We start from the raw sequence: 287,034 nt of genomic DNA on the forward strand, positions 1-287,034 counted from the left end.
AGCACATTTTGGGAGACCCATGTCAGGTGGTGGAATGGGAATGGGTCACAGGGCTGTAGCTAAGACAGAGACCGCTGCTTTGGAGGCTGTGAACTTGGATGAATATTCAACTTCCCTCTCCTCTGCTTCCTCTTCTTTCCTTGTCTGCACAGTGATTGTGAGAAGTAAATGGGACGATAGCTTTAAAAAGTGGTGCATGCGCCGAAGCAGTGATGGGATTGGTACGTAGAGCAAAGAGAGAGAACAGACTTTCTACCCTCCAGAGGGGCGTCTTCGTACGTTTACACATTCTCACACATTAGTCTAGTACACATATGTATGTTACAGTCAGAAAAGGAACTCTCTAAATATAGACAAAGATCTGTACAGGAACAAGGAACGAGAAGCTTGCCATGTTGATCTGTAGGCATTTTTTTTTCTTCCTCCATTCTGCCTCTCCAAATGTATTTTTTTAAGCAGAGAACATATATGGAAGGAAAGATGAATTTCTTTTCTAAGTTTGATCATACAAATATAGAATAGTTGGGTATCTTTAGCTGATTTTATCCAAATGGATCTGTCATTTCATTGGGTGAGCACTCCCTCAGTTTGCTTGCATTTGTATAAATATTGCTCATCTCATCTTCATTGGTTTCATGCTGAGATTCAGACGCTGGGCTCTGGGGGACAGAGGACCCGTTGCCTGGTCCTAGGGTGCTGTCTCTGGAGCCAGACAGACCTGGGGCAGTGTTCCTTCAAGTTGCTCACTGGTGATCAACTTCAGGGAAACAAAACGATGTGTTGATTGACCTGGTAGGCCTGGCCCTTAGTGCATGTTACAGCCAGTGTCAGGCGCCCAGGGGGTCTCGAGCAACAGATATTAATTGCATTGCCCAGCCACATGCTGGGAAATCTCAGGATGTTCCTTCAAAGGAGCGTTTCCCAATTGAGTAATCACTTTTCTCAATGGAGTGTGGTCTTTGAACCACTCGGTAGAAAATGTGAGCGGTTATCTTCAATGGACAGCCTTTGGTGTGCCTTTGGCCACACTGTCTGGCTTATTTTCCCGTTAACGTGTAGTGTGGTTTCCTAGATTCGCTCCTGGAGACCAGAGATGCCAAAGAGATCAAGAAAGAGTGTGAGGAGGAAAGCATACTCTGCCCTTGCAGAGTAGAGGATAGTCTGTCCTCAGGCCAATTAGGGACAAGCCAATACAAGCTGAGGACCTCTGTGTGCCAGCTGCAGTGTGACCCCCAGCAGACAGGTGTCATGTTGGCACACTGGGCAACATGCTGGGGAGAGGTGTGGAGTGAGGGAACGCAAGCCCTGCAGCCAGACTCACCAGGTGGAGCTTGCTGTGATTTGGGTGTGTGTCCCCTCCAAATCTCATGCTAAAATGGAATCCCCACTGTTGGTGGTGGGGCATGGTGGGAGGTGTTTGGATCTTGGGGGTGGATTCCTCATGAGTGGCTGAGCATCTTTCCCTTAGTGATGAGTGAGTTCACGTAAGGTCTGGTTGTTTGGAAGAGCATGGCACCTCCCCCATGCCTTGTTCCCACTCTTGCCCTGTCCGTGTGACACACTTGCTCCTGATTTGCCTTCTGCTATGAGTAAAAGCTCCTTGAGATCTCCCAAGAAGCTGAGTGGATGCCAGCACCATCCTCTCCATAGAGCCTGCAGCACTGTGAGCCGATGAAGCCTGTTTCCTTTGTAAACCACCCGGCCCCAGGTGTTCCTTGATAGCAATGCAAGAACAGCCTGGCACCCAACTCCTCTCTCTTGCTGTTGTGCTGTCTGGCTTTGCCAGGACACCGGGCTTCTCAGAGCCTCCATTCACTCATCAGTCCTCACTGGCACCACCCCAGCATGTGGCAGCCCCGGATTAAAAGGTGGGGCTTCCCGACCTCCTCTTCATGCTTGCATCCCAGCTCCTGGGGAAGCCAGCACAGTCTGTGGTCGTCTCCTTTAGCCCTGTCTGAATGCTGCTACCCTGCTCCCAGAGTCCTCATCAGGGGGTTCCCAGCTTGCCAAGGGAAGCTTCTGCAGGAAGCTTCAGAATCCCTTCCAGAGGGATTACAGGGATCAACCATGGCTCAGCCTTTCTCCGTCCTGCATGCAGGGCCAGTAGCAATGAAATCTAGCACATGCCAGACATGTGCCTGGGCCTCTCCATGCTCCTCTTCCTTGGCCTCCAGGCAGGATGGACTCTCACCCACACCCTGGGAGAGGACAGGGGTCCCAGAGCTCTGCTGCTGTTGCACGTCATTATCATGGCCTCATCCATGGGCAGGTGATAACTGGTGCTCACCTTCTCCTACCGGAGCCTGGCCCTTCACTTTGCACAGGAAACAATCAGATTCAGGAACCCGTGAGGGAGGAAGCCCCAGAAATGCTTGAGCGCTGACTCAGCTCTGGCCGTCGTCTTGCGGCTGTGGTCTCGAGGCTTGGCCACTCTTTGGAATCGCCTCCCTTTTGCCTTCTGGGTGAGCCATCTGCGCAGTGGCATCCTTCACGGGATGTCTGGTCACTGGCTCTGTCCTGCAGAAGCCCTGGCCCAAAGCAAACAAACCAGGGCCATGAAATTTCCCGTGGGTGGAAGTGACCTTTTTCTGAGAACTTATTATGGAAATTAAACTTCCATTTTTATTGGGAACATTAATTGATCCCAAAGGGATTGAGGGCAGTGATTCTCTGAACAGAGTTTCAGATCCTGAGGTCTGAGGCTGTGTGTGCAACCCACGCAGCCCTCCCCTGGCCCTGGTGCCCACCCACCCAGTGCCCAGTTCTTGGGCCTGTAGCCTGTCATTCTCATCCTGCATAGCCACAGGAGGGATAGGCCTCCAGTGTCACAGGACACCAGTGCCACCTGCACCAAGCCCTCTGCCTCTCCTCTCCTCCACTCAGAGGGAAAGAATGGGGTCCAGTGTGGCCGCAGGTCCTGGAGGAGTGACAGGAGCCACTAGGAAAGGCAGGAGCTGTTTCTCTGCTCACCCTGCATGGGCTGCCCTGTGGCCACCACACCCCTCAGTAGGACCTTCTCAGTCCCTTCTGTAATCTTGAAGTCCCAGGGTCCCACATCCAGGGCACAGGCCATCTGTGACCCTCCACTCCAGCGACCCCTCCCAAGTGTTTTCTGTGGAATGAGAGGTGCTTGTGCGCTCTGTGAAGAGGAGGAAGGGCTTCCCTGGTCACATTCACCTCCCTACAGGGGACTCATGTGAGCATGAGTCAGACCCGGGAGTCCTGGATAAAGAAATCCATTAATCCCATTACACCCAGCCAGACCCAGCCTCTTTACAGCATGGAACCCTTTACAAAGGTAAAATTGGCTGGGTGCAGTGGCTCACACCTGTAATCCTAGCACTTTGGGAGGCTGAGGTGGGCAAATTGCCTGAGCTCAGGAGTTTGAGAGCCTGGTCAGTGTGGCAAAACCCCGTCTCTACTAAAAAATACAAAAAATTAGCCAGACGTGGTGGTGCACACCTGTAATCCCAGCTACTTGGGAAGCTGAGGCATGAGAATCACTTGAGCCTAGGAGGTGAAGGTTGCAGTGAGCTGAGATCACACCACTGCACTCCATCCTGGGCGACAGAGTGAGAAATCTGTCTCCAAAAGATAAAGTAAGGCAATAAATATAAATATAAAAAGGTAAAGTCCATCAAATCCCTTAAAACAGGTGTTCTCGCCCTTTGGAAAGTTGCCCAGCTCAGCCATAGGTTTCCTCTACAGCCCGATGAGCTCCGCTGCCTCTCCTGTGGTCCTGGCAGCTCCAAGGTCTTGGTCACGTGGTTACTGACGTTCATGACAGCGGAGTGGTGCTGGATGTCCCTACAGGCCCCAAAGCTCTGCCCAGGAATCATGCTTGGCATTCTCACAGTGACCTGGCAACTTCATCACCTCATCCACTTTGCAGATGAGAAAACAGCTCCTGGGATTACGTGATCTGTAACATGCACTGCTCAGGGCTAGTTCCAAAACCCAGAAAACCTTGTGCCGAAGGACTGATCACTCTCTTTACCAGTCAAATTCTTTGAGCCTGTTTTCTCCCCTGTAAAATGGGGAAGGTGTCAGCTCCCTCCTGTATGTTATGGGTTCTGAGTGAAAATGGGGTGAACTGATAGACTTGAGAGCCCCATGTAAACTGCGGCCCGTTCCTATCATAGAAGGCCTGGGTATTTTTATTCCGATCCTCACAGGCATGTCTGACAAATTCTCAGCAGTCAGTCCAGTGCCTTTCAATTCTCTCTCCAAGAGCTTCTGTACTAAGGGTGGGTGAGAGAGCCAGGAGGGAACAGGTGTCGGCTTGAACACCATCACGTGGCCGCGAGACCCCAGCTGTTCGCGTTTTATTTTCCTGAGGGTGCTCATCAGGCCTCTCTTTGCAGTTGCCTCCTGGCCCCAGGATGTTCAGAGCTCAGCCTCAGCCCCATACCTGGAAAGCCTGGCACCCCTGCTGCAGGGGCTCTCAGGGAACACTGTCTGTCAGCAGGCTTCTGATAGGTCTCTGCTTCCACCTGGGAGACTGCAGTGCATCCCTCTTCCTAGGAGCACAGGCCCAAGTCAGGGATAAACAGGATAAACAAGGCATCTGCAGTTTGGGTGGGTCACTCTGACCCTGCCAGAGTCTCCGACGGTTGCAGGGTTGCAGGGGCCTGCAGGGGAAATCTGAAGTCCTTGGCATGGCGTTTCAGGCTCCTCACCCACCATACCCTGGGCACCTTGATCTCTTCTCTTTCCTGTTCCCATTCTACATTCGGACACCAAGCCTCCACCTGCTTGAGCCCCTTAGCCTGGATGTGAACTCTCAGTCCCCACCTGCTTCCCCACTTAATATGCGCGCTTCCTCCACGTCAGGCCACTGGGCACCTGGTCCACCTCAAGTGTTGCCTTTCTGTGATAACCAAAGCTCCTCCCCCTCATGCCTCCGGGGTGACTGGGCGCTGGGAAGGGTACTGATACAGACTGAATGTGTCCGCCCAAAATGGTATGTGGCAGCCCTAAGCCCCAGCGTGGTCGTATGTGGAATTGAGACCAGTAAGGAAGGAACTAAGCTTAAATGGGGGATGAGGATGAGGCCTTGAGCCAGTCGAATTACTGTCCCTATAGATAGAGCTGCCAGAGAGCTGCACACTCCCGAGGAAGGCCATGCGCGCTCCCAGCAGCAGGTTAGCCAGCTTCCAGCCTGAGAGGGCTGTCACCAGACACCCACCCTCCTGTCCCTTGATCTTGGACTTGCAGCCTCCAGAACTCTGAGAAATCAGTGTCTGTTTTTTAAGCCACAGTCGCGATACATTGCCACAGTCACCCAAGCTGACTGTGGCAGGCAGGAACAAGGCTTTGCTCATCTTTGCACTACTGCCACCCAAACCAGCCATGGCCCTGGTGTCTGAGGACTCCATGTGCCAACGGCAGGTGGCATGTCTGAGGGGGTACATGTACTCAGCAGGCCCCTGGCAGCTGGCGGCCCCTCTGCTGTCCTTCCCGTGGAGGCAAGGCAGACTCCCGCCATCCTACGGCTCTCGGGCCAGACTCCTCTTTTTCAGGGAGGCCGTCTCTAGCACCCACTTGGGGTCTGGCCCCTGGCTTCACTCAAGTGCACAATACGGTATCAGTGCACAGGCCAGGCTGCCAGTGTCGGTACCCTCACCTGAGCTCCTCAGGAGCCTGGGGTGGGGTCTCTGTGCCCTATGTAGCTGGTACCTGGCATTGTTCTCTTGGAGCACACGAGCACCTGGGCAAGGCTTTCATTTTACAAATGGGAGGATGTGTCTTAGAAGGCTGTGGAAATCATCTCTTCATGTGTCACTGACCCCAGTAAACTGGGAGCCACTTCAGGGTGGGTGATGCTGTATTCCAGGCCTGCCTCCTCTGCACCGGTGTTTGGCGTGGAGTAGACACTAATACAGGATCGAGGAAGGGACTGAGGAAATCACCTCTCCTCCCCTACGGCCTGGCCCAGGGCTGCCCCAGCTCAGCACCAGGTGACGGGTTTTTAATTGAGTTGGATGAACTGGTCTCCCCAGAGCCTCAAGGCTCTTTGCAGCACCCCACGGTCCCTAATAAAGCCATCCTGACTTGACAGGGCAGGGGTCAAAGCCATTGTGCTGAGAAAGAATTCTCAAATCTCTCTTCTTTATTGCTCAGCCACTTAGCAAATTCTCAGAGTGAGGAACAATTTAGGCCCAGCCAATAGCCGAGCCTGGCACTGCGATTCATTTTCTCTCCACCGAGCTCCGTGGGGAGAGCTCCAGCTGCTACCTTTTTGCTTCCTATTTACCAGGCTATTACAGCACACAAATCTGTTGATCTCTACTCAGAAGCTTTAACAAGCTCACAGGTCCCATGCGCAATGGTGGCTGGACCGTCATGGAGCCTCACCATGGGTGCTGGTTTGTAGTCAAGAAAGCACTTTAAAAACATTGATTACGTTTTTTAAGTTGTAAGAGTAATCCCCGCTTATTTTAACTAGTGAAATAATGCAAAGTGTATAAAATATGTTCATCTTCTCGGCCATCTCCATTCCCATCCTTTGGAGAAGCAGCCCAGTCTAGACCCTGGCGTATGTCCTTCTCCACATTTCTCCAGGCCCACATCGATGCCTACAGATATATGTGAATAGACAGGAAATGGATTTGTTTTACAGAAGCGGGGGCCTGCTCTTCTTAGATTCCTCTGACACCCGCATGCTGACATCTTGACCTGTGCCCCAGCGTACTCTCTAAGGGCCAGACTGCAGCCTTCGTGTGCCCCCAGCCTGGGCGAGCAACCCCTCGGCCTCGCCCTTCTCAGCACTGTACACATTCAGGGGCTTCCTGTGTGGCTATCGGCTGGGTGAAACACACTGTCACCGCTTTAACTAACCTTGTGCCGGCTGCTCCTGAGGCTGGGCTTTGCTCTTGCGTTTCTTTGATCATGTGCATTTCTCTCCTTAGATGCCCTGTTCACATTCTCTGCCCCTTCTCTAGGATTGTGTGGCTTTTTCTTATCCATTTGTAGGAGATTATGAGACCTGGGGTAGGAACAGACTGCCTTGTGTGCTGCAGATACAGTTCCTGGTCTGTTACATTTCTCTTGACTTTGTTTTCATGGCTTGTGCCACGTACAATTTGTTCATTTTTCTGCAATCCAGTATATCTTCTTAAGAATGTCTCCCCCATTACCAGGTTTTATATGTAGATGTGTATACATATAACATATATCACACACACACTCTCAGTTTGTTATTTTTAAAATTGAAAACATTTGTCTGGAATTCATTTGTGCTTATACAATGAGATGGATCCTTCTTTTGTTCTACTTGACATTTAGGCAGTTATGCCAGGACCAGTTGAGTTTCAAAACCATCCTTCTTTCCTTGAATTAGCATGCTACCTTTGTAGTAGATTTAGCTCTTTTGTAAATGTGGATCTATTTCTTAATTATCTGTTCTGCTGCAAAGATTGCTGTGCTAATGCCATGCCCTTTGTCATAATGGCTTTAAGATATGTTTTAATACATGGTAAAGCAGGTCCTTTCTCACTTTTCATAGTTATTTGTCCATTTGAACTTTAAGAGCATATTATCCAGTTTAAAATGAGCATTGTATTTGGAAATACATAAAAATATGTATATGTGGAATATTTGCTTTTTAGTGAAATTGATTTTTATAAGTTTGGCCAGGTGCAGTGGCTCATGCCTGCAATCACAGCACTCTGGGAGGCCAAGTGGGAAGTGTGGATCACCTGAGGTCAAGAGTAAAAAATAGCCAGGCATGGTGGTCCATGCCTGTAGTTCCAGTTACTCAGGAGGCTGAGGCAGGGGAATTACTTGAACCCAGGAGGCGGAGGCTGCAGTGAGCCAAGATGGCACTGCTGTACTCCATCCTGGATACTCCATCTCACAAAAAATAAAAAATAAGTAAATTAAATACTTTTTTTCTCTTCCCATTTAAAGAGTTTTCTGAAATTAAAAACAAATCGTTGTCTTCTGGCATTTATCAGTGTGATCGTAACTTTCCCTGTTCAATGCTGTAATGATTTTGGATGGTAGATTCTTGATGTGAGCTGTCCTTGGACTAATCATTCTTGCTGGTGGTGGATGATTCTTCCAATGCACTGCTGGCTTTGATTTGCTAATGTTTTATTTAGAATTTTTCCCCCTGTGCTCATCAGTGGAATTTATGTATCGTCGTCTCTGAAATACTACTGTCTTCCATATGCCACCTATGTGCACCAATGAGTTTGTCCCTGTCCCAGGGGCTTCCAAGGCATGATGATAAATGCTAGGGCAGTGGTCCCCAACCTTTTTGGCAGCAGAGACCGGTTTTGTTTCATCACTACGAAGGGCCAGCACCTAGAGATGGGGCAGGCATGCAGGAAGCTATTAGGAATGCTCCTTGGAGTCAGAAAGCCCTGAGGTCAGTCACTAACCAGCCAAGGGTAAATGTCCTGAAGCGTTTGAGCCTCTCCTTTCTCACACACGAAATGAGGACAGTGAGCCCTATACTCATGTGTAAACAGTATACGCCAACTCCTTAGCATACACTGGTACACGCAGTAGCTTAAGAATAAATTGTGGAACTGAAATTGATTGATTCAGCACATTTTTATGATCTTCCTGTTTGTCATTGGGGAATCTCGGTATGGCGTTGTAAGACAGAAGTAAGCAAGTCTCTCTCTGACCCAAGGGTGCGGGTCATGTTGTATGTGGCTCTGACTGTTCCCACAGCCTGGGTATTTCCCGAAACCCTTTTACCTAAGTTGTGTCTGTTCCACCATCCACCCCATAGAGGAGTGAGCAGCTCATGGCTGAGTGTCCCCCAGCAGTGGAGGAAGCGGAAATCGTTAGGACTCTTGCAAAGGAAAAACCTTCTGAAGAGAAGGCTGTGCGTTAAGCAGCAGCCTTGGGCTCGCGCCTCAAGTTGCTCACCAGCCACATGGCACCCGCTGCCAGGACGCATCTACAGGTAAGGGGCTCATGAACAAGAAGCCAGGCCTGTGGAGCAGGAAACCAGGAGGGCACGCCGCAGCCCCTCGATTGAGAGTCATGAGGCCGTTCCATGGGTCTGGCTGCCCGCAGCAGCACTGAAGCGCAGACCAATCCGGCCCCTTTTCCACAAGTTCATCCTCTCAGTAATCTGTCACCTTCTCAGTTTTCAAGGAAAAAGGAGCTCCTGAGATGCAACTGCCATAAGTAGCATTCTAAGATTGTGTCCTCAAAAAGACAGGACTGTCCCCACCACTGCATGGCGTGTGGAACTATCTGAGATTTTCAGCCTGCACCTCCTCTCCTCAGCCCTGTCTACCGAACAGGTGTCTCAGCCTCTAACTTCATTTGAGGTGTCTCAGACTTAACTCAAAATGGGGCATTACGAATCTGCTCCAGAGGCCCCTGAAAGGCACGGGGCTGACTTCAGAGAGCACCAGGCCCAGTCCGCAACACCCTGGGGGTGCTCAGAAAGACAGGGCTGGCGTGGGTGTGCTTATGTTATGTCCCTCCTTACTGAAGATAGGACTTAAAGGGTTCACAAAGATTCATCCACAATGCAAGATAATGTACACTTAAATGTATAGTATCTGGAGCAAGATAAGAATAAGAAAAAGTGCTTATTAAATGGAAACAGAAATAAAGCCGAGGCTGTGCCTGCGTGCACAGTGAGGGCGGGCTGTGAGTTTGGTTTCGAGCAGCTGATGGATGGAGGTGAGAATTCATCATTTCTGGCAGGGGTTGGCGGACCCAGACAGTGTCCTTATCCACGAAGCACAGGAAGGGTCGCATGGCATTTGCAGAGGTCATGACAGATGCTCTTCTATTTTTAAATCTGAATATTACATAAAAATGAAATTACCCTTGGTAGGAGGCTCCGTCTTCCTCTTTGTAGGCAAGTCCCACAACAGCAGTTGGGTCCCAGAGAGTGCTCGGGAGCCGGGGGATGTTTTCTGAGGGGCAGTGGGTGGGAAGGGACTGTCCAGGCTCCACCTCTCCTCTGTCCCTGCTGCGTGGGCCCCTGTGGCCCATCTCCATGCTGAGATGGGGGCAGCCCCCTTGCGTCTCTCCCTGCCCTAAGAGCTAGGGCCTCGAAGCTCTCCCAGTGCTGCAGTGCACCCAGCATTGCTCTACATCTGCACCTGGTGGGCTGGCAGGGGATATTCTGGGGACAGATCGACCAGCCTTTCCTCCTTTCCCTGCAGCTTCAGCTGGCCCAGCTTCTTGCCACTTGAAAGGTGCCCACCAGCCCCTTGCCCTTGCCTTTCCTCTGTTTCTTGCTCCGAAAGTCCAGTTCATCCTGGCCCCGCTTTGTCTGGTCACCCCCTCTCATCTGTAAACCTGGCCTTCTAGGCCTCTGTGTCACCCCTTCCAGAAGCTTCTCAGTCAACAAGGCTGCACCCAAGTCCCCTGCAGTTCTCCCATCCACTCTGTGCTTCCCGACCACAGCATCCACCAAATGCAGCCATTCTTGTCAGTTTCTCCAGTGGGTAAGCCAGTTTTGTCCAGGCTCGGGAATCTGCCTGTCTTGTCCCCAGCCTGGCTCCACCTCTCACTGCCCTGGAATCCGCCTGCCTGGTTCCCTAGCTTGACTCTGTTGCTCACTGCCCGGGAATTCACCTCGCTGGGTCTCAGCTTCTGCATCAGGTCTCAAGGTGGCTGCGAAGAGCCAGTGAGTTCCTAAGAGTCAAGTGATGAGCACGAGACCCAGCCGTATTTGCTCATACAGCTTCCCTGCCATCTGTGTATATGTCTCCCCTGCTGGTGATCCCTGAGCCACAGGCCACCCTGCCTTCCCACTACGAATCCTGAGGTAGCGCAGTCCCTGCTCTCAGGAAATATCTGTGGATTGACTGTTGAATGTTAGTGAGTGCTTGCTGGGTGCTGTGGCTCTCACGCCTGTAACTCAGCACTTTGGGAGGCTGACGTGGGCGGATCATTTGAGGTCACGAGTTTGAGACCAGCCTGGCCAACATGGTGAACCCCCTGTCTCTACCAAAAATACAAAAATTAGCCAGGTGTGGTGGCGAAATTTGTAATCCCAGCTACTGAGGAGGCTGAGGCAGGAGATCTGCTGTAACCTAGGCGGCAGAAGTTGTAGCGAGCCAAGGTCACACCACTGCACTCCAGCCTAAGCAACAGAGCGAGACTATCTCCAAAAACAAAAGTGAGTGTTGAGTAGATGTGGTGATTTAGAAATGGAAGGAATGTGAATTTCAGGTCAGCTGTGTGATCTCAAGCAAATTATTTGCTGCCCCCGCCCCCATTCTCATCTCCCAACAAGAGAGAATGACGGGCACCTTCTGCCAGAGGGAAGATGGACAGGGAGCTGGGAGAGACGGGAGCTTATCTGGATGAAGGCTCTGCTTTGCATTTCTTCTCTTCCTTCCGCAGCCCCTTCCCCTCAATTGAGTGATAAAGATGTTCTGAAGCAGACTGCCCACAGCAGGGCTTTACAGCTGACCCAGGATTGAGGCTGACCCACAACGGGACCTGGGGGAAGCCGCTGAGCGCTGGGCCCCGGTGTCGCCAGCTTTGCCGCAGACATACTGGTGGCAGCAAGGAGCATGCGCGTTTCTTATGACATCAATGGCCCAGCTGGCATCAACTCAGTGCCCAGCCGTGTCTGTCCTCAAGGAGCTAGCAGCATCGTTTTCCAGACCCTGCTCTGCAAGCACATTGGGTGATGTACAGAACTCCTTGGGTGCAGGATTCGGGAACCACACCTTCTGTCTGTCTTTGCACCTTCTGGGAGTTTTTTAGGCTAGCAACCCTGCATGCTCACAGCTACTCTTCTCTTTTTCTTTTTCTGTTCTCTCTCTTTTTTTTTTGAGGCTAACTAGCAGAGTTTAGGAGGGAAAGCTTTGAAAACAGACCTGGATTCAGGTTCGAGCCCTGCTACTTACTGGCTGTACAACCCTGGAAACATTAGTATTTCAAAGCCTTAGCTTCCTGTCTACCTGGAAGAAGAGCTGTGAGATCCAAATTAGTGAAGGAAAGTCGGGCCCAGAGTAGCCTCTGAACTCTGGATTCCCTGTCCTGTCCTTCAGTGTCCTCCTCGGAGGGCCTGGGTCCTTCTCCTGGGCCCAAGGTACTCCTTGGGGCCCCAGGGTCCTTCTGCTGGGCCGGCTCTTGCCTGAGGGTCTTCTCCCCCTCCCTTCTGCTAGACAATCTGCTCCGCCAAGCTGAGCAATTTCTTCCCCTTTTCCTGGCAGCTTGAGGGGTTCTGAGCAGTGATGGTGACTGTTCTTGGCTTCTCGGTGCCCCGTCTCCACTGGGAAGGCCATTGGCATGGAAACAGGCCCGGCTCGAGGCTTCATCTCTGTCCCGCCGCCTCTCCCAGTGAACATAATTCTCCCTGTCTGACATCACAGTCTGCCCCTGGCCGCCCACCGCCTGCCTCGCAGAACACAGGGGTGCTGGGTGGACTGAACAGCTGCGGTGGCTGAGGAGGAACGTGATTCTTCTTCCCGGGCTTCAGCTCAGAGGCGGCAGCTCAGAGGCAGGGAGGGAAGATGGAGGGAGAGAAAAGGGGACTTTTGAGCCAGCTGGCCTGGGCTAGATTCTGGTGTTACCTTTTCCAAGAACTTTCTGGGGTGCCCTCTCCAATCCCTGGGCTCGGCTGGGCAGTTTGTCCTCTGTGCACCACATTCCTGTCTGCAGCCCTCCACCCTGGTGCTGTCACCTCTGCCCCTCACTGTCACCTCTGTCTGGCACTGTTACCTCAGCCCAGCACTGTCACCTGTGCCTGGCACTGTCGCCTCTGCCCTGCTGCCTCTGCCCTGCACCGTCACCACTGCCCCACACTGTCAATTCTGCCCGGCACTGTCACCTTGCCTAGTGCTGTCACCTCCCCCAGTGCTATCACCTCTGCTCTGGTACTGTCACCTCTGCCACACAGTGTCACCTCTGTCCTGCACTGTCACCTTGCCTGGCACTGTCACCTCTGCCCTGTGCTGTCACCTCTGCCTGGCACTGTCACCTCTGCTCCTGCACTGTCACCTTGCCTGGCACTGTCACCTCTGCCCCAGCACTGTTACCTCTGCCCCAGTGCTGTCACCTCTGTCCCTACACTGTCACCTCTACCCTGCACTGTCACCTCTACCCCCGCATTGTCACCTCTGCCCCCACACTGTCACCTCTGCCCCCACACTGTCACCTCTGCCCGTCACTGTCACCTTGCCCAGCACTGTCACCTCTGCCCCACTCTGTCACCTCTACCCTGCTCCGTCACCTCTGCCCAGCACTGTCACCTTGCCTGGTGCTGTCCTCTTTCCCAGAGCTGTCACCTCTGCCCCATGCTGTCACTTCTACCCTGCACCATCACCTCTGCTTGGTGCTGTCACCTCTGCTCGGCACTGTCACCTCTGCCCCAGTGCTGCCATCACCACATGGTTTTTGTTTGCTACCTGCTTGTCTTTCTCACGATTCTGTGGGCTTCCTAGGGGCTGTGATGTCTGGTTCATTCTGTGTCCTCTGGCAGCTCAGCCTGTGGCCTGGCACACATTAGATGCCAGGAATCCTGCCTTGCTGACCTGAGCACCAGGTTTCCAAGGCTCCCCCACCAGTGCTGAGCAGAGCTGGGCCCAGAGGCAGCTCCTCAGGCCTCAGGGTGAGCTGTTTGCCTTTCCCCACCCAGTGCTGCTGCCAAGGTGCTGAGAACAGTGCTCGGGGAGGTCCGGTGGGTTCCCCGCTCTAGACCTGGCCCTTCTCAGCTCATGGACCAATACCAAGTCTCATTCCAGCAACCTCTGCAGTCCTTCCAGAGGACGGTTCCGAAGGTGCCTTATCTCTGGAGCATGATGGGAGAAGAGTTCTGGTCGTGGCTGGGAGGCGCTGTAGTGTATTGCCTGTGGGACTGGAGGGGCCCCGCTGGCGCTCCCCCTCCCTCCTTTTCCTATCCTCACACCAGCCCCACAGCAGGCACCTTTTCATGACATTTAAGAGGACGAAACTGAGGTGCGAGAGGGGACATAGCTTACTCTAGGTCACCCAGATGTAAGACCTCATCAGAGTGGGCTTGGCCTGCCTTGTCTTCATATTCCACCCACCAGGCCACACCATGCTTGTGGGGACCGAGCAGCTGACACCGGTCTCTGCATCCTCAGCCCCCTTCTCTGGTAGAGCTCAGGAGAGCTGAGAAGACTGCCTGAGGGAGGGTGGAGAAGCAGGCGGATCACTCCAGCTCCAGAGGAAGCCGTCAGGGCCAGGCATGAGCTTGCTTCCAGTGCGCCTCGCCCTGCCAGCAGCTGTCTGCAAAGCCCCGTCCAGCCTATCCTCACACTCAGTGTCCTGAAAGCTTTGTAAAGTAGCTTATGTCTTCCCCCATTTCAAGACTGAGAAAACTGAGGTTCACCTTAGCTATATCCTGTGCCCCTGGAAGGCAAAGCCCTTCTAAGGATTCGGATTCTAGGTCCTGATTCCAACACCTTTGCTTTTGGTTTGTGTGTTTTGGGGGTGCAGAAATTACACTGATTTATATAGGATTCTGGTTAAAAATATCTGTTATTTAGCTCATTAACATTGTCCTTTGATGATGAGTTTTCTGTTAAGGTTTTTTATTTTGAAGTGATACATACACATGACTCAAAAACCCAATTCATTCTGCAGGGCACAGAACGAGGACCAACAGTCCTCACTCCTGCCCTCCCCATCCCCAGTACTGGTCCTTAGAGGCGCTTCTGCAAATGCTAAGCTGTTTCCTTAGGTATTTACCTTGAAAATATGACTGAATTAATGCCAAAGAGAGTACACGGGTGTACGTGATCTTTCAGTGTGAGACACCATCGTCTGTGGGCGGCTCACCTCTACCTGCCTACTGCAGCTCTTTCTCAGTTCTTGGGTAAATCACCACATGGCTCTGCTGTTCATTTTTACTGTGACTATGCGATTGTTTTTCACAGCTGAGCCAAGCATGTATTATGATTACACTTCCTTTCCTTAAACAGTTTTTCTGCTTTTTCTAAAATTATAATTGTGTTTTCTTACTGTTTATTTTTCTGCAATGCTAATTTTTCCTGAACTTGCCATCAGAACCACGAAAGTCCCCTTACTATCACCAAACCCGTCAGCCACATCATGTGCGCATGTGTGGTTCCAGGCGCCGTCTCTCCAGCGTTCTCGTGTCCTGCTTCCATGTGGCCTGCTGTCCTCCAGGCCTGCTGCAGGGCTGCAGTCCCAGCACATTCCTCCCACTGTCCCCGGCAAGCCCCCGGCCTCTGCTCCATGCCAGAACCTGCTTCTGCTTTCTCTTTCTCTTTAGAGGCTTACTTCTTCAGTTTGCTGGAGTGCGTCCTTTAGTGCTTTTTTAGTGGTTTTCCAGGAAAGAGTGCGTAGGAAAAAAAATGTTTTTGAAATATTGCATGTCCAAAAAATATATATCTTAATTCTCCCTCAAATTTAATTGATCACTCAGCTGAATTTAGGATTTAGATTCTTTTTCCCTTGGAATTTCAAAGGCATTGCTCTCGTCTCTTAGCTTCCAAAAATACATAGCTTAAAAAATGAGCTCCCTGCCTCCTATTGAGAAGTCCCCTGCCATCCGGATTCTGAACTCCTGATTCTTTGCAGGTGACCTGCTTGCTTCTCTTGGGAAGCCTTTAGCATCTTCAGTCTCCAGTGTTCTGCGATTTCACATAATGCCTCCTGATGTTGTTCTTTGAAATTCATTTGCTCTAGACCCCCAGTGGGCCATTTCAGGGAAAACAAACACGGGCACCAAAACAAGGACTTTTAAAAATGATTTTTGAACTCATTCTGCCTCCCTGTTCCTGGGTTTTGTCTTGCAGAGTGCCTGTTGATTACATCTTGGACCTCCTTGACTAGTCCTTTCATTTTCTTTTCTGTGCTGTTTCCTATCTCTTAGAATTCTTATACTACTTCCTGGAAGATGTCCACAATTTTATGTCCAATCTCTGTATTACTTTCTTTTAATCTAATTTTTAATTTCCAAGAGCTCTTCCTTGTTCTCAGTTCCCGTTTATAGAAACTTGTTCTTTTGTAATGGCTGGACTGTCTTTTCTTACCTCTGTGAGAGTATTTATTTTATTTTCTTTCTTTATTTATTTTTATTACATTTTAGGTTTTGGGGTACATGTGAAGGACATGCAAGATTGTTGCATAGGTACACACATGGCACTGTGATTTGCTGCCTTCCTCCCCATCACCTATATCTGGCATTTCTCCCCATGCTGTCTCTCCCAACCCCCCACCCCCTGCTGTCCCTCTTCTATATCCCCCTGACAGACCCAGTGTGTGATGCTCCCCTCCCTGTGTCCATGTATTCTCATTGTTCAACGTCCACCTATGAGTGAGAACTTTCGGTGTTTGATTTTCTACTCTTGTGTCAGTTTGCTGAGAATGATGGTTTCCAAGTTCATCCATGTCCCTGCAAAGGACACAAGCTCATTGTTTTTGATGGCTGCATAATATTCCATGATGTATATATGCCACATTTTCCCTGTCCAATCTATCATCAGTGGGCATTTGGGTTGGTTCCAGGTCTTTGGTATTATATACAGTGCTGCGATGAACGTTTGTGTGCATGTGTCCTTATAGTAGAATGATTTATAGTCCTTTGGATAAATACCCAGATGAGGCCAAAACACATATGAAAAAATACTCATCATCACTGGTCATTAAAGAAATGCAAATCAAAACTACATTGAGATATCATCTCACGCCAGTTAGAATGGCGATCATTAAAAAATCTGGAGACAACAGATGCTGGAGAGGATGTGGAGAAATAGGAACACTTTTACACTGTTGGTGGGAGTGTAAATTAGTTCAACCATTGTGGAAGACAGTGTGGCGATTCCTCAAGGACCTAGAAATAGCAATTCCATTTGACCTCTGTGAGAGGGTTAATTGCCGCTGTCTTTGTTCCCTGCGTTATTTCTGTCTTCCTCTTTGTCTTCCGCTTTATTTCTCTTTGTCTTTTTCACATTAAAGGTTGTCTTCAAAGGGCTGTGCCCTTTGGCCTTTGTTCCTTTGAGGCCCTAGAGCAGATGGGAAGTGCTGGGTCTGTGCTTGGGCAGGAAGGCTGACTGGTGGGCTTCATGGACAGGAAGTGTGATGGGCCCACCCAGAGTTCATTAGGGATTCCCCCGCTATCCCGAGTCTGTCCTCTGGCCTGGCCAGAGGAGATCCTGGACTATGCCATGGACCTCACTGCCAGCATTCAGGGAGCCACATCCAAGACAGGGGGCTGCCCCATCCATAATTCCTGTCTAGAGTTTGCCTTTTTCCCTCCCTCTTGGAATCTTGAGTCCAGAGGCTTCCTGGCCTGAATTCTGCCAAGAATAAAACTTCTGTACTGTCTGACCAAGGTCCAGTTCATCCCTGGCCATTTGGAGGAAACAGCTTTACGCAGTGGTGTGCTGGTAGAAGTTTAACAACCAGCTCTTAGGGGATGGAGGAGCCCTGGTCTATAGCATTTGCTGGTTTCTGTGATGTAAGCACTCCTGCAGTGGCCAGTTTTAAGCTCCCAACACGATGTCAACTCACTGAAGAAATCCGTGAAATGTCGTCAGCTCTGGCTGGACCCTGGCTCGCAGGATTCGTCCTGGTCATTCAGCTGAGGCTCTACACTCAGTGCTCAACCCTACCCATGCCCTGTGGCCACTCCTTCTTGAACCCCCGCCTCCCCACCTCCCCACCTCTAGCACTCCACCTCTGTGACTCCTTGGTATCGCCTCCTGTGGTTTAGTGTCTGCTACTCTGTTAGGTCACTTAAACCTCACTCATCCTCTTTGCTTCTTTCAAAAATTAGTTGCCATCTAATTTTCTAAGTAGTTGTCGTTGCCTCCTCTTCCTGTCGGCTTCATATCTTATTTATTCTGTCACTCTCTTCATGGCTTTCAGGAGGGAACAGGGTGGATGTGTGTGCTAGGTCTGCCTATCTGAACAGAATCTCCCCCGCCTATATGTTTCCAGTTACCCAGTGATTTAGCGTCAGGCAGATGTGCAAAGATGCCAGATGTGCCTCTAGCAACCTCTGCTCTCAGCACACACAGAAGGCAGGGAAGAGGGTCCAGGGTGGCAGGAAGAAGTGGGTGGGGGTTACTCAGTGTCCTGCCACTCAGGAACGTGCCTCGCCAACCTCAGGGGCTGGTATGCAGGGTGTCTAGTGGCTCAGCGGGGTGGGGGCTGCTGTTTCTGTGACGGGCACAGTCATAGCTACTGGGGTTCAGGTGGGGCTTGGCTATTGTAGCTGGGAGAGAGTACTGCCTGCAGGGCTGTGCTGGCCATCATCTGGGGACTCCATAAGAGAGAATGGGGGCTTCTGCAGGGAGAGCAGGAAGACCAGGGATGTTATGAGGCCAGGCTCTGGAGGACCTCAAATGCCAGTGGGCAAAATTAGACTTGCATCCCAAGGCCACGGAAAGGCACTGCTATGGGACAGAGACTGAAGTTGGCAGCCATTGCCCAGGCCCTCTGCTTCAGTGAGATTTACACCCAGCTGGCACATCTGCACTCAGTGATTTCATAGCCTGCCTCCCACCTGGCACAGGAATTGGCCTTGGTGGCTCTTGGGAAGTTTCCTGCTATTCCTCAACTCCCAATCTCCTCCCTCTGTAGCACTGTCAGCCTCTAGGTGTGCCTAGAAGAGGGCACTTCACTCCTAGTCCCTGTGCCCACTTAGTGTTGCTGACGCACTCCGGGCAAATTGTTGCGTCTGCCTTTGGACAAGACTGTACATGAAGTCAGTTTCAGAATGGCTTCTGTGCAATTGACGTGACTTTTACCCTCTTTTTTGAATGAATGCTAATTGGGACAAGTTAAGTGGATTATCTGAATTTGGCATTTGTTTCCTGGTCCTTAGAAGGGTTATCAAATTGGATGTTTTTGATAATGAAATATTACAGTCAGTAGACTGTGGCATTTATCCATGCTGGAACCTTTGTCAGGTGCCAGTCAGAGATCACAAAGGGGTTTGAAGTTAGGCACAGCCACTCCTGGGCAAAGAGCAATGCCAACATACATCCACACAAAACCTGTGCATGTCTGCTTATGGCAGCATTTGTCATAATAGCAAAACGTGGAAACAGCCAGCTTAAGTGTTTTTGTTTACCTGTCCATCAGCTGATGGATAAAATGTAGCATATCCATATAGTAGAATACTACTCAGCCAGAAAAAGGAGCAAAGTATTAATATATGTGAAAACATAGGTAAATATTTTAAAATATTATGCTAAGAGAAAGAAGCCAGACACAAAAGGCCACATGTTATGCAAATCTGTTTATATGAAACATCCAGAATTGACAGAAAGTAGATTAGTAGCTGTCAAACGGGGTGGGGAGGGTTGGGAATGCCTGCCAATGAGCATGGGGTTGCTTTTTAGGGGGACTTAGGAATGCTTTGCCATTAAATAGTGCTGAGCGGAGATAGAAATATGCTGAAATGTAATAATGCTGATGGTTGTACAACTCTGTGTTATATTTTAAAACCCCTGAATTGTATAGTTTATTTTTTTTTAATGGAGTCTCACTCTGTTGCTCAGGCTTGAGTGCAGTGTGCCATCTCGGCTCATTGCAGCCTCCACCTCCCAGAATCAAGTGATTCTCCTGCCTCAGCTGCATGAGTAGCTGGGATTACAGGTGTGCACCATCATACCTGCCTAATTTTTTTTCTGGTTTTAGTAGAGACAGGGTTTCTCCACGTTGGCCAGGCTGGTCTCAAACTCCTGACCTCAGTAGATCTACCTGCCTCAGCCTCCCAATGTGCTGGGATTACAGATGTGAGCCACTGCGCCCAGCCTGAATTGTATACTTTAAATGGGCAAATTGTATGGTAGGTAAAATATGTCTCAATGAAGATGTTAAAAAAGAATAAGGTCAGGCAGCACCTAATTGCACTCCTCTGTGATCCTCGGGCTCTGTAACTTTAGCGAGGACTTCCCACCTCCTGCCCTCCTCTGTGTCAACAAGATACCCACCTGTAGGGATGTGTGTGCCATGTGTGCCTGCCCCCACATCTGAATGCCCTTCCTGTCTGTGGAGAAATTCTCATCTGATGAGTTCAACCCATCCAAAGCAAAGACAGAGCTCATCCCTGCCTCCAGGACCGCCCATCTGATGCCTGCGCTCTGTTCATCCAACAGAGCTTCATTGTTCATATTTTATTTCTCTTATTTATATTCAGCTCCTCCTGTGTGCTCTACACCACTTTTCCTTTAAGGCTGTTACCGACCTCTCTGCCTACAGTCAAAGAAAGCATTTCTTGAGCATTAAACCGGGAGGAGCTACACAGAAGCCCCACTTGGTGCCGTCGCCCCAGCTCTTGTGGAGCATCACCTGTCTCTGTGCACTTTCATCTGCAGTGCCTCCACCCATGGCTGTGTTTGGGGCAGCTCCTGTCAGCTCCTGTGCTGCTCGCTGTGTTTTCCTTGCATATTTTTGTTCGTGGTTAAGCAAGGGCACATTTATGGTTAAGCAGAGGGCCCAGTATAGGGCCCTCTGTTTTATTACTGGAAGGAAATCAGTAAAGTAAGTTCATGTTCCTCCCTGCTGTTAGTTTTACCAAAACTGCCACCTGTGCTGGTCAGGAGAAGGGCTGCCAGCTGTCCACTTGGCCCCTCAGAGTTTAGAGACTCTTCTGAATACCTGGGTCATGTGGAATGTGATTCTGGGGTTGGGTAACTGGCTGATCCCTGTAACTGGCTGGTGTGACCTGCACTACTGTGGCCTTAGCAGCAATCGTGTCTGTTCAAAGAACTCTTGACCCGCTTGGGACGCTTTCTGATCCCTCCTCACCCCTCAGAGAGCCCCAGCTCTCTATGCTGGAAACCCTTGGCTTCCCAAGTCGTCTGTCCCTTCCCTGGGAAGCCACAGTCCTTCTGAGTGGATGGGGCTGTGCAGGGCATTATTAGGTGGTAGGCTTCCTTCTGCCTCCAAGGGCCCTTGGTCAGCTGAACGTGTCTAGAAGGCATCAGCAAGCTGGTCTCCGGAGGCCGCTCAGTGCCTGGGCCTTCCTGGCCTGCAGCCCACCAAAGCGCTGGTTCTTTTTCAAAGTCAAGCTGAAAGACAACTTTCCTACACACCCCCGCGCCTTCTGCAAGCTTCTTCTCCCCCATGCACGTGCACACCAGAGGATTGAGGGAGCTTCCGTCTCCCCATCACGAGAAGGAGGATCCTAAAGGAAATGGTTCTTCCACTTCTGACCCTGAAGGGCCGTACACTGGGAAAAGGTTCGATTGGGTGGGCTCTGATGGGAAGCGCCTGGTGTGAATCCAGCAGCTGTGGCTTGAGAATCCGGGTTCTCAGCTGCCAGCCACAGAAACGGACTCTGACCAACTGTAGCAGAACAGCAGTGCCCAGGAAGGCTATCGGGGAGTTCGCCAAGCCACCCAGAGTCAGAATGGGGACTCAGGAGGCTTTGCTGCTGCTGGACCTCAGCTAAGGTCACACCCCAACACTGGCTGATTCAGGCACACCCTTGAGGAGCTGCCTCTGGCACCTGAGGCTGCTTCTGCTCCACTCTTGATCCCATCGTTGCTGCCACAAATCGTTTCATGCTGAGCCCCAAGTGGAAACATCCATGTGGCCAAGATCATGTACTACCTTAGCTGCCAAGGACAATGAGAGAGGGGATAGGGAAGCTCTCCCTGCAGTTAGTAAACCAGCCAGGACCCATGTTTCACCATGGCCACACACGGGAGGGAAATCTACCCCTCCCCAAGCCCCACCCATGGGAAGGGGCTGAGACCGTGTGACCACACAAAGAAAATGGCAGAGATCCACCGCTCCCTCTGATCGCAGGTGATCACTGCATCTCTGGGAGCCTTGGCTTCCTTGCTGGGAACAGGAGCGGCAGCTGCCTTGTGGATGATAGTCGGGGTTAAGCCCTCGGAGTTTATGTTTAGTGCCTGGCACGATACTTGGCAGGTAGGAAGCTCTCAATTAACACCCCGTTCTCCTAGAGCTACACTTGGCAGCCCTTGACTGTGAGGCTGAGAGCTTGGGCTTCCTTATCGAGCGTGCTCCGTGCACACCCAGCCTCTGAAGGCATCATTATGTGATTATGTGGATACGTGGTGATTACAGGTTAGCCTTAACCAGGCTTTTATACATTGAGACACTTCCAGGCATGCATTTCAGTCCAGTCTGGAGTGGGCTCTCTGGTGCTTTAAAGTGTACCGTGAGCCCTCCTCCATTCTGTGTAGTTTAGTCTATACTTAATAACTGTTCTCTAAGGCTGCGTTCTCTGGGTCTGTGGTTGATCTTTTTAATACGTGTCAGGAATTACCCGCCTTCCCACTCATGCTGCAGGTTCCTATTATAACTCCTCTTGTGGACTCTGCATTTTGAAAGGTTTTATATGTCAAAATATGTACTACTCAGAAATCATTAATTCATCGCCCCTGCATAGTAGAGGGGCCTGGCCAGCCCTGACCCCTAGATGAAGGTACCACGCACAGTGCCGAACGCACACTGGATGCTCAGTAAATACTTTCTTGGCAAATGAGAGAACAAAGTGCAATGTTTAGTGTCTCACCCCAAGTGCCCAGCTGACGAATGGCAGGGCTGCCAGGTCTGCGGACTCTTCTGCAGAGCATGGGGTTCTCCCACTTCCTAACCTGGCAAGGGCCCTGCACTGGGAGGAGGTTGGATTGGGTGGGCTCTGGATGCCTGTGCATGGCCTGGAGTTTTCAGATTTCCGGGCAGGAGGCATCCCAGGCACACCCCACGCCACGCTAGATTCCACGAAGCCACTGAAACTCCCCAAAGGACACAGGGGGATGCCGACTCTGCATCCAGGGGGGTCTCTGCAGAGTTTGGTGTGGATCCAACAGTGGAAGGAGGCCGGGAGAGAGCTGTAGTCTGACCTGCACCTGCAGCCCCAATGGGGTGCATGATGGGGAGACACCTCCCTCGGGTTCTGTCATGCCCCTGGACCCCAACATGAGAACCCCGCTCCAGGGGAGGAGCTTTAGTGAGTTCATGCATGAAATATGCTGTGAGTGTTGCCACTTGAGGACCTGGCCCTGAACTCCAGCTTGCTGTGCCCAGCCATCGCATCTGGTGGGGCCCTTGGCTTGGTTGAATTTTATACTCCTCCCCATACAGGGGCCCTGATGAGGATTTGGTAACATGTCTGAAGCACTGCATGAGGGAGGCTGCAGGGAGAGAGCTGCCTTGGTTGGTGGTGGTAGGGGGGGTTGGTGGCAGTGGTGGTGGTGCTTGGTGGTGGTGGTGGTGGTGGGTTGTAGTGGTGGTGCTGGTGAGAGCAGTGGTAGTCATGTTGTTTGCACACTTGAGGGACTCACTGGAGAAAGGTGATTGGGGACCATCTTGGCTTCATCTATGGTAAACTCCACCGAAAGTTCAAATGACACATTTGGACATCATTTATTTCTGACTGCTGCCAAAGCAACTGAAATAAAAATCCCAGCCGCAGCCTGGTCTTCCTGGGGAAGTGGTAAAGCGGGGCACAGATTCTGAGAAAAGAAACTAGATAGCATGATGCATCTATCTCGAGAAACAGCCCTGCCTTCCAGAGACTCGGGGGACATCCGCACATCTTCTTTGAGAATAATGGCTTTGGAGTTCTCTGGAAAACACTCTGCCAGTAAACTGGGAAGGAAGTGAACATTTGTTGATGGGCTGATATGTGCAAGTGACAGGTGAAACATGAACAATGGATGGTGTCAGCATCCCGCCATGTTGGGGTCTGTGTGTGCACACCCTCCAACTGTGGGCTTGTGGCCTGTCCACACGGTGAGCGGTGCTGGGCCTGAGGCTTCCCTGCAGTTGCACCGTCTCGAGGGTGGGTTCCTGTGTGACTTGGCTGTGTGCCCTGGCACTGTGTGTGGCACAACAGAGACAGAGATCCCGTCTCCTGGGCAGCGGTAGAGTCAGTTTCTGCGGTAGGGCTGGAGGTCAGGGCAAGCTGTAGGACGCGCCACTCTAGAGTTTCCTCCTGAGGTTCCCTACCTGAGAAGCTGTGTGCCTGATGGGAGCCGGTCACACACACACACACACACACACACACACACACACACACACTCAACAGCACACGGACACATACCTTCACATATATACATTCACATACAGATGCACACACAACACACAACACAGCACGCTCACACTCCACACAAACACACACCTTCACATACACATTCACATATGAATGCACACACACAGCATGCACACAGCACACTCACACTCAACAGCACACAGACACATACCTTCACATACACATAGCTTCACATACAGATGCTCACACAACGTGCACACAGTGCACTCACACTCAACAGCACATAGATGCACACCTTCACATACACATTCACATACGGATGCACACACACACACACTGACATACACAACATACACACAGTACACTCACATTCAACCGCATACACATACCTTCACATGCACATTCACATATGAATGCACACACAACACACACTGACATACACAACACACACAGAGTGCACTCACAGCAGCACACAGACACACACCTCATACACATTCACATACGGATACACACACTACACACTGACACAACATGCACACAGCACACTCACACAACAGCACACAGGCTCACACGGATGCACACAAAACACACTGACACAACACGCACACAGCACACTCACGACAGCACATAGACATACACCTTCACATACATATTCACATATGAATGTGCGCACACAGCACGCTCACACTCAACAGCACACACACACCTTTGCATACACATTCACGTACAGATGCACACACAACACACACTGACACACAACACGCACACACACTCTTCACATTCCACACCCTGCTGATGCCTACACTGCGAAGCTCCAATTCTCACATCAAGGCCTAGAGGCACAGACAGTCATTTTTTCCAAACAGAATGTTCCACGTAGAAAGATTGCCAGCAGCAGCAGCAATGAATACTAGTTGACCTCTGGCCCGTAAAAGAGACCATTGCTCACCTTTCCTCTACTGGCCTAACATAAGCGTCTTACAGGATTTGAAAGCTTGCAGACGCTATGGTAGTTTCTCCTCACAGCCATCCTGTGAACCGTTCAGTAGCAAGCTCATTTCAAAGTTGAAGAAACTGAGTCAGAGGGCCGAGAAACTGAGTTGTCGCTGGGTGGTGGTAGGATCCAGGGTCGGAAGCCCACTCCTCCAACCACACTCCTCTACTGCCCCAGGGACCCCTGCTGTAGCCAGGACCTCAGATCACTGAGGAACCCTTTTCTCCCAAACACAGCCCTTCTCCTTGTCCCTTCTCCACCCCTTGTCAAGAGCCAGTCCCCGTGGGGCCAGCAAAGCAGAGGTGTGAGCAGGAACCTGTGGCCTCATTTTCTCGCTGGTCTCTCTCACCCGGTGATCAGGTGGTCAGTCTTCACTCCAGGTGCATTTGTGTGGGGACAGATTCTCCACCCTGCTTGATCCCCACCTGGCACAGAGGGTGTGCTCAGCTGCCCTGTGCTATCTACTGGGTTGCGTTGAAAGCAGAGAGCGGAGAGGAGGGAAGAGGAGTGGGCTAGAGGAAGGAGCCCAGAGCGAGACAGTCAAGCCCCAGCCAATTCCTGGGGGATGTAGCACCTTGTGTGTACTCTGCTTAGAGCACCTGGGTGGGCAGGATCCTTTGGAACCCCAGGAGAGGTCCAGGAACCATGTCCGCAGGACTCAGGGACTCCCTGGCAATTCTGCAGGCCCAGTCCGGCATTAGGAGTTTACCGAGAGAGGCTGATTGTTAACAGGCAGACCACCAATTCAGTGTTTGCATGCTTGGCAAATCCCATTTAGTAGCTAATTGGCACTTGAGAGGTTTCAGGATAAAGAACAGAGTTGAAGAAAGGAGGTAATACAGGGTAACTGACAGAGGAGTTCATGCAGATTCCTGGTGGGTCCTACCTGTGGCTGCGCAGTTCAAACCCAGAACTCTAAAAATCACAGGGCCTCCTGGCTGGGACAGTAATCCTGCCTGATAACTACCATGCCTCCTACTTTCCCATCCCCCTTTCCCAGCACCCGGTTACAGATGACAGTGCCTGGTGTTTTCACTGCCTCTGCTTCATTCACATGACAAGAGGACACAGCCAGGGAAAGGGGAGTAGGTAAGGAGCCCCAGCCACTCTGCCTCCTTGGGGGCCAGACGCCCCCCACACAGGCATGGGCTGTCCACACCCACTCATCACTCACTTGTAAGCCCTGATGCCTGTGGCTTTGCTTCTGGTGAGCGCTCTGGCTCAGGAGGTGTGTGGTCCAATGTGAGCAGGAGATAAGGACTGTCACCTTCAGGAGGACATGTCTAAGCAGGGAGGCCACCAGCTGAGTCACTCCAGGAAGAGGAAGGCATTGTGTTGTCTGTCCCCACCCTCATTCCCCTGGCACCACGGCACATCACCTCACACTTGTCCCTGTGGAAATACCCATCCCACCAAATGACAGCTACTGGAGGGGTAGGAAGAATGTGATTTCAGAGACAGCACTCCTGGGCTCCAGTCCCTGCCCTGCCATGGACCAGCTCTGGGATCTCCAGCCAGCGACTGAACGTCTTGGAGTTCCGTCTGCCACACAGATGAAAAACCTACCTTCTGGGGCAGCCGTACTGGCCACCTCGGGAACAGCTGTCCACTTCTTCCCAGGATGGGCACCTGCTCTTTCTGGGAGCCGCACATCTAACTGCCCCTCAGCTTTAGAACAGGCGACCCACAAAACAGCTGGTCTTTCCAAATTGCCTTCCCACTTCTGCATGGACCCACCAGAAACCCTGCTCTTGACCCCTTGGTGTGGATGCGCGGGCCCTCTGCCAACAGCTCAGTCTCACTCGGTCTCCAAGGCACATGCTCCCAGGACAACAGCTCTGGTCACCCAGTTCCCTGGCCCTGTTGGCTGAGTTCTCGGGCCTGACTGCTTCTCAGGCCTTGGCCAGCCATGTGCTGCCCTGGCATAGGTGGTTACCACAGGAGTAATCAGCATGGCACAGGCGACAGGTCCCAAAGCACCACATGGTATAGCAGCTGGGGACCTCAGCCAGAGGCACCCCAGGGGCAGGAGCACAGAGGGTGTCCTGTCCAGCGTAACGCCCACTTCATCTTTTGACACCTGGCCAGCTGCTGGCACATGTGGATGTCTTGTGGCATCTGCTTGCTGTGCCTTCCACATGTCTGCAGAATTTGCCTGCCTTTGGAGCTGGTCCTGTCCTCTGTCTGCGTGTCTGTCAAAACTGCTGCCTTCCGGGCCCTGCGTCACTTCCCTCTCTGGAGCATAGTGGTCAGTTTCCTTACCTGCCTTTCCTTGTTGGACTGAGGAACCCTTGGGGACAGCAGTTCTGCTGTGTTTGCCTCAGTGGCCCCATGCTTAGCACAATGTTGGGCTCTGTAAAGGGGTTATGAGCACCAGCCCATGGGGCCACAGGGCCTTTCCCAAGGCTTCCTGGCCTTGCTCCTTCCCCTGCCAGGCTGGCCAGGGCAGGACGTTCTTCCCGCTACTTCTCTGGGAGCTCGTGGGAGCTCTTCCATGCTCCTTGGCCAGGGACTCAGTGTGGACAGTTGGAGACAGGGCACAGAGTTTTCATGGGGTGGGGGGATGACGTGGAATGGGGGATATGGGGTCTGATGGAGCCCCCGAAGCTGGATAGCAAATGCAGTCTGAGAAAACAGACCTGTGTGGGAGCCAGTGGTGGACCGGTGGCTTCAGTTGGTGATTCAGGGAGGGGAAGGGAGGGCCCTCCATGGATGCAGTTGTCGGGGTGCCGTGTGTCCATAGTGTGACCCTCATCTGCACAAGGAGCAGTGTGGTTGGCAGAGACACATCCCTCCAAAAGCATGTCCCCGTCTTGGAACTTGTGAATGTTACCTCATAGTGCCAAAAAGGTGGGGTGGATCTTTGTAGATGTGATTAAGGAATTTGAGATGGGTGGATTGTCCTGGATTATGTGGGTGGGGTATGTATTAGTCCATTCTCGCACTGCTATAAAACAGCAACAACGAAACAAGAAAATCCATCAGGAGAACAGCGCCACAAGGGTCCAGTCACCTCCCACCAGGCCCCACCTCCGGCATTAAGGATTGCAGCCCAACATGAGATTTGAGTGGGGACACAAATCCAAACCATCTAAGGCTCTAAACACCATCACGTGCATTTTTCTGAGAGAGAGACGGGAGATTTTTCCCACAGAAGAGGAGGAGCAGATATTAGAGTGACGTGGTTTCAAACAAAGGACTTCAAGTGGCACCAAAGCTGGGAAAACGGAACAGAATCTCCTCCAGAGAAAGTGCATCCCCACGGACACTTTGCCCAGTGGCACTGATGTCAGACTTCCAGCCTCCAGAACTGTCAGGGAAGACGCTTCTCTAGTTTTAAGCCACCAAGTTTGTGGTAATTTGTTAGAGCAGGAACTGATGCAAGAGTGTCTCTCAGATCTGGTTTTGTGGTTCCCAGATAAACTCAGGGAAGTATTGACCAGGACCCTGAGCTTCAGAAGAGAACCACGGGCATACCAGATCGTGTCTTCCGCGGGGAGCTTATTTACTCGTGCCCTGACAGGGCTGACCTCTTTCAAAGCACAGATCCTGAGAAAGCCACACCCTGGGCCACACCCTCTCCAGACCTCCCCACCACCCCGTCTATGAAAACACCAAATAAGCAAGCAGTCAGGAGCAATCCCAGCCGTTGCTCATGTTCCTGTCTGCTCATCGTGGGTTTACCCATCAACCCCCTTGTGATTTCAGTGTCTCCAGGATCTCCAGCATGCTCTCTTTAGGGTGCTAAAGTAGTATTTCTAAATCACAGCTCTGTTTAAAAGTCTCTATTGCCATGCAAGATTGGTAAACAAAAATCGATTGTGTTTATATACACCAGCAGTGAATAGTCCAAACATGATGTTAAGAAACTTCCATCTACATTAGTAGCAGAAAAGCATAAAATACTTAGGAGTACATTGAACATAAAAAGAGCATAGCATGTACACTGAAAATTACAAAACATTGTTAAAAGAAATTATAAAGACATTTTTTAAAACCTAAATAAACAGACACCCTGTGTTCATGGATTGGAAGACTTAATTTTGTTAAGATGGCAACACTCCTCAAACTGATCTACAGATTCAACACAATCTCTGTCAAAATCCCAGCTGGCTTCTTGGTAGAAAGTGACAAGCTGCTGATCCTAAAATTCATATGGAAATTCAAGGAACTCAGAATAGCAAAAATAATCCCAAAAAAGAGGAATGAAGTTAGACAACTCACACTTCCCAATTTCAAAGGCTACTACAAAGCTTCAGTAGTCAGGACACTGTGGTGCTGGCCTGAGGATGGACGCATGGATCAATAGACTGAAACCGAATGTCCAGAAACCAACCCTCACGTTTACAGCCAAGCAATTTTCAACAAGGCTGTCAAAACAGTTCCATAGCGAAAGAATTGGATTTTCAACAAGTGGCGCTTGAACAACTGGAGATCCTTATGCGAAAGAAGGAAGTTGATCAAATATCTAACTATAACCGCTCAAACTATAAAACTTCGAGGAGAAAATGCAGAGATAATTCTTCCATGGCCTTGGATTTGGCAGTGGTTTCTTAGGTAGGGCACAAGAAGCACAAGCAGAAAAAGAAAAATAAATATGGCCAGATACGGTAGCTCATGGCTGTAATCCCAGCACTTTGGGAGGCTTAGGTAGGCCAATCACCTGAGGTCTGGAGTTTGAGGCCAGCCTGGCCAACATGGCGAAACCCCGTCTCTACTAAAAATACAAAAAATTCGCTGGGCGTGGTGGTGGGCACTGGAATTCCAGCTACTCAGAAGGCTGAGGCAGGAGAATTGCTTGAACCCAGGAGGCAGAGGTTGCAATGAGCCAAGATCACGCCACTGCACTCCAGCCTGGGCAACAGAACAAGACTCTATCTGTCTGTCTATCTATCTGTCTGTCTGTTTGTCTGTCTCTCTATCTGTCTGTCTGTCTGTCTGTCTGTCTGTCTGTCTATCTGTCTATCTATCTAAATAAATAAATAAAGGACTTCATCAAAATTGAAAACGTGTGTTTCTAAGTACACCATCAAGAAAGTGAAAAGACAACACACGGCTGGAAGGAAATATTTGCAAACCATTAAGGGCCTGGTATCCAGAATATATGAAGACCTCTTTCAACTCAACAGTAAAGAAAGACAAATAACCCCATTTAAAAATGAGCATGGACTTGAAGGGATGTTTTTTTCAAAGAGAAATATAAATGGCCAAGCAGCCATGAAAAGATGCCCAACACCCTTCATTAGTCATTTGGGAAATGCAGATCAAAACCACAATGAGATAGGGCTTCTCATCAGCTAGGGTGGCAAGAATCAAAAAGACAGACAGTATTGAGGATGCGGAGAAACTGGAATCCTCCCACTGCTGGTGGGAGTGTCACAGTGCAGCCACTGTGGGAGACGGTCCAGCAGTTCCTCCCAAAGTTAAACATAAAGTTACCTAGGACCCAGCACTTCTACTTCCGGATCTATACCCAGGAGAATATATGGTCACACAAAAACTTCTACACAAACCTTCACAGCACTGTTCATAATATCTGAAAGGTGAAAACCACACAAATGTTCATCAGCTGATGACGGATAAACAAAATATGGCATAGCCATAACGTGGAATATTACTCGGCTCTGAAAAGGAATGAAATGCTGATATGTGCTGTAACATGGATGAACCTTGAAAACATTATGCTAAGTGAAAACAGACGGGCACGGAAGGTCACATGGTATATGATTCTACTTATAGGAAATGTCCAGAAGTGACAAATCCATAGACACATGCATTCAACAAGTGGCTGCTGGCTGAGGGGGATGGGGAGGCATCTGATGCAGCACTAGATCAGGGTCTCTGGACAGGAACCAACTACCTACCAGATGAAGTGAGATCAGCTCCGCCCACTTTGTTGGTGCCAGTGTCACTCAGTGACTGGCCCAGGGCCTCAGATAGGGTGGAGCAGGGCTCTGCTTACATGGACTGAGCTATATGAATATGTTTGTGAACATCACCGGAGGGAAGCCTCTTGAGCAAATCATTATCATAGTCCCCTCCCCCAGCTCCCCCTCCTCCATTTCATGCTCTTACCAAGGGTGTCAGATTCTTGAAGACATCAACTTGAGTTTGGCCACCTTCTCCCATATTGTGTTTGTTGAGTGGTGTTTACTATGGGTTAATGACCCTGTGCCTTCGCGCTGGGATCCATTCCCCTCATGCCATTTTGAGGGTCCATCTCAGGGTAGTAATTGGCTTGTGCACAGCTGGTTGTCAGTTCCAGAGGTCTGGCTCCCACCCCTCATACCCACTGGCCCAGGAGAGCATCACGACATCTCTGTTTCCCAACACATTAATTGTGTACCCTGGGTCTCAGGTTAGTTTGCGGATTCTTTTTCAGATAATTGAAAAGGATGCTTTCACATGCCAAATGCTGACTGTAAGTACTCATCAGTGTCCACTTACTGATGACTTCACTCCTCCCCGCCGCCTCCAGCCCCTCTCTGCCCAGCTTTGATTACAGATCCTATCAGCTGCATTGCCTGGCAATTAAGCCATATGCGGCTCAGGGGAAAAGCTGTGTTTGAATCACACAAACACAGGCTGGTAGCACTGGAAGGGTCCCTGGGGGTCATCTGGTCTGACTCCTCATCTCATAGGCAGTGTTTTGAGATCTCTGTGTCCAGGAGCAATGTGGCATCTTGCCGAAGGACTCACGGGGAATTAATTGCAAACACACAGGATGGCTGTCCTGACTTCTCAGCAGTGCCCTTCCTCCCACGGTTGCTGTTGGATAAATGGGAAGAACAGACTCTGTGCTGGAGCCAGGACACCGGGGCTCCCGGCCCTTCCTCACCAGGCCTGCAGTGAAATCTTTGGTGTTTGCACATGTCTTTGTCTCCCTTCAAGACTCTGATCAGTTATTTTTCCTGGGGAGTTGAGAGGCCTGAGCAGGCTAAGGGATGAGAAATACCTGGCCCATAGTAAGTGCTCAATGAATACTGGCTCTTGTCCTTTCATTCCCTGTGTTCTCCTCACCCCAGGCTTAGGAAAGGAGGTGGCTCTGTCTTGGGCCATAGGCATGATGTCAGGTGACTCAGGATGGCATGGCCTCTGCCATGTGAACAGCCTGAAAAGTCCAGTGACTTCTGGGCCTTGTAGTGCTGCTTGTGCAGAATGGGAGACGACGCCCACAGGGTGGGCCATATGGTAAAGATGGCTGTCTTTACTAAGCGTTTGTCCCCACCAGCCCCTCTGAGGATGGCAGGGACTGGCATAGACTCAGCCACCGAGGACTCCCAGGTAGAAGCTCTGAGTCCCCAGCAGTGATCCTGAAGAAAGAGTGCCAGGAACGGGAGCCTAGGGGACAACCGGGTCTGACCCTGCCCTGGGGAGCACACAGTTGCTGGACAGGATTCACTCCTGGCTTTCCCAAGGTGTGTCCCTGAAGTGGGCCCCTCATCTGTTGTGGAAATGCCAGTGCCTCAGCTCCACTGAGGCTCCCAGGAGCCCCCGCCTCACAAAACCAGCCCCCTTTGGTAAGCGAGAATGCCTTCATCTGGCCTTGGAGTCCCTTTTTTTGGCACACGTGTCTGTGGACAGCAACCTCAGGAAACAGCCTTAGACAGGGCTGATAGTTCAAGATGTCTGCAGGCAAGTCCCCGACGATGTTCAGTTGAAGAGGACAAGTGTGGGTAGCTTCTGGGAGGAGAGGAGGCTCTGTTTGCCCTGGGGGACCACAAGGTCACAGTGCCAGGCAGGATTCCACAGTGAGAGCCAGGCCCCTACTCTCGGGAGCTTCTGGGGCAGGTGGCATGGGGCAGGCATGAGCCACATGGATGGGGTCTGCCCAGCAACACTCAGAGCCATGAAGAATAGCAGAGTAGGGGGCTGGGCGCGGTGGCTCATGCCTATAATCCCAGCACTTTGGGAGGCCGAGGCGGGTGGATCACGAGGTCAAGAGATCGAGACCATCCTGGTCAACAAGGTGAAACCCCATCTCTACTAAAAATACGAAAATTAGCTGGGCATGGTGGTGCGCGCCTGTAGTCCCAGCTACTCAGGAGGCTGAGGCAGGAGAATTGCTTGAACCCAGGAGGCGGAGGTTGCAGTGAGCCGAGATCGTGCCATTGCACTCCAGTCTGGGTAACAACAGTAAAACTCAGTCTCAATCAATCAATCAATCAATCAAAAAAAAAAAAAAAATATATATATATATATATGGCAGAGCAGGGTGGGGGCCAGGAGTAGTGGAGCGGGGAGGGAGTCAGGAGGGGAGGCCTCTCCACAGACCATGCTCTTTGGCCCTGGCTCACACTAATGCCAGGCATATGCACACACGCATGCGGCACACACAGACCATGCTCTTCGACCTCTGCTCATGCTGTTCTCTCTGCCTCCAGGCCTTTCCTGCCTGCTGTCATCTGGATAATTCTTCCCACCCTTCAGTTCCACTCAGGCATGTCCTCCAGAAAGCTCTCCTGAGATGGGAGGTCCCCCTGCTCCCCTGGCCACACCCCATCTCAGGACCTTGAATGAGATTAAACCTGCCATCTGAGTGTCTGTCTCCGCAGCAGACCGGAACAGGGGACTGTGCTGTCCACACTTGAAGCCTCTGTACCAGCACAGGCCTGGAGTCTAGCACAGGGTGAATGTTGACGGGGAAAGAAAAAAAAGGATAGGTGCCAAGCCTCTGCTTTATTTGGGGAAATTAGGGAGGGCTCCCTGTGGGAGGTGACCTGTGTGCTGAAAGCTGGGGTATGGACAAGTAGCTCCTGGGAGCCTGGCCATGCAGTGACAGTGGAATCCTTGTCGAGGGGCTCCTTCCACACCCCTACCTCACCTGCACTGCAGAGGGGTAACAGCAGTGCCGAGTCCTGGGTTGCAGAGCTGCATCCCACGCAGAGTGGCCTGTGCTCTGTCCCTGTCCCTTTGTATTAGGCAACTGTGGTTCTAATGTGCCAGCAACCACCCAGCAGGGTGAGGACAGAGCTGCCCCTGAGCTGGGCTTGTGACCACCTCGCTGCCCTGCCTTGACTCTAGTGCCAATCCATACAACATCTGGGCTGGAAGGGGTGCCAGCGCCTAGACCCTGGCTTTATGGGCAAGCATGTGTGAGTCTTTGCAGAGGAGACAGGCACCTGTGTGAGTGTGTGTGTGAGTCTGTGCAGGGGAGACAGGCACCTGTGTGAGTGTGTGTGTGAGTCTGTGCAGGGGAGACAGGCACCTGTGTGAGTGTGTGTGTGAGTCTGTGCAGGGGAGACAGGCACCTGTGTGAGTGTGTGTGTGAGTCTGTGCAGGGGAGACAGGCACCTGTGTGAGTGTGTGTGTGAGTCTGTGCAGGAGAGACAGGCACCTGTGTGAGTGTGTGTGTGAGTCTGTGCAGGGGAGACAGGCACCTGTGTGAGTGTGTGTGTGAGTCTGTGCAGGGGAGACAGGCACCTGTGTGAGTGTGTGTGTGAGTCTGTGCAGGGGAGACAGGCACCTGTGTGAGTGTGTGTGTGAGTCTGTGCAGGGGAGACAGGCACCTGTGTGAGTGTGTGTGTGAGTCTGTGCAGGGGAGACAGGCACCTGTGTGAGTGTATGTGTGTGAGTCTGTGCAGGGGAGACAGGCACCTGTGTGAGTGTGTGTGTGAGTCTGTGCAGGGGAGACAGGCACCTGTGTGAGTGTATGTGTGTGAGTCTGTGCAGGGGAGACAGGCACCTGTGTGAGTGTGTGAGTCTGTGCAGGGGAGACAGGCACCTGTGTGAGTGTGTGTGTGAGTCTGTGCAGGGGAGACAGGCACCTGTGTGAGTGTGTGTGTGAGTCTGCAGGGGAGACAGGCACCTGTGTGAGTGTGTGTGTGAGTCTGTGCAGGGGAGACAGGCACCTGTGTGAGTGTGTGTGTGAGTCTGTGCAGGGGAGACAGGCACCTGTGTGAGTGTATGTGTGTGAGTCTGTGCAGGGGAGACAGGCACCTGTGTGAGTGTGTGAGTCTGTGCAGGGGAGACAGGCACCTGTGTGAGTGTGTGTGTGAGTCTGTGCAGGGGAGACAGGCACCTGTGTGAGTGTGTGAGTCTGTGCAGGGGAGACAGGCACCTGTGTGAGTGTGTGTGTGTGAGTCTGTGCAGGGGAGACAGGCACCTGTGTGAGTGTGTGTGTGTGAGTCTGTGCAGGGGAGACAGGCACCTGTGTGAGTGTATGTGTGTGAGTCTGTGCAGGGGAGACAGGCACCTGTGTGAGTGTATGTGTGTGAGTCTGTGCAGGGGAGACAGGCACCTGTGTGAGTGTGTGTGTGAGTCTGTGCAGGGGAGACAGGCACCTGTGTGAGTGTGTGTGTGAGTCTGTGCAGGGGAGACAGGCACCTGTGTGAGTGTGTGTGTGAGTCTGTGCAGGGGAGACAGGCACCTGTGTGAGTGTGTGTGTGAGTCTGTGCAGGGGAGACAGGCACCTGTGTGAGTGTGTGTGTGAGTCTGTGCAGGGGAGACAGGCACCTGTGTGAGTGTATGTGTGTGAGTCTGTGCAGGGGAGACAGGCACCTGTGTGAGTGTGTGAGTCTGTGCAGGGGAGACAGGCACCTGTGTGAGTGTGTGTGTGAGTCTGTGCAGGGGAGACAGGCACCTGTGTGAGTGTGTGTGTGAGTCTGTGCAGGGGAGACAGGCACCTGTGTGAGTGTATGTGTGTGAGTCTGTGCAGGGGAGACAGGCACCTGTGTGAGTGTATGTGTGTGAGTCTGTGCAGGGGAGACAGGCACATGTGTGAGTATGTGTGTGAGTCTGTGTATGTGTGAGTGCTTGTGTGTGTGGGCTGCCACCGTTGCCCAAAGCTGGCCAGCTGGCAGCGTGACAGGGACCACTCCTGAGGATCTACGACCCTATTCTCAGCAGGGTGGATTGTGCACTCCTCTGTGAGCTCCATGCCTTCCTTCCATCAAGGGCTCGTGTCAGGCTATTCTTGCATTGCTGTCAAGGAATACCTGAGGCTGGGTGGTTATTATTATTATTATTATTGTTACTTTAAGTTCTGAGATACATGTGCAGAACGTACAGGTTTGTTACATAGGTATACACGTGCCATGGTGGTTCACTGCACCCATCAGCCTGTCATCTACATTAGGTGTTTCTCCTAATGCTATTCCTCCTCTAGCTCCCAACCCCGTGACAGGCCCCAGTGTGTGATGTTTCCCTTCCTGTGTCCATGTGTTCTCGTTGTTCAACTCTTGCCTATGAGTGAGAACATGTGCTGTTTGGTTTTCTGTTCTTGTGTGTGTTTGCTGAGAATGACAGTTTCCAGCTTCATCCATGTCCCTGCAAAGGACATGAACTCATCCTTTTTATGGCTGCATAGCATTCATGGTGTATATGTGCTACATTTTCATTATCCATTCTATCATTGATGGGCATTTGGGTTGGTTCCAAGTCTTTGCTATTGTGAACAGTGCTGCAATAAATATACACGTGCATGTCTTTATAGTAGAATGATTTATAATCCTTTGGGTACATACCCAGTAATGGGATTGCTGGGTCAAATGGAATTTCTGGTTCTACATCCTTGGGGAATCGCCACACTGTCTTCTACAATGGTTGAACTAATTTACACTCCCACCAACTGTGTAAAAGCGTTCCTATTTCTCCACATCCTCTCCAACATCTGTTGTTTCCTTACTTTTTAATGATTGGCATCCTAACTGGCATAACGTGGTAACTCATCGTGGTATGATTTGCATTTCTCTAAGGACCAGTGATGATGAGCTTTTTTTCATGTTTGTTGGCCGCATAAATGTCTTCTTTTGATAAGTTTATAAAGAAAGGAGGTTGAATTGGCTCGTGGTTCTGCAGGCAGTCTAGGAAGCATGGCAGTATCTGCTTGGCTTCTGGGGAGGCCTCAGGGAGATTTTACTCATGGAGGAAGGCAGAAAGGGAGCAGGCATGTCATATGGCAGGAGCAGGAGCAATAGAGAGGGAGGAGGAAGTGCCACACTCTTCTAAAAGATTGGACCTCGTGAGAGATCACTCACTATCTCAAGGACAGCACCAAGGGGCTGGTGCTAACTGTTTATGAGAAATCCACCCCCACATCAATTCCACCAGGCTCCACCTCCAGCACTGGGGATTGGATTTCAACATGAGATTTGGTGGAGACAAACATCCAATCGTATCTCCTCTCCACCTGGACAGATGGACATTTGGGGCACATGGTCCTGTGCTGTGGGGCTGTCCTGTGTGTTGCAGATGTGCTGCCATGCTCTCTATGCACTGGATGCCAGTAGCACCCACTCCCCCACATGTGACAACCAGCAATGTCTCCAGACTTCAAGTGTCCCCTGGGGGCCAGATCAGCCCTGATGAGAACCCCAGCCCTTGGATTGCGGGCAGTGCCTGCAACCTGCCTCTCAGGGCAGAGATGGTGGCCTGCCTTCCCCTGTGAGCACTGGCTCTGGTCTCTGAACCCCTTACCCCACGCTTGTCTGCACCCCTACCGTGGCACCTCTTGCAGAAGAACAAGGCACCCCCCAGTCTCTCTCATCCTCAGCTCGCAGTTTCTGAAACTCTCAGTGGTGGGCTCAGAACTTCTGAATGTGATCAATGGAGCCGAGCTCTGCGTCAGCGGCAGCAGAGCACTTAAGTTCCTGTTCAAACAGGGCTAAACTTATCTTTCAGAAAATAGACGGTTTTGAGGCCTAATCATAGGCATTGACGCCATTAATTAGTAATAAGATTCAGTTTCCCTGTGTCCTTGCCCGTGTGTGTCCTGATGTAGAGATTGTGCCGCGAGCATTTTCCGCAGATGCATCGACAGACACCTGCTGTTCCCGCTCAGCAGCAACGCGGCGTCATGTTCCCCAGCCCGGCCAGGCCCCGAATAACCCCATTACTGAGAAGGATGATCCACACCAAATGTCCTTCCCCTGGGTCGGAAGGGACACGCGCAGGCATGGGAGCCTGAGCAGGCTGCTGGCAGGGCCCACCTTTATCAGAGCTCCACCTTCAAAAGCCCCACTGAGGTCATACCTACAGAAGGGATGTTCTCGGTTTTCCTAACCACCTCCCTCCCACCTGGCCTTCCCCTGGGACCCACACAGGCTTCCGGGGTCACAGGTGTATTTAGCCTTCATCCCAGTGCAGGGCACTTGGGAGCAAATAGCCAGGAGCACGTGGATGGTCAGAAGACGGAAGTCTGGGTGTCCCCCTAGCACTGCCCCTTGCTAGCTGTGTGAGCGTTGTGGCATATTCCCCTGCTACCTTGATGGGGCAGATGCCGACCGCACGGGTGGGCTGCCAGGTTACACGAGCTGATGGCCCAAAAGTGCTGGGCCTCTAGGAAGCCCTCAAAGAGGCACTCAACCCTTCCTATTATGAAGTGTGGTTCGGTGGGGCTGAGATGTAAGCCTGGGAGGTGATGACGCCACGTCTAAACAGCCATAAGATGGGTCAGGCAAGGCTTCTGAGATAACCAAACACAACCATGTACAAGAGGTAGCGTCCCTGTGGCTCCCAGCAAGCCTGGGGAGTGGGCAGAGAAGACTGGGGGGTCCTCGGTTTCCATCTCACAACCCAGCCACGCAGCTCCCCCGAAGGCAGTCCCGGGGACTGGTTCGACCCGGCACCCAAGGCACCTGACTGTGTGCTCCGAGGGAGGCGTGGGTCTCCCGCCTGCCAGGCAGGCTGTGGGCTGCAGCAGATGAGTGTGAGCAAATGCCGAGTGAATGGAGCACTTTCCCACACACGAGCTCCAGGCTGACATTTCTGGTGCATTTTGGATACTGTGTGATGTTTGGATTAACATGCATGCTGATTTTAGCTGCACCGTGTTCTGTGCCTCCCATAATTTGTTTGCATCTTCATGTATAGAACGTTTCTCAGAAAGAATCCAGTGTTTTGTTTCTTGGCTTTTTCAAAACAAAATCCTCTTCATGTGGGCTTTTCTTTGAGACTGTTGGGTCTCAAAGGACATGGCAGCAGGGACCCTGTGTGGCCCCAGGATCTTGTGTTGTTCCTGAAAGGTTCCCCCATGCCTCTGTGAGGGCAGGTGGCCCGGGGTGTTAAGTGTGACTTGTGGATCAGGGGGAGTTGACTTTGTGTCAAGGGAGGGCTGTGGGCATTGTGCTCAGCCTGCGCCCACGAAGGCAGGCGTGATGATAACTTGACTCTGCGTGGCTGTCAGGAGGGAGGGGAGAGAGCAAAGTGTGTGCCCAGGTCCAGTGTCTCACACAGGGGTGGGGGTGAGTTCCATCCTTCACTGGCTGTCGTGGAGTGGCCATGGACCCCATCCAGGGGCTCCTGGCACTGCCCGAGCAGCTGCCATGCCCTAGGACCAAGGCTGGTTTTGGCTGGGGTGGGGTTGGGGAGGTGCCAGCACCAGGAAGGGCCAGGCTGGATCCTCTGTAGCTCCCGCTCTCCCTCCCCAGCAGCCACCATCCTTGCCCCTGCCTGATAGTTAACAGTTTTGACAGGCCAGGCTATTTTTAGAAACCTGTTCCCACTCCTTTTCCCTGTGGGAAAAAGGAAAGCAAGTTAAATTTTAAAATTAATCCACCACCCTGCCCCTCCTCCAACACACACTGACACATGAATTATCTACTCTGGACCTGAAGCTTGGCAGAGCCCGGGGCTGCAGGAGGGGCTGCAGCTCGGGGCTCCGGGAGGGGCACATGAGTCTTGGATCTGGGCAGCAGTCCTGTGGGACTCAGGGTGTTGTGATCATCGTCCCCAGCAGAAACCAGTGCAGAGGAGAAGCAGCTTGCTGGGCTGAAGCCTGCTTGGAATTGGGGATCCTGGTTCTGAGTCCGTGCCCTTTGTAGTACCATGGTTGGTAGTGGTGGAGGATGCCAGAGGGTCAGATGTCTGCGGTGGGGGGCTCCTCATCTCACCTCCCATAACACCGCATCTTGCGAAGCTCTCCCATGCCCCCCCCCCCCACCTATTTGGTCCTGAACTGTCAGTAACCCTAGAAGACAGGGCCAATCAAGATTTCCGCCCCCACGTCCCCAGGACACTCCTGGAAGCCTGGCGATGAAATCAGAATCACTCAAAGCCACACCCCTTGGAGCTGCCTTCCCGTGGGGTCTTGGCACCCAGTGGCCTCTAGACAGAAACATATCCAGGTGCTCACTGGCAGGTGGCACCGATTCAGGACAGGAACATTGAAAAACATTGGTGTTAACTTGAACAATACATTTAAAGTGAAAGTTACATAGTCACCAGTTTTTAATTATTAACCTAATAACAATGTAGAAAGAAGTTCTGTGTATATCAGTGTCCTTAGCTTGGTCCATTTACATGTAAGCTTTTCCATACTGGGCTTTGAAAGCATCTGTAGGGTCAGGGCAGAAGGGAGGACAGAGCCAGGCAGCCTCAGTTTACACATTCCCCTGGCTCTGCCCCTGCCTGGCAGGGAGATTTTAGGGAAGGTGTCACCTCTCTGAACCCCAGGTCCTTATCCTTAAAGGGGGTTGACAGCAACCCCTGCTCCGTAGGCTGCGTTCAGGATGAAAGAGTCCTGCCTGTACAGAAGGTCCAGCCGCATCTGCCTCCTGTCCCTGCTCAGTCTGCACCAGAGGCATAAGACAGCTCAGTTGCCTCTGAACAAGATTTTTCCTCCTCAAATTCAAATCAGGCAGTGACTGGCTGTTCCCCCAGGCTGTGACTGTGCTAGGTGGCCACCCTCACTCATTCCTGTCAGCTCGCTGCCTTTGCACAAGAAAGGCAAGGCCTTATTGGGTCTGGTAGTAATCAAAGTGATTGTTGGTATGCCATGATGGATTCAGTCTCTGAATTTTTTAACAGCTTTTTTTGTGGTCTAATTGACACACAATAAATGCAACATATTTAGCGTGTAGAATTTGATGTGTTCTCACAGCATACACACCCATGAAACCCTCACCACCACCCAGATCAGAGCACGTCCGTCTCTCCCAAGCTTCCTCCTGCTCCTTTCTGCCCGTCCCTGGCGCCTTCCCCTCCAATCACTGACCTGCCTTCTGTCACTGTAGATGAGGTCACACTTTCTAGACTTTCACATAAACGGATTCATACAGGTTTTCTGGCTGGCCCTGTTCATGCAGCATGATTGATCTGTTTTTGCATGTCCTGGTAGTTCTTTTTTTTCTGAGTGGTATTCCACTGTGTGCACATACCATAATAGTTCTGATCTGCTCCCGTGATAGACACGGGCTTGTTTCTAGTTTGCGGCATATCACACACTGAAAGCAGCTAAGGCCATTGTGTAAAAGGCTTTGTGTGTGGGTGTGTGCCTCCATGTATTTGGAGTAACTGCCTAGGAGTAGAATTGCTAGGTCATGTGGTAGTTGTATGGTTTTTTTTTTTTTTTTAAGAAACTTCCAAAGTGTTCTACAAAGTGGTCGTGCCCTTTTACATGCCCACTGGAGTGCACGGGAGTTGCGGTTCCTCTGCCTCCCCACTGCACTTGATGCGGCCGGTTATTTTCACCCTAGGCACTCTCATAGGTTGGAGAATTCGCATCTCGCTGTAGTTTTGGTTTGCATCTCCCTGCTGACTCAGTGTTAACGTGCCTTCTATATTATCTTCCTTAGGAAAGCATCTAGCAAATATTTTGCCTATTATTTTACTGGAGTTCTTTGTTGTTGTTGGTTTTTTTTTTTTTTTTTTTTTGAGATGGAGTCTTGCTCTTGTTGCCCAGGCTGGAGTTCAGTAGCACAATCTTGGCTCACTGCAACCTTTGCCTCCCAGGTTCAAGCAATTCTCCTGCCTCAGACTCCAGAGTAGCTGGGATTGCAGGCACCTGCCACCATGCCCAGCTAATTTTTGTATCTTTAGGAGAGACGGGGTTTCACCATGTTGTCCAGCCTGGTCTCAAACTCCTGACCTCAGGTGATCTGCCAGACTTGGCCTCCCAAAGTGCTGAGATTACAGATGTGAGCCACCGCGCCTGGCCTTGGGTTATTTTCTAATTAGGAACATTTGAGAATGCTCATATATTGTGTATGTAAGCCCTTCATCAAATTGATGATTTGCAAGTACATATTTTCAGTCCGTAACTTGTCTTTTCATTATCTTAATAGTGTCTTTTGAGGGCAAGAATGTTTAAATCTAATTTATCAAGGTTTTCCTTTTTCTTGTTTTAGATGGAGTCTCTCTCTGTTGCCCAGGCTGGAGTGCAGTGGTACAATCTCAGCTCACTGCAACCTCCACCTCCGGGGTTCAAGCAGTTCTTCTGCCTCAGCCTCCCGAGTAGCTGGGACTACAGGCGTGTGCCACCATGACCTACTAATTTTTTGTGTGTATTTTTAGTAGAGACAGAATTTCACTATGTTGGCCAGGCTAGTCTTGAACTCTGGCCTCAAGCCATCCACCCACCTCTGCTTCCCAAAGTGCTGGGATTACAGGTGTGAGCCACCATGCCTGGCCAAGTTTTTCTTTTAAGGCATGTGCTTTGGTGTCGTATCTAAGAAATCTTGGCCTAACTCCAAGTCACAAAGTTTCTCCCACATGTTCTTTCAGGAGTTTGGTAGTGTTAGGTTCTACGTTCGGGCCTCTGATTCATTTTGAGTTAGTTTTTACAAAGAGTACAAAGTGGGAACTGAAGTTCACTTTAGTGAGTGTGTATTCAGTTGTTCCAGCCTCATTTATTGAAAAGATGATCTTATCTTGACTGGATTGCCTTTGCACGTTTGTCAGACGTCATTTGTCCGTGTACGCGTGGATCTACTTCTGGACTCTTTATTCTGTTTTATTGGTCTACTTGCTTGTCTTGAAGCTAATACCACACAGTCTTAATTTTTGCCATCATTATGCAGGAACACCTGAAGTCAGGTAATATTTTGGCCATTCTAGATCTTTTATATTTCCGCATGAATCTTCTCATCAGTTTGCCACTTTCTATTTTTTTAAAAAGCCTGCTGGAATGTTAATTGGAATTATGTTGAATATATAGATCAGTCTGGGGAGAACTGACATCTTCACATTGAGTTTTCCTAACCAGGATCAAAGTATCTCTCTTCCTTTTTTTGAGCTGTCTCTAATTTGGCTAATGTTTTGTGGATTTCCATGTACCAGTCTTGCACATCTTCTGACAGATTCAGCCCTAAGTATTTCATATTCTTTATGCTATTGTAAATAGAATTATTTTTTAAACTTTAGTTTCTAATTGCTTGTTGCTACTATATAGAAATGGAGTTGATTTATATATATGTCAATCTTTTTAATTTTATTTTTTTTTGTGATGGAGTCTCACTCTGTCACCCAGGCTGGAGTGCAGCGTCACGATCTTGGCTTACTGCAACCTCCATCTCCCAGGTTCAGATGATTCTCTGGCCTCATCCTCCCGAGTAGCTGGGATAACAGGTGCCTGCCACCACACCTGGATGATTTTTGTATTTTTAGTAGAGATGGAGTTTCACCATACTGGTCAGGCTGATCTCAAACTCTTGACCTCAGGTGATCCTCCTGCCTCAGCTTCCCAAAGTGCTGGGATTACAGGAGTGAGCCACCGCTCCCAGCCTGTCTGTTGATCTTATAGCCTAACACCTTTCTAAACCTATCTATTAGTTCTAGTAGCTGTTTTTGGAGATTCCACTGGATTTCCTGCAAAGTCAGTCATGTCATCTGAGGATAAAGACAATTTTAATTCTTTTCCAAACTAATTCATGTTATTTTTTCTTTGCCTAGTGCTTTCAGTGCAGTGTTAAATAGAAGTGGTGAGAATAAGACATTTTCTGATCTGAGGGGAAAGCATGGAGCCTTTTAGTCTTAAGCAGGATGTCTGTGGATTTTCAGAAATGGCCTTGATCAAGTTGAGGCACCTCCCTTCTGTCCTGGCTTGCTGAGAGATTTTAAATGTTTAATCAGGAATGAATGTTGTATTGTGTCACACACTTTTTCTGCAACCATCAAGAGGATCATATGGTTTCTCTTTTTTTATTTGTTAGTATGGTGAATTACACTGATTGATTTTCAAATGCTAAACCAACCTTGCATTCGACAACAGATGCTGGAGAGGATGTAGAGAAATAGGAACACTTTTTCACTGCTGGTGGGAGTGTAAATTAGTTCAACCATTGTGGAAGACAGTGTGGCGATTCCTCAAGGACCTAGAAATAGAAATTCCATTTGACCCAGCAATCCCATTACTGGGTATATATCCAAAGGACTATAAATCAGTCTACTATAAGGACACATGCACACGAATGTTCATTGCAGCACTGTTTACAATAGCAAAGACCTGGAACCAACCCAAATGCCCATCGATGATAGACTGGACTGGGAAAATGTGGCACATATACACCATGGAATATTATGCAGCAATCAAAAATGATGAGTTTGTGTCCTTTGTAGGGACATGGATGAATCTGGAGAACATCATTCTCAGCAAACTGACACAAGAACAGAAAATGAAATACCGCATATTCTCACTCATAGGCAGGTGATGAACAATGAGAGCATATGGACACAGGGAGGGGAGTACTACACACTGGGGTGTATTAGGGGGAATAGGGGAGGGACAGCGGGGGCGGGGGAGCTGGGGAGGGATAGCCTGGGAGAAATACCAAATGTGGGTAAAGGGGAGGAAGGCAGCAAAACACACTGCCACGTGTGTACCTGTGCAACTATCTTGCATGTTCTGCACATGTACCCCAAAACCTAAAATGCAATAAAAAAAAAAAACTTTGGTTGGTAATGATGTTACTTTTTCATATATGTTGGATTGAATATCCCAAAAAAACTTTTAAGAATTTTTAGATCTATGTTTATAAGGAATATTTGTAGTTTTCTTGTAACATTTCTGTCTTGGTTTGGCATAAGGATAACCCTGGACTCAGGATGAATTGGAAAATATTCCCTCTGATTTTCTGGAAGAGTTTGTGAAAACATATTACATCTTTCTTCAGTGTTTGCTATAATTTGCTAATAAGATGATCTGGATCTGGAGTTTCTTTGTGGATGTTGATGATGAATTCAGTTTCTTTTATAAGTATATTAAAGCATATTCTGGTTAGCTGTTTCTTCTTCAGCGAACTGTGGTAGTATGTGTCTTTCAATGAAGTTACCCATTTTATCTGTGTTGTCAAATGTAATGGAATAAAGCTTTTCAGAATGTTTCCTTATTTTCTTTTTAATATTTAGAGAACCTACCACGATGTCATCTCTTTTATCCTGATGTTGGTAATTTATGTCTTCCTTCTCCTGATCAGTTTGGCTAAAGATCTATAGATTCTGTTGAGCTTCTCAAAGAACGAGCTTTTGGTTTCATTCATTTTTTTTAAAATAGATTTTCTGTTTGCCATTTCATTGATTTCCACTTTGCTCTTCATTCTTTTCTTTTCTTTCTTTGGATTTAGTTTGTTCTTCAATTCCTTGTTTATAAAGTGGAAGATAAAATCTTAAATTTGAGTGTTTTTTTTTTCTAATAGGTAAGTACTATGAATTTTCTTGTAAGCATTGCTTTAGTGATGGCTCACAGATTTTGACATGTTATACTTTCATTTTTTATTCAGATCAAAATAATTATTAATTTCTCACTTAATTTCTTCTTTGACCTGAGGGTTATTTGGAAGTGTGTTGCTCGGTGTCTAAATGTTTTGAGATTTTCCTGTTACTGATTGCTAATTTTATTTCATTGTTGTCCGGGAACATTGTATGACATGAATCCTTTTAACTTCTAGTCAAGAATATGGCCTACATTGATACATACTCAATGTTCACTTGAAGTAATTTATAGTCTACCATTTTCAAGTAGGATGTTCTGTAAATATTGATTTGAAAAAGTTGTTTGACAGTGTCATTTCAATCTTTGATGCCCTGGCTGATTTTGTTTACTAGTGTCGATCATTGAAAGAGGATATTGAAATGCCCACCTACCGTGGTAGATTTGTCTGTTTCCAATCAGCTGTATTAGATTTTTACTTTACAAATTTTGGAGCTCTGTTATTAGGTACATCATTTAGGATTGTTATGTATTTTTTGAGGAATTGACCCCTTGATACTTATGAAATGGCATTTATAACTTTATAATATCAACTGCAATGATGTTGATATAGCCACTGCAACCTTCTTTACGTTTGTATTGACATGATATGCCATTTTCCACGCTGATTTTGTTTTTGTTTGTTTTTGAGTTGGAGTCTCACTCTGTTGCCCAGGCTAGAGGGCAGTGGCATGATCTCGGCTCACTGCAACTCCCACCTCCTGGGTTCAAGTGATTCTGCTGCCTTAGCCTCCTGAATAGCTGGGACTACAGATGGCATAGCTTTTTAAAATATTTTTAGTAGAAGCATGGTTTCACCATGTTGGCCAGGCTGGTCACAAACTCCTGACCTCAAGTGATCTGCCTGCCTCAGCCTCCCAAAGTGCTGGGATTACAGGCATGAGCCACCACCATCAGCCCCTTTTTCCATACTTTTAATTTTAACCTTAACCTATTAATTTTTTTACATTGAAAGTACATTTTTTGTAACACTTGCTTTTTTATCCTCAAAATCTCTGCCTTTTATTGGGTGCATCTGCATTAGTTCATTTATGTTTAATGTGGTTATTCATATTCTTAGGTTGAAATATATCATCTTCTGTTTTCTGTCTTCCCCAACTGTTCTTTGTTCTATTTTTCTCTTTTCCTGACTTCTTTTGGTTTCACTGAGTACTTTATGATTCCATTATTTTTACATATTTTTAGAGCAGTTTTAGGTTCACAGCAAAATCGAGTAGAAAGTACTGAGTTCCCATATACTCCTCCCTCCCACCACACACACAGACAAACACACAAAGCCTTTCAAACTCTCAACATCCCACACTAGAGTGCTACGTTTGTTATAATCAATGAACCTGCATTAACACATCAATATCAACCAAAGCTCATAGTTTTCATTAGGGCTCACTCTTGATATTGTACATTCTGTGTGTCTGAACAAATGTCTAATGATATGTATCCACTGTTAGAGTATCATACAGAATAGGTTTATTGTCCGAAATAGCCTGTGTTCTCTGCCTATTTATCCTTCTTTGTTCCCACACCCCTATGGTTTTGCCTTTTAGAATGTCATATAGTTGGAATTACACAGTGTGTAGCTTTTTCATGTTGCCTTCATTTACTTAGTAATACACACTTATGTTTCCTTCATATTTTTTCATGGCTTAATAGCTCATTTCTTTTTGGTGCTACTATTTCATTGTCTATATGTACTGCAGTTTATCCATACACCTACTGAAGGGTATCTTGGTTGCTTCCAAGTTTTGGCAATTATGAATAAAACAGGTATAAATATCCACACATAGGTTTTTGTGTGGACATAAATTTTCAACTCATTTGGGTAAATACCAAGGAGTGTGATTGCTAAATTTTACTAGTAAGAGTATTTCCGTTTTGTCATAAGTCAACAAACTCTCTTCCAAAGTGGCTGTACCATTTTGCTTCCCCATCAGCAATTACTGAGTTCCTGCTGCTTCACAGCCTTGCCAGCATTTGGTATTGTCAGTGTTCTAGGTTTTGACCATTCTAATAAGCATGTGTGGTATCTCATCGTTATTTTAATTTGGAATTTCCTAATGACATATGATGGTGAGCATCTTTTTATATGTTTATTTGCCTTTTCTTTCCTCTTTGTTGAGATGTCTGTTCAGCTCTTTGGCCCATTTTTAAATCAGATTGTGTGTTTTCTTGTCACTGGGATTTTGGAGTTCTTTGTATATTTTGGATAACAGTCTTTTGCCAAGTAAATCTTATTTGCTGTGGCTTGTCTTCTCATTCTCTTTGTGGTGTCTTTAACAGAGAAGAAGCTTTAAATTGTAATGAAGTCCAGGTTGCCAGTTATTTCTTTCATGGATTCTACCTTTGGTGTTGTATGCAAAACTGCATTGCCATACCTGAGGTTGTCTGGATTTTCTCCTGTGGTATCTTCTGGGAGCTTTATAGTTTTGCATTTTGTATTTAGGTCTGCAATGCATTTTGAGCCAGTTTTTTGTGAAGGGCATAAAGTCTATGTCTAGATTGATTTCTTTGTATGTGGATGTCCAGTTGTTCCAGCATCATTTGTTTAAAAGGCTATATTTCTCTATTTTAGTGTCTTTGTTCCTTTATCAGAATTTACGACATAGACATGAGTGTATTTCTGAACTCTCTGTTCCTGTGATCTGTTTGTTTCTGTTCTTGTCCATTGATCTATTTGTTTCACCAATACCACATTGTCTTCATTACTGTAGCTTTATAGCAAGTCTTAAAGTAGGGGAGTGTCAATACTCTGACTTTGTTCTTCTCCTTCAATATTGAGTTAGCTATTCTGGGTCTTTCACCTCTCCAAATAAACTTTAGAATCAGTTTGTCAATGTCCACAGTTGGGTTATAGTTGGTATTGCATTGAATCTATAGGCCAACTTAAGAAGAACTGACATCTTCACAATATTGAGTCTTTCTATCCATGAACATGGAATATTTCATTTATTTGTTCTTTGATTTCTTTCATCAGAGTTTTGTAGTTTTCCTCATGTAGATCTTGCACGTGTTTTGTTGGATTTATATCACAGTATTTCATTTTGGGGGATGCTGATGATATTGTTTTTAATTTCAAATTTTACTTGTTCATTGCTGGTATATAGGAAAGTGATTGACTTTGTATATTAACCTTGTGCCCTGCATCCTTCTAATTATTGCTCTTCATTCCAGGAGGTTTTTTTATTTTGTTTTGTTTTTTGGTTGTTTGTTTGGTGTTTTTTTGTCTTGGTCATTTCTTTTAGATTCTCTAATAGACAGCCACGTCGCCGTGAATGAAGGTAGTTGATCTCCTTTGTGGGTTTATTCTCTGAAACTCTTTTATTACTTTAGTGGTTGCATTTGCGGTTTAGAGTATACTTATAGTCTGTATGAAGTGACGTTATTCATCTTCACGTATACTATCAGAACCTTATTATAATAGAGTTGCAGTCCTTCCCTATGGGCTTCAATACTATTGTCATTATAATAAGAGACTTCGATAAGGAGGAAACTTATGTCTTTGTCCATGTGGTTACCATTTCTTGTGTCTTCATTTCCTTTTATTGATCCATGTTTCTATCTGGTGCTATTTTCTTTATGCTTAAAAGCCTTTGTTTCAACATTTCTGCTAATGCAGGTCTACCACTGCTGAATCTGTTCTGCTTTTGTATTTCTGAAAAATTCTTTGTTTCACTTTAGTTTTTGAAAGAGTTGGTTTTTTGCTGCATTCGCAATTCTAGGTTAACGGTTCTCCGCCCTGCCCGCCCCATACTTAAAGATGTTGTCCAGTCAGTTCTCTTACATTGTTTGTGACATGAAATTGGCTGTCATTCCTCTGTATATAACATGTCTTTCTTTTCTGTCTAATCTTAATATTCTTGTCACTGGTTTGAGTAGTATTTGTTAGGTTGGCACAAAAGTAATCACAGTTGTTGTCATTATCTTTAATGTGTACCTTGGTGTAGTTTATGTTTCTTAGGCTTTGGATTTGTGTAGCTTCTTGGATCTTTAAGTTTATAGTTTTTATGAATTTGGGGACAATTTTGGCCATTATTTCTTTATTTTCCCTGTTTCCTTCCAGTCCCTTCTTCAGAGGACTCCAATTACAGCTGTGTTCAGCAACTTGAAATTGTCTCTGAGCTTACGAGTATTTTTTTAATAATTTTTTTTCCTGTGTGTTTCATTTTGGATAGTTTGTATAACCGTGTCTTCAAATTCACTTATGTTTGATTCTACAAGGTCTAATCTGTTATTCCAGCCTTTTTGTTTTTATCTGAGATGTTATATATTTCATTGACATAAGTTCAGTCTGGATCACTTTTGTATCTTCTGTGTCATTAAATATTTGAACAAATAGAATACAGTTATGATAACTGTTTTAATGTCCTCATTGCTAATTCTAACATTCATGTCAGTTCTGGGTCTGTTTTGATTGGTTGTTTTTACTCCTCGTTATGAGTCATATTTTGCTGTTTCTTTGCATGCCTGGTAATCTTTCATTGGGTGCCAGACATTATAAATTTTGTCTTGTTGGGTGCAGGCTATAAATATCTTTGAGATGCTAAGATACAGTTAAACTACTCAGAAACAGTTATATCCTTTCGGGTTTTGCTTGTAAGATTTTTTTAGGCAGGAACAGAGCAGTGTTTAGTCTAGAGCTAATTATTCCCTACTACTAATGCAGGAGCTAAGTGTGCTACCTAATGCCTTGTGAATTCTGATGGTTTTTTTGCGGGGTGGGGAGTTTGGCTGACTGATGGGAACAGGCACTATTCCTCACACCGTGTGAGCATCAGGCACATTTTCTTACAATCTTCTCGTGTGTTTCTTGCCCTTGGCCTCGGGTACTTTCATGTCTTACTGAATCCCCAAGGGAACCCTCCCCAACCGATCGCTACAGTTTCTCTCTCTCCCTTCCTTCCCTTACTCCTTCCCCCTCAATTGCAGCTCTGTTGTCTCCTGTCCTGTAAACTCTAGCTGCGTTCACCTTCCTAGACTCCCAGTTCCAGCTCCTCAACTCCCAGTCTGTAGGGGTGCCCCTGAGGTCCCCACTCCCTGGCTTTCTCAAGGCAGTGAGCTGGGATGATTCCAGGGCTCAGTTCATTTGTGTCTTTTTTCTCTGTGTTCTTTGTTCCATAATGGCCAGTGTCTTGGAAACCATTGTTTCATGCATCTTGTCTGTTTTACTGTTTTCTGTTGTTTGTTCTAGAAGGAGGGTAAATCTATCCTTGTTACTCCATCTTGACTGGAAGCAGAAGCCTCTTTCATTCTGAATATTTTGATAAGATTTTGTTTCACCAACATACACATTATATAAGAAGTCTCATGGCCAGGATGAATAAATGATCTAGAATCCTTTATTGTCGAAGAGAAAATCATTGCTTCATTCATTTGCTTATTCAGGAAATGTTGACCTTGTCTCTACCAGGCCATGGAGATAACACAGAAGAAAACAGACACATTCTCTTCCCTCTGGGGCTTATTTGGAACCAGACCTAAGGACTTTTAACAACTCTAATGGGTAAACATAAGAAAAATGAAGCTATCATTCATTCAGCAAACATTTACTAAGGACCCAGAATCCATCAGACCCTGCTCAACCCTGTCCCTGAGGAGTGTGTGGTCTAACCAAGATAGATGGTGCAGAAATACTTTCTGCTAAATGCTGAAATGAAAATCCATAGAAAAGGGGACTGTGTGGCAGTTGAACTGACTCTTGAAAGATGATCGGAGCAGGAGGCCATGGAAGGTGAAGGACCTTAGTGATGCGTTCAAAAAGCAGAAGGGTCTGGTGTGGCTGGAACCTTAGTGTTGGGGGCCAGTTCGAGAATGACTCTGCAGGGGCCACGGGCAAGCTGGGAACCGGCATGCAGGAGCTGCAGAGATGCAAGGCACAGCCCCCACGTCATCAACTGGTGGTTTAGGTGAAAGCGATCATGTTGTCATTTTACAGTAATTCACAGGGACACTGGGCTTTGGGTTTTATTGCCAGAATCATTTCTGTTTTCCGAGGAACTTTTTATTCCATCATTTCCCAGGTAAGATTTATCATTCCTTTTGTTAGCTGGGGAGCCTGTCCTACACCAAGCTCTTGAAGTTAGCACACATGTGCCTTTCTGTGCATGCATGTACACACACACACACACACACACACACACACACATGTGCAGACAATGGGACCAAAACCCCAGAGGCTGCCAGCCATGTGGCGGAGTCCAGGGTCATAGCACAGCTGCGATGGAGGCTGCTGGGTGGTCAGCTGTGCCTTCCTAATCAGGCGATCGATTTTGTAAGGAAGCTCCCATTTGCTGAATGAGTTGAGATGTATCACCTACGTAAACAAGCAATACTAACCTCCAGGTGACGTGCATTTGTCTTCACCCTGGTGCCACCCTGTCCTTCCCAATTCATTGGGCCCTCTTTGGATCACGGAGGACAGACTGATGAATACTGTGCTGTGACGAATGGGATGACGTCACACAGCAGCTGACGTCCCCTGTTAGGTCCTGTTGGCTTTGCCTCGTGTGGCTGAGTTCATCTGTGAGCTGAGTCATCTGACTGGGAGGCTGCAGCCTGGGGTCTCTGTGCAGGAGGCCTATAGGGTGGAAGAAATCCTGTTGGGGAGCCCAGAGGCTGAGGCTGGGTCCCAAGCCCCCATGACTAGCACATGGTCCTGGGGGAGTCTGCCCAGCCTTGTCCTCTTGTCCTCAGTAAGGAGGTTGGTCAGGGCTGGTGGCTCGTGCTCAAGACCTCTGAAAGTGCCTGCTGAGAGGAGGAAGGCAGCTCAGAGCCAGAAGCAGCAGAAGCCAGGAGCCCAGCCCTGGGGCTGCCTCGCTTGTCAGATGCATGGCCCAGACACGCTGTCCGGAGAGAGCAGTCCTGAGCAGGCCTGCCCTGGGTGTGGCCCGAAGGCAAAGTTGAATCTCATCTGTGGAAATGGACGGGGGCATTTCCAGGCACAGGGCACATTGAGGCCCAGGCACTGGGTAGGAAGGACAGATGGCCATAGAGAGCCAAGCGCTTCATCTTGACCTCTGAAGGCTCCAGAATTTGGGCTTCACCTTGTGGGGCAACAAGGAAAGAGGGAAGTGGCCAGCTAGGGGGAAGCCGAGGTGGCCCCAGCCTGCCAGACTCACAGCCTGGGCTCTGGGCTCACACCTGCTGAGGCCAGGCCATATCTAAAGGGAAACCAGGCTGGCCTCAGATCCCCTCAGGACTCAGCCCTGGGCTGCTGCCATGCCCCAAATCAGCCCACACCTATCCCCTAGCCATGAGGCTTTGGCCCCTCGACTTCCCAGTGCCCCAGAAAAGCGGTCAGTGATTTCTAGCTGAGAACAACATGCTCTGGGCCCAGCCCAGGCCAAAGATCTTTTCTTAAGAGTTTCTGGGAAAAGCAAATTTATCAGCTTGTGAATAGGGGAAATGTTTATAGGAATAGAAGACACAAAGGGAATGGATAATCAGGGCTCAGCTCGGTCTCCCGAGACTAATATTCTAGTCTGGTTTGACTTTATTAGAGAAGAAAGTGGAGCGCTCACCCTGCAACAGTCAGCCCCTCAGAGCCTCGGGACTTGCAGGCGGGAAGGGGCTGAGGTCTTCCTCCCTGGTGCAGACGTGACCCTGTGAGCCCCTGGGTGGGTGTGGGTCTGTGCAGAGGCCCAGGCTTCCCCAGAGTCCCACCCAGGGCAGTGCTGGGTGCCCCACAGCCCCAGACAGCCCCAAAGATGAGTCCTGGGCCCACTTTGGCCCTTAGACATTCTTGGGGACTGGACCGCCTTTGGACCTTTTAGTGACTGCTTGTGCCCCACTATCTGGTTAAGTATCTCATGAGGCAGCATGGTACCATCCAGGTGTTCCCCTCGGGTTCTTGTTCCTGGGACTCGCGACTTAACTGTGGATGCCGTGTGTTCTCTGTTGCCCCTGGAGACGTCCAAAAATGTGTGACATCGACAGGAATTAGGGCTGGGCCAGAAGAACGAGGTCCATCCTTAGCTCTGCCCCTCACCTGTCAACGGGAGAGATTCTCCTCCCTTGCTGAGCCTTCCTGTGCTTATCAGGAAATGACCATTTCAATAGTTAACAATAGTAAGAGATGCTCAGCTCAGCCGTGCCAGGAGCTGCCCTCATTCCTTCGGGAAATGTTACCGAGCACCTGCTTTCAGCCCTGAGCTGCTTCCGGCCCTGGGGAGGCCGAGGACACACTGCGTTGTGCTCAGGCAGGTGAGCCAGGGTGGGAGGACGTGGTGCAGCTGCTGTTGCTGCTGGTCAGCGGGAAGGGGTTCTCTGGGCAGTGGTGCCTGTGAGTGGACAGTGAAGGTCATGGGATGAGGTTGTGTTGGGGGAGGAGAGAAAGCTTCCCCAAGGTGTACACACAGGCACACACACACTCGCACGCACCCGTGCAGACACATGCACACACAGCCCTGTCTGAGGCTGGCCAGCCCACCATGCCCCCAGTGGGGGTGAATGCCCCCAGCGAATCCTCCGGTTTCTCCTGAGCCCGTTCCAGAGCCTTCCACCTGTCCCCACTGGGTGTCAGCACCCACAGTGTCTTCTCACAATGCAGCCCAGGTGGCCTGTGATCCATACATCGGGCTGTGCCCCTCTGCTCAGCCCATGCCGACCTCTGTCTCACTCAGGGCAGGCATGGGAGTGTCTCGTGGTCTCCTGCTTGCCACCTCAGTGGTCTTTGCCCACGTCCACATGGCCTGGGAAGCTTGTCTCCCTCTCACTGCACTCACAGCAGGCTGCAGCTCCAGCCTTCTGCACGCCCCTGGTCTAGCTCAGCACTGTGCCCCTCTCCCCTGCAGCCAGCCTGGCTTTCCTTCATAGGGTCAATTGCTGCCCCACGTGGGAGATGATGTCTGGATGTCTTCTGACTTCTCCACTAACACATGAACTACTTGAAAACAGGCACTTTGTCTTTCTATGTTATTTATTTTTAGACATTTTAATTTTCTTTCTAGAAGGGTGCCTGACACATAGGAATAGCTGAATGGAGAGTCGTTGGATGAATGAATACATGGTTGATTGGTTGGTTTCAGGCAAAGGTTCCGCATGCACAGAGGAGGCTGGTGGCTGGTTTTGCTGCGGGCTGGAGTGAGCAAGTGGTGGGGGGCTTTGAGGTAGTTGGCAGATGCCTGGGAGCCAGGGTGGGGGTGTGGGGAGGCTGCAGGCAGGCATGGAGTGTGGGAGTGATGGTGTGGTGAGCAGGAAACAGCTGTCACCATCCAGCTCAGCCTAGGGACCCAGCTGTCCCAATGACCTCTGAGGTCCATCCACCAGGGAGGACTCGCCCCATCACCTTCTTCATTTCCCTTCGGGGCGGTCGCCTGTTCAGGCCGCTGATTCCCACCAAGTGCCATCTGCTGCACTGCCTGCTCCCAGGGAGGCATTCAGGACAAACTCCAGGAATGTAGCCGAGGCCTCTGGCAGCCACTGGCAACTTTGTCTTCATTTGTGTTCACTTTAGTGATCCCGTTGGTGCTAAATACCCTCTAGCTTTTACTTTGGATTTTCATTGAAACCTGTTAGAGCCATCCCACGAGGAGAGACAGAGGCAGAGACCCGGGTGTGCCAGGCATCGTGCTGGGTAATGATCCCCACATAGCCTTGCCTGCCAGTAGGTGCAGCCCACATGACTGCCGAGGCAGCCAGTGCCCCCTCAGAGACATGTCCTGCCATGGGACCCACAGCTGCCACGAGATGGCCCAGGGCATGAGCTGTGAGCCTCCTAGAGGGGTGCCTCACTAGGGCTTAAGGCTGGAGAGTAACAGAGACCTCAGCCTCCAGCCTCACCTGCCTCATGAAGCTGCTCTGCAGGAATGCGCCTGGGCTCAGCTGTGGCCCTGGGGATTTTATGAGCAGCCAACTCCAGGCAAGGCAGTGTGGGTGGCCATGTGTACCCCAAAGACAGATGCCTGGGGAGCTCACAGGCAGAGTGTGGGACTTCCCAGGATCCCAGTAGTGTGGGCTGGGATGGTGGCTATGGTGATGGCTAGAGTGAAGGGGTTTGGGGACTGTCAGATGAGGTTCCAGCCCCCATCTCCTCATCTGTAAAATGCGATAGTACTCTCCCCTCACTGGGTTCCCATGAGGTGACATGAGATGACCTCTGTGTAGCACCAGGCACTGGTAGGGCCCTTGGTCTGGGTCTCTCCCTCCCTGCCACATGGGCCTGCCAGGCCACAGGCACAGACCTGCATGTCAGTGGGTTCACCTGGAGCACGTTCATGCGTGTAAGCCATTTGGCCTAATGAGCATGATGACCTTCCACATGGATCCCAGGTGATTTCATAGGTAGGCTGTCTCTAGGCCTCAGAGTTTGGTGGGACAGACAGATAGCTATCAGCAACACTGAGGCAGCCAGTGCCCCGCCCAGCCTCCACACCAGGCTGCGGCATAATTAAGTCTCCGGCAAAGGGACTGTGACAGTGAGCCCCTCTGCACCTTGGTTCATCTGTTTTCTCCATCTGGAATCTTCTCTCCCTCCCCTTTCACCCCCACGTGCACCTGCCCACATGTTCCTCCTCAATCACCCAATGCTGGGTGAAACTGTCTCCCTCCTACTCTGTCTGGGAGGGTGCCCTCATGGGTATGGGACACTCTGTGGGACAACCACCCTGTTGATGTCAGAAGAAGTGGACTCTCCTTCTCCGGAGGCAGTTTGCATTTTCTACCTATTGATGAGCTCAGCTCACCTCAGAAAGCACCGGCAGAGTGGGAGAAGCAGGGCTTTGGAGGCGCACAGACTTGGCTTACATCTGTGCTGTACTCTGTCTGGCTGCGTGATATGGGCAAGTCCCCGCGCCTCTGAGGCTGCCTCCTCATTTGTTGTATAAGAAGTAGTCATTCCTGCCTCCCCTGCCTTTTAATCGTCTGGGTCCTCGTCGGTGTCCTTAGCAGGCGTGGCAGGGGGCACAGTCCAGCAACTGCCAGCCAGCCAGGCCCTGTGCCAAGGCTACACTCCAGGGGCTCACAGTCATGCGGTGGGCACAGACGTGCAGGTGAGGACCCAGTAGAGCATATGATAAGTGACGTAGCCACAGGTCTTCGGGATGCACAAGCCAGCAATTCCCTCTGGAGAACAGGATGCTTCCCAGAGGATTCCACATTCCACTGGCTTTGGCCTTAAAGAAGGTGTTCTCAGGAAGAGCCAGGCAGGGGGCTCTGGTGGGCAGAGGGCTGGGCCTGAGACCAGTTCGTTGTCTCCCTCCAGTGAGTAACCTCGGGAGCAGGGACCTTAATGATAGAGACCGTGTTTTGAGCACCTTGCTTGGAAGGGCTGTGAGTTCCCGCATGATGCCGTTAGGCCGTTACCACCAAGGAGGGGCCACTGGGGCCACATGCGCCCTCCCAGGACCTGATTCAAACACAGATCTTAGTCCAGAGCCCTTGCAGAAGTCAGTATATATTTATCAAAGGACTTAGATGGAGCCAGAACTTGCATTTGAAGAATCAGTTGTGATACTTTAGAGGCAACCTAGGAGAGAGGCTTCCAGAGCACAGCCACTGTGTGGACTGGGGGGTGGGAGGATCATGATGGGCACAGGGAGGCTGGGCCCGGCTTGGGCACATTTCTGAAGCACGAGGGGCCACAGCGGTGTGGAGCCAACTGTGAATGACCAGACTCCAGTACGGTGGAGCAGGAGGACTCTCTGGCCTGCCCCCTTCTTCTACAGATGGGCTGAGCCTGAGCAGGTGACAGACACGCCCAAGGACATACATCCTGTCAGGGCTGGCAGAGCTGGTGAGGGAGCCTGGGGCTGTCAGGACTCCTCTCTTTCCATCTCTGCTTCCTGGTATTTGGGGCCAAGGGGATTTGACAGGTTCCCTGAGGCTTTGGAAGAAAAGCAAAACATTTTGCTATTGGATTACTTTGTCCTTTAGCTGTTGTGTCTATGGAAATTACATGGTGTGATGCTGTGCTGGTAGCCCTTTGAGGGATAAAACTTCATGGCTGCACCTGCAGCCTTCAAGGCAGCCCCAGCAGTGGGAGGTCAGATGTGGGAGAAGCCTTCCTACATGTGCTGCCAGCTCCCCGCCCCAACACATACCCCAGCTGGGGATGAACTGTGCCCCGTGCCCAGCTGGGTGATCCAAATTCACTTGTGGGAAAGAGCTCTCTTGGGTTTTACCTCAGAGACAGACTGGCATGGACTTGGCATTTTGAGAGCATGCATCTGTGTGCCCACTCCTCCAGTTCCTGTTTCCATCCCCAGACCCTCACCTCTGTCCCCCACACAGGGTCCTCTTGCAGCCTCCCAGGAATCCCAGCTCCTGTCCTTCAGCAGGGACCTCCAGAACCTGCCACCACTTCACCTCCCCAGCCCCTTGATGGGGTTTCTGAACAGAATGAAGAAAAGCCACCTTTCCTTTCCTTTTTCTAAACTGTTTCTTCCCTTAACTCTAATCCTCTTGCTCTAACCTCTCCTTCTCCCATCTAAGGCCACCGTGTCCTTTAAGGTATTGGCTACTAACCTTTTGGAGCCTCAGAGCGTTTTGATGATTGGATGAAAGCTTGAGACCATTTGTCTAGGACAACGCGAACCCACACATGTCCACACGATGGTGCTGCCCCTCGAGGGCATCCCTGACCCTGCACCTGGGGGAGCTTTAGGAGTCCCGTTTAGTGGGGTCTTCTTAACCTCACCCTGGCTTTTCCTCCCTTCTCCTACCAGAACTTGGGCACTTACCCATGTCCTGTAATGAGGTCCCCCTCTGAGTAGTGGGAGGGAGAACAAATGAACATACTGGAGAGAGTGTGGGGGACCAGGAGGCAGCCCCACCCTTAGGTGCGTCTTGTTTCAGCCAGAGCAGTTGTTCAGTGAACCCTCATGCAGGAACCGAAGCGTTGGCTCGGAGAGAGCGGCAGGAAGGCCATGGTGTGTCTCCTTTAGAATGAATTGTCTTACCTGGCCCGAAGACCTGATATGCACTGGGTGATGGAGACGATCTGGGGAGAAAAGGCGGAGTGTCTAGAAGATCAGTCTTGCAAGGAGACAAGAATGCAGTTCTGGGATGAGAACGAGTACTCACCGCCATGTTTCGGTGTCTTCATTCTGTGCATGGTTCTTCTTTCCCCAGGGTATTTGCAGACTTGATGCACCAGACCATGGGGTATGGGTCTCTGCTCTGGACCTGCTGAAGCTTTCATTCTGTGGTTGAACAGGAGCAATTCTTCCTGAGGACCTTAATTTAGCACTACCCAGGTGCTAGATACAGGAATAGGCATTTTCCAAGCAACTCATTTTTGTCTTCCTACTAACCCTGGAAGCCAGGCTTTATAGAGGAAAAAGAGCAAGACTCTGAGAGGGTAAACCATGTGATTGAAACCACAGAGGGGTGCTGGGGTTAAAACGTGGCTCTGGCTGAATATAAAGCTCATGATCTTTCACTACGACTACAGGAAGGCCTCATCTTCAGAATGAATGAAAAAGACCCATGGATTTATCTGGAAGACTAATTCTTTACTGAGTCATGGGGAACTTTGAAAATCTGACAGGATTTCCTAAAGGACCTGAGGCAATCCAGAAAGGGCAGTGGGCTGCTCAGGGGTAGGGTCACCTCCTCTAGCCAGTTACTGATCCAGATCCAGCTGTTTTCCTGCACATGCCCTAAGTACACCCCAGGACAGGGACACCTCCAGCTTGGGGTCCGTGCTCATTAAGTGTGCAGCCTGGTGGAGCCTGGTGTGTCCTTATGAACACAGACATGCTCTGGAAAGTGAACTGAGGACACAGTGGGACAGACCGCAGTGAGCATAACCACCTCAGCCACATCTGTGTCTCAGTGCTAGGAGAGCCGTTCTGCCAGCACCAGAAAGGAGTGAATTGTGCCTGCATTTTAAGTGTGTCCTGGATGATGGATGTTGGCCTGTCCATGGCTCCAGAGGTGATCCATGTTGTCCCTCTGGGACACAGCTTTGTAGCCCTGTGCTCTGCTCCCTGGTCTTTCTTTCTTGACTGCCTCAGGTCCTTCAGCAAAGATGCTGTGGCATCTCCTATCATAAAATGCCACTACTTCCTGTGACCCATGTCCTCTTCCAGCCGCCCCATTTCCCTGCCCCTGCTACAGCCACCCGGTCACATGGACTCCAAAGTGCTGCCTCTGCCCATTCCTCCTCCTCCTTTACTTCCCAGCTCTCTTGAACACACTTGTACCTTGCTGTGGTTCCCACCACTTCATCCAGACACTGGGTGTGTCACTGTGGCCTCCATGCCAGCATGGTCCCCACACCTGTGCCCTCACTGCCCTTGCCATCACTGATAGCTCCCTCCTCCCAAGGCCCTTCTTCACTTGGCTTCTGGGGGCCCAGTCTCCTTGGGGTCACAGCCTCCCATCAGCAGACCTGCCATATATCTAATGGGCACTTGTACCTTCACAAGGCCAAGATCACATACGCAATACTGCTGAACTCCCGAGTCCTCGTCCTCCTCAGTGTTCTCCAGCTGTCAGCAGGCAGCTCTTCTGGCTGCTCAGGCCCAGCACCTGACCCCTTCCACACCACGCCTGCTCCGTCACTGGCCTGCTGGAACATGGCTTGACCCGACCACTTCTTAGCCTATACAGCTTCCGCCTGGTCTGAGCCAACTCTCATTTCCCCTGAACCACACGGCAGCCTCCAACCCCCTTTATCCTGTCCCCACTTACCAGCACTCGAATGACTGATGTTTGTGTGCACATGTGCACGTGTTCTTGTTTGTTTGCTAGTTTCTTCTACTAGAAAGAAGGGACTGGAATCCGTGGGTGTTTCGTTTCTAGAACCTGGTACAGTACCTGGCATAGTACCTGGCACATGGTGGCTGCTCAGCGAATATTAGCTATGAGTGAAGGAGGGAAGGAGGGAGGAAGGGACCTAACATGTCCCCAGGGGAGAAAGGCTGTAGCTTCTGTCAGATTTTCAAAGTTCCCCATGACTCAGTAAAGAATTAGTCTTCCAGATAAATCCATGGGTGTTTTTCATTCATTCTGAAGGTGAGGCCTTCCTGTAGTCGTAGTGAAAGATCATGAGCTTTATATTCAGCCAGAGCCACGTTTTAACCCCAGCACCCCTCTGTGGTTTCAATCACATGGTTTACCCTCTCAGAGCCTTGCTCTTTTTCCTCTATAAAGCCTGGCTTCCAGGGTTAGTAGGAAGACAAAAATGAGTTGCTTGGAAAATGCCTATTGCTGTATCTAGCACCTGGGTAGTGCTAAATTAAGGTCCTCAGGAAGAATTGCTCCTGTTCAACCACAGAATGAAAGCTTCAGCAGGTCCAGAGCAGAGACCCATACCCCACTTCCAGGAAGTCAAAGTAAGCAGTGGCCCTGCCCCAGCTGTAGCTGCAGCCTCGTGTCCTCTGTGATCTTCACAGCAGGACAAATTGCCTAATGATGCATTTCTCTGCACCCGGTATGGGGTGTGTGCAGAGGCTGCCCTGGACTGTGCTGTTCTACCTCCCATCACCAGCCGGCTGAGACTGGGAACCTGGTCTGGGTGAGCAATGGGCAGCTCGGAAGTGGAATGAGAGGCTGAAGGTCCCGCAGCTGAGACCTGAGACAGCTCCCTGGGGCTCTCCCTTCCCAGGTGCCCTCTGCACCTTGGCCATCTGTTTCCTGAGCACATGCATGCTCTAGGGGAGAAGAGGGCAGTGGAGAGGACTGAATTATAGTCATGTGCCTCATGACATTTCAGTTAGTGTTGGACTGCCTGGGTGACACTGGTCCCTTGAGATGGTAATACCTTATTTTTATCATACCTTTCTGTGTCTTGATGTTTGGGCAATACACAAATACTTACTATTGTGTTCGCATTGCCTGCAGTGCTGAGCACAGTCACACGCTGCAAGGTTTACAGCCTAGGAGCAATAGGCCACGTGTGTAGAGACTTGACCTCTGGATGCCTGTGAGTGTCCTCTGTGATCTTCACAGCAGGACAAATTGCCTAATGATGCATTTCTCAGAACCCATCTCCAGTGTTAAGCCATGTGTGGCTGTATTTAAGAGAACAAATTGTTTTAAAGCACCATGATTTGCATACGGGCTCTTAATATGCTCATTACACACCATTCTTCTGGTTCTCAGAAGCAGTAGTTCCGTACACCTCTGTAGCCGGAGGTGCTGCAGGGATCTTCCTCAGCCCAAATACAGGCTGCTGAAAGCTGGCCTTCTCCTCACTCCTGCAGTGAGCATGCTGCAGGCCCTCACTCAGGTTGCAGGGCTGGGTGGCTCAGAGGGCTGACCTGGGACCCAGGAAGGAGCAGAGCATCCTTGAGCCTGGGAGCTGAGGCAGGGCTGGGTTATAGAAGGACACCTGTGGATCCAAGCATGACTTTGTGCAATTGGGGATGAAGCAATCTGTGTTTCTCTGGGTCGAGAATCTTCCTTTGAACTTAGCACCAGTGCATAAACAAGGGGGAGTCGGGAGACAAGCAGAGGAAGCAGATGCACATGCGCAGGACGCCCAGCATGGCGGGAGGGCTCGAGTTGAGACATACGCAGGGTGTGGCATCAGGCCTGGGGAGTGGCCCTGTCCCATGAAAGGACAGCAAAATGGGGGGGGCCTGGGTTCAGGGCTTGGGCCACTGTCCAGTGGGCCATCCCTGATGGGAGTGACCTAGCACCTAGAGAGCCAGGAAGTGGAGGACAGGGCAAGGTCACCGAGGTTGCTGTGTTGACAGCGAGCCACAAGCATGACACCTGGTGGAGCTGTGCTGAGGGGTTGGGTCCCAGGCCTGTGGTCAGAATGTGGGGTCATAGTATTGTACGGAGCAGGGTGTGGGGTTGGGAGGAGGAGGTTGGCAAGCCAGCACTGGGGCTGGGAGCCAGGCACTGTGCATGCCACATCATCAGTTTCCAGCCCAGAACTCTGAGAGGCCCAGATATTCTACATTTTGACTTAGCCTTCTTGGTCACTGTAAAGTTGCCAGGAGGATTAAACAAGCGTCTGGTTTGTCTGTGAGCCTGACTGGTAACTTCTGAAGATTCAGACATTGACCTAATGTGGCAGGTGGGCCACACCTGTGCTCTTGCCCTGTACCCTATAAAAGGTGTGGCTGGCCCAGTTGGTCTTTCTTCCCCAGCCTTTACCAACAGCTCCCCCAGCACAGGCCCCCCCTCATCCCCTGCCCAGGACACGGTTCAGGGACCTGACATAGTCTTCCTGTTAAGTAAGTAGACAACAGAGAGGCATTTGTTTTCAAGTTGTCTTCAAAAACCACTTTTTCCCCTGGCAGTGGTGCTGTTGGCCCAGAGAGGCCTGTACTGCACCTTGGTAGATTGTAAGAGGCTGAACAACCACGCCAGTGAGTGCAGAGGCTGCAAGTTTCACCAAGGCAGAAACACCCAAGCTACCCACCCCATCTGATATGGTTTGGCTCTGTGTCCCCACCCAAATCTCATCTCGTAGATCCCATAATTCCCATGTGTTGTGGGAGGTGCCTGGTGGGAGATAGTGGAATCACGGAGGCAGGTCTTTTCTGTGCTGTTCTTGTGATAGTAAGTGGGTCTCACAAGATCTGATGGTTTAAAAAAATGGGAGTTTTTCTGCACAAGCCCTCTCTTTCTGCCTGCCGCCATCCACATAACATGTGACTTGCTCCTCCTTGCCTTCCACCATGATTGTGAGGCCTCCCCAGCCGTGTGGAACTGTAAGTCCAATTAAGCCTCTTTTTTTGTAAATTGCCCTGTCTTGGGTATGTCTTTATCAGTAGTGTGAAAATGGACTAATACACCATCTCCCACTCTACTGATTCACAGATTAACAGTATTTCTTCACAAGCATCTGCTGAGCTGGAAATCACCTCCTTTGTGCTTCCCCGACAGAAGTGTCAAGCACCCCCTCTGTCCCTCTCCCTGCCCCCTTCCAGGCTCCACACCTCTGCACATCTCTATCCAATAGCACTTACCACCCTGCCTGTGAGCACTTTGAGAGCCGGGCTGGGGCCAGGCCACCGCTGGGTTCACTTGAAGTTAGAGATGTGGAGCCAGTTTGTGCTGTTTTAAAACGAATCCCTGCTCTGGGTGGGCACCAAGAATGCTGAGCTATTTCTGGCCACCCCAAAAAAAACCTCCCTGTGTTAGAGCGTGTTTTCCTCAGGTGGTCACAGTGATATCTTCCACTGCCCACACCCCTTTGTAGCGTGGACTTGCCACTCCCTGTCAAGAGGTGTGGGATCTGTTCCTCTACCCCCTGAGTCTGGGGAGGACCTGTGACTGCTTTGACAACATGCTGCTGCGGAAGGAATGAAGTGCCAGTTCCAGACACAGCCTTTAGCCGGCCGGTAGCTTTCACTTTCTGCCTCTCAGAATCAGCTGCCATATAAGAAGCGTGACTACCCTGAGGCCACCCTCTGTGAGAGTCCTCAGTCACATGTGGATGGACCCTAAAGAATGAGGCATTCTCCAAGGGAGGGAGGGAGAGAAGGAGAGAGGCACAGAGCATGGAGACACCAGGTGTGGAAAGAAGCCAGTTTTCCAGGGGGTCCTGTGGTTCAGCTGTCCCCAGAGATGGGCTGGAGATGAACTGCCCAGCTGAGCCCTTTCTCAGTACCTGACCTACAAAATCATAAGCAAAACAAAATGTTTTAAGCCACTGTGTTCTGGGGAAGTTTGCTGTGCTGTGTGGGTAACTGGAACACTCCCCACTCTTGCATTTTCCATCGGCCTTCGCCATGGGGAGCTGGGGTTCCTGCCTTGCTGTTACAGGGGACTCTTGTGTTAGCGCCCGAGGCCGCCATAACAAAGTACCACAAATTGAGCAGCTTAAACAATGGAAATTTGTCATCTTACGGTTCTGGAGGCTGGAAGTCCAAGATCAATGTGTCAGCAGTATTGATTGCTTCTGGGGGCTGGCATAGAGAATCTGTTCCAGTCTTCCTGCCTGTTTTCCAGTGGAGAGACAGATAGTACACAGAGACCCAAATGAACACAGAAGAGCATTCATTCACTTAGTGCTGTGTTACAAAGATAAGAAGGAAGACCACGTGACCAGGAAGCCACTGGTACCCAGGGAAGACCTATCTGAGGAGGGACCCTTAGCTAGGAGCTGAATGGTGGGAGGGATCCAGCCAGGTACAGATCTGAGGACAGTGTTGTCAACAGACAGGTAGCCAGGATAGCACATGCAATGGCCCTGAGGTGGGGACAAGCCCTCTGCATATGAGGACAGAAGGATGTCCTTGGGAGGGAGGGGAAAGGAGAGAGAGAACCAGGAGGCCCCTAGGGAGCATAGGTTTTCTTCTAAGTGAGTTGGAGTGCCAGCAGAGCCCTGAGAGTTTGTAAACAGGGAAGTCATGCTATGCGATGCATTGCTCTTTGGAGAACAGCAGCTTGGAGGTGAAGTGCACAGTTCCCAGTTGGGAATGGGGGAGATGACCGGTTCTGGGATGCACTGAGAGAGTGGATGGAGGGATGAGAAAAGGACAGGCAGGGAGGCGGGCCCCTCCAGCTCTTGGGCCAGTTATGAGATGGCAAGGTGGTGTGGGCTTGGGCTCCAGCTAGGGTGGATGTTGGGCTGCCAGGGAAGTGGGTGGCTGGGAAGGAACTTGGTGGTCTAGAGGCTGGAGGCTGAGTTCACAGCCTCATGGAGGCAGCCGCTTTGTCTCATTCAAGGGCTTGGTGAGTCTGGAAAAGTGGACGTGAGGGTACAGCCACAGGAAAGGTCAGATTAAACAGAGAAGGCGGGCCTCTGCCAAGTTTGATGGTAGATGCATGAAGCTGGGCTAGCCAGGCAGAGGCAGAGGTGGTCCAGGCATAAGCGCAGGTGTGGGGCCACCTCCTGGGCCCCTTGGCTTCCCTGAGCCTCAGCTTTCTCATGCATTCCCACTTTCTCTGTGGCATTGTTACGAGGACAAAAAAGGGCAGTTTCTCCCATGGTGCCAGCACCCATGGGACTCGGCAAGAGGGAGTAGCCGCACATGATTCAAAGCAGTGTCAACCTAGGAATGGTCTGGAATGCTCACCAGATTAGCCCCTGGGAAGCTCCAGAATCCCTGGCAGGCTCTTCTGTCAAACCCTGCTGCCAAGTGCCCTCCCCAGATCTATCACTCAGGTCCCTTGGGCTCCCGTTTTTCCCAACAACAAGGTTCAGCCAATTCTCTCATCGCTTCTTCTGTCTCTGGCCATTTAGACACAAGGCAGAATGCATACTGGATTTCCTGGGCTCTGGGCTATGGATCTCTTTGGATCTTACTGGCTGGAGCAACAGGAGTTTGCCTCCAAGCTCTGAATTCTGTGGACTGGGCCTGTGGCCAATGCATTTGCAGTGCTCTCTGGCCCTTGGACTTGGTCATCATGAATCATCTGCAAGAACTGTCTTCCGAGGTAGCCCTGGTCTGCCTCATTCACGTGGGCCTGGCATGTTCTATGTGGCAGTGGGCTAGACTACCTGGGCAAAGTCAGGCTTCACCCACCCCGAGTCAGTCCTTTCTTCCTCAGTCTGTGGGCCTTTCAGTTCCTCCGTGTGCTGCGCTCTGCACCAGGGACAGGCCGTGCCCTGAGAAGCACACAGTAGGTACGGGAGATAGGACCCCCAGATCTTCACCTGGGTCTTCTGGGCCTCGCTAAGGAGCTTGGAGCCCTGATTCCCCAGGAGGACAATCTGAAACAGCTCTGGGTCCTGCAAGCAGAATAGGGAAGGGGGAGTGCCCAGTCTTTCCTGAGCTACGGGAGACGGCAGAAGATGCAGAGAAATGTGCTTAGTGGATATGCTTCTCTGTGGCTGGGAGGCGATTCCTGTGGTGGGAACAGGAGGTGCAGAGGCACAGAGGCTTGGGAAGGCCCCCCAGGGTCTCTGTGTGGAGAGTGTCATTGTCCTGCACCCGGGCACTGAGCAAGGGCTCCTGGGGGTGGGTGTCTTCATGTGCACAGTGGGATGTGTATCATCACAGAATTGGCACCGGCTCCCGGACTGGGAGTGTGGAGGCCTGTGCTCAGGACCACCGGATGGTGTGGGCTGGCTTAGTGCTTGAACCCCCAAAGCCCACTGTCGGAGACTCTGCTCTCCCAGGGAGGTGGTAGACAGGACAGCAAAGGTGGGGTGAGTGACTTAGGCCTTAAACACTGTAGGTCCTGGGGCAGGGACAAGAAGTGGGGAGAAAGTGACCCCAGGTTTCCACTTCGCAGCCTGTGGGGTGCTGCTGCACTCACTGAGCCTGCACACTGGGAGTTTCTCAGGTGTGCACCCAGACCAGATGCACCCAGGACAGCTGGGATCCCATGGCCCTGAGGTGGGGGTGGGGGTGACATGAGCGATGCCCAGCATGCATTGCCGGCTGTCTGTCCCCACCTCTCCTGGAGAGCAGCAGGAGGAAACCAGATCTTTACCCAGGTCTTCCAGGCCTTGCCAAGGATCCTAGAGCCCTGATTCAATGTCCTGGCTGTCAGGTTGGGAACCCTACCCCCGACCCTGAGGAATGGGCTATTCCTGCAAGCCTGCTGCCAGCCTCCAACCCTGATTAGAAGGCTTCAGTGGCCCTGGGCAGAGGGCAGCCCAGGACCCGGCCGAGGCAGGCGGATGTGCACCAGCCACTTGCTGGTTGGAGAAGGGGGCAGCTGCTCAGCAGTGGATCCCTTAGCTCTTGCTGTAGCCAGGCTGTCCCTGGGCCAGAGCAAAGCAGCACAAGCCTGGACCCCAGGGAGCCCCTGCTGGTCGGGTGGGGCGGGCAGGATCGGAATCCAGTGGGGTCCTGCAGACCTGGGGTCCCGCTTCAGCCGGCGCCCAACCTCTCGCCGTCTCTGGGGGCGGTTGTGAGGGTGTGCCTACCGTGTCCCGTGGAGCGATCAGAGCCTGGGCCCCAGAGGAATCCATAGGCATGGAATCCCTGCCCTTACCCCACCCCTCTTGCATCTCCAGGGGTGGTTTTTGTCATCTATTTTTCGTTTTCAGTTAATGAGAAGCCAGTCAGCGAACAGCTGACAAGGTCTGCATCTTTTTTTTCGGAAGGTTCAACCCTGGTTTATCGGGGTGGGGTTGGATTTCATGACTGTGCCAGGCTTTCTCCTGGAATTCTCCAACGTAGAAATAAGAAGTTGGGCTGCCCCTCACCCTGAAACTTAAACGCAGGGCTTGAAGGTAGGGAAAAGGCCTGCTGTGCAGTAGGAACCAACCTACAAAGTCACCACCAGCAGAGAGAAATGCTGTGCCCGGGCAGAGATGCGGGTGTGAGCTCGTTCATCCAGGCATTGGGCACTGGGATGGGCACCTGGAGGACCCAGCAGGGGCTGAGGGTCAGGAGCTGTCCTGCCTTGGTTAGGGGAGCCCAGCATTCATGGCTGCCCTGGCTGGACCCTGAAGGAGTCAGGGAAAACAGCAGTGCATCAGGCTCAGTGCTTCCTGCTCTGGGAGAGACAAGGCCTGCAGCCACTATAAGCAGGCAGACAGGAGCCCCTGGCTCTGCTTGGACAGATCCAGGAGGGCTTCATGGAGGAGGGGGCGAGGACAAGGAAGCCTGAAGGGCCAGGAGGAGACAGGAGCCCTCTTCACAGCCAGGAGCCTCTGTGACATATTAGGAGCTCTTGCTAAAGTTAACATAATTCAATACACTTGTTGAAGAACAGCACGGCAGGCTTTATTCAAGGGAGGCCATCTCATAGGCCCGAGACCAATGCAAAAGGGTCTTGCAATGGGGTCTTGCAGCAGGGAAGAAAGATTGATCTCAACTCCGAATACAACAAGAGAAAGGGAGTGTATAGCCGAGGAGCCACAGAGGGCGTAGCGGGTAGAAAGTGATGAAGAGGCTAGGCTGAGGCTGAGACAGACTGGGGTGATCAGACGTCACCTGCGGGCTGGTGGAAGGTGGGGAACCCCATCAGATACGGAGGCTGATCAGACATGGAGGCTGGATGAACTGACCTCACAGGATTCTCACAAAAAGACAGTGCAGAGTTGAATGAGGAAATGTAAAAGTTGAGGCCTCCTTGAAAAATTGCTCAGGGAGTCTGATAGAGTTTGGTCAAGGGGAGAATCTTTGCTACTTTGCCAAGTTGCTGGATGCCCTTTGTATGTTGTTCTGAGACAGGCCCCCCTGGGAGGGAGGGGCCAAGCGGAGCACGTCTTGGCCCCTCCCACTCACCTCCCACTACCCAGGGTAGGCCTCTCCAAGCTGTCTGTCTGCTGCCCCCATCGCTTTCCTTCCCTGCTCTTTGTTGTCTGAATCTGGTATTCCAAGGATGGAGAGCGAAGGGTCCACATCCACCCTCCTTCTCCCATTCATACAGCCACACAGACCTAGCCTCGCTGCAGCCCCCAAGCCACTTGAAGCAGTCATATGCACTATACCCCACAGCCACACACACACACACACACACACACACACACACACACACACACGTCATGGTTCATGCTGAGATGAGCATGGGGGATCAGACATGACAGGCGTGTGCAGGGCCTGGGCTTGCAGAGGCAGGGCTGAGAGTTGAGTCCATCCAGCTCCATGGGACGGCTCCATGGACAGCTGGGTGGGCACAGGTCTGGGAGTCTGTCTCGGAGACAGTGATGGTGCTGGATGTCAGCAGGCTGCTCTGCCCTGGGCCCTCCCCACATCTGGCCTCCAGGGCCATCTTGCCTCCACACCTGGCAGGACTGATGGGGGAGGGTGGGAGCGGGTACCAGCCCTCCTGGGAGCAATGAGCAGCAGCTAGATCCAGAATCTGTGTCCCCCCAGGGAGTCCAGCCCTGGCGTCTGTAGTTGGTGTTTCCCGGAGGAGGCTGCCTTTCAGAATGCTTCTTGGCTTTGTTCAGAACAACACTCATCTGTCTCAGCCTCGTCTGAAAAATCCCCAGGCTCATTCCTCTGCAGAGGAAACTGCCGTAACCCTAGATCAGGAAGCAGAGTCTGTCCTCTCCCTGCCTTTCTAGGCCTTTGAATTCCCAGCAGTTCTGGCATTTTAGCACTGCCCATGTGGCATGGCCAGAACACCAGCCTCAGCCTTTCAGCCTGGCCAAGGCACCTCCTCCCCTGCTTCTCACCTTCCTTATGGAGAGAGTACTCAGCTCAGAGAACAGAGGCGAGCATTCCAGGGAAGACGGATGTGAAGAGCCCAGTGTGGAGCCAGGAAGATGGTAAATACTCAGTGAGCAGCAGTCACGCCTCCCTGCCCCCTCCAGCTTTGCCTTCTCTTCCCCAGGGAACTGAGTTCAGAAGCCCCCCTGCCCAACCAGATTCAGGCTCCAGCTCTGCCACTCCCTGTGCAGCCTGAGCAAGTTGCTAACTTCTCTGAACCTCGATTTCCTCATCTCTGAAATGGGGACAGCCATAGCTTCTAATTCAGAGGGCTGAGGAGCTGGAGCAGCACCAGGCCCACTCACCAGTTGCCATCAACACCTTTGCCACTGTTCATGCTGAGGTAGACCAGAAAGAGAACAGGCACCTCTCACCCATGTGGCATCTTGGGTTCAATGTCAGGGAGGCCAGGGCTGCCCCTGCCTTTCCACCATCACCATCTGGCTCCATGGATGCTTGGGTAGGGTCCGCTGAGTCAGAAACCCAACTCAGCCTCACCACCTGGGACTTGGAGCGATTTCTTTAACTCACTTGGCTGATCTGTGGCATAACCTGGTTTGACTACCTCTCTGCCACTTCCCCCCACACTGAAGCCAGGAAGGCCTCCCCAGCCTGTCCGGCCACCTTCCCCCTCCAAACAATGCTCTCTTGCCCCTGCCTTCCAGGCACAGGTCCTCCTGCCCTGGCACCACCCTCCTTCAGGGAGCCTGGCAGTGCTTAGTAAACGTTTCTTCAGCCAAACACACAAAGTGCTCCCCTTGCACCCCATTTCCCTCCCTATGTCTGCATCCCCATCCCCGGCCAGACTCCCCACAGCAGGCAGAAGGGTGCGGGGCCTCATTTCTGCATTGGCCTCACCTTCTAGCGGGGGATATTCCTGGTCTGACTATGATGAAGGCTAGACGTTGATGACGTCAGTATGTGAGCTGAGCTCAGCTCTTGTTTCTTTCCTTTATGTACAAGACGGACCGGATGAAACCTCTATCACCAAGTAAGAAATGTAAAGCACATGACGTTGGCACACTCAGTGTGAGTCCCATTCCTCACAGGGTGGTCTCCTCCACATGCACAGCTGTCCCACACCCCACATCAGCCTGACATTCGCTCCAGCCCCAGCCAGCAAGTCCAGCGATGGGCACCTCCAGCCACCCCCGCCCTGAGGGGTGACGCTGGCATCCCAGGCCCGAGCGCTTGGCCTCCTCTCGGTCACGAGATTCCTTTCCAAGTGGAAGAAGGCAGACTAATTTGGTTTTAATTCATCTTCTAATTGCTTTCTTCTCTAAAGAAGGCCTCCACAAGACCCAGGCTCAATTCCTGGGACCATGGTTGTTTAAAATAAAAAATGAGGCTGCTCAGCAGGGCCACATTTTTAATCACTGGAAAAATCCTCCTGGCATCAGGGCATGCAGCCTTCTGGCACGTGGCTCCCTGGCGAAAGCCCAGCAGAAAGCGTCCTTGCTGTGGGTTCAGGGATTCCCCCTTGGATAGGAAGGCGAGCCTGCCAGTCACGCTGACTGCACACCTACTAAGCGTGAGAACTGCAGGCAGTGCAGGGGCTGCAGAAGCGTCCCTGGTCCTCTTTGTGCTCAGCCCCAAGAGACCAGGCCTTAGGAATGAGACACGCCTGGCCAGTGGCATCAGAAGCGGATGATGGCTGGGCTGGGGGACCTCCCACTAGATGGTACTAACAGACACTGCCAGAGCGGCCATGGGGCCCACTGCACACCCCACTTCCAGGGCCCCTGCGACATACTGTCCTTATACCCACATGCCCTGGCTCTGTCTGGGACATGCTGCCTAATACCCAAACCCTGGCTGTCTCCTCCACAGTCTGTCTTGCCTGTTCCTAGGTTCACTGATTCACTCAGCACAAGTTACCCAAGGACCTGGAGGGCACCAGGTGCCACGTCAGCACTGAGCCAGCAGTGGGAGCTGGGGCAGACACAGGCTCAGACCTTATGGCTCCCCCAGTTATAGACACCTCTCAGGTGGATCTCAAGGCTGGCCGAGGGCATCACCCCTGTCCTGTTGGCCCCAGGCAGCCAAGACCAACGGCCATGGCTGGTCCTTTGCAGGACCCCCGGCAGTGCCAGCTCCACGTGCCACACAGCTCCCGGGGTTCCCCTGGTTTCATCATTGAAGCCACGCCCTGTGTTCTTAGTACGTTTTGCCCATTTGACAGATGAGGAAGCAGAAACTCAGAGAGTCAGCAAGTGGTGGGGCCAAGGTTTAAGTCTCCGATGGGAAACCAAATGTGGCTTTGCACCAGCAGGAGGCCTGTCTTCAGCAGGGGAGGAGGGTGTGCTGTTCAGCTTGCGTCATAGGCGGGGGTCTCTGGAAAACAGAGGCTGGCACTTGGCACCCTTGGGTCAGCAAGGTGGGAAGGAGAGGAGGAAGCAGATGGACCGAGAGAGAAGCTGGGCGGGCCCAGTGAGGATTTCAGCTGACCCATGGGATTTGGCATGGCTCCTTGGTGTTACCCCGAGTTCTGGTGAGGTGAGTGCCTGGCCTTGATACCCTGTGTGGATCAGTCACCAGATGTGGGCCACCTCAGGAAGGTGTTGTGACCTCAGTCAAGGCAGCGCTCCCAGATCAAGGCAGTCTTGAAAGGGGCTGTCTGCAGGTAGCACCCAGGGTGTCTGTGGACCGCGGCTCCAGCATTGATTCCTGAGGGGCACCTCCTCAGACCATCTGCACTCCTGGGGGGCAGATGTGGGAGTCCCAGGTAATGCAAACTGACCAGTTCTTAGTGGCATCTGCTGTTAATTGTATAGCTGAGACCAGGCAGTGGAAGGGGAAAGAGCTTTGGGTGGGGTCACTCGTTAGACGGCCTCATTTCCAGGGAAGGAAAGCAGGGTCTAGAGAGGGCCACATTCCTCGGGGGTCAGGAGCAGGCATGGAACAGCAGCAGGCTGGAGCTCCTTGGCTGCTTCAGGCTGAGGGAGGCTGCCATATGGCTCCAGCTTTCCCCGCAGAGCCAGCCTGAGCTAAGAGCACACTGGATGGTCTCTCTTTTTGCACTTCTCAGTTCAAGGTTGAGACATACCGAGATGAAGTCAGTTTGAGTCAGCAAATATTTATGGAATACCTGCTCTGTGCCAAGAAGCAGGGTTGGGATGCACAAACGACCATGCCATCATGGCACTCCAGCCAAGAAGACAGACACGCAGATGCCTCACCGTCCCATGGCTATGATGCAGGTGAGGAGAGGGCCGTGGCATTGCCCAGCAGCGTCATGTGCTGAGGTGGCAGTGCTGCTCACGGAAGTCCTTTCATCCTCGCAGTCATCTTTAGTCCATGCTCCAAATGAGGATTCCGGGACTTGCAAAACGAGTGGCTGGCCAGAGGGCCACAGCTAATAATGGCAGACATAAGGCTTAATGGGACTCATCTGACTCAGACAAACAAGGAGAGATATGATCAAGGACTCAGGGAAGCATAGAGAGATCTAGAAGGAGTGCAGAAGGCTTGCAGCAATGCCTTAGTGCATCCGGGGCTTAAAGGAATAGGTGAGCATTCAGCAGGCACTGGGAGTATTCCCCTGAGGAAAGACCAGAGCAAAGCAGTAAAACGGTAAAATGCATGAAAGGCTATTGGGAAATCTGATGGAAAGTGAATGCAGAGAGGGAGAAAGGAAAGGAGGGTTAGATGGATTGATGAGGGATGGATGGATGAATGGATGGGTGGATGGATGGATGGGTAGATGTTGGATGAATGAGTGGTAGATGGGTGGATATTGGATGGATGGTGGATAGATGGGTAGTGGATGGATGGTATATGGATGGATGAATGGATGGTAGATGAACAGGTGGTGGTAGATGGATGTACGAATGGATGAATGGGGGATAGGTGGGGGACAGATGGATGGATGAATGGTGGATTTTAGATGAATGGATAGATGGATGATTGGATGGATGAATGATAGATGGACACATAGTAGATAAAGTGTGAACAGTGGATGGGTGGATGCTGGATGGATGGTGGATGGTTGGATGGTGGGTAGATGGTGAATAGATGGATGGTAGATGGATGGATAGATGAACAGATAGATGGTAGGTGGATGGATGGATAGTAGATGAATGATAAATGGATGGTGGATGGGAGACCCAGCCAATAAATACAAAGGGACAGCATCCTGAGGGCACCTATTGTCTGCTGGAGGATGGATGGATGGTAGATGGCTGCATGCTAGATGGATGGATGTTGGATGCTGGATGCTGGATGAATAGATACTGGATGCTGGATGCTGGATGGATGGATGTGGATGCTGGATGCTGGATGGATGGATGTGGATGCTGGATGCTGGATGGATGGATGGTGGATGCTGGATGCTGGATGGATGGATGGTGGATGCTGGATGCTGGATGGATGGGTGGTGGATGCTGGATGCTGGATGGATGGATACTGGATGCTGGATGGATGGATGCTGGATGCTGGATGGATGGATGGATGGTGGATGCTGGATGCTGGATGCTGGATGGATAGGCAGATGACATGTAGTTTAGTGTTGATTGAGTATGTGAAGGCAGAAGAGATTGTGTCCAGGTCTTTGTTCTAGGGTTGGGGCATGGGAGTCCAGATTCCTAGGCAGATAGAGCTATATTGGTCACCATAACTGAGAACCTCACAAAGCTGAGGTCAGCCACTTTAGAAGCGAAACAGGGGAGCCCCATCCTGTTGGTAGTGGCCACAAGCTGGTATTGGAAGTGAGTGGGCAGTGGGCAGAATTAGAAATGAGCAAGGCCAGGACTTGGCCCTGAGACCAGCAACAGGGATAAGCAGGGGCGATCTGGTGTCTGGAAGGGCCAGGCTTAGTAACTTGGTACCTACGTACCATGGCTGGGGTGAATCCCAGGCGCTATGGCCCTGACTGCTGGGCGTCCCTGGCCTCTAGACCCCTGCAAAGATGTGTTCTGTTTAGTTCTGGCTGCTGATCATTGCACAGCCGAGAAATCCACTGTGATTTCCAGACTAATACCTGACAGAGTTGGGCCAGAGGTTTCAGACACGTGGCTAGGTGGGCTATGTTGACCTCCCATAACCTTTCTCCCAGGCATGGCTGTGCTCATTTTAAATGGTGTATCGATCAACCGGCCAGCCATTCCCCAAGATGACCCCATAGCCCTGCTGGCTTGTCCTGGAGCAGCCCACGAGGAAGTCTCCTCCCCTTGTGCCTGGCTGTCTGCAGCCCTTGGGGCAGGCCACAGGCTCCATGGCACTGCCTGGCAGAGGTTGGGGACTGTTGGCTCTAGCACTGGAACACATTTGGTTTCCCTGTGTTCAGTGGGGCGAAGACCCACCTGCTGATGTCACCTGCTGCTGCTGCTGCAGAGAACAAATGGACTCCTGGAGACAGAAGCAATTGAGTGTTAGTGAGCTCTGCAGGTCGAATCCCAGCTTAGGCAGGGACCTGGTGGACAGGTGCAGTTTCAATGTCCCACGGGACTCATCCCAGGCAGGACCAAGGCCTTCCTGCACCCTCAGTGCTGGAAGGCTCATTTAGACAAGCTGTGTGGTCTTTGGAGAGAGGCCAGAGGCCTACCCCCAGGAGCAAGGGGCCACAAGCCAGCCTTGGGGCTCCCAGCAAGTCTCTCTCCTCTGGTTCAGGGCTGTCCGGAGAGCCCCTCAGCCTGTGTCCAGCACAGCTCCACAGGCCTTTTCATGCTTGGGTGCAATGTAGGAGTGCTGCCTGGCCCGAATCTCCTCTGCACACTGAGGAGACCCAACAAATAAATACAAAGGGGAGGTAGCCCGAGGGCGCCTCTCTTCTGCTGAAGGTGGCTAGGCTGGAAGAGGTTGAAGGGGCGTGGGGAGGCGTATTTTGCCTCCAGGGTCTGCTAATTCAGCGCTCATTCTCAGGGTGGCTGCCATCAAGAGAGCAGGAATACCATGCATATCTGGCACCCTGGATTCAATGAGTACTTGCAGCTTCTGGGGTGCTCAAGTCCCATTAGAGAAGCCTGGGGAGTGGGGGAGGTTGGGCAACCCCTGGTGGGTGCCTCAGGACTGAGATGAGGTCTGCACCACACTTGAACAGCCAGGACCCCATGGACCCTCCCATGTCCAGCCCCTGCCACTCCCAGCTGGGGTGGAATGGGGTGCGGGACATGCCTCATCCAGTCTTGGAGTGTGCAGACCTCAGTTTCCCCTGCAGGCTGTGAGCTCCTGGTGGTCTCTGTTGCCAGCTGAAGCCTAGGGCAGAGGGAGCGTCTGACCCCATCTCCCTTGTCCGGGTCCTCAGGAACCTCCAGGCTGCCTGTGGCCCTGCTTCTAAAAACCCTTTGCCCAGAGTCTCAGCAGGGAGGTGCTCTCCGCTGGGCAGTCCTGCCCCGTCCAGTGCAGCACAGAGGTAGCCGCTCACTGCCACCCACTTCTCCAGCTCCCAGCTCCGGCAGTTCAAGCAGATGGGCCACTGGAAGGTCCTTTTGCACCTCGTGTGCTTCCTGTTTGCGCTCTAGGACTTTGTAGTTCTATGTGAAGCTTTGGCTGTCACCACATCAAAGTCTGTTTAACCTCAAAAGTGTTGACCCAGCACCAGGCAGGGGTCAGCCCTGGGCTGTGTGAAGACAGTCTCGTGGTGCGGGGTATGAGGGGCTCCTGGCATACTTTGTGGACAAGCATGATACCTTTTCACAGTAGAAGGAAGGTCTGGACATGGCACCCAGGGATGAGAACATGAAATAGTGGGCCTGTTTGAAACCATCCAGCCCATTCCTCTTATGTGGCAATGGGGAAGCGGAGGCCCAGAGAGGTTAAGTGATTTACCTAAGGTCACACAGTAAGTCACTGAAGGGCCAGGGTCCTCTCTCGTCTAGCCATTAGTACAGCAAAGCTCCTCCAGGAGCTCAGGGGAGAGAGCACCTCAGCGGCAGATTCTTGTGTGGGCCATGCAGGCCACAGCAGGGGCTGGGGGCTGGATGTGCCTCAGAAGCCTTCCTGGAGCAGGTGCTGCAGGAGCAGAGCTTTGGAAAGGCCTCCAGGAGTTGGCAGGAGGGAGGAACAGATGGAGCAGGGGAAGTCACAGGGCAGTAGGTGAGAGACCACAGGAAAGGCGATCAGACAGCCTTGAACCTGTCCTTGAATACTTTGGAGGAGCAGTTGAAGTTGCCACTTCTACATCCATGATGACTTTATGTCTTCTCTCTGGAAACTCTTTCTTCCTCCCACTGGCTCCCTGCTGGACACACCAGGACTCCAGAAACCTGGTTTCCAAGCCTGACCCTACTGCCAGAGTTCAAGGTCTAGAAATCCTGGTGAAGGCCTCATACACACAGGCCCTACTGGGCACTAGGGCATGGGGGGAGGAAGTGCCAGCCTGTTAGTAGGGGTGGATCCCTGCCTCCAAGATAAATGCCCTTCTAGGTGGCACACATGGGCACACAGGTGCAGAATGCTGAGGGCAGCAACCGAGGCCCCCGGGAGGGAAGGCTTCCAGGGAGGAGAGGCTGCGCTGGACAGACCAATGGCAGATGCCCAGGCAGAGCCAGCGAGCAGCCAGTGCAAGCCCAGCTCCGAAAACCAGCTGCAGCCCCTCGGTCCTCCTGCATGCCCCCCATGCCAGCTGTGACCCCTGCAAATCTCCACATACCCACTCTGACCCCTTTGCATCCCCGACATCAGGCTCTGATCGCTGCACACCCCCTACACCTGCTCTGACGGCCGCACACCCTCTCTGACCCATGCACACCCTCACACCTGCTCTGATCCTCCCCTGCTCCTTCCTGGCCTCAACTTCCTCCTCGAGGAAAGGGTCTCATGATTCCTCCAAACCCCCTGGGTGCCAACAGTGCCCATGCCTACGATCTGATTGGCAGAGGAGAAGGTCTGAGTCTGGGATGGCATTGTGTGGTGAGGACAAGGGCTCAACACAGAGCCACACAGAGCGGTGGGGGCAGGGGGCCTGCCTAGGTGGCGAGAGTCTTTGCTTTATTTAGACAGGCTTGGGAGAAGATGAAAAATGAGAGATTGAAAACGTAGAGATACTGCTTGGGGACAGAGGAGTCCTTTTAAATTCTCTGGTTCTCAGAACGCTGTCTGCATAATGCTGCCAGCCAGCAGGCATATTTCCCATTTCTTTCCTCCTTTCTTTTTCTTCTGGTTTATCTTCACTTGTCTGAAGTGTGTGTCCAAAAAGAGAAGGTTGAAGGGGAAGGACTTAATATAGTCATTGTCTCCGTGAGCCAAGGGCTCCCGGTCCACAACACAGCCTGCTGCTTTTGGGAGAGAAGGGACCAGAGGCCCAGTGCCTGCCTGCCGTGGTTGCCCAGTGTGGCCATGGTCACAGCAACACATAGGGGCCCTGGTGCTTTCTCCTGAAAGGGAGGGCTTGGTTAAATGAGCTCTGGTGGCCTGTAAATGTCACAGCTAAATGCTGTAACAAACAGCCCCAAACTCCAGGGACCTGATGCACCAACCCCATTAAGTTTATGTCTCATGGTGTTCTTGGTACAGGCAGCTTTCTGGAGCTCACCTGGGGACCCTGGCTCCACGATGCCCTAGCTCTGACCACCTTGCGTCTTCAGCCCCTGTATGTCCCTGCCTACCCTGAGGCTCTGCCAACCTGGGGCCCTACCCCTAGGGGTCCCCTAGCCTGCCTGTCTTCAGCTCCTCCCTCCTCCAGCCCTCAGTTCCTTCAGTTCACCTCTCAGCTTGGAGATGGGGGACTGCGGGACAGATGTGTTTACAGTCCAGGCTTGTCATTTCCCTCTTAAGTCCCCTTAGACTGGACTTGCTCTTGTGTTTCCAACTCACTCCCTGGGGAGAGGGGCTGCAGCCTGTGCCCAGAAGGAAACGTGATGGCTTCCTGAGAGCCTCTGCAGCCAGAACCTTCTCAAGGTCAAGTATTTCATGAGAGATCAGGGAATCCCCTTATGGAGGGGGCGTGTGTGCAGGGCCTTGAGACACAGAGCTGGGGTGCTGCCAGCAGTGATTGCAGGAGCCCAGCACAGAGGACAAGAAGCACAGATGGCAGCAGATGCCACCCTGAGCACACAGCCCTGGGGTGAAGGTGTGCACTGGCCTTGGTGCCAGGGAGACCTGGGTTCAAGTGCTGGCTCTGTCTCTTTAAACCAAAATAGCCTTGTCCACCACGTCCAGCAGGACAGTGCCTCTTGGAACATCGCTGAGAACGTTCAGTGAAACAGTGCCAGTGTGCTTGCCGTGGGCACGTGGAGGCGTGCTGCTGTCCACTGACTCAGTTTGCCCCTGTGCTATAGGTTTGTACATTTGAGCTCAGAGAGATAGTCTTGGCCAGAAGGCACACAGCAGCAAGGCTCCTGGTCCCCCAACTGCCCACTCCGTCTAGGGCCCTGGCTTCTCTTTGCCCCCCTGCCCTCCTCTCTGTTTGTCCCCAAGGGAGGCTCCAGCCAGGGCAGCAAATCCCAGAGCCTCCTGGGCCTGGAGGAGGCTTGTTTTCCTTCAGCAGCCCTAGTATCCTGCCCCTGCTGGGACGCCACGGCCTGCCCCACCTCACCACTGTCCTGCCAATCACTTTGAGCGTGCTGAGGGTGGAGCCGAGCCCCAGCTGCTGCAAGTGCATGGCCTGGATGTACCCCAGCTCCTTCCTCAGCTCTCCTGGGTCTGGGAGCCAGGCACCAGTGATTCACGCTGGTGTGTTTCAGGGAACAGAACTCCCCTCTGTTCACTGGGCATTTCTCTCCGGCCAGGCTCAGAGCTCAGCCCTCTCCTAAGACATCTCCTTCACTCCACACACCACCCTTCCCTTTTTTAGATAAGGAAGCAGAATCTCTGGCTTCCAGACGGGCTCACCCAGGCCCCTGACTCAGCACCTAAGCTCCAACCATCATCTCACATCCAAGCCATAAAGCCTTCAAACCCAAGGATACTGGCCTGGCATCCATGGCGGGTGTGAGCTGGGAGACCCTGGCCTCAGTGTGTTGTGCTGGTGACAGTGTTTCTACCCAACCTCAAGGCAGTCACAGCCACTGTCCCCAGCAGACCCTCACCACACGAGATATAATCAGGAGGCCTGCCTGGAGGGAAGCCCTTCTCCTCTCCGGAGCCCACCTCCTGCAGGTCCCTGGGCCCTCTGCTCCACAGGGGCCCTGGCGCCCCTGGGTGGAGGATGGGTGAGCTGGGAAAGCGGAGAGCCTCCGATGAGAGAATTCCGAGCTGTACAGGTCTCCTCTCAACTTCATTTCGCCCTAATTTTAATTTAATTCCCTTTAATCTTTAATGAAAAGTTGTAAAAGTAAATTATTTACCCAAGAGAACCGAACGGCTCCTCAGGAGCTGTTCTTGACTTGAGGGTAATTACACATGCGGGGCTGGCACCACCGCCCTCCCAGGATGCCCGGGAAGAGGCGTCCTGCTTTATGAACTAATTAGCTCCCTCAGTAACTGTTAAAAATGCATGCCATTTGGTGGATTGAGAGCGAAGCTCCAGCTTCAGAGAGCGCATGCCCTGATAGTTGCCGATGGGGGAAAAGAGCCTGTGTTCCATGCCCATGGGGTCAGCGGCAGTGTGGCCGGCTGGAGCATGCCGAGCTGCGCCTGCCTCGGCTCCTGGGGAAGCAGCGCTCTGGGACAGGGAGATGGAGCAAGCCCTTCTTCCCATCTCTCTCCTGCCTCTGTCTCCCTGTCTGAGCCTGCCCTGGGCTCCAGCACCCCGACAGAAGGCCCCTTCCAAGCAGTTGGGCCCCTTTCAGCAGACAGAAGGCCCCTTCCCAGCAGCTGCGGAGATGGGGAAGGGGTGGTGGGAAAGAGCAGGGGAGGGGTGGGAGCTGTGTGATTTGACACAACCTTCCAGGCTGTGCGCTGCCTCTTAGACCCTCAGTCATAGCACCGTCACCCCCATTTCCTGGCCATTATCCATGCTTCTCACCTCTTTTCCAAACTCTCTATTTCACCACTTTATTGTATATATAGAAAATGTAGAAGGCCTGGACCAAGGGAAACCATATTGGCATAGTTGGTCAAGACTTGGCAGAGCGGTTGTGCAGGAGAGGCTGTGTGTGTGCATTTGGGTGTACCTGTGAATGAATGTGTCTGGTGGTGACTGTGCATTTGTGTGTACCTGTGAGTGAATGTGTGTGGTGGCTGTGTATGTGTGCATTTGTGCGTACCTTTGAATGAGTGTAGTGATGACTGTGTGTGTGTTTGTATGTACCGGTGAGTGAATGTGTGTGGTGGTGGCTGTGTGTGTGTGTGTTTGTGTGTACCTATTAGTATATGTGTGTAGTGGTGACTGTGGGGGGCAGAGATACAGTCACTGAAGGACAACATGGTGCTTTAGGTGGATTCATATTTAGTTCTGAGCTTCCTAATAGCCAAAGTGAAAAGGTCAATTGCTCGGCTCTCATCAATAAGGAGGGAAAATATGCTGGGCTGAGGGGCTTGTGTACCTAGCAACCAGCTACGTTGGCGGTAGAAAAACACCAGCTACGCTGGCGGTAGAGAAAGTTGCTGGTTATGTTAGATAATTGGAAGTTAGAGTGTTTCATATGGGACATGCCTGCCTGCTCCCCACCTCCACAGCACAGCCAGCCCGGGGCTGGTGAAGAGCAGGAAGGCTTGGCTTGCACCCCTCTCTCATCTCAGCTCTTGGCTATTTTATTTCCCCATAGAACTCCTTTTGCTTCATCTGAAGAGTGACGGAACTCCTTGATTAATTCTGAAGCCAGACCTTGTCTGAATCAAATTTGGCTCTAAAATTTAGGACTACCCAAGATTGATGTCCACTAGAAAAATGTGTGTCTCCTGAAATTGAAAAGCTAAGTGTGCTTTAACTGAGGCAGGCTTGATGGAGCCTTCAAACCTTGACTCACCTGACCGTTCCTGGGTCTTCAGCTCACGGATTTCCACTGCATTATTCTTGTATTTACACTTTTTAAATCCAAAATTAGATATTTGCATCTGAAGTCAACTTAGTCCCCTGTTTCCCATGAGCATAAAAGGTTGGAGAGTAGAGTCGCAGTGGGTGGGTGGGGGAGGCCCCCTCGCTGGGAGTTTGAACTCTTGAGGAAAAAATAAACCTTCAGCCAGGCTTAGGGGACGTGCCCTGAAGGACAAGTGAACAGATTCTTAGATGAACCGGTTGGACAAGAAATCCACAGGTCATTCCTCCCACTGAAAAGCAATTTGTCTTGTGGATATTTTCACTGTTTCCTTCAACCACCTGAGAAGCGCACGGTAGCCCCACCCCACCGCCGTCCACACCTTCTCCGCCCCCCCACCCCGCCTCTGGCTCCTCTGGACCCACTCTGAGTGAGACAGACATGGCTTGTGCAGTGGGTCTGCAACCTGGACACATGCATGTCAGAAACTCATGCTCAGCACCACCTTACATAGAGGAAACCTGCCTCTCTGGGGTGTAGTCAGGTAGGTCTCTGGAAAAGCCCACTGTGGTTTGAAAGCTCTGCTGTAGACCAAACCTGAGCCCCTGCCCATAGGTGGGGGCTGTTCTTCTCCCACAGATGCAGCATTTCAGTGAAGGTCTCCTGGGTGCCAGCCCCCCACCCCCACCCCTAACCACCCTGCAGATCAGGCTTGAAAGCGACCAGACATGTTGCTGCACCCATCTGACCTGCTGGTCCTCAGGTCCTCAAGGTCTGGTCTCCATCTGGCCCCGCCTCCTGGCTCCCTAACTCCTGCATCCATCCTGCCTCTGCCAGTGGCCATGCTCTGGGTCCTGACCCTCTCTGGTGGTCCCTGATTTGCCTGTTCCCTTATTGCACACTGTGCTCTGCTTGAGGCAAGAGACTTCCAACTTCAGCCCTGGCCCACTGTCTCTCCCAGGATCCAAGATGTGAGAAACTCCTGAAATACGGAGGTTAAGGGCTTGGAGTTCTAGAGGGTTCTCATGGCTTATGGACATAGCAAGCAAAGAGGACTACACAGGAGGGCCATTTCCAACAGCTGTCCCAGGCTGGCGGGGTGCAGTGGGGCTGTCAGCGCAGGGAGCAGTGAGCGCCGGCAGCACGGCTGGGTGGGTGTGGATCAGGGAAATGCAGGTGAGAACCACGGCCAGATGCCACTTCCCTCCGCAGAATGGGTGGAACCAGAGACAGGAAATCATAGCGCCTAGAATGCGTAGAGCAGTCAGGCCTCTCCTGCGCCACCGCTGGGAATGGTGGTGCGGCCACCTTGGAGGATAGCCTGGTGGCTCCTGAAACAGTTAGACAGAGTTGCCATTTGACCCAGCAAGCCTGCTCTTGGGTGTACACCTGAGAAATGATAACCCGTGTCCATGCAAAATCTTCTCCGTGAATGTTCATAGCAGCACCACTCGTAACAGCCCAAGTGGAAACAGCCCACGTGTCCCATGGTGGGTGCGTGATGAACAGAATGTACCCCATCCAGACATGGAACATTATTCCACCACGAGACAGCACAGCGCTGCGCAGACCCGGGTGGCAACACGGTGAGCCTCAAAGACATCCTGCTCCTTGAGGGAAGCTAGGCACAGGAGCTCACTGCCCCCCGCTTCTATTTACATGCAGGTCAGAGTAGGGAAATATATGGCATGGCACAGGGAAGGAGATTCATGGTTGTCCCAGGCTGGGAGGGGAGAAGGTCTGGGGATCAGGGCAGTGGTGGCTGAAAGGATACAGGGTTTCTTTGAAGGTGATGGAAATGTTTGAAACCTGCCTGTGGTTGCACATACCTGAGTATACTAACAGCCACTGAACTGTACATTTTAATGGGGGAATTGTGTGGCATGTGACTTTTATCTCGATAAAGCTATTGGAAGACAACAGCAACAAAAACAAAACCAGACCAAACCCGGGAATCCCGCGGGGGCTCAGCACCTGCCGCAGCTCACCAGGAACCAGCTCCTGAGCCACGCACTGCCTCAGGGTTTTATCTGTAAAATGGGGCAAGGGTCACACCATCCCAATGGGGCTGCTTCGGGGACTGAATGAGGGGGTACCTACAAAGCCCTGAGACCCAGGCCTGGAAGATAGTGAGTTCTCCAGAAGTCAGGCATTGCTGCTGACAACCGGAGGAGCACCAAGGAGGAGCGTCATGCCCAGGGGGAGTGCCGTGCTGGGGCCAGCTGAAGGTAGGGGAGGCTGTGGGTGCAGGTGGGGCAGGCCCCTTCCCCCAAGTCCTCCACCCTCCTTAGGCTAATTAAGGTCGCATAAACCTCTGGCTGGAGTCCTGAGCTATGGAATGAAATGGGAACTGGGCCTCTGCATCTCTCTGGACTCAGCCCCTCCTGGGGCTGCTCCTGACACAGCAGAGCCCAGGCTGGAAGGCCTCCACCAGCCCCACATCTGCCCTCTGGGAGCCTGAGTCCTGAGTGGGTCACGACAGCCAGAGGTGGAAAGACCAAAGGATGGGTCTGCCCCAGGACGGTCCAGTCGGGGCCCCTGTCCCCAGGGAGTGCCTGAGCTCACCGAATGTCCTGGCCTTATCCTGTTGAACATTCCTGCCGGCACTGCCTCCCCTGCCCACTGTTCTCTAGGACGGGGCTCCCAGGCCTGCCTCCATAGGGCCCACATGGGGCCCAGGCAGTGCCTGTCACCTCTCTACACCTCAGTGGGCTTCTGCAAATGCAGTAAAGCCATACCTGCTCTCTGCCCTTCTAGGAGGATGTGGGGGCCGAGTGAGGCACACCTGACCTCCCGGGAGCCTGGGCCAGCCTGCCTCCCCTGCCCAGGGTGCACGCACTGCCTCGTCTCAGCCCCACAGTGGTCCCACAGCCCGTGTGCAGGCTGGCCAGTGGCTTCATTTCTCTGTGCCCTGCCAAGCCCCTCCCTGGCAGGCACAGCCTTTATTTATAGCCAGTGTTTCTGCCAGAGCCTGGATGTGCTATAGCATGAATGTGGCAGGGACTTCAGGAGGAATTCTGGGCCAGACACAATTACGTCCATGACCCTGGCTGGTATTAAATCTGAAGAAGAAGCGGAGCCAGAGGCAGGACGGGAGAGGGGACTGGTGTGGATGTAATGCCTTGAGGAAGGAGGCGGATTGGCTCCCAGGAGGTTCCTTATGGCAGGAGCTCCTCCTGCAGAAGTCATCTCCAGAAGTGCCCCATCGAGGATGGGTCCAGAGCGGAGTGTGGGAGCTGGTCCTAGAGTCCTCATTTGGGATCTGCTTCTGGGACATAGCCCTGGTACCTCATGTGCCAAATGGTGCTCCAGGGGCTTGCATGGGGCAGGACATAGCCAGTCAGTGGTGGGACTGGCGTTCAAACCTGGGCACCTAACCCCAAAGCCCAGTATTCACTCACTCACTCACTCACTCACTCACTCACTCACTCACTCACTCACTCATCCGTCTATTTGTTCAGCAGATATGAAATGGAACTTGTGTCTGCCATTTGCCCGCCTGTAATGGGTATTGGGAACGCCACGGTGAATAAGACGGCTAAGTGCCCAATGTTCCTGGAGCTTCCTGACAAGGAGGAACATGGGTAGTTAATAATGAAACAAATGGATAAACAAGGTCGCTTCAGATCAGATGCTAGGGCCATGAGAAAAGACAGAATGTGGCTGAGTGGCTGGTGGGAACAGCAGGTCCTTTACTGTGTGGTCCGGGACAGCTTCAGGCAAGGCCAAGACCTGCCCATCAGGATGGAGCTGCTGGGGTGGCGAGGACAGCAGGTGCAGAGGCTCTGGGACAGGAAGGATGTGTTGGAGGTTTGGGACAGCCCAGGAGCAGTGGCGGGGAGGGCACAGCCCTGGGGACAGGCTCTGGGAGGAAACTGGCCACAGCCTGCAGGGCTGAGGAGACCAGGGTTGGGGTGAGAATTTCATCAAGAATTTCTTTTATTCTGAGCATAGACAGAAGCCATGGGCCAGGCAGGGGAGGAGCGTGCAAGTGACAGAACCTACCAGCGTCTCACACCAGTGCTGTGGCCATGCAGAAAGGAGAGGGAGCGGCTAGCCAGGGCAGGGCAGGGGGAGGCCACACAGAGGTCCAATTGCACAGACCACTGGACACGTCCCAGGCTGGGGCAGAGCGTCTGAGGAGAGGACACAGCCTGAGCTGCTGCCGGGGGTGGAGCCACTCCACTCGGGCAGGCGTGGGAAGAGGGGCTGGAGGAGAAAGTGGAGTGTGAGGCCCCATCAGATGCCTGGGCGAGATGTCAAGGTGGCCCAGAGGAGCACGGGCTCAGGGCTTCCTTGTGTCTGTTAAATAAGTGAATGATGTGATCTTGGCCTGGGGTGCACTGGGTTTCAGAAGCTGGGGGTGGGCAGAAGCTGGCATTCCTGGAGCACCTCGCTCTGTCTGGCACTTCTCATAGAGCATCTGACACTCGCTCCACAGCCCTCAGAGGGAGGTGCGACCATTCCAAATGAGGAAACTGAGGCTCGAAGAGCTGCACACCCTGCCCAGCGCCACCTGCCACAGTCCCAGCTCTGCATTCAGGCTGGGTCTCCCCAGCGGCCTGGGAAGTGGTGACCTGAGGCTGCCTGGGCCCCTTGGAGGCTCTGTGCATGTCCTCAGACCCCCACTGTGTTGGGCTTGCCACTGCTCCCACAAGTCACCACCACAGGGTTAGTGACTTAAACAGCACACGTCCCTACCATGCGGTTCTGGAGGCTGGAGTCTGATCGGTGTTACACTTCCTTCCTCCCAGAGGCTCCAGGGAGAAGCCCTGGGCTGGCATTCTCCAGCTCCTGGGGTGCCTGCACTCCTTGCGCCTTCCCCCATCTTCACCGCCAGCAGTGAAGCGTCCCCCTCCCCCGCCTTTTTTCTTGTCTTGTAAGGACTCTTGTGATGCCAGTGGGCCCATGCTGATGACCCAGGGCACTCTCCCCAGCTCCAGGACCTTCAGTTCATCATATCTGCTTTGGCCATGGGAGGGGACATAGTCACAGGCTCTCGGGGTTGGGACATGGGCAAGTGGAGGGCGCATTACTTTGTCAACCACATCACCCTCTTTGTTGGGAAGGAAGACCTGGAGATTCAGGAAGTTTTGCGGGGTAAGTTTCGACCTTTAGTCATTCTGTCTCTCAGCTATGACCGCCCCCACTTCCTCTAGCTGCTATGGGCTCGGGCACTCCTTCCCCTCCCTAGGCCACTGGTTCCCCTGCCAGGACATTCCAGGTCCAGGCAAAAAGGCCTACAGGGACCCAACGTCCTCAAAGGCCACAGGTCTGCCTCTCTCATGGTCTGAGTGGGCTGAAACTGCCTGCCTGGTGCCTGGCCTGGGAGAGGCTGGACGGACCTGCCCCTGCTGTGTCCATCCTGTCAGTTGCAGCCTGCATGGAGCTTCATCAGTGTTCACAGCTAGCCTGGGGGTGAGGAAGGGCCTGGAGAAGCTATCGAATTGCAAATCTTCCCCATTCGAGTTCTCCGATAGCTCCCAAAGACTCTCCCCACCTCAGAGAAGGTTGGGAGCCATGGATGTTAGGATCAAGCTGCCCCTAAGCAAACTCCACTTGACATAATCTCCTTCTACTTGACCTAAAAGGGAAGAGACTGAGGCTCAGAGAGGTGGAGATACAGAGAGAAGTCACTCAAACCTCCTCTTGGCAGGCCCGGCCAAGAGGAGGCTGGTTTGGTGGTACAGGAAATGGAGGGTGGCAGAGAGCCTGACAGGGGCCAGCCCTGGAGACCAGCGTGAGAAAACTGGATCCCACACACCCAGAAGCCAGACTCAGGGCTTCCGGGGGGAGGGCAGATGACCCCCACCTGAAGGTTGTGGGAAGGCACTCTGGGGGGGTGGTGACGAGTGCTGGAGGGAGGGGACACGTGCACTGGCATCCCTGCTCACCTCCTGGGGGCTAGCCAGTCAGGCTGCTGTGTTCACAGAGCTGGCCATTTCCTCACAAGGGTCCCAGGTCTAGGGCTCACTTTGTTGTGATGGAGCAATGGGCCGCACAGGAGGCACCCACTCTTCCCAGCTGAAGCTGGCAGGCTGCGTGGCCCTTGGACTGCCCGATCTGTCCCCCAGGGCCTACCTGGGGAGCATGGATGGAAGCCGGGTGCAGGGGAAGCCAGGAGTAGAGCCAGCCGCTGTGCAGGCCACGGGCTGGGCTGAGCTCCCAGCAGCACCCACACTTTCACATGTGGTTCCTTCTCATCCCTCAATGGCAGTTTAGAAACTGCTGCAAAACAGCTTGTCTTTGAGAAATTGTTCCCATTATTTATCGCAGCTCCTTCCTGGTTGGAGTTGGGGAAGCCATTTTGTGATGGACAGAAGCCCCAGCTTTTCTTGTCTGGTCTTAGCTGTTCTGTGCAGCCCTGCTCAGCAGGGTGTCTGTGGAGAGCGGGGCCCTGCAGAAATGTGCCCACTTCCTCTGATTCCCCAGGACGGGACACAACTCATTCGTGCTTGGAGTCAGAGAAGTGAATTGACAGCAATGGATGAGGTAGCGCGTTGCCGCTGGCACAGTCGCGAATCCTGCCTGGGCACAGCCCTGCCGTGTGGTCGAACCTTCTGAATGCAGGGCAGCTGCGAGCATAGCCACCGCCATCATCACAGTCATTAGATCATTTCCCCCGCATTTCCACAGCTGCACCCTGGGGTCCCAGGAGAGACCAGGGGATCCTGTTGAATTCAGGAATCTTAATGCTCTCGGACAAAAACAGACCCCTGCTCTGCCTCGTCATGGGAAGGTTTGCCTTTCCTCTGTGTCATGGGAAGGAGCCCATGTCAGGGGATTTGGTGCCGTGTGATTGGATCTGAGATGCTGGAGCTGTAGGGACTGCCCAGGCTATGGAGCAAGGAAGGAAATGGCTGCTTGTTGAGCACAGAAATGCATTAATTTGGTAGGCAGTCACTGTGGGTGCCAGGCATTGGGGTAGCATGACCCACCATCCCAGTTTACCTGGCACTGAGGATTTCCTGCAGTGCAGGCTAAAGCCGGGCTGGCCCTGGCCAAACTGGGATAGTTTGTCACACTAGGAGTGGCGACAGAGCAGCAAGCAGGACAGGTGCTGCCTGCCATTCCAGAGCAGGGCCCTTCTTCTGCGGCAGTGGCCACACAGGAGAGCCTGTGGCGGGAGTGCCCTCTCTGGCTGGGTCGTCTCTGTTCTTCACCCCTGCCCTCCGCCCGGGAGGTGAAGATCATTATCCCAGTTTTGCAGAAGCGATGGAGAGGGCACCTGTTGGCAAAGGGCCTTTTTCAGGGTGAAGGGCAGTCAGAGGCAAAGCTGGGGCTGGAGCTCTGGCCACAACCCCTGCTAACCCCTACTGCCCTGGCATCACACCTAAGTGCCACACGGTCTTTCTTCTCTTCCTGGAGAGAAAGTAGCAAAGAAATATTCCACCAGCAACATTCACAGGGAAAGCCGGCTCCAAGCCTTCATCAGCTTTCTCTTGCCCAGGGGTTGTACAGAGCCAGGGCTAGGAAGGGTTAACAGGCGGGCTAGGGTGGCTCTGCCCTGGAGCCCACAGATGAGTCCTCTTCTGTCCCAGCAGCCCACACAGTTCTCTGCAAAAGAAAATAAAAAGAGTAGGGTGGTAATGAGCCAGGCACCCTTCACTGATTTGCTAATAATCGTATCTTTCCCTTAATGGAACCAGCAAGGAGGCCACACTGACATCTGCTCTTTCCTTTTCCCCCCATTTTATTCAAGAGGCTCAGACCATGACTGGTTCAGTTCATTGTTCAAGAAACATTTACTAAGGCCTGGCCTGGGTGGCCCAGAGGTAGAGGAGGAAGAAGGGCTGGGATTGACGGGAGCCTCCCTGTGCTGGGCTATGTGGCACAGACAGATAACCAAGGCTCCAGACGAAAGCCACTGCCCCAGTGGCACTGGGCCTCAAGACAGAGTCCCTCAAATGCTCACGTGTATGTGCTGTGACTGAGCCCCTCCCAGCAGGGACATGAGCTCATCAGAACTGCTGATGCATTAGCATCAGCTCCATGTTACAGAAGAGGAAACAGACCTCAGGAGGTGTAGACATGTCCCGGGCCCCATAGATAGAACTGCTCAAGCTCAGGTCCCTCTGGTCTTATCTTCTGGGCGCAGCAGAACAGACCAGCTGGGAGAACAAAGAGCCTGTCTTCATGCTGTCTGCTGCATGTCAGGCACTGTTGGAAGTACTCAAGGACACTGCACATAGCCCAGTGGGCAGGGCCTCAGGAACCCCAGGCTTATCCCAGTCTAGTCAGACTCAGTGCAGGTGACCCTCCTGCACATCCAAAAGCATAGGATGCAGCAAAAGTCGGGATTTGAGGGTAATTCATAGCCTTGAAAAGCATCAAAATAGAGAAAGGTATCCTTTCCTCCAGGAAGCCTTCCCTGATGCCATCTCCACAGTTGCAGAGTGAAAGGCCACTTCCCTGGGCCCTCTGGTGGGCACCTGTTGAGTGGTCTATCACACAGTGTTGGCATAACCCAGCTCTTGGCTGAGTGTCCCTTCTCCCACTGGATCGTGAGCTTGCTCAACACCAGGACGTGCTCATCACACCGGGTGCAAGAACCAGCAGCGGGCTAGTAAACCTCAGAATGAATGAATGGGACTGAGTGGTTTCTGTAGCCCCTTACAGCTCCAGCCCTGAGGATGGGAAATGGACAGAAGTTCCCGGAGGTCAGTCTGACCTCTCAGCCTCTCTTAGAAATGTTTGTTTCCCTTGCTCTGATCATTTCACCTACCTCGCTGTTCCAGGAACATAAACTCAGAGTTCAGACAGAGCTCAATAGAAAAAGGTGTGCTTCAGTCACTTACACTGGAAAACAGTGGGCACGAGCCACACGCTGGTGGCCGACATTGCAGTGTAATGGAATCCTCTGCAGCCTTTGAAAAGGTGCTCACAAAAGTGGAAAATGGGTTTCCACTCTCATGGTTTCAGAGAGCAGGGTGAAGGGTTGTATGTCAGCTACAGCCACCACATTCGCAGCCAAGACAGGAGGTGACAGGAGGGGACCCATGCTACACTCTGAAAGTGGCTGTCAAAGAAGGGGCTGAAATTATGTGGGATTTTTAGAGTTATTTGTACTTCTAGGACCTTTCCAAGGTTTTAATAACATTTTGTAAAACCTTATGACTTCAAAGAAACAAAACACCAGGGGAGGCGTGATGAGGGAGAGCCTGGGTGGAGAAGCTGTCTTGTCGCATGGGACCAAGAGATACAGATGTGCCCCAGCTCCTGCGAGTGACCCAGCCCGAAATCCCACATGCCACCGCTGGCCTGATGGTCTCTGCATCTCTGTGTGTGTGTCTCTCCTTCTGTGTCCCTCCCTTCTGGGGACACCCTCTACAACCCTGGCTGTGCCTCCAGGAAGTCGGCAGAGGAGACGCTCTGAGGGGAGGGCACCGCCCACTGGTCCTCCACCGGCCCCTGAGACTGGCTCTTCTGTTTCCTCCTAAGCTGTGCCTTCCAGGCCACACATGAGGAGGAGGGGGCCTCCTCTGTGCCCCTTTACACCCCTGGAAGCCTCTCCCCACAAGCCACCCATCACCTGCCCCCTGCTCTGCCCTTGCTCTGCCATTCTCTTTGGTGGCCAGAAGGGTGACTTGGGGTCTTAGAAGGTACTTTCCTCCTCACCTATGTGTGGGGCCAGTGGAACCCAGGCAGGACAGCAGGAGGCCTGACCATGCCTGAAGTCACCTGCTCTGACCTGACCATTCCAGTTAGGCAGCCAATCTTCAGAGGACCTTCCTCTTGGGGCTGCAGGGAGGACACCCAACAAGGCCCCCTTTGCAGCCACGGAACAGAGGTCCAGGGCAGAGTGTTGTGGACCAGGGCATTTCCAGTATCTTCCACTGCAGGGTGCTGGCAGCAGGCCTCGCCCAGGACGCCCATGACTATGTGAAGGGGCAGAAGGGGTGGGAGTGCTCTTTCGGCCCACATGCTTTCCCTGTGCATGTCACCGTCGCATCACCCTTACTCCACGGCTCCCACAGAGGAGCATCAGCTATGGCAGACCACAGGGCTCAGGCTGGCTCCCGGAGCCACACAGTTTGTACCCAGATGACATGAAGTCAATTACAGACTGCAGGACCCCCACTTCTGTGACCTCCACAACTGGGTCACAACAGGTAACCTTCCCCCAGCAGGAAGGGCCCTCCCCGTCTTAGCCTGCTAGGGCTGCCACAGTGAATGACCACAGACTGGGTGCTTGAACAACAGATGTGTGTTCTCAGTTCCGGAGGCAGGAAGGCTGAGGCCAGTGCACAGCAGGACCATGGGAGGTTGTGGGGGCTTCTTCCTCCCTCCTCCAGCTCCTGGGGGCTCTAGGGGCTCCTTTGCTCCCAGCTGTATCCTCCGGTCTCAGCCTCTGTGTCTGTGCATTCTCCTCTTCTGTCCTGTATGAGGACATTTGTCACTCACTGCAGGGCTCACTCGAATCCGGAATCAGCTATCAGGATCTTTTGCTTGATTACATCTTCAAAGACCCCCACTTCCCAAATATGGCCGCATGCTCATGTCTTTTGGGGGTCACCATCAAACATGCCACCCTGACCACTGGCTCGCTCCCCTGAGAGGGGCCACACCCTCCCCATCCCCACCCCACCCCAGCCTTGGGCTCCTTCCCTGCTGCTGCCCAGTTAGGAGGCTGCCTCCTTGTCTGCAAGCTCTTGGGGTCTGTGAGCAAGCAAGGGGAGAGGGATTGGCTCCGTGCTCTTCCGCCCAAGCCCACCTCCCTACGCCTGGAGGGTCCACAGGTCCCAGGCCTGTACAGCTCCCTGAGCACCTGTTCTTTGCTGGGCTGTGTGCCAGGCACGCTGGACAGGCTGACAGGATGAGGAAACCATGGTACAGCCACTTCACGGGGAGTGCCAGAGCCCATGTGCGTTCCTCCTGGGGAATGAGATCAAGACACCCCTCTGGGAGTGTGTGGTCTTGCATACCCCCGAGGAGAGGGGCCCAGGGCCTGCCTGTGCTCCAGAGCTCACCTGACCTGGGCACTTGTCTCCACAGTGTCAGACTCTCACCTGGATGTGAGCCCCTGACTCACTAGAGAGGTCCTCCCCTTCCAGGTGGGCTGTGGCAGGAGCCTCTGGCAGGCCCTCCCAACTGCCTCTCCAGCGGGGCACAGACCCCACTGAATTACAGCTCTAGCCACCACACCTGCCTTCACAAGGTTCCTTTTCTGGAGACCAGGAACTGTTCACTCATCTGTGTCTCCAGTGCCCAGCCTGGCAGGGAGTGGGTGGCCACCTTGAAGGGGGAAGGACAGAAGAAATGAATGAATCAGTGAGTAGGTAGGGGAGGCTAGCTGGGCCATGCAGGCCAGCCCAGCCCCTGACAGTCTCGTTTCCCTTGCAGATGTGCTGGTAGATGGACAGCCGTGTGACCGTGAGGTCGCAGCGGCCTGCCAGGTGGGCAACCCCGTGCGCCTGGAGGTGCGGCTGACCAACCGGAGCCCACGCAGCGTTGGGCCCTTCGCCCTCACCGTGGTCCCCTTCCAGGACCACCAGAATGGCGTGCACAACTACGACCTGCATGACACCGTCTCCTTCGTAGGCTCCAGCACCTTCTACCTCGACGCTGTGCGTGGTGGTGTGCAGGGCGGGCTGGGAGCCTCCGACCATGCGCCCAGGCCCTCGTGGTCATTGTTCCGCTTCCCTGGGTGTGGGGGCTTTGGGGTCAGCATACGTCCAGCCCACGACAGCAGCAGTGGTTCTGTGGTCACGTGTGTGACCACACTGGGGCTGCCCCATTCACTGCCGGAACTTACATGAGCTCACCTCTGTCTCTGAGTCCTGGACGGTGAGGCCCTGAGGGTTGGTGAAGCAGGAAAATGCTCTGGGAATGGGAGCTGGGCCCAAGACAGGGCGCCGCTCGTGATTTGACCCTCTGTGGTATCACTGTGGTGTTACCATCACCATCACCGTCCAGGGCCTGCTGCTTCTCCCATGAAGAGGCTGCAGCCCACGCCCTCAGCCCCCACCTCCCAAGCCGCCTCTCAGCACCTCCTCACTGTCAGGCTCCAGTGCAGGCTGACATTCCATTCTCCCTCACCCAACCTCTCCCTCCCTCCCACACTCCTGACCCCGTGAACTCCTAAACAGTTCAAGGATGGGAATGTTGGTGACTCCTTTCAAAGACAAAAATGGGCTTGGAGAGGCATGGCGACCTGCTCGAGGGCCTGCTGGAACAGGCCTGGGGGGCCCTCACTTCCCCCATAGCACTGATGTCCAGGCAGGTTCCCGGAGCTCCAGGTGGCTTGGGTGGCTCATGCTGCTGACCAGACTGATGCATGTTTCTCCTCCCCCTCAGGTGCAGCCGTCCAGCCAGTCGGCCTGCCTCGGGGCCCTCCTGTTCCTCTACACGGGTGACTTCTTCCTCCACATCCGGTTCCACGAAGACAGCACCAGCAAGGAGCTGCCGCCCTCGTGGTTCTGCCTGCCCAGCGTGCACGTGCGCGCCGTGGAGGTGCAGGCCTGAGCTGCCCATGACCGTCCCTCTTTCTGCAGGCCCAGAGGTGACCCTGCCTGGCCTCCCACACCCCCTGCGATGAGCAAGGCCTTGGCTGCAGCCCCATCTCCTCCTCACACCCCCACTCAGCCCCCTGCTCACATTCCTCCTGTAGCGTCTTTGCTGGGCCACGCAGAAGCCCCTGGACAGCACCCGGTGGCAGCCCCGCCCCATGCCACACCCCTTCCCACACTGTTCCCTGGACCATGCCCAGGCTGGTGTGGAGTAAACCCCAGAGCAGGGGCCCATCCAGCCAAGGTCCCAGGATCCCTGCATTCGTTCCTGTGACCTGGAGCCCCAGCCACGCTGTGCTGCTCTCACCCCAGCAGAGGGACGTCCCTCATCCAGCCACCTCCCTTTGGCCATAGAAAGAAATGGTGAGCATGAGGCTGGGCATGGCCTGAGGGTGTGGGCAGCTTCTCTCCCTCCCTGGGCCTTGGAATCCCCCAAGGCTGGTTCTCTTCCTGGAGACCCCCATGGCAGCTTGGCAGGAGAGATGGTGCTGTAGGTGGTCATGGATGGCTGACACCAAGAGGGGCCCTCCACCATGGCAGGCAAATGTCCAGGCCTGGGCTGGCTGCTCCGAAGCCCAGGGCTGTTTCTGGGTGCCCCCTGGCCCCAGGGTGGTCTCTGGGTACAGTGGCTATCTGTGTCCATGTCTGTGAGCAGTTCTTCAATAAATGGCCTGCCTCCTCCTCCCTGCCTTCCTGCATCTGCTGGCCCAGTGTGGTTCAGGGCCCCCACTGAGCCTGTCAGCCCCCAACTCAGGTGGCTGGCTTCCCAGCAAAGGCTGGACCCAGGAAGGGACAGGGTCTGAGTTAGAGTTCCCGCATAAGCAAACCCTGAGACAGGAATCTAGGCACCAGCAGCTTGTGTGGGAGGTGGAGGGAGCCCCACAGGGGAGGGGGATCACTAGTGGCAGAGTGTGACTGAGCCCAAGCCACCGACAACAGTGGGCACCTGGCCCTGTGTTCCTCAGCGAGAAGGGGAGAGGGAAAGCACATGGCTCACATCTCCCTCGAGGGTCAGAGCTGGGGTGTGTCTACACCACCCCCAAGAGTCCTGGCCTGGGGGCAGGCTCCTGGCTGTGTTCACCCTTGGCTCCTCTGTTTCCAGGGAGGATAAACAGTCCTTGGTCCCCAGCAGATACCAGGCTTGTCAGGCACTCCTGGGGCACTGAAAGCCTCAGGGAGTATTGGGGGACAAAGAACAGGGCTGGGGCTTCCCCAAGGCCACTCTGCCAAACAGGCAGAGCCAGGAAGGCGCTGCTCTGACCTCCCATGGGGAAGAGTCATGTTGGCATCAGGAGGCCTGTGGGGCTGAGGGAGCTTCCTGAGGACCTGAAACCCCAGGCCTAAACCTCCCTTGCTGCAAGCAAGGTCACCCTTTGGCCTCTGGCCTGAGGAACAGGTTTTTTGCTCCATCCGTGACCTCCTGTTGTCACTCAGTGAAGGATGGGAGCATGCTGTGATGTGACATAGGCTGGGGGCATGTGGGGGCAGGTGCCCAGTGGCCCTTGGCCCCTGGAGCTCATTCAGCATCTTCTCAAAGCTCCAGGGAAGGCAGCCCGGAAGGTCTGGCTGCAGTAGTGGGTGGGGACCCCGGGGCGGTCTCTCCAGCCCTTCCCTTCAGGACGCAGCAGTGCACCAGGCGCCTGGCTACTTGGGCTGTTTCTGAATGGAACAAACAATGTCCATGTGTGTCAGCCTCAACAGAGCCCAGAAATATGTCACCGAATGAAACACGTTCCAGGATGATGGATGCAGCCCAACCACACTTGTGTAGACAGTGTCCCCCCTAATCATACATTGTCTATGCCTCAGAACGGATCTGTAACATGTTTAAAAGACAGAAAGGATACACCTCCCCTGTAGAATAGTGACCTCATCTCGGGATCTCAGAATGGGGGTGGTGGTTACAGGGACTTTAGGAACATGCATTCTTTTGAAAAGCACAATAGATGCAAGATACAGGTACACACAGAGCTATAGGTACACACAGAGCTACAGGTACACACAGAGCTACAGGTACACACAGAGCTACAAGTACAGATGTAACCGTAGATCCAGATTCAATATAGACGCTCCTGCGTAGAAGCCTAGAAAAGCCAATATGGAAACTCTGGCAGTATTTGATTCTGAGTGCCAGGCATATTGGTAACTGTAATTCTTTTTGGCAGTTTTCTATATTTTTTAATTTCCCAAAATACAAAAAATACCCACAACAGTTACCAGAGAAAATGTGGATGCCACCAGAAGGAAGACTCTCAAGGGGCAGGAGGCAAAGTTATCTTCTTGGAGGAGGGGGTGTTAGAAATAACCCAGGCTTCTTGGAAAATGACCCGAATACAGCCTGGCGCTGCCAGCCTCAGCCCGTTCCCCACCCCAGGACACCCTTTCTGTCCTAGTGGAGAAGGTGACCTGGAGTCAGGCCCTGCGTGTGCTCCAAGCATTTGGAACTTCACTGTGGGACGTGGGCAGCCAGGGGTGTTGTTTGCTGGCATTTCTGTGGCTGGGTCATTCTGGCCATGGAGCTGTGTTCGTGGACAGTGGCTAAGATGGAGGACCTGGGGCAGGTGTCTCAGGGGCAGTGCAGAATCCTCCAGGCTCTTCCAGGGCCCCGTGCTGCTGGCTACCTGGCAATACAGTCTAGCAGTTGCTGCTTTTCTAAGCCCCTGGTGCATTCAGAAACCTCCTGAAGGCCAGCGGAGGGTAAGCCAGGAATAGACCATGTCCACTTCACTTCACTAGCTGAGCGTGTTGGTTTTGCCCTTCTGATCCTTGGTCCCTCAGGGCAGGACAGGCCTCCAGTGACCCCATAATCATGCAGCCATCATGCTCTGTCATCTGAAATTCACGAGGAAGGCAAGCATTCAGAGGAAGATGTCTGAGAAGCTGAATTTCAGCTCAGCCGCTTGTCAACTCCTTGACCTTGGACGAGTTACTTAAATTAAGCCTTTTTTAAAAAATCTGAGTAAATAGACATAAAAGATACTTATTTCATGGGCACTTTCATACTAGTTTGTTTTATTTAATCTCCTAGATTTTTTAGCACATGATAGCAAGTGCTCAATAAATACTGGGTCCCTTCTCCTAGCCCTCCATTAATTCCATCCACATGGCCTATGCCTGAAATATCCTGTGCCATGTGCCTGAAATTCCATTCTTCTCCTGGGACCCTTAGGAGGACACATGCTATTCTCCATTAGTCCCCTACATGGCTTAATGTATTAGGTAACATGAGGCATATAAGGCAGAACTTCCTAACACAAGTGCTCAAATGGGACAGGGAGTGCCAGCAGAGTGAGCACTTTGTCAACAGAAGTATTCAAGCAAAGTCTGGACCTGCAGATGTTTTTTAAAAAATGTGAGCATCATTTGGGGCCTCTGAGCCTGCCAGCCAAGAAACTGTCCATGATGACTTGGTAAGAGGTATTTCTGATCCAAGTAAGCAGGAAAGAGAGAGTGAGAGGTATGTGACCACATGGCTCTTGGGTCCTCAAGTAGTGTCTTAAGACACAATAAATATTGATCAAAGAAGGATTTCCACATGAGGGACTAGAGACCTAGACTGGGGGTCTAGGCTAAGCCTCTTACTGAAAACAACTAAAAACATATTTGTAAGTATATCCATGAGCTGGCAGGAGAGTCAGAAATACAGTACCTGTGTGTAGGCAAAGTCCTGAGATGTGAGCTGTGCACTGATGCCAGCTTCCACTTTGAGGGCTTTTGCCAAAACAGGAGTATCAGTTTCTTCAGCCTTCTAAAACTGAAGGGAAGATGACAAATCCCAGGCCCGCTGGCTGGGGAATCTAGCAGGTGAGAGCCCAAAGATTACACCTTGAGTAAAGGATGAACTAAAAGCAATCCTCTTCCCACCCTGCTAGGGGAGTAGACATAACGCTTTCCCTGTCTTGACCCTTTGATTCCAAATTGACCCTCCCATGAATTCACAGTCCCAAATTACACTCCCTAAATGCCTCTTCCAAACCTTAAGTTTTAATTAATTTCAAAGTGGGCCTAGATAACACCCCATTATACACACAGGTACCAGACATAGACGTAAACACATCCTTTCTGGAGGAATTCACTTTTATCCAAAAACCTGAAAGGAGTTCTACAAGGAAAATGATTAATTCAGAGTTTAAAAACAAAGAAAGTCATGGAATACACAAGGAAGCAATGCATCATGAGTGAGAGCTAGGAGAGACAAAATCAGCAAAGGCAGGCTTGAAAAAGAATCAGATACTGGACTTATCAGACGTAGACTATAAAATGACTATGCTTAACATGTTATAAGAAATGAATGAAAAAGGAGATTAAAATGGATAAAGAGCCAGAATATCATAAAAAATCAAGCAGAACTTCTGCAACTGAAAATGTAATTGAAGTGAAATATTTAATGAATGACTTGAAGAGCAGATTAAACTCAGTTTAAGAGAGAACTAGTGAATGAAAGATAGGATTGACGATGTTATTAAAAGTAGAGACCAGAAAGACCAGAAAATAGGAAAGAAACTTACGGAAACGTGGAGGACAAAGTGAGAAACTCAAATATGTCTAATTGGAGTTCCTGGAGGAAAAGAAAAGGAAAATGGAGAAAATGCAGTATTGAAGAAATAAAGACTGAGAATGCCTCAAAACTCAAGGATAAAAATCCACAGATTCAAGAAGCCCGAGAAATTCCAAGTCACATGACATTTAAAATACACAGTTGACACATCATAATACCATTTCAGGAGACCAGATGCAAGGGTATGATTTTTCAAAGAGAAAGGCAAGACAAATTACTTTCCAAAAAGTGGCAACTGATTGACAGCTGACTTCTCACCGCCAGCAATGGAGTCCAGGAGTTAGTGAAATAATATCAAGAATGTGCTGAGCAACAAAAATACTTTTCAATAAATAAAGTAATGACATTTTATTATAAACAAAAGCAGGGTTTTCCACCACCAAAACCTCATTAAAGGGAATTTGAAAAAATGAACCACAAATAGAAGGAAATTGATACCAGATGGTGTGTCAGAGATGCAAGAAGGAAGGAAGAACAATTCAGTGATCATATGTGGGTAAACCCAAATAAACATTTACAGTCCACATGGTCATAATTGTGAATTATTGAGTACAGCATAATAGAATTGACATACATAGCAAAATGGCACATAAATGGTGGTGAGGAGATGATTGGAATTAAAGTGTGATAAGGTCCTTTAATTTCAATTCCCAAGGTTTAGGAGAAGGGTAAAGATATTGACTGACTTAGACATGGGCTTTGTGCTTTATTTATGAAAGTTTTAGCCAGGCATGATGCTTCGTGCCTGCAATTCCAGCACTTTGGAAGGCTGAGGTGGGAAGATAGTTTGAGCCCAGGAGTTCAAGACCAGCCTGGGCAACATAGCAAGGCCCCATCTCTACAAAGAAGTTAAAAATTAGGAGTGGTAGCTCATGCCTGTAGTCCCAGTTACTCAGAGGGCTAAGATGGGAGGGTCACTTGAAGCTGGAAGGATGAGGCTGCAGTGAGCCATAATTGTACCAATGAACTCCAGCCTAGGGGACAGAATGAGAACCTGTCTCATAAAAAAGGTTTTCCAGTTTCCATTTCTGGGGTAACTCTCAAGAAGATGAAAAATAGCATGAACAAATTCTAAATTTGTGAACCCCAAAACAGGAATAAGGAAAATGAATCAGTCTGAAAGAAGTCAAGAAAGGTTAGAAGAAAAACTATAGAAAGAAATAGAAATGGTAGAACAAATAAAACCATAACTCTAATGGCATTAGTAATGCTAATAATGATGCCCACCCTTAATATGGCCATGTGTGTTAGGCATTCTTCTAAAATTGTATATATGTAATCTTCATATGTGTGCTATCAAATACAGGTATGCTTATAAGGCAGTCTCCATTCCTTCCTTAGGAGATATATAGATTTAGATAAGCTTACTTACAGTCTTTTTCTTTCTTTTTTTATTTTTGAGATGGAGTCTTCTTATTCTGTTGCCCAGGCTGGAGTTCAATGGCATGATCTCGGCTCACTGCAGTCTCTGCTTTCTGGGTCCAAGAGATTTTCCTGCCTTATCCTTCCAAATAGCTGGGATTACAGGTACCAGACATAGACATAAAGTGGGATACCCACCCAGTTTATGGGTGCCCACCACCATACCCAGCTAATATTTTTGTATTTATTTTATTTTTTTGGTAGAGATGGGGTTCCACCATGTTGTCCAAACTGGTCTTGAACTCTGACCTCAGGTGATCCATCTGCCTTGGCCTCCCAAAGTCTTGAGATTATAGGTGTGAGCCACTGCTCCCAGCCAAGAGTCTTTAAAGTAGGTATCATTATTATCCCTGTATTACAGTGTAGAAAAATGAGGCACAGAGAAGTTGCCTAACAGCTAAAAGGTGATTATAAGTTGTGGAAATAAATTAACTACCTATAATAAATGAAAGTAGACTAAATCTGTTAGATGAAAGATGATAAAACCCACAAAGTCAGGTTTATGATGTTTACAGTATACATTAAAATATAATTATACAGAAACTTAAATGAAATGGCAAGAAAATATGTACCAGGAAAGTCCTAATGAAAAGAAATTGTAAGGCACAACACCCAAATTACTTCTAGAAACGAAGGCAATAACATCATGATGATAAGAGTAGTAACTCACCAGGAGGCTATAATAACTCCAAATTTGTATGCTATTAATAATACAGTGTCAAATACATAAAGCAAAACCTGACAGAACTATAAGGAGAAATAGACAAACCAACAATTATAGTAGAATATTTTAACACAGTTCTCTCAGAAAATGAAAGAGCAAGAAGATAAAAATTATTAAGAGTATAGAAGATTTGAAAAGTCTAATAAGTAAATTTGGCTTAGTAGACAGAGAGTATTTCACTCAACAGCTGTACAGAGACATTTTTATCAAGCACATATTATTTTATGGTCCAATATGTAGTGGAAAGACTGTTTTATAGATCACATTATCTGAACCCAATAGGATTCTGTTAGGAATTGATCACTTTTTTGTTAATTATCTTAATTTTTGTAATTATAAAAGTCTCATTTATTTGGAAATTAGGTAACACAGGTAACTCAGTTGAAATAAGAAAGCACCACAGAAAGTAGGAAGTAGGAAGTATTGAAAATGGACAATGATAAAAGTAATGTCAAAACCTGTGTGATTCCGGTAAGTCAGTGTTTAGAGGCAGAATTTATAAACTCAAATGCTTGTAATTAAAAGAGGAAAGAGTGAAAGTTAATGAGCTAAGCACTATCCCCAGGACCTGAAAATGATGGCAGTAGAGATCAAAGAAAAGGAGGTATAAAAAGATTAGATCATAAATTAATAAAATAGAAAAGAAACACACAATAGCAAAAAGCCAAAGGTTATTTACTGAAAAAGCTGATAAAATAGAGAAACCTCTGACTAGATTAATAAGGTAAAAAGAAAAGACACAACAATCACATTACAAGTAAAGGGGACATCAGATAATGCAGACAATGATACACGGATATTATAAATGTAAGAGGAAATTATGAAGAGCTTTATGTCAATAAACTCAAAAACTTAAATATAAATTTTCTAGAATAATAAAATTTATGATAATAGACTGCATAATCCTAAAGTCAGTAAAGAAATCAAATCAAGGTAAAAATCTTCCCAAGAAGAAAACTGTAGGCCCACATAGTTTTTAGTCTAATAAACATTTAAGGGACAAGAAAATTGTAATGATACACAAAATATTTCTAAACATAGAAAAAGAGTAAACATTCAAATATTTGTATGAGGTTAGCATAATCTTAATACCTAAATCTGAGGAAGTAACATGAGAAAAGAAATTTCAGGCTAAATCAGCACCATTTAAATGCAAAACATCTAAATGTTAACAGATTAAATGATGTGTGAAAAAAGTATCATGATCAAGATGCCTTCATTCAGAGAATGCAAGGTTGGTTACACATTTAAACAGCTATTAATGAGCTCACTCCACTAACAAATTAGAAAAATCGTATGATGATCATATCAAAAGCTTTTCACAAAAATCAACATTCTTTCATGATTAAAAACTACCCAAAACCAAAAAGAACTCTAAGCAAGCTAGGTCTAGAAGATAATTTCCTTAACCTGATAAAAGACCGTCTATAGAAACTATATACAGCAAGCCTTATTCTCATTGTTGAGGCAGGAATAAGACAAGGATGCTCATTATCTTCACTTTAGTCAACATTGTATGAGGGGTCCATGCTAGTACAGAAGGGCAAAGAAAATCTAGAAACCAAGAAACAAAACTCAAGTATACATTATATCAATAACAAACTAAAGAATCGTTAGATTTATTAGAATTTTAAAGTATTCAGCAAAGTTCTTATATACAAAATCAGTGTACAAAAATCTACAACACTACTGCACCATAGCAACAAACATCTAGAAAATAAAATTATAAAAGTTATTATTCTTAGAACTACAAAAATATAAAGAACCTGTGGTAGGAAGAATAACAGCATCTGAAAAATGTCTACATCCAATTCCCAGAACCTATGAATATATCGAGTTACATGGCAAAGAGGAATAATGAATGCAGATAAAATTAAGGTTGCCAATCATCTGGTCTTAAGATAGGCAGATTATCAAGGTAGACGTAATGTAATCATGAGAATTCTTGGAAAGAGGGAGGCAATGGAGAGTCAGAGAGATGGCAGCAAGAGAACTTAGCTCAGTGTTGTCAGTTCTGAAGATCGAGTAAGGGGTCAAGAGGTAAGGAATGCCTCAAACTTCAGAAGCTGGAATAAAAGAAAGGTGTTCTCCTCTAGAAACTCCGTAGGGAATGCAGCCCTGCTTTCCCACCCTTATTTCTGCCCAGTGAGACTCATTTCAGACTTCATCCTTCCAGTACTGTAAGATAATGAATTTGTGTTGTTTTACACCACTAAGTTTGTGGCAATTTGTTACAACCTCAATAGGAAACTAATACAGAAACCAAGAATAAATCTTTCCTTTAATATCCAAGACCTTTATGGAGAAAGTTATAAAAATTTATTGCAGGACATTAAAGAAGATCTAAATAAATGGGTTGGAAGACTCCTTCTCATAAAGATGTAAATTCTTGCTAAATTGATCTACAGATTCAATGCAACACCAATAAAAATTTTGACTTTTTTTTGGTGGAACTTGGCAAGCTGATTCTAAAATTTATATAGAAATGCAAAGGTCCAACAATAGCCAACATACTCTTGAAGAATAAATCAAACTGTATTGTTATGCTAAAGCAATTAGACAGTGCGGAATAGTCAAGTGGACTAATGTGGAGCCCAGAAATGGACCATGCATGTATGAAGACTCAATGCATAACCTATCGCTATCACATGCCCATGGAGAAAAGATGCACAATTCCTTAAATAGTGCTGGGAAAATAGTAACCATAGGGAAAAAGGGATGTTGGCCCCTACTGCACACCATATGAAAAAATGTATGTATTCTAGGTAAATATGTAAACATAAAAGCCAAAATTTAAAGCATCCAGAAGACAATATAGATATCTTTATTATCTTGGCATAGGGAATATGCTAAAGAAGACAGAAAAAGCACTAGCCATAGAAAATGATAAATACAACTGTATGAAAGTTAAGAAGGTTTGTTCATCAAAATTTACCATAAAGAGAATGGAGCGACAAGTCACAAATGGAGGAACATAAGGAGGGTCCAACACCGAGAATATTCAACCTGGCAAGGATATGCCACTTATCTTCAGAATCCCTGGGGCGGAGCGAGTTACATGACTCCAGCCAGCTGCAAATGGGTCATATCTCCCATAGGAGGAGGAGAGAATGTGATACAGTGAACACCGTAAGTCTCTACCACTTCTAGTAAAGTTGAACTAGTCATAGGCTATGACCCAACAATTCCACTACTACGTACGTACCTTAATGAAATCCAAAGTCTTGTGCAACATATGTTCCAGAATGTTTACAGCATAATTACTAATAATAGAAAAAAATGACAAAGTCCGTATGTCATATTAAGACTGGAATAGATACACTATGGCATATTCTATAGAATAATACGAAACAATGGTGAATATGCAGCAACATGAATGCATCTCAAACACATAATGTCGAAGGAACAAAGCAGGGCATAGAAGAATATATGCAGTATGACTCAAACACAGTTCTAAAAGCAAGTCAATGTATTTTTTAAGAATATATACACAAGTGGAAACACACAGGCAAATAATAAAGACCAAAAGTAAGTAAGTAACACAAAAGTTAACATACTGATTCCCTCTGGGGGAAAGAACAAAGGGATTTGTGAGGAGCAAAGAAAGGGCTTTAGAAATTAGGAAACACTCCATTTCTTTCACTTCTCCATTGAGTGGAAAATTAATGCTAGGTCTCTGTCCAAAGAATGAGATACTCAGTTCAGGTGATGAGAATTGTCAAAGACATGGCTTTTGGTTAAGAAAAAAGAAAAAAAATTTTTAAGATCCTTTGGCACTGACCCAGCAAACCAATAAAGAATTCTTCTTTCCTTCCACCTTTAGAATATAGTTTGCCATTTCAAACCTGCTGATAATCGCAGTGTGCTCCTGGCAGCTGCCCAAGCCGGCTCCTCTGTAAGAGAGTGAAGCTGGAGCCCTCAGGCAGGAGCGCCATTAGCACCACGGACAGCGACCTGCTAGCGCTAGGGAGACAAGCCTTATAAGGAACTCAGAGAGTTGCAGAAGAGCAGCAGTCTTAAAAGTCTTGGCCCAGTCCCCCAGCAAGCTGGTGGCAGAGCATGAAACAGAATCAAGGTCTCCTGATACCTAATTCAGTGCTTGTTGTGTTCCACCTGGCTTTGAATAAATGGACTGGAACTCTTCCATAACCAGAAAGTCACCAGAGGACATGGGAGGCTTCCCTGTCTGCCATTGAAAGCTTGGGCTTCGCCTCCAGTCTCATTTGGGTTTAGATCTGGACTATGCTCTTTAGTTCTGGACTCTGCCATTGCCATTTGAATGTCCTGGGAAGTCACTGCACCTCTCCAAGCCTCAGTGTTGATACCATCACCTCCCTACAGAGAATTCTGTGATATATCTGTGATATATTTATATATGTATCCTCATGCTCAGGATAAGGACTTGTGCACTACTGCTCACTTCAAAAACAGGAAAATTCCCTTAGCCTTTCCCACAGTGTATTTCAAATCAGAAGGGGAAGGAATTGGCTTTATGGGATACATAAAAGATGCTGAAACAGTATTATTGTTTAGAGCCTGCTTTGGAAATAAACCCAGTAAAATTTCCATATACAGTCTTGGCAATTCCTAAAAGGCTCCATTGGATGTCTTAGATCTCTCCAGTCTTGTTAATTTGAGCTCATCAATGCACTAGTGACCATTGGCTAATATCTACTTACTTCTGTCATGGCAAAAGATGCCGGGAGAAGAGGGGTGGCAATATCCTACAAAGTGTCCCCAGGGACAAGGGTCCTCAACCACACAGTGCATTCCCAGAATAAACCTAATAGGGTAATGTATTATGTTTTTGAGATGTTACTGGATTCTACTAATGTTTGATAGCATTTTATTTAGAAACTTTTAAGGTATAGTCACAAGTGCCATTCATGTGTGGTTTCTACTAACTCGTATTACCTGTACTAAAGTTATTCAAGACGCATGGACTGAATACGGGAGTCTCTCTTCTATCTTTTTCTATGGCTCAAAATAGCTTAAACAGCATTGAAATGATTAGTTCTTTAGAAGTTAAGTAAATCTCAGCCGTAAGCCTGTCTGATTCTGCTGCCTTTCACTGATAGCTCTCCAGTCACCTTCTCCAAATGGTAATTGGTCTGTTAGAATTTTCTTTTTTTTTTTTTTCTTGAATTGATTTTGGTAATTTACTTTTACTAGAAAATCATCCATTTCCTTGAGGTTTCAATTTGATATCGCAGAGTTGCATATATTCTCTCATAATTATTTTTTATCTCCCTGTATCTGGAGTTCTACTGGTTATGTCTGCCTTCTCATTCCTAATCTTGTCTAATTTCAGTCTCTCTCTTTCTTCATTCTCCATAATTGGACTCACGAGAGTTTTTCTATTTTATCAGCCATTTCAAAGAACCAGGTTTTGCATTTGCTTATTCTTTACACTATTTTTAAATTTTCTATTTAATCGATTTCAGTTCTCTGTGAATTCCTGCTTTCTTGTTTCTTTTCCTTTTTTGAGATAAGTAGTAAAATCATGCTATGTTTAGTCTTTTTTCCTCTTCTAATAAAGGTATTTAAGACTGGATGTTTCTAAACAGTCTTAACTTCACTCCCTATCTTTTAATAGGAAACATTCTCTTTTGCTTTGTTTTCAAAATAGGATTTATTTGCTTTTCTCTCCCATCCAAGGATTATGAGGGATATTTAAAATTCTTAAGTAAAGCATTTTTTTTGTTTTGTTCCCTTTTCATTATTTAATTCTACTCCTATGGGATATGGCCAGAGCATGTGGCCTGTGCAAAACTTTGTTCCTGTGTCCTTGAATTTGGTAAAATGTTCTTTAGCTTCTATTATATACTGATTTTTAGCCAGGTGTAGTGTGGCATGCACCTGTAGTCCCAACTATGCAGGAGGCTGAGGCAGGAGAATGGCTTGAGTGGTTTGGAGGAGTTTGAGACCAGCCTAAGCACCGTAGTGAGACACCATCTCTAAACAGACAAACAAAAGCATTCTCTCTATTGTATATCATGTGGATATTCACATCTATTTGTTGCATTTTTCAATTCTGATGCCATTCTTTGAAGCTGGTTGATTTGCAAAATTTTAAATGTGCAGAAAAGCAGAGAAGCAAGTATAGTGAACACCATATACATTGCCAAGATCCAATAACTGTGCATATGTTGCTGTATTGTTTTTCACTGAGGTATTAAAAGTAAATGATAGACTTCATGGACCTTCACTCCTAGATGCCTAAGTATCCGTCTTTAATGACAAAGGGCACTTCCCCATGTAACCATATTATTGTTGCAGATGAGAAAAGAACAATAATGTCCTCTGGCCTTCTCAAACTCTACTCATGTTCGAATTTCCCTAATTGTTCCTAAAATGGCCTTTTAAATCTGATTTGTTCAAACTAGGATTCGATCAACAGGCATGTGATACAGCACACCGCTGCTTCCCTGTCTAGTATTTTTTGTTCGTTTCTGATAGCAGTGTGCAGTTATCGGTATATATTGCTTCATTATATTACGCTTTTTTTGTTTTTGAGACACAACCTCACTCTTGCCACCCGGGATGGAGTGCGGTGGTGCAATCTCGGCTCACTGCAACCTCTGTGTTCCAGGTTCAAGTGATTTTCCTTGAACCTCAGCCTTCCAAGTAGCTGGGACTACAGATGCCCACCACCACACCTGGCTGATTTTTGTATTTTTAGTGGAGATGCGGTTTCACCATGTTGGCCAGGCTGGTCTCAAACTCCTGATCTCATGAGTGCTGGTTCCTCCTGGGCCTCCCAAAGTGCTGGGTGCTTCATTATATAGTGTTCTAATTAATCACATTTAAATATTTGTAATGCTTTCTAGCTAATAGTCAGTCTTGCTTTATTTTCAGTTACTTTATTCCTGTAAAAATTTTCTAGCCATTTACTTTAAATATTTAAAAATGATTTTGTTTTCAGTATATTTTGAATTTATGGCTTATTATTATCATTATTTTTTTGGAATATTTTGCTTGTTGAACCCAATATGACAGTGTTTGTCTTATAATGGGAGAATTCACTTCTTTTTCATTTATAGCAATTAATTAATTGATACATGTAATTCCTACAATATTCTCCTGTTGATTTTTGCCATTTTTTGTCCTTTCTCTTTCTCTCGTTTTCTGTGGTTGGATTATGTTGTTCTTCCTTCCATTTCTTCCCTGTGTTAATTTGGAAGTCCCTGCCATATCCTCCCATTGCTCTCAGGGGCACCTCCTTTTCCGGCTTATATAACCAGGCAGATTTCTCTCCTATTAGCTGAAAACGACATGCCACCTCTCTCACACACGAGATGTTGTATTTCTTCCATGATTATTCTTTTTTGGTCTAAAAAGGTGACCCTTCTAGAGTTCTTTTATTTTCTTCCTCTCCTCTCCCCTCAAGGATGAGACTCTGGAAAACGTCTAACTTCCCCTCCCCTCAGCTCCTAGAGGTTGCTGAGCTATAGCTTTTATGAAGAGCCTATCATTAGAATTTTCCCCTTCCAGTCTGGACCTCCTATTTCAGCAGCCCGTACTCAGCACTTCCACCGTGCAGTCCGAGATAGGTGTATCCTCATTCGTTTTGATTTAATTTATTCACACGTCAAGGTCTGCTGCACACCACTGTGTCTCTCCCCTTTCGTCTCTCTTCATTTCGTGGCCTCTCCTGTCTCATTTGTTCTTGGGTTTGAGTCTTCTCCCGAGTCATCTCCTCAGCTGGAAGATGTGGGTGATTCAGGTGGCACACTCTCTCGTTTGCCTTCCCAGGTGAGGGGGAGCTTACTTGGGCACAGGATTCTCAGGTCAAAATCTTTGCTAGGTAGGAAGCCAAACTGCACTCCCTAGGTGTGACCATGTGACATGTTGCAGCCAGGAAACGAGATTGGAAGTGATGTAGGGCATTTCTGGGCAGAAGCTTCCAAAACCATTGCAGCATTTGTCACATTCCCTTTCCCGGGCAGGGATCATGAGGCTGTTATCACGGGAGCCTGGCCTGTCTGGGAGGAACCCCAGGGAACAGAGTCACCTGCAAAGCCACCTGTCGACTCACATGAGCAGGAAATAAGTCTTTGCTGTATTAAGCCATTGATTTTTAATTTTCTGAAATCTTTTGTTACTGCTGCCTAATCTATCTCATCCTGATTGATTGAGAAACCAGTAGGATATGGGTGCCCTTTCTCTAGGTGTAACTGTTTCTCTCCTGTCTGGCTGTCAGCCCCTTAGATGCTATAATTTTTCTTTGTCAGCTCTTGAGTGCTCAGGTCTGATTGCCAAATGCCTCTGGATAAAGATGCTGAGATGCAGTTGAACCCAGCAGAAAGAAATTGATTAGGGAGGAGGCCCGTGAGAGAAAACGAAGAGGGGCTGGGAGAGACTGGAAAACTATTACATCAGGGTGTAGGCCTGGCCCCGCGTGGCGACAGAGGGAAAGACGTAGGAAGCCATGGTCCTGAGCACCTGGCCTTGAACCTTCTTCCTGCATACTTTCCATGATGCCAGAGGAGATGGCAAAGCCATAGCAGAGGTGAGTGCTGGGTTGGCTGTAAGTCAGGACGGCCAAGGACACAAGGGAGTAGGAGAAGAGGATGTGTTTGTAGCTGACCTGGGGGCTTTGTTGCCGATGATGAACCATGAACATGGTGATGCCAACATGAACATATGCTGTCGGCAACATGAGCTCCCAGGGGGCAGGGATTGTGCCCACCTCACCTTTGTACCATCAGTACCTGGACCAGGAATTGGCCAAATAGAAGCTTAACAGATGTTTGTGTCAAAGAATGAAGATGTATATCTCTCTTCTGGTCCTGAGGCTGTTAGGCTCTAAGGTCTAGTCTGGGAGAGGTAGGACTCTGGAGTGGAAGCACCAAGGAGGTGTCCACCTGGACCAGAATCAGAGAACCTTACTCTAGGCGAAGCCTCCCCTTCCATTTCTCCCATCTGTCTGACCACCTGCTCACTTTGCCTTCTACTGGGGGAGTTCCCCTGTTTCTCCCCACTTCCCCTCTTCTTTTCTGATGCCTCGATTCTCCTGATACCACCTCTGCCAGGCTGGGTTTGGAGTTCCCAGGACTGCTAGTATGTGGGAGTCACTGGTACCTCTGCATCAGGAGAAGCAACAGTGGCTTGCTACAGAGCAATGTTCAAGGCTAAGGACAGAGACAAACATGACCAGCTCACATCCAATCAGTGCCTGTGCCAGGCTCTCTGCCAAGACAAAAACATGACCCCATCCCCGCTTCAGGATAGGAAAAGCAACACTCAGGATGGGCGAAGTGACCAGCCTTCAGCCAAACAGCAGGTACACAGTGGAGTCAGGATTCCAACCCAGGACCATCTGACTCAAGGCCCACTCTTGTGCTCTCCTGAGTCAAGCAAGGTCAGAGATAGCGAGTGAAGCATATGGCTCACATTATAGATTTCCATCCACACCTGCCCTGCCCGATTAGCAAGGAGACTTCATTACATCCATTCTGCAAGGGGAAAACCTGAAGCTCTGAGTGTAGGGCCCTCACCCAGGACATCTTGGTACTCGGGCCAAGATCTAAATCAGGTCTGCCCAAGGGCACATCCTGAGTTCTTGACCAATATCACCTCCCTCCTTGCAGAAGGTGTTTTTTTCCAGCCACCTCCTCCCTCAAGCATGGTGGTCCTGAAGTGCTCATGCAACTTTGGCTTAGATGTGGGAATATTCACCAGTGCTGCCTTGGGGCTACCGAGTTGTCCCTACCCGGGAGAGACCAGCCTGATGCTTCCTGACATTCCAGGACATGGCACCTTCTCTGACCTTATGCTCAGGCAGTTCTCCTGGCCCCCTCTAGGTACCTCTGGAGCCATGTCAGAGCCAGTCAGGATCAAATAGAATGTGGCTTGCCCAGGGAGCCTGACATGTTGGGGACAGGTGGAGCCTGGGCTGGCTGTGTGGGCTTCTGCAATCTGACATATCCCAAACCAGCTCTGTGGCCTATGGCAGAGCCCTGTGCTCAATGGAGACAGGAATCTCTGCCTGGTCCCATCCTGGGCTGCACTGTGGGAACATGAGAAGTGTCCAAACACAGGAGGACACCTCGAGATGAGCTTGCTGGGAGGATGATGGTTCAACAGAGTCTCTCAGTTGGGCTGGTGGGAGTACCAGTGCTTCTTGTTCCTCTCAGGGGCCTCCGCGGACCTCTTCCCTGGAACACTCCGTTGCTTCTGCATTGCCATGGCTTCCCTGAAGTCAACTCTTGACTTGGGGGTGTGAAGTCAGTGTTTTCTGGAGCTGGTTCCACCTGCTAAAACGGTGCTGCCAGACTTCCCCAGAGGCAAAATCCTTAGGAACTGGAGTTTTTTTTAAATGAATACTTTATTTATTATTATTTTTTTTATTTTTATTTTTTATTGCATTTTAGGTTTTGGGGTACATGTGCTGAGCATGCAATACAGTTGCATAGGTACACACATGGCAATGTGTTTTGTTTGCTTTCTCCCCTTCACCCACATTTGGCATTTCTCCCCAGGCTATCCCTCCCCATCTCCCCCTCCCACTGGCCCTCCCCTTTTCCCCCCAGTAGACCCCAGTGTTTAGTACTCCCCTCTCTGTGTCCATGTGTTCTCATTTCTCATCACCCGCCTATGAGTGAGAATGTTCTTGTGTCAGTTTGCTGAGAATGATGTTCTCCAGATTCATCCATGTCCCTACAAACGACACGAACTCATCATTTCTGATCGTTGCATAATATTCCATGGTGTATATGTGCCACATTTTCCCAATCCAGTCTATCATCAATGGGCATTTGGGTTGATTCCAGGTCTTTGCTATTGTAAACAGTGCTGCAATGAACATTCATGTGCATGTGTCCTTGACTGATTTATAGTCCTTTGGATATATACCCAGTAATGGGATTGCTGGGTCAAATGGAATTTCTATTTCTAAGGCCTTGAGGAATCGCCACACTGTCTTCCACAATGGTTGTTTTTTTTTTAAAAAAATTTGTTTGCAAAAAATAATTTTGTGATCAAAAATAGAAATGGCAGGGCCAGGTATGGGGGCTCACAGCCTGTAATCTCAGCACTTTGGGATGCCAAGGTGGGTGGATCACTTGAAGTCAGGAGTTTGAGACCAGTCTGGCCAACGTGGTGAAACCCCATCTCTGCTAAAAATACAAAAATTTGCCAGGTGTGGTGGCGGGTGCCTGGAATCCCAGCTACTCAGGAGGCTGAGGCAGGAGAATCACTTGAACCTGGGAGGAGGAGGTTGCAGTGAGCCGAGATCATGCCACTGCACTCCAGCCTGGGCGACAAGAGTGAAACTCCATCTCAAAGAAAAAAAAGGAAGGGTAACATGATTTTTTAAAAAGTGTCCATGACTCAACCTGCCACCCACCATGAAAGAGATTTTCAAGGACTGGAGTGGCGATGGGAGAGATCTGGAGAAATGGGGACACTTCCTGGTGCTAAAAGACCACATTGTGTCTGCCAGGCCTGTCCCAAGGTCCTGGGAGCCAGTTGGTGTCAGAAGAAGCTGTGGGAGCTTCACCAAACTCACCCTAGCAGCCTCTGGTCCCTGACCTGGACACCGTGGAGGTGGGCAGGGTGGCAAGAGAGGCTCAGCTGTGGCCTCTGGGAGATGTGCCCTGAACCATGCGCACCATAACCAGAGTGTGTTTGCAGTCATCAGTGATGGCATTGCGATGGCTTCAGTTGACCACCTGAAGACCTTCATTCTCAGGGGTCTTTTCCCCTCCAGAATCAGAAATACTATCAGAGAGCTCCCTAGGTCCGAGGTCCCTGTGCCCCAGGTGCCAGTAGGGATGTGGATGCTGAGACCCCCACACCCATCCCACGAGGAGTTCCGTGCCTCAGCTCCCTCCTCTGTACAAAGCAGAGTGCGTTTCTGTGAATGCCCAAGGGAAGTCCAGCCTGCCTGTGCCTTCAGGGACCATTGCAGCCTGGCCCTGCCTCCTGTCCTCCTTGGGGCCAAGGAGGACTGACCTCTGATCTTATCTTGTGCCTCTTTGCCTGGATGCCCACACCCTAGCCACATCACCCACCTTGCTCTTCCACGAACTGCCAAGCTCTTCTGCCCTCAGGGTCTTTGCAACCACTGTCCCCTCTGTCTGGATGCCCTGCCTCCGGGTCCACAAATGTCATTCAGGCCTCAGCTCAAATACCGTCTCCTTGGGGACTCTATCCTGACCGATGCATCCCGAAGCACTCCCCCTACACCACACACTGCCTCCTAATCATTGCCTTCTGTTTGATCATCTCCCTGCAATCATCTTCTCAGCTTATCCTGCTGGTTCCCTGGCTCGTTGCCCATCTATGCCATTAGCATATCTGCTCCATGTGAGAAGGGACCTTGCGGTTTCGCTGCCTGGTCCCAGTATCCCTTGTAGATACCAGTGGGAAGAACCAGGTTGCTGAGCTGCATCAGGCTCCCTCGGGAACTCAGGACAGCCTGGGCCTGGGCTCAGGGGACCCAGGAGGTGTGTAGTGTTCCCTTATACAGTGAGCTCCATGACCTTGGGCACATTCCTGGACTTCTCTGTGCCAGAGTCTCCTCATTTGTGAAATGTGGAAGAGGCCTAATTGCCAACCTGCCTCCTTGCCCTATGGGAAGGGACTTAAACTTGGATGAGCACCTGCTGTGAGCCAGACACATCCCAGAGGCATCACTTGCGTTGGCTCAGTGCTCATAGCAATTGCATGAGCCACCTGGGGACCAGTGCCAGACTGAAGTACCCTCTACCCAGAAGCCTGCTGGGACTGCCCCACCCCAGCCTGAGCTGATCGGGGCCCCTGCAGCCCCCACATGATCCAATGGGCCTCCATTTCCCAAACCTGCCATCTCCCATTGACCTCATGTTGCCAGCAAGTGACAGGAGCAGAGAGCAGCGCAGAGGCAGAAAAGCCTCTCTGAAGCCCATGTACTTCCAGAGGCCACCAGAAGGTAATGCAATTTGGTAAATGTTACCCAGCCCCGACTCTGTGCTGTGCACTGTGCTGGATGCTGGGGACACAGATGGATTGGACACAGGCCCTGTCCTTAGGAAGCTCCAGGGGACAGTGACAAGTGCTGAGGGCAGATGCTGTTGCAGTGATGAACTCTCAAGGCCATGGCTCAGAACAGCCTGGAGTCCAGGGAGGCCTCCCAGGCCAGCACCAGTGCCTGGGGCCCCTTTGGAGGCATCTGGAAGCACCCAGTCCTCTCTTCCCTTTCTCTAGGAGTTGACAGCACCCGTGATGATACAAACGGTACACCTGTGCGTCCCCGAAATAGCAGTGGCGTGTGCAGGGACGCCGCGTCATGCTGCGAAGTTGTTGCCACCTCGGCTGCGTTTGCAAAAATACCTTCTGCCACACAAAGGTGAAAATGGCAGAGGCGAGAACCAGGCTTCTGAAAAGGAAAAATATTTAAACACCTTCCACAGGGATCTGTAAACTCTCGGCACAGGCACAACTAATACTCCATGTGACTGGGCTAAAGTTAGCTCCCACAGGGAGGGAGCTGGCTCTGTAGTAGCGTCTCCACCGTCAGCGTGTGGCGGCTGGCACTGCTCCCTGGCTGGCGGGCAGTTAGGTGGAGAGAGGAGGGCAGCATGCCCTCTATACTCGGAGGAGAATCAACATTGGCTGAGCGTACACTGGGGGCCTGGGGCCTCTGTCGGAGCCATGAGGCCTCGTAGCATGACTTCACCCCAGAGGGGACTGGCTCTTTCTCATCAAAAAGGAAAGAGGCACAGAAAGGGCCCGTCACTTGCCCAAGTCACACAGGGCACAAGTGACCACATCAGGTTTGGAACTAGGCCTGACTGGGAAGCCACACTCATCCCACAGCCCGAGGGTGCTTCAGAGATCGTCTGGGGAACCCACAGGATTCCAGTGATGGAGAAGCTGGGGATACTGGGCAGGTACTTCAGGGACAGGCTTGTGCCGTAGAGGGAGAGTCCTCAGACCCAGGGGCCAGGGCCTTGCTTTGCCCCTTGAGCTGTGCTGACACGTTACAGGTGTTCCAGCCCAGTAACCTCAGCCGCCCTGCAGGCGAGTCCCATCTCATCTCCAAGCACAAGACAAGGAGACCTCTCTGGGGGGCTTTCCTGGTCACAGCTAGTGCGTTCTCAACATACTGTGATCTTCGTTTTTAAGAGCACATATCTTACTTTTATCTTTATTTTTAAGAAGACAGAAGAGCTGGGTCCAACAAATGTCCCTTGACTGTGAATGTCCAATTATTCTAAGCACTGAGTAAGGGGAGGTGGCCAATGCCATTTCCTGGCCACCAGTCACTATATTGTCTCCACATCCATTTTATTAATCAGGGCAACAAATGCCCAGAAGCCTCTGCTTTATGCCAAGCCCCAGGGCACCGAGAATTGAGAGCTGGGGACAGAGACATGTTTCCTGCAGCCCGAGAGGGCCAGCTCTTCAGCCCAGCCCTGGATCGCAGTGAGAGGCTGTGGGCAGGGACATACACTGTCCTCCCATGCCCCCCTCCCCACCCTGCTTGCTTTGGAACAGCAAGGTATCCCTGGAGTATCAACCCTGCCTCACCCACCTCAGTTAATGAGACCCTCATGGCAGATGCAGGGTTCACACCCGCCACAGCCCCTCTTGGGATGTATCGGCCAGAGGAGCCTCTGCAGATTGTCTGATTGATCCTGGCAGCCACTTGTGCTCTGTGGGGAATGCAATGCAGCTATTTATGGATCAGTTCTGGAGATGGGCAGTGGTTCAGGCCGCATTAAGGAGCCTGAAATCCACTAATCAGATTTCCTCCAATAAAGCAAGGGCATGTGCATGTGCGCAGCTTGGTGGGGGGAATCCTTGGCTTAAGCAGAGAGGGCCTTGAGGGAGGGGGTTTGGCCTGGCTTTTCCCTTTGCTACATGATCTCAAGTCTAAGAATGACCTGCTCATCATCTATTAAAATGAAATTCCTGCTCTTAAAAGCCCCCTAGTTCTGGAGCCAACTGATTCTGCCTCCCATCCTGTTCCTGCGTAGTGTGGGTATCAGCCATGCTGGCGCCTTTGCCCACGTGGCCACAAGGACACCTCATGACACATAAGAAGTTTCAAGTGGCCGGGCGCAGTGGCTCACGCCTGTAATCCCAGCACTTTGGGAGGCTGAGGTGGGTGGATCACGAGGTCAAGAGATCGAGACCATCCTGGTCAACATAGTGAAACCCCGTCTCTACTAAAAATACAAAAAATTAGCTGGGCATGGTGGCGTGTGCCTGTAATCCCAGCTACTCAGGAGGCCGAGGCAGGAGAATTGACTGAACCCAGGAGGCAGAGGTTGCGGTGAGCCGAGATCGCACCATTGCACTCCAGCCTGGGTAACAAGAGTTTTTTTGACACTCATCTCAAAAAAAAAAAAAAAGTTTCAAGCTTGAAAATCCTCAGGAAGACCACCAGGACTTGGCATCTAAGGGAGAGACCCCCTCCAGTTTGGGCTCATGTCCCCAGGTCACCCACTTGCTTCCTGGGCAGCTGGAGGTCTAACAACTCAAAGGTCACCTGAGCTCAGCCAGGTGTGGCCTCAGTTCCCCTCTTCCATCCCTGGCTGTGCCCCTGGCTCTCAGAAATTCTGAGCCAGGTTCTTGTCTCCCTTCCTCCTGGCGCTCACCTCATCACTAACAGCCCTGGGGACTCCTCTCGGCATCTTTTGGATTTATCAGGGAGCCAATGAAACAACTTCTGAGCGCCTACTCTGTACTCGGGCCTGGGTTGCCCCTCTCGGTTCCATCTCAGTCTTCTGGCTGCTGCACTGGCCAAGCCCTTGTGGCCTGTGGCTGGTGAAGAAGGACACAGCTTTCCCCAACTCCTGGCCCTGCAGAGGCAGTGTCTTTCCAAGGACTCCTCCCACAGCAGCTGTTATAAGCTCAGAGAGCCTTGGCTCTGTCATTGGCCAATGGGAATGATAGTGATAGTCCCACAGAGGTACCCTGAGGACTCAGGCTGTAGCAGGGACACTCCAGCTCAGGCTCCATATCCAGCAGGTGACTGAGATGTGGACACTCACCTGCATCAGCACACAGGGGCCTCCTTCCTCCGTGCCACATATACCATTACTGTGCCACTCTCTCCTAACTCCTCTCTTCTCTCACATTTGGTTTAAAATCTTTTTTGCCTTCTCAGCTGGGGCCTTGAAAGGAAGCAGGTCAGTGCTGAGTCCAGGAATGGCCTTATGTGTACCCCTGTGTTCAAGATTCTCAGGCCATAACAGACCCCAGCCAGACACAGTACTGGGATCGATTAGCAATGTCTGCTCTGGGCAGAGGTGGAGGGAAGGACAGAATCAGTGAGTCCCCCCATGGCTCCACTCCCCCCAGCCTCATTTCCCTCTTTCCACCATTCGAGCCTCTTTTTCTTTGCTTTATTATTTCTCTTCACATCGGTCTTTCTTGTTGCTTTTCCTCCCTCTTTGCTATATTGGACACTCACAGACATTAGAGTCAAGGCCTAAACCTTGGGGGCTCTGTCAGTCATGGCCTGGACCATCTCTGCCATCTGCACAGCCTTGTGTTCCCGGACTCTTCTGCATCTGCTTCTGCGTTCCTGTGAGAGCTCTCACAGGGGGCGGTGACTAGTGATCGAACCCAACTCTTTCATTTTCATCAAACATTCATTGTGTACCTACTGTGTGGCAGGCCCTTTGTGGCCAGGTTGGGTCAGATGTGGCCCCTCCCCTCAAGAAGCTGACAGTCTCTTGGGGGAGAGTGGCAGTCCCCCAGATGAGTCATTGTGATAGAAGTATTCTGGCAGGAATATATGCAGGGACACAGGAGTCTAGTCCAGCCCACAGGGGCAGGGAAACTTCTGGAGGAGACACCGTCAGAGCTGAATCCTAAAAGCTGAGGAGCAGGGACCAGGTGAGAGAGGTCATTGGAGGCCAGCTGTCAGGATGGGAATGCCAGGCTGAGCTTAGCCTTGACCCACAAGATCCTAGACAGTTTTCACCATGGATGTGCAAGAGTCAGCCTGTCAGAAGGTGGCCCTGGTGGCAGGTGGAGAAGGGAAGGAGATGCCTGCTACAGGCAGCAGGGCCAGTGAGGTGGCTGAAGGACGTGAACCAGTGCAGGGCTTGTCTATGCAGAGCCAGAAGCGGAACCAAGACCTCCTGCCTCCCTGTATCCAGGTATCTGGGCTGGGCCAGCAGTTCCCAAAGCATGGTCCCTGGGACCAGGGTGCTGCAGCTGAATGAGTCTGGGAGACACTGCTCACAGTATGCCCATCTAGGGGTCACGATGTCTGTTAGCAGAACAAGGGCTCTGAGAAGTCTTGCATCTGCCTGTTTAACCCAATGTTTCTCAAACTGTGTAACTACAGAACACACTTGTTCACATCCTGAAGAGGAGGCTGGGAAGCCCTGGATGAGCCTGGCTGCCTGTTTTGGGAGTGCTTTTTTCTGGAATCTGACACTGCTGGAGGTCTAAAGTGAAGACGGTAACTGTGCCATCAACTATGCAAATGTCACTGGCCTCGAGAAATCAGCCAGGAGCAGAGTGAGGAACCTCTAGTTCTGGCAGGGAGGCTACTGAGGAAGGGGAGACTTATCACAGCTCCTCTCTGTGATTTGGGGCCACTGGACTCCTTGGTGCCTCACCTTCCTTCAAGGGAAACAGGTCAGTGGAAACAGTCCAAGAATGGCCTTATGTGTATCCCTGTGTTCAAGATTCTCAGACTGTAATAGACCCCAGCCAAAGTCAGTGCTGGGATCGATGAGCAATATCTGCCCGGGGCAGAGGTGGAGGAAAGGGCAAGCTGTATGCAGGGTCAGTGAGCCCACCCATGGCCCCACTCCCCTCTCTAGACTTCCCCATCTGTAAAATGGGTATGATGAGAGTGCACCCCTGCCTCTTTTCAAAGATGTGGGGATTAATGTGACAAAGTGTTGAACAGACCCAAGGAGTCAGGATGTTGTGGAGGAGGAGACGGCCTGCCCTGGCCCAGACACACTGCGGTGATGCAAAAGAAGTACTGGCCTGGGACTAGGGTCTTCCCTTACTAACCGTGGGACCAGGATAAACTGCTGGGCCTCCCTAGGTAAGAACAGGGGCTGCAGGCACACCCACTGTGTGTAAAGCATGAAGCAAACAAGCAGCGGCAAGCAGACCGAGTTATAAAACCATGATGTTCTTTATTAGCTAATAAGATACATCTGTTTTTACAGAAACAGGTCCACGGGAGGCCCAGGGTGGGGCTGCTGGAGGGCGCAAACAGCTGTGAACACAGCACATGGGCACCAGCAGCACCGGGCAGGCTTGGGACCAGCTGACTGTGGCTTAAACCACGAGAGAATGCACTTGCTCACCCTTGCGTGTGTGCCACCTGCCTGCATCCGGGTTCTCAAAGTCAGGAAGAACCCACCTCCCTCCTCAGGTCACCTATCTGCTGACAACCCTACCCAGAGGAGGGCTCTGATTGGTTGAGGTGGACCTTCACTCGTCCAAGTCCAGCCCATGACTGTGGCCCTGGGGAATTCTGGACTCTGGCCACACCTCAGTTCAGAATCCTCCTTAGGTGAGGCTGCAGTTGGGATTCCCAGACCCACAGGGGCTTTGAGGGAGGCAGACCCAGAGGCACTGCCCCCAGCAGACTCTCTGGGCTGCCATGTGGCATATACCATCGGGATGGATGCTGGGGACGCAGGGAAGATGTTTGAGCCTCAGGCTCTGCTCCAAGGAGTTTCCATTCCACCCACAGGTCTGGCACCTTGGAAGGTGGCACATGGGGGGAGTGGACGGGCGGACGAGGAACCCTCCACTTCCACGGCTCAGACACTGCCTGGGCGGGCCTGAGTCCACAGGTCTGTTTCTGAGGGTGGAGGAGAAGAACCAGCACCTGGGGGCTGGTAGGTGGTCAGTCAAGGCATTCTAAGCTTGGGGCCAGAAAGCTGCAGGGGTCCTCGAAGGCTCGAGCGCTAGACAGAAGGGCTGGCTCCACGTCGGAAACACTGTGGGATCCTGGGCACGTGATTCTGTCTTGCTGGAAGTTTTCCCATCTGTAAAACAAGGGGTTTGGAGTAATTCATATCCGAGGTCCTTCCAGTACGCACACAGCGGTTGCGCTTTCCTGAAAGGCTGTATGCAAATGGAGTTCCGTAAACCAAACCGAAGTGGCTCTGAAGAGCGCCGCGTCTGCCGGCGCGCCCCTCCCCCGCCGGCGCTGCCGCGGGGACAGCCTGGACTTCCCCGCAGCGAAGCCGGCTGCGCGGCCGCCCCGTGGGTCGGAGTCCAGTGCCCCCTGGTGGCGCCGAGGCGGGCAGGCGGCTTCCGGACCGCGCGGAGGCCCGACGGCTGTGACTCAGGGGTGGCGCGGCTGCCAGGGCGGCGGGAGGCCTGACTGGGGTTCCGTCGTGGGCTGAGCCACGGCGCAATTAATTACCAGCTGCTGGGAATCCTTGTCGCCCGCTCGCGGTGACTCACCCGGCAGCCAGGCTCACTTGCCTAGCGCGGGGGCCTTGGTTTCCAAAATGAATTCTGGGGAGAGTGCCTGCTAGGGGTGGGGCTCCCCGCTCCTGCGCCCCAGGGCGCCCGCAGACCCAGCGGGGACCTTAGGGCTCAGACGTATCCCACAGCGCGGGCTCCCCTTCCCTGGTGGTCACCCGCGAGCCCTGGAAGTGGGGTGCAGAGCGTCCCAACTCGGGAGCCTCGTTGAAGCACTGGGGTCCCAGACCCTCTGGGCTCGGAGTCCCTGAGGCCTAGGAGGCCGAGCACGGCTCCCAGGGTCGACCCACAGAGGGGATTGGTCTCCTGGAGCCCGCGAGCTGCGCAAGAGTTTGGTCTGATTCCCCAGCCACCCCTTAGCCAGCTGCTATCCCGCTGCCAGGCGACACTTTCCCATCTCCATCTCTTCCTTGGCTGGAGTCAAGAGAGAAAGGGGAGCCCCGGGGTCTCTGAGGCTTGGGTCTGTCGGTTTGGAACTCCACTGCTCCTGGCTGGACTGAGGAAGCTGGTGGTCAAGGGAAAGCCCCTTGAAAGCCTAAAGGGAGAGGGCGGGGAGGGGGAGGAGGCCGAAATGGGAAGGAGATAAAGCCTAGAGAGGCCTCATCTGGAAGCAAGGAATAGGTGCGTCCCGGCCCTAGCCTCGCGTTCTTACCCCCGGTGGTCCCGAGAAGGGCTACCGCGTGGCTCAGGGCTGCATCCGGGGCGCAACTTGTGCCCAGCTGTGGGGAACCAGGGTGTTTTTTCTTTTCTTTTCTTTTTTTTCAGTAAAGCAACAGAGGGTCGGGGGATGGCGATGTGTTTCCCCGCTGTCCTGACTCCAAAAGTGGCAGCCCATGCTATCCTTAGCGCTCTCCAGGGGAAACGACTCAGGTCTGCAGGTGCTGGGCCAAGCGGGCTGTGCCGGTGGGAGGCGAGGGAACAGAGTCAGCATCGGGACCCCACCACTCCACGAGGCCATGTCCCTGGCCAACGACACGCTCCCACCTCGGGTGCCTGGGCGGGGGCGTGGGGAGACCTCGTGCACCGCTGCCGCCGCGCTCCGGTGCGCCATGGCCCCCTCCCTTTCTGCTCCCCACTCTCCACCCGATCTGCCTGAAGCTGCCAGTCTGCCATCTCTGGCTGAATCCCGTTTGTCTCCCCCAACCCTGAGTCCCTCAAACTCTCCACCAGCCAGGGCTGCTTGCGCTCTTGGGGAGCCGGGCTAGAAGCACCCAAGAGGCCGCGTTTATCCTCCCATCCCCCGCCAAAACTGGCCGGCGGCTCCGCCCCCGTCCCCTCCCTTGAGGCTCAGGCCGCCCCTCCCGGGCTCCCTCCGCGTGCGCCCTGCGCCGAGCTCGGTCTGCAGCGGGAGCTGCCACAGCAGCCTCGCCAGCTGGCTGGGGACCAGGCGGGAGGTGGCGCGCCCTGGAGGCTGAGGGAGGGAAAGAGGGAGGGAGGCCCGGCCTCGGCGTAGCCCGGCCCCCGCTCCCCGAGGCCCTCCCGCAGGAGCGGGGCTGCCAAGCGCACACACACACGCACACTCACATACACACTCGCACACACACACTCGGGCTCCCAACGGCGCGCACGCACGTAGCGCCTGGGGCAGACCAGCGCAGCGGCCGCCTCCCGGGACGCTCGGACGCCGGAGGGCCCCGACCCCCGCGCGGCTCATGCGCCCGCGTCCGCTCGGCTGCTCCACCAGGCCCGCGGGACCCCTCCCGCCGCCGCCGCCGCCGCGCCCGCCGCCCCCGGAGGAGCGGGCTGGCCGACCGCCACCGCGCCGTCCCCAGGCCGCCCCCGAAGCCACTCCATCGCGGTCCCTGCCGTCCTGGGGCCGAGCCCGGCTCCCGCGCCTTGGGGGTTGAGCCGAGCAAACTTCGCGCACCGGCCGACGCCCGGCAGGGACCCCGCTGCGCCCCCGCGCGCCCGGGTGGGCGCTGGGCTCTCGGACCTTTGGGGAGCAGGCTGCCCCGCCCGCTGCACCTGCTTGGCCCCCTCCCCGCTTGCAGGGGACTCCAGAGACACCGCCACTTCGCAAACTTTTCCTCCCCACCACCGAGAGGGGGCGAGGAGGGGTAAAAGGGGAAGCAGGTCCCGCTGGGCGCGCGGACCTGCAGGCTTCTTTCTGGGCGCCGCCAACCGCGAGCTGGACCCACAGGGTTGCGGGGCCCCGCGGCCGCCCTCCGGCCGCTTTCTGGCCCCGGTTCCCGTCCCTGCTTTTCCCGTGAGAGCGGGGGGCGGGGTGCGGAGGGCAGCGAGGCCCGCGCGGTACCCAGCGGGGCCGCCCTGCATGGCCCTGCGCAGTGGGGCGGGCTGCTTCGGCCGGGTCTGGCGCAGGGTGTCGGGGTTCCCGGACGCCTGGCCCCGGCGCTCGAGCAGCCTCCTGTGCCTGTCCGCCTTCTCGGCTGAGCCCGGGCCCGCGCCGCCCCTGCCCCGCCAGCCGCCTCGCGGTGGCGGTGGCTGTGGCGGCCCCAGCGGAGGGCCCCCCCCCCAGCCTCCCCGCCCCCCGCCTCCCCGCTGCTGCTGCTGCTGCTGCCGCCGCCGCTTACAACTTGGAGGCGGCGGCGGCGGCGGCGGAGGAGGAGGCGGCGGCGGCCGCCGGGCGCTGCAGTGGGACGCGCGCGGCTGTGAGCCTGCGGGACATGCCCCCCGCGCCGGCTCCTTGCTGGCGGCCATGAAGAGGCAGAACGTGCGGACTCTGTCCCTCATCGTCTGCACCTTCACCTACCTGCTGGTGGGCGCCGCGGTGTTCGACGCCCTGGAGTCGGACCACGAGATGCGCGAGGAGGAGAAACTCAAAGCCGAGGAGATCCGGATCAAGGGGAAGTATAACATCAGCAGCGAGGACTACCGGCAGCTGGAGCTGGTGATCCTGCAGTCCGAGCCGCACCGCGCCGGCGTCCAGTGGAAATTCGCCGGCTCCTTCTACTTTGCCATCACGGTCATCACCACCATAGGTAAGGGCTGGGCGCGCCGCCGGGCTCCCGCGCCCCGGGAGGAGTCCGGGAAGGCGGCAGAGCGCGCGGCGCAGGGCTGGGTACAGGGCGTCGAGGGTTAAACGCAGCCTCCCTCTGGGTCCTTCCCGCAGCGCCCCCTCCTATCTAGGGAGCCCTCACCTCTGCGGTGCGCCTCCGAGCCTCACCCTTCGAGGACCCCACCCGGTGCTCTCCAACGCGCTGGTGTCTGGGCCAGGCGTGTGAGCCCCGAGAGCGAGTGTGCCTGAGCCGGGAGGGCGGAGGCGCCACTTTTGCGAAGAGAGTGGAGCGCTAAGAATAATCCCATAGCAGACACCCACCCACCCACCGCCCCGGCGCGGGCTGGGCTGCGCGGGGCTCTGAGCCTTACACTTACTACCTCTCTGGGAGTTGGAGAGGGCTGGCCTGGTACCCATGGCTCCTAGAGGGACTCAGGTGGCAGGGGAGTGCGCCTGGGGGGTGGGAGTCACTGACCCTCCATACCCCCTAGGCCCCCTCCACACTCCTCTGAGCTCAGATTTCATCTCTCTTCCTCCGGCTCCTTTTTTCCTCCCTGAGTTCCAGTTCTGGAGCTTGGGCTTTCCAGGCCCCTGAGAGGAGAGAGTTTGCTCTCTGGTGCTTGTGGTGGGGGTGGCAGCCCCTCAATTGCTCTCAGTAGAGGTGGAGAGTGGGGGCAGGGCAGAACCTGCCCACTCCCTAGGCTGTGACAGTGGGAAAGGCTGGTCTAGATATTGCCCAGAGAACCAGGGAACTTGAGCCCCAGTCTTGAGAGGGGGTCCTGCTGGTAGACTACAGGGATACCCAAGGGCGCTATTCACAGAGCAGGGTCTCTGGTGAGTCCCAGGGGTAGTGTTCCCTCTAGGGCTGGGGGCAGGGAGGACTCCCAGACTTTGTACTTCGAGACCTGTGGGAGAGGGGGCCGGTCCCTCCATCTGGGTAGAGAGGTGGATAACCTGCGCGTGGCAGCAGGCAGGGTAGTGTCTCTGGTTCACTTGTCCCAGTGAGGCAGGCTGCCTCTCTAGGGCCATCTCCTTAGACCTCTCAAGGCCAGTGTGTTAGCTCAGGGGTGGTCTGTTTCCTGAACCCCTCAGGGCTTGATACCCCTGTGCCCTGGGCAGGGGTCTCCTCCTTTCCCCGACTTCTCCCCAGCTTCTCCTGTCTCGCTTCTCTGGACCTCCTCCTCTAATTTTCCCCTTGATATTTTTCTTTGTCTGCAAATCTCTGCATGCTGAAAAAACAGGATTTCTCAGTGCCATATGCAACAGGAAGTGCCAGCACAGGACGGCCTGTCTTTCCTTCTTGGTTGAAAATACTTTTTAGAGAGTCATCTTGTTTTAAATGTTTAATTCATTGGTGCAGGTTTTTCTGTTTGTGAAGGAAATTGTCCTTCTGTTATCTACATAATCAGCCTGGCTCCTGCTTGCCCCACGCCCTTTGCCCAGCACCCCAAACACAGATGACTCCTTCCCTTCCCACGCTGTTTCCAGCATCTGAGAGGGCCAGTCATTGCCATCATCTCTGGCTTTAAACTGTAGTAGAGGCATGCAGATGCAGGGCAATGATTCTGGAGGACAGGGGCCTGTTTGCTGGAGAGCCGGAGAGTAAGAAATATGCCTCTGAAACTGAACAGCCCTGGGGAGGGGAGAAAGCCCCAAGCCCCTTAAACATGCCTTTAGGGATGAAGTCGGAAGACAGGTGAAATTGGCTAGCATGCTGGCTTCCAGTAGTAAAACAGGCACAGAAAATGCTTGGCTGATCCTGAAAGTTGAGCTTGCAACATCGAGGAGAGGATTGGTGTTCAACGCAAACCCTGAAATGTGCCAGTTTTCCTTAAGACATACATTGTTGAGACTGATGAAGTTCATGCTGAGGTGTGTCTCCATGATTGATTTTGATTGGTAGTTCTGGGTGTATGCCTCTAATGGTTAGAACTCCAAGGAGAAGCTGTCAAGGGAAGTTCAGCCCAATGGAGGGTGTCAGCTTCACCTCAGGGGCTGTGGGACTTGTATGAATAAGAGACGGAGGCCGTCTGAGGGATTCGCTGATTTTCCTCGCTTCCTTCTTTGGGTTTTCCACTGATTTTCTGGAGAGAAAGGTTGGGGGAAAAATGCATGTGTGTGTGTGCCCGTGTGTGAATAAAAGACAGCTCTAATGCTAACACAGCTGTCCGGTTGTGGAAAGACATTCAACTTGGAACCCACAGACCTGGCTCGGAATCTGAATTCTGCCATAGTGTAAGACCATAGGGAGGTCATTTCCCCACTTCTGACCTCAGTTTCCTCCCCTGTAGAAGGGACATCCCACAGTAACCACCTGACAGGCTGACTTTTAGGGTCCAGGAGAGATCCCGCAGGCTGCAGCTGCCAGGCACAGTGTGGCCGACACTTAGTGGGAATGGAATCCACGCTCTTGGACAAAGCCTGATGGAGCCTCCGCTCTCTGCCCTAAGAAACTGTGTAGCAGAAGAGCTCAAATTTACAGGAAACAAAGCACCTTTCCAGTTAATTCTGTTCCCCCCTTTTTAATATAAATGCAAATTGAGGTGCTCCTAGGCCTAGAACAAAACCCAGCCCCAAGCCTTGCCCTCCAAGGAATTGTCTCCTATTGGGCAGTGATATTAATGAGTCAGGTTAATCTTCATGGGTGTTCTGATTTTTAATCTAACCTTGAGCTATTTCTTGAGTGTGCTTCAACTTTTTGTCCAAGTCTCCAAGGCTAGGACGGGAGCCGCTGGTGCTGGGTGGCCACGAATGAAGGCTTCTTCTCAGATGCAGTTATTAGCTTGCTCTGTGAAATGGATTTTTAAAACATATATAATAGCCACTTCGAGTTGGATCTGCAGCTGAACCTTCCTAAAAGGCTTTGGAGGGATATTACCCTGAATCGCTCCAGCTCTCCGGGGATCCCAGGGCACAGTGACCATCGTCATAACCAGGGAAGAGCAGGAGTCCAGCCGGGCCCTGCAAAGGGCAATTTCAGTTACATCATTCATCAAGCTGTTTCCATTCCTCCCCATTGGCTTCCTTTGATGTCTCTGCCACTTGTAGCTATTTCTGCGGAGATTATGTTTAGTTCTAAACTTGTGAAGTGCTACACCTTTGGATGGGAAACCTTTGTATATACCCTGTAAGTATATAACCTTTTGGTTAGGGGTTCAGTCTGAGCTGCCCCTCAACCCCTGCCCCCGACCAGCTGCTGGGGGAAGTGGTGGAAGTCAGAAGCGCTGGGGCCAGGATCTGAACGGGGTGGAGGAGTTTTCTTTGGATTTGGCCTGCTTGGGGTTAAAGCTCAGGTATGTAAGAGACCCCTGGCACACACATGTGACCTTCCTGCAGTAGGCACTTGAGCCTCTCCCCATGATCTCACAGAGCTGGAGTCTCCATGACACTTCTTTTTCCACTCTAACATCTGTGACCCAAGTTGTTATTACCCTCAGGATCATTAAAAAAAGAGAAACCATGCCTAGAAATCAGATCTCATCTGCAGAGTGCAGAGGACAATTGAAAATCGGTTTGCATGGGGAAGGAGGGTAGGAGAGGTAGGTTTTTCCTTTTTCTTTTCCTACAGTTTGCAGGAGGGAGAGCTGTACATTAGGGGCAGTATTTCCCTAGAACCTCGGGCCCATCTGAAGCTAGGAGAGGTTGTTGTGGGAATTGAGGCGGCTGGCTTGGGGCAGGGTGCGTTCTGAGAAAAAGCTTTGGGGTTTCTGGAGGTGCCTGGCTCCCAGGCCTGTATCTGCTGGAAAACAGAGTGCCTTGGGAAATCTTCCTTTTCCCCTTCATCAACAGCACCTTCAACAGACTTTTTGTGAGACAGACAGCATTTTCTATTTTTTTCCTGGTACGGTTTTGGCACATGGCTCACACTCTGAGCAAGCACCTGCCCCCCCGGCCTGTGCTGCTCCTAGGCTCCGAGGCTCTGGGGACCGTCTAGATGACAAGATAAGGCCTGGCCTTGAGATGGGAGAAGGAGGGAGCTGAAAACCCAAGCAACTCGTTGTCATCCAGGGTGCAGTAGGGGCAGCTAAGCCCAGCGCTGCCTGCTGCCTGCTCAGCACACACAGAGGGTGTGCTCCTTGGTTGGCTCCTTGAACCCATCTTGCAGGTGCTTGTCCTCCAAAGTCTTCCCAGCCTTCCCTTGTACTGGCTTCCTCAGTCCCAGCCTCGTTGTTTAATGAATACCGTGCTTTCTGCTCCAGGCCTTAACTGTGTGTGTTTTCCCCACACCTTCAGGGCCAGGACAATGCCTGGCCCACACTGGGCTTCCCGGAAGGAAGGCTGCAGAATACAAGCAGCACCAAGCAGACCCCACGGGCTGGTGCTGGAGGAGCATGGAGCTTCCACAGGCATGCACTCACCTTCCCTACTTTACAGATGAGGAAACTGAGGCAGGTGAGGCCACACACACCAAGGCAGAGGGTCTGGAAGTCCGCGCTGCAGTTGGGATCTCCTTACTGAAGGCTCTGACTGTGGTGTTTCCTGGGGCCAGGGCTGGGCCTGTGGAGTAGTTCGACTTGTGTTTCCTTCTCCTTTTAGCTCTGCCCTTCAGTGAAACTGCTCAGCAGACCCAGAGGAAGGGCCTGCCAGTGTGGCATGGGTGGGCCCAGAGGAGTGGGGCTGCCTCAGAGGAGTGGAGCTGCCTTGGTAATGTCCAGTGGGGTAGCTGGCCATGCCAGGGAGCCAGGAGATGCCTGTGGACAGCTCCTCTTCTCCTGCCCCTTCTCTGACCTGGGCTGGCTTAGCCCCAGGCCCTCTAGGAAACACTGCCTCTTTATAGATGTCATGGATGGGGCAAAGAAATGGGGGCAGATGTGGGGTTTCTTCTGATTTCGGGATACATCAAAGAGACACATAGGTATGCAGAGACACCCAGCATGGTGCTCTGAAGAGGGTATGGGAATCAGGTGAGACCCAGGAGTTGGAGATACCCACTGCCTTCTCCTACTCTTTTCTGGGTCACTTTCATTCGTGGAGTTATGAGGTCAGAGCAATAGGTGAACCAGGCCTCAGTGTACACTTCTTCCTCCATGCAGCGGTTAGCCACACCTCCATCTCTCCATTCCGTATGTACTCACTTGGTCCTCCATGCACCTGATTCTTCACACATCCATCCATCCACCCACCTATCCATCATACATCTGCCACCCATCAATCCACCCATCTACACATCTATCCATCCCCATCCATCCTCCCACTCACTTACCCATATACCCACTTATCCATCTATCCATCCATCCATCCATCTACCCATCTACCATTCATCCACTCGCTATTCATTCATCTACCCATCCATCTGTCCACCATTCACCCATCTACCCACCCACTCACTTACCCATCTATACATGCAACTACCCACCCATCCACCATCCATCTACCCACCCATATACCCATCCATTCATTTTCCACCCATCCACCATTTTTCCATCTACCTACCCACCCATCCATCATCCATCTGTTCACCCACCCATCTACCCATCTATCAATATCTTCATGTACCATGCATCCCTCCACCCATTTATCTATCTGCCATCCATTCATCTACCCATTCTTCTACCTACCCATTCACCCATCCATCCATCCACCCATCCATTCACCCACTCATTCATCCACCCATCCATCCATCTACCATCCATTCATTCACCCACTCCCATTCATCTATTCATCTACCCATTCATCCATCTGTCCATCCACCTACCCACCAACCCACCCACTCATCCATCCATATATTCACCCATCTACCCACCAACTCACTCACTCATTTACATCTATTTGCCCACTCATCCATCCATCCATCCATCTATCCACCTATTCATCTACTCATCCACCCATCACTCACCCATCCTTCCATCCATCCACCCACCCATCCACTCATTCACCCATCACTCATCCATCCATCCATCCATCCATCTACTCATCCACTCATCTACCCATCACTCATCCATCCATCCATGCATCCACCCATCCACTCATCCACCCATCACTCATCCATTCATCCATCTACCCACCCATCCACTCATCCACCCATCACTCATCCATCCATCCATCTACCCATCTACTCATCCACCCATCCATCCATTTGTCCATCCATCCATTTATCTAACCATCCATCCTTCTGTATACTCCCTTCCTTCTTCCCTCTCTCCTTCCCTCCCTCCTCTGTGTACTCAGTGGGTCCTCAACTCACTTGTTTTTTGGATTAATTTCTGCCCCTCTCTTTCCATGTGCTGGGTGGGGCCCCTGTGCTGGTGGGAGGCACACAGTGGTGAGCTGGCACCATACCTCAGCTAGAGCCTCAGTGTTAATGCCTCGATGGCTCCACGAAGGAAGGATCTTCAAGTGTCCCAGCCCCATCTCCTTCCTGCAGATGGTGAGCCAATTCAATCACTTTTGATTTTTAAGCATTTTTATTTAAGTATAATGTTCTTATAGAAAAGTGTACATTTCACAAGTGCATTGCTCAGTGAATTCTCATAAGGAAATCATGTCCATGTAACTAGCACTCTGAACAAGAGATAAAACATTACCAGCACCCCAGAACCCCCCACACTAGTCATTTTCTTCTTGAATGCCTCTAGTGATAAAAAGCTCATTATGTAACACACAGTGAAGTGTGTGGACGTACTGAGATGAATGTTGAGATGATCTCGTGTGGGGCTCTGATCTGGGGAGGAGCAGTGTGTGCACGTGGGTTGGGTGGAACGTTGAGATGATCTCGTGTAGGGCTCTGATCTGGTGAGGAGTGGTGTGTGCATGTGGGTTGGGTGGAATGTTGAGATGATCTCTTGTGGGGCTCTGATCTGGGGAGGAGCAGTGTGTGCATGTGGGTTGGGTGGGGAGAGTCTACTCCTCCAGGACTGCTTGTCTCTATTGCGGTCACCTGAGGAGGAACCAGCAGATGTACATTTAGAAACTGGAACATGGGGGGCTTAGACCTGGAAGATGAGAGGGATTTCAGTACATGGAGGCAGGATCAAGTCTGGAGTGGGGACCGCATGCTATGGTGGCCCAGGGAACTGGACCCAGAGGGTTGGCCCCTCTGACTCAGACTGCAGCAAGCAGCTCTGGGCTGGGTGTACACCAGCCTCCCAGAGGATGAGAAAACGTGGAGAAAGAGATGCAATGCTTGTTCTCAGCAGAGCCCCGGGAACTAAGAGGCAGCTGGCCCAGGAAGGCTGGGCTGATAAAGGAAAGGCAGTGGGCACTCTTGAGAGAGTCCCCCAGGCAGAGGAGTTCTGGGGCCTGAGAATTGCAGGAAGACTCTTCCCACCTCCAGGTGGGACACCCTCCCATGGCCAGCCTGAAGGAGCCGGGAGTCTGGGGTCTCTTTCCTCAAGGGATTTTGTCTTGAGGGTCCCTTGTCTTGTCCACCCCCACCTGGGGACCTCCACCTGTAGAAAACTCTCTCCTTTTAGCTCAGGGTACCCAGTGTGTAGCTTATGATCCTCCAAAGGGAGGGCTGAGTGGATCTTGGACTCCCTCCTGTCTTGTAATGGCCCGTAGGGATTTGGGGATAGCCCTAGACTCTGGAGTTTCTTCCAATAATGCCCTTTGTAGCTGGTTCCTCTCCTCTAAGCCTGTGTGTTCCTCTCCTTTTAGCCTGTGTGTGCTCTCGCAGTCCAACCTGAGCATGCAGGGAGAGCTGATCATCACCTCCCTTTGTCTACACAATATACTTCTGTTAATGTTCTCAGTTGGTACACTAGCTTTTCTGGATAGCCCCTTCCTGCATTAACTTGTTTTGAGAACATGTACTTCCATTTTGTGCTACTAAGCAAAAGAGTCCCTGACCTGCATTGGTATGGACCCGAATACAAACCCTGGCATTGATACCTGAGCACAAAGCAGAATTATGTGCTAGGGACCAAGAACGGAAGGGGTGGTCAATGGAAAAACTCAGCCAGGAAGATGAGAAACTTCAGGTGCATCTGTGAGTGTGTTGGCCTGGCTTGCTGGGACACTGTGGGCAGATGTCAGCTACTGGGCCTGAAAGTCCCTCCAGCTCATGGTTTGCTGGTCTCAGCCCAACCATGCCCCTGCCAGGGGTCTTGGGGTCAATCGGTCCTGAGTGATGGCAGAGCATGGCTGGGGAGCAGCTGCTCCAAGGTGGTGCTAGGTAAGTGGAGTGGACCTGCCTTGAGCCATTCTCATCCTTATCACACCTCGAGCCCTGGGAGGGACCAGCAGGTGGCAGTGGGGTGGAGGGAGGGGCCTGAAGTAGAGGAGGGTGGGCTGGGGCTTGGGGTGGCAGGTGGTGAATGGAATGTTGGTGTGGCAAGAGGAATGGTGGGCTGGGTATCTGGAGAGTGGGGGGCAGGTCCCTACCCTACCCCTGGCCAGCCATCCATTGAATGGGTCATGATGCCACCTGTCTCCTGGGCAGGGTTTCAGGGGCTCCTCTGTGGCGTCTCTTGTGAAGGCACATGATACTGGGAAGTGGGCAGGCCTGGGGTGCCAATGCCCTGCAGGGTGGCTCACATCTGGCTTGAAGCCCATCCTGGAGGCCCAATCCCAGGCACCCAATCCTCCATCCTGGAGGGTCCATCCCTTAAGACTGGACCTCTTCATCGATGAAATGGGGACTTAGAGCTCAGAATTTGTGTCCTTGTAAGAATGGGAGGAAATGCTTGTGAAAGGCTTCCTCCCTCCTCCACCCAGGAGGCAGATGGTGAGTGACACAGTTTTGTTGTGATGGTGGTCGTTTGGGCATGCTCATTAGGGGACAGTCATTCAGGCCTGGTTGTGCTCTGTCTACTCTTGGCAAATTCACTTTCAGCTTGCCCTCGCCACTTCCCCACCATTCCCTTTCTGCTGCTACCCAACCCCCGTATCTCTCTCCCAGCCCTAATCCTAGCAAGGGGCTGCCTGAGGTTCACTCTGACTGAGAGATGCTCCTCAGAGACAGAAAAGCTCCTACCATCCAGTGGAAGGGGGCTGGGATGGCAGGTGTCAGGCCGGGAGCTTTGGGGGCTGCAAGCCACATTCAAGGTGTCTCTGTTGGATGGGTATGGACTGGAGTAGAAGCCCTGGCTCCGTTCAAGGAGTGAGAGTTCCTGACTCAGTTCTGAGCAGAAAGATGTCACCCAAATTGCTCAGTTCTCAGCTGTTCCTGCTCTTGGGGAGCCAGGAGTACTATGGCTTCCTGGGATGCCACCTTATACCCCAACACTGCAGTGACCTTTAAAAGCTCATGCCCCAGACCCTGGTGGGTCCCCATCCCCTGCAGAATCAGACGTGGGTCCTCAGCTCACAGCCCTGTTCCTCCAGCCCTGCCCAGTCCTGTGCCCACACCTTCTGCCTTGAGTCTGGCTCCGCCTTTCTCTTTTCCCAAGTTGTCCTTTATCCTCTAGCGCAAAGGACTTGTTTCTCTGCTCCCCAGCTAACTGTGCCTCAGTCTCCCGAGTAGATATCCAGATTCTCTAGGGGCCTGCTGGTCTCAGGCTCCCCTGCCCCCAGCCAGGCCCACAGCAGGTGCTCAGGCTGGCTGGATGCTGGCATGTACTCCTGGCTCCCCGAGAGCAGGAACAGCTGAGAACTGAGCAATTTGGGTGACATCTTTCTGCTCAGTTGTGCCTCAGGACCACTGGGCAGGTGTGGAATGGGCTGCAGACCTTAGAACTCAAGTTGTTGCTTTTAATGAGAGATGACAGGTTAGGGATCCTTCCTGCTGTGTGGGGAGCTGCTCACTCCTGAGGCATAGATGTGTGATCTTGGTCCCCAAGGCCACCTGCAGGTGCCAGGCCTCTGTGAGTCTGCTGGGCATCTGGCAGGAAGAGATGCCCACTTGTGAAATGGCCTTTGGCTGCCAATGGCCCTGCCAAATATGTGAGGAGCAGCCCACTCATGAAGGTGAGAGACCTTTACCTGCGGCTGACGGGCACATAGCGCACGTGTGGTGTTTGTCAGAGATGGGGAAAGTGGGCACACATCTGGGTTGAGCCTCTCAGGTGGGGCTGGGGTGAACTCAGATGGGGCTGGGAGGGCCCCTCAGGTGGAGCTGGGGTGAGCCTCTTAGGAGGGGCTGGGGTGAGCCGCTCAGGTGAGCTGGGTGAGGCTCAGAGCTGGGGCCTGGGTGAGCCTCTCAGGTGGGCTGGGGTGAACTCAGGAGGGGCTGGGGTGAGCCTCTTGGGTGAGCAGGGTGAGCCTCTCTGGTGGGGCTGGGGTGGTCTGCTCAGGTGAGCAGGGTGAGCTGGGTGGTACTAAGAACTGCGGGGCACACACTTTGTTTCCACATTTGAAGCAGAAGCTGTAGGCAGCATTTTGTGTCAGGGCAGTTGGGGTGCAAGGCCCCGTGTGGTCTGGAAACAGGCAGTGCCAGGCTCCTCGTGGGTGCCAGGGCGTGGGCATTCAGTTGGACGTGGGTAGGAGCTGACTGCTACTGATGCTGGATGGGCCTAGGCTGAGCTTATCTGGGCCACAGGGAAGGGCCCAGCGCAGAGATGCTGTGGGATGTGGGAGAATGTCTCCAGTGAGTCTGGGCATGATGAGAGGCTCTCCCTGTGCCGTTCGTTCCCCGGAGATGACTTCCTTGACAGCACCCAAGGGCTGAGGAGCTCTGGCAGTTGGGGAAATTGGTCCAGTGTCTGTTTGGGACAATGATCAGGCCACAGGTATCCAAACACCAGTGAGGGGGAAGCTGGTGTGTGTTGATTCTCCAAATTGCTCTCATACTCTGGGAAGGGAAAGTTGGCAAGCAACTGCAGAATGTTTCATGAGAGGGAGGAAATTCCCCACAGTTCTTCTGTGACCCCGTGATCACATCCAAGAATGGCTTCAGCATTCGCTGTTCACCTTCTTGTCATTGCCCAAATGTGCTTGCTGTTTTTATCATTTCATCAGAGTGGATGATTTAGGGATGGCGTTCGGGTGCCTGTCGCAGAAAACCCATTTAACAACGACTGGAGCAAACAGCAGTTTTCTGTTTCTTGGTTGCAAAGTGTGGGGCAGGCAGACGGGCTGACAGGTGGCTCCACAATGCCTTGAGAGAACAGGCTCTTTCCAGCTTTCTGCTGTCAGTCATCTTAGCTTGGTTTTTGTCCTCTAGCTGGTGTCTCATGGTTCCATGGTGGCTGTTCTACCTCCAGCATTCTCTCCAGTGTCCCTCCTGGCAGGAAGGAGAGGAAAAACACAAGTCAAAGGTATATGTCAGCTCAGCCTGCTTCTTTCTAAAGAGCTTTCCCTGACAACCCACCCAATAGCTGCTACTTATATCTCGTCAGCCAGGACTATGCCTTATGACCAACTCTAGCTGCAAGGGAACCTGGAAAATGGGGCATGCTGTTTCTCAAAGCGAGCTGGGGTGCAGCTGGTGAGGAGGGGGTGGAGTCAGGTATCTGGAGGTGCCCACAGTGTCTGTGGTGATATGCACAGCATTTCAGAGCCCCTTTTCTCTTTAAGTCTACATCACACATTACCTTGTGTTTTCACAGTCTGGAGGGAAATGGTTTTAATGGCTATATATCCACTGAGTGGACACTCAACTATTGAACTGTACCTCTATTGCTAACGATGTAACATATTTTTTCTTTTTTTTGGGGCTAACTGTAGATGATGCTTTGTTGGACATCTCTTTGGGTGTGGATTCTGTGAGGTCTCCCTTTAAGGGTTTGCTGGCTGTAGTGGGCACAGCGCTCGGTTGTTCCCATCAACAGCTGCACAAGCAGGGCTGGGTCTTCTGGCTTCACTGCAACCTCAGCAGCCCTCAGCAGTGTTGACAGCGCTTCTGATGTTCTTACTATTTCAGAATGTTTTCTTAGTAATCTTCAGGTGGCCTTGGAAAGGCAGTTGGGACTAGCTCACATGAAGTTGGAAAGCTGGTGTCCACAGTGAACTCCTTGCTCACCCCAGATAGAGCCAGTCCAGGGAGATTGCAGTGTACTTGTGGACACATGAAATGAGGGGGGCAGGGGAGGTGAGCCTGTGGACTCAGGTGAGAATTTGCCTTGATAGTCTGGCCCAGCAGAGTGGCTCTGTTCACTATAACTCTGTAGCAAGAAGCAGCCTCTGACTCCTTGTAAATATGCAGTGGGGCAGGGTGCCATGTGTAACTGATTACTTGTGTCCGACATGGGTATGGGTCAGGCAGTGGTAGCATGCTTGCTACATATGCCCACCCTGGGCTGGTGGAAGAGAGAATTTTGGAGGTGGATGCCTTTCCATCAGTGTGCTAGGAGTACTGTCATTATGGATAATTGCTTGGCCTGGGTGTGATCTAGTTTACAAGACAGGTTTCCATCTACAACCGTCTTTCATCCATCAACAAGACCATAGAATAGGGTCCCTGGTTAGCTGGTTATGCTGACTAGTCTCTGAGAGATCTGGTGACTTACCCGAGGTCATGATGTGGAGCTTAGGACTTGAGCCCAAATCTCTCTTCAAGCTTGATGTGGTCTCCATTACACCCACAGCCTGTCTGGGGTACAGTCCCAGACACTGTTGCTCTTCCTGGAATTAAGAACTTGGATATAGGAAGGATCAGTCTCAAGGATGATTACCTGGCAGTCAAGAGAACTCAGAATTCATCTGGTCCCGCCCTCTCAGGATGGCAGCAGCACTGAACCCTCCAGGGACAGGGAGTTCATGGCCTCACACATAGAGAAAGGCAGATGTGGCATCAGTTTTAAAATAAAAGGACAAATGACAAAACGACTCTTGTTGGTTTGTCTTAGTTCTGACCAGAGCTCCCCAGGATAAGTGTGACTTCATATTCTCTTACCAAAGAGCTATTGTTTATGGCATGGCCATGGGATTCTGGTTTTTTTTCTTTCCCAGCCACTCTCTCAATTAATTCCATCCTCTCAACCCTGAGATAGATATTTTCATGTATCCCCATTGTACAGATGAGGATGTAGAAGATCAGAGAGACTAAGCAACTTGTCCAGGGTCATGTAGCTAATAGGTGGCAGAAAGGAGTTATGCCCAGAAGTCTGACTTCAGAGTCTGTGTTGTGTTGCTCCATACAGTGTATCAGTTAGCTAGTGATGTGTAACAAATCATCCACAAACCCAGAGGCTGAAAATGACCACCATCTATTATTGTTCACAGTCTGAGGCTCAGCTGGGCACCTTTTTCTCACTGCTGGTCTGCAGGCTGATGGGGGAAGCTCTGCTTCAAGTCATTGCATGTTTTTTGCTTGATGATGGCAAAGGCACAGGAGATACCTCTTATGGTGGTAGCAAAAGTCAGTGATACCTCTTATGCCAAGATGCTGCCGTGAAGCTGTCACTTCTTCCACATACCATTGGCCAAAGCAAGTCATGTAACTGAGGCCAAAGTCAAAAGGTGGGAAATGCATCCTGTCCACAATGAGCCCAAAGCAATGGTATAGCGTCTCAGCCTGCCATCTGACCATGCTTCTTGCCAAGTCCCTCCTGCCACCCCCTCCTTGCTGTGATTTGCTGCCTGGTGCAGTGGAGAGCATAGCTTTGGTTTCCAGCTGGGTTCAAATCCTGCCCATTGCATAGCTCTCAGATGATGTGCTGTTTTCTCATCTGTAAAACAGACAGTCCACAATCTACCTTTGGATTACTTATAGTCTGCTGGGCTGCCATTACAAAGTAAGACAGGGTGTTTAAGCAGCAGAAAATACTTTTTTTCTCACAGTTCTTGAGGCCCGAAGTCCAAGATCAAGGTATCGGCAAGGTTGATTTCTTCTGAATCGTTTCTTTTTGGCTTGTGGTTGATCATCTCCCTGTGTCTTCACATGGCTGTCCCTCTGTACATGTCTGTGGTCCTAATCTGCTCTCTTTAAAAGGACACCAGTTAGTTTGGATTAGGGCTCACACAAAGGGCCTCATTTTACCTAAATTTTATACCTAAAACAGTTACATTCAGAGATCCTCGGGGCTAGGATTTCAACATATAAACTTGGGGTGAGGGGACGTTTTTCAGCACACAGTAACTTCCTAGGACTGCTGTAAGGATTACGCGAGATCAGGAAGATGAAAGCACCTAGTTCAGGGCCTGTCCCATAGAAGTCATTCAATGCATGTTGCTTCTCTGCCGTATCCCATGTATGAATCTGAGTTTATCTTACTATAGTCAAGAAGACTTTGTTGTCCAAATATGTTATTTAATCGATTGTTACTTATCAAAATATGACCATTTGCTAGGCTGAAAGCCTACCTTGGTGGAGTGGACCCAACCCAGGATTGGTCATTGATATAGTTTGGCTCTGCGTCCCCACCCAAATCTCCTCTCAAATTGTAATCCCCATATTCTCATCAAGAGAGAGAAGTGGTCAGATTGTGTGGGCTGTCCCATGCCGATGATGAATGAGTTCTCACTAGAGCTGATGGTTTTAAAGTGTGGCACTTCCTCGTTCTTGCACTTACTCTTTTCTGCTGCCTTGTGAAGAAGGTGACTGCTTTCCTTTCCACCACAACTGTAATTTAACTGAGACCTCTCCAGCAATGTGTAACTGTCAGTCAATTAAATCTCTTTCCTTTAAATTACCCAGTCTCAAGTGTTTCTTTATAGTAGTGTGAGAATGGACTAATACAGTCATGGAGGGACCTGGGCTCAAATCCCTCCTCCACCTTTTACTAGCTGAGAGATGGCAGGTCCACCACCTTCTTGCTCTCGTCCTCAGCATCCTTATTTGTAGGGTACGGTGATCCTATCTCCTTTAGCATGTTTCGAGGTATATGAAGTCTACTGTGCTTTTAAACCTTTTCTTAATTGGATTTAAAAACGGATAACATGTAATACCTCTGTAATTTAAACATACACACATCAATGCTAGGTTTTTGGTGTGATTATTATTATGACTATATATAAGAAGCGAGTACTTATCTTTAGGAGATAATGATGCACATATAAGTGAAATGTCTGAGATTTTGCTTTAACATAAACTGAATCACACAGGGAAGTGGATAGGGGTTTAGACAAAACAGGATTGGCCTTGAGTTGCTCATTGCTGAAACTTGAGTATTCCTATCTGGGGATTAATTACATTTTTCTCTACCTTGGTGTATATGTATGTGTGTATATATACATACACACACACACACGTAGATATACATGTATATATGTTATATATGCTATATATGAAAATCTACATAGTGATAACTTAAGAAAAACCAAAACAAACAAAACATATCACAGAAGTAGAAGCCTCCTGTAACGGTCCAGCCCCTTAGCCCCATGTCTAAGAGGTGACAGCTAGCAGCAGGTTGCTGCATAGAAGAGGATGAAATACTTGGCTCTGTTGTGCACATGTGTTTTCTTTGGCTCTTACATTCTTTGAAAATATTTGGAATTAGTTGCCAACATTTATTAATCTTTTAAAAGAACCCACTCTTGGTTTTATTAAATCTACTTTATTGATTTTTTTGCTTCTATTATTTATTTTATATTTATTTATTTACTTATTTATTTATTTTGAGATGGAGTCTTGCTCTGTTGCTCAGGCTAGAGTGCAGTGGCATGATCTCAGCTTACTGCAACCTCCGCCTCCTGGGTTTAAGCAATTCTCCTGCATCAGCCTCCTGAGTAGCTGGGATTACAGGTGCCCACTACTGCACCCTGCCAATTTTTATATTTTTAGTAGAGGCGGGGTTTCACCATGGGCCAGGCTGGTCTCAAACTCCCGACTTTGTGATCTACCTGCCTCAGCCTCCCAAAGTGCTGGGATCACAGGCATGAGCCACTGTGCCCAGCCACTTTTATTTTTATTAAACACTTAATTTATATTCTTTAGGTTTGTTTATTTTTTCCTCCCTTCATGCACTGACAGTTACTAGGTTTTCTCTTTTTATAAACAAATTCAGTAAAGGCTATACATTGTCCTCTGTATACCCCTTTGGCTGCATCCCATAGGTTTCTCATTATCGTTTGTTTGCAAGTAATTTGCAAATAAGTTTATTTTTTTCTTTAATCCAAGGGCTATTTGAAGTGTTCGTGTTTTAAAGTTATACACAAAACACACATTCATACACATGCACTTTTGTTAGCATAATGATAGGTACGAGAATGCATTTTGGAGCCAGACTGCTGTGTATTATTCTGTCTTGGTCATTCACTAATTGTAATGTAATTATATGGACATGTATTTCAGCCTCTCTGTGCCTTGGCTTTTGCCATCTATGAAATGAGGATGATAACAACAACAATAGACCTCAAGGTTGTTGAGAAGATTAAGTTTTTTATTGAATTTTGTACATTTAAAATAGCTGATATGTTTTGAGTGTTTACTATCTGTAAGTCAGATTTATAATGCATAGTTTCTGTATTTTAAAATTTACAGGACATTTTCTTTGTAGTTCAATTATTGATTTTTGTAGAGTTCCATGAATATTTGAAAAGACCATGTATTTCTTTGTTGTGTATAAACTTATACACAAATCTATTAAATCAAACTTAGTTATTATGTTACTCAAATCCTTTTCAAAGTCTGAAAACTAGTGATTCGTGGCTCAATCAGCTTGCACACATGTTGGGTTTAGCACATATAGTGTTTAAATTATCATTATTTTATAAACATTTATGCCTTAAATGGAGCATGTGCTTTTTCCAGTTCACCATAGTCCCTAACATCATCATATCAAGTCATCTTACTCATTGGCTTCAGCTGCCTCTCTTTATGGGCATTTTGACATGTGTCTTTTGCTTAAAATCTGCCTATAATTATGAGTAGGTTTACTTAATTTCTGAGGTAGATACCTTAGTGTCTCTACCAATGCTTGGTCACTGTAGCTTGTCAGTTTCTCCTTGTGTTTCTGACAATATTAGTTTTATGTTTTTTGAAGCTATGTGGTTAGATGCATAAAGGTTTGTTGTCATTTCTTCTTGGTAGAGATAAGCTTGCCTATGTAAAACAAGCTTTTTTATTATAGTTGATGCTTGTGCCTTCTTTTTCCCCTGATATTATTTCTGTGCCTGCTTTTTAAAAATTAGCATTTATTATATATTTTCCTTTTTCTTCTAGGAAAGTTTTGATGCTTATAACCAAAGATATAAAAATAAGGTATAAAGTTAGTCCCATAATATGGGATGTTTGATTTGTGTATACTAACTCTCCTATTGGCTGTGATACAAGTTCAAATTTACTTGTGGCTTCCAAAAAGAAAAGACTGAAAGAAAACACGTCAAATGTTATAACTGCTGTCATTAGAAATGTGTGGTGCTAAATGCACAAAAGAATGTGTTCTTGGCTGGGCGTGGTGGCTCATGCCTGTAATCCCAGCACTTTGGGAGGCTGAAGTGGGCAGATCACAAAGTTGGGTGTTCGAGACCAGCCTGGCCAACATGATGAAACCTCATCTCTACTAAAGATGCAAAAAATTAGCTGGGCATGGTGGCACACCATGTAATCCCAACTACTCTGGAGGCTGTGGCAGGGGAATTGCTTGAACCCAGAAGGTGGAGGTTGCAGTGAGCTAAGATGGTATTCCAGTCTGGGTAACAGAGCGAGACTCAATCTCAAAAAAAAAAAAAAAAAAACCAACTATGCTTTCATACCTTCATTGAGGGTTCACCGAGTAATGTTGTATTAGTGTGAGGAAAATCAAAGAGGACTATGAAATGTGGCTGACTTGGAAATAACCAGGGCCATGGAGTTCTCAGGGCATGTCTGGGTGGGATGTTGCTGGTCTCTGGGATACACTCTCCAGGACCACCTGGGGCCTGGGATTCTATAATTTTTTGGCTTTGTCTTCCTTAGTGTGTTGGCGTTTGTACTTGGGTTATCATGTCTCCATTCCAGGCAGGAAAAAGGAGGAGGCAAAGGTCAGAAGGGTTATGACAGTGGGGATTGTCCTTTTAACAAACTTTCCTGGAAGCCCCTCTCAGCATTTTCTGCCTCTGCCCCATTGGCCAAGGGTGGGCCACATGGCCACACTTAGAACCATCATTGGAAAGTGACTGGGAGGAGGAGGTGTGGCTGCATTTCCTATCTCATGTCTGCCTTGATATTTAAGGGACATCCAGTCTGGACTCCTGGAGAGAAAGGGACCTTCTGGTGGCCTGATCAGTCACCCCTCACACTCTGCTCACACACCTCCTGTTACAGGGACAGGCTTCTGAGCGCTCAGCCATGGTCAGCTACCACATGTCCTGGATGTGACCTGGTAACACATGGTCAACTCCAACCCCTCCTGCAGACCTGGCTTCCCTGTCTGGGCTTTAGTCTCCCCATGCGTGAGTGAGCCCATGGACAAGGTTGGCTTTGAAGTCTAGTGGCTGGTGATGGAAACCCTCAGACCTGCCACTGAAGACAGAGGCCACCAGCTGCTTCATTTGGCATCTGGGGATGTCCCAAGAGTCCCCTATAAAAGAATCAGAAGCAGAGTTGGAGCTTAAATGGGGAATGCTTTTGGCAGGAGAGCACCTCAGAGTGAGAACAGCAGAGGGGAGGAGGGAGGGAGCAGGAGGAAGCTGCCGGCAGGTGCTTTTCTCTCTGGCTGCTTTCTTCTCCGCCTGGCTCCCAGGCACCTGCTCTTCACCCTGTCTGGCAGGGGAGAAATCTGGAGCTGGTGGGTCATTGCTCTTATCTCCTTGAGCCTTTTGTCCTGGGACCAGAATCTCCCCACACAGGCAAGGTGTCAGTGCTGTGACCCTTTTCCTTCTTCCTATCAGGTAGACATTTGCTGTAAGCTGGGATCTTGCTTTTCAAGTTTAGAGGGGAACTGCAGATGTCCCCTTCCCTGGCCCCTGCTGCCTCTGGTTGCAGTCCCTCCCCATCCCAGTCCCAGGAGGCCTGGCCATTGGAGATGCTCTGGTTTTTTCCTTTGGGTTTTGTTTTCCAGCTCAGCCTAGATCCATTCTGGGCACACAGAGGAGCCCTCTCTAATTTTTGGCTTCCTCTGGGGATGACCTAAGCATTTGTTTTTAAAGGGCGGGTATGGGGGGGGTCACCAGGCATTATGCAACACTGCACTATGGCAACGTCACCCACTCGGCCTTCTCCAAGCTGCTTGCATTTCTGAGATGGCCCAGGACCTGTGCTGATGTGCATCAAGCTAGCCCCAGGAGATCGAGTCACTGCCCTGCTCACAAGCCATCCATGGCTCCCAGTGGCCCACAGCCTACAATGCATTGCTTACCTTGGCCCTTGAAGTCTAAGCTCTTGCTTGTCTCTCAGGCCTGTCCCTCTCTCCACCCCTGTCCCATGCAGACCAAGTCCCAGGCTGGAGTGGGACATCCTAGCCACTGAAGATGCCTCCTCTCTGCAGCCTTCCTAGGCGGGTGAGAGGTCTCTCCTCTGGGTCCCTGCAGCTCCAGGACTGCTGCTGGCTCAGCACCTGCCACCCTGTGTTGTGTTCAGCTCTTTCCAAGCCAGTCTTCATTCTCTGTTCCCAGCACCCCTCAGCAGGGACCCTCTCCTTTATCTCCCAGGGACTGAGGCCCCTACCCGCCTGTGACTGGCACTAAGCAGGCCCTCCGAGTATATTTGTTGAATGAACATAGGCATGGAAATGGGACAGCTTTCATGAGAGCTATATTTAACTGCTCTAGAATATTCTCTAGGTCTTTCAGAAAAGCAAATCCTTGAAAAACAGCAGCCCACGAATCCGAATGGCAGGTGTTTGTGAGAAGAGGTGGGTGGTCCCATTGGGAGGGCTTCCCGTGGAGCCAGGCTTCTCCCTGCACCCCTCATGCTCCCCACTCAGCCCCAGGCACCTGCCAACTTTGCTGTTCTTTCTCCGAATCCCAGGTCATCTGCAGGGACTGGCCTGGTTCCCATGGTGCCACCGGAAGCTCCCATGAGGTGAGCCACAGGAAGGGAGCTTGTCTTGCCCCACCTGGGGTTGGGCCATCATTCCTGGTGTGTTCCTTTCCTGAGCTCCAGGCGTGCTGTGACTGTCCAGGCCACATAAGCTGCCGGGTGGTTAAATATCAGTGTTCGTGCACTGACATTTTCTTTCCAAGCAGGGTGCTAAGGCCAGGGGTCCCCTACAGGTTACCTGGAGCCCCACGATGTGGGATTGGCCACTGCCGGCCTTCCCAGGGAGCTGACCCCAGTGGCCTCGGACACTCTTGTGCCTTATGGCAGAGGGAGCAGCCAGCCTGCTGCCCACTGTGCTGCCTGCATAGCACCGGGTGAGCTCCTAAAGCCAGCCACCCTTGTTCCAGCTCCCAAGTGCTCTGGAGCACCAGGAATTTTGCCAGGTCAAGTTCAAACTAACAAGATGTGCAGACCTTTCCCACGTGACTTCGCCCTGCTCTCCCATCTTCTTGCTCCTTCCCCTGGGGCTCTGGGCACCGGCTGCTTGTGCCTTCGACATGGTCCCTGCCTCCTGTCTCACACCTTGGCCCAGGTTACTCCATCTGGCGGCATCTTTCAGGGCCACCCTGCTATTTCCTCATTTGGTGAACTTTGGTGGTGGTGTGCTAGGGAGAGGAGCAGAGCCCGATGGTTAGCGCCAGCAATGGGCTCAGCCTCCACCGGGCAGGGGTGTCATGGGTGCCCTCCTTGCCTCTTTCTCATTGTGTGACCTTAAATGGTCATAGCTTGGAGTCTAGTGTTTCCATACACAGAATGGGTAGAATGATGACTGGCTTCTGGAGATTTTGTGAGGCTTGAATGAGATCACGTGGGGAAGGCGCTTGGCCACATGGCACAGGATGAATGCACAGAAGACGATATGATTAGTGTTAGCATCTGCCTGTTCTGTGCCATGCTAGATGCTGCTGGCTCCAAGGCAGGCAAAGAGAGCAGGCACGAAAGCCACATGTGTGCTTCGGGAGACAGTTACAAAGCTGGAGCTCTAAGCTGTGGGAGGAGAGGGGCTGAAAGGAAGCTTTCAGGGTGAGGCTGGAGAGAGCCCCAGGCTGCTGGGCAGGACCTTGGAGATTGTGAGGAGGAGTTTGGATTTTGCACCCTAGACCTTGGGGTCAGAGAGAGATGGCTGGCTCTGCAGTTGGGGAATGAGACTGCCTAGGTTCAATCCTAGTGTGGCCTTTAATAGCGGGTGGCTCCAGAGAAGCTAACCACCCTCTCTGGGCCCCAGTTTCCTCTCCTGCCTAGTGGGGATCCTGAGAGTGCCAGCCTCAGGGGGCTGAGCATGGATCAGGGATCAGGAGCACAAGGGGAAGTGCCTGACACACCGTGAGCACTCACTGGACTGTGGGGCTGGAGGCTTTGCCTGGGGCAGGGGCTGATCTGAGACGCTGAAGCCACAGAGGGGTAGGGCAGTCTCCTCCTCTGATCTCCTCCATGAGTAACGATCCATCTTCCTGTCCTTCCTCCAGCCTGGGACTGTCCCTGAGGAGGCCCTCCTGCTGTCCAGGATCACAGACCCTCCGGAGGTGTGCAGGACCCAGCTGGCCCCTAAGCTGTTACTTGCAGGCCTGGGACAATGGCCAGTTTCTGGGGAAGGGGAAGGGGCAGATCCAGGTTGGGAGGTGGAGAGTGAGCCTCTGTAGCCCTGGGGAAGTTTCCTTCCTAAAGCTGGGCCCCGCCTGCCCCCCTCTGCCATCCCCAGAAGACCCAGGCACTGGAACTTGTGGTCCCTGCGCCTGCCACTGCTGGCCAAGGCTGAGCCTGGAGCCTGCACTTGGCTGGCTCTGGGCAAAGGTGTTGCCAGCCGGAAGAGATGTTGCCAGCCCTTGCTGGCCTCAGGCACCACTCCTGATTCCCTGCAGACAAGAGGTGGGAGCAGGTGGTGCAGGGGGATAGACCTGGTGAAAGTGGGAGCCATGGCCCCCAGACCATGCACCCAGGAAAGCCTGTGCCTGGCACACACAGTGCACTCACCTCACCCAGGATGCCCTGTCCCTCCTGAGGGACACAGCTATGACATATGGCAAGATGCATTTGAGAAAGGCACCCAGGCTGAGGAAAGTGTGGGCTTCTGGGCAGAGTGGAGGTGAGGGTTGGGGACACCACAGCCTCAGGTCACAGAAATGGTGGGTGACATACACGCCTGCTTATTGCTGAGTGAATTGGCTTGGACCCCTGCGTTTCCCCAGGTTTACACCTCTAGCTTTTCCTTCCGTGAAGACGGACCCCGGGCTTCTTTGAAAAGACTTGGGTTTGAATCCTGACCTTCTCACATAGGCTGTGTGATCTGGGGAGAGCTCTGCAGCCTCTCTGTGTAGTCTTCCCATGCGTCTAGCAGACAATCTGAGGAGACACTGGCACGTGCTAAGCTCTCAGTGACTTCGGCAGGTTCCTGCTAAGCTCCCCTCAGCTTTATCCAAGGACGCGCACACCCAGAGGCCCTGGGCTGCATGATCGCTAGACTGTGTTGACGTCTTGTAAGAAAAATCTGACCACTCGGGGTTTTCCTTGTAACAAGAAGTGGGTGTCAGCAGGCCAGGCTAGTAGGGCTCCTTGGGGGAGTCATCGTGGACCTGGGCCGGCGCAATTTACACATCCCTGAGCTCAGGGAGTGCCTTTCGCCTGCCATTCCACATCCTGCCTTCTAGGCAAGAGGAGGGGAGAGCAGAGGCAGGTGCCAGCTGGGCCTACACCTGCCCATCAGGGACGCGGGCGTTCTCTGGGAACCCACCTGGCATGATTACTACTGGCTGTCATTGGTTGGACCTGGGTCACATGGCCACTCCTGGTATTTTTAGCTGGGGCCATTGTTGTTTTAAATAAAACTGGGGTTCTCTTAGTAAGAAAGGAGGGAAGGGGCTGAAGGGACAGCCCAGCCTGACTCTGATGCCTACGGTCTTTTAAAAAGCAAAGCAAACTCTAACACCCAAAATCAGACCCACAAATGCATCTTTTCAGCCAATGTTCTTTCATTCAGGGCAGACCTAAGTCTCTGCATAGCTGCCTGGTCTTGCCAGTGTGTAGACATAAAAGCTGGATTTCGCTGTGCCTCATGGATCACGGTTGCATTTTTCTTACCCATATAAAATCTGGGGAGGGCTGAGAATGGTGGCTCACGCCTGTAATCCCAGCACGTTGGGAGGCCGAGGCAGGCAGATCACAATGTCAGGAGATCGAGACCATTCTGGCTAACACAGTGAAACCCCATTTCTACAAAAAAAATTTAGGTGGGCATGGTGGCACATGCCTGTAATCCCAGCTATTAGGGAGGCTAAGGCAGGAGAATCGCTTGAGCTCAGGAGGTGGAGGTTGCAGTGAGCCGAGATCAAGGCACTGCACTCCAGCCTGGGTGACAGATCGAGACTCCATCTCAAAAAAACAAAACAAAACAAACAAAAACCTGGGAGAGAGGCCATTTACTGCTGGGTTATCTGTAGAGCTGAGGCCTTGGTCTGAGCATGGAAGCCCACGTGGCACCAGGGGCCCAGTGATGGACTTCAGCCCTGGCCAGGTGAGGTCTGAGGCCAGCACAGCACACCCAAGTCCACAGGCCTTGACCCCCGAAGAGGAAGGTACTTGTGGACCTTGGAACTGGCCGTGGAGTTTCTATCAGTGCCAGGAAGCAGCATCAGGGACTTTCTCCAGGGACGACCCTGAGACCCTCAGGATTGTTGAGAGAATGTTCAAGCTAGGGAGGACCTGGGTTCCTAAGCCTCATCCTGGAAGAGCAGAAGGGTCCTGTGAAGGACCCGGAGCTCGGAGCATGAGTGGAGAAGGCTCCAGCTGGCTGCCAACCAAGAGCCAGACCCAGCTTGGCCTGAGCAGGAGTGGGGCTTCCTAAGAGCCCAGGGAGGACATGGGGCTGTGGTCCTAGAGAGACAATAACCTCGGGGCTCCCAGCCAGAGTTGGGGGGGGTTCTTGTCTCAGATCTGAGAATGGAGCCACCTGCAAGGCGTGCATATCAGGAAAGACTCTTCCACGACACCTTGGAATCCTTTCACCTCTGAGAGAAGGCGGCCTGCACCTTGGGCAGAATCTTGATTCCAGTGGCTTCCAAGGAGTTCTTGTGACACTGAGAAAGCTGAGGGATTGTGTGGAATGAGTCCAGTCATCTCCAGGTCGAAGCAGGGGTCAGCCTTTGGTGCCAGTGGGTGTAGAAGTCTGTCATCTGCAGTTGAGTGGGCCTGGATGGACTGGATCAGGCTGTGGGGCTGAGCCTATGGGGCTGGAATGCAAGGTATCATCGTGCAGCTGTGGGGACCCGTCAGGCTGGGATGTGAGGTATTACTCTGCAGCCAGGGGGACCCACTGGACTGTGGTGCAGAGTATTACTCCACAGCCGTGAGGACGCGTTGGGCTGGGTTGCACGGTATTACTCTGCAGCTATGGGGATCCATTGGGCTGAGATGTGAGGTATTACTCTGCAATCCTGGAGACCCATTGGGCTGGGACTCGAGGTATTACTCTATAGCTCTGGGGACCCGTTGGGCTAGGATGCAAGGTATTACTCTGCAGCTGCAGGGACTCATTGGGCTGGAATGTGAGGTATTACTCTGTAGTCCTGGGGACTTGCCAGTCTAGGATGCGGGGTCCTGTTGGGCTGGAATGCATGACTACTCTGCAGCTGTAGGGAGTAAGGAAACCTCCTTTATTTTTCTCCCTCCTTGTAAGAGTATCTGATCCACTTTTTCTCCCTCAGTCAAATGCTCGGCATTTAGAGGCTTGTGTTCTCTCTTGGCCCTGAGCTGCTTCTGGGGTTTAAACAAACCAGCAGCCCAGGCAAGCTGGGTGATGAATACTTCTTGGCATTTGGGGTCAGACTAGCCTCTGGGACAAGTGTTACGGAAACAGTCCTAGGCCCTGGGGTTGGATGAGCCCAAACAGAAGGCCAGCACTGTCCATTTCTCCTGGTGTGACTCAGTGCCTCTGCCTCAGTTTCCTCATCTGTGACTCAGGGTTGCACACACCCACAGGTGATAGCAGAAGCATCTAACACCTAGCACAGGCAGAGGTGCAGCTGCTGTACCACCTGCTGTGCCCAGCATCAACCTTTACTTGGTGGCCACAGCGGGGAGGGTCCCCTGCAGCCACCAACTAAAGGAAGGTTTAGAAACACGATGTGGGACTGCCTTTTGGGAAGGTACGTATGTTCTGCAGCCTACTGGCCACCTGGGTTTTCATCCTGTCTTTGCAACCTCCCAGCCATGAGGCTGTGGACAAGTGATTCACCATCTCTCTCTCTTTTTTCTTTTTTTTTTTCAGACAGTCTCACTCTGTCACCCAGGGTGGAGTTCAGTGACACAATCTCGGCCCCCTGCAACCTCCACCTACTGGGTTCAAATGATTGTCGTGACTTAGCCTCTCAAATAGCCGGGATTACAGGCATGCACCACCACACTCAGCTAATTTTTTGTATTTTTAATAGAGATGAGGTTTCTATCAAAAATAGGCCCATGAGGCCCTGCAGAGGCATCAGGGCAGAGCTGGAGGCAGTGCCATGAGGTCCAGAGTTGGAGTCCCGCCTTTAGCTATGTGCCCTTAGCATGAGGGAGCCCCAGGCTCTTGAGTTGTGAAATTGGAAGGCCAGGTCCCTGTGCCTCACAGAGGGCTGGTCTTGAGCTCCTGACCTCCTGTGACCCACCTGCCTTGACCTCCCAAAGTGCTGGGATTACAGGCATGAGCCACTGTGCTCGGCTGTGATTCACTTATTTTGTGTCTCCACGTCATGAAGCTCAAAGTGAGCACAGACTGGGGAAGAGCTTAGGAAGAGCCTGGCGTGTGGCTCACACACAGGGAATGCCTCCTCTCAGAATCAGGGGCAGGCTGGGTCTAGAAGGCCCTTTGAGGACAAACTTCTCATTTTCCAGGTAGCTCTATTCTGAGAAATCCTGGTGTGTTCATCAGGCAACATTGATGAGTGCCTGCACTGTACCAGCCCCAGCTGGGAAACAGAAATGAGTAATCACAGGTTGTGGTTGCATCCTCAAAGAGCCCACAGACCAGAGCAGGAGGTGACATGTACCCAGCTTATGATGGCCGAGAAGGCCAAGACCTAGAAGTGAGTTGGGCGATCTGCCCTGGACACTTTGTTGTTGGGAAGAGAGGGAAGGATGTGTAGATGTGTAGTAGCAGTCAGCACGGGCTGACCACTGCAACAAACTGCTCTCACTTCTCAGTGGCTTTACACAATACAAATTTATTTGGCTTTCACATTAATGTAGGTCAGAGTTGAGGCTCTGCTCCACCTGGTCATTCAGGACCCAAGTCTCCTTCCATCTTGTGGCCCTACCTTCCTTTAGGGCCTTGACATTCTTTCATTCAGCTAGCCAATAGAAAAAGAGAGCCTGTGGGCAGACGTGTGACATTTCTCATGTCTCAGTCCTGGAAAAGGAGTGTGTTATTTCTGCCCACATTCCATTGGTTAGCACTTGGTCACATGATCCTACCTAAGTGCAAAGGTGTCTGGGAAATGTAGTTTAGCTCTGTGCCCCTGAGGAAATTGCACCAGGTTTGTGAGGTTTGTCAGCTTCTGTCACAGGAGGCTTCTAGGAGACCTTAAGGTTGACTTGGGTTGTGAAAAATGAATGGGCAGTGAGGCTAGGGGACACATAAGTGCTCCAGGCAGGGGGTCAGCTTGGGCAAAGCAAGGACTGAGAATGTCTTATTTTGGGCTGCTATAACAAGATGTCACAGTCTGGGGAGCTCAGAAACAACAGCGTTTGATTTCTCATGGTTCTGGAGGCTGGAAATCTGGGATCAGGGCAGCAGCTTAGCTGGGTTCTGGTGAGGGCCTTCTTTTGTTTGCAGACGGCTCACTTCTCCTGTGTCCTCAAGTGGTGGAAAGAAAGTGAGTCAGCTCTCTGGGGCTTGTCCTTATAAGGGCACTAATCCTATTCATGAGGGCTTCACCCTCAGGACCTAATGCCTCCCATAGGCCCTACCTAATGCTGTCACATTGGGATTAAGGTTTCAACATAGGGATTTTGGGGGCCACATTGAGTCTGTTGCAGAGCATGGAGCACATTTTGGGAAGGACAGGATACCCAGGCAGTGGGGTAGGTGGAAGAGTGAGCAAGGAGGTGCTGGGACATCTCCCCTCCTCCCCTCCCATCCTCTTCATGCGGCCTCATGTCCAGAATGTTGCCAGGTCAGGCACTGCCTGGAGTAGGGCCTGCCTCGGACCTGATTACCTCATTTGCTCCTCCCTCCGATCCTTTTGTGGTTGGTGGATAACCGAGGCTCAGAAAGATGAAGTAATTTTCCTGTAGCTTGCTCAGCCAAAAAGTAGACAGCCAGGATGGAATCCATTGTGGCTGACTCTAAGGCCAGTGTTATTTCCCGGTGGGTGACAGCAGACACTCAGAATCGTGTCTCTTGTCAGTGAGGCTAAGAGGAGTAGGGGGAGGGGATCCAGGGTGGGGAAGGCTTCAGGGGGAGGAACAGCCATGTCCCTGGGTACCAGGCAAGGGGGACATGGATCTGAGGTGTGGCTTTCGGGGAAGTACTTGCTGGGCGTGGCCTCGCAGGCTCCACCCGGGGCTGAGTCTCTGTCTTGCTGCTAAACCTTAGGGTCACCAGGGTGCTTGGCTTTAGTGACTGACAGCCTGGGCCCTGTCACAGCACCAGTGGCTCTCACAAACATGTGGGCAGCACGGAATAGGAGAGGGGAGAGGCCATCTGGCCCTGTGAGGCCCTGCAGAGGCATCAGGGCAGAACTGGAGGTGGTGCCATGGGGACCGGGTTTGGAGTCCTGGCTCTTTCCTTTAGCTGTGTGCACTAGGCATGAGGGAGCCCCAGGCTCCTCAGCAGTGGAATTGGAGGGCTGGGTCCCTACCCCTCACAGAGGGCTGCAGGAGACACTGGAGCCCGCCCACCTGGCCTTGACCCCCGTTCTCATCAGCTCACGCTGCCCTCACAAAATACTATAGATGGGGCCGCCTGGACGATAGATGTTGACTTCTCACAGGGTGGAGGCCAGAAGCCTGAAAGCAGGGTGCTGACAGGGTCAGGTCCTGGGAGGCTGCTTCCCGGCTGTTCACAGGGCCCTCCTGCTGTGTCCTTGCATGGCAGACAGTGGAAAGAGGAGAGGCTGTCCCCTTCCTCTTCTAGGCAGGCCCTAAGCCCACCACAGGGCTCCACCCTCATGACCTCATCTAAACCTGATCACCCCCAAAGGCCCGACCTCCAAGTACCATCCTTTTAGGGGTTAGGACTTCAACACATGAACTTTGGGGGGACACAAACCTTCATTCCACAACACACCCCACATGGTTGGCTGTTGGAAACAAGCTTGGGGTTCTGGTCGCCCTGGCACACTGCAGGGGCTTAGAGCCAGAAGGAAGGGAAGGGCTTGGGCAGAAGGGAGCAACACCAGGCCAGGACAGTGGGGCAGGGGTGGGGCTGCCGCCGTCAGCTCTGGCTCCAGGAGGAGGGGCCCCGAAGCTGGCCTTGGAGGTGCCCAGGAGCAAGTAGGCTGCTGGCTCAGCAGGATCATGGGATGAGAACTTTCCTCTCTGCAGGGGTTGGGAGGGGCTGGTATCAAAGAACACTCTGAGAGGCCCCACCCCGTTCCTGGCTGCAGCAGAAGAGGGCCTGTCCTCTCTTTGTTGGCATTTTTGCAAACTGCAAAGAGGTGTAACCCACTGTCCCAAATGTGTAGAGCTGACATTTTGCTCACATTTTATTTCTCTTTCCAGTCTGTTTGCCAGTTTGTGAAGCCCTGGAAAGCCCTTGAAGCTCTCCTAACCCTGCCGTCCCCCTCTGTAAAATGGGCCAGTGGTGTTTCACCACACTGTCAGGGATGCTAAGTGAGATGATGCATGCCAAGGGGATGGGTGGCTGCACGTGTCCCCCCTGCCCACTGGCTCCCATCCGGTGCCGCTAAGCTGCCCCTCACAATGCCTGACATGGGCCTGGCGAGGCTTTTCATTGTTTCATTTTGTAGTAGCTTTATTGAGATTTAGTTCACGTAGCCTACAATCCCCTACTTTAAAGTCTGCTACCCAATGCAACCATCTCCACAGTTGATTTTAGAACCTTTCCTTCACCTGAAAAAGAAACCCTGTAGCCACCCTCCCTACCCCTCCATTACCCGCAGGTCTACACAACCATGCACCTACTTTCTGTCTCTATCACACAAGGTTTTGAGCTCAGTTCTGCTGGGCACTCATTTGTCAACTAAGGGGGGCAATTAGCTCCCCAGATCCAAGGATTGAGGACTTGCTTGCCTCTTGTTCTCCCTGCCTGAATCCCATTCTGCACATGGCAGGTGGGTTGAGCCTATGGTTGTTCATGTATTTGTTCCTCCTGCCTTCTAGTCCTTCCCCACTAGCTACTGCCCACCACGCACCCACCCTCTCCTGCCTGCTTCAGTGCCTCCTGCACTGTGATGCTGGGGAAATCCAGGCAGGGAGGAACTCACACAGGTGCCCCACGGCTTGGGACCTGTTGGAAATAGATGCTTGGTGCGGCAAAGAAAAATTAGCACCAAGAGAAAGGATCTTTCAGCAATGCAATTTTTACTTCCTGGACTGCAGGAAGAGTACTCTCACTAGGCATCTTGCCACAGGAGCACAACAAACAAAGGAAAGCAGATCCCTCATGCATCTGGGGTCGTCCTTACTGCTGTGTCTGATCTCAGTTGGCTGGAGCCACACCTCACCATCTAAACTAAAACCTGATTGGCTAACAACTTAAAACTTTTCTAAACAAGTAAAAGCAACGGAGAACTGAGACATGCCTGTGAGCACGTCCAGCACAGATAGATCTTGGTTAAAATACAAGGACATAGAATGTACTACGTGCCTGTAAACATGGCATGTTTAATAGCTACATAGGATAGGGCTTAACAAAGTTATTAGCAGACTTATTCTTTAACAAGAAAGGAAACTTTAAAAGGAACTTTTCTATTTCCCACAGGATCCCTTCTGCCTGTGGCCCTTCCCAGCCCACACACACTAGGATGTAGGTGACCCCCAAACTCTGCACTCCTCAAGCTCCTTCCCATGCGGCTCCCCTATCTAGAGAAGAAACAGGACACTAGACCCAGCTCTTCACTCCAGGCTTGCTGAAGACAGGGAGACTCCCCCATGGGGGCTGTGTAGGGACAGGCTGGGGTGATGCTGCCCCATATCTACATCCCTCTGCTCCCCACTCTGCTGGGGGCAGCCTCAGATGGGGGCCCATTGCCATGGGAATTGTGTATTAGAGTCTATTCTGAGACCATCTTGTAGGGTGATTTTTAATATGGCCTGGTGTTAGCTGTCAGGTTTTCTACGTTTGCCCCAGTGAATGGATTTTGACTGATTGGAAGGCTTAGGCTGATTTTGTCTTCAGATGTGGCGTTGCCCAGAACGTTGTTGGAGCAATTAATTACAGGTGACAGGGGCCCCAGCATAGCCTCTTAAAGACTGGGCTTAGCCTGCTGCCATGAAGTGTGGAAGGGAGGTGACTAGACACAGTCCCAGGAAGGAATGGTTGTGCCAGCCCCAAGGCCCTCCCCTGGCCCTGCTCCTGCCTCTGTGCAGCTGGGTGAAGTCAGGTGGGTGCTTTGTGTCCTCTCCTACAGAGGAAGAACCTAGAAAGCCACTTCCAAGCTGCAGGGAGTTCAGTAAGGGATTGGGGTGAGGAAGCTAGTCTCGAGCCTTGACGAGCACCTGCCGTGAGTGGCTGCCGGGGTCAGCCCCACCTGCCTGGCCTGAGAAAGGATCTCAGCCTGCCCTTGCTCCCCTAGTCTCAAGCACTGCTTCATCACATTCATCAGAGCAGGAATTGCTAGTGTTAATATTTTAACATCTACCTCCTCACTGCACTGCAGGTCCCATGAGCATGAGTGGGGGCCAGTGGTGCTCCTGCCATGCTCAAGGGAGTCTTGAATAAATACTTTGGAGTAGAAGAATTGTCCAGGCAAGGTGCCTCACGCCTGTAATCCCAGCACTTTGGGAGGCCAAGGCAGGCAGATCACTTGAGGTCAGGAGTTCGAGACCAGCCTGGCCAACATGGTGAAACCTGTTTCTACTGAAAATACAAAAATATTAGCCTGGTGTAGTGACACATGCCTATAATCCCAGCTACTTGAAAGGCTGAGGCAGAATAATAGGATAATCATTTACCACTTGAACCCCGGAAGGCATAGGTTGCATGAGCTGAGATTATGCTACTGCACTCTAGCCTAAGCAACAGAGCAATACCCCATGTAAAAAAAAAATGGGCCAGGTGAGGTGGCTTATGTCGGTAATCCCAGCACTTTGGGAGGCCAAGGTGGGTGGATCCCAAGGTCAGGAGTTTGAGATCAGCCTGACCAACATGGTGAAACCCCATCTGTACTAAAAATACAAAAATTAGCCAGGCGTGGTGGTGAGCACCTGAAGTCCCAGGAACTCAGGAGGCTGAGGCAGGAGAATTGCTCGAACCCAGGAGGTAGAGGTTGCAGTTAGTTGAGATCAGCCACTGCACTGCAGCCTGGGCAACAAGAGCAAAACTCCATCTCAAAAAAAAAAACAAAAAACAAAACCAAACATCAGCAAGTGGTCTTGGGCATGGGCTCAGTGCTCTCCACACAGGGACTAATCCTCCCGCCTCTTGCTGGCGGGGGCTCACGGCTTAGGTGCCTCTCACCTCCTCTGGGCAGGTTTGGGTTCCTTCCACTGTGAGCATAAAGAAGTGAGGATGTTGGCCCAAGGGTTTCAGAAGGGTGTCCTCTAGAAGGGAGCATCAGTGAGTGATGGGGGCTGAGTCAGGCAAGAGAGGCGGGTGTGAAGGGAAGAGAGCCCTGCTGCCGCAGAAGCCCTGCCCTTCAGGTCAGGTAGCCTGGAGCCTGGGCCTCCTCTGCATGTGGGCTTCTAGGAGCAGAAGGGCTGGTGACACTGGACAGTCCTGTGGTTGCTATTGTGGTTCCGCTTCCTTCTGGTTACTGATATTATCAGAATAGAGATGGTTCCAGGAAGGAGCGAGGGAAGGAAGCCCATGGGAGGAGTAGGATGTGGAACAGAGTGGGGCTGTCCGCATGGCTCGGGGTGGCAACGGTGGAGGGGATGCGGCTGCAGGTGCGTGTCCCAGGCCAGCTTGGGGCCCTGTCCCTGCACTGTGATGAGAATGTCTCCAGGTTGGTCATCAAATCCTGGAGCTGCAGAAGATGCTGGTAGGGAGGGAGACCACCCACTTTTGACCTACCACTTTTTTTTTTTTTTTTTTGAGACAGAGTCTTGCATTGTCTCCCAGGCTGGAGTGCAATGGCATGATTTCAGCTCACTGCAACCTCTGCCTCCTGGGTTTGAGAGATTCTCCTGCCTCAGCTTCCCAAGTAGCTGGGATTATAAGCACCCATCACCACGCTGGCAAACTTTTTACATTTTTAGTAGAGAAAGGGTTTCACCCCATTGGCCAGGCTGGTCTCGAACTCCTGACCTCATGATCTGCCCACCTCTGCCTCCCAAAGTGCTGGGATTACAGGTGTGAGCCAGCACGCTTGGCTGACCTGTTTTTTTTAATGTTAAAAAAATTTTTTAAATCACATCAATAATATATAATTATTGTAGGAAATATAAGAAAACACGGATGATTTAAAGAGATCTGATCTCCTGTCCTCTGAAATCAATGGCCCTGAGACTCAGCATGTTATTGGCAAATTCTGCCTATTCAAATATATTTGTCTTTTGGTATCTGGGGGAGAATGGATCTTCTCAGAAACCCAAACTGATGGATGCTCAAGTTCCTGTATACGTTAAATCATCTCCAGATTCCTTCCAATACCTCACACAATGCACAGGCAGGTCTTATTTTATTGCCATTCACTTTATTGTAATTTACAGATATTGCTTTTTTAATCTAATTTAATTTAATTTAATTTTTTAACAAATGGAAGGTTCATGGCACTCTGTGTCATCAAGCCTGTCGGTGTAATTTCTTTCCAAAAGCATGTGCTCATTTTGGGTCTCTGTGTCCCATTTTGCTAATGCTCACAATATTTCAAACTTTTTATGATTATTAAATCTGTTATGCTGGTCAGTGACCTTTGACATTACTATTGTAATTGTTTGGGGGCACCACGAACCACACTTATACAAAAGGGCATGCTTAACCAATAAGTGTGTGTCTTCTGACTGCTCCACCCACTAGCCATTCCCCAATCTCTCTTCCCCTTTTCCTTGGCCCTCCCTATTCCCTGAGAAACAATATTGAAATTAGGCCCATGAGTAACCCTACGATGGCCTCTAAGTGTTCCTGTGAAGGGAGGAGTCCAGCATCTCTCACTTTAAACCCAAAGCTAGAAATGATTGTGCTTAGTGAGGAAGCCAGGTCGAAAACCAAGAGAGGCCAAAAGCTAGGCCTTTTGCACCGAATTGTTAGTTAAGCTGTGAATGCAAAGGAAGAGTCCTTGAAGGATATTGAAAGTGCCACTCCAGTGAATACATGAGAGATAAGGAAGCAAAACAGCTTTATTGTTGATGTGGAGGAAGTTTGAGTGGTCTGGACAGAAGCGACCAGCCACAACATTTCCTTAAGGCAAATCTAAAGTACATCTTCTCTACAATGAGAAGAAACGGTCCCGTTAGAGTCACACGACTGTCATTCCTCCTTCCTAATGAGCACAGACTTTGTCCAGAGGAAAAGGTTGGGGATCTTCGTGCTAAGATAGCATCGCTTATATACCAAAGAAGACATTATTTCCATATGCTCAATACAGCTTGTATTGATATTCCTTCCTGCTGTTACTTACCTTTCCACAATATTCCACTAAGCCAAAGTCTAATCCAGAGAAAGGCCCTAACTCTCCTCAATGGTGTGAAGGCTGAGAGTGGTGTGGAAACTGCAGAAGAAAAGTTTGAAGGAAGCAGAGGTTGGTTCATGAGGTTTAAGGAAAGAAGTTATTTCCATAAATGTGCAAGATGGAGCAGCAAGTGCTGGTGGAGAAGCTGCACCAAGTTATCTAGAAGATCTAGGTAAGATCATTGAGGAAGGTGGCTACACTAAACAACCAATTTTTAAAGTAGGAAAAACAACCTTCTGTTGCAAGACAACGCCTTCTAGGACTTTCACAGCTAGAGTGGTAAACTCAGTGCCTGGCTTCAAAGCTTCATAGGACAGGCTGTCTTGTTACGGGCTAATGTGGCTGGTGACTTTAAGTTGAAGCCAACACTCATTTCCCATTCTGAAAATCCCAGGACCCTTAAGAAGGATGCTAACTCTATTTTGCCTGTGCTCTACAAATGATACAACAAAGCTGGGATGACAGCCTCTCTGTTGAGAGTATGGCTTATGGAATATTTTAAGCCCAACGTTGAGACCTACTGCTTAGAAAAAGATTCCTTTCAAAATATTACTGCTCATTGACAATGCACCTGTCACCAAAGAGCTCTGATGGAAATGTACAAAGAGATTAATGAGTTTTTCACGCCTGCTAACACAGCATCCTTTCTGCAGCCCATGGATCAAGGAGTCATTTAGACTTTCAAGTCTTGTTATTTAAGAAATACATTTTGTAATGCCATAGTTACCACAGATAGATTTCTTTGATAGATCTCGGCAAAGTAAATGAAAAACCATTTAGAAAGAATAAACCATTCTATATGCCATTAAAAACATGTATGATTCATGGGAGGTCAACATATCAACATAGTGATATTGTAAGAAGTTTGTAAGAAGTTGATTCCAGTGCTTTGAGGGGTTCAAGACTTCAGTTGAGGAAGTAACCGCAGATGTGGTGGAAACAGTAAGAGAACTAGAATTAGAAGTGGAGCTCGAAGATGTGACTGAATTGCTGCCATCTCATGATCAAACTAACGGATGAGGAGTTCCTTCTTATGGATGAGTGAAGAAAGTGGTTTCCTGAGATGAAGTCCACTCCTGGTGAAGATGCTCTGCACATTGTTGAAATGGCAACAAAGGACTTGGAATATTCCAGACACCTGGTTGGTAAAGCAGCAGCAGGGTTTGAGAGGATTGACTCTAGTTTTGAAAGTCCTACTCTGTGTAAAATGCTATCAAACAGCATCGCATACTCCAGAGAAACCTTTCGTGAAAGGAATAGTCAATCTGTGCAGCAAACTTCACTATGGTTCCATTTTAAGAAACTGTGACAGCCACCCCAACCTTTAGCAACCACCACCCTGATCAATCAGCAGCCATTCACATGAAGAAGACAAGACTCTCCAACAGCAAAATTATAACTTGCTCAAGGCTCAGATGATCATTAACTTTTTTTTAGCAATCCTTTTTAATTGGGGTATGTATATTGTTTCATTTTAGACACAATGCTATTATACACTCAGTAGACAAGTATAGTATAAACAGAACTTTTATATGCACTGAGAAACCAAAAAATGTGTGTGGCTTGCTTTTTTAGGATTGCTTTGTTGTGGTGTCTGAGACCGAACCTGCATGGTCTCCGAGGTCTGGAGAGCAGTTGTGAGCTAGAAAAGAAATCAGCTGACTGTGACAAGATTGAGCCTCAGATTAAACAGAAATGACACATGCAGGCCTTCCTCAGAGATACTCAGGCTCAGTTCAAGACCACCACGAGAAAGTGAAGGTTGCAATAAAGGGAGTCACACAAATGTGTTGGTTTCCCAGTGTGTATAAGAGTTCCATTTATACTGCCAGGCATGGTGGTGCATGCCTGTAATCCCAGCACTTTGGGAGGCCAAGGTGGGTGGATCACCTGAGGTCGGGAGTTTGAGACCAGCCTGGCCAACATGGTGAAACCCTATCTCTACCAAAAATACAAAAATTAGCAGGGCATGGTGGCACACACCTGTAATTCAGAGGCTGAGGCAGGAGAATTGCTTGAACCTGGGGGGCAGAGGTTGCAGTAAGCTGAGATTGTGTCATTGCACTCCAGCTTGGGTGACAGAGTGAGACTCCATCTCAAAAAAGAAAAATAAAAAATAGTTTCGTTTACACTATACTATAGTCTGTTAAGTGTGCAGCATCATTGTGTCTAAAAATACAGTGTACAACCCTTAATTTAAAAAAATTTTAAGTTCAAGGGTATATTTCCAGGTTCAAGGGTATATTTCCAGGTTTGTTACATAGGTAAACCCATGTCATGGGGGTTTGTTGTACAGATTATTTCATCATCCAGGTATTAAGCCATGAGTTAATTTTTCTGCTCCTCTCCCTCCTCTCACCCTCCACCCTCCAAAACAGTCCTCAGCAAATGCAAAAGCACTGAACTCATAACTAGATACCTTAATTGAAAAATAGTTTATTGCTAAAAATGCTGACACAGAGACACGAAGAATACTCTGCAGAGTACATGATTTTGGAAATATGGTGCCAACAGACTTGCTTGATGCAGGCTTGCCACAAACTTTCAGTTGCAACAGTCTGCCAGGCGCAGTCAAGCATGGAATGGTAAAGGGGGTGTGCCTGTAAACAGAGCCATGTCAGAGCGCAGCACTGTGCATGGCCTGTCTGTGCAATGAATCTCAGTCAGCCACTGTGTATGGCCTGTCTGTGCGATGGAATCTCAGTCAGCCATCTGGAATTGTTCTCCTGTGTTGGAGGTGTAGGTTCTTTCATTTTTTGCCATTATAAGGAATGTCGTGAGGACCTGAGACAGAGTCTCGCTCTGTCACCCAGGCTGGAGTGCTGTGGTACGTTCTTGGCTCACTGCAACCTCTGCTTCCTGGGTTCAAGTGATTCTCTTGCCTCAGCCTCCCAAGTAGCTGGGATTACAGGCACGTGTCACCATGCCCAGCTAATTTTTGTATTTTTAGTAGAGATGAGGTTTCACTATGTTGGCCAGGCTGGTCTCGAACTCCTGACCTTGTGATCCACCCACCTCAGTCTTATAAAGTGCCGGGATGGCAGGCATGCGCTGCTGTACCCAGCCATGAGGACCATTTTTATTTACATTTCTTTGCACACTTGTCCAATTTTCTCCTGAGGATGAATTCCTAGAAGTGCAAGGTCAGGGTCACAGGCATCTTCTACAAGCCCTCTTCAGTTCCATCTTGATGGAACTGAAGAGGGCTTTAGGGACTGAGTTGCCTGGGTGGCCAGGGTGGAAGCAAGGCCAGCAGGCATCCTGCAGTGCATCTCCTGTGGGAACAGAGTCCCAGCCCACTCAGGCACTTCTGACGTGGTCTGCCTCGGGCCACTTTGCGTCCTGGGCATGCCGGTGTGCATCCTATCCATGTTCCCCTTGAACCATCTGGTCTGCTGCACCAAGCCCTGTGGGAGCCCAGGGAGAGCCAGGCAGGGTAGATGGGCGGACCTCACCTGGGCAAGGCCTCAGATGCAGCTGTGGCAATGCTGCCATAGGGGAAACAGGCATTGGAGGAGGGATGGCACCTTTGCTGAAGGGTGAAAGTCAGCCCTCTGGGCCAGAGCAAGGCCAAGGGCATCAGTACCCAGGTTGGTTCTTATCTTGAAGGGGGCAGGTGCCTTAAGGTTGAAAAATGGATGAGGACAATGTTAAGCAGAAAGCAATGAAAAAAATCAGGTCAGATGTTGGTGAAGAGCTAGTGACGTGCCAGCTAGTGGATACAGCTGGACATGGATCTAGAGCTTTCCATGCAGCTGAGCACCTTCAGTCAGCAGGGATTTCAGCACCTGCTGTATGCACAGTGCTGGGCTCTGCAGCCTGGCCTCAGCAATGGTGGAGTGGCTGCGAGTGCAGATGTGGGCCTGGGTTCAAGTCCTGACCACGCTGCTCAGTGGCCTGTGAGCGTTTGGTGACTGATGGACCCTCTTTGCCTCAGTTTCCTCATCTGTAAAAATGGGGATGGTCACTGTGTCCTGAGCACTTACAGAGAGTGCCATCAGATGGCTGGCTCATTTAAACCCCAAGGGGTTGCTGCTAGGTATTTATATTAATTTAGCACTTAATAGACAGAAAACGCCTCACATAGCATTGCCCTAGCAACGTGCTTGGTACCTGCTAACCCGATTGCATGTTGTGTTAACCTCCCTACACAACAGGCATGACTTCCATTTTACAGGTGGGGAAACTAAGGCTCAGGAGGTAGGAACTTGCCTCTTGTCATCTGGCCAGTGCACTGGAAAGCCAGGCTTTGCAGCTGTCTCCGTAGTAGGTATTACTGTGACTCCCCTCTCAGTTCCCTCCTGCTTAGAACAGGGACCTAACTGGCACAGGGCCCATGGCTGGTGACCAGGTAGCTGGAATCAAATCCCAGATGGGGCCCAAATATTCGCCTCCCAAGACACAGCTCTGGGGGTGCTTGGCTTGCATTAGGAGCACTCACGGCTCCCCAGGTGCTGTGTGACAGAGTTGTGCTGTGTCGTGGGTGTTGACACATTCAGCTTCCTCGAGGTGGGTCAGGCTCGGCCACCCTGATGCCATTTGTGGGCCAGGAGTGCCAGCTTCACCTGGCAGCAGGGTAGACAGTGGAGGCTCAGCCCTGCCAGACCTGCCATGTCGGGAGCTGCATTCTGACAAGACCCCAGGGCCTGTGTCCACTGTGTGCACATTCAAGTTTGAGAAGGGCTGGTCTAGAAGCAGGCTGTGGGGTGATCTGATGCCAGCCCTCCATGCACGGTCACCTCATTTTATAGAGGAGTTGGCTGTCAGGAGCAGGGTGGGTGGCGAAGGAGCTAAGGTCCACAGAACACCTGTGAAGCTCCTCAGGCAGGTGGGCACAGAGCCAGGGCAGGGCAGGTACCTCACAGTTGGTGGAATAATGTCTTCTCCTTCGCCCCCAAAGATGTCTGCAAATCTGTACTACATTGCCTTCCACGGCAAGGGAGAATGAAGGTTGCAGATGGACTTCAGGCTGCTGATCACCTGAGCTTAAGAACGGGCGAGGCGCCTGCCTCATCCAGGTGGGCCCAATGTGATATCAGGGTCTTTATAAGAGGCAGGCAGGAGGGTGGAGTCCCGAGAGCCCTGACGACTGCAGTGGAGGTGGGGGCGGGTGTGGTGTGAGAAGGACTCCAGCCTTGCCGCCGGCTTTGAAGACAGAGGAAGAGGCTAACCATGAGCCATGCAGTGCAGAAGCGTCTAGAACCTGGAAAAAGCAGGGAGTGGCCTTTCCTGGACGGCCCCCAGAAGGTATGCAGCCCTGTGACACCTTGATTTTAGCTTAGTGAGGCCCATTTCAACTTCTAACCTCTTGAACTGTAAGAGAAAATGTGTCATGTTAAGCCACCGAGTTCGTGGCAATTTGTGACGGCGGCCTCAGAAAGGTAAAATGTGCGGTGGCCGTGGCTGTGTGGCTGCCTGGGCCTGGTTACCGCGTGAGAATTATGCCGGTGCTGGGGCCTGCCGCGCTTGTAAGAAGGAGACATCCTCCCCGCATCCCTCAGCTTCCATTTCTTTTTATTGCTGGGAGAGGGTCATCTTTCCCTCTGTCAGCAACAGCCACACTGTGGCCCCACCCAGCCCGTGCTCTCGGAAAGAAGCCAGAGGGAGCCTCTGCAATGGCTGGAGGAGCTGGCTCCCGGGAACCAGAAGTTCCCAGTGACTGGGGACTCCGGCCAAGGAGAACTGGACAAGGCCCTGGAGGGCCATGACAGCTGGCTGGGATGTGGTCACATGCCCTCCGGCTCCCAGCCTGACCAGGCTGCACTTGCTGGCCATCAGGAAGTGCCTGTGGAGCGGAGGCCGAGGTTGTGCCTGTGTGAGGTTGGTTGTCAGACCTGACGAATCAAGGGTGATTGCAGTTCCTGGCTGCCAGTGCCCACTAGTTAAGCTTCTTCTAGACTCTCAATTTGGTGAAACTAGTTTTTCTGGGGGGCTTGAATTTGGGGGAACATATTAACTCCAAGGAGAATTTAGGTAATAAAGGAAGCTGGACATAGCTTGAAACACAGGCACCTTGCAGGGATGTGTTAAGGTCTGAAGGCTGTGGGGAGGAGCAGGGGAGGCAGCTCTGGAGGCTCTGCCCGGCTGGGAAGGCTGGGTGGGCTAGGGCGGGAGACAGCAGCTACCTGGACCAGCAGGTTTCCTGCCGAAGAGCGGAACCAGCAGCGTTTGCGCTCAAGGAGACTCAGGGAAGGGGAAAGATTCACGAGAAGTCTTTGAACACAACGTACCCATCTTGCAGGTGAGGAGACGAAGGCCCTGAAAGAGGGCAAAATCGACCAAAGTCATACAAGAGCCCCGGTTCCTGCCCCTCCTGCTCAGTCTGTCCCATCTGGGTTCAAATCTTACCTGTGGCTCCAGCTGGCTGTGTGGCCTTGGGCAGGTGGCTTGATCTGTCCTGGCTTCCATTTCCTCCTTGCAGCGTCCTCCAGAGCGTTAAGGGATTTGGCACAGGGTGTCAGGCCTGGAAGTGTTATTTCTCAGTTTCTTCTCGTTTCCTTGACTGACTGCACGCTTCCTCTGTAAGAGCTTGTTCCACTATCTGTGGCTGCATAACAAACATCTCCACCTCAGTGGTGCAGAGCGATAGCCATTGTTTGCTAATGTTCTCTTTCATTTCTGGGGGCTGGCTGGGCTCAGGATAGCAGTGCTTCCTCGAGGTCTCTCAGGCGGTTGCAGTGACACTGAGTTACGGCTGGAATTGGCATGAAAGCTCCCTCATACTCTCGAGCTCCCCCCCAACCCCCAGTTTCTCAGGCTCACTCTCTTTCTCTCTCTCTCTCTCTCTCTCTCTCACACACACACACACACACACACACACACGTCTATTCCTGGAAACATGAACTCCTGGGGCTCCCTCTGGTCTCTGCACAGTAGCTTCAGAGTAGCTGGACTCCTGCACAGGTGTGTCCTCAGGGCAAACCAGCAGGTGAGAAGCACTGCTGTCATCATCAAGCGTCCTCTCACCTCATTGTCTGTTGGAAGTGTCACATTAGAGCCATCCTCTAGGGGAGGGAATTAGATGCTATCTCTGGCGGGAGGGCAGTCAAATAATCGGCAGGGCTGTTTTAATACCACTGCTGGTGCTCAGGACAGCAGCTTAATGTCTGAGACTCAGTATCCTCACAGGTGACTCCAGCTCAACCTTCCAGAATGGTTTGTTCATTGATTTATTCACCTGTTCATTCATGACTTAATTCCTCCCCAAAGACATGTGTTGAGTGCCTATGGGGTGCTGGTTACCGGGATCTAGTTGCCAGCAAAGTAGCTCCTTGACCTGAAAATAGCAGTCTGTCTTTCCCACCGCCACCACCTGGAACGGTTCATGGCGGCAGGGCTGAGGCTAAGGTGGTGGGGTGTGAGGGTCCAGAGGGGGCCCAGAGCACGTGCTCTGTGTTGGGTGGGGGGTGGGACCCCAAGAGCATGTGACCACCTCTAGTCTTCCCAGAGCTGAGGGGAGGAACACGTTTGCTGTGTTGGCCTTGTGCTGACCTGTCTTCCCCTTGTCTCTTGATCCCGGCCCCTCCCAGGCTGTGATGCTGGGTGGCCGGGGATGATTCACCGGGACACTGTGTGCATGGGTGTGTGTACATATGCATGTGCGTGTGTGTGAGGCGTGTGTACATGTGTGCATGAGGAAACTTGGTCATGCCCATTTCAGCAGAGGCTCTGGGTAGGTCTCTTCCTCTTCAGACCTACCCATTCCCTCCGTTCCTCCCAGGGAGCATGTTGTGTCTGGGGGACGCCATGGACTACTGAAGGCCTGAGGCACCTTGTAGGGCTGGAGGGGCACTGCCCTGATATGAGAAGCTGGGGGTGAAGGCAGGGGTGCTCCCTTTTACTAAGTCTTTGAACGCTAAGGGTGCCCACCGACTGCAGGGTCAGGAAGCTCCTAACCTGAGATCTGTCCTCAAGCTCCTCTCCCCTCCCCTCCCCTCCCCTTCTCCTCCCTTCTTTCTCTCCTCTCCCCCTCGCCTTCCCCGCCTTCCCCGCCTTCCCCGCCTTCCCCGCCTTCCCCGCCTTCCCCGCCCTCCCCGCCCTCCCCGCCTCCCTCGCCTCCCCGCCTCCCCCGCCTCCCTCGCCTCCCCTCTCCGACCCGCAGCGTCCCCCCTCCCACTCCCCTCTCCCTTCCCACTCCCCTCTCCCCTCCCACTCCCCTCTCACTTCCCTCTCCTCCCCCAACCCCTCTCCCCATCGCCCCGCCTCGCCTCTCCCCCATCCCTCCTCACCCTGCCTCACAGCTCCACTCTCACCCTCCCTCACAGCTCCACTCTCACCCTCCCCTCTCCCTCTCCCCTCGCCTCCCCCCTTGCCCCGCCTCCCCTTCCCCTCTCCCCCCGCCCTCTTCCCTCTCCCCCCTCCCCCCTCCCCCCTCCCCCCTCTTCTCCCACTCCTCGCCTCTCCGCCTTGCCCCGCCTCACCTCTCCCCCTCCCCCGCGCCCCGCCTCACCTCTCCCCCCTCCCCCCTCGCCCCGCCTCACCTCTCCCCCCTCCCGCCTCGCCTCTCCCCCTCACCCCGCCTCGCCTCACCCCCCTTGCCCCACCCCTCTTCTCCCCATCGCCCCTCTTCTCCCCATCACCCCGCCTCTCCTCCTCCCATCCCTCTCTTCCCCCCTCCCTTTTTTCCTCCCCTCCCTTTCTTCTTTCCTCCCCTCCCTCCCCTCTCTGCCTCCCCTCCCCCCTCGCCTCTCCTTCTCCCTCACCCCCGCCTCTCCTTCTCCCTCCCCCCCTCGCCTCTCCCTCTCCCTCCCCCCTCGCCTCTCCCTCCCCCCTCGCCTCTCCCTCTCCCTCCCCCCCTCGCCTCTCCCTCTCCCTCCCCCCCTCGCCTCTCCCTCTCCCTCCCCCCCTCGCCTCTCCCTCTCCCTCCCCCCCTCGCCTCTCCCTCTCCCTCCCCCCCTCGCCTCTCCCTCTCCCTCCCCCCTCGCCTCTCCCTCTCCCTCCCCCCTCGCCTCTCCCTCTCCCTCCCCCCCTCGCCTCCCCCCCTCGCCTCTCCCTCTCCCTCCCCCCCTCGCCTCTCCCTCTCCCTCCCCCCCTCGCCTCTCCCTCTCCCTCCCCCCCTCGCCTCTCCCTCTCCCTCCCCCCCTCGCCTCTCCCTCTCCCTCCCCCCCGCCTCTCCCTCTCCCTCCCCCCCGCCTCTCCCTCTCCCTCCCCCCCGCCTCTCCCTCACCCTCCCCCCCGCCTCTCCCTCACCCTCCCCCCCCCGCCTCTCCCTCTCCCTCCCCCCCGCCTCTCCCTCCGCCTCTCCCTCTCCCTCCCCCCCGCCTCTCCCTCTCCCTCCCCCCGCCTCTCCCTCTCCCTCCCCCGCGCCTCTCCCTCTCCCTCCCCCGCGCCTCTCCCTCTCCCTCCCCCGCGCCTCTCCCTCTCCCTCCCCCGCGCCTCTCCCTCTCCCTCCCCCGCGCCTCTCCCTCTCCCTCCCCCGCGCCTCTCCCTCTCCCTCCCCCCCGCCTCTCCCTCTCCCTCCCCCCCGCCTCTCCCTCTCCCTCGCGCCCCCCGCCCCCTCCCCCCCTCGCGCCCCTCGCCCTCTCCCTCCCCTCGCCTCTCCCCCCTCCCCTTTCGGCCTCGCCCCTCTCCCCCCTCCCCTTTCGGCCTCGCCCCTCTCCCCCCCTCCCCTTTCGGCCTCGCCCCTCTCCCCCCCTCCCCTTTCGGCCTCGCCCCCCTCCCCCCCTCCCCCCCTCCCCTTGCCTCGCCTCGCCTCTCCCCTCGCCTCTCCCCCTCCCCCGCCTCGCCTCTCCCCCTCCCCCGCCTCGCCCCCTCCCCCGCCTCGCCCCCTCCCCCTCCCCCGCCTCGCCCCCTCCCCCTCCCCCTCCCCCGCCTCGCCCCTCCCCCTCCCCCTCCCCCGCCTCGCCTCTCTTCCTCCCCCGCCTCGCCTCTCTTCCTCCCCACCTCCCCACCTCTCCCCCTCCCCCTGCCTCCTCTCTCCCCCCTCTCCCTGCCTCACCTCCCCCCTTGCCCCTCCCCCCTCTCCCCTCCTCATCTCCCCCCCTCACCTCTCCCCTATCCCCTTGCCTCACCTCTCCCCCCTTCCCTCCCCTCGCCTCACCTCCCTCCCCTAGCCTCACCTCTCCCCCCTCCCCTCCACACCCCACTAGGAGGGCCAGACTATATCCCTTTTATTCCCTACTAAATCCTTTGGGTCAGCACAATGTCTGCTCAAGGTGAGCACTCATGAAATATGGAGTTGGGTGGAAAATGGTTGTGGCTGCCCACCCTGGCTAGACCATCCCTCCAGTCCAGGAGCAGCTGGAAGAGCATGGGGTGGGGGGTGGCTGACTGAGGCCTTAACCCAGCAGCTCAGGGCCAGCAGAAGGGGCCAGGCCTGGCCCTGGTAGGACCCAGTGCATTGGCTCAGGCCAGCGGCTGGTGGTGGCACTAAACGTGAGCCTCCTTTTTTGCATGTCCCTATCTTACAAATACAGCAGCCACTGGGGAGCAGGGTTCATGCCATGCACTGCTCAGCCAAAGTGCTCATCCCAGTCCCCCTTCTCCTCACCACCATGGCCACCCACGTGTCCCCTCTTCCCCCACCCTGGCCACACCCAGCCCTAGCATGCCAGGCCTTCGGTCCATCCGAGGCCCTGCTCTGGTTTCACTTGCAGAGCCCTGGGCAGGGCAGGAAGGACCCCAGCCTCCCAGCTCACCCCACAGCCTGCTCCTGCCATGTCTGCCTGCAGTGGAGTGGGATGTGGGGTCTTGGGAGGAGAGGGAGGCCCAGAGGCCTGCAAGGAGTGGGGTGGCTACGGGATCCTCCCCAAGCAGTGAGGAGAGGTGGGCCCTCCAGCTTTCAGGCCAGGCAGGCGCTGAGGAAGGACAGTGAAGGTCAGCGTGGCTTTGAGGCTGCCTCGGCCCCAGCAGCACCATCCTGACCTGAGCCCCTCTCGCCACACCTTGGTACCCAAGCCATTGCTTGAGGACCCCCTGTGGACTGTGGACCAGCAGCCTCCCTTGCCACAGGAACAGGAGGCCAGCCCTCACAGAGAAAGGGGAGTGAGCCTCTATTCACCCCTGCTGGGGCCAGGCCTCACCACATCGATCCCAGGGAGGTCAAATGATCCCGTTTGCTGCCCAGAAATGGACGTCCTCAGAGGTCCAGGAGCTTGGTCCCAAGGTGACACAGCCTATACTTCCTGTGCGTCTAGGCCCCAAAGCCAGGCCTCTCATGGGAGTTGGCCGTGGAATTGTAGACACCAGTCCCTGTTAGGCTTTCTTGGGACCTCTCTTGAAACTCCAAGTCTCCTGGAGCTGGGCCATCACCCAAGTGGGTGCTGGAGGCTGGATGATGGGGCACTCAGGACACCTCGCCCCAGGTGATTCTTATCATTGGGAAGCTGAGGCCCCAGAGGGGAGGGCATGTCCTTCCTGTGGGCTCTGCCTGCTCCCAGGGCTGTGGCTTAAGGGCCAGCCTGGGAAGGGATACCCATGACCCTACCTTGCATGCTTTGGGCCATTTCTAGACAGCTGGGATGGGAAGAGCCCTAAGCCAGGGCCAGCACTGACCACTCAAAGGTGCTGGGGTCTGAGCCTGCAGCCCCTGCCTTGACTGCCTGGAAAATGGAAATGGCCCAAAGCATGGAGTTGGGGTTGGGGGATCCCCACACTGGGATTTAAGCTCTGTGTGGGTGGAGACTAGGATGTAGGGCATATAGTGTGTCACATAGCAAGAGGTACATGGCCCAACTCAGCACCTTCAGTGTCTAAGACAGGGCCAGAATGGGGTGGAAGCTCTCTCCCTTGTCTGCATGATTGGACCCCACTGCAGCAGCTTGGGCCTGGGAGCGGCTGGAGAGTTGGTGCCCGGATGTCCAGCCACCTGGGTTTGAAGGCTGCCTTTGTCACTTTCTCAAGGGGGCTTCTGGAAAGTTATTTTGAGTTGGGGATTGACATTGCTTTTCTGTCAAAGTTGTACAGAGGTACTGGTGCCTGCCACAAGCTGGGTTGAGGTTGCTTCCCTGGTCAGGGTACAGGGAAATAAGGTCTTTCAAAGTGGAAGGAGCTGGGCTTCTCTGCCAGCTAGCTCTTAGGTCTCCTGACGCAGATGACTTGATCTCTCTGAGCTTTAGTTTTCCCATCTGGAAAATGGGAATAGTTGCAAGACACATGTTCTCAAGACAACCTGTCTGGTGGGGGTGGGGACGCAGTTGTCTCCTGGGCTAAGTCCTTTAATGACAGCCAGTAGGCATTAGTATTAATAAATGCTTGATGACTCAATGAAAAAATACATCTATGTGGTTTTATCTGTATTTTATTATTTATTATTATTTTTTTTGAGACAGGGTCTTGCTCTGTTGCCCAGGTTGGAGTGCAGTGGTGCAATCTCGGCTCACTGCAACCTCTGCCTCCCAGGTTCAAGCGATTCTCCTGCCTCAGCCTCCTGAGTAGCTGGGACTACAGGCATGTGCCATCACTGCCTGGCTAATTTTTTTTTTTTTTTTTTAGTAGAGGCAGGGTTTCACCATATTGGTCAGGCTGGTCTTGAACTCCCAGCCTCAGGTGATCCACCTGCCTTGGCCTCCCAAAGTGCTGGGATTACAGGTGTGAGCCACCACACTCAGCCTATACAGATATTTTTAATGCACTGTGTGGAGGAGCAGGGGGCCCATCACCAGTCTTCATTACGGGCTATTATTACAGGGGGGTTGCTACCTGTGGGGGAGTGCTCTAAGTGCTTTTAAGAGGCTCTTAGATTTAATAATCCAGAGAGGTGGAGGCTCAAAGTGTACTTTCTGAAATGTGTCCAGGTTCATAGAAAAATAAGCAAACAAATACAACAGTTCTGACCAGCTATGTTACTGAACAGGCAACACATTTACATAGTTCTTCTATGAAGATAGGATGCGAAGGTGTTCTTTAAGACTCCCACCCCACTCTGTTCTTTCCATCCCATCTTTATCCCTCTCACTTTTTCCTGTTATCAAAAATAGGGGGTTATTTAAAAAATTCATACATTGTTTCTGGTATACACATAAATATATATGATACTATCCCCCATTTCTTGCACAAAAGGGTCTATGCTTGACAATTGTTCTGTCTCTTGTGTCTTCTCATAAGAATAAATCCCAGAGATCTTTCCGTACCAATACAGGGAGTAGGGTCCAAGCCAGAGAGAGACCAGGGGTCTAACACCTGGCTGCTGGAGGGTAGGGGTAGGGGAGTATTCTCTATTTTTAATCAATGTGTCTGAGGCAAAGGACAAAGAGAAGAGGGAAACTCAGCCTGCACCCTCAAGCCTAGGCATGATCTTTGTTTCAAATATTTGAAGGAGGCTGTTGTAGTGGGTAGGGAAAGCCTTGGGTTAGAACTTCAGCCTGGAGCCACCGCTAGCAAGTGGGGGACCTTTAGCAAGTCCCTGACAGCAGCTGAGAGTCAGGGTTGCAGCCACACAGGTGTTTAGGTCCCAGAGCACTTTCTTGCCTGTGAATTCATTTGATACTCATAAGGCCCCGGAGACTCAGTGGCTTGATACAAGCTGTTTCTTCCCCCTAGAATGCCTTCCTGGCTAACTTGTCTTTCCCCAAAACTTTAATTCATACTCATTTCTAATTGCAGACCCTCTGGGAGCTTTCCCAGGCTGCCCCCTCCACGACTGCCTCAGCAAACCTTAGTCCTCCCTGGGTACCCTGATCCGAAGCAATAGTCAGCACCTCGGACAGCGCCCGAGACAGGTGGACCTTACAGTAGAGGCCAGGTCCAAGGTCAATGGCAGACTCAGGACATGGGCAGGGAATAGTCCAGAAGGAGAGTCATCTCACTTCCTGGACAGTGGCCTTGCAGTTGGGGAAGTGTGACCGTGGGGAAGTCCAGGCTCATCTTCAAAGCTGGGACTCTGGAGTCCCCCAGTTTCACAGAGCTGGTCCCTGAAAACATATCTGGTTTGTGAGAATCTCATCCAGAACCCAGTTCTTGCTTCTTGGCAGACGTGACTGAAACCCAGAAGGCAGGGGCTGGGCTGGGCTCTCCCCTCCCTGATATCTTTTGCACAATGTAGGTAGTGAGGCTTGGATTGAGGGGGAGCTACAGAAAAGGAAAGGGGTACCAGTGGCCAGGGCCTTTCTGGGCAGAAGGGGAGTTGGGTACAGCCTGTGTAGTCTGAGGCACCCATCTGGCTTCCTTGTATTCAGCAACATTGTGGGGCACTCTGGAGGAAAGAGCTGGGGGCTGGCCTCCAGGTGGGTCCAGCCACAGGGCTTTGGGATGGGTGCATCTTCCTTGCTCAGCTTCTCCAGCAGTGCTTATCCCTCCATGACTGCAGCATCCACCAGGTGGTCCCTACCCCCGGCTGCGGTGCTCACTGGGCCAGAGCCACCCCTGACAGCCCCTCGTGTCTCACTGCTCTGCTTGGTGACCTCAACCTCTCCTTGCCTCAGCAAACTCTCTCTTCACTGAATACAAGAGTCTTCACCCTGATTTGATCCATCTGAGTGGACTTCTGTTTTATGCCATGACCCCATGAGAAGTTAAGCACAGAGAGGTTCAGTAACACACTCAAGTGCACACAGCTAGTTAGGGGCACCAGGAGCCACAGGTTCAATTCTGGCTCAAGCTAGCATCTGCCTTCCTACCACTCTCACTTCCCCAACAGAGACAATGGGAGGCTTCCTAAGGGCAGCAAGGTTGGAGTTGAGCCTCCAAGGAAGAGTCTGATTCAGCCGCGTGGACCAGGCAGGAGATAGGGTGGTTCCTGTTGGAGGACATCGCACCTGTAGAGGTGTAGAGGGGCAAGTGGTGGGTTTGAAATGGATACTGAGGACAAGGGGCTGCAGGGGGTGGGGCTGCATTGGGGAGAGTTGAACCCTACAGGGGAGGGGCTCATCTTGGGAGGGTGAGCAGGACCAGGGCAGGATCTGATTTGGAGAAGATGGTTCTGGTTGTGGATGATGTGGCCTGTGGGGCCAAGAGTGGCCCCAGGGAGGCCCCGAGAGTCTGTGGTTTCTGTCCCAGGTGAGAGATCACAGTAGCCTAGGCCAGGCTTCTGTATGGAAACCAGAAGAAACTGCAGGCCTAGGAGATAATCACGATCATTGAGGAAGCATTTGTGGTATAGATACGGTGCTGTGTGGGATTGAGCTCCTCCAAAATTTGGTGTAAAGAAGAAAATCATCGGTCATTTCCTGAGAAGCAGTTAGGGAAGGTTGGGGCAAATGGATGGCTTTCCAGGGCAGGTGTCATCTGACAAGCTTCAGCATTCCCAGCTGCTCACTCATCTGTCTGCCACTGGCCAGTCCTGTCTGCAGATTGTGAGGGAGAGGCGAGCGAGCCCAGGACAGTGGGGAAGGGCACTCCAGGCCCAAAGAGCAGTGTGAGGAAGACCCAGAGGTGGCAAAAGAGCTTGCTGCATCTGGACAGCAGGGGCGGCAGAGGGCACAGGACCTCAGGGGCATGTGGGCTGGAGAGGCCGAAGAGTTGCAGCCCAGGCCCCAGCTGGATGGGCTCTCTGCTCAAGCTGTTCCTGGCTTTTGATATTTTTTCTTCCTGATACTCCTGAGGACCAAGCTGCTTGCAGGGAGGGTCTGAGAGCTGCCACTCAGATCTGGGCACAAGGTGGGGTGTATTTACCTGCACTTGGGGGTATTAACCTGTACCCCAACCTTGCGCATGCGTACCTCCCTTGCTGTGCCCATGAGGAGAGGTGACACACAGGGAATGCCAAATTGTTTGAATGTCCTGGAGCTTTATGGCTGAGTACAGATTATAGGGCTGCCCTGCTTGTCCCTACCCCCTGCCTGACTTGAACTTCACCTGACCACTGCCTCCCCTCAGGGCTCTTATCCCCATTATGCAGAGGATGAAGCTGAGGCTTGGGGGCCTCTGGGACATTCCCAAGACTCCACAGCATTGCTCTGGGTCTCCCTTGCTGTAGGCAGAAATCCTCTCTTGAATCCTGTCTTCTTCCCCAGGGTTTCCTGATAATCTAGGGTACTCACCATGTCTACTTCCTTCCTCCGGCTCTGATTGGCAGAGCCCTGAGTGGGGAAAGTCCAGGAGCTGTGAGAGGAGCCCAGTCTGGAGTTGGCCACGTCTGCTTGGAGTCAGACTGTGTAACCTTATGGGGTTACTGCCCCTCTCTGAACCTCAGTTTACTCAGCTGAGAAATGGACATTTCTCACAGGGTGGCTGTGGGACTCTCCCCTCATCCAGGGCTGGACACCACTCAGCTTCCTGCCTCCCTCCTGGGGTGGCACTGCCCTTGGGGTTCTGTCACCTGGACCTGAAGGGGGTCACAACCTCCTATGCCCCTTCCTCTGCCAGCCCCAGCTCAGCGCTCTGGAAAATCTGCCTAGTCAGGTTTGAATGGGGGAGAGCCAGCCAGCCAGCATGTCTGGGTGGCGAGAAAGGCTATTTTGGGAACAAGCCGGGGAAGGAGTGTTTTGTTTTGTTTGCTCCTCGTGATGACAAGAGGTGGCAGAGTCCTGCTCCTGCTCTTGGGCACCGAGTGAGGTCTGGGTGAGGGCTAGGGAGGGAATGAGGGATGCGCTTCTCTGAGATGGACTGTCAGGCTTCTTGACAACCTGAGGCCATATGGGTCTGCGGCCTGACCCCCTTCCCTTGTCACTGTCAGCTTGGTCCCAAGCAGTATCTGAGGGAGGGGAGTGGGGGCGAGGAGCCTGGAGAAACCAGGGCACTTGCATCTTGACACCAGACTTTTATCTCCAGTTCTGGCGCACGCCGCAGCGCCCTTCCCCCCATTCATCTCTGTCCACTGGAACTGTCTCTTTGGCCGACCACCTATATATTGTGCATTTGTCCATCCATCACTCATCTCTCCATTCACTGCCCCCACCTGCCATCCTCTCACCCATTTATCCACCCACTCTCAAGCCGCCCACCTCTGCGCGCACCCAGCCATCCTCTGCTCCCAGCGGCCCACTGCCACCGACACCACAGGGGCTCCATGCATCTGGAGCTAGGCCCCGGGTAGCATGGGGAACAGGCCACTGATCTGCCTCCTCCACAGAGGCCATGAGTAAGCAGCCAGTGTGGCATGTAATGCATGTCTTTGTTGGACCTTACCCTGTCCTCAGGTGCCTGGAAGGATGAGCACAGGGACGTGCATAGAGGCCCACGTGGAAGAAGGTGACAGTTTACCTGTAGCTTGGGGGCTACCATGGAATCTGCCTGTTCCCTGCCTGAGGGAAAAGCCTGGAAGGGGGCTTTGAGGTGGGAAGGGGTCTGTTGTCTGGTTGGGGGCGATCAGCCAGGAAGCCAGAGGGTCTGGAGCTCAGGAAGCAGGTGGGGATGGGTCAGACAACAACAGAGCCTGAGCGTGCAGGGCGTCTGCTTATTGGCTGTAGTCCTTGGGAAGAAGCCTTGACAGGGTCTGACCATACTCCAGGCCGGTGTCCCGTTCAGCAACTCTGCTCTCTGACCAGGCAGAACCATCCCCAGATGAAGGGGGCTGAAAGCTGCAGGTCACCAGGGCACCCAGTGGTCTGACAGCTTGTGTTTTCCATGTAAATATTAAAAACGCTCCCCGGAGCCGTCACTGGCTACATGGGCAGAACATTCAGACACACCTCAGCTCTTTCTCAGTGACTCTTATTTACAGTTTTCTTTTTTCTTAAATAACAGCCTCATCCTTTTTCTAACCAGAAAGCTTTGTTCCTGAGGCAACTGACTTGGCAAGGTCCTAGGCAGGGGATGGGGTCAGAGTCCAGGCCAAGCACCCACTTGCATGGCCCCTGAGTGGATTTGACCATCCTGGGCCTCTCCTTCCCCTGGGTGGAAGAAAGGAACGTGGGCCTTAGCTCTGGACCCTGCTGCTCTGAGGCTCTGGGGTTTGGAGACTTGGGACTGGAGAGGTCCTTGGCTGCCCGGAGCAAAATTCCTGGGAGGGTGTCACCCGAGCTGAGCTAGCTAGTGGGAGGAGTGAGCTCCGCGTGGGCCTCTGGACAGTGTGGAAGATGGATTTTTCTTGAGCTGATAATGCCGCCTTGTGTTTGTAGAGCGATTCATGGGTTTTGAAAGCACTTTCCCTTGTGTTGCCTGATTTGCATTCGAGTATTTATTAAACAAGTGTCTGCATTTAGCGGGCAGTGGGAGCTGGGTCCACGCCCTTGGGGTGAGTGAGGGGGTGGGGCTGGACCTGCTCGCCTCCAGGGCTCAAATTCCCATGAAGCATCTCAGCCATACCCCAGAGCTGTGGGAGAGAACAAGAGGAAGTTGGGGGGGGTCTCCGCTGGGGGAGTCCTGAGTGGAGACCATTGGAATGATGGATCTGGAAATCAGGCGGAGGCTCACTTGCAGGGGGTTGGGGAGGGGCTCAATCAGGCGGGCACCCCAGGTAGCGGTCCTCAATTTTGCTTAGACTTAAGCAAATATGTCACAAAGAAATTTTAGGTACTGTTTTGATTATGTTATGATAAAGCCAAATGTGTGTAAATATATTCATAACATTTTCTATTTCTGGCCATATATCTGTGGCATCTTATAATAAAATTCATTTAAAAAGAGGGCTCTCGGCCATTTGGAAACTCAGTCTGGAACCAGAGGCTGACAGGGCTGGTGGCATCCGTGATGCTTCTTCCTTCAGCCTCCCAGTAACCTCCTGAGCAGCTGCACTGGGCTGGGCGCTGCACCCCATCAAATCCACAGTCTGGCAGCATTTGAGGAGCTCTGGGGTGCTGGCATGGTACGGAAGGGGGGCCCCTACATGGTGCATGATCGGGGACAGCAGCAAATTGCCAGCACTCCACACAGTGCTTGTGTGTGCAGCTGGCTGTGTCAGGCCCTGCCCTCAAGATGTTGAATTCTGACTTCAGGACAGAAGGTGGGGATGGAACTCTTGTGAGGAAGCTGAGAACATGGTGCTGCCCCTGACTGGCCTCTGCAGCTTCAGGCACTGAGGGGCTCCCCTAATCCAGGCCCTAGGAGCTTCCGGAGCGTGCCACCTGCCAAGGGGCGCTCCCACAGCCAGTAGCTGACAGCATTTGGCTGCCTGGTGCTCTGTGTATTTATGGACCCATAAAATATTAAATAATCATCACACAGCACTTTTTCTCCTGAAAGGCCTTTAAGGTCCATATTTCCCCCATTTGGAAGGCAGAACAAATAACCATTGAATCAACCTTCAGCTCCTAGCTGGAAAATCCTGCCCTTGGTGGAGTGCCAGGGAGGGCAGGCTGCCCTCACCCCCAGGGCATGAGTGGAAGGCCCCTCTGCTTACAGGGAGGGGGTGCAGGTGTGAGGCAGAGAGGGAAGGTCCCCACATGCATGTTCGCAGCCCCCCATATGTACCCCTGGATGCCCAGGTGTTGCTCCTTAGCTACCTTGACAGAGAACAAGGACACAGAATCCCAGAGCCTCCATGTCAGGAGTGAGCACTGGGCTTGGAGTCAGGAGACCTGGGGGAGAATCCGCTTGGAACAGGGCCTTGGGGAAACCAGTTCCTAGTCAGCCATTGTGTGGGATTCTGAGCCGTTGGGGCCACCTGTCTGCTGAGAGGGAGGGCTCACTGTCGTGGAAGCATTGGGGTGGGTGTTTTTCACTGTCCCTGCTCTGCTATCATCTTTATAATCTCTGCAAGCTGGGGATCACGTGCCCCAGCTCTTGGGAGCATTGAAAGGACATTTGAGACTCAGGCTAGTAACACAAGGCATTCACAAGATGGGGAAGTTCAGGAGATCAGATTTCAGGTCCTTATGGCTCCAGGTGCACAAAGAATGTCAGACAGCTAAGGGCAGGAGGTCAGGTGTTTCTGTCTGCAGCTGGGAGGACATGGTGATGGGTGAGTCTCCCCGGGACTCAGACCACAGCATTTGGTACCCACTCCGGATCTGGAGATAATGACTCTGGATCAAAGAGTCCCTTAGAGCAATAGCAGGGAAGGACTTGGGCCAGGGGGCAATACAGCAGTCCTGTATAATGATGTCACCCATATTGGCTTCATTTTAGCAATAGCATGATTCCTCCTATTCTCCAACACATGAGAATTTCAAAAAATACTTATTTAAAACCCCAACCCCAGTACTCTTCCGCTAATTAGTCTTCTGGCAGCAGCTGGGAAATCGGCCCAATTCGGCCTCCATCCTTGACTCCCATCCATCCGCTATGGAAGATCCAACTGCAGTCTCAGCCCTGTTCCATTTGAGCACAATCATTGCTGCAGGGGGTTTTCTTCTCATCTGGTTCCACCATTTACTAGAAAACAACCATCCAAACCGTCACATGGTGTCTAGGAGCGATCACCACTCTATTCTCAGCAGTCTGTGCCTAGGTATGACCAAAGACCTCATCCCCTCCTGTTACTACAGAGTGTGGAGCCACAGGTGGCCTGATGTGGTTGCCATGCCCATCTGTGGTCAGCAGGTGGGACTGTGATCAGCAGCCTCCACCAGGAAGAAGAATGAGAGGATATGTGAGGTGGGGGTCCCACTGGTAGAGGGGCAGTGCTGTGTGGGCTTCACGTTGGTATTTCTGACTGTGCAGGTTGAATGGATCTTCAAAGTGCCTTTGCTCCAGCCCCACCTGGCATATTTGGGGAACTGCTCAAGGGAAGCTCCTAGGCTTGCAGCTAGGAAGAAGCAGAAGGGGATGGAAGGTGCACTCCCTGACCTGCAGCCCAGCCCTCTTCCGCATCCACCTTGATATCCTGGGCTTTCAGAATTCATAGGAGCAATCATTCTCCAGGGGGAAGGGGCTCTGAAGGCCATCCAGGCTCATCCTGAACCATGGCAACATCACTTCCGAGGGTGTTGAGGGGCTGGTGGCCTCTGCTCCAGAATCCCCGAATACGGATGGCTGGGCTCAGCTCCCTGAAGGCCGTGGGGCTGCCTTCCCTGCCAGAGAGAGCACCTGCAGACACATCTTGGGAAGACTTCTCATTTCCCAGGGATGTGTGGTTGTCGAAGTTTACTCTGGTGCAGATGCAAATTTCTGTCTGTCCAAGTCAGTGCCAGCCACTGCCTGCACACGATGCTCAGGCAGGGTCAGATGCTCAGGGACCCTGGAGTGGAGAGGGGATGTGGTCCCTGTGTGCACCCTCCTTCCCCCTCCTTGGGTCTACTTCCTCAGGTAGGGGAGGGGAAGAAGGATGAGGGAGTGTGGAGAGGAGCAGCAGACAGAGGCACCCAGGTGCACACAGGGGACCCACTTCTGCTCAGCTCCTGCCCCTGTCCCAAGTCGGTGCTCACCCTCGGGCTCTTTGGTACTCATCACAGTAGGTGCTTAATAAACCCCTGTGTGTGCTGGGTTGATGCATGTTCAGGGTGAGATGTAATGGAGGCTTGCAGGGTAGCTCCGAGCTGCGCAGTCACATGGATGGGCTAAGGCTCTGCCCGGTTAGCAGGAGGTGCTCCCACCTTGCCCCTATCCCCTGTTCTTCAAACAGCAACCAGCATGATTCCCTGAAAATCCGCCTCAGATGCTCTCCTTTGGATCTTACTCTGGGGGAGATGAGAAACTCCAGAGGAAGTTTGAGTGAAGTTCTTCCCATGGCCATGGCCCCACGTGATCTTAACTTGCCTGGTGTTCCTGGAAGGCTGCTCTTGCCATAGGGCCTTTGCACCTGCCACTTCTTTTCCCCTAGGTAGATGCCTGGCTTGCTCCCCAACCGCCTTCAGGGACACGACACAGAAGAGTCTTCCCTGGGTGACCCTTCCGCACCTACCTGTTTTCTCGGGGTGTACAGAATTCCTGCTCCTCCTTGTCCAGGGAGCCGCTGCTCCAGCATTAATTCCCTTTCAAGTAGTATCACTTTGTTCTTGCCCATATCCCCAGACCTAAGAACATGTTAGGTGCTCAGTAAATATTCTTCAAATGAATGACTGAGGCAGAGAAGTTAAGTGATTTTTTTTTTCCCCACAGGGTTACACAGCTGAGAAGTGGTAGGCTGGGACTGGAAGCCAGGCAGTGCTGTCCTGGAGCCAGACCCTATTGTCTTGCAGACACTGGGGAACCATTGAAGGCTTTTGAGTAGGGGAGTGCATGTCTTGCACAGTGCAGGAAGAAAGAATCAGGTGGGAGTAGCCCGGCAAGGAAAGACGACATCTGGGCATGTGGCTGCCCCAGGTGTGGGTGGTAAGGTCCATGGTAGACAACAGGGACCCTGTGAGGGATGGCATGTGTGCAAGGCACATCTGGGAGTGACTTTAACCCAACCCGAAGACTCTCTGGTTTTGCTAAATCCTCCCTCTTTCTACACTCCCAGTGTCCACTTGCAGCCAGCCCCTAAATCAAAGGGCCCAAGCTCCCCTCCGGAGCCTCCTGGTGCCCCAGGCTTCAGGGCTTACATAATTAAACACACACTTCTGACGTGCCACTCTGGCCAATTTTCCAGATCTCATCTGCTTGAAAATCCTGTCATTTTGCACCAGCTGAGTTACAGTGAAAAAGGATAATTTAACTGGAGTGCATCCATCTTCAGTGAAAGTGAGCAGTTCTGGCCCATCTGTAGTTGAAGGCCCTGAAATATGGAGTAAATGGTGTGGGAGGGGAGGCCACAGTATCAGGGATGGAGAGAAAGCTCCTCAGAGGATGAATATTAGCTCAGCATTCTTGGGTTGGGTTTGGTTTGCTTTTGAAAGAGTGTTCATGAAAGTGAATTCTGAAAATTAACAGAAGTAATTTCTTAGGTGTCCAGTGGCTTTCTTCTCCTTTGTATATTAAGATGATTACCTGTCACAGGGAAAATGTAAGCTGCAGGTTAAAATCCAGGAAAGGCAGTGGGGGAGATGGGACCAACACCCCATCCTGCCTGGAGGCTGCACTCCAGCCCTCATCTGCCCACAGTACTTGTCACTGGCAGCTGATGCCACCCACTGCCAGCTGACTCTGCCCATCAGGGTGCAGGGGCCTGGTGGTGGGCACCTTGAGGGCAGGGACCATGCCCTTACCCATCTGTCAGCTGGGGAAGCATTTGCTACTGGTGAATTCCACTTGCACAAGGCTTTAGGCCGAGACACAGCTGCTCAGTGACAGGGCTGGTACTGTTGGGTTTTATTATCAATAGTCAGGGACTGGCGAGTTCCTGAATTTGTGTGCTGGGCTAGTGGCCCGTCCTCAGTCCAGAGAGATGAGGGGCAGGCTGGAGGGCCATGTCAGGGTCACGTGGCAGTCATCACCATCTTGCAGGGGTTGTTGTGATAGCATCCACTCATTTTCATTGAGAGAATATGCTTAAAAAAATTGATGATTTTAAAGTATACAATTCAGTGGCATTTTGAGCATTCCGTGTCTTGCAGCCATCACCTCTGTCTTGCTCAAAAACAATATTTTTTTTACTCCAAAATAGTAGCCCCTCCCCACTAGCAGTCACTCCTGTTCCCTCCTTCTCAGCCCCTGGCAACCTGTGATCCACTTCCTGTCTCTGTGGATCTGCCTGGTATGGACCTTTCCTATCAGTGGAATCCTGTGCTAGGCGACCTCCTGTGTGTGGCTTTCTTCGCTTTGCATTAGGTTTCCGAGGCTCATCCATGTGGCAGTGCGTCTGTGCCTCCTTCCTTTTTATGGTCACATAATATTCCATTGTAGGGATCAGATTCCATGCCTTATTTGAAGGAGATGGGTTTTTCTGCCTTTCGGCTCAAGTGCTGCTATGCACATTGGTGGACAAGTGTGTGACTCCTTGCTCTCCATTCCTTTGGGCACATTCCTAGGATTGGGATTGCTGGGTCATGTGGCAATTCTAGGTTTACCTTTTTGGGAAATCACCACACTGCCTTCCACAGTAGCTGCACCATTTTCAGTTCTGGGATTGCCTCCTGAGAGGGAGTAAGGGCAGAACGAAGAGACCTGAGATCTTCTTTTAAGGTGGAAGTTAAGACAAGTCCCTTTGGGGCTCAGAACTCTGCAAGCTCCTTGTCTCTCTGAATAAAAGCTGAAGCCCTTACAATGGCCCTGAGACCCTGTGACCAGGTCCCTGGGACCTCCCTGCCATCATCACCGCCGCCACCTCTCCAGCTGCACTTGGCTGTGCTGGCCTCCCTGCCCTCCTCCAGCAGGCCGGCATGCAGGTGTCTCAGGGCCTTTTCACAGCTGTCCCTTAGCCACAGGGGTCACTTCGGGGAAACCTCCCACGTGCACCTCCAGCTGTCTGTCCTTTCATATCGTTCGTTGTTCATCATGCTGGGTGTGCACTGCCTCCCGCCCTGCCGTCTCCCCACGTGAGAATCTGAGCTGCACAAAGGCAAAGACCTTGTTTTCTTCACTAAGAATCCCATATGTCTACAGCTGTGCCTGGCAAACAGCAGGTGCTCATGGACTGTTTGTTGAATAGTGGAATGAAGATACTGATGGGGTAGCTTCCTCCATAGACCTCTATCCAACCACTCCCAGGCTCCTGGCGATGGGGAGCCTGGGACCTTCAGAGCTTCTCCACCATGTGGGTGCACCCCTAAAAGCACAGTCCTTGGAGCCCAGCCTGAGCCTCTCTGCTCCCGCCTTCCAGCCTCAGACCTGCAGAGCCTCCTGCCACCAACAGAGGGCGGGAGAGGTCACTTGTGTAGGGTCTGGGAGCCCAGTGGGCAGATGGCCTTTGTGTGCACTGCACACCCCACCTTGTGCATGCGTTTGGGCTGGTGGCCAGTGTTAGGAACAGAGAGCCGGGGGGCTCATTAGAGACGATAGAGCTGCACACAGTCATTCCTTCTGGGGAGCCATGGCTGGCTGCTTATTGTGTTAAACGAAGAGGTGCTAGTTGGTGCTGTCAGTTTCTGCTGTGGACATTTTGAGTCCATTAGTAGGAACCCATGTTTGTTATGACTTATTTCATCTTGCTGGATTCAGGATTTCAAAAGATTTCAAAAGCCTGGCCAGAACTGTCAGATAGCATTCATTCAGTCAGTCAGCAAATAGTCCCTGGAATCCCTGTTTTCCCAGTGGCTAAAACGTGGTACTATCTTTAGGGGACTGTCCATTTACTGGTGGGCTGTAACTCGCTGCACCATGTAAGAGGCTGCTTCTAGGTCATGATCCGAGTCACTGATGAAAAGTAGTGCTCGGGTCAAGTCCAAGATAGAGGCCTGGGGCTTGCCCCTGGAGACCTCCTTCCATGCTGACCTTTGGCCACAAGAATCTCTGTTCCGCTTATTTATCAACGTTCAGAAGCCACAGAGCTGTCATCTGCCCATGATCACATGTCTTCACTACGGGATGCTAGAAGAGACTCAGAAATGGGAGAATTTGGCAACGTGTCTGTTGCTGGTCTTGGGCTTTGCAAAACTGAACCAGCACAGGGCTGGCTGGAGAGGAAGGTGGTTCCATGTGCTCCAAAGTTAAGAAGGGTGCTGCTTGCAGCGTTTCCTGAGGGGTGTGACCCGGTGGCTCCTGCTCACAGGCAGGACTTCCGGGGAGGTGACATCTAGCTGAGTCCCTGAACACTGGATCCAGTTCCAACTTGGCAAGTAGAGGGGCAAGGAGCCTGTGGGAAAGCAAGCTGCGGGGCATGAGGTGAGGGAAGCTGAGAGCATCCCCAGGGAGTGTCTGAGCTTGCTGGGAAGGGGCAAGAACAGGACATGTGTGGGGCACCAGGCTAAGGAGTAGGGTACCACCTCAGCAGTGTTGGGGGGCCTTCGGGGTAGGGTTTCTGGCACGGGTGGGGCAGCATCTGGACTGAGGCTTGGGAAGCTCCCTCTTGCTGCCCTGTGGGTGGAGGCCAGGGAGCAGGCAGGAGGAGGGGCCAGGCGATGGTGTATTCCTCCTGTGCACTGCTCGGAGCTAATTGGCTGCAGGTGCCTGGAGAGCCTTTGGCTGAAGCTGTCTGCAAAACAAGCCTGTGCCAGGCTGCTGGGGCAGGTCCAGGGCTCTAGAGTATATGAGTTGGGCAGAAGGGATGGGACTGTCACCCAGCACCTGGGCCTTGCATCGGGCTTGGGGTTTTCAAAAGCGCCTTGTCTTGTAGGCCTTTCTGCAGCCCTGTGGGGAGGTGGTACTGGCCTCAATGGACAGACGGGAAAGGCATGGGCTGCGGAAAGTCCCAGTTCTTCCAGTGCCTGTCTATGCCAATTTGGACCCTGAAGGCCCCTCCCTGGGCTGTGCTGAGGGCAGGTGGGCATGGTTGAGCAGCCTCTGCCCTCTAGAACTGAATCCTTGAGTCCAGTGGTCTTTGGTCTGCCTGGGCCACTCTGAGCCTTCAGAAGGTGAAGGGATCCTAACCCCTTCTTGCAGGTGGGGCTGCTGGGGCCCTGAGGTGATGAGGTGCCCCAGGTCTTCCTTGGGCCCACAGCACCTGTAGAATGCCTCCCTGGGCCCCTCTCTGGACTCCGGAGCACTTGGTGGATGTACCTGCTGGAAGGGGCTGTGGTTTGTGGCTTGCACTCTTTCTTAATTCTGGGACAACAAAAGCCTACATGGTACAGGAGGGAAGCCACCCCATGTGTGGATCTGATGCCAGCCTAAGGCTTCTGCAGCCACCTTGTGCCTGGTGCTAACCTCCCAGGGGCCTGGTTGGCCAGCCTGTGTCTGTACCGTGGGTGGGGATGTGGGGGGAGGCACAAATAGATCAGAGATGGCAGCAGCCTCTGGAACAGGGGGTGGACAGCTCTGCGGGGGAGGCAGGGCCCTTGGTCCAGGTGCACTGGCAGTGCCGAGCCCAGCGGAGGTGGCCCTGAAGCCCGGTCAGTGCCTGAGTGGGCATTGCTGCAAGGCATGCTGGGATTGTTGCAGCCAGAGGGCAGTGGGAGGTTCTGGGGGAGGACAGGGTGGGAGCACCCGAGGAGGCAGGCTGGCTGGTCTGGTACCATGGGCCTGAGTGGCCCTGGCTGGGAAACCGTCTGTGCTACCCAGGTCCACCAAGTGGGCTCCCAGAACCTCAGTTTCCTCATCTCTGAATTGGAGGAAGTGACGCCCACCTGAGGGCACGAATCGGAGCCTCAGAACCCACTCAGTGTTCCAAACCTGTGCACACCGGAGCCCACCCTGAGCTGAAAAGCCCTGCCCTGGAATATGGTCTCAGCCGTGGGCTGTGATCCATTAATGGGTCATGAAATCAAGTTAGTGGGTCACAGCTAGAATATTAAAAAATGAAACAGAACAGAATGGAGTCAGATAATAGAAAAGGAAAAACGGGAGCCCGCTGGAAGGAGAAATGTTCTTTGGACATTGGCTGAATATCCGTGGCTACTGAGACAGGAGTTAAGGATGTTTCTTGCTCTGGGTCAGGTTCAACCTGTCTGGGTTTGGATATCTACTCTGCCTCCCACAAGCCGCGGATGCTGGTTCTTTCCCCATCAGTTGAACAGTGATGATAGGGACAATAATGGCACCTATATTCCATAGTGACCGGGAAGCCCTTACTGCAGTGCCTTGCTTGGGTCTGGCCCTTCCTAACCAGTCATCAAACCAGAGCTATAGTTATTTCATCAATGCTACCGCTTCTTGAGTGTCGGTATCATGGCAGAGGTGGAGACCACAATCACTGCCCTCCTGGGGCCTGGGTCTAGGCAGACATCACCCCAGGTCCAGAGAGCTGTGGGACGAGCCCCCCCACCCCCACTTCCATGGTGCAGAGGAAGTGGGCTTGGCTGACCCTGGAGGAGGTGGCGGTTGAACCAGGGCTTGTAGATGGGAGAGGCTTTGGCCAGGGGTCCTGGGGGAGGAATTTCAGGAACAGACTGGAGGGAGCAGAGGCCCCTGAGACCCCCGTGCATCTCGGGGGTGGGGTGGGGGCTGCCAGCAGCCTGGTTGGACTTGAGCCCTGGAAGGGGAAGCCATGGGCTTGTCCAGGGACAGCTGCCAGGGGACACCTGCACCCTGCTGAGGGCTGGTATCATGGCTGTGGCTGTTGACCCAGTGCCAAGTCCTGGGCTCACCCCTTGGCTTGCCCCTTGGCCCATGCATGGTGAGCTTGGCCCAGGAGGGGCATTTTGAGGATCCGGAAAGCGGTTGTGTCCCTCAGTCCCTGCAGCCCCTCCCCCAGTGAATCCTGGGACCCCTGGGGTTGGTCTGGCTGCAGCTAAGTCCTGAAGGGGGAGTATTTTTTATGTCATTTCCTCTAGGGAGTCACCCGGAACCCCCTAGTCTGAGTGAAAGACATTGGGGAATAGAAATGGCTTGGAGACCCAGACAGAGGTGGGGGTCGTGGCCAGCAGAGGGTGGAGACCCATGGCGGAGGGCATTGAGAGGGTACCCGACTCGCTGGCTATTTGGGTTTTGGGCTGTGGCTGAGCCTGGTGCTGGTGTGCAGCCCCCGCTTTATGGGGCAGTGACAGGAATAGAACAGGGAAATTAGAATCTCCCCTTGTCCCATGAGGAAGCTCATGTCCTTTGCAGGTTGGTTCACTCCTTGCCTGGCCCAGGGGGTAGGGCAGGGGGACCACAGGGCCTCATAGGTCTTGGGGCACTGGCTTATCAGATCTGGAGGCTCAGTGGAGGGAGGGGTTCTGAGGGTGATGGGGGGCAGGAGCTTGTCTGATCGTAGGACATGGGTTCTGATTCTTGACCACCTACCCCAATCTTGTTCTGCCAACAGTGATACTTTCTGGGGTCTCCTGAGCAGATGCGACAAAAACACCCCCCACTGCTCAGGCTCCCTGTGGGGGCCACCACTCTCCCTGGCATTCCCTCTTCCTGAATTTGCTCTAGATGAAGCCACACAAACAGTGCTGTCCTCCCTGCCTACAGCTCCCTCCTGCCCTGGCCTGAGCAGGCCCTGTGGGGGCTAGAGGGCCCATCCACGGCTCCTTCCGCAGGGCTGGGTGCGGGTCTCTGGAGGGGCAGTGGTGGAAGTCGCTGCTCCCCACTGAATCCCTGCCTCTGTGTTCCTTGCCCAGGAGTGCCCAGCCAGGTATGCAGGGAGGGGCCTTCCAGGGCAACACCTCCTTCCATTTTGACTTGGGGGTTTCAGGATGACTTCCTGCAGGCAGCCTCCAGGGACTGTCCCCTTGCAGGCAGAAGAAGGCTGTGTGGGAAGGCTTGACCTTTTTTTTTTCTCTTTTTATTGCATTTTAGTTTTTGGGGTACATGTGCATAATATGTAAGACAGTTGCATAGGTATACACATGGCAGTGTGTTTTGCTGCCTTCCTCCCCTTCACCCACATTTGGCATTTCTCCCCATGCTATCCCTCTCCAGCTCCCCCCCCCGCTGTCCCTCCCCTATTCCAATAGACCCCAGTGTGTAGTGCTCCCTTCTCTGTGTCCATGTGTTCTCATTGTTCATCACCCTCCTATGAGTGAGAATATGTGGTATTTCATTTTCTGTTCTTATGTCAGTTTGCTGAGAATGATGTTCTCCAGATTCATCCATGTCCCTACAAAGAGAACTCATCATTTTTGATTGCTACATAATATTCCATGGTGTATATGTGCCATATTTTCCCTGTCCAGTCTATCATCAATGGGCATTTGGGTTGGTTCCAGGTCTTTGCTATTGTAAACAGTGCTGCAATGAACATTCGTGTGCATGTGTCCTTATAGTAGAATGATTTATAGTCCTTTGGATATATACCCAGTAATGGGATTGCTGGGTCAAATGGAATTTCTATTTCTAAGTCCTTGAGGAATTGCTACACTGTCTTCTACAATGGTTGAACTAATTTACCCTCCCACCAGCAGTGTAAAAGTGTTCCTATTTCTCCACATCCTCTCCAGCATCTGTTGTCTCCAGATTTTTTAATGATTGCCATTCTAACGCATGAGATGGTATCTCAATGTGGTTTTGATTTGCATCTCTCTAATGACCAGTGATGATGAGCATTTTTTCATAAGTTTGTTGGCCTCATGTATGTCTTCTTTTGTAAAGTGTCTGTTCATATCCTTTGCCCATTTTTGAATGGGCTTGTTTGTTTTTTTCCTGTAAATCTGTTTGAGTTCTTTTTAAATTCTGGATATCAGCCCTTTGTCAGATGGGTAAACTGCAAAAATTTTTTCCCATTCTGTTGGTTGCCAATTCACTCTAGTGACTGTTTTTTTGCCGTGCAGAAGCTGTGGAAAGACCTTTTTATAAAACATGCATTGCTTGCTTTTGAGCTCACTAAAATTGTGCATTGTTTTTGATTGCAACAAATGAGTGAATTTCAGTTTTTAATTTTGTTACTTTGGTGCCATTTCCGAGTTTTTCTGTGGGGGTAGAATCGCCTTCATCCAATGACCTCTGGTCCCAGCCATGTTCTTCACCTCTCCTGTCTCAGCAGTAATCTTTGATGGAGCCACTGCATTTACACAGGCTGCTCTTGGTGGGGAATGAAATTCAGCTGCTGTTAATTTTAGGTGGGGAAAGGGCTGCCCCTGTGTCACTCACATAACTGGGATTATAGGAGTGGAGGACACTTTAAAGTCCCTTCTCTGACAGAGGAATCTGTTCTGGACTATCTTGGATGAGTACACGTCTGTCCCTAGCTTGCATACTCCCAGTCATGGGGAGCTCCCTACCTCACCAGGCTATAGCTGGCTGGCCCCCATTCCTGAGCTGAGGTGGACATCTGTATGGCAGAGCCCGAGAGGAGTCCTGTGCATTGCAGAAGCCGAGCTCTGCCGGTGGGCAGCCCTTCCAGGGACTACCCTGAGTGCTTGCTCTGTCTCCCATTGGACACCAGCATGGCCTAGTCCTCAGCCACACTGCAGCAGCATCAGGGCAGTGCACTGGACTCACCAGAAAAGGCCAGCTAGTCCTCCTCCAGGAGGGCAGCCATGTAGTGGACAAAGCAGGGACAAGGGCTCCTAGGGAGAGGAGGCTCAGCACAGCCGGTGAAGATGCAGCAGTGAGGTGTTCTGGAAGTCGGGTGTGCAGCAGAGAGTGTGGGAGCAGGCCGGAGCGCTGGGGCACAGCAGGGGGCTGTCAGCATCTGGAGAGGCCCTCCATGTTGCACACCCGTGTTGGGCACATGTCAGCAGGCTCTGGTCATCGCAGTTGTCCACCCTGTTCCATCTCCAAAACAGCAATGGTCATGAGGCCCATTTCAAGGGGCTAAGGACAGCTAAGGAGAGCCAGGACTCCGGGCCACAGGTCACTCTAGTCACCTGGCTGGCTTGGTTATCCAGCCTGAGCCCTGCGTGCTGCCAGCGGGGGCTCTTGGCTGCAGGCAGGAGAGAGCTGGCATGATTTTAGGAGGACAGGATGGGGGGTTCTCTGAAGAGGCTGGGAGTCCCAGAGACAGCAGCCTCATGCTGTGAGGGCACCCTGAGTGAGTCATTCCTGCAGGGTGGCCCAGGCCCCGGGTTCTCACCACAGCACCCACTGCTACCCCAGCAATGCAGGTCGCAGGGCGCCTTGACCCACTGGTCACGGCCCCAGGGATGGATAGAATAGAGAACCTGCCTCACCTTCTTGTGCCAGACCCCTTCTTGGTGCCAGGCCCTGGGCAGGGCGATTCCCTGGTGATCTCATTTAGTCCCAAGAAACCAATAAAAATGAAGCACAGGTATGAAAACAATTCTTAAAAACCCGTGACTCAGCGATGAATATGCTTCCTGACTGAGGCATTCAGTAACTCCAGTCAGCTCTGAGCGATGGTGCACGTCTGCAGTGCCCGAGATGTCTGCACCTGCGGAGTGTGGCGCGAAAATACAGCTTGTTTCTGGGGATGATGCAGCAACAAGAAATGCTAGATTTCAGCCAGAGGGTGGTGGAAATGAAGATGGTGGGTTTTTCCCCATCCCGATTCTTGGACCCCTCCTGAACTCTACTCAGAGCTGCCAAAGATTCAGGAGTCCTGTCCAGGGTTGGCCTTGGCCAGCCCCACAGGGCAAGGGGGAGCATGGTTACAGGATGCACAGGCCCTGGTGGCTTGGGGTGCAGGTGTGTGACCAGGACACATCAGAAAGTGCAGTGCGTCATGCTAAGGGCTCTCATGCTGGTGAGCAAGGGGGCTGTGGAGCCCAGCAAGGATACCAACCCAATCTAGGGTGGCTAGGAAGAGGACATCAGGGCTGTTCTCTTGGAGAAAGGGGTGTGGGGTGTCGGTGTCACAGGCTGTAGGACTAGCATGTCCACATCCCAGCAGCCTTGCTCAACTTGGCTCATCCTTGGAATGGGAGATATACAGTGTGTCAGGGGCTCGGGGGTGTTTGGGGTAGGATGAGAGGCAGCGAAGTCTGGTGGCAGACTAGCATTCTAGTCACAAGCCCCACCGCTGATGTGCCGGAGCTGGGATGCTTTACAGATGGGAAGGTCGTGCGCATCACCTCCTCGAAACCTCACGGAGCTTAACATGGCACCTGGGGTACACAGACAGGGCGTGTTGGCTGGGGCTGGAGAGGGTCCTGAGCCCAGGAGGCCCAAGATCCGAGTCAGGTCTGGGAGGCCAGGGAGGAGCCAGGGCTGGGTGTGGCATGAGGCAGGTATTGGCTCATGGGGCAGTCCGGCAGGAAGTGGGCAGAGGCTAGTATGGGAATCAGGTAGACCCCCACTGTCGCTGGGCCCCAGCCTTCACAGTCATGCCCTCTTCTGATGCCATCTCCACGACGGGCAGAGCTAGGGTCCTTAGCATGCCTTGCAGAGGCAGACGCTGAACCCAGAGCCAGCTGTGTAGTGGCGCTGGTCTTCCCAGGGCTGGCTCAGGCCCCACAGTTAGCAGATGGGCAGGCTGGGGGGGGTTGTTTTGGGGCCTCAGCCTGGTCCCTGCCATGAAGTCTGACACTTTAGGGAAGCTGGGGCCTTGTCACCCAGAGACTGGGCTTCAGAAGCATCAGGAGGCTGCAAGTCCTGACACGAATGTGCTTTTTGAGCCTTTTCTTATGTCACGGGTGGTGCTGCCCCTTGTCACATGCCAGGCCCAGACTCCAGAACCCCAGCGCTGGCCTGGGAGCCGTGGCTACCGCAGGGCAAACAGCTCTGCGCCCCTGTCCTTGTCCTTCCTCGGTTCCTTGGCACAGGCGACTTTCTCTGGCTGTGGGCCTGGGGCTCCGTGGGTGCTTTGGGACAGAGCAGGGAGAGAGCTAGCCTGTGTTGGTCACTACTCCGTCAGACAGTGTGCCAGACACACTTGCGAAGTGAGCAAATGCAGGCAGGCAGAGCACCCAGGGCTGCATCCTGGCGCCACTACTTGCTAGTGGTCTCTATTTTCCATGCCTCCATTTCCACTTCTGCAAAACAGGGATGATGCTGGGACCGTCTTAGAGGATTCTGGTGAGTCGTGGGCTGCTTCATGGAGCGAGTGCTCAGTGAGTAACAGTCGATGCTTTAGGAGTGAGGAAGGCGGCTCAGCTGGCTCCTAGGCGCCAGGGCTCAGGTTCTATCCAGAACATGTCAGAGGTGGCAGAAACTGCAGGAAGGGGCGGGGCAGGAGTGACTGCGGCAGGTGGAAGCGAGGGGCACAGGGGTGGGCTGTGGCCTGGAGGTGTGGGCCTGGGGGAGGGTAAGCTGAAGGACATGGGTAGGGGAAAAGGCACGAGAGCAGGGGTCTGTTGAACGCTGATGTGGAAGGCCTAGCCGGTGTTGGACTGGTGAATTGGGAGAAGGGGCAGCTCACCAGAGACTGTCAGCAGGTGGACTCGCTCCAGGCCTCCTGCACTCTCAGCTAATTAAACAGGCAGAGCAGATGATGCCTCTGTGCATCATGTGTTTGGGCTGGGGAACCTGGGGACTCCCAGGGAAGCCACCCCCCAGTGGATGCTGAGCCAGATGACACATAAGGAAAACTGCACTCTCAGCTGGGACTTTGCCTGACCTCAGAGACTGAGGTGGGTGCAGGTGCCCTAGACTAGAGGCACCCAGGGAGGCTGGTAGGGACTTCCCCAGACAAAGCAGCTGGCACTTGGCTCAGGGAAAGTCACTCAAAGGGACCCAGTGAAGCTCCCTGCTCCTGGTCCTACAGTAGCTGATGTGCCCCTCCCTGCCAACCCTGTGTCCTGTTCTGGTTTGAGTTTAATGCAACCATAGGAGGTGTTGAATAGTGAAGGCATCACCTAATTGTGGCCAAATATTCTGGAAGAACGGCTCCCCCACTGAGTCTTCTGTGGCCCCTGTCCAGTCATGTAGCCACCTGTATTTGGCAACTGTTGGGTGCCAGATCCTCTGCTGGGCATTGGGGATTCTGATTTACATAGGCTCAGCAATTCATCACCTGTGTGGTCTCACCATCTGCAGCTGTTTGTCTTCATGTCTGTATTTAAGTGTGAAACAGGGGGACATACAGGCAAGGAGCAATTCATTCATGTCACATCTTCCCAGGTTGCTGGAGATGGGGACATTTGGGTTGAGTTTTGAAGGATGAATAGGAGCTTGATGTCTTCCCTTTTTCTGCCTTGTCCACTTGTTACAGAGATTCCAGGTAAAGGTATGGGGATGTGGTCTAACATGCTTCCTGTTCTCTTATTCCGCACGTGAGGACACCTCCCTGTGGAGGTCACAGCAGTGAGTGCTCAGTGAGGTCAGGGAATGTGCTTGACCTGCATGTGTGATGGTATTAGCACAGCTTCCTCACATTCTCCCTCTGGCAGAGGCTGGCTTGGGAAGAAGGGGGTGTGGAGGAGGCATCAGTGGCCCAGTGAAGTGTGGGGAGTGCCAGGGGATGAGGTCTGCTGCTGGGCTCAGGCCTTAGGACATATTCATCACCTCCCAAAGTCTCCTTCCACCCCCTTTACTCTTATCATGTGTGTGTGTGTGTGTGTGTGTGTAGCAGGAATATTTAAGACCTATCCTCTTAGCACATTTTAAGTATACAGTACAATGTTGCTAGCTGTAAGTACTATGCTATATTAACAGATCTCTAGAAGGTTTTTTGTATAATTTAAATGTTATATCCTTTGACTGTGACCTCCCTGTTTCCCTGCCCCTTATCAACCACTATTCTCTGCTTCCATGAGTTTGACTGTTTTAGATGACATCATTTAGTATTTGTCTGGCTCATTGCACTTAGCATAATTTCTTTCAGGTTTATTTAGTCACAAAGAGCAAGATTCTCTTCTTCCTCTATATATACCCTTTGGTGAGCCATTGGTCTCATACTTTCCTTTAATTCTTCAGACATGGTTCTTCTAGTGCTTTGAGCATCCTTATGGCACTTGGTCAGCTTAGTAGTTGGCTGATGACTGGACAGATGTCCTTAAATGCCTTGCAGTCTCTGCTGAGGAAGCCTGTGTGTGTTCGGGTATGTGGTCAGCACTCTGGCAGGCAGTTCATAATTCCATCTTCGACTTCCCTTCCTGCTTGTGCACAGCCTCAAGGTCAGCTGGAGTGAGATCCTGGGGTCATGTCAAGCGCACTGCCCTGTACATGCACACAGCCTTTTAGGCTCCCAAGAGTATGTCGCAGCTTTCCAAAAACTCCTTTGAATCTCCTATTCCCATTGTTTTTGTCTTTTGGTCAGCCTCTTGTTAGACCCGACTGGTTGTGGTGCTTTGGACAGCTGCTATGTTAAAACATAGCCTCTGATTGTTAGCAACAAATGTTACCCTCTGGGGACAAGTGGCAGTTCTCTGGGCATGGGGTTTTTGGGGAGCACCAGTGGCCCTTCTGTGTCCACCAGGATGCCATTTTTACAGCTATTGTGATTGCTGAGCTATGAGCATTCCAGGTTACCATGGAGCTGAGGCAGGGAGACAGAACCAGGGCAGGTTCAAATGTCATAAAGCTTTCTTTTCCTGAAATATAGTCATTTTTCTTAAGTAAACACTTTTCCAGTTGTTACAAGACTTCAGCTAACTTCCAGAATTCCAAAAAGTTGATCTGATGGTTTTGCCAGTGTTCTCATTGCTTTTCTGGAAGAGTTGATTCCTGGAGGTCCTTGCTCTGCTTTTCTGAAAGTTACTACAGTTCTGTGACCTCGGAAAGCGCTTTCAGCATTGGGTCAGCAGCAGGAGCTGGGGTCCACCTCTGCTGAAAAGGGCCACAGGGAAGGGAAAAGAGGTTCTGCATCTGGCCAGGCCAAAGGCTTAAGAAGTCACTCTACCCTTGGGGAGGGAAGTGTGACAAGCCCCATGCATCCCAGCCTGGCTGTGACCATCAGCACACCAGCATGAGGACAGCTGAGGCACTGGGGTCAGAGAAGAGTGAAGGCATCTCAGTGTCACCACTCAAGAACTGTGTGAACTGCAACAAGATACTTACCCTCTCTGAGCCAGTTCCTTCATCCAGGAAAATGAGAGCCATCATCTCTAGCAGCTGGGCATGCCATGAGAAGAATCTCATTGGTGCTGGGATGGTGTCCTCAGAAAATGGGACAATAAAAGGTGGTCTTCATTTTTGAGTCCCTTGCAGTACCCAGCCCAAATCCTGGCCACCATATTGGTTTCTGGTCTTTGCACATGGAATGAACAGAATTCCAGGGGCCAGAAACAATGTGCTTCTGGCTAAAACACAAATGGGGCTCCCAGCAGATTTTCTCTTTAGCCTGTTTAGGTGAAGACATGCCCCATCTACTTGAAGCTTATGAGGAATTAAAAATGTTTATGGAGAATTTTTATTGACAATATGATAGCATACACATTTTCTGATAAGTAGAAAAAAATCAGGCTCCATAATTGCTTCTATACAACCTGCTCTCAGCCATAGAGGACACAGTCAGGAAAAGGACTAGCAGGGCATACAAGATGCTCTCAGGCTCCCTCCTGAGTGCTGGGCTTGTGGGTGATTTCTTTTTTCCTGCTTCTTTAGATTTAACTTTGTGATTCTCTTCAGTGAGCAAGTATTATTCCTATGATCAGCAAATTACTAAATAGAAAAATCTAAAAAGTAGAAAATAAAGAGAAGTGGCTGGCAGTCCAGGAGACAAATTAGTCAGGATTACAGCAGCAGGGTTTTTCCATTTCTTTTCTGGTTTTGTGTTTAGGTCTCTCACTCTCTGCAAGGTTAGGTGACTGGCCCAAGGTCAAACAGCTGAGACACGAGGTGGGTTCACCAGGACCTGGGTCTTCCCTGTTTTTACAGAGTAATTATGACCATAAAGCGTCCCTCCCAGCGGTGCCAGCCTGCCCCCTGTGATGGTGCTGCCCAGCACTGGCCTTGACGGGAATCAGCAGTGACAGCTGCAGAGTGTCCACCCAGAAGCTGTCACCCTTGGCTTTTTTGGTCAGGGTATCAAGGGCGAGGCGCTGACAGGGCATGGTTTTCTCCCTGCAGAGAGAGGGCAAAGCAGCTTGAATCCGTGGGGATTTGCCCTTGGGGACCTCATAGGCTTCCTTCTAACCTGCGGGACCCCTGGCTTTCCAACTTTCCCCCTCACAGCCCCAGAAATGGGTGTCAAACCCTAGTGCACGTTACAGCTGCCACTCTCAAAACCCGGCTTGTTCTGTGATGTGGAGTCATTGGCCTGCTCCGGTGGGTTAGCATCTGGACTCTGCATTTTGACCAGCACCTGACGGATTCCTGTGAATGGTCTGCAGCCCTGCCTTGAGAAATGCTGGCCTGGGGAAGAGTGTGAGTGGTAGGGTCCTCAAAAGGAAGGAACGTGGGATGTTGCAGAAAGGCACAGAGGGCCACTGGGGACTGGCTTAGGAGAGAAGGCACTCCCCCCTGGGGCTGGCAGGGGCTTGGGCTGTGTGTTGTATGTGGTGCTCACCTTGCAGTGCTTGGGGGAGATGCACGGGCTTCCTTCTCTTTCACAGATGAGAAAACAGGCCCGAAGAGGCAGAGCAGGGCTCTCTGAGCATCCCCTTCCTCCTGTTTGAAAAAGATTGTAGAGACTTTCAGGCCATGTCACCACCTTGGCTTTTCCCACAGATCCTCCTGGGGGAATGATGTTCTGGGGACAGGCTTTGATTGGAGGAGCCGTGGGGCCAAGGTCGGGGGCTCAGCTTCCACTAACATCTATGGACAGCTTCCTAGTGCTTGCTCTTGTGATTTCATTTCATACCCACCATGGTGCTTTCGGGAAGGTGCTCAGCACTGATGGCTTTGTTTTGAGCCTAGAGGCTGTGATGCCTGGTGCATCTCATCAGGGTTAAGTGCTTTGCCAGCTGGCCCAGTGGGACACCCTCACAGCCCCAACAATCAGTGACAGAGGGGTAACTGAGTGGAGGCAGTGACCTTGGTGTAACCTGAACCTAGGGCTTGACTGAGTCCAGTGCTCTTCCCAGGTGGTCCCTCAAAGGCCCACTTCCCTGGGGCAGTCTCCCTCAGGCCAGCATCTGGTGGCCACAGAGGAATACCACGTGGCTAGGCAGGGACCACCCCTGTAGGACCCATGGAACTGAGCTGATCCTCGCTTTCTTCCTGGGGCAGAGGATTTGGGGAGGGGTGAGCAGAGCCTGTGGCCCTGAGAGCAGCCACCTGCTCAGCCCTGTGGGACAGGGTGGCCCTCTCTCACCAGTTCCCTTGGCCCAGGCTGTCTCCCAGCCCTGCACAAGCAGCAGCTCCTGGACACCCAGCCACTAACAAGACAGATGCGGGGCTGCTTTCGTGCCCTGAGGGCCATTCCTCTGCCTCAGACAGCGGGGCAGCCGCTTTAAAAGGGTTCCGTGGCTCCGGCAGGATGAATCAGGGCCAGCTCCTGTTTGTAAGTGCATGCTGCAGTGGGGCCGGAAGCGCCTTGGAAGGTTCTCTACTTCCTTGGAGCTGGGCAGGCGGGACTCCTCCCCTTCTTTCTGGGTGCTGAGCCCTGGGCCAGGTTCCCCATTTACAGCCTGGTGCTGGTCAGGGGTTCATCCTGTGAGCCCCTGGGTGAGTGGCTGCCTCGCTGTACCTGTTCCTCCTCTGCCAACTGAGGACACTGAAGGGCTTCCCCAGAGTGTTCTCCCCTAGTCCTGTGACACCCTCATGATCGCCATGCCCTCTGCTGATGAGGCAGCCGATTTAAAGCCTGTCTTGGGCTCTCCTAAGCTGATGGCAATGCCTGACATGTCCACATCAAGTTGTCACTGTTACCATTTTAGTCATCGTGATCCTGGCTCCCCAGTGCCTACCACGGTGCCTGTTCCCTGGCAGGTATGCAGTCATGGTCTGTTGAGTGAAGGACTGGGATAAGGTGCCATGTTTGCCAGGCTCTGGGAATGCCAGACAGGGGAGGAGCTGCCCCCACCGCCCAAGCCTGTCACCTTTGTTCCTGTGGGGGCAGGTGTACACCCTGGGAGAGTCTTGAGTCCTAGGACCCTGGTGTCAGGGCCCTCAGCTGTTCTTGTCCACTTTGACACTCTCACTTGCCTCTTCGAAGGCTGCTGTCCTTCTTCCTGCCCTGGTCACCTCTGCTGGCCCTTTGGGGCAGGGCTAGGTTCTCCTCAGGGGACAGTAAGCAGTGCTGCTGTGTCATGTGTAGAAAATCTGACCCCGCCCTAGTAACAAGGTGGCCTGGGTGACGGGGTTCTGGGTCTGCATCCACCAGATGCAATCACCAAGTTGCCAAGTCACCAGCTGGTGACCCAGTGCTGGTGGCTGACCCCCCGGCCTTGGTTTTCTTTCTGATGATGTGGCAATAGTAACGGAGCTTTCTACAGTTACTCTGCAGTGTGGAACAGTGCCTGGCACCCTAACATTTGTTGGACACTTCTGTTTGAACAATTTTTGACGAGGAGCTACTATGTACCAGGGAATGGAGCTACACATGCCAGTGAGTGACAGGCTCCGGCATGCTCTCAGACAGGACGGCCTGTCCCTGCCCCGGGCTGGCTGCTCACCTTACCCTTCAGGGGCCCTCGTGCAGCAGGGATACGACCCAGATGGCAATCCTTGAGCCACTGATGCTGGCCTGGCTGCCCTCACCCACTGATCAGTCCTGTGCTCCGCACAATGCCCCGCAGATGAAGCCCCAGAAGCTCTTTGCAAAACACCCAAGGAGGGGTCTTGTTCCCTGTCTGCGGCTCTCAGGGCAGGCTGCGGCTGTTGTCTTCCTCCTGCTCCCCTTCACTCAAGGATCCCCTTTTCCCTGCAGTTTCAATCAAGTGCAAATGACCCCAGGAGGAGATGCTGGTGTGAGCCTCCCCTGTCCGGCTGGTTGGGGAGCGGTTAGCTACTAAGTGCCAGGCCTGGGGACCTGGAGCCAAATTGGAGTCCGAGCCATTCTCAAGGCCCTCCTGCTGCTCTGGGCAGGATGGACAGTCCCAGCAGGGCAGAGCTGGCCCTGACATCATGGAGAATCCAGGCAGCTTTTATAAAAGGGGCTCCTTTTATAAACAGAGAGGTGAGTGGCTGGGGCCATCTCAGGATGGTGCTGTGTTGCAGGGCCAGCACTGGTGGACGAGCAGATTGAGGACAGTGGGGGCTCCAGGAAAGGTGGATCTGGAGGGCAGACAGGAGGCTAGGGAGGTTGTGGGGCACCATGGCCCATCCACAGGTGCATCTGGATGCCTGCCTTTCCCATGAGGGGTAGGCCAGGCCTCCCTGGGCCATATTCCCTCAAGCCAGTAACTGCAGCTACATGTTGGCTGCCCCCTTAGGTGGGCACATGATCACCCCTTCATCAGGAAATCACCTTTCCCACAACTGGCACTTACCTGGTTCCTGAAGCCATTTAAACTTGAGACCAACAGCCTAAGGGAACCAAGAAGTTAGAGGCTCCTTGACTTACCCCATGAGTCCACCCTGCTACGAGGGTCCAGCCCCGGGCAAGGGAGTGAGTCAGCAGGTGACGTGTGACGTGCCAGGAGGACTGCTGCTACATACCAGGCCTGTTGCAGCACAGCAGACACAAATGCCCTGGGGCAGACAGCAGAAGGAACAAGAAGGGGATGCTTGTGACAAGCTTGGTTACAACAGTTACAGGGCTGCTGGGGAACCAAAGGGCAGATTCAAAGGCTGCAGGCTGCAGGCTCCAGGGAGAGGCCCCTGCCTTTAGGGAGGCCGTGCCCCTTGCTTTGTGTGTGTCATCTTCACGCTCAGGAGGCCTTGGGGGAAGGCACTGTGTGTGTTGGTTGTCTGGGATGGGAGACCGGGACATAGGATACTGAGGCTGCACAGATCGAGAGCAGCTGGGCTGAGCTCGTGAGCCTCACAGCCTGGGTTTTTCCACTCTGCTCTGCAGACTTGGAGACACCTCAGGTTGCTGTTATGTAAGGGAGGGCCTGGGAGAGCTGGGGCTCCAGGCTGTGTGTGCGCGTGTCACCGAGTGTGCCTGTTGAGTGTACATGTGTGTCTGAGTGTGTGCCTGTAGCATTTTCGGAAGCAGGTCAGTACACTGGAGTGGGGCAGCAATCCAAGATTGCTGTCTCTCAGGCTTGTGTCCTTGGGCAAGGGACTGGGCTAAATCATTTAATGCTTACAGTTCCAGGAGGTTCTCACTGTCATTGTTTGGCCAACAAGGAAACTGAGTGACTATGTGCTGGGGAACATTCTAAGCCTTTTACAAGCATTCACATTTATTGCATATTTACAGTTTATCTTGCTTTTTTTTTTTGAGATGGTCCTTGCTCTGTTGTCCGGGCTGGAGTGCAGTGGCACAATCTCGGCTCACTGAAACCTCTGCTTCCCGGGTTCAAGTGATTATCCTGCCTCAGCCTCCTGAGTAGCTGCGATTATAGGCATGCACCACCATGCCCAGCTATTTTTTTTTTTTTTTTTGTATTTTGTTTTCTGTAGAGATGAGGTTTCACTATGTTGGCCAGGCTGGTCTCGAACTCCTGCCCTCATGATCTGCCTGCCTTGGCCTCCCAAAATGTTGAGATTACAGGCGTGAGTCACTGCGCCCAGCGCTATCTCACTTTTTTCTGTTATACCCCAGCCACATACATCTCTCAGGCCAGATGTGTGTGTGAGCATGTCCACATGTATTTATGTTCACGTGTGTGTGCCTGTTCATGTCTTTGGACGTGTATCTGTTTGAGTGCCCATGTGTATATGCTTGTGTCTCTGCATCTGTGTCACAGGTGTCCACGTGTACACATGGCCTGTCAGCGTCACACAGCAGACTGCACCCTGCCGCATCGCCCCACTGCTACTCATGTCCCTGAACCCCGGTTCTCTCACCCGTTCCATGGACATGACTGCACCAAAGGCGGGGGGGTTCTTTTTGTGTTCTGTTGAACAGTAAGCAGGGTGTGGCTGTCTGTATATCTTGGCTCTCCAAGTTCCATTTCTGTGCTGGTACAGAATCACCTGAAGTACATGTTGTGAGCAAGGCGCATAGCAGATGTACTCCAAATGCCACTGGCTTCACACAGCCCAGGTTCCTTTTTCTCTTGCATCACAGCGACTGTTTCTCAGCAGGGGCTCTGCTCCAGGTGGTCATCCAGAACCCAGGCTCCTAATGGCTGGAGGTGCCACCCCACCTTAGGTTCCAAGTCTTCTATCTTTAGGGAGACATGGGAGGAGAGAGAAGCAGAGGAAGAGACAGAAACAGAGAGAAAATCATACGGCAGGTTTTAGTGGGTCAGGCCTGGAACTCTGCTGGCCAGCAGTGAGTCACATGACCACGTCTACTTGCAAGGGACTCTATGGCCCAGCTGTGTGCCCAGGAGCAGGAGGAGGCCACATATGTGGGTGGACACTGACGGTCTCTGCTAGAATCCACCTGCTTCTGTTGCTTCCTGACAAAATGAGCATTCTTCAATGCAGGAGGCCCGGGTGGAAGCCAGTTTGCTGCCAGCAGACTCCAGCATGCACTGAGTTCAATGTTAACAGTGAAAACATGCTAGGAACAAGGCCTGGGGCACCCCATAGATCTTGCCTGCTCCGGCTTTCATGACCCCCCCTTTTTTTTACATGATGTGGGGTACATGGTGACTTGTGTCTATGAGGCACTTGCTAGAAATGCAGAGGCCCAGGCCCCAGCCCCCCTCCCCTTGCAGAATGGATTATAGCAAGTCTCAGGTGACCGCATTACTAGGAGGCAATGCTTTAGAAGTCACTCGGGCAACACGTCTTACCTTCATTTGCAGTCAGACCTCCCAGGAGGCTTCGGGTTTTTTGGTTCTCACCTGGTCTGGTTTGACGAACCTTAGCGCTCCCAGTCACTCAGCATGCAGGGCTCTTGTTCTTCCTACCTGTAGATCCTTCCAGGGTGAACTCTGCTGTTCCCTCTCAAAGCCTGCAAGGTGAATTAGCCCTAAATGAGAATCCAGCAGAAACAAAGCATGAGTTCAAAAAAGTTTGATTTGGTTTCACTTCTTTAAAACACAATGTATCAATTATTACTTCAGATGGTATTAGGGCCCAGCTTGATTTTCAGCTGTTATTCTACTATAGACTCTTCAAGTGTCAGCCAAATTTTATATTATTTTTTCCTCTGTACTTTGTTTTTAAATTTAGCCTTGTTTCCCCACATTTTCTTGTAGTATTTCTAAAAAATTTTTTGGAGTGGGAGAGGAATTATTCAGTGGTGGGAAGGGAAGGAGAGTAGAATGGAAAGGAGCGAGGAGAATTTTACTGGGAAGGGATGGACGTGGCCAGCAGAAAAATGCAGGTTTCTCTGGAGTGCCTGACTAGGTGTGGGCACCAAGCTGAGTGCAGATGCTGACCATCACATCAGGCTGGCTCTGGGGCTTACGGAGGCCACATGCTTTGCGCAAGGCTAGGCGGCGTTCTCTCACCCATGCCACAGAAAGAATACGGCCGACCCTGCAAAGGGTATCCCCATCCCCAGAACCAGTGGGCTGAGGAAAGGGAAATATTTCAGCGCGATCCCTGGCCCAGCGCCAGCCCTCAAAAGCTGGTAGTCGTTATTGTTAGCATTATTTATCTTTTGTCAGTACTAAAAGGCCACTGATTGAGGGCAGCTTTTGGAAAGATTCACATGACATCTCATCTATGAGAGAGACGAGAGACTCTTCCCAGGTAATTCCTGGGTTCTGGACGCCGTGGCGGGAAAACGTGGGCGGCCAACCCGCGCCCCTGTAGTTACCCGAGCGCCCGCCAGAGGGCGCCATTGCCTCTCCGGTGGCCGCTGCTGCGCGGGGCGCCTCCTGCAGGGAGCGGAGCCCGGGAGGCAGCGGCTCTCCCTCCGCGGCCCATTCGCCCCTTTCCTAGCAGCACTTCCTGGGAACGTCTTTCAAAAGCAGACTTACTTGGGGGATGCATGACCTCCAGCCTCTTGCAAGAGTGTGATTGCAGGCTTCTGCGTTTCCCAGACTTCGATATGCTGGGGGACTGGGAAGGGGCGCGTCTTGACCTCAGCCTACCCCGCCCACCCTGATGCCGGCCTCCTGGATGTACTATGCCTCTGTGTGGCCCTTTCACAGGGGAAGGCCTTCTAGGCACCCCGTCTTCCCCTCTGTGTCCCTGGGCAGGCTCATGGCCCCCGGACCCAAGAGGCTCACCCACACCCTCTCCAAGCTGCCACCCCAGAGCCACGCCAGGGGCCTTCCATTGTCAGACAGGTGCAGGCTCTGGCCAGGGTCAGCAGCGTGTGCCTGGAGGCTGGAGTGGGTGAGACAGTGGGTGGCTAAGTGGGGCCAGTGAGCCTTGGGTGGAGCTGCTAAGTGCCTGTAGGATTGGGAGCTGCTGCCCAAGTCCTGCGTCCTTAGGGGCGGGGGCAGCAGAGCCCAGGCTTCCGAAGAGCGTTTCCAGGCCGCAGCAAGCTCCTGCCAGCTGAACCTTTCTTTCCAGCACCCACAAAGCCTTGCCTCCACCACTTCCTCATCCTCAGGGGCTCAACCTAAGAGTTTTTTCTTTTAAAGCTTAGGAGCATTAACGATAATGCTTTTTCAAAATGAAGGTAAAATTCATGCAGCAAAATTCCCTCTTAAGTGTATAGTTTGGTGTACAATTCAGTACAATGTGGTACCACCATTGAAACCGAGTTCCAAGCCATTTTCGTTACCCCCAAAAGAACCCCCTTACCCTTTTAAGGCTCCTCCCCACCATATCACCCTCCTCCTGCAACCCGGAAAAGAAATCCCTTACCCTCTTGCGGCCCCTCCCCACCACACCCCTCCCCCATAACCCCTAGGCAACCACTAACCTGGTTTCTGTCCCCATAGGTGTCCCTGTTCTGGATGGTTGGGGACTCCTACGATATTCTTTCATGACTGGCTCTGTCACTCAATGTTACGGACTGAACTGTGTCCCCCAACATTCATTGAAGCCCTGACTTCCAATGTGACTATTTGGAGATGGGGCCTTTGGGAGAGGGAATGGGGGACAGGTGAGTGAAGCCCCAACCCAGCAGCTTTAGAGTCACCTTGAGAGGAAGGGGTACTGGGACAGTCTACCTCCATGCACCATCTGGGGACACAGCAGGAAGGTGGCTCCTCAAAGCCGGGAGAGCCCCCACAAGAAACCCCATCTACCCCCCTTTCATGGTGGAGTTCTAGCCTCAGAACTGGGGAAAAGTCAGCATCTCTTGCTGAAGCTTCCCAGGGCTGTGGTTGAGTATTTTGTTCCAGCAGCGCAGCCCCAGCTGACCAAGCTTCGTTGGCACTGTAGCACGCCAGGCCTGCATTTCTCTTTAAGGCAGAGCCAGTCCGTCATGCCCATGGACCACGTTTGTTTAGGCATCCACCCACAGATGGACCTCTGGGCTGTGGTGAATGCTGTGAACATGTGTGTACAAGTATTTGTTTAGTAACATGCCTAAGCGTGAAGTTGCTAAAAACGCTTCAAGAACGTATTTCTTTGGTGTTTGGGTATGAGCCAGGCGTAGAGAACATCTTGGGGCACACTGTGAAGGCCCTGCCCACCCCCCGCATGGTGGCAGTGTAGGCCTTCCTGCCCTCCTGGGGGGGCCCCTCCATGCATCTAGACCCCACAGAAGGTGTTTCCTGACACCACCTGGCCAGGTCACCGTGGGGATTAAATGAACAGCACATGTAACTGACAGCTGACGTGCACTGAGGCTCAGCCTCCCCAGCCGTAGAATGGGGATGAGGATGCTTCAGTTAATTATGGCCGGGTCCTCATAATGAGAAGGGACTGGGCCCCTGGGAGGTGAAGCCACAGAGCTGGAAAGCAGCCGACTGCGGTCAGAGCCAGGCTGTCCGAGGCTGCTGCGGGAGGCACTGGGTCAGTGATAACCACAGGCCACGCAGGGATGAGATGGCCACCCAGTGCCACCCTGGCTGGGCACCGGGGCTCCCCCAGCCTGGCCTTAGGAAGGGGTTCTAGGGCTCTCCCAAGGGGGGGCCTCACCCAAGGCCCTACACGGAGCAGAAGAGGAGAAAGGCATTTGTGAATGCTGTTGTAAACTTGTGCTTCGCAAGCTCGTATGCTTTAGAAATATATATTTAGTCCATTTCCCCCCTTCAGGCATCAAATGAAGGGAAACCAGAAGGGAACTGAGTTCTTTTTGGAAATTAATAATAAATCATATGAGGAAATTGCTTTCATTAAATCAAACACCAACTCTGCCAGATTTTCCTTCAGGGAGCACAGAGTGCCAAGCCTGAGAATCAGCCAGTTCCAAGCCTCCAGGCCTCCGATGGCAGCTCAGGGCTGGGGATGTGGAAGACCAGAGGGCCCTGCCCTGCCTGGGTGGCGTGAGCAAGGGCCTCAGTGTTCCAATCTGTGGAAGGGGCCACGGCTTGGGGGCCAAGTTCTCCATGGCGATTGTGGGAAGGGGCCTTTAATTACCCAGAACGACCATGTTTGCCAGGGTATGGGGTTCCTTGGCGCTCTGTGCAGGGCAGGGCTGACCTCAGCCCAGTGGCAGAGGTGCTTCTATGCCACCTTTATTTGTACATCTGTGAAATGGGTGGAGCCAACTGATGTCTCTTGCCCGGTGGCCTCACTGCGATGGAGGGAGGGCAAAGAAGATTGGGGGCTGTGCATTTTGTGGGTCTCACTGACCTCCCACTTGCCTCCCTTTCCTGCTGCCCTCCTCCCCCACAGCCCCAGGACTCTTGTGCTGTTCTCGCTCTTCCTTCCTCACCGTTTCTGGAGCACATGTGGCCGCCGTTTGAGACAGATGGTCTGTGTTGTTTCAGTTTGGCCTGTGCCATGTTTTCAAACGTTTAATTGGACACTAATTAGTTACATTTTAAAAATCCATGTTTTCAGCTTCTCTTTAAAACTCAGATTTGAGTCACCCTGGCCCACCATCCTGGGGCTGAGATGGGAGCGGCTGCTCTTTGAGAGGCCCTGGCTGTTGCCTGCTCACGGCGCTGTCACCTTCTAGCCCCTCAGGACATATCAGAGGCAGCTTCAAAGAGAAACTGCAAGAGGCACAGGGCAGTGCGACCTGCAGGGTGCTTTGTTAACAAAACTTGTTGGGTGTTTGTAGTCTTGCTGGGGTATTAGGATATGTACTCCGGGTTGGGTGTTAATCACTTGTGAAACCCTGGATAAGGTGAGTACATTTACAAGGGAACATACTGACATGTCTGTGGGTAGGACAGGCATAGATGCGGGGTGAAACGTCTTTGGTACACCTTTCCATCTCTGAGATTGGGGATGGGATGTTATCTTCTGTGGCTGAGTTCGTCCTTCTCATAGTGAAATGACTGCAGGAGTTCTGGACCTCATACCTTGGCACCCTTCAGTCTGGCAGGAACAAGCAGAAGCCTTTGAGTCACCTGCCAAGCCCCAAACCCTGAGGCTTTTGCTGAAACAATCAGATCCTATGAAGCACGCTTCCCTTCTTCATTGAACAGGAGACCAAGCCTGTGCCCAGTAGAAATTGAGGTTCTGTTCTATTGAAGAGGACTTGACACACCACCACCCATGGCCCTTATCTGTGAAAGGATGCGTCGGGAAGAGCGCTGTGAAGCATGGAGTGCTAGAGGACTCCTCCATGGAGAAGGCTGCTTCAGTCCATGTTCTCCTTGACAGAAGGAATATGAAGGCTTAGAGGATCTCAGGTGGCTGGTCTGAGGGTCGTGGTTGGGAGGCAGGAGATGGAGCCAGACACAGAACTTGGGACCCACTGATTCCTACCCAAGGATCCCTCCTGCCCACCCTCCATGCGGCCCATGCATCACTGCCTTTGGCGTTTGCAGACGCCAGGGTTTTAATCATTCTGAACTCATTTGGGGGCCTGAAGGGGCTGACGCTCATGGGAGGATGAGTGGGATGCTTGCCGCAGACTTCCATGGGACCCAGCCAGGAAGCCCAAGGCCCAAGGACAGCTCTATTCTCCGGCAGGTTCCTCCTCCAGGCCACCTTGAGTCTTCCTTAATGGAATTTGCGGCTGTTTTAATTCCTACCAACACAAACCTTTTCATGTCCTTTATAAATATTTTATTCTCTTCCAGCATGAAATTTCTCAGGGCCTCAGTACTTGCATGGCCACCTCCTTCCCTGGGCTGGGCAGGCTGTCCCAGGCAACTATGGGCTGAGGGGGACTGCCATCAGCACCCTTCACCTGCACTTGCTTGACAGCCCCTCCAGCTCCTGCAACAGCCAGGCTCCCTGGGAGACTGGCATTGCAGTGACAGAAGAGAAAGAGGCCCATGGAGGGAGGTGACCACCCGCAGTCCCTACGAGGGCATGGTCAGGACTCAAACCTGGACTGGCCTGACGCCAGGGGCTGAGCTTCTCCATTCCACCTGCTGCAGTGGGAATTCAAAGCTCAGCTCGACGGCTTCTGGTCAAGGGATCAGGGCAGGCCTTGGGGAGGGGCACTCTTGGAGTTGGCCTTGAACCTGAGTGGAATTTGCCCAAGTGTAAGTGGGGTGATGGTCTAGGCCTTCCCAAGTGGGAGGAATGGGAGTAGCAACGCCACAGGGGCAAGAAGGTGGAGGCCCTGCTCTATCTACCTCTCTCCAGAGTAAGCGCCACAGTGGAGGGCAGAGGTTACCCTGTAAGTCTGTGAAGGTCACTCATGGTCAGGTGCAGATGGACCTAGATTGCCAAGGGGACATGGGGAGCCACAGCCAGCTCTTGAGAGCTGGAGTGCAGAAGTGAGGCTGGTCTGCAATCTATCTGGCCCAAGCTGCCCTGTTTGACTCTTCCAGTGGGGATAGCCTGCTGGATACTTAGTGTCTTTAGTTGAAATATGGTGCTCAGAACAGGTGCCTCGTGTGGTCTAATCTACATATATATAGCATGCATCTTGCGTTACTAAGTTCTCTGTGCTTAGAGAGTCTTTAAGTGAAATACGCTGTTCAGAACAGGAGAAGCTGAGAAGCTTCTGGTTCTTGGTGGCTGCCACAGCTTCTGGGAAATCTCGCAGGAGCCAGCGGGAGTGCCAGGCATCTTGCAAGTAAGTGCTGCCTTCCGGCCACAGGTGGTTCTTTGGGGAGCCCCAGACCCAGTAGAAATGATTCATTTTATTCTCTTCCTCCTCTGCCTCTCCACCCTCTGGGAAGATGGAGCCTGTTCATTTTTTTTTTTCTGTTTTGTTAGCCAGCTGCAGCAGAGAGATGAAGGCTGTGTCTCTGCAAAGCCTCTCCTAGGACAGATCAAAGAGCCCCACTAAGTATATTAAAGGGGCCCTGAAAATCGGGCTGGGTGATGCCTTGTCTTGGGCAAAGCTGCCCCCCGCCACTGTGGGCTCTGGGCTTAGGGATTGGCTGGGTCTTCCAGGCAGGCCTGGGAAGATGAAATCACTTGTACATCAAGGCATCTGGAGATACCAGGTGCTGCTGCCTCCTCCATGCTGGGCTCTGGGATCTGCACAGCTGAGTCAGGAGTAGGCTCCGCTCTCCTCAGGAACTCATGGTCTGGTCCAAGGTGGCCCGGGCTGTGACTCTCCAGCAGGGCCAGCCAGTGTCTGGATAGGTAAGGGGTGCTGCTCTGGAGCCCCCAGCCTTCCACTGGGGTCTGGGGCTGGAAGAGGCACCGAGTAACCAGCTGAGAAGGCCCTGTGGAAGCATGCAGGCTGTCAGTTCCCTTGGGAACAGACATCGATGGCTGTGAATTCATATGGGCACTTGGGGTTGGAAGGCCTGATCCCCAGGGCTGCACACCAGCCTGAGGTGGGGCTCAGCTTAGAGGCCACAGGGCCCAGCTCTCAGGGAGGGGTCCATGAATTTGGCCAATTTGGGGTGGGGCCTGATTCTCATTCCTCCCTGATCCATTTCACAGTTGAAAAATGGTTGTTCTGGGTGCTCAGGAGTCAGTGCACAGTGCAGAGTCAGCTTTTCCAGCTGGGCTGTCCTTCTTACAATGACTTCCCCTTTCCTGATCTGTAGGGCAGGAACCCGGTCGACGGCCCCCCAGTGTCAGTTGCCTCTGAGTGTGGAGGTGGCCCTGGTGAACTGGAGGCTTCTCCTCCAGGGCTGGCTTCATTTAGCAGGTGACCTAGGATGCTCCAGCCCCCTGGGTGGGGCTGCCACTCAAGGGCTTGGTTCCATGTGTGGGAACGTGGGGCTCAGCTGGGGCTGTGCTGGGGTCTTCTTGGTTCTCCTTCATCACCCACATCCACCCTCCCTGCCTGGTCCTAGGTACTGCCACCTGTTGGCAAGTCTGAGCAGGCCTGGGGAAGGCAGGTGGGCAGAGCAGGACCCCGGAGCCCGAAGCACTGAGTGATGCAAGGGCCAGATGGGCTGAGGAAGCTGGGACAGGCACCTGGCTGGAACCACCTGAGCTCCCTCCAGCATCCCTGAACTGCGCTGGCATCCTGGACTCTCAGGGGGGATGGCGTCAGGGCTGCTGCTGCTGTGTGAGCAGTGCTGAGGACAGGATTTCAGGCTGTCAATGCTGTCTCTGTCACCACCCCCCTTATGGTCAACTTTATACCCAGAGGCCTGACTCCTTGTGACCACCCAGGCCAGTACCGGGTCCTGAAGCCAGGTGTCTCTAACACATCGATGCTGTGCCCCCCACATGCCAGCAAAATAGGCAGGCAGGCTCTGGAGAGGAGCGGCGTGGGCTGGCTGCAGCCCTTGTGTCCAGGGGCTTTGTACCGTGTGTGTGGCCTTTGCCCTCCCCAGTTGGTGGTGCTCCGGCTTAGGGCCCTGATGTTGGCTGTGTGCCTGGAGGGGTTCCTAGGCATTGGGCTGGGTGCAGCTGATATGGTCTCTTGCAGGGCAGCTGTGAGTTGGTCCAGTCTCCCTCCTGCAGCCTCATCTTCCACATCTGTAAAGTAGTTTGAGTGACCAAGGCTGCTCGGCTGGACCTTACCTGCAGGCTGAGGCCCCCTTCTGGGAGTCCCAGTTTCGTTCTCTCTACTTTTCATGCTGTGTGTGTGCCTCCAGAACCTTTTATAGATCGATTATTTCAGAAGTCTTTTAGCCAAAGGGATGAGTGGTCCCTTCATGATGAGGGTAAGAGTGGCCAGTGGGACTGCTGAGATTCTGCCACCTCTGCGGTCCTCAGAGGAGGAGGTCACCACCTTGTGGCCTCTGGTAGGGGTGGGTAGTGGAGGAGCCTGGAGTCCTAGAAGGAAAATGGCCTTCTAGGCCACAGGAGCCACACACATGGCCACATGTGGCTCCTGTGCTCAAAGGTGGGGTGGGAGGTGACCAAGAAGCAGCAGCCCAGGGGTTACCTGTGACCTTTCCACATCCATGCCCCAGCCTCTATCTGCACCTGCTCGTGTTGGGCACTGGGCAGGGCTCTGGACACAGGCTGGCTCGAGCCCCATGGGAGGTTTCCAGGAAAGAACAGAACAACATATGGTATGACACCTGTGTATTCTGTGGAAGCCCCTGTGTCAAGAGCAGGCCCCAGGGCGCACAGTGAAGTCTCTGGAAATGTGTGAATGGGTAACATAGGAGTAGATGAATGAATGCATCTTCTGACCCTGGGGCGGGTGAGGGCACTCCCATTTGCAGATGGGACTTTCCATTCGATGGACCCAACTGGAAACCAGAGGGCAAAGGGGCACTTGATGTAGCTCCCAGGGTAGAGAGCAGGGTGCAGTTGGGAACAGCTACATAGGACAGTTGAGGATACCCTGCACAGCCGCCTTTTCCTGGAAGGCCTTGGAGTTCTGAAACGTGTCTCTCACCTGAGAGGGAATGGTCCTGTTCCCTGGACTGCTGGGCACCCAGGAAATGTGTTCACGTGGAAGACCTCGAATTTCAGTGCCATTCATCTCCCATCCTTCCTCATGTGCGTGTCTTACTAAGGGATGGCATCAATACAGTGGACCACTGAGAATTGAAAGAACTTGATCAGTGTAAGACAGCAGGAGCACTGACATAAGCCTGAGACCGGACATACCAGTGTCCTGCTGTCCAATTCCTGTGAGGGCAAACTGCTGCCTATTTTTACTAGCAGGAACAGAAGTGCGGATGGGGGACTCTGGCACCTGGCATGCACTTTTTGACCCAGAAAATGCTGTGTTGACTTCCTCCAGTAAATATATCGCATCCGGAACATTACCACTTAAGTTTCCAACAACCTCCTCTTGTTCTCCAACATTCCAGCTGTTTTCTTTTTTCCTTTGGTATCAGCTCTACAGATGAGCTATATGGAGATACAGTAGGATTCCCACCCTGGCATCTTTCATATTTACCCTATTTGTTTGCCAAGATGTGCCTTCTTTCCTGAAGACCTAAGTTTCCATCTGGTGTCCTTTTCCCCAGAGCAGCCTTTAGTTACCTTGTGCGGATCTGCTGGTAATGACCTGGTCTTTGTTTGGCCTGTGTTCTTGAAGGATAATTTCTGCTGCCTGTAGAATTCTGAGCGGGCAGCGTCAGTTCTCTACAGCTGCGCTTCCACTGTTTTTTGGCCTCTGTTGCTCATGTTTAGAAGTGAGCAATATGTTGTTGTTCCCCAGGATGTGGTTTCTTGCTGTTCTCTGGCTGCTTTCATGATTTTCTCTTTGACTTTCAGGAGCTTAACTCTGGCATGTGGGTTTCTTTGTATTTGTCCTGCTCGGGGTTCACTGAGCTTCTTGAATCTATAAATTTGTGTCTTCCATCACATTTGGCTTTTTTGTTTTTTTTTTTTTGTGATGTCACCCCAGTTGGAGTACAGTGGTGCAATCATGGCTCACTGCAACCTCCACCTTCTGGGTTCAGGTGATCCTCCTGCCTCAGCCTCCCAAGTAGCTTGGATTACAGCCATGCTAATTTTTGTATTTTGGATTACAGCCATGCTAATTTTGTAATTTTTGTACAACCTGGCTAATTTTTGTATTTTTGGTAGAAATGGGGTTTCACCATGTTGGCCAGGCTGGTCTAAAACTCCTGGTCGCAAGTGAACCACCTGTCCCAGCCTCCCGTAGTACTAGGATCGAAGGTGTGAGCCACTGCACCCGGTCTAAATTGTGATACATTTGGCCATTATTTCTTTTTTCCTGTCTCATTTTCTTCTGGGATACCTTTTATTATTGCCCTCCAGATCCTCTTGAGGCTTTACATTTTCAATTTTTATTCTTTGCTCTTCAGATTGGATAATTTCAATTGATACATCTATTTTTTTTTTTAAGCTTTTCTGTTTTCTCTCCCTGGCCTAATTTTCTTTCATAAGGACTAAGTGGTTTCAGAGGGGTGTCAGAGCTCAATGGTAGCTGAGATTTGAGGGCCAGAGAGGAGGGGGAGAAGGCCTCCTGGAGGCAAACATGTGTTGTCATTTCTCCAGTGAGAGTTTGGCCCATGGTGGGGGTAGGTAGGTCATGGCACATTCATACCACCAGAGATGGGCAGACAACTACAGGCCATGAAGCCCTGATTGAGAAATGTGAGCTAGAGCTAGAGCAGGCAGAGACGGCTTCCTGCAGGAGGGAGAGGTAGAGGATCCTGGGGTCTGGTAGGTCCCTACTGTGAATCAGGCTCTGGTCTAGGAGCTGTTTGATCGCAGCAGAACTTATAATGCTCCCACCTGAGAACAATTATCCCATGTCATAGATGCAGAAACAGGGGTTGGAAAAGGTTGATGGGACAGAAGGTAAAGCAGCAAGCTGACTCAGTGACCATGAACATGTGACATGGTCACTTCAGGGAAGTCTATCTTGATGGCGCAGGATTTTAGATGTTGGAAGACCAGGTACATCCTTTAAAATTTCAGTCCAAACATTGTCCGTGATCCAGGTTTTTTTCTGGGCCATATTAACCCCACAGTTTGAACCTGCCGAGTCTCTTGTTCCTTCTGCCGTAGTGGGAAGATCCCATCCTGGCTCTGACACTGTCACTGACCAGCTGGGTGACTCTACAACTGAATTCACCTATTCAACAACCTTGCCTTCATTTTGAGTGTGAGGAAATAAAGGCTTGACTTGGATTCCCTGCAGCAACCACGCGACAAAGTGGCGTGCCGTGAAGTTGCGTCAGGCCTCTATGGACTGTTTCCTCATTTCTGTCAAGGCTCCGATCATATAGTAATACAAATTTATTCATTCCTTTTTATTAAAGAAATTTTTTACTTTCTAGGTATGGGGGAATACAGCAGTGAACAAAACATTAAAAAATGCCTCCGTGGCATTTACATCTCACTCCACAATTGCCTCTTTTGATTCAGAGTCTCTGCTTTTCAGCCTCCCTCTTGGCAGCTGAAAACTCTGGGCTGAAATCCCAGCTCTGAAGACATCGAGCTACCCTGCTATTAAGTAACTTAGGTTTCTTGTCAGTGGGGTTGGAATCATTATGGTTGTTTAGAGGCTAGAATGGGGTGATGTGTGTGAGAGGATTGGGCACTGTGTCTGGCACATGGCAGGTATCATTCTTCCTGTCACTCCATAGTGGATAGAGGTTTCTCTCAAGCTTGATATTTTTGGAGTTCTCTTAGCAGTGAATCTGCTTTTTTCTTTTTAAAGCCACACTCAGATGGCACTGGAATGGCCCTCAATCCCCTCTTAGTGGCGGATCACAAGCGACGTTGGTTCTTGCTTTTCTCTTCCCTTCCGTCCCAGGTTATAGCACATCCCAAATCCCCTCACTACTGAAACGCTCCTACCCCATCCTCGTGTGACTTCTAAGAAACTGGTTCTCCGAGAAACAGGTTCTCCTTTGTTCTCCCCGCCCCAAGAGATGGGCAGGCCCCTCTACCCCACAGAGGAAATCCCCCCATTCCATCTCAATTGAAATGTAGCAGGTCCCCCACCATTGCACTGCACCAAGTCTACCCCCTTCCCCCAACCTGCAGACCCCTCCTAACTCACTGTTCTTCTCATCCCTTCCCTGCAGGTTATGGGCACGCCGCACCTGGCACCGACGCAGGCAAGGCCTTCTGCATGTTCTACGCCGTGCTGGGCATCCCACTGACGCTGGTCATGTTCCAGAGCCTGGGCGAGCGCATGAACACCTTCGTGCGTTACCTGCTGAAGCGCATCAAGAAGTGCTGTGGCATGCGCAACACCGACGTGTCCATGGAGAACATGGTGACTGTAGGCTTCTTCTCCTGCATGGGGACGCTGTGCATCGGGGCAGCTGCCTTCTCCCAGTGCGAGGAGTGGAGCTTCTTCCACGCCTACTACTATTGCTTCATCACGTTGACTACCATTGGGTTCGGGGACTACGTGGCCCTGCAGACCAAGGGCGCCCTGCAGAAGAAGCCGCTCTACGTGGCCTTTAGCTTTATGTATATCCTGGTGGGGCTGACGGTCATCGGGGCCTTCCTCAACCTGGTCGTCCTCAGGTTCTTGACCATGAACACTGAGGATGAGAGGCGGGATGCCGAGGAGAGGGCATCCCTCGCCGGAAACCGAAACAGCATGGTCATTCACATCCCTGAGGAGCCGCGGCCCAGCCGGCCCAGGTACAAGGCGGACGTCGGGGACCTGCAGTCTGTGTGCTCCTGCACCTGCTACCGCTCGCAGGACTATGGCGGCCGCTCGGCGGCTCCGCAGAACTTCAGCGCCAAGCTTGCCCCCCACTACTTTCATTCCATCTCTTACAAGATCGAGGAGATCTCACCAAGCACATTAAAAAACAGCCTCTTCCCATCTCCTATTAGCTCCATCTCTCCTGGGTTACACAGCTTTACCGACCACCAGAGGCTGATGAGACGCCGGAAGTCTGTTTAGGTGTGGGGAGGGGAATGGAACAGAAAAGTCATTTGTCATAGTTGATGTTAATTTCCATTGGTCCAACTCGTCTTTTCTTATTTATTTATTCTTTATTATTATTGTCGTCATCATTACTTTCTCTCCTTCCTCCTTTCTTGGTCTCTTGGTCTCATTTGCCCCCACCTTTCCAGCCAGACAGAGCAGGCCAAAGGGAAATACAGGCCCATCCTCCTCTGAAACTCGCATCTGAGCATGAAGCATGGATCTCCTCCTTCCTTCCCAGCAGACTATGCCTTACATTTCTCACCCCACCCACCCCATCTCTGCAGTGGTTTTCCCGGGACAGAGGTGAGACCAAGACCACGGAGACAGAGCTGAGAGGATACCCACCCCAAAGCTGCACACCATGCTCAGAGCCTTCAACCGCCCACCTTAGTGGTGTCTCTGACCTAACTCCTTTCTCTTTTCCTCCTTAAAGACTGAGTGGCTGTGTGTGCGTGTGTTGTGTGTGTGCTTCTGTGTGCACGTGTGTCGTGACAACACGGGAAGTATTAGGTATTCTTTTTTTTTCCATCACACATCATAGCCTGCTTTTGGCTGCTTCCAAACAAAACAAAGACAAAACCCCCCAAGGTTTTTGATTTATCGTCTCTTGCTAAATCAAGCATGTTTCTGAAGCAGTCTTTACCCCTGATGTGTCATGGTCCTACTTTCTAAATGCTAGGTTCTCAATTATATTAATGTTTTTTAGGGGGCGGGTGGGCAGGAAGACCTGGATCATTTTAGCTTGCCAGTTCAAACATTTTTAAAAAGCATGCACTTTGTTAAACTGGTATGCACTATCCACAAGAAAACCTGAGTGGAATCATCAAAAGCCCATCATATTAATTTGTAAGAGACATCTTTAGTTTTCTCACCTCCAGTTCCATCAATTTATCGTGCAACTGGAATTGTCAGGGGACACAGGAAAATTGTTGGGACCAGAGAGTACCTATTTTATTTCCCTCTTATTGATAATTTTGTGCAGCACTTTCCTGCGTAAGAATTATCGTGTTGGAATGCTTGGGCGAGAATGGGTATTAGTATGTGGCTGTGGTTCCTTTTCCTAATGAGAAGTGACAGGGCATTCCTCATTAAAAATACATATCTATTTCAAGAAATATCGTCTCAATTTGCATTTGATTTGTAAATAGGGGAAAGTTGTTCACATTGGTCTCAGGAAGAGTTTAGAGGCAAGGAGCTATATCTTGGCCTACTGGGAACTTGCCAATCTCAGGGGACAATTTTGTCTGAGTAGTGTAGAAATTCCTCCCTGCTCTCAATAGGGTATGAGCCCAAAGGGAAGAGCTGCTATCCTCTTGGGAGGGGGCAGGGGTAGTTCAGGCTGTAGAATATGGCACATTGGAGGCCCTTATAGTAGCAGGAATAAAGGACAGTTTGACCTCCAGATTCACTGAGGGGACTTTAATAATTTCCCTCATTACCATCCCTGCCATTTTCTAAAAATCACCCATTCATCCATCCTCCCATTCCTCTTTTGTAAACCGGAAGTTCATGGCTCTTGCATGGAAATGGACCTTGGCTGTTCTCAGAAGGAGCACGGTTACCTGCCTGTCTCAAGGCCCCAACGAAATCTCCCAGAAAGGAGGCTTTGCTCCCTAGAAAGCGTAGACCTACAGGATTTCTTAAAGGAGACAACACCTGAATGCCACCAGTCCCAAGCATTTGGGCCGATGGGCTGAAACAGGAGCATTCAAGACTCCTCTGAAAAGGCTGTGCATGTACTTTTACGCTACATCCCATGTTGAAATTTCCCCTTCGTCCAGGACACAGGGCCTTCGAAGGAGTCTGCGAACCTCAGATTCTCTAGGCCAAAGTTGACAGTTCTCAACCTTCAAGGTCTTTATCGATTCACTTGTTTTAAGATTGTGTGTTATGAGATGCCCCTACTTGGGGCTCTAAAGTCTGTCCAGAGAATAGCAGTTCTTTTCACTTTTTTTTTCTCTTGGATGAGATTGTCGATTCTATGGGGTCAGAGGTGTAACAGCCCTAATGCATTTGCAGAGTGCTTTATGCTTCAGAAGAGTGTGCCTGGAATAAATGTGGGGCACTCATGAAAACCTTTGTAAGATGTGCCTTCAAATGGGGGGTAGATGATCTATAATGATGCCAAGGCACTGAGAGGATGAGTGATTTGCCCAGTGTCACGGAGCTGGTTGTTGACAGAACTGAGACAGGTGTCTCAGTCTGGAGCCCAGGAGAGTCCAAGGAGCTGATTTCACACCACCGTGTCCTAAGTTCCTTAGCCCTCGGAGGAGGGCGCCTGCCTCTGTTTCCTCACTGGGGACATGCAGCAGGCCCTTGGAGCCAATTAAAGGGACAACGATTCCATCCTGCACACAGAGCTGGTTTCCCCCACTAAAATGTCTGTGTCACATTGGTCCTACGGTAGTCATATTTCTGCTTGAATGCCTCAAGAAACAAGGAGCTCTTCTCTTCCCAGGGAACTATAGAAAACATTTTCTATAGGATTAAGGATTATAGGATGAAGTCTTTTCCTCACCTTATAAGTATCAGAGACAAAATAAATTGCAAGTTGCCTCAATTTCCCTATGTCTTCTCTTTTCTACCAGTTTAGCCCTTTGAAGGATGATCAAGTCTTCTCTTTCAGAGTTAAACATCCGTGTTTATGCTCAAAGTGTTTAGGGGATGGCGGCAAACCTTGGTTTGCTTGCTTGGTGATGTTCCTCTTTTGCTGAGATGGACCATCTCTTCCCTTCTCTGGTCTCTGGCTAAGGAGTGACAGATCTAGACACATCATGAAATGGTCTCAGGGTGGAGGGCAGGTGGCCAAGTTAAGGGTTCAGGGTGTTTTCTTCTCTTGGAGAAACAGAAGTTGGGCATCTGTTTAGTGCTCTACCATTCAATCCATATTAGAATCAGATCAAGTCATCTCACTGAACAGCCTTTATTTTCAGAGCACGATATTGAGGTCTAGAGAAGGTGAACACTCATCTCAAGGTCTCTGAGGTAGAATCTAGATCTTCCCACTGATTTACTATTTTCCTGGTACTTCTGTTGCTGTTTGTAGCCTTCAGAAGAGCTCTTGTTGCTGGATGATTTTAGCTTTTAGCCCCATGTCTCTTTCCCTCTCTCTTATGCCTAGTGATTTCTTTCTTTCATCCAAGTGATTTTCATTCCCTTCTCCCAGTTAATTTTACCCATTCAGCGAGGAGTATGAAATCACAGCCGGCTGTTTGGATGTAGGGTTCAACTTCTGTTAGAATGAGCTCAGGAAGAGCCACATCCTACCAGAATCACCAGCGCTCAGCCCACCAGCCAGTACCTAGAAATCAACATGCCTCGTAGGTTTTTAAAAATATTACTCACTTGAACTCTTTTCAACTAAGAGCTCTGTCTTCATCTTTCCACCTCAAATATAGGAGGAAGGTGGACAGTGGTATTGATGATCCCTAGAACCCCTGGCACACACTTTGTAGAGACCATCCTGCTAGAATCTTTATTGTACCCATCCTGGGTGGAAAGTGCTGTGTTGGCTGTCAGCCTGTCAGACTCTTAAGTAGGAATGAACCAGCCCCTCTGGGTTTTGAGATACTTGGTTATCACAACAGCTAGCATCAGATTCATTCTTTCTACCTGCCCTGCTTCATCTTGGAAACTGCACAGCAGCCCCGTAACCACAGTGAGCTGCCTGGCTCTAAATGTGAACCCTCTTGGAAGCATCTGTGTGCTCCCACGGTGTGTGGCCAATTGTGACAGGAGTGCCTGCATTCAGGCATGGTCACAGCAGCTCATTTGCAGCCCAGGATTCCCAGTGGGTCCATCATCCTTCCAGGAGAGGTAGCAAATGGACCTTGACCACCGCCCACAAAAGCCTCCTTGGGAGGTGCTCATTAAAACCCCACCCATCAAAAGGATGGAGATTAATCTCAGCTCACCTGTTCCTTATCTGTGCACAGGGCCTTAAGAGAACCTCTGGACAGTAAGAGAAGCTCACAGATAAGCCTAGGCAGGTCGCTTTTCTCTGTCTCATCCCTATCTGGAAGCTGATGGGTCCCCGATTCTCAGTGACAATCACTTGCAGCTGGAAGCTGGAGGGAAGAACAGGGTTTCTCAGAGGCCTCCCTTGTCTGTGCACATTGGCCAGGAGAGGGAGGTGAGCAAGGAGAAAATAACCAAAAAAAAAAAAAAAAAATCACAGAGGCTTATGGCTCCATTTCTTTTTGTAATATTCTTTTTAAAATGACAGGCCCCAAGATACCCTTTGAAACCCTCTGCAGAGACGCATGCCCGCATCCTATCAGTGTGCTGGCCCCGGCAACAGTGAAGCACTCTGGCAAACCATGGCTTTGTTCTGAAAGTGGTGTGACTTGGGGTCTGTCCCATACAGGCCATGCTGCCTGGGGGTGTAAAGTGGGTTTCTTCCAGAGTTGTGGCCTGCACTGGACCCTGGAAGCACCCTCAGTGAGGACAGGGTGGTAGGCAGAGGACCTGTCATTGTGCTGTGCTCCACTGAGCTCTTGGAAGTCATTTCACTCCCTGGGCCTCTGAGGCTTCCCCATCTACACAATGAGACAGCTTGGGTGAGATTTATGGGCACTTAGTACAAAACCAATTTGACCCACAAAAGCATTTGGCCTGGATATTCTGACCCTTGGGCACACTTGAAGCTTGAGCCGCCCAGAAGAAAGCCAAAAATCACTTGGTTTGGCAGGGAATGGGGAGCTGAGAAGATGAAGAGGGACAGGCAATGGCAGAGAGTGCCGTGGTTGTCACAAACCAAGGCCAAATGCATTCTGGGTCCCCAGAGCGCTGAGCATAAATCCATTTGATGTGGTTTTTTTTCCTTGACCACACCTGATAGAGGCTGCTGATTCAGGAAAACAGAAACCCTATGACCATGGTCATATGAACTTCTATGTTGAAAATCCCAGAATTAGAGTGAAGAATAGTCTGACGAGCATCTCTTGGCCTCAGTGCCTTGCCACCCTCGCTCCCCCAATTCTCACTCAGATGTTTGGATGATGCGTTAGCATGCCTGCAGCTTTCAGTGGTTCAGCCAAAGAAGAAATTTTATGCCATGAACAAGAGCACTCTCCCAACGGTGCCATTGTCACGCCTAAGAAACGTAGCATTCATACAATATTACTGCCTGATACAATCTGTATGTAAAACCCCAGTTGTACCAAAAATGTCCTCCAAAGCTTATTGAGTCTAAAACACAATCCAAGGTCACGTCCCACATTGCTTGTCCTGTTGTTCCAGACCTCCCCCGAATGGGACATCCTCGTCACCATTTCTGTCTTCATAATGTTGGCCTTCTTAAGGAGTCCCGGTCAGGGTCTTGTAGAATAATGCCCTGTGATCTGCTATGCTTGTTTCCTCTGGTTAAGACACTTTGGCAAGACAGTGGAATTGATGTCCTGCAGCCATGATTGATGCATTTGATGTTTGGCTCTCTGGGGACCACTGTGGTTACTGCTTGCATTGTGGGTAAATAAGTCGTATTAAATGTTGTTTTCCTCTGTTAGGGGAACTAACTGCACATTCAAGAGAGGCGTCCGTGGATGCTGGGTCTCACTGCCAAAGCCGAACATGGCTTCGGGATTTCTGCCTTCTCACGTGGACCTCTGCTGTGCTGGTTGAATGCCACTATTTGTTCCCCTAAACACCCATAGGGATGGTCCAGCTACTCATAGACAGGAAGCCCAGAGAAATGCTTGATGCGAGGGTCCCCGCAAGCCAGTTGGGCTGTTTTGGCACCCGCCCCCCCAGTAGCTCCTCAATGAGGGGTAGAGACTGCCAAGCCCTTCCACTCATTCATCATCATAAAAATGTAACTTGCTATGGCAGCCTCTTGGCCATTAAGGGCTATACTTTGTGACCTCTGTCCTTGAGATCTTTGCTCTGACAAGTTCTGTAGCCTTCTCAGTGCTGCTGTCATGATGCAGTCTCCCTGCTGTGGCTAAGTAACCTTTCTTTTTGATCGAGATTTGTCCATGCAGACTCCCACCTCTGCACCTCTGCCCGTGCCAGTCCCTCGACCTGGGAGGTCTCCCTGTTGCTCTCCAGCTTTGAGGTGGAGACAGAGCATCTCACACCTCCTTTTGCTGTCTTGTGACCCTTTTGCTCCCTGATGGACTTGACGATGTCCTCTTCTGGGGTCCCCCAGTTCTTGTTTTGGTCATGCGTGACTGCACCCAGCGAGCAAACCTTCTGTGGCCCTGGCTACAGGAACAGCAAGCGATGGGCAGTGCCTTGGAGGGAAGGACCATCTCGAGAATAAAGGCACTGAGATGTGTGGCCTCTTGCCAAAATGGCCACTCATCACCGTGACTGAGGCATGTCTTAACTTGCTGAAGTGGAAACAGGGTAATTCAATGCACGCTTCTGCTCCATCCCTGGAAACAGATCCAGATCTATGAGAAGAAAACTGGACCTCATAGCATTGGCGATTCAACAGCACCTGCCCAGCGGGGTGGCACGTGCCCCATACAACAGGGCTGGAAGCTGCCACACCAGGCATCTCTCATAAGGTGGGTGACAGATGGCACCAGCCTCCAGGAGCACCGTTGCGATGTGTCACCCTGAAGAAGTTGGGCCCCGTGATGGGAACATCATCAGGAAACTGGGTCTGCACCGTTTTCTTGTGGCAACACCTCTGGTAGAGGCTGTGAGGGGATGGGGACATGCATCGTGAGTGACTCAGGATCCCCAGCCTCTCTGGCCTGGCACCTGCCCACCCCTAGAGCTCTGGGCCTTGAGAGAGGCAAATGCACACTCTTCTCACCTCCAGAGAGCAGCGTGGGGGTGTGGATGCTGCTCAGGCCCTGGCATCTCGTACGCCTGGGACCGGCCTCTGCCATTCACAGGTGGGTGGTGGTTTTGCCTCTGAGCTTCAGTTTCCCCACCTTTAAACTGGAGATTGTACATAGCCCCTACTGCAAAGGGTGCCTGTGAAGACTAGATGTGAGGTGATGGCATTTAATGTCACCTGCTCTCTGCCAAGCACCCTGCCTGTGTTCTCATACATGTTTGCATTTCTCATAAAGGCAAGGCCCATGTCTCCCAGAAGAATTTACTCCTGGGGCATCGGACTTGAAATCCAACTATGAAAAAAAAAGTGATCAAGTCTGGTTGAGCAGCTCAGGCGGGCTTCATAGAGGAGACGGCTTTTGGAAATCATTGAGGCGAGCTTTAAAGGAGCAAGTGAGTGCTATTTTAGGCACAGGCAAAGGCATGGGCCAAGGTGCAAGGGTGTGATAGTGCAGGGGGCACAGATTCCATCCCACCATTGGTGGAATCCTGCCACACCTGGGAGAGATGAGATACCATAAATCTCAAGACCCCCTACAAGCTGGCCACATCTAAGTCCTTCAAGCCATTCTTCTGCTCCAGAACCTTCCATGGCTCCCTAGTGCCCATAAAGTAAGTTGATGGTAAAGTCCTGCACTCTAACCAACCACAGCCACAGCCTCAGGCTTTCAGGGAGGCACTATCCATCTACATGTCCCTTCTGGGTCCTCCTCCCATAAAATTCCAAATAGACCTGGAGTCTCACCAAACTTGAATTCTATGGCATCCTCTTGTTTGTGCGGGGTTTTGTTTGATGGGAATTTTTCCGGGTAAGATCTTGGTCTTTCGCTGAAGCATCCTAGGACTTGTCCTGATGAAATCTTCTGCCAGCCTCACCAAAGACTAGCATGAAACAAAAGGAAAATGCTGTATAAAATAAGTTCTTGAGCTTACCTGGCATGAAGAACTTGTTTCCTGACTGATTTCATGATCAACAGTGGTCATGACTCCCTGCATCTCTGGCCTCTGAGACTGAATCTGGCTAAGGCCTTGTGGGCACTTGCTCATCTCACCCCTAGGAGATGAGGCCTCTCTGTGGGATTTGTCACCCAGCACAGGGTCCTCTGAGGGTGTCAACAGAAGATCCGGGAGTGCCTACTGTCGTGGTGAGTGCTGGTGACCCTCCAGAGGTAGCAGTTCTTGGTGGGAAGCTCTGGGTGCAAAACTGTCCCCACCAGGACTTACAAATATGAGCTTGACTTTGAGATGAGGCCTCTGGGTGGTGGAGGCTGAGGGAGGCAGAGGCTGTGGTGGGGGTGGGATGGTGTATAGGAAAGAAGTCTAGGGAACATGGGTGGAATCAAGACTCAGACTTTGTCTTGATTTGCTGTGTGACCTAGGGAATGTCATTTCACACCGCTGGACCTGAGTTTTCTAACTTCCAGACTAAAGAGTCTGGCCAAGCTCCCAAGGCCCACTCCACCCCGCCCCAGTGTCTGCCATGGACAGGACACCAGTCTGGGGAGGACTGGCTGGGCTGACTTTAGCTGTATTGGAAAATCTTTTCCCAGACACCTTCTGCTGGAGTTGACTCTCAGATGCTTTGTTCTTAATGACATATGGATCCTTAATTAACTAACAGCCCCATGCAATCTTTGCTTAATTTCTTGGTAGGCTCTCCTCCCATCCTCACCACATGAGGTGCCCTGCTCTAAAGGAAGAAAGCCTTAGCCAACTGAGCTGTGAGTCATCAATATCTGCAGAGCAGCCCGCAGGCCTGGCCCCTGGAACTCACCCTTCCTGGTGAAAGAGGGGCATGCCTCTGCCCAGCATTTACCTTCAGGCTCGGCTTGAAGCAGCCATTCCACCCCTGCCCTGTGTCTTCCTCTGGGTTATCCTTCTCCAGGGGTCTCTCTGCTTCTTGGGAGAATATGTCCCCCCACCCCCTGCTGAAGCCCACTTGGCCAAGCAGAGAGCCTTGCCTCAGGTCAGCTCAGCTGGGGTCCAAACCTCAATTTCAGCCTCTTGAACTTACACGTAATGTAGCACTGTGCAAGTGAAGATGTTACTTCCCACTGGGACACTTACTTTTCATGCTGGGTGGCAGTGGCCAGAGCACTTTCATCTGGCATATGAGGTAACAGGGCTCAGAAAAGTGGCAAATCTGGAACTCCAAGTCAGGTGTCCTGACTGCACACTTCCAGGCACCTATCCTGAAGCTCACAGGTCAGGAAAGGTCCCTCAGATTGCCATAAGGAAAGGACATAGATGGTGGCATAGCTCAGGAGGAGGGAGGAGGTGTCATCTCCAGGTCAAATCCATACACGGGGGTTGGGGCAGGTGGTGGGCATTTCACAGGGGCAGGCATCAGAGAGGAAGCAGCACCAGAAGAGCATGGTCAGCCAGAAGAGCATGTGCTGAGTCTGCTGGTTCCTTCACCCAGTTCAAAAGCCCAGCCCTGTTCAGCACCATGGACAAATCCATAAGCTAAGAACCACGTTCAGAGGAAGCCTTTGGTTGCTATGAATCACACAGACCTTTGTGCGTCTTTTCTTCACAACAGTGGCCCCCCAGAGGGCAGACCTGAGACCAGCAGTAGTGGGTTCTCTGGCCTGAAGGGTGGGCTAGTGGACCTCAGCTGGGTACAGTGTGCAGTACATTGTATAGAATGTGGCGTCCCCTGTGCAGGGCAGAGGGCTCTGTGCCGGGGGTGGAAGAGCCTCTGCTGAACCCTCCCACACTGTGGTGTGACCCAGGCTGGGTGTCCCTCCTGGGAGGCAGATCTGAGGAGCTAGAGAACACAGTGATGCTCAAACATGTCATCTGGCAAACGTGTCCCATCTGAGCCTTCGTTTCCCCATCTGTGAAGGAAGGATCTGGAAGACAGGACTGTCCTGGAAGGATTGGGGGTGGAAACCCTTGTTCTGCAGATGCTGGTGTGAGGAACCATCCACAACACTGGGCAGGAATCTGGCCCCAGGGCATGCCTGGGTTTTGTCTGAAGCTTTGTGTGGGACTCGCAAGTTGGCAGGGAATCTGGAGTTGGTGGGGAGGCGGGGTGGCAGGGCTTGTCCTTGTCACCAGCATCTCCCTTACCACAGTGACAGTTGGTCCTGGCAGCTAAAGAGTACAATTGGAAAGACAGAAGGGGGAGTCAGTTCCTTGGAGCCATCTTTGCATCCAGAGAGCAGTGCTTGATTTAGAGGAGGGAGGCCTTGTAAGCTTCAGTCATGAGTCTTGGCCTCTGAAAGACTGAGCTCTCAGTCTTGCCTTTTCTGGCCACCAGGCACTGGGTGGTATAGACGTTGGGGGCCTTCCTAAGCACTCAACCCTGGTTCCCTTCCCTCCTCATTTGTAATAGGACCACTTGGCCTTGAGAAGTAACTTATCCCCCACCCCCACACACACACAAAAGATGAAATGGCCAGGTGAGATGAGAGGCAGGTGTCTCCCAGGCAGAGACCAGTGAGGATGAAGTGACATAGTATGGTCACATACTGGACTCTGACATTTTAATGGAGGAATTTGGAGCGATGGGGCCCAGTCTTTCCAGCATTGGGCTGGGTTCCTACACAGGGTCCACATCCTCTCCCAGGGACATCACCTGTTTCAGGTAGGTAGTTCTATAGACTTCCTCTCCTCTCACTGGAGACTCTCCCCCCACCCACTGAGCCCTTTTAATCCTTCTGATGGATTCTCCCATAAGATGGGGTCTCTGATAAAACAGCTCCCAATCCCCAGTAAAGCAGATGGCTGGACAGTGGTGTGGGATGGGGTATGTTCCAGGGAACCAAAGTCCGCATCTACCAGATGATGCTGCTATGAGGTGTCAGCTGCCCCATCCATGGGCCCCAGCAGCTCCCCAGGGCTGCCTTGTGCAACATGGGCTGTTGATTCAGCCATTTCTCCAGCCACTGTTGACTGAGTGAGCTGAGCATGTGCTTGCTGCGGACCGGCCACAGTAGGGGCTGCTGTGGCTAGCTAGACCATCAAGTCCTTGGCTTCATGGGACTAAGATGCCAACAGACCACAGCTTCCTTGATGCGCGGAGTCTGGAGGCAGGGCCAAGGAACAGAAACGGGAACTAGAACAAGCCTCAGCAATGGTTTTACTTTCTCATGTGGAATTTTAGAAGTTGGGTAGAAAATAAAAATATGAAAGGAAAAACACAATTAGTGGGAACCCAGTGCAGTAGAACCCACAATTAACAAGATTTCTCTATAATTTGATAGCTCCTCAGAGGAAGACACTCCTGAAAAAGGCTAATTATATATGTTTGTTCAGCCCACAAATAGCATTTTGACAGTCATTGGGGGGGGCGGGGGGCTGGAAAGGACGTTATGAGATCGTCTCAGTTCACCCTCTGCTCTATCAGAAATCTCCACTAAATAGATATTGCATTGGGTTAGGTGAAATTGTTTTCATTGATTCAAATGTAAATAAGGGAACAGATTAGCCCCACTTGGGAGATTTGAGGATATCAGGTATATCCAAAGATGTTGATAAGGGGGTTTGCAGTTAGACAGAGACACGGGACAGAGACATCAAAGATGAGTAGAATTTCAACCACTGAATTAAGGAGAAAAAAACTTCTAGTCCATTCCCAGCAGGCCAAGAAATTGCTGATAATCCCTCTTAGATGTACAGTGTTTTTGAATTCAGCCAACTGTGTATCCTTGTGCTTTAAAACTTCAAAAAGAAAACTTGTCATTTGTGACTCCTGGCATAGAAGAAATTAAACTTGAATTAGTTCCGAATTCACACCCATCAAAACGATTGGCATATAATCCTGGGGTGCCTCCTGGGGAGGGTGGGGTATAGGGATATGGGCTCTTGTGAATCTATTTGGGGTATGTGTGCGCGTGTGCATTGACTGGCTATCTGTGGGTCTTCGGATTTTTGTGTTCCTCCTCTCCACACCCCCAGCATTGCTGGGCATTTTTGTGACTGTGCAGTAAGGGGACCTGGATTTGGTTCTTATGAAGATGCTACTGGAGGCCTGCCAGAGCACTCCCTGGGGAGGGAGATGGAAGTCAGGAAAGTTCTAGCAGAAATGGGCTTAGTGACCTTGGGACTGTTTGTTCACATTCAGGAGGATGGGATGTTTGGTTCCGGACCCTTAGAAGGGACCCACCTTCCTACCTTGGTGAATGGGGTTTGAACAGGTCCTATTGTGGTCAAGGTGTCAAGGCCTTTGGTGGGAAGCTGTATCAGATCTGGCAAAAATCAGCCATTCAAACTCATGCACAGAGAACCAAATTCAAAAGGAGCCTGCTGCTTCTGTTTGTTTTATTTTGTTCATCTTCTCTGGCCTTCTCTGTCTGTGGAGACGGCACCTTCACAAATGGCCTTAGAATGCTGTTCTGAAGTTCAACAGAATGAGACAACCATCAAATGAATAGCAGAGGTATCTATTTTCACAGCTTACCTGATTAAATATTTAAAAATCTAGTCACCAATGTTTACAAGTCCAAGCAGACATCCAGCCCATGTAGAATATGTAACTTACGTAAGGGTTCGCATCTTTCTTTTGTAACGAGTGTGGTACGCAGCCCTGTATATATTTTACAATGTCTTTACAGAAAAATCATTTAATGTGGTGTTGTACAATAATGCACTTTTCTAATTTTTTTCCATTAAACTCTCTATGGCACGTTTACAGATGTGTCTGGGTCTTTCTTCACTAGGAAAGGTGGGACAAGATCTTTGATGCCACCTCTTTCTGCCTGTAAACTGCATTCTGAAAGCAGAAAGCATGGTGGACCACCCTGGCTGTATGCCCTGCTTGCTCTTGATCTTCCCCTTTGTTGACGGGCCTGCTCAGAGGCCTTTCCCCTAACCACCTTGGTACAGTAAGGAATTTGTCTTAAAATACAAAACTCTTCTTGAACCTTATGTGCTGACTCAGTGATTTTGAGTCAGTGATCCAGCTTGAGCTGGATCCAGGAGATGAGCACCATTTCCAGGAGGCAATGAAACCAAACCAAACAGTTCAACCTCAACTGAACTGAGACCAGCTTTGTGCATTTTTGTTTTTCTTTTGTGGCCAAGGAATCTGAGTGCAAAAAAATGCGACAAACCATGCTGCCCTTTTTCACCGGTGTGTATCTGGACACAAGAAGGGAAAACCAGGCAGTTCACAGGTGCTCAGTGTTCTTTGTATCGAGGCAAATTTGTTCCCCCAGCTCCATAGGAGATGCCCAAGTGTTGGGGCTCCTGAGCCTCCGCCTGGAAGGCTCATGAAGACAGGTTTCTGGGATGTTCCCTCAATCTGGGTCTAGGATAGGGCGGAGGAGGTGTGTTTCCAAGGAACAGAGGTGATGCTGCAAGCTGCCGTTTCAGAGATTAATGGGAGATGCAGGCCAAAAGCAGACCATGGCCACAGGTCCTGTTCCTGAACCTGACCACACAAAGCCAGGCTGCTTTCAGCCTGTCTTGGAGGCCATGCCACTTTTCCCTGCTCACCTACTCAGCTCTGTTTGGCTTTCCCCAGTGCCTACCCAGGGCTCATCCAGGAAACAAGTGGACTTGAGCTCTGGTAAGAACTATAACTCTTAGTGCTTGAGGCTAAATTTACATACAGAGAAAACATGCCTAGGTGTTCCATTCTCTGCATTATGACTTGGGGGTCTTAAATCCTCTTAAAATGTAAATAAGGACAGATTGCTTTCTCTGCTCAACTTTTCTGTGGATGCCTGGGATAGAAGCCAAGCCCTTTCTACCAGTCAGTTTTGCTCCCATCTACCTGCCCAGCCTGTGCTCTCCATGGCATGCAGATGTGCCCACATGGCCCCCTCACCTGCTCTGCTGTTACCTATACCAGCAGCTCTTTTTGACCCCACCTCCTCCCATCCCAGTGTCTCTGCTCAGATGTGACCTTCTTGGAGGGCACCTCTCCAGCCTGCTTTCTCCCTTAGCACTGATCACCATCTGCTGCCACAAAACATTTGACACACCTATTGTGTCTCCCCCAGGGAGCATGAGCCCCATGAGGGCAGAGGGCAGAGATTTTCACTTGCTTTATTCATTCATGGCTCTACTCAGAGCCACATCTGCAGGCAATAGTCCTTCAGCATTCCCTGAATGCCGAAGTGATGGGATGAAGTCGGAGTCTGTGCCCTGCAGAGCCTGTGAGCCTCTTGCATCCTCCTTCTTCCTCTGCTCCCTCCTACCCCAAACATTAGTCTCCCAGCCTATACTGGCCCTGAGGGAGAACCTCCTGGCTCAGAGATGGATCTAAGGTCCCCAGCACCATGAGCTCAGAGAGGCTGTGGGACCATCCAACTCATGAGGTAGGGCCTGTTGCTAAACCGCATCCTGGGGTTCCAGTGGCTCTAAGAACGTGGACTGGGGACCCAGAGCAGGGCTGGCTCTTGGTTTATGACCTAAGGCAATTTCTATTTCTTTTGTCTTTGGAAGGCAGTGTGCATCTTTGGTGAACCAGGTTAGTGCTTCCTAAGAACTCTGTGCTTTCCGGAATTTTCAAGTGGTAATATAGTTGAGTTGCTTTCCTGTATTTTCTATTATTTTAGCCAAGGCCCACTCAGCTCAGAAGGATACTCAGGACAGTCGTGGACAAGGCAGTTTCGAGTCCCTGGCTAATCAGGGCAGCATCCGCAATTTCCTTTTGCTCCCTTATGAGAACTCTGTGCAATCAGAACACCTGAGGTTCTAACCCCACACATCAGCACTTTCCTATCTGCCTGCCCCTGCCCGCCCCCCCCGCTTGTCATTCCATCCAGACACAAAGGGGCTTATGCCACTGCCCAAATGAGGAATCGGGGCAAGCATGAGACTTCAGCGTGTATTCCAGGGGATTTTCATGGCTGTCGTTGTTATCGCCATGCACCTGTTAATGGAAATAATGACCACTTAAAATAGAATGCTTTTCTGCACGTCTTGGTTTGTTCCCACATTATGTGGTTAGATTTTCACTAAGTTCTGTGTAGGGTCCCTTTGGAATGATCTGGCAGGAGCTATAGGAGCACACCACAGCAGGAATATACAACATAAGTGAGGTCCCTGAAGAGGACACCTGAGGAAAAAGCCATTATATGCTCTAGGGCAACTGAAACCATGGTAACAAAGAGGTCGTGATTGGCAGCGATAGGCTACCATGTAAAAATGTGAGGTCTCACTTTCTGCAAGTGGGAAATCCTATCATTAAGAGCCTCAACAGGTGTTCCAGCTCGCAGGGGCCGATTGTCAATGAAGCTCCTTCCCATGTGAGCACCTTGTGGCATATTCCAGAATGAGCAGTATCAGAACTTTGTTTTAGAATTAATGATTCTCACAAGCAACCCAGAAGGGTGAGCCCTACCTTTTACTGTCCCTGTGTTCTTGGTCACTTTACTTATCCTGCAAGTGGTCAAGTAGACTTTGTTAAATAAGACACAGGAGAGCACCTGTCCCAAGCAGTTCCTGTCATTGTGTGGCAGGCATTGAGGGCTTATGTCTTTTTCCGGTAATAACTCAGAGCATTTCCTAAAATGCGTTCCATGGCATCCTGGTCCTATAAAGCGCCCCCCCCCCAAAAAAAAATGGAACATGCATTGCTGCATTCTAAGTCCCTTTTGTGCCGATTTACAACCCACACCACAAGACATCTCACAGCATTTACTATCCTGAAGAAAAAAATGGAACCTGTTTTTCCACCCCCACCCCCACCCAACACCAGTGGCATTCATCACCACCCCCTCCCTACATGCCTGTGATCAGTAAGGCTGTGCAGCAGCCCCTCCCATCTCTGCACCCTCCAGGCGTGGCAGAATTGCACTTCCCGGTCCCCTGGATGGGTGCAGTCATGTGATTAGTTCTGGCCAATGAATCATAGGTGAAGCAGCACAGATCACTTCCCGGCTGCAACCTGAACTGTTCGAGACCCTCCAGGACTTTTTCTTCTGTCGCATGGACAGGCAAGTTTCAAGATAGTGGCTGCTAAGCCCAGGTCCTGAAGAGAGGAGGTAAGGTGAGGACTCCCCAGCTGGCCCACGGTGGATGCACATGGTGAGAAAAAAACCTTCAAGCCACTATGATGTAGGAATTGTTCAGCCTATCCCGACTGCTCCAGGTTTGTTCCTGGGGACACTTCCTCAGGTGGTTGGTGCCTGATACATCAGGTTCATAGTATCTGGGAAGATGTTGTCAGCCAGTTGTTGACTCAAACTTTAAAGAGACCCCTTTAAGAGGGGTCTCTTTAAAGAGCCTCATACAATAAAATCTTACATCAGGAGCAGGGGTTCTTAATTATCTGGGTTAAATCTTGCCCACTCCAGTTTCATCCTCATTCAGGGACTTACATATTTTTCCATAGAGCCTTTTCCATTTTAAATGTGATTTTCACTTTCAATTCTTTGTGTTTCCTCCTTTAAACAGGACTGTGCAGGTGGCCCCATCAGAGGGTGGTGACAGCTGTCTCCTTCTGTAAGTGAGGAAGCCTCATCCTTCCTTGGATCCTCAGCATCTCTTAACCAGCTGCGGCAGAGGTCGAATTAGAATGGCACCAGCTTTGGATAAAAATCCAGATCTCGTTTTTCAAAACGTGTCTAGAGCTGGTGGCTGTAAGGAACCAGTCAAGCCTCAGCTGTGATTCTAACCGGTTCAAGTTCACCTGAGAGCCCAACTCACTCAACCAAAGAGAACACAGTTTGGATGGAGCTCAAGGTGCATGGCTGGCTGGCATAGCCTGGACAACCTCTTAAAGGCCTGGCTGCAGAGATAGAAGATCTGTCCCTCAAGTTGGGGATATCACCTGAGAAGTTCAAGTCCACTGCCTCACAGCTCAAACGAGTCAGCCTTACCAGTCAAGAATTGTGCTGATAAACAGACTCAGAGCCTGTGCTCATGGTGTTGCCCATCTGCAAGTGTCTCAGCTGGCCCTTCTGTAGGGGATTGGGGAGGGTCAGTGCTCTCTGGGGCGGGGACTGGGTCTGTTTCCAGGCTCAGTGCCTCCGAGTCATACAGATACTAGGTGGTCCTGCTGCTTACCCTCGCTAAACCTCAGGCTTCTCGTGTAAACAGGGCACTTTTGAGGAATTATTAACATCTCCCTGTGAGTCAAGGCAACTACCGAGATCATGTATGTAATGCTTGTAATAAATGCAGCTATGTGCCAGGCACTCAGACACTGCCTTTGTGGTTATTTTTAGTTCAGCCGTATGCGTGCCAGAACACATTCCTGTTGGCTGTGAGTCTACCATGGAAAGTGGCTTCTAGGGTGTTCATTTACCTGGGACCTGCCCCTTTTTGCTGGTCCTTGCGATAACCCAGATTTCTGCCAGGGTACAGACCTAGAAGCCCCTGGATGAAAGGGAGGCCTGGTGCCCTTGAGGAAGGACCCTGGTTATACTGCCACACATTTATCCTATGAATTTTTCTCATAGCCTTCCTCGAAGGCAGCTATGGCCATTTACCAGGGAGACAGTGCACTGAGAGCAAGGAGAAAGATCAGACTTTCTGGGGACTGCCAGACCCTGGCTCTGGACCGACACTGATTCCCGGAGACCTGGATGTCACTGTGGTCTGACAGTCAGAGTAGGTGATTATGGAGTGGGGTGATCCATGGAGTTGTCACTCAGGTCCATCTCAAAGCAGGCACTGTGGGTCTCCCAGTCCATCCTGTGGCTGCTGGCCAAGTTCTGAAATGCAACATTGGAACAGACACTCAGCAATGGGCAGAACCTGTAAGCCAGCAGTAGACACCAGCCCAGCTAGGGCTGAGGGTGGACCTTCATGCAGGCTGGGCTTATTATGGCACTGTGTCCTCTAGGCCACAGGTGACTCTGGACAGACACGAGTCCCAAATTGGCCACTTGGAACTCTCCCTATTCTTTCCTAACAGGAACTGGATGGAAGAGCTGTCTGCCCCTGAGGCAGGCTGCTGGAGGGGATGAAGCCAGCATTATGGCATCTTGCAAGGCCTAAGAGGGCTTATGTCCTGGGTGAAATCATCCCTTTTGCCAGATCTGCTCCTGTGCCTTCTACTGGGTGACAATACAAGCTCATCAGTTTTTCATAAGTCAGGAGAGCTTGGATGCAATGACACAGACTCCAGTGGCCTGATTCACTGTGGGGGAATCTTCTGTTCTCCCCTCCAAATCTGTCTTCACCTTTATTCACATTGCCCTGTGTCCATGGAAATGAACCTGTGCGGTTTCCACGTAGGCTTGGTCAATGCAGAGCTCTGGCAAGAAGTGAGGAGGTTGGGGGAAAGAGGGAGGAAGGATTTATCCCCTTTCTCCCATGGCATCTCTGCAGTCTGGATGTTTTCTAAAGCAAGGGTCTCAGCCTCTGCCAGGAGGCCCTCTCCACACTGTCTCTGGTTTCCAGGTTCTGAACTGCCCTTTCTTCCTGGCCTAAGGAGGTGAGTCCTGGGTACTGCACTATCCTTTATGGTTTCCTTATACTCAGCTGAGCTTTTGAAGATAGTCCCTTCATTAAAGCATCCACAAATCACCCAGCAGCACTTTCCCATCTGTCTCCTGGTAGACCCTGCCTGCTCCACACACTACACCCAGACGGCCTGGACTAAATGGACAAAATGTCATCATGATCACAAGAGCGTAGTATAGGAGAGTGACGTGTGAGTCTTGGTCCAGGCAGAGATCTTAGGAAAGATGCCGTAAGCGACCTAGGAAAGTATGTGCTTAACTTCGGAGGAAGCATTGCTCTATTGCACGCACTGTGCTGGGCACCTTCTGATGCCAGGTTTCCTGCTGGGACAATCCCCCCGCCCTCAGGAACTGGTCTCAACAAGTGAGGATAGCTCTACTATGAGGGAAGAAATCTAGAGGTCAGTCCATACCCCATTTATTTATGGTCATTCAACATTGACTCATCCTCTGCTGGAAGCAGATCTAGAGCCAAGATCTTTTTTTTTCAATTTAACTTTTATTGAAACATGACAGACACTCTGGAAACATGCATCAGTTTAAAGCATGTTTTTTTTTTTTTTTTTTTAAATTTTTTATTGGATTATAGGTTTTGGGGTACATGAGCAGAGCATGCAAGACAGTTGCGTAGGTACACACATGGCAGTGTGCTTTGCTTTTCTTCTCCCCTTCACCCACATTTGGCATTTCTCCCCAGGCTATCCCTCCCCACCTCCCCCTCCCACTGGCCCTCCCCTTTTCCCCCCAATAGACCCCAGTGTTTAGTACTCCCCTCCCTGTGTCCATGTGTTCTCATTTTTCATCACCCACCTATGAGTGAGAATATGCGGTGTTTCATTTTCTGTTCTTGTGTCAGTTTGCTGAGGATGATGTTTTCCAGATTCATCCATGTCCCTACAAACGACACGAACTCATCATTTCTGATTGCTGCATAATATTCCATGGTGTATATGTGCCACATTTTTCCAATCCAGTCTATTATCAATGGGCATTTGGGTTGATTCCAGGTCTTTGCTATTGTAAACAGTGCTGCAATGAACATTCGTGTACATGTGTCCTTATAGTAGAACGATTTATATTCTTTTGGATATATACCCAGTAATGGGATTGCTGGGTCAAATGGAATTTCTATTTCTAAGGCCTTGAGGAATCGCCACACTGTCTTCCACAATGGTTGAACTAATTTACACTCCCACCAACAGTGTAAGCATGCAGCTTGAGCTTTCTTGAACTCTCAACCTCGGCATCACCCGCACATATACTGTCGTATAAGTACCGCGCTAACTGATTGCGCCACTGGAGCAGGCTTAGCTTGGTGAACTGTCAAGACGCCAAGTTCATCAAGTTCCACAGCACTGCAAGTTTCATGGTCCTGAAACCCCAAGTCCAGAAATGCAACATGGTGGGCACCCTAGCGGCTACCCCTTTTCCTCCCAGACACTGCCCCTTCCATGGTAACTACTCTCCTACCTTCTAATCTGTTTTTGAATTTTCAGTCAATGGAATCCTAATTGTGCACTCTGGTATTCTGGCTTCTTTTGCTTCATGTATTTGCAAGTTTCACTGTGGTGTGTTCCGTTCTGTGACCACCCCAGCCCACTCGTGATGGGCCCTCGTTTCTTCAGGTTTTGACTATTAAAAACAGTGCAGCTATGAGTGTTCTGAAACATGCCTTTTGAGTTACAAGAGCAGCAGGATTACTGCATTCCTGGAAGGGCCTAAGGATAAACGTATGTAGCCCTAGTCATTTCCCAGAGCCCTGCTCATGTTTGTGTAGGATCCAATTCTCACCGTCAGCCTCTGGTTTCCACAACAGTGTCTCTACCTCCCCAAAGCCTGGTGGATACAGTTATTGGTACTAGAAGTGGTCCCAGGTGGGTAAAATCCTAGGGACAAGACCCAGGAATTCATTTTTTTGATCTGGCTGGATTTAAAGTCAGCAGCCAACCTGTTGTCTAGCACCTAATCCCGTGGGTGGCTGAGTTACAGCACACACTGAATTCAGAGCTCCGGTTTTTCTCATGTTAAAATTAGGGCTGTTACCAAAGGCAGGCTCAGTTCCTGTGATTGCACGATTCTTCAGTTTGGAATGACATTTCAGGCACCGTTAGTTAACTGTCAGATGCCAAATTGCAGCAGAAAGAATCAGACAGGTAACCTTGCTCTGGGTTTGTACATCTGTGGCTACAATCACGGTGCCTGTTTCAGGGTAGCCACGGTGGCCTACAGCAGAGAACCTTTCTGCTCAGGAAAAGAGTTATGAGTTTGCTAAGACTATAGACGAGGCATGGGTGAGTGTGATAGAACGTCCTTCTTGTCCCAGTTTTAAGGGCTCCCCCTCCGCCATTTCCCTCCATCAGGTTTTCTGTGTCCTCTTATTCCCCACTTGGCACCTAGTTTCTCTCCCTTCCCCCTCAGGCAAGACTTGCTGTTTCATGATATGGTCAATCATCTAACTGTCCTTGGTGTGGCTGTGCCTCCTTCAAAACAGCTCTCATGCGTTTTTTGTGCTCAAGACAAAGAGGCAGAGGATTGAGAATGGAGGGGTGGGCAAGGCAGAGGACCTGTGGTTTCCCAACATGCTGAGGCTCATCTACAAAATGGGAACAATGCTTCCATGGTCCAGGTGGCACTTCTATTAAGTTGAGATTCATGCAGTGGGCACAGGGTCTGGGGAACAATGGCACCTTCCTGGAAGACAGTCATTCCTTCACGCACTGGCACAGCCTCAGGTCACAGCAGCACAGGCTGGGGAGGGCTGGCCCTATTTCCACCTCTTTGTGTCACCTTAGCTGAGCTCCCCTGTGCACTGTACAATCAGCACAATACATGGCAGTCTTTGTTTTGTACGCCAGATAAGTTAAACATTATGCCAAGGGCCATGCGGGAAGGGCCAATTGCAGACCCTGGTACCAACTGAAAGTTATATCCCACATAGGCTGGAGTTTTACTCTGATGGAAGGCAGATGGGCTCCTATGGTATGGTTAGTCCATGCCTAGTCCTTTACACAAAATCATATGTATTGAGTATCTAAGGTGGGCTCAGTTTTGAGACTTCTTAAAGATCCGCCTCATTCAGGAAAGTTATCAGGAGCCTATTGTATGTCAGGCACTGTATGCTAGGGACTTGGGGTGTGAATAGTACGCACAAGTGACGTTGAGGAACTTACAGACCACCATGAGTTGAGGAAATACATAATCATACCATGTTTGAAGCAGTGTCATGGAACAGAGAAAAATAGTAAGGGATTTGGAGCCCTGCTGGAAACAGGTGGCTTTACACAGTTGGCAGTCAGGACCATTCTCCACTGGAAAGGTGAGTTTGAGCAGACGGGGACATGAAGAGCATTCCAGCTGCTGATGGGCAAGAGCCAAGGCTCCACACTGAAGTGTATCCAAGGCTCACGGCTCAGGAGGCCCCTGTGGCTGATCCCCGCTGTGTTTTTCAGGTGTGTCACCTCTACTCCCTGGGCCTCCTGACACCCAGCAGCAGATCCTCTGATGCTTTCACTCCTCTGGCCATCCTCATCCTCCTGGACTTTGCCTTAGGTCAGCTCTGAGCCCAGTTTAGCCAGAGGTCTACGGCAGAATCAGGAGGCAGGTTGGACGTGTGTAGAATGGCACATGGAGGTGGGGGGGCACGAGGAGGGAACAAACTCCTTCCTGCTGGCCCTCTCTGCTTTTTCAGGGCCCCAGGGTCTGTGAGGCCAGGAGTTAGAATGCATGCCCCACACGCATTTGATCTCATTTCTCTCTTGCAGGGTCATTGCTAACCATGGGAAGACAACAAGGTCCTGGGCTTTGGTGCAGACTTGACATGCCTGCCCTGTAGGGTCAAGAAAGTGTGGTGAGGATGGCAAATGTACAGTCCACGCATCCCCTCCACTCCTCTTAGCCACGTCCACGGCAGGCTGGCCTGATCCACTGGCACATGCTATAATGCCTGGTGCAGATGCCAACTTACACTGGCTAATAGGGATGATGTGGAGAAGAGTCAGAGCCTAGGGTGGTGATTGCTGTTGACATGTGCAACCCTGGAGTGGAATGAGAATCCCCACCCCCAGCTGTCCCATGATCTAACTCCCTAGTGTTATGGGATGTTTGGCTTCAACATGGTTCTGCTGATGCGACCAGACGCAGCAGCTCTTAGCTCTCACCATTCCCCCTTGGAAGCATCACCCACCCACTACTCACCTTGAAGGGTTAACAGCTCTGATTTCTTGGGGAACTCCACTGTCTTCACTCTTGACCCAAACTGCATAGAGGGCACTGAAGGCTTTGGCCCTAGGATCAGAACTTGGGATTTTCTGCAATTCTTCTCTGGCTCCTCCAGCCAGAGTCTTCAGCCCCCAGGGCCTGAATTTGGGGTAGAGAAAAGGAAGGGAGGGTTTTTGTTCACTGCTGCTCAAAGAGGATGAAACTGGCTGGCATAGCCTTTGAGAGCAGCGAAGTCCCCAAAGAACCATCAAGAGAAGCACAGCAGGCCTGTTTGCTGGGCCTCCAGCTTTGCCCGTTGCCATAGCAACGCCCCAGTGCAGCACCAGGAATAGATGGTTTTTGAAGGGGGGTGGGGATGCATGACATCTTACTTAAAAAAAAAAAGTTAGCATGGTGGGGGTAAGGATTTTCCCTGAAGGCATCCACTGAGCAGGCAGGTACAGGGGCCTGGGCTACAGTCTGTGGGTTTGGTGCCCTTGAGGGCTGTTCCCTTTCTCCTGTCCTGGCAGCCAATGGCTCCGCCTTTTATTCTGGAATGCAGGTCATGGTGCTGGCTATGGTAGGCGAATGAGGTATGAAGTTCAGGAGCATTTGGGATAATGGCAGGGAGGTAATGTCCACTCCCCCATGAGCCCTAGAGATCAGCCCACCCACTGGCCACAAAGCCAGTCTTCTACAATTAATGGGGGAGAGCAGGGCTTGGGGTCAGGGGGCCTGAATCCTAATTCTGGTTCTCCCCCTCTTGCAGAACAAGCCCTGGTCAAGTTTCTTACACCCTCATCTCAAGGGCTCAGAGGTTCAATCAGCCAGGTACCCACCAGAGAAGCAGAGTCATTAGGAAATATATATTAAGAGATTTATTGGAAGGAGTTGACTTACATGATTGTGAGGACTGGGCAGGTATTAAGTCTGCAGGATTGGCCTCCAGAATGAGCAGGCGAGGACTCTTGGGCATGGGCCAAAGGTGGGCTCCCCAGGTGGAATGCCTTCTCCATCAGGGAAGCCTCGACTCTGCTCTTATGGCCTTTCAACTGAGGGAACCAGGCCCACCCAGGTAACTCAGGACAATCTTATTTGAAGTCAACTGATTATGACCTTTAATCACACCTGTAAAGTACCTTCTCAGAAACATCTAGATTAGCATTTGACTGAGTAAGTGGGAACTGTAGCTAAGTTTAACACATAAGAAAGCTATACAAATGCCTCTTCTGTAAAATGGAGCTAGTCTTTTCTTGGGAGGCCAGTAAGTGACCTATATGAGGTATATTCATTTGAACCTAATACTAGCAATAATAAAAGCGATAGCTGCAGCTGGCCTTTGTGTGGTGCTTGGTATGTTCCACCATGTTCTAAATATCCCTTTAATCATCACAATGATCCTATCTTGGCAGATGCCATTTTGATCCTTGTCTTAGTCTGTTTACTGTTGCTATAACAGACTACTACAGACTGGGTAATTTATACAGGATAGAATTTTATTTAGCTCATGGTTCTGGAGGCTGGGAAGTCCAAGAGCATGACATTACCTGTTGAGGGTCATCCTGTGACCAAAGGGTGGAAGGAGGAAACAAGAGTATGTGAGGGGGCAGCAGGAGCCAGGCTTGCTTTTAAAAAGCCACTCAAGATAACTGACTCACTTTTGATTCCATCTCTTACTACACCCCAACCTTCTAGTACCATCGCATTGGGGATTAAGTTTAACACATGAATTTGGGGGGGTGGGCAGATTTAAATAACAATCCTTATTTACCAAAGGGGAAACTGAGCCAAATTACTAAGTCTAAAATCTCACAAGAACCAGCAGGGTCCAGAAACCAAATAAGATATTTCACATTAGGTGCTATGCCAGGCACTTTACATGTAAGTGTTTTGAGGGGATCAAATTCAATCTGATAAGAGTAAAAAAAGTCTATATGTTCGCCCATTCTCCAAACAAGTGGCAGCCCACCCTCCCCACCACACACACCGGCATGCTGTACTTGGACTCTCATTTAGTCTTCAGTGCCTTAGGACACAGGGGAGACTTGGCTATAGGCCAGGCAAGGAGTCAAACTGAGGTCTGGGGATCCCCAGGCCCCTGCATTCTTGGATACTTTACATGTTTGGAGAAAATGATCGGTTGGCCCTGGTGCTGTTGAACTCAGGCTACAAGGATCAGTTCTGGAGTAACCATACTGGTGTCTGGCTTTTCTCTAGATTTGTTCTCTGCCCACCACTTCCTGCTCTATACCTGGGAGGCTGATTATAGGATGGCATCATCCAGATGGCTTCCATTTAGTGTTGGTCAGTGGGAGACACTGTTAAAAGATGGGAGGGTGGAAAGAAAGGTATCAGGATACTTATCAACCCTCATTTCCTCCCCTGCCTTGTCACGGAGTGGTCCATCTCTTTCTGGGGTCTAGCAAGACCCACACCTCCAGACCCAGACCCCCTGCAGCTTCCAGGGTGGAAAGAGGCTTCCCAAGGTTTCTAGACCTGGGGTGCCCCACTTTCCCTTCCTGGTTCCCTTAACTGCCTCCATCCCTGTTAGAGTACCTTCACGAACTCTCCAGGGAAATCCTTGGGTGGTCCATCTGCTTCCTGTTAGAGCCCTGATCAATTGCTAGGCCTGGAGGACTGCCAGCTGGGGACCCAATTAGAGTGATGTGGGGTAACTTACAACAAAGTGAGCAGGGTCCCTCCGGCCTTTGCAAAACAAACAAACAAAAATCCCATAAAAACTGACCATACTTCATGAGCCTTTGGAAGACTTAGCCAGGCCTGGCCCCATTGAATGCATAAGGAGAAAGTAGGATGATGAAGTGAAAGTTGCTAGGGATTATCCTGGTGTTAACAATGAAGACCCCACATTCTCAGTCCCCTAAGTCCCAGGAAGACCAGGACAGGTGGCCACTGTAGAGTCAGTCACTGTGCTGTTGCCATGGGGGGTGCTCCATCCTTGGGAGATGCCTACAGTCCTCCCAGGAGCTCTGATCCTGGCCTCACAAAGGAGGCAGGAGAGACCGACCCTGTGGGAGACCAAATCCCAGAGGGAAAGGGACAATCAGGCAATCCTCTGTTCCTGCCTCACCTGGAGGGCATTCTAGAAATGCTATTCCTGCCCTTCTCCAACAGATTAACTGGGAAGGCCTGTCTGGGTGTAATTGCTTGGCAGATTGTATCCCCAGGGCCCAGCACAATTACTGAGTGTTTAAATCATTAAAATGCAATAAGTGCTCCTCTTCCTTGCCTCTCACTGTACAGTCTGCATTCCCCGAGGCATGCTTAGTTGCTGTAATGACAATGTCAACTCACAGGCCACCTCCTCTTGAAGTCCTGATAGGTAAGAATGGGCAAATTTTGTGTTTAATCAATGACGTCAGACAGGGAATTCAGGTTACAGGAAGCTGCCTTTGCATATGTTGTTCCCTCTGCCTGGGTATCCCCCCTCACTGGCTCAACAGCCCATTCCATGCTCAGTCAGCACCAGGCATCCTCCAGGAGCTGGGCAGAGGGCACAGAACGAGACCAGTAATGCAGAGCAGTAGCTCCAGGGCCCCCTCTGCCCATCTCTCACCTGCTCTTCCCATTGCACCTAGGTGAACCAGACCAGTTGTAACAATAACATGTGGATACACCCTTCCCTTCAGGCCCACACCCTGGGGCTTTGAGGGGATTGGAGGTGCCAGTCAAACTCTGGGCATAAGGACCCAAATCTCTGCTGTGAATCAAATCTGGAGCCTCTCATTCGGTGATGACAACACTAGTTTCCACAGTCTCTCCACCATAGCTCTCACCACTACCAGGATACTGGCATCCTAAGCCAATGAGAAGCCATGAATGAGTTTTCAGCTCACTCATGGAAGCTGTCTGAATCCTTTGCCATGGACTACAAGATGCTGTGAGGCCTGGCCCAGCCACCTCTTCATCTTCCAACACACTCCTCCTAGCTCTCTGCTCCTCGGCCACAATCATCTTATCTTGGCATCTTCAGGACACCAAGTATCCTCCTGATTCAGGGTCTGGCCCTTGTTCCTTGGTCTGTTTGGAATGTCTTCTACTGGGGCCTGGTCAAAACTTACTTCTCCTTTGGATTTGGAGAGGGATTTCTTGACCATCCCTCAATCCTGCCCCTTCCATGTAAATTCTATGTTCCTCTAGTTTCTCACAATGCCTTAAGCTTTTCCTTCATAGCATTTGTGAAAATATGTAAGACATTAATAATTGGTTGACTATATATGCCTCTTGCCCACTCAGAGCAGAATGATTCATTGTCATTCGTACAACTTCAGTGTCCAGCACCAGGGTATCTACCACACAGCAGGCAAAAAGTATGACCTCTTCTTGGAAGAGAAAAATAGACATTTGGGGAATCATCCTCTGTGAGAAACAAGAATGCTCTATATGGCATCTGCTCCTGAATTTCTTATCTAGCAAGCATGTATGGCACTTACTGTGTGCCGGGCATGGTTTAAGTGCTTTGCATACATCATCTCATTTCATCATAGAAACTATGAGAGAATATTATTATCCACAGCAAAGGAATAAATTGAGACCAAAGGTTTAGATAACTGAAAGGGCTGTGGAGATAGCCCAAGTGGGAGAAGACACAGTAGGCAGTTTCTTCAGATTTTCAATTCTGTGACCATAAGAGGGGTAAGAAGGGGTAGAAGGGGTAGCTGTCCCACTCTGTAGGCAGAATTAAAAAATCCAAACCTTGTGCATCTGACTTCAGGAGTTCAGATGTCTTCGTAGACACCAAAGTGTTAATGTTCTCTTGTGATTATTCACAGCCAATCACATGTTCTTGCTTTTGATTGAAATATAATTATAAGCCTTTCATTTCTTTGATTTCACTTTAGATTTTGTTAGAAACCGTAGACTGCAAGACTTATCTAAGAGTTAATGAGAATACCTTTTTAAAATAACTTTTACCATGAATCTGTTTTAAGTGCTTTTAGAGTGCGAAGCCCTGGGTTAGCCAGGCATGAGCTTTAGTTTGGAAAGTTTCAGAGAATATTTGCATAACAGTGGTCATAACATTTTAAGTTATAGATACAGTCTCTCTGCATTTTATCCTATTTTTTGAGACAGGGTCTCAAATTGCATTGCCCAGGCTGGAGTGCAGTGGTGTGACCTCAGCTCATGTGATCCTCCCACCTCACCTTCCTGAATAGCTGAGACTACAGGTGCATGCCACCATGCCTGGCTAATTTTGTGTGTTTCTAGTAGAGATGGGTTTTGCCATGTTGCCCAGGCTGGTCTCAAACTTGGCTCAAGTGATCTGCCCACCTCAGCTTATTGTAACATTTTAAAGAAAATAATTCACAACTTAGAATTCTATACCCAGCAAAATTATCATATGTGACAACTGAGTAAAAACAGAAAAATCAGTCCTGGATCTTACTAACAATAGCAGTAGGTCTCTTGGCAGCAGCAGTCTTTAAAATGTTTGTTCCCAATTCACTCTTCTCTAATTCAGACTAATTGCTTGGTGCACAGCAGTCATCTTAGATCTTGCCTTAAGTTTCTTATGTGTTTCATTCATTCCATCTTCCACTTTCACTGTGTACTCCCCTGCTTTGCTGTATTGCATCATATCCTCCAGCAGCTTTATGCAAAATGGCTGCATGGGAGATTAGGTTTCAGATACTTGTTTAATAAAGTATTCTACTAATCATATTTGATTAGCAGTTTGAATAGGAATATAATTCCAAGTTAAATATTATTGGTCTTCAAAATTCTTGAAGGAAGATATTGCTCTCAAATTCCCTCTTCTAGTGCTGCTATTGGGAAGTCTAAAAGGCATTCTGATTCCTGCTCCTGTGCATGGGAGTTTATTTTTCCTGTGGAGTAAAATCTTTTCATTTCTATTGTTCTGTAATTTTAAGATGAGGTGTATTGACATGTGGGCACTTGGTATGCCATTTCAGTCTAAGAAGTCACATCCTTCACTTCTGGGAAAACGTTTAAAAACTGAAAGGTTTCTTCTCTGGTTTCACTTTCTGGAATTCCTAGTATTCAGAACGTGTTTCTTCTAACAGTCTTTTCATATTCTTATGTTTTATCTTTTTCTTCTTCTTGGAGATGTCTTCGAGAAGCTGTTTTTAAAGTTTCTATTGAATTTACTTCTGTTGAGTTTTTCACATCTGTATTTGTTTTCAAGTCCTAAAATTTTGTATTCTTTAACATTTTTCTCCTAAAAAAATAGCGTCCTGTTTAATCTCATGGATATAGTGTCATTGAGATATCAGTGACTAACATTTCTTCCTTATTTCAATTTTTAACTATTTTTTCTTGTTTTCATGTGGAATATTTTCCTCAGATTTCCTGGAATCTTTGCATGTCTGCTTAAGAGTTGATTTAACTTCTATTTTAGGTTTGGGGATAGATGTGAAGGTTTGTTGTTACATAGATAAACTCAGGTCATGGAGGTTTGTTGTACAGGTTATTCCATCATGCAGGTAGTAAGTCCAGTACCCAATAGTTGTCTTTTCTGCTCCTCTCCTTCCTCCCACCTTCCACCCTCAAGTAGAGGGTCTGTTATTCCCTTCTTTGTGTCCACGAGTTATCATTTAGCTCCCATTTATAAGTAAGAACATGTGGAATTTTGATTTCTATTCCTGCTTTAGTTTGCTAAGGATCATACTTGTTGATTTAACTTCAATGTAGGGTGATCTAGGAGAGCCTTCTTTAGAAGATTCCCTGGTGTTGGTTAGAGTCCCAATAAAGTATCCTTCTCCACTCCTGTCTGAAGGACCAAGGCTGAACTACCCAGGTTGGAGCTAGGAAAGGAAAAGAGCTGGATGTCTCAGCAATCAGTGTGCCTGTGACCATGGAATACCAGTTTCAAACAGCACTCCTCCCCCTAAGTGTTCCCATGGTCTCTAGGCTGCAGCATTTGTTTCACTCACGCCAGTGAATCAACTTCCAGTCTTCCACCAGTGCAGGGGAGGGGAAGCCATGCAGGTGTTGCCTGAGGGCGAGTATTTCCCAACTGTAACTGTTTCTAAGACATCTATCAAGGAAGCTTATCTTTTCATCTCCCTCATCTAGAAGTGCCTGGCACCATCCCTTGTAGAGTCTTTTTGAGGATTTCGTGGTACATGTCCTGTCAACTCCTGGCTTTCCCCACTGCCTGTATAGTATTTGGCTTTCTCAGGGAGGCCAAGTATTACTATCCTGGCTGCCTTCCAGTTACTGAAATGTGTTTCTGTCCGCTATTCTTCTTGGTCTAGACTTAAGCAGCTTAAACTCCCTTTTCTGTGGTTTTAGTGGGGAGTCAGGAAAGTGTGAAGTCACATGTTTGTGTAATACGCCATCTTTAGAAAAGACAAAGTTTCAGGTAAAATATTCACAGAACATACTTTTCTTGTCCTATTCTCTGCCCAGGGCTGGCTGTGTGACTTAGCCTAGTCTCTCCCCCTTCTCTGGGCCTCAGTATCTTATTTCAAACCCCTTTTTGTCCAGACAAGATTGGGGAGGTGCTGGGGAACTGTGATTATCTCACAAATCCATTTTCATATAGGATATGCACCTTAGATAGGAAAGAAAACCATGAAGCCTTATGGAGTAGCAGAGCCACATAAGTGACTAAGAACCTGGAAAAAAGAGAGAACAGCAGCAATTATCTGTGCCTGAGGGTTGAAGTCCTCCTAGGGTGCTAAAGCCAGTGATATGATGTCAGCATATGATGAGTAAAGCTTTCTAAGCAAGGGTCCTAATGATGCTGAGTTCAGTAATGGCCAAGCTGAAAGAGACCTAGTGCTCAGCAAGGCCAACCCCTCCATGTCCAGATTGGGAGACTGCTGGCCTACAGCAGGGAGGCATCTGCTTCAAATGAACCTAAGGCAGCCTGGCTAAGGGGCTGTGTGGGTTTAGGCCTCCAGGAATCTGACCATGAGACAGGATTGCAAGAGATTTATTGAGAGACAATGTCTGTAACAGAACAGGGAAGAAGCAGAATTGGATAGAGAGAGACTTTAGGTCATGAGCACATCTGACAAAATCCAGGTCAACCCAACCAAGAGCTTTAGTGAAAAAACGGCTCCTTCAAGGACTCTGTGTGGGGCAGAAATGGCCAGGCCCTGGTTCCCTGCAGCACCTAGTCCACTGTCAGCTGCTCAGGAGGTGTAGCTTCAGATCAAAAGCTCTGATGGATCCTGAGAGTGTGAACAGCTGGAAACGATCAGTGAACAGCAGTGCAAATGCCAAGTTCTTTCTTGAAGGGAGAGTTGGGGGACACATCTCCATGGTTCACAGGGGTAAGGGTAGAAGAGGAACTAGGAACTAGATTCACAGCCCTCTCTTCTTTGATTACACATCTGAGGGAGAGGGCTCCCCAAAGTCCTCCATGACCACATTCCCAGGACTGGGAAAACAATGCAAAGGCAGGGGGACCTTTTGACGAGGGGGAATGGGATTCTCCTGGCCTGGCTGATTCTCCTGCTTTGTGTTACTGGGTGTTCCTCTGAAGGCTGACTAATGCCCAAGGTCAATATTGCATTCACTGAGATTGTGGAAATAGCAGAAGAGAGATTTTTCTTGTTATCCTGCCAAGGAAGCGAGGCATGACCTGAAATAGGAAGCACCTTAAGGGATCAATGGTTATTGTAAAAATTTCCTTTGGCAAAATGTACTGTGTGCCAGATATTTTATCATTTCCACTTTAAAATATTTTATATCTGTGAGTATAAATGCATAAATATAAACATGCATAAATATAATTGCCACAATTTTTACACATTAACAATATTCTTTTCCCTGGCATTTTACAGAAAAAGCTGAGAGTCAGCTAGACGAATTGATATTTGCTGAGCTGACACTCTCAGGATGAGCAACAAAGAGGCACATGAAGAGGAGGGGTTAGGCTGAGGCTGTCTGGGCAGAGGGCCCAGCTGGGTGGAGATATGGAAGCCAGGCTGGGATGGTATGCAGGTGTCATCAGCAAGTTGAGGATTGCTAGAGGGCAGGGGGGGGGGCAGGAAAAGGAAGGATCTGGAGAATCATCAGGGTCTTGTCATGGGAATGTGACCATGCATCATGGTGCTCCACAGGGCATAACTGGGCTTGGTGACATCTCTAGCAGACATTCAGAATGCCTCTTGATTTCAGCACAGTGGTGCTGGACAGCTCCAGCATAATTCCACACCATCTCAGGTAAGGAAGGCACCCCTCTTTGCTTTTTTGGAGGCCAGAGACAACTGCTGAGATGCAAGCTTGAAGACAAAGGAATTAGTCTCCCTGAGGGGTGATCTCGATTAGTGGAGATGGAGAAGCTGGGCCAACATCCCAGCCCCCAACATCCTCTTTGTGACTATTCTGAGGCACATGCTGCATGGTTTCTCCGTGGGTCTGAGTCTCAGTTGCCCTCAGCATGAAGCAGCATTAAAGCACCTTTGGTTGGTTGGATTTTCTCATTCTGCCTCACAATCCCCACTGCTTCACTGTTCTTCCTGGTATAGCCAACCACACAGCCTCTAGTTAAAATCCTTGGCCCAAGTTCTGATTTGGGGAAGGTGGGAGCCCAACTCTAAGCCAGTGTCATTGCTTAAAACTCAAGCCAGCCACCTCAAGTGGGAGTGACAGCTGACTCAGGCAGGTAGACCCAAGAGCCATTGCTTGGGACCCCACTGCAGGTGTCATAAGGCTGCCTGGGCATCGCCCAGGCAGGTCTAGCCCAGATGAGTCAGGACAGTTTTCACAAGAACATGCCAAGACAGAAACTGACAGCTGTCTAGGGCTCACACATGAGCCAATCACATTCTCTAGTTCTTTCCACCTGATTTAATTGGCTAAGGCTCCAATATTCTTGGGTGATTCCAAAATCACAAGTAGCCCCTGGAGAGAGAGTGAGCTTTCTGCAGCTCTGATGGTTTGTGCATGATGCACATTCCTACATGGTATCATCCACATCACCCAGAGTACGCACAGAGGTGGGGCTGATTACCACTGAGTACAGAGAATGTCATTCAGTCACTGACTCCCAGTCCTCCTCTTTCACTAGTTGTGAGGCTTACAAGCTGTGTGTGTACTTAGTGCTCACTGTCCTGGGTGGATTCAGTCTTTCTGGAGACACAGTGCCAGCTCCATCTCTTTCTGGGATGGATTCTCCATTAGTGTCCACCCTCATCCTTTTGGGATAGTTTTATTGACAGAAATTGAGAAGGGTATCTACCATCAGGACAAGGTTCCAGGGACTCAAGGTTTGACACAAAGGAGAGACTCACCTCTCACATCTACCTCTCAAGCCCTTTGCAGTTTTTAGAAAGTTCTCATGCTCTCTGCTCTTATAGGCAGAAGCACAGTCCCTTCTTTCAATGTCCAGGCAGTTCCTCCAGCCTGGAGAATAAGGAAAATGTCAGGCAGGCACAGTGGCATGAGGAGCCTCTATGACCCATGAAGAGATGAGGTAGCTTCCAGTCTTGCACATCCCAAGCTGATCACTGTCCCAGGAAAATTCGCTCATTCCTCAAGTTTCTCAGCTGCCAGGAAGCCAGGGTTGTACTTATCCTGGACACTGGGTGGCCACTAGATGGCGAGTGTGCAAATGCAGGTTGGTGTTTAATTTTTAATCTCTGTAAATGTAAGCAGAGAAGCAGTGGGAACCCTCATTCTAATTGGTCTTCTCGATATGATCCTTTAAAGCAATGGCAGGTGAGTTGATGTTGTTCCGGGATAGTGCTGGCAATGGCAAGAGGATGGTCTTAAAAGACAGACCCGAACTCCAATCCTACACCCCTCCTCATGGTCCTGGTACCTGGCACAAGTCACAGGAAAATGGAGAGAACCGACTTACAATAACCTTATGATATAGGTGTAGAGGAAAGCAATGAACTGGCCTGTGTGTGAGGACTGAACACTGGTCAACTTGAGAACCTTGCTGAACTCTGTAGATCTCTACATCAGTGGTTTTCAACTGAGGCTGATACTGCCCTGCAGGGGGATATTTGGCTGAGTCTAAAGACATTTTGGGTTGTCATAGCTTTGTGGAGTGGGTTCCTGCTGGCATCTAGTGGGTAGAGGCCAGGGATGCTGCCAATTACACTACAGTGCACAGGATAGTCTCCGCAAAAAAAAAAAAAAAAAAAAAAAAAAAAAAAATTAAAAATAAATTAGCACATCTAAAATGTCAATAACGCCAAGTCCTGAAACCCTGCTCTAGAAGACACTGCATTGTTGAATGTAATCACAGCTACCATGTACTAAACATCTACATATAAAGCACCTTACATACATCATCTCAATTCTAGACTTAGGGCTTGTTGATATTAACTGCCTTCACTTTGGAAGTGAAATGGAGCAGAGAACTAAAGGCAAGTTCCTCATGATGCCCCATCACTAAAGGCTGGGGACATGTATTCAAATTGAGATTGAATTGACTCCAAAGCCCAGGCCTTCAATGCTTAAACTTTTGGGTAAAGAAGACACACAGACCTGTGATAGAGTTTACTAAGCTATGAGGTGGGCCGTGTTTAGAATCTCATGGTGACAGGCTTGTCTTAATCTGTTTTGTGCTGGTAGAATAGACACAAACTGGGTAATTGATAACGAACACAGTTCATTGGCTTACAGTTCCAGAAGCTGGGAAGTCCAATGTCAAGGTACGAGCACTTGGCAAGAGCCTTTTTGCTGAATCACAAAGTGGCTGAAGGTGAGAGGGTGAAGAGAGCAAGCCTATGCCCTCAATGCCCCATAAGGCATTAAACGTGTGCATGAAGGTAGAGCCTCATGGCCTGATTACTGCTTCAAGATCCCACCTGTTAACACTGTTACTACAATGGCAATTCAACCTTTACATGAGTTTTAGAGGGGACAAAACATAGCAGGGCTGATGCTGGAGGGACATGAGAGGAGCAATTTGGTGCCTAAACACTGACTCGGGGAGGGAACTTCCATCGGGACAGGAGGAATCATATTTTAATAACTCACTGAACACGCGATACATTTATAAGGTGCAAGATGCAAAAGGTATGAGTAATCAGCGAGAGCTTTCTCTATCACTCTTGCCTCCCATCTGCTCAGTTCCCTGCCACAGAATCAACTGATTTAGCTGATCTTTAGGTATCCTACAGAGAAAGTATTTTAAATTCTTAGTTATATTTCTTAATCTTCATACAGTGTTGAATATAACTTAAATTTCATTAAGTTATATTTCTTAATCTTCATACAGTGAACACATATTGCTTATTTAATGTAGATAAGCAAAAAGAAACAGAATAAAAATCACCCATAATTCTACCCTCAGGGAAAAACAGGCACCACAAATACATTGGCATAAAGTCCAGATCTGTTTTCTATTATTAAATCTCTAAAGAGCTTCCTCCCTCCGTGTGTAGATAGGAACGTAATCACTTTGGAATGGTGCAGCCCTTTCTATAAAAGACAAACCCAGAAACCAAAGACAAATTTGGCTAAAATGTTTTAAATTTTGAACAATAAGCCCTGTAAAGTCAAAAGAAACAGCTTGAAGAAATGTTTGTCACTTTTCTGCTAATTTAGTAGGTAAGAATCTTGTGTAATCTGCAGGAAAGACAAAAGATAGCATCCTTAATATCCAGCAGTGACTTTCCCTGTCCTGCTTAGGAAGGCCTCCATCAGACCAAGCTTATTAAAATTTCTCTTGACTGTTCTAGTCGTTTTATTATTCACTTATTTTTACACTAAAATCTGTACTTTTCTTTTTTTACATTTTTTAAGAACTCTTTTACATTTAAGTCTTTCATCCACCTGGAGTTCATTTTTGTAGGTATCATTTAGGGGATCTAGTTTTCTTTCTTCCAGATGGGGAGCCGATTATACCAGTGACATTCATAAATTAAACAGTCTTTCCTGCTGAATTGAAATGCAGCCGTCATCCCATAGTAAGCTCTCCAAGGCATGCAAATCAGCTCAGAATAGCGTTAAAAGAATTTTTTTTGAAAGGTAAAAGCATAACCCCCATACAGATCCAAAGATAAAACATTAAAGATTTTTGTTTAATAACATGAAAACAGTGAGGCGGTACAATCAATTCAAAGGACATTCCAAAGAACACATTTACAGATCAAAAATACTGAAAGGAAGGTGAAAAAGGAGCTGAAATGGGGTTCAGATCAAAAATACTGAAAGGTGCAAACAGAGCTGAAATGGGGTTCAGATCAAAAATACTGAAAGGTGCAAACGGAGCTGAAATGGGGTTCAGATCAGAAATACTGAAAGCAATGTGCAAACGGAGCTGAAATGGGGTTCAGATCAGAAATACTGAAAGAAAGGTGCAAACGGAGCTGAAATGGGGTTCAGATCAGAAATACTGAAAGCAATGTGCAAACGGAGCTGAAATGGGGTTATCAGAAATACTGAAAGGTGCAAACGGAGCTGAAATGGGGTTCAGATCAGAAATACTGAAAGGTGCAAACGGAACTGAAATGGGTTTTTTTTGGGGGAGATGGAGGGTTCGTTTACATTTCCGTATGCTAGAATTATTTTGTATCATTATCAGTTATCTACACGTGACAGTTGTAAATTAGCTATTATAAAATCAGAATCAAACCCAGAAGGTTGTGTAGACTTCCATGGTTTTCTGTTGCAGCAGCTTTTCCCTTCTGTCTTCTCACTTTTGATGAAAGTTGATCTCAAAGATTATTCTTATCAGAGTAAAAAGCTGGTCTCAGTAGCTTCGGCTTGATTACATACACAGATGCACCAAGAGGGTTAATTTACTATACAAGCCTTAAGTTGGTGTTGCTAGAAGTTTTCGTGAGGAATCTCAGATCGAACTTTTAATTAGCGAGTCCTTAACTTTGAAGCATGTAAAGGGAGATATGGAGAAACATCTAAGTCCTTTGCCTATTTTTAATCGGATTATCTTTTAATATTGTAGTTCTTATATATTCTAGATATTTAGATCCTATTCAACACCTGCCTTGCAAATATTTTCTCCCACTTTGTGGGTTGTCTTCACTCTGAGTTGGTTCTGTAGAAATATTTTTTCCATTTAGCACGTTAAGGTACTAAACTTCAACTCCTTATTCTCCTGGAATATTTGGAGATATTCTATTACTAGTAGTGCTTATTTATCTGTATAAGCTAATTAGAAAAGAGGCCATTTACTTTGCAAGATATTGTGATCTAATTTATTAAAACCATCTGGACATAAAAAACATCATCTACTTACATAAGAGGTAAAGGACTTTCTGAGTTACACACATACACAGACACAGAGTTTACGGCCTCAATTCTACAATTTAGTCATGGGTCAAGGCTAAACACACAAACCCAGTAACTCATCAGGCCATATAGCAAAGAGACACCTCCCTTCCCGGTGGGCACAGGATTACTAACCAAGTTCAAAATATAGAGTCTGGTTTGTTAGTTCTTTTTGATCTCGTTTTCACCCAGAGCATAGATCTCTATAAATCAATCAGTTTACAGAGATCACCAAATGGTAGTTTCATAAACCAAATTCCCGGTCATTGTGCCACTAGTAACAAAATAAAGGCCATAAATAAACCTGAAAGCAAAACATAGAATTAGTAAAGAGGAAAATTGTAACTAGAAACAGCAAAGAATTAGTGCTGCTTTGGGGTCACCTTTGTGAGCCAAGAAACAGGCACCTGGGCTGAAGAACCCACAGGGTGCAGTTCGCCAGTGATGCAGGTTACCTGGCTGTGTAAGAGGCACTCACGGCATATCCTGGTGGAAGATTTCCAGAGCTGTTGTAACTTCCAAAGGAAAAGTCGAAAGCATGGCTCTCATACAGACGTAAAAATGAACATGTGATAAGATTTTCCCCAGTTTTATCGAGGTATACTTTATAAATAATTATATTTAAGGTGTACAACAGGATGCTATTTTAAACATTATAAAATGACAACCACAGTCAAACTAATTAACATACCCATCATTTCACCTAGCTTTTTTGTGGTGAGATCACATAAGATCTACTCTGCAAATCTCAAGTATCCAAATGCAGCATTGTTCGAGTCACCAGGCTGTGCATTACATCTCCAGCACTTACTCATACTGCATAACTGAAGTTTTCTACCCTTTGGCCAACATCTCCCTGTTTTCCCTGCCCTCCTTTCCCTGATGACGACTCCAGACAACTGCTATTCTACTCTGATTATGAGTTTGTCTTTACTCAATTTTCTTGAGATGGAGTCTCACTCTGTTGCCCAGGCTGGAGTGCATTGGCAGGATCTAGCTTCACTATAACCCCTGCCCTTCTCGGTTCAAGTGATTCTCCTGCCTCAGCCTCCTGAGTAGTTGGGACTACAGGCTTTCAACACCACACCCAGCTAATTTTTTTGTATTTTTAATAGAGATGGGGTTTCACCATATTGGCCAGAGTGGTCCGAAACCCCTGACCTCGGGTGATCCGCCCACCTCAGCTTCTTGAAGTGCTAGGATTCAGGAGGCATGAGTCACTGTGCTTGGCTGGCATTTTTTATGGCATTCCATATGCAGCGTGGCCTTTTTATGCCTGGCTTATTTTACAGCTTCATGCCCTCCAGGTTCATCCGTGTTGTTGCCAATGGCAGAATTTTAGGCTAAATAATATTCCATAGTGTGTATACACCGGATTTTCTTTATCCATTAATTTGTTGATAGACATTTAGGTTGCTTCCCTATCTTGGCCATTGTGAATAATGCCCACCATGAGCATGGGAGCACAGATCTCTCTTCAAGATACCGATTTCATTTCCTTTGGATATATACTCAAAGTGGGATCACTGGATGATATGGTAGTTTGTTTTTTTGCGGAACCTCCATACTGCTTTTCACAATGGCTGTGTCAATTTATATTCACACCAGTGTACAAAGATTCCTTTCTCCCCACCATGGCTAGCAAAACAGCCCAATTTTCTTCTTCCATAGGTGGATATCCAGTTTTCTCAGTGCCATTTGTTGAGAAATGGTGTTCTTCTCCCCATTGTGTGTTCTCGGTGCCCTTGTCAGAAATCAGTCTACCGTATATAAATAGGTTTATTTCTGGGCTCTGTATTCTGTTCTTCTGGTCTGTTTTTATGGCAGTCTCATACTGTTTGATTCACTGTAGCTTTGTCATGTGCTTTGAAATCAGGAAGTGTGATGCTTCCACAGCTTTGTTCTTGCTCAAGATTGTCTTTTGTGGTTTCATACGAACTTCAGCATTGTTTTTTCTATTTCTGTATAAAATGCCCTTGGAATTTTGGTGAGAATTCCATCAAATACAACCATAGATCACTTTGGGTAGTTGAATATTTTATTGTTATTCTAATTCATGAGCACAGGATATCTTTCCATTTATTTGTATCTTTCACAATGTCTTTCAATGTTTAAAGTGTACAAATCTTTTGCCTCCTTAGCTAATTTTATTGTTTTTTTTTTTTATTGTTGCTGCGGAATGTGGGCTTTAACTTTTGAGATGGCATATTGGTAGCACATAGAAATGTAACTCGATTTTGAGTGTTGATTTTGCATTTTTATTGTATAAGTATACATGTTTTGACATACATTTACATATAGAGTAAAAGGGTTTCTGCAGTTAATATGTCCTTTTTCCTAAACTTAGTTGCCTTTTTTATAAAAGTGGTAGGAATACTGAAAAACCTACTCTTAGAAAATTCCAGTATGCACTACAGTATTAACTGAAGCCCCCATGTAGTATGTTAGATCTCTAGACGTATTCATCCAACATTAACTGCAACTTTGTACGTTTCATTTTATTAATTCTAACAGGGTTTTTTTTGGTGACATCTTTAGGATTTTCTCTACATAAAATTGTGTCATTGGCAGAGACAATTTTCTTTCTTCCTTTTTGCTTTGCATAGATTTTTCTTGCCCTATTACTCTGGTTAGGGCTTTCAGTACGGAAAGCTTTTCCTTCAAGATCAGAAATAAGGATGCCTAATCTCATCACTTCTATCTCAACTTTTTAATCTAATTAACAAGGAAGCTGATGAAGTGCTAAAACCAGTTCAAAGGAGAATCCAAAGGACAGACATGTTTATAGATCAGAAATGTTAAAATAAATGTGAAAATGAAAGCAGTATTTCCAAGATTTTTTTGCATTGCTATTGGTTATCTACAACAGAATCAGATAAAACATGTGCCATAGATAGTGCATAATTTTCCCCTATAGTAGAGTTTAGATAGATCCATAGGTCTGTTATAATTTGTTTTTATTATAGTCGCTTTATATGTCTTATTTGTCAGGGTTAAGTCTTCCATGAGTCATAGTTTTCATATTTTGAACATTTTTTTACATAGATTAATAATCTTCAGTCAAATCATTTCAATTTAAATTCTGAATATATCATTTATATTTATATTGCACTCATTAACATTTTTCCCCACCCAAGGACACAGTGTGTCTTGTTATTTGTTCATGTATTGTTTTATCCTTCAATACAATCCTGTAATATCTTACACATAGATCCTCGGTGATTCTTGACAGATATATTTCTACAAAACTTGTAGGTTTATTGCTGTTGTCAACGGGATTTTATTCCTTTTTATTTCTAGCTTTTTGTTAATATGGATAAAGCTATTTTTGAACATGCATCTGATTCTTCACCCTGAGAAATTCAATTAAAGTGGTTTTTGTTTGTTTCTTAACCTAAGTCTCTAGCATTTTCTGAATTTATGTAATTATTGCATCTGTCATGAAATATTTGTCTCTAACATATTTGTTCTGAGCATTTACTTTTCATACTGTGCTTATGAATCTCTCTGGGAATATTAACTACAGTTGTTGGTAGGTTTTCTTTATAATGTATAATAGCAAATACCCTATATGAAAAGGACATTTTTATTAAAATCTAGAATGAGCAGTATGTAGTTTCTATTTAGTCTTATTTTACACGATTTTTATCAGGAATTGCCACCTAATTGTATGAAATGGACTTTTGGTCATCATTGATAGGCTGATCTGTTTCTGTCTGTCTCTGGTACACAGAGGCCTAGATGGGCTCATTTAGGAAGGTGAGTGTGAACAGAGAAGGGGACCACACAGCAAAGCCTGCATCCCGCTAACCCTGAGAGATGACTGTTTTAGCTCCTTTACCATGTGATCCTTTACATAGACCAGGATTCCCAATACTGAGCTCTCTTTGTAATCTTGGACTAAAGCTGACTTGGTCATTGTCTATTGATGTTCCAAGTTGGGTTCCATGTAAACATTATCAGATGGAAATTTATGAGCAGCACAGCTCTGGGGAAATGGGAGAAGCAGGGGTGGAGGAAAGGAGTAATTGAACTGCTAATCCCTCGGGGAACTCCCGAACTGGATGGCTCAGAGTTGTCTTGGACTGGGGCACAGTGGCTGGGCCTTTGCACCTCTGCATCTGCAAGGAAGGGGGTACACCCTTGGACCTTGGGTGAGGTGGCTCTCTTCAGCCACGATCGATGCCCAGAGAGGAACTCAGCTACCAGCCATCAGCCACCAGTACTTCCATCTAGTAGTCACTTAGTCAATAGCAGTGGGGAGAGACCTTGTGGGACACTACAGTATACTACAATTGGTAATTGTTTTTTGAGACAAAGTCCTGCTCTGTCACACAGGCTGGAGTGCAGTGGTGTGATCTTGGCTCACTGCAACATCTGCCTCTCAGGTTCAAGTGATTCTCTTGGCTCATCCTCTTGAGTAGCTGGGATTACAGGCACATGCCACCATGCAAATGAATCCAATTATAGCATTGCTTACCTGGCTTACATACTGTCCATTTTTTGAAGAAAGCTCTCTGAAAACTTTGAAGGCTACACGTAACTAAACTTGTTTTGCCTTCATATATGAACCACCAGAATTGAAAGCACTACACAGTATTGAAAAATAACCAGCCTAGTAGAAAAAACAAAGTATAAATGATTTAAACTCATTAAAAAAACCAAAACGCCTAACACTCAGGTTTAAATTCGTCTATGTATTACTTACAAGAGATTCACAAACTTGTTTATCCTTTTATCTCTAGCCTCATTTTTATTCCAGGGCAATGCAAACCAACAAACCTGGAAGGGATATACTGATTTCAGACAGTGTGAAATAAAAGGAAGTGCTAGTTTGTAAGTGATCCAACTCACAGCAGAGACACGAGTTGAAGTTAATATGCTTACTACAGAGACTCACAATACATGTATGTTTCAAGCCCTAAGAATGACCAGTTATGCTCATGTGACTGTCCCCAAATCCTGCTGTAATGACCAAACTAATGGAGAAATGTTTTCAGTGCTAGTATTCTTGTGAAAAGTCCCGTTTTGAACTTCTAATGGTTATATCAGGAATCATTGCAGAATCAGGGTTGAAAGGGAATTTGCTCTGTCTTTCATCATCATCGATTGAGATCCCCTCCAGGTGTTTAGAGCATTTAAAAGGTCAAAAGAGAAAATTAGTCTGAGCAAAACAAAGCAAATATTCTCCAAAGAAGTGGAGTTACTAGAGGAACCTGGAGAGAACAAAATAAGCCTCAACTGTCAAGACCTCATAGCAAAAGTTAGGAGAGGGTGAACAATATGTTGTGAAGATGCTTTCAGTTATGAGCGAGGAAACCACTATATCGGTTCCCATGATCTCTCATTGCCTAACAAGCCTCACCACTTCCTAATAATTTATTTTTTATTGTTTGGGACGAACTTTCACCCTTGTTTCCCAGGCTGGAGTGCAGCAGCATAATCTCGGCTCATTCCAATCTCCATTTCCCTGGTCCAAGCGATTCTCCTGACTCAGCCTCCCAAGTAGCTGGGATTCTCAGGTGTCTGCCACTATGCCCAGGCTAATTTTTTGCATTTTTAGTAGAGATGGGGTTTCACCATGTTGGCCAGAATGATCTCCAACTCCTGAACACCCGGCCATTAATTTAGAACTACTGTTCATGAATTCCTCATGGTTCTGAGCTGTTCGGGCTCAGCTGGGTGGTTCTTACTTGTGTGACTGTGGTTGTATTTGTGTATCTGTATTTGTAGTTGTGATTATTGCAAGTGTATATATTGGTCAGAGTTCTCTGGAAAAACAGAACCAATATGATGTGTATGTGTGCATGGATGTATATACAGACAGACTTATTTACTGATTTATGTGTGCACATGCAAACATTATTTAGTGGGTGTGTATATATAGGGAGAGATTACCTTATTTTAAGGAATTGGATCATGAAGTTAAGGAGGCTGGGAAATCCAGAATCTGCAAATGGGCCTGCAGGAAGGAGACCCAGAGAAGAACTTATGTAGTTTAAGTTCAAAGGCCATCAGGCTGGAGACCCACAGAAAAACCAGCACTGCAGTTCAAGTCAGGTGTGTCTGCTGACAGAATTCTCTCTTGCTCAAGAGCAGTCAGTCTTTTGTTCTGTTCAGGCCTTCACCTGATCAGATGAGGCCCACCTACATTATCAAGTTTAGTCTGCTTTACTCAAAACCTACTGATTTAAATGCTAATTATAGAATACATGCCTTTATAGCAACATCTATAGTGGTGTTTGACCAAACAGTTGGGCCCCATATCCCAACTGAGTTGACCCGGAAGATTAACCATCACAGGGTCTGGAGTCACCCTGAGGCTCCACTGGACAGGACACTACACTGGCTCACCCACATGGTTGGAAGTTGATGCTGGGTGCTCAGCTGCGGGCTGGGGTAAACACTAGCTGAGTTCACAAGGCCTCTTCCTGGAGCTTGGACTTCTCACAGCCTAGTTTCTGCATTCTCAGAGTGGCCCAAGAGTGAGCCATCCTAGAGCCCTGTCTCTTTAATCAGAGGACAGAATCCCCCAGGGTCAGCTCAGCCCGTCTCTTAGTATTTGGTTCGTGTTAAGCTCTTGTTGATGAAGTTTTTGCTGACCGCTCAGGTCTGGATGCTGGAATCACTGAGGATAGGTCAAAACAGAATAGTTGCTTTTAGAAAAGTTTCTCATTACTGGACAGGGAGGCAAAAGAAAGATTAGAAGCAGAAAACAGAGCAGCCTCTTCCTTCTTGCAATTGGCTAAATGCCCCAACTTTGGCATTTCCTTCTTTCCTAGAACTCACTCATGAGCTTGTCTACTCTGTATACCAAAAACAGAAGGTCATACCAGCCTTGGACACAAAGACTCCAGTTAGCTTATCTTGTCACAGGAGTCTTGGTCTGATAGGAAAAGGTACTGGTGTTCCTAATCTAGGCTTGTGCTTGTTATTCAGTCGTTTAAGAAGCTATACAGTATGTTTTGTTATCCCTATGGAGGATTTACATCACAGAAACATGGAAGCCAGAGTCAGTGTGCTAACCTTTGCATTAATTTCTTGGGTGCTGGAAGGAAGAGGAGATTCTGTAAGGGAGGTACGTAGAAAACTTTCCAGATACTAGGGAATGGCCTGTAGTTGAACCTGGACAATAGATGTGTATTTAAAGATAAAGTACTCGTGTTATAAACACCCTTCTATGTAGAAGACACATTTCACTCTAAAGACCACATTCAAACCAATTTATGAAACAAAACTTACAAAATATTTCAAGAAAAATTCATGAACTCAGTGACTCAAAGGTTTTCTAAGTTGTGGGGTTGGTCAAATCACCTTGGCGAGTCATTCTTCTAAAAACATTTTACAAGAAAAACATCCATTTCCACTAAAATTTCAAATCTGTTGCAAAGTTCTGTGTATAATTTTGTCTAGATTTTTTAATTAACCATCAGAGTTACAAAGTAATTTAATATGCTTCTTCAGGGTTGCAAATATAACCAGATACAGAAATTCAAGAATATCTTCAAAAATCCATTTTCTTTATGCACATATTAATATGTGCTTTTACATAGGTGCCTATGTAGGACGACATATCATATTGAGTGTCTCCGGCAGAAGAACTGTGTGAATGAGGGCCCCCAGAAGGGAAGAGGTCATGGTAGGTAGACCATATGGCTGAGGCACAGTTGGTATAGGGAGTAACAGCATGACATGAGGTTGGACAAGCAAGCAGGGGCTAGAGACACCTCCAGGTAAGAATTTGGGATTTTATCTTGAGGGCAACAGACACAAAGTAGATCGTGTATTTTATCAAATACAAACATGACTTACGTGTGTGGCTGCATGATGGTTTTATGACATACAACTTTTAATAGGATTTTGATTAAAAAATAGGATTTTAATAGGATTTTGTATCAGTTTTGCATCTTAATGTGAGGAATATCTGTGTATATACAGTTTTGTAAATTTGTGTGAGCGTTACCCTAAGATAATTTCCTTGAGTTGGGTTGGTGAGTCAATTGACATGCAGATTTCCAGTGGTCACGTTTTATCCCACTGGAAATCATGCCAGTAAGGATGAGTTTGCATTGCCTTTCTGGAGGGAAGCAGCCTCATTGACCGAGTGCCCTCAGCGCCTTGTAAGCAAGCTGTGATTGGCATACAGTCATGTTTGTTTTAAGGTGCAACCTTGTCTGTTGCATTCAGCAGCTTTCCTTCCCCCGACTCTATTCTCCCTATTTCACAGGGACTGCTACCTGGAAGCTACATTTTCTAGAATCACTTTCCGGCACTGTGCTGATTTAGACCCCCTCACAAGGGCCTTCAGGCAGGATTCAGAAACAGTCCAGGAAGCAACAGCTGTCTTCTGGAAGTAGGCAGAGGCAAGGCGCTGAAGGGCCCTTGATCTGGTGTCTACCCTAAAGCGTCTGCTTCCTTGCTACTGATTGTAAACCACTGACAGGGACTTCCTGATCCCTCTTGGCCTGGGTGGCAGCAGCAGCAGTCTGACTGAGCAACATCTGAGAGCTAGCAGTGGACCCTTCTTCCAGCTTTCCCTAATGTTTTGTAAACCCTAGTTCCCCCCGACCGCCACTTTTTTTTTTTGAGACCAAGTCTCATTCTGTCACCCAGGCTGGAGTACAGTAGCATATCTCGGCTCACTGCAACCTCTGCCTCTTGGGTTCAAGCAATTCTCGTGCCTTAGCCTCCAGAGTAACAGGTGCCACCATGCCCAGCTATCCTGTTTTAAGTCTCTGCCTACTTGAAATATGGACGGGTTTCTGTTTGCCTAAGAATCCTGATGATACATTTACACTTCATTGATTACTAAAGAGATATCTTGTGTATTGGCTGTGGTCTTTAAGAGGAGATCTGCATGGGTCATTTTGCTTTCTATCTGGGGATTTTAACATGTTAATCTCTTACTGATTTACAAATACTCTTCAAAGTTAGGCATTTTGTTTGACTAGTACGTAAAGTCTGTTAGGTTCATATGAATTTTAAATAAAATGGAATGTTTTAATGTAAAAAGGACGTGTGAACCGTGGAGACTAACAATCAAAAGACTGGACAGGTACCTGGGGTTCTGATCCACTGGGTGATAGTGGGCCTGATCATTCTTGCTGTGGAGGACTGTCCTGTACATCATGGTATGTCTAGCGGCGTCCGTGCCTCTATCCACTAGATATCAGGAGACCTCCTACCCAGGCGTGACAACCTAAACTGTCTCAGACATTGCCAGATATTCCCTGTGCTCAAGATACTATGCAGGACAGTCCACCGTGTTGTGATCTACCATCCCAGTTAACTGCAGGAAAGTCCTGAGTAACATGATCTCCAGCATGCCAGGGGCTGTCACTATGTACCATCAGTAATGGGTCCTAGTTGCAGTCTCGCCAGCAAGGGCCCCAGGTCTAGATCTCCCTTCTCATCATCCGCTTCCAGTAACAGCTGTCTTAGAGCTTTCCTAGATGCAGGTCTCAGGAATCCAAGTGCTAACTTTCTGCCTTTCCCTTTTTCCCCCCTATTCCTTTACTAGCATTTCCTAGTATCCTCTTCCAAATCAAGGGCACATTGTCAAGCAAATTAACCCTGTGGGAGGACTCAGAACCAGAGGCTTGATATTATCCCACCGGAGTGGTAATTGGGCTGGAATATTTATATAGACTTTCCATCAGTCTCCAGATGGGGCGGCTTCCAGGGGCACAGAGTCCTGGGTGCTTGAGGTCTGTGGTATGTGCAAGGACAGAAGGCTCTGGTGGCTGGAGATAGTGCTCAATGAGGGCGAGAGGGTGGTCACCACGTGCACTACAGGGGAAGGCAGAAAATGGCCCTGATAATCTCTGCTGCAGTGAATAATTAGAGTTCTCATCACCGCTGAAAACTGTGGCTATGCTTTTCTGGAAGCTTCTGAGGAACCACGTAGACTGCTGTACAAGGCATGGGATAGAAGAGTTTAGTTCTGTGTTTCATTATCGTATGGCCAGATGGTAATAGCTATCTTTCAATTTCAGGTTTGTGCCTGAGCCAGAAATGGAGAAGAGAGCTCCCACAGGTGTTCACATGGCAGCAAGAGAGAAGTCCTGGGCAGAAAACAAGGCAGATGTGCTGCAATTAACATGGGGCATTGACTACCCTTACCTAATTACCGCAGCAACTCTGGAGCAAGGTAGGCCAAGGGCATGAGGGATGGGCATGAAAGATTAAGGCCATGCTCTGACATCTACAACTTTCTAAGACTTTGGATTTATTCTTCGATATTTTACTGAAGTGGTTCTGGCATCTTAAGTTTGCTTTATGTAGGCCAATACTGAATTCATGTTTAAACCAAACAGCTGATGCTGGCTGCTCAAGACAACATGTTAAGTCTGGACCTTTTTTTTTTTTGGGAGACAAGAGTTTCGCTCTTGTTACCCAGGCTGGAGTGCAATGGCGCAATCTCAGCTCACCGCAACCTCCGCCTCCTGGGTTCAGGCAATTCTGCCTCAGCCTCCTGAGTAGCTGGGATTACAGGCACGTGCCACCGTGCCCGGCTAATTTTTAGTAGAGACGGGGTTTCATCATGTTGACCAGGATGGTCTCGATCTCTTGACCTTGTGATCCACCCGCCTCGGCCTCCCAAAGTGCTGTGATTACAGGCGTGAGCCACCGTGCCTGGCCTAAGTCTGGACTTTCACAGTAAGTAAGTGCTCTGTTGTGGATAATTTGAAACCAATACAATGTTCCCTTTCTTCTTCCCTGGACTAATACCTTCATAATTGTTTCCAGACAAACCCCTAGGTTTCTGCTGATGTAGCTAAAAGCTGCAGTTCTGACAGCATGTAAGCTACTGCTTTCTATGTGCAACTCTGCTCCCTGGATGTGTATCTCTAACTCTATGGAGTTACTGGTCTAAAGGCAATGAGAGGTGGTAGACGTATGCTTGGTGGAGATTCAGGGTCCCCTTGCAAGGTGACTTTCTTGGGTGAAGTCAGAGGATCTTTAAGCAGAGCAAGGTTTGAATCCTCAGACAGGTAAGGCTTGGATGCTTCTGTAGCAGTGGAGCTCAGTAGGATTTGGGAGTTTGTGATTGACTTGAGAATAGTATCCTGAGAATGGGAATGGTGAGGATGAATTGGAGTTTTACATGGATCCCTGATGTAGGTATTAAGATAACTTTTGTGATTATTTTGTGACATGAAGGATCAAAATCTGGGTTTGGCTTTATGATACACCGACCCCCTAACTATGAGCACTGAGAAATTAGGGAAGTCTTAGACGTTTCGATTCTCTGACAATGCCTTGCAGTGAAAAATGAAGGCTGAGGAGAAGCTTAACTCTGTAAATGCTTGAGGAGCTTCAGAAGTTGCCAGGCTGCCCTGTTTGGGGCATCAAATATCATAAAATCCACGTCACAGGGAAAAAAGTCACTGTGTATTTCAAGCAGAAATGATTTGATTTAGGGAATCACATGCTTATAAACTGTCAGAAGTACTAGAGGAGTGAAAGTTAGAAGGGCCAAATAACTTCCAGGTTCACTGCTACAGAGAGTCAGACAGCAGCTGCTACACAGGATTTAGGTCCTTAAGGAACTCACTGCAGGTTTTCAGCTCTTCCATAGGCCTGAGGCAGGATTACAAAGGAAACCAGAGACTGCTGAAGCTCCCATTTGGCAAGCACACACACATCGGAGAAGAAACGTGATCGGTTTAAATTTCACTTTCTAGGCTCTCATGTTTCTTGCTAGCAAAATGCAGATTGTATTTAGGACCCTAGAGGTAAGAGACTCTGCAGATACAGTTGCTAGACTTCCAGCCTCATGGTACAGGGGAGAGCAGAATAAATTGTGTTTTCTTCCACACACAAACTTGAATAGCCAGTGCACACACAAAAATATGTTCCTGTTTTTTGGCTTTGAAATATGCAGTTTCTAAAATAGTGAAAAAGAATTTCCCAGTTTGGTAAGAGCGTTCAATAGAAAAAAAAAATTTACTAGAGAACTCTGAATCTTGGGCTTCAATTCATTCAAATGGAAAGAGAGAACTGGGTTAAAATTAGCGTTCAGCATTTGCAAAGTTGAGAATAATTGTTTGGAAAGATGCCTTCAAGAATCAATTATGATACTTAATTGGAGACATGAAATTTCTACTGCTAAATTTGTCAGATGCTTATTTTAGAATCTCCTATTTATAATATGTTTGCATCTTGGCTAAGCTGAGTGTTTGATAAATCCGAGTTCCTTAATTACTCAGAACAAATATTAATGATTTATGGCTTCCAAGTATTCCTGAGCAAGATACACTCTGAATAGTTGAGCACATTAAATATAAGTTATGATTTAACTTTTATTCCAATTTAGTTTCCCATTTGAGAAAAAAATTTTTATAGATCAGTCAGGCTTGAATGATTCCATGGGCTTAGAAAACAAGAGATTAAAAGCTTTTAGGCTCAGTATAAAGAAAAAAACCAATGTTTTAAAACTCAGTTGAGGCTATTGTGTTAGTGCAAAGTAGGAGTTGGCTAGTCTGCTTCTCTTTACTGTTTAGGTCCTATAATGAAGTGATTATGAAAGTATAAAATGTCACAAATTTAAACAAGTTAGAAAGTAATATATAGTATGTAAGTGGGAAATTTAAGGTTTCACTTGGATGATTTCCTTATCAGAGTTCGCTAACTGCATTAGGGCAAACATTTGTGCTAGTGTGCTTTAATTATTTAACCATTGTTACATGTTTTACCTCTATAATATGATTGACACTAAAAGCTTTCTTTTTAAATCTTTCTTCTCATATTTTCTATTTTAACACTGTTTTAAGCCAAGAAAAGTTAAAAATTCAGAATTACAGGTATATTCTATTATAAACTATGCAAAGCTTTAAATGCATGTACTAAAGGTGAAATAACTTCCTCTGGCTGCATATTTAAGAATGTTTGTGAGTTTCTTTTCTACAGAAGCTCAAGTTTATAGGCATTGTTACTGGGCTTGTTATTAGGGTTACACACAATATGCCTTTTTCTGTGATGTTTTATATTAGTACTACAAGTGCTGTTGGGATTGTAACATCTGACTTTTGGGGATCATGACTGATACAGTAAATAGTAAATGGACATATTCTACATGAAGTTTGAGTAATTCTTTAAATGGCCAGACATGCTTTTTTCCTGAAAACTCTTCATATTAAATATTTCTTGATCATTTTTTATCTTCCCTTCCTCCCTATTCCAGAGAACATTGAAAAATTGTGGGTTAATACCAGAATTTCCTATGGAAAAGAAATATTGAATTTTGTCAAATTCTAAGCAAAAAGAACACAGCAGGGGGCATCACACTACTGGATTTCAAACTATACTACAAGACTACAGTAATCAAAACAGCATGGTACTGGTACCAAAACGGAGATATAGACCAATGGAACAAAACAGAGGCAGCAGAGGCAACACAACATATCTACAACCATACAGTCTTTGATAAACCTGACAAAAACAAGCAATGGGGAAAGGATTCCATGTTTAACAAATGGTGTTGGGAAAACTGGCTAGCCATGTGCAGAAAGCAGAAACTGGACCCCTTCCTGACACCTTACACTAAAATTAACTCCAGATGGATTAAAGACTTAAACATAAAACCTGGCACCATAAAAACCCTAGAAGGAAATCTAGGCAAAACTATCCAGGACATAGGAGTAGGCAAGGACTTCATGAACAAAACACCAAAAGCATTGGCAACAAAAGCCAAAATAGACAAATGGGACCTAATCAAACTCCACAGCTTCTGCACGACAAAAGAAACAGTCACTAGAGTGGATCGGCAACCAACAGAATGGGAAAAAATTTTCGCAGTCTACCCATCTGACAAAGGGCTGATATCCAGAATTTACAAAGAACTCAAACAGATTTACAGGAAAAAAACAAACAAGCCCATTCAAAAGTGGGCAAAGGATATGAACAGATACTTTACGAAAGAAGACATATATGAGGCCAACAATCATATGAAAAAATGCTCATCGTCACTGGTCAGAGAGATGCAAATCAAAACCACATTGAGATACCATCTCATGCCATTAGAATGGCGATCATTAAAAAATCTGGAGACAACAGATGCTGGAGAGGATGTGGAGAAAAAGGAACACTTCTACACTGTTGGTGGGGGTGTAAATTAGTTCAACCATTGTGGAAGACAGTGTGGCGATTCCTCAAGGCCTTAGAAATAGAAATTCCATTTGACCCAGCAATCCCATTACTGGGTATATATCCAAAAGAATATAAATCGTTCTACTATAAGGACACATGTACACGAATGTTCATTGCAGCACTGTTTACAATAGCAAAGACCTGGAATCAACCCAAATGCCCACTGATAATAGACTGGATTGGAAAAATGTGGCACATATACACCATGGAATATTATGCAGCAATCAGAAATGATGAGTTTGTGTCGTTTGTAGGGACATGGATGAATCTGGAGAACATCATCCTCAGCAAACTGACACAAGAACAGAAAATGAAACACCGCATATTCTCACTCATAGGTGGGTGATGAAAAATGAGAACACATGGACACAGAAAGGGGAGTACTAAACACTGGGGTCTATTGGGGGGAAAAGGGGAGGGCCAGTGGGAGGGGGAGGTGGGGAGGGATAGCCTGGGGAGAAATGCCAAATGTGGGTGAAGGGGAGAAGAAAAGCAAAGCACACTGCCATGTGTGTACCTACGCAACTGTCTTGCATGCTCTGCTCATGTACCCCAAAACCTAAAATCCAATAAAAAATTAAAAAAAAATATTGAAACTAAAGTTCTGGATTTGTTTATAATGTGATAATCTGAAGGTAATTGACTCAGACACTTGAAAATATGTGGATATCATTTTTAAAACAATGGAAACATCTGGCATCAAGAGAGAAAAGAGAAGCACTTCTCCAAAGGCTGAAGAACCACCTCTGAAAATCTGCTCTATAAAAACCAGTACTACAGGCAAGATTTGTCAAAAATAGACTAATTTCCAGAGTTTTGAAAAAGTTTAAGGCTAACAGCAACAATCTGAGGAGTGTATGTTCAGGAAAAATGGATGGATTCCAAGTAATATCAGCGAACTTTGAGGCATCTTAACTTGCTCTGTTCCAATCCTCCTCTCCTCAGCTTCATGGTAACCCTGAAAACTAAACAGCTTTGCAACTGCAGTGGCTCTAAAGATTAGCAGCCTGGCAAGCCACTGGAAAAGGCAGAACAATTTGGAGCACCCCAACAGCCCCACCTCCAGAATTTTCCACTATTTAATCTGAAAGTCTCCTGTGAGAATATCCAGCCTCAGGGATTATTTATATTTTACTCGTGCAACCACCCCTATGCCAAGGTGTTTGCTGATAATCAGACAATTGTTTAACATCACAGATGTCTAAGGCAGCATTACCAGTTGGGGCAAAGAGGTCAACTCTGCAGTTAAACAAGAAAGGAGATGTCTATGTGGTGATAAGTTCCAGCATAATCCTGTCAATCTAAGATGACCACACGCAAGTGCTAAGAGGTTGCATGCGCAGGAGAGACTTAAAGTCCTCATCTCTCACTTCTGATTTTCAAGTTCTTTGCAAATAGGAGGTAAAGGTGGAGGAAGAATGGTAAGTCATCTGCCAACACACACAGAGTCCCTTGGCAAAGACTGGAAGGGTTATTGGATTAAGGCATTTAAGGAACTCTATCCAACCACCAAGTGATCACTACACTGAGCAGAGACTTTAGTGACTGCAAATGATCACTGAAGAGGTGCGCATCTTACCAAACTTAGGAAAGCTGTAAGAACAGCAGCAGCAGCAAAGACAAAACCTGGCAGGGGTAGTGGAAGGGAGATCTGATTGTTGAAGTGTCCAATTTTCAATAGAAAATTACAAGACCCACAAGAAATAGGGAAGTATGCCCATATAGGTTAAAAAAAAAAAAGACAGTTGATAGAAAGAGTAGAGGTGGTGGTATTTTAATACTTTAGATCAGCTATTATATGTTTAAAGAACAAAAGGAAACCATATTTAAAAGAGAAAAATATAGCAATGTTTCACCAAATGGAGAATATAAAGAGAAATTGTGGCATTTAAGAGAAAACAGAAATAGGAAATATGCTGAAGTAGTACATTGGAAGATTTGCACTGTAGAAGAAAAAAAGTCAGCAAACTTGAAAGGTCACTTGAGATTATCCAATTAAAGAAAAAAAAAGTTACAGAGACCTGTGGCACACTATCAGTACTACCGTGTGGATAATGGGAGCAGCAGAATATGAGAGGAGGACAGAAACCATCATTTGAAAACTTCCAAAATTTGATTAACATTCATCTGCACATCTACGTTAGCTTAACAAACTCCATGTAGGATGAACTCGAAGACATTCATACCTCGATGCATATCATTGTCAAAAGCCAAACAAAGTGAAAGTCTCAAAGCAGTAAGAAACAATTCATCACGTCCAAGAGACCTTCAAATAAGATTAACAGCTCACTTCATCAGAAAGCAGAGGCCAGAAGGCAATTGAATGGCACATTCAAAGTGCTGAAAGATAAAGGTTGATTAGCCAAGAATTTGATATTCCAAAACGCAAAGGAGACACGAAGACTTTCAAAGTAAACAAAACCCGTAAGAACTGCCAGCACACCTGCCCTATAGGAAACACTAAAGGAGTCCTTCAGGCTAATGTCAAAGACAGTAGGCAGTGATTTGGATCCACGGGAAGCAGCAAAGAACACTGAGTAAGACAACACACAGGTGAATAGAAAGACTTTCGGAATGTATGCTTTGGTTTTAATTCTTTTCTGCCTGATTTGAAACATCGCTTTATGTACTTCCAACCAAAATTTCAGTAAGCCATTTTGTAGATATTGGCAAAGTGATTTTGAAGTTTATATGAAAAGACAGAATGCAAAATAGCCTACACAATACTGAAGAAAAATGTTGGAGGTCTGACATCACCCACATTCAAGACTTACTATAAAAGCTACTGTGATGGAGACAGTGATATTTGTGAAAGAATAGACACATAGGTTAATGGAACAACAAAGCCTGGAAATAGATTCACGGAAATATGTTACTCATCTTTGGCAAAGGAAAAGTCTTTAACAAGTTGTGCTAGAACAATTTGATGTCCATATGCAAAAAAAAAAAAAAAAAAAATCGATCTAGCCAGATTTCATACCTTTCACAAAATTCAAAATAGACCATAGTCCTAAATCCAAGATACAAAACTAAAGCTTCTAGAAGATAGTATTGAGGAAAATCTAGGGTCTAGGTCATCTTTGGCTTAGTAACGAGTTTTTAAGAAGACCAAAAGCACCATCATGACAAAAATGATAACTTAGACTTTAATAAGATTCAAAACTACTATGTGATAGGTGCCGTTAAGATAATAAAAATATAGATACAGACAGGAGAAGATATTTGCAAAGCACATATCTGATGAAAGTGTTATATTCAAAATACAAAAGGCCAGACGTGGTGGCTTACGCCCGTAATCCCAACACTTTAGGAGGCTGAGGTGTGTGGATCACTTAAGGTCAGTGGTTTGAGACGAGCCTGAAAAACATGGCAAGACCCTACTTCTACTAAAAACACAAGAATTAGCTGAGTGTCATGGTGGGCACCTGTAATCCCAGCTACTTGGGAGGCTGACACATGACAATCACTTGAACCCAGGAGGCAGAGGTTGCAGTGAGTGGAGGTCATACCATTATACTCCACACTCCATCCTGGGTGACAGAGAAAGACCCCATCTCAAAACACGCACACACCCCCGCAAAAATACAAGAACTTAAAAAAACCCAATAGGAAAAAAGTCCAATTCAAAAATAGGTAAAGTCTCAAAAGATGCTTTAAGGAGATAAACGGAAATCAACATATGAAAAGATACAACATATTTAGGGAATCGCAAATTTAAAGAACAATGAGATACTATTACATATCATTAGAATGACTGAAGTTTTAAAAAGTGACAGTGTTCAATGCTGACTAGGATAAAGAGCAGCAGGACCTCTTGTTGCAAGAGGTATAGCCACTTTGGCAGGTGGTTTGGTAGTTTCTCAAGAAGCGTTAGGTAAAAATGCTTATGATTGTATGCTAAGCATTGTCTCAGTATGAGATCCAGCAGTTATAAGCATTTTTACCCAGTTGATTTGAAAACTTACATCCACACAGAGACCAGAATGTGAATGTTCATAGCAACTTAGTTCGTAATTGCCAAAACTGGAAGCACGTATGGTATTGTCAAGTGACAATTAACTGTGATACAACAGTAGGTGTTTCAGAAACAAAGTAATGAGTTGTCAAGCCACAAAAAGACACAGGGCAACCTTAAACACACATTGCTGAGGTCAAGGAGGTATCCACTGTATGATCCCAATTATATCACATTCATTAAAGGACAAAGCTACAGATATAGTAAAAAGATCAGCATTTTTCAGGGAGTTGGGGGGTCAGGAAGGGATGAATAGGTGGAACATGGGATTTTTAGGGTAGTAAAGCTATTCTGTACGATATTGCAATGATGGATGTATAATGTTATTCATCAAAGCCTGTAGAACTTTTGTGAACAGGAGTAAATTCTAATGCATGGAAGTAAAAATCATTTAGGTCAGAGAATCCCATGAAAGAATGCAGAGATTCAAACTAGCAAACATGTATGAAACAAACTCTAGAGAGGGGGAGGGAAAATGTGATGACTTAAATACAACGGGAAATGGAGTCTGTAAGGATAAGATAAATATAAAAGAAAATGTACACAAGCATGTTCTTGCCAATATTGTTGTTTCCCATCGGGGCATAGATTCTAATACTTGCATGTGTATATATAGCAATATTAGAAGTTGAATAAGTAAATGGATAGGTGGTAGGACCTAGGTGTCTCTTTAAATGGACAGGTGGTAGGACCTACTTAATTATTCAACTTAATGATTCACCTACCTAGGTGAAATTTACAGCTCAAAGAGGTGGCTAGAATGATCTATGTGGTAATGGATTAGAGTCCTAGACATTAATGTGAACTCATGTTTAGCTTTATGAATACAAAAGTTTATAGCTCTGTGTACATATACACAGGTTAATGTCTACACATACCTGCACTTCTTTGCTTTGTTCACTGAGAGGGCTGTGTTAGTCTGTTTTCATGTTGCTGATAAAGACATACCCAAGACAAGGTAATTTATGAAGAACATGAGGTTTAATGGACTCACAGTTCCACGTGACTAGGGAGGCCTCACAATCGTGGCAGGTGAAAGGTATGTCTTACATGGCTGCAGACAAGAGAAATTGTGTAGGGGAACTCCCCTTTTACAAAATCCATCAGATCTCAGACTTATTCACTATCTTTTATTATACTTTTAAGTTCTGGGGTACATGTGCAGGTCATGCAGTTTACATAGGTATACACGTGCCATGGTAGTGGTTTGCTGCATCCATCACCCTGTCATCTACATTAGGTAATTGTTCAAATGCTATACCTACCCAATCCCCCCACCCCCTGCTATTCCCCACTTAGCACCCCCACCTGCCAGGCCCCAGTGTATGATGTTCCCCTCTCTGTGTCCATGTGTTCTCATTGTTCAACACCCACTTATGAGTGAGAACATGTGGGGTTTGGTTTTCTGTTCTTGTGTCAGTTTGCTGAGAATGATGGTTTCCAGTTTCATTCATGTCCCTGCAAAGGACATGAACTCATCCTTTTTTATGGCTGCATAGTATTCCATAGCATATATGTGCCTCATTTTCTTTATCCATTCTATCATTGATGAGCATATTTGGGTTGGTTTCAAGTCTTTGCTATTGTGAACAGTGCCACAACAAACATGTGTGCATGTGTCTTTATACTAGAATGATTTATAATCCTTTGGGTATACAACCAGTAATGGGATTGCTGGGTCAAATGGTATTTCTATTTCTAGATCCCTGAAGAATCACCACACTCTCTCCCACAATGGTTGAATTAATTTACACTTCCACCAACAGCATAAAAGCATTCCTATTTCACCACATCCTCTCCAGCATCTGTTGTCTCCTGATTTAATGATTGCCATTTTAACTGGTGGTATCTCAATATGGTTTTGATTTGCATTTCTCTAATGACCAGTGATGAGCTTTTTTTCATGTTTGTTGGCTGCATAAATGTCTTTTGAAAAGTGTCTGTTCATATCCTTTGCCCACTTTTTGATGGGGTTGTTTTTTTCTTGTAAATTTGTTTCAGTTCTCTGTAGATTCTGGATATTAGCCCTTTGTCTGATGGGTAGATTGCAAAAATTTTTTCCAATTCTGTTGATTGCTGGTTCACTCTATTGATAGTTTCTTTTGCTGTGCAGAAGCTCTTAAGTTTAATTAGATCCTGCCTAAAGTTGAGGCAGCAATTAGTAGCTTACCAACCAAAAAATGTCCAGGAACAGACAGGTTCACAGCCAAATTCTACCAGAGTTATGAAGAGGAGCTGGTGTTACTCATTCTGAAACTATTCCAAAAAGAGAGAATCTTTCCTAACTCATTTTATAAGACCAACATCATCCTGATACCAAAACCTGGCAGAGATGCAACTAAAAAAGAAAAGTTCAGGCCAATATCCATGATGAACATTGATGCAAAAAAAAAAAAAAAAATCTTCAATGAAATACCGGCAAACTGAACCCAACAGCACGTCAAAAAGCTTATCCATCACGATCAAGTTGGCTTCATCCCAGGGATGCAAGCCTGGTTCAACATACCCAAGTCCATAAACATAATCCACCACGTAAACAGAACCAAAGACAAAAACCACATGATTATCTCAATAGATGTGGAGAAGGCCTTCCACAAGATTCAAAAGCCCTTTGTGCTGAAAACTGTCAAACTAGGTATCAATGGATTGTATCTCAAAATAGTAAGAGCTGTTTATGACAAACCGCAGCCAATATCATACTAAATGGGCAAAAGCTGGAAGCATTTCCTTTGAAAAGTGGCATAAGACAAGGCTGTCCTCTCTCGCCACTCCTATTCAACATATTATTGGAAGTTCTGGCTAGGGCCATCATGCAAGAGAAAGGGCATTCGAATAGGAAGAGAGGATGTCAAATTGTCCCTGTTTGCAGACGACATGATTGTATATTTAGAAAACCCCATCGTCTCAGCCCAAAATCTCAAGCTGATAAGCAACTTCAGCAAAGTCTCAGAATACAAAAATCAATGTGCAAAAATTGCAAGCATTCCTATACACTAATGTTAGCAAACAGAGCCAAATTGTGAGTGAACTCCCATTCACAATTGCTACAAAGAATAAAATAACTAGGAATACAGCCAACATAGGAGATGAAGGACCTCTTCAAGGAGATCTACAAACCACTTCTCAATGAAATAAGAGGACACAAACAGATGGAAAAACATTCCATGCTCATGGATAGGAAGAATAGTTATCATGAAAATGGCTATAATGCCCAAAGTAATTTATAGATTCAACACTATCCCCATCAAGTTACCAATGACTTTCTTCACAGTATTGGAAAAAGCACCTTAAACTTCATATGGAACCATAAAAGAGCCTGCATAGCCAAGCAAAAAGAACAAAGCTGGAGGCATGCTACCTGACTTCAAACTATGTTACAATGTTACTATAATCAAAATAGCATGGTACTGGTACCAAAACAGAGATATAGACCAATGGAACAGAAGAGAGGCCTCAGAAGGAATGCCACACAACTACAACCAACTGTTCTTTGACAGACCTGAAAAAACAACCAATGGGGAAAGGAATCCCTATTTGATAAGTGCTGTTGGAAAAACTGGCTAGCCATATGCAGAAAGCTGAAACTGGATCCCTTCCTTACATCTTACAAAAAAATTAACTCTAGATGGATTAAAGATTTAAAATGAGGCCTAACACCATAAAAACTCTAGAAGAAAACATAGGCAATATCATCCAGGACATAGTCGTGGGCAAGAACTTCATGACTAAAACACCAAAAGCATTGACAATAAGATCCAAAATAGACAAGTGGAACTAATTATTCACTATCATGAGAACAGCATGGGAAAGACCTGCCCCAATTATTCAATTACCTACAACTGGGTTCCTTCCATGACACGAGAATTGTGGGAGTTACAAGTCAAGATGACAGTTGGGTGGGGACGCAGCCAAAACATATCAAGGGCCTAAAAAGAAATTATACCCCAATAGCAACAAGTGTACCTAGGATACGGATCTTGGTTTCTGAGACCATTGTGATAAACGGAGCTCCTTACAGAAATCTGTAAGGTGAGTCTGCAGCATCTTGTAATGTCAGAAAGTAAGGACATGCTCAAACAAAACAAGACACATTGATGGGGAGTGGGTAAGTCAATCGGGAAGAGGAACCAATGTCCTGGTCAATTCAAGCACAAAATAAGTAGTACTGGATTGTAACTGAAGTATAAAATAAGTATCCATGAGTTCCCACAAGTATAAATGAATACATTCATGCACAGGGGAGGAGATACATCTTTCACGCAGAAATATTTTAATTGAGGTGTTTCATGAAAGAAGATGGAGTGTGATTTCCCACTCCTTCCCTGTGGGCTGTTCATTGTGACTTCCTTCAGAAAGTGAGTAAATGAAAGTAACGTTATGGTGGAGAAATCTGGCCAACCTGGCCGGTAAAAAGGCCAAGATTAAAGCCATTATTCCCAGAAGTGGTGGCTCATGCCTGTAATCCCAGCACTTTGAAAGGCTGAGGCAGGAGGAGGAAGAGTCACTGAAGTCTGAGAAACAGCCAAGAAGAGCCTAAGGAGACATGAAAACTCGATGTACTAAGGTATTCTGGAAGGGCTCCAGAACAGTAAAAGGATGTTAGGTAGGAATCTAAGATCATCAGAAAAGCCTATAGACTTTAGTTAATATTGTGTCAATAGCGTTCATTTACAAATTATGCTAATCACACAAAGGTAATATGTTAATGAGAAAACATGGCACGGGAGTGTATGAGAACTACGCAGCAATATGCCTATAAAACTGGTCTAAAAATGTAACATCTAGAAGTATTTTTGAAAAAGAAATCCGTAAGGTGATAACTGAAGGTATTGCCATGTTTATAGTAATATATAATTTGCCTGACAATAGAACAAAGGAAGAATATAGAGTTCTATTGAAGCAAAGGGTTTAATTCTATTGAAATGCAGTCGGTACAATCGGAACCAATTAAATTGTTAATCATAACACCCAGGGCAACCACTAATATAATAACTCATCTAGTTTTGATTTTCTAACTAAAAAGAGAATCAAAACAGTATGAAAAATAAGCATTTAACACAAGAGAAGGCAGCGACGAAAGGCTAGAGGAACAAAGACATTCCACATAACCAGAGCAAGATGGCAGCTGCAAATCTTATCTTACGAATAAGTGAACACTTTGCTCCTAAGTTCAAGCATGGCTATTCTTGCCACTTCAACATTGTACTGGATAATCCAGCCTAGGAAATTTAGTGAGAAAGAAAGATATGACTAGAAATCAAGAGGCTAAACTATCTCTATCTGCAGATGACATGACCTTGGACACAGAATATCCTAAAAAATATGCATTCCCAATAGAATTAAGCAAGTTAACAATGCCACACAGTACAAGATCAATGCCCCAAAATTGTATTTTTTTTGAGACAGTCTCAAATTCACCTGGGCTGGAGTGCAATGGCATGATCTTGGCTTACTGCAACCTCTGCCTACTGGGTTCAAGTAATTCTCCTGCCTCAGTCTCCCGAGTAGCTGGAGTTACAGGTGCCCATCACCACACCCAGCAAATTTTTTGTATTTTAGAGACAAGGTTTCACTACATTGGCCAGGCTGGTCTTGAACTCCTGACCTCGTGATCTGCCTGCCTTGGCCTTCCAAAGTGCTGGGATTATAGGCATGAGCCACCGTACCAGGCCAAAAATTAAGTTTCTGTACATTAGCAGCTAACAATCTGAAAGTGATTTGAGAAAGCAATTCCATTTATAGTAGTCCCCAATTGCTCCACATATTTAATGCAATCCCTATCAAAATCCCAGCTGGTTTGAAATCTCAAGAATGGCTATAAATATAAATTCTGGCCCTGCCCTGGCAGGGCTCCTGAAGACTTGTTCAAGAATGTTAAATGCATGATCCAGTGTACCTTTGAGTGGGTACTGCTTTATCATGATGGATGGTCTAATCCTCAAGCGTCTGACTCATGTTCAGGTGGTTCCTCTCACAGGAAAGTTGTTTATACTGGCACAAACCTTTGTGACTCTTGTTTGACCTGTGTCCAGTTTATTTCTGCCAGTATGGCCACTCATGGAAAGAAGGGAAGCCCAGCTTGGAAACAAGTTAGATTTGGTTGTGTCCATCAGGTGAGGCAGATAGGCAGCAACTTGGCAAAACATGAGATCACAAGGTAATTTTTACAGATCCAGGAAGAGGGCAGCCTGCCTCACAGGGCCAGTAGGAAGAGCAGGGAAGCCATCCAAGACACAAATGCTCAGCTAGTTCTGGGGAATTAAAGGCTGAGAGGCCTTGAGGGTTTCTTTATTGGGGTCCAGGTGGCACCTCGTTAGGTTTCCCATGGGGAGCTGACTGGTGGGTTTAGAGCAAGCAGGTGTGAGTTCCGTGGGGCCATGCTGTGACAGAGGTAGTGGCTCCTGCAGCTTACCTGCAGTTCACTTGGGTCAGCAGGGCGAGCCAAGTAGGTTGTATCTACCTATCCCATAGGCAGGTGCCATCACCATGAGGCAGCTGCATAAGATAGATATCTGAATTGACCACCCTGAGGAACTGGGAGGAGGCAGGGGACTAGAATCTGCATCAGAGGTGACCAATCCCTGCTTCTGGGCTAAGAAAGTCCCAACTTACATTCAAAATGGACACAGAAGCAACACAATTACAGGAATTCACCACCCTCTTGTAACTTGCTGGTAGGATTTTGACAGTGTGACATTCACTCAAGTTGGTAAACATCATGTTACCATATGATCCAGAAACTCCATTCCTAGGTATAAGCCTAGGATTTTTACTTTGAAAATAAATCGCAAACAGTCAATCCCAGTGTGGTATGGTGAGTACATTCCTTAAGTGCCCATGATCTCAAAATAGAAAATGTAAAAGATATATTTAAAAGTGACAGCACCATACAAAAAGCAAGGCATGCTTCTGTGCCCCAGTGGATGTTGAGCTTGGAAATAGCCAGAGGAGACCAGAAGCCTAAAACCCGTGAAGTAACAGGGCCCTAAACTCCACCTGCAGAGGATCACCTAAGCCAGGTTCCCTGCATGAGGACAGCGCTCAGGAGATTCAGATCTCTAAACATCACCACGGGGCCCTTTTAACCTTTACATTGGGCCTTAAGACTATTAGGTTGGTGAAGACCAGTGTGGTTTTTGCTATTACATTTTCAATGTCAAAAACCACAATTACCTTTGTACCAACTTAATAGCTGGATGACCCAGCCACACCTCAAGGGATTCCAGCCCTTATAGGTACCATTTATCCTCTTTCTCTCACATGCTAGATACTGCTCAAGCCAGTGCATGCCCTTCTGTCTTAGACTCCCCAGGGGTGGAGCCTCTGCCTTTAGCATGCACTTCTGGGCCCCACCAGAGGTTGATTCAGCAGGTTTGGGTGGGGCCTGAGAACTTTACTTTCTAACTAGTTCCTAAGAGATACTGCTGCTGGCCTGGGGACCACACTTTGAGAACCACTCCCCTAGCTCTACCATTACTAGCAATAGCCTACCTATTGCCAGCAATGGGCCCCCCCTTGTCATCTGGCCAGTGAATAATCTGCCTCCAAATATTTCATTCTGTAATTCTGCTTCCTAGGACCCCTCTTGGTAGCAACCAGCTTAAATTGATTTTCCCCAGGAGCATTGCAGGAGGACGTAGGTGAGTGATTTATTAAGGGGTGGGTTAACGAAGGGAATGAAGAGAAGCAAGGCCATTCAGGGTGCAGGGGGTGTGGCTGCTGCTTCTGCTCCTGCAACACACCCTGCACAGGCCCAGCACTGGATGCTAACAGCTGCTCTATTCCCTCTGCCAAAGTACCTCAACTTGGGAGGTCTTTTCCCATCCGCCTCCTTAGGAAAGTCAATGACAAATGAACAACTTATTAGGTAGAAAAACCTGGGTCTCGATTCATGATGGGATCACCTCTCTGGTACTGTGTTCAGGGGGCCTGAAATCCACCTTCAGTGTTAGTGATTCCCTTAACATACTCAGAAGAGCTGTTACAGTTATTACAGTGAAAGGTTGTACATTAAGACCAGAAATGAAAAAAGGTATATCGGAATAGAGTTGAGGAAAAGCTAGGCACAAGCTTCCTGTTGTCCTCTCCTAGCAGAGCTGGCAAGCAGCACTTAGAGCTCCTGGTAACGTATGACAACACAGAGTGTATTGCCCAGTAGGGAAGCTTGGCTGAGCCTTGCTGTCCAGGGTTTTCAATGGGGGCTGACCTTAGTCTCCAGCCCCATAGAAGTCAGGCTGTATGTGGCCCAAGACCAGTATAAGCCACACTGTTAGTATAGACTATCTGGTATAGCCAAAGGCCCCAGTAAATGGAGACACTTATCTGGCAGGATATTCCAAGATTTTTGAGGCTACCTCCTAGAAGCCAGGCAGGGGCCAAACTTTTCTTTGGAACATAGGTTCTAGACAACTCAGAGGTGCCAAGTAACTTCCTCTACTACACAATTCTTCCTTAGGAGCTGAAGCACCTGTCTGGGGGAAATTCTTTGGGTGATAGTCTCCTGATGCAGAATACTTCAAATCAGAGACTTTTCTATAGAGCCAAGTCACTGATACAAAGTGAGTTTAAATACACAGGAGGTGGATTGTGCTTGACATTGCCACAGGTCTGAGAACCAAGGGCTGAGAGTAGACATGGATTTTGTTTGTCCCGACTCTGTGACCCATGTTTTGTTTCATTCCTCTTCTTGATCTCACGATTTGGGACTTTTCAGACAGAGGTACTGGTTCCCGAGAGGCAACGGCAAGAGACCTATTGAACAGTAAACTCTGGTTGCTCCTAAGCACCGTTGACTCCTTGAGTTAAGGAGCCAGCAGACAAGAATGGACACCATCCTGGCAGCGGTAATTGACTCTGGTCATCAGGAGGAGGTACGGTTGCTTTCGCCCTGGCAAGGAGGAATGAATATGCTTTAGGACCCAGATGATCTGCTTGAATGCTCCTTGTCAGTCTCTTGCTCCATTTTGATCATAGGCGGGCAAGTACACAGCATTCATGGCCTCAGAAAAATGTGATGTCCAGGAGATTGGACTCATGAGGGTTGAGAGTCTGGGTTGTGCTACTGGGGAAGCCCCCAAGGCTAGCAGAGGCGCTGCATGAGGCGATGCTATCAGGTGGCAGCCCCAACACCGGCTGCTTCATGGGATATAGCTTCTTTAACCCCCCTCTTCCATATTTCCTTCAGAAAACAAGCTCCACTAAAATCATATAGTAACTTTTTGAACTTATACAAAGAGGTGGATCTGGGTGGTACAAGGATAGACTGGGATGGACACCATCATCTGCTGGTCAAATCCCCCTTGAAACAGTCTTCACCCCTCAACCACCTAGGAAAGTGCTACCTGAAGAAAACCCTAAGCTCTCACTACTCTACAGGGAATTGTCTCAGATGAAGAGAGCTTGTCTGCCTAAGGTCAGGCATCATTCATTCCCATGGTGTTGACAGGCAGGGATATAAAAGCCTGGCCTTCTCCCCAGGTTTTGGGATAGCTAAGAATCATCCCAGCTTCAAAATTTCCTACATGGTAAACTGTGGCCTCTACCCCCAACATGGTTGAGGGTTGAGATCAATTCTGTGTGTCATAACTCAGCTTCTCTGTCCAACCTTGCTTCCTTCCTTTCCACAGGCATTGATTCCAAAAGCACTCTACAATAAATACCTTGTGCATTAGTCTCTCTCAGCCTGCTCTGGAGGAACTCAATCTGCAGCTGTGTCAATGCTTAAGAACCAGGGACAGACTCACTTGACTTCCTGAGGTCATTCTGTTAGTTTCAGACTGAGAATCTGTATAGTTCCATGCTCTGTATTAAATGACAGATTTTTTTTTGTTCCAGAAATTCACGACAGAGCAGCTAGTAATGGCCATGGGGGCTTCATCCTGGAGGACCTGGCATAAGAGGACAAACAGGAACTCCACCGCAGAGATTCAAGTGTGGCATATCATGAGACCATTACTGCTAGGGAATAGATTGTCTTGGTAGAGGGCTGGTTTTGCTTTGATATGAAGATCCAACATAGCTCAAAGACGAAGTAACTGATATACTGGAAGATAATCAACCCTTCATTCCCAAGTCCTAAAGTTAATGAGATCTGAGAGATGGCAGACAGAACGTTGAACACATGGCTTTCAACGCCCAGGGGTTTTCAGTGGTAGTCTCAGCCTGGGTCATGATGACAGCCATTTCATGGGATGATTCTTGAACTAAAACTTTACTATTAGCTCACCAAGGTTGAGGGTTAAGATCAATTCTATCAGAGTAATCCGTGCTGTGTATCCGTCTTGCCAGTCACATTATCCAATATTTTTGGCTGTTCCAAAGATGGCACAGCTCCAACAACTATGCCTTGGATATGCTGACATGAGATACTTTAGGAGTATCATAGTTCTATCGTGTGTCCCAGGTAATTCTTCAGTTTGCTGTGTGTATCCCAGAGGACTCCAGCTGATGGGACATTTACCTAACGAAGTCATTTTAACCATTTTAAAGTACGCAAGTCAACGGTATTTACCGTATTCACGCTGTTATGCAGCCATCACTCTTTACTTCTAGAAAGTTATCACCACCCCAAAAGCAAACACCATAGTCAGGATTTCTTCATATGGACTTAATATGGCCTCAAATAGCCTTCATATAGCCTCTACTTCCTTGTACAGAGCCTGAAGGTCAGCCAGAGGTAAAAGCCTAGAGCCTCTTCAGGCATTTCGAGTAGGAGTCTAGTGCCAGACGGGTGTGCGTGTGTGTGGCATTCCAGGTTTTTCAGTATACATAGGAGTTTTTTCAAAGCCTTTATTCTTCCAAATCTCTCTTTCCCCAGTCTCTTCCCCACAGGCATTTGCATCAATCGTTTACCTGACCATGGTTCCTTTCCTCAGGCAGCTGTGGCTACACATTTGCCTTTAAATACTTTTAACCATTGCCACCCACTTTATCTCTGGGGAAACAGACAGTTGAAACCAGAATAAGCCCTTGAGCTGAAGCTACCAAGTAGGTCAAAACGCACAATCACAGTTCTGCGAATAAAGTCCGCTTTGCTTCCCAAGGAGCCGGCAACCCTCTCCTAGGAATGTGGGCTCTTTCACAGCTACCTCCCAGCTGGTCAGTAGAAAGACAGTGAGAGGCTAAGTAAAGATGCTACGTGCAGTTTTTAACCAAAATTCAGCAATTTCTTTCTTCCTTAAGCATTCCCTTGCTAAGTTTTTAATTCAATCTAGTGTCCTTAAGTTACCTCTGACCATTTTTGTCAGCTTATTCATTGTTTTTGTGGAGGGATGAAGTATTGGAGTTCCCCATTCTGTCATTTTCAGTAATTCCCCAGGAGATTGATCGCGCATCAGACTGGAGTAAATAAAGGAAGCAGCTATAAAATCCATGTTTATAAACCTATGGACTAGAGCAATCATTATTGCCTGTTTTAGGGCCATATGCACCAAGTGTAGGAAGAGAAACGTGTAATGAAAGGATCCATTTATTTCCCCATGTAGAAGAGCATAATCTTGAGCTGTGATTGCTTTCTCAGTCCTCATTCAGGTTGCTATCACAGGTGCCCTGATGCCCCTCTAACCCTCGAGATAACTTATATCCTACCAGGACTAAGTTATCTCGAGGGTTAGAGATTTGCCTGAAAGTATTCCAGAAAATCTGCCCATTACCATTGAAGAACGTCTGAGATAACAGTCTGCTGGATATTGGACAAATAAGTGCTCAGGAACTACAGGGTTAAAATAGCAGCACAGTAAGCTCTCCTGCAGGCCTGCAAACCCATGACCACCAAGTCCCTGGCTAGTTGGTCACTCACATCCCTCAGGCACAGCCTCACCTTATTCACCTTTCTAATGGAAAGCTGGAAGATCCCAAGAAGTACTGAGGAAGAGGGGTGTGGGACAGTCATCTGGTTACACAGAATCATTTCCTAGGCTTACCTGCCCATTTTGAGCAGACACTGCCAGCGACCCAGCTTGAGGACTATCTGGATGTTTCCCATGGTTTCCACAGATCCAAGACTAAATTTAGGATACTGAGAGATTTCAATGAAGGGCTGGCTTAATCCAAGATAGAACAAGGCCAATATCACTACTCTACCATCATAGAGGGAAAAACAAGTTCTCCACGGATGGTTTGCATTTAAGACATGAGATGAGAAAATATGAATTTATAATAGAGAAAAGTATATATACTGTTCACATTTTTTAAGATACCATTTTAATTGCAAAGAAGATGGAAACTCTGCCTTCATCTTTACTGTTTTTGGACAAAGAGGCTTGCTCTGTCACCCAGACTGGAGTGCAGTGGTGTGATCTCAGCTCACTAACTTCCACCTCCCAGGTTCAAGTGATTCTCCTACTCCAGCCTTCTGAATACCTGGGATTTCAGGCACATACCACCACAACCAGCTAATTTTTGTATTTGCAGTAGAGATGGTTGGCCAGGTTGGTCTTGAACTCCTGACCTCAGGTGATCTGCCAAACTCGGCCTCCCAAAGTGTTGGGATTACAGGCATGAGCCACCGCATACCCAGCCCCATTTACTGTTATTGGTGCCTAGTCTGTATTCTAGACCTTAAAGGACAAATTAATCTTCATTTTAGCACCTGACACTCCAACCCTAGTAAAACGCATTGTCAACCCTCCACACACATCCTTGGGTACCAGTACCACAATTTCTGTTCATACCAGACTGACTTCCCAGAGCAAATGGCTGCATCTTCTTGGAGGGCTGCCTGCAGGCTGCAGAGCCACTTTGCACACACAGTGGGCTAGAAGCGCCTTGGAATTCACATCTCCCAGAGGCACCCTTTAAGTCAATAGCAGATACCTGTCTGGGGTATACGATAATGTAGCTCTCAGTCCAGGACCACTCTGAGGTCTGTTGTAGATGTGATTCCTAGAGCTTTCCCAAGGGGTTCATCTCCAGTCTCTTACTGTGTGAACTGGCTTCTTAAGACATTTATTCTTGGCTGCCTTCACTCTCTGTATCACCTCCCCACTCTGCCAGTCCTTTGTGTCTCAAAGTAAACCCTTGTCTCAGGGTCTGCCTTGGGTGGAAGCCAGTGAAGACAATGGGACAAACTTAGTTTCATTAAAACATAGCTAAAGATTTGGCCCTGGACACCAGTGTAATTTGCTGCATTACACTTATTCTTTCCTCCACCCACCGCATCAAATGCCATGTGTGGTTGGACTGGACGACTAGGTAGAAGGAACCGCGGGGAATTTGCTTCTACTAAGGAATGTTACCAAAGTTCAGCTTGCAAGTGAATTGGCACGGTGTTGGCTACATCAGGGAAGCCAACTCAAAGGAATAAGGAAGAGGCCTGCCTCAGCTGAGATCAATTATCCAATTTGTCCAATTTTATGTGTAGGGGAGGCAAAGGAGACCTGACATTTGAGGGGGAAGGAAGTTGTTACAGCTGATGGAGGGCCACCCCACTCCATAGCTCCTTCCCCTGCTCTATTCCCCCACTCGAGCTGTCATTAGTGTCTTCCACTAGAAGCTCCATGACAGCAGGGACCTCATTTTGCTCACAGATGTCCCTGTACACAGAACAGTGCCTGACACATAGCTGATGCCCACATTTGGTTAATGAATAGAAGACACTAGAGGTTAATAGTTGAGAAAAACCAGTTAATGAAAATGGAATGTCTCAGCTTGAAAATACTGCTAGAATCGGAATGAAGGTCAAGAGGAATGGAGAGAGAATGTTAGCCCCTGTAGAAAAATGGAATTAACTGATTTCAGGAAGGAGAAGTTTGTGGATAAGCAGGAAATTCCACTCACTTCAGCCAATGGTACCTCACCTACCCAGGGGAGATAGAGTGCTTTCAGAGATTCATTTCATTTCCTGGAAGGGGAAGAACACAGTATAAAATAAGCATGTCATCAATGTGGTTTATGGTAACAGCCACATGGTTCGCCGATGAGGAAGGCAGTTAATGAGGTTGTGGGTGGGAGCCGTCAGCATCATGCTTATCTTTGTTTTAATCATGCCCATTTCACACTCCACTCACCTACCTCTAGATATTGAGCAAATGATCAACTGTTCTTGGTGATTCAGGTCATGTCTTACATTGCTATAAGAATCTTCAGAGTGTGTAATTTATATAAAGGAGATTTAGTTGTCTCAAGGTTCTGCAAACCATTCAGGAAGCATGATGCCAGCATCTGCTCAGCCTTTGGGCAAGCCCCAGGAAGTTTTTACTCATGGCAGAAGGCGAAGTGGGAGCAGGAATCTTGCATGCAGAGCAGGACCAAGTAAGAGGTGGGAGATACCACATGCTTTGAAACAACCAGATCTCGTGAGAACTCACTCACTCACCATTGAGGACAGCACCAAGATATGAGGGGTCCACCTCTATATCCCAATAACCTCCCACCACATTGGGGATTGCATTTCAACATGAGATGTAGGACCAACCAACCAAACCATGTAACTTAGCTATTCGTAGGGAGATAAAGTATCTGTTTTACTAGCCAACTCATTCTACCTCTTGAGAGCTGGTTAGAAAATCCTTTTTCTGAACCATGCCTGCCTTGCTGTTAATATACACAGACCCTAAGTCCTGACATGATGACTAACACTAACCCTTCTTACATATTGAAAGAACATCTAGTATAATACTCAGAGCCACTAAGCCTTCAGGGGCTAAAACAGTCCCGGTGCCAGCTATTCTCCCCAGAAAATACATTCCAGAACATTGAAATAGGCTCATGTCCGAAGCCAAATTGCTTTATTAGATGCTTAAGTGACTAGGAAGTCAGTTGTCTGACATGTGCCTTGTACACGATTCTCAATCTGGTGGCGGCATGTGATTTAAGAGCAAGCACAGTCCCAGCAAGCACTATCTTACAACCTTGAGTATCCCTCATACAAATCTTACTATCACATCTTCACTCATTCTTTGGGGCCTCATTTCACAAGCGAACGTATTTGGTGCAATCATGGTGGCAGAATCCAGCTGTAGGGGCCCAGCTTCCCCTCTCCCTGAGATGACATTGATTCTGTCTTCATCCATCCATCCCAGAGGTTAGTTAACTTCAGGGGTCACAGTGGGTACCCCTCAACCTGCAGCACAGCATCCTAAGTACTGGACTCAGACCTTATGGTAAAACATGGATGTTACCAGCAAATTTTAATCTTCAGAAACACAAGCCCTGTTAGTAAGCAGCCCTAGACATTTAGATTTCAAAGCAAAAGTGCAGTAGGACTGAGTTATAGGCTTTATAGTGTTAAGACTACCGTCTAACTCAGCATTTCAGAAGCAATATAAAAAACAGAATATTTGTGTTTTGTTACAACATTCATCCTATTTCGTGTTATGCTGGCAGAGGGTCATGTATTGTTTGAGAACCATCTCTCTGTCTGGCAAACATCTCACATCACCCTTGTACACACTGACAATGTGAACATGTGAGGGGCAGAGATGGAAGCCAGCACAGGAGTCCAGCTGTGAGCATCATAGGATGGGTTTCTACAAGGTTCCCCATTTAACTCCTAAAGATTGGGGTCTAATTGCAGTGTGTTAAGCATCATAAGAGGCCATTAGTGTCAATAGTTATGTAAGAACAAAACTAAAACACCATGTTAACTCAAAGATTTAGATTTTCGAGACGTTTTCTAGTGTTTCTCTATTTCTTGAATTTTCAACAAAGAACCCTGAACCTCATCTACACTCTAGAGACAGCTGGCATGTGTTATGGTAAGTTTTATATATCCACTTGACTGGGCCATGGGTACCCAGATATTTGCTCAAGCAGTATTCTGAGTGTTTCTGTGAGGGCACTTTTAGAGGAGATTGTTTCAGTCTGTAGGCCGAGTAAAGCAGAGTGTCCTCTGTAATGTGGGTGGGCTTTTCAATCACAGTTGAAGACCTGAGTAGGAAAAAGGAAAGGTCAACCCTTTGCAAAGGGAAAATATTCTCCTGCCTGTGTCCAGCCAGAGATGTTGGCTTCTTTCCCTGTGGTTGAACAACTAGAACACTGGTTCTCCACAGTCTTGAGCCTACCAGCCCTTCAGAGCAGAACCATCGCATTGGCTCTCCCAGGTCTCCAGGTTTTGTCTCTCTCTGCAGATCCTGAAGCCTGGCCTCTGTAGTCATGTGAGCCAATTTCTTCTAAGTCTCCACATACACACCATTGGTTCCTTTTCTCTGGAGACCCCTAATGCAGCATGTTTGCTGGTGGATGGCATTTTCAGCTGGTGTCCCAAATAGTCCACTTACAACGAAAAGCCTGGGACATGACCAACTCTCAGCTCCGGGCTCAGCCTTCACTATGTCATTCATGGAGGTGAGATCTTATAAAACCTTCAGAATGCATCCTCATTTGCAGATGCGAGAAACTCAGTACCACATCACTTAGGAGACCAGCGCAAGGTTACAAAGTTCATGGTGAGTCCGGGGCTACAGCTCCATCCTGCCAATTCCCAGCACCATGTGATGAAGGTCTTTCAACCTAATTGGAAGACCTGGGATTCAGTTCCTTCTCCACTTGGAACTGGCTGTGTTGCTTTGAGCAAGTTAAACAGCAAGCTCATTTCTTCCAATGCAGGGGCAATGGCTTTAGTGCACCTCAGTAGAGAGAGCATAATAGTGTCCCACCTTCCCCCCAGCCTTGGAAACCCCCATGGTCGTCTGGGACCATAGTCCTCATATCCCTACACTTGTAGTGACAGAACATGGAAACAGTAGGAGTTACAAAAGGAAGACCTGTCTAAGAGAAGAGATTAACCAGAACTGTGTCAAACTGAGCCATAATGGACCACTAAATACGTCATAAACAAGTCCTCAAATTCTGCTGCTGTTGAATTTTCCAGCAGTACCATAATGCTGCACAGTCAGTACTTTGAACTGAAGTGGAGTTTCAAGTTTCCCGGGGCAGTGAAGGTTCCTAATGGCCTCCGGTGTTCCTGCTGAGGCCCCATCATCAACTCACATCCCAGGAATAGCTGACCTGGTTTCATTACTAAAGGGGATACCTAGAGGCAACGGTGTCACTTTTACTCATTTACTTCTCAGATTAAAAGCCGGTATTAGAGAATTTCAGGCCAGGTATTATGGCAAGAATTCTGCTCGTCACAATCTTGTAGGACATCTGCCATAACCTGGGGTTCTTTTTGGATTGAGCAAATTACATCTGAGGCTTTACATAGTTACCTACTGATGTGGTGATGGGTGTACTCACTCTACCTTAGTCCTCAGAAACCAACAGAGCTAGTGAATTAAATAAGAACACCCAGAAGGCAGGGCTTGACTCTCCCTGGGCGATGCCATGGCAGCTACTTTATTATGCACACAAAGTGGAATGTCCACCAGTGACTATTGTGTACCTTCCAATGTAGAAATTGACATGACAGCTTATATTCAATAGAGAACCACACAAGGCATGGCTATTGCTAACAGAATTACCAGGTCAAAAAAAATGGAAATTAATGGGGAGCAATTCAGTTAAGGGCATCAGGAAAGGCTTCCCTGCCTGGCTCTCCCACTTGGGCTCCAGGCTCCATGCTACTAGGACTTAGCTACTCTCCCCACTGCACCTGCATGAAGCTCCTGCCTGTTGCTGGTTTCCATGATGGGGAGGCTCTAGGTTGTGAGGCCAGTCCAGGGCACAGCCATCTCTGCCCTGATGTATGATTTTGAATCAATTACCCAAGCCTCAGCATGGCTTCCAGAGCTGGGGATATTCAGTTCAAGATTCTTAGAGGACAGCCAAAGACTTCACAGGAGAGAAGAGCTCTTATGCCTGAAGGGGCCTCTCTGGTAGGTCTATCCTGTGGCCTTTTTCTGGATCTCATCGGTCAAAGGCTGTCATGCTTGCTGACCCCTTAAGGCGAAAGAGACCAAAGACAGGAGATCTAGTTAGGAATTGAAGGAGGCAGCCAGGGAGCTAGGTTTCCTGACAAAGCAGAACCTAGCAGCCCTAATCACCAATAGTCCAGCGGCATTTCTAGAACCCCTGAGAACCTGGACTCCCAGGATTCATGGACTGGTCCTCTCCTTTTCTGAGGAAGAGGTAAGTGTCTGTTTATATTAGGTCTTGATGTCAATGTTACAGAAATCCCCAGCATAACTGAGGTTTGACCTTAGAGTTTGGAGGGGAAAATAAAGTAAAAATTAACCTGAAGAAAGGAGGTGACTGGAACTTAGAGTATGTAAGAGAACTAGAAAGCACATAATATGATGTTAGAGTTAATTATCAATTGTGAATACAGTTCATATCCAGTTGGAAGTAGGGTGTTCAAGTTTTTTTTTTGAGACAGCCTTACTCTGTTGCATAGGCTGGAGTATAGTGTCAATTTCGGCTCACTGCAGCCGCAACCTCCTGGGTTCAAGTGATTCTCCCACCTCTGCCTCGCAAATAACTGGGATTATGAGCATACGCAGCCACACCTGGCTAATTTTTTTTTTTTGCATAGTTTTAGTACAGATGGGGTTTCACCATGTTGGCCAGGCTGGTTGTAAGCTCCTGACCTCAAGGTTGGTCTTTTTGTGTGTTTTTAGTAGACAGGGTTTCACCATGTTGGTCAGCCTGGTCTCAAACTCCCGTCCACTTGCCTCAGCCTCCCAAAGTGCTAGGATTACAGGTGTAAGCCACTGTGCCTTGCCTGAGTTTTGTTTTTGAAGGACCCATAGATGGCACCCTCCACTGGCTCTTGTTGCCCAGTCTGTGTCCCCTCCCTCCCTGCTGTCTGCTCAGGGGCTGACCTACCTGCTACCTGTGAACAGGCTCCAATGCCCTCTGGTGTCTAGCTTAGGGGAGTCACAGCAGGATATCAGAGAAAGGAACAGAAAAGATGTCTTGGTGTTTTAAACCTGGTTTCCTCTCACAATGTTGTCTTGGGCTGGCCAAGTTTCTACAAAAACAGATTCTGATATAAGTACTTGGATGTTCTAGTTTCTCTCAGATAAGTCTAATGAAGCAGTGGTGAGGGGGGAAAAAGAGGAGTAAGAAGAGTCATGGTAACGCAACTTCATGGCAGTCACCATTGCCAGCAGCAGAACCTCAGGTCCTTCAGATGCCTGGGATCAGTAAGTGAATTAATAAGTCAGGAGCCTACCGGTTCCACATCTCATTATCTGAGTGCTGTCCCCAGAAACGTTAATGCCAGTACTTTTCTAGCCTGGAAGGCCCAGTGGTCTCTGGGCACTGGAGAAAGCCTTGAGGCAAAACTATGAAACCTGCAGGGCTGTATGGGGAGGAGCTGTCCAGCACAGCTGTGGCTGCAGTCAGCCGAGCTGGGTCTGTGCCTGCCCAGCAAGGGCACTGAGTAGCAAAAAACAGACTCCTTGTTTCCATGGTTTCTTCTGCAACCTTGTGACCTGGCTTGATGCAAGTGGAAGGGAGTGTGGGTAATTGAGCATGTCATGAGTGGGGAGAGGAAACTGAAAGAACTCGATGGAGAAAACAGACCCCAAGGGATTTAAAGGGCTTGACTGAGGGTCAAGAAGACTCCTCTACACCTGAAATGTAGAAAAAAACATGCTTGATGGTAAGGGATGGAAGAGATACGGCCAAAGAATCATACTGGGGGAAAAAAAAGCACAAGCAGAATGTCAATTTAAAAATAACCTTAAAATTGTAAGTTATAAGTTATATTTATACCGTACAAAGTGATGTCATGATTTACAAATACAATCGGAATAATTAAATCAAACTTATTAACATATCACCTCAAATACTTGGAGAACATTTGTAATTTAACAGTTTTGAAATGTACTCTATTCACCACGTTGTGCAATATATCCCAAAGAAAAACTTAGTTCTCTTGCTAGTAGAGACTTTGTAGTCCCCTTTGACCATCTTCCCATTTCCAACCCTACCCCCTACAATGTTTTAGATGACTCCAGCCTACTTTGTCCCTACATGATTCCTCAGCTGGCAGGAGTAATACCAAAAGCTATTTTACCTCCCCACCCACAGAAAGGTATGAGGATCGAAGTTCCTCTACATTGTCACCAGCATTTTCTGTCATCACTATTTTTTATTGTAGCCATTCTCATAGGTATACAGTGATCTCATTGTGGTTTCAGTTTCCATTTATTTTCCTAAGGACTAATGGTCTCGGAAATTGTACTTGTCATCTGTTTCATATCTTTTGCCTACTCTTGTTCCAGCTTTGAAATATAATTGCCAAATTAAAACTGCTTATATTTAAAGGTGTACACATGTGATGTTTTGATATGTGTATACATTGTGAGATGATTAAGCTAACACACCCATCACTATACATGGTCACTTTTCCTGCATTAATATACAAGATACACTCTTAGCAAATGCAACAACCTGATACATCCCCAGAGATTTATGCTTACTGAAAAAAGGTGTGTGACATTTTTGCAATTAAAACAAATGTAGAACAGATGAGGGGTTGCCAGGGGGTCGAGGGAGTAGGTATAGGGCAGAAGTGGGTATGGCTGTAAAGGGGTAAATGTGGGGTCTTGTGGTGATGAGAATGTTTTATATCTGGACTGAATCAGTCCATATCTGGGTTGCAGTATTGCACTGTAGTTTCACAAGTTACTACCATTGGGGGAAATGAGGTAAAGGATACTTGTGATCTTCTTTCTTACACCTGCATATGAGTCTACAGTTAGCTCAACAGAGCTTTTAATTTAGAAAAGGGAAAAAGGTGCTAGTTATGAAAAAGAAACCAGAAAAGGATCTGCTTAAACATTGGC

The 287,034-nt window shown here is 49.9% G+C and overlaps 2 protein-coding genes and 1 long non-coding RNA gene across 25 annotated transcripts in view; 2 read left to right on the plus strand and 1 right to left on the minus strand.

Moving 5' to 3' along the window:
- TRAPPC9 (trafficking protein particle complex subunit 9) overlaps positions 1-94,284 on the plus strand; it is a 714,602-nt gene extending 620,318 nt beyond the window's left edge. For all 17 annotated transcript variants that reach the window (XM_054246591.2, XM_078353100.1, XM_078353106.1 and 14 more), the window contains 2 exons: positions 92,438-92,661; positions 93,392-94,284. In XM_054246591.2, coding sequence (XP_054102566.2) covers positions 92,438-92,661; positions 93,392-93,559 — 392 coding nt within the window. In that variant the 3' untranslated portion in view covers positions 93,560-94,284. The remainder of the gene's footprint in view (positions 1-92,437; positions 92,662-93,391) is intronic.
- A 24,102-nt stretch (positions 94,285-118,386) lies between these two features.
- Positions 118,387-122,919, minus strand: LOC144579843 (uncharacterized). The gene is made up of 2 exons (XR_013528296.1): positions 122,431-122,919; positions 118,387-119,275 (listed from the first exon to the last, which is right to left on the minus strand). It is a non-coding gene; the product is annotated as an uncharacterized LOC144579843 (long non-coding RNA).
- KCNK9 (potassium two pore domain channel subfamily K member 9) lies at positions 121,255-228,535 on the plus strand. Of its 7 annotated transcripts, none has more exons than XR_013528293.1 (4): positions 122,246-122,659; positions 210,783-213,502; positions 217,156-219,585; positions 227,795-228,535. XR_013528293.1 is itself a non-coding variant. In XM_017965573.4 (3 exons), exons 1-2 carry the CDS (start codon positions 122,377-122,379, stop codon positions 211,619-211,621), a joined length of 1,122 nt encoding a protein of 373 aa, XP_017821062.3. In that variant the 5' UTR covers positions 122,246-122,376; the 3' UTR covers positions 217,156-224,078. The 7 variants fall into 7 exon arrangements, 2 of the variants coding, with proteins under 2 accessions (XP_078209790.1, XP_017821062.3); XR_013528294.1 differs by having other exon boundaries at positions 217,156-218,496; XR_013528295.1 differs by having other exon boundaries at positions 210,783-211,621; positions 217,156-218,496.
- The last annotated feature ends 58,499 nt before the right edge of the window (positions 228,536-287,034 follow it).

This window comes from Callithrix jacchus, chromosome 16 (assembly GCF_049354715.1).
Source record: "Callithrix jacchus isolate 240 chromosome 16, calJac240_pri, whole genome shotgun sequence".
Lineage (NCBI taxonomy): Eukaryota > Metazoa > Chordata > Mammalia > Primates > Cebidae > Callithrix > Callithrix jacchus.

Coding starts and splice junctions, on each gene's coding strand:
- KCNK9 (XM_078353664.1), top strand. CDS start 121,993: ATGGCCCTGCGCAGTGGGGCGGGCTGCTTCGGCCGGGTCTGGCGCAGG. Junction 122,660..210,782: donor CACGGTCATCACCACCATAG/GTAAGGGCTGGG, acceptor CCTTCCCTGCAG/GTTATGGGCACGCCGCACCT.